The 215,383-nt window shown below is 39.2% G+C and overlaps 5 protein-coding genes and 1 pseudogene across 14 annotated transcripts; 2 read left to right on the forward strand and 4 right to left on the reverse strand.

Annotated features, from left to right (window-relative positions):
* Nucleotides 1-418: 418 nt before the first annotated feature.
* Nucleotides 419-9,659, reverse strand: nol11 (nucleolar protein 11). 2 transcript variants are annotated; one of them, XM_044191287.1, is made up of 19 exons: nucleotides 9,420-9,659; nucleotides 8,717-8,830; nucleotides 8,104-8,160; nucleotides 7,158-7,306; nucleotides 6,848-6,905; nucleotides 6,404-6,545; nucleotides 5,489-5,695; nucleotides 4,971-5,047; nucleotides 4,674-4,730; nucleotides 4,405-4,528; nucleotides 4,060-4,151; nucleotides 3,375-3,440; nucleotides 3,091-3,275; nucleotides 2,709-2,834; nucleotides 2,199-2,450; nucleotides 1,847-1,925; nucleotides 1,595-1,687; nucleotides 1,260-1,367; nucleotides 419-1,076 (listed from the first exon to the last, which is right to left on the reverse strand). In XM_044191287.1, exons 1-19 carry the CDS (start codon nucleotides 9,564-9,566, stop codon nucleotides 963-965), a joined length of 2,247 nt encoding a protein of 748 aa, XP_044047222.1. In that variant the 5' UTR covers nucleotides 9,567-9,659; the 3' UTR covers nucleotides 419-962. The 2 variants fall into 2 exon arrangements, with proteins under 2 accessions (XP_044047222.1, XP_044047223.1); XM_044191288.1 differs by lacking the exon at nucleotides 4,674-4,730 and having other exon boundaries at nucleotides 9,420-9,657.
* Nucleotides 9,660-10,585: 926 nt separating this feature from the next.
* On the reverse strand, nucleotides 10,586-17,806 carry LOC122873926 (beta-2-glycoprotein 1-like). Of its 3 annotated transcripts, none has more exons than XM_044191290.1 (8): nucleotides 16,648-17,806; nucleotides 15,741-15,917; nucleotides 14,987-15,083; nucleotides 14,114-14,190; nucleotides 13,550-13,738; nucleotides 12,634-12,813; nucleotides 11,937-12,134; nucleotides 10,586-10,754 (listed from the first exon to the last, which is right to left on the reverse strand). In XM_044191290.1, the coding sequence occupies exons 1-8, from the start codon at nucleotides 16,748-16,750 to the stop codon at nucleotides 10,690-10,692; spliced, it is 1,086 nt and encodes a 361-aa protein (XP_044047225.1). In that variant the 5' UTR covers nucleotides 16,751-17,806; the 3' UTR covers nucleotides 10,586-10,689. The 3 variants fall into 3 exon arrangements, with proteins under 3 accessions (XP_044047225.1, XP_044047226.1, XP_044047227.1); XM_044191291.1 differs by having other exon boundaries at nucleotides 15,725-15,917; XM_044191292.1 differs by lacking the exon at nucleotides 12,634-12,813.
* A 171-nt stretch (nucleotides 17,807-17,977) lies between these two features.
* Nucleotides 17,978-21,508, reverse strand: LOC122873925 (beta-2-glycoprotein 1-like). Its single transcript, XM_044191289.1, has 8 exons — nucleotides 21,344-21,508; nucleotides 20,822-21,001; nucleotides 20,076-20,172; nucleotides 19,898-19,974; nucleotides 19,344-19,529; nucleotides 19,016-19,195; nucleotides 18,552-18,749; nucleotides 17,978-18,335 (listed from the first exon to the last, which is right to left on the reverse strand). Exons 1-8 carry the CDS (start codon nucleotides 21,411-21,413, stop codon nucleotides 18,235-18,237), a joined length of 1,089 nt encoding a protein of 362 aa, XP_044047224.1. The 5' UTR covers nucleotides 21,414-21,508; the 3' UTR covers nucleotides 17,978-18,234.
* A 2,560-nt stretch (nucleotides 21,509-24,068) lies between these two features.
* On the forward strand, nucleotides 24,069-180,146 carry prkcaa (protein kinase C, alpha, a). Of its 5 annotated transcripts, none has more exons than XM_044190213.1 (18): nucleotides 24,069-24,154; nucleotides 24,293-24,465; nucleotides 26,692-26,723; nucleotides 81,677-81,759; nucleotides 112,072-112,183; nucleotides 113,641-113,769; nucleotides 125,479-125,635; nucleotides 126,239-126,373; nucleotides 127,184-127,277; nucleotides 132,942-133,082; nucleotides 133,218-133,391; nucleotides 136,456-136,547; nucleotides 136,892-136,954; nucleotides 137,316-137,454; nucleotides 154,796-154,876; nucleotides 157,510-157,617; nucleotides 166,351-166,491; nucleotides 174,901-180,146. In XM_044190213.1, exons 2-18 carry the CDS (start codon nucleotides 24,299-24,301, stop codon nucleotides 175,063-175,065), a joined length of 2,013 nt encoding a protein of 670 aa, XP_044046148.1. In that variant the 5' UTR covers nucleotides 24,069-24,154; nucleotides 24,293-24,298; the 3' UTR covers nucleotides 175,066-180,146. The 5 variants fall into 5 exon arrangements, with proteins under 5 accessions (XP_044046148.1, XP_044046147.1, XP_044046149.1 ...); XM_044190214.1 differs by lacking the exon at nucleotides 24,069-24,154 and adding an exon at nucleotides 39,730-39,951 and having other exon boundaries at nucleotides 24,377-24,465; XM_044190212.1 differs by having other exon boundaries at nucleotides 24,109-24,465.
* On the reverse strand, nucleotides 100,061-102,734 carry LOC122873475 (annotated as a pseudogene).
* Nucleotides 180,147-184,524: 4,378 nt separating the features above from the next.
* LOC122873476 (voltage-dependent calcium channel gamma-5 subunit-like) lies at nucleotides 184,525-204,423 on the forward strand. Of its 3 annotated transcripts, XR_006377459.1 has the most exons (8): nucleotides 184,525-184,788; nucleotides 195,405-195,645; nucleotides 197,020-197,061; nucleotides 198,802-198,888; nucleotides 201,371-201,511; nucleotides 201,864-202,009; nucleotides 203,191-203,666; nucleotides 203,780-204,423. XR_006377459.1 is itself a non-coding variant. In XM_044190217.1 (7 exons), exons 2-7 carry the CDS (start codon nucleotides 195,450-195,452, stop codon nucleotides 203,452-203,454), a joined length of 876 nt encoding a protein of 291 aa, XP_044046152.1. In that variant the 5' UTR covers nucleotides 184,525-184,788; nucleotides 195,405-195,449; the 3' UTR covers nucleotides 203,455-204,423. The 3 variants fall into 3 exon arrangements, 2 of the variants coding, with proteins under 2 accessions (XP_044046152.1, XP_044046153.1); XM_044190217.1 differs by having other exon boundaries at nucleotides 203,191-204,423; XM_044190218.1 differs by lacking the exon at nucleotides 197,020-197,061 and having other exon boundaries at nucleotides 184,536-184,788; nucleotides 203,191-204,423.
* The last annotated feature ends 10,960 nt before the right edge of the window (nucleotides 204,424-215,383 follow it).

Below are 215,383 nucleotides of genomic sequence, written 5' to 3' on the forward strand. Positions count from 1 at the left end.
TATCATGTTGGATTAACTCTGCGATTATATTTAGTCAATTTCTGCAGGCCCTCTCTCTGTGAACGTATTTTTCGTCATTACGCTCCCCTCGTAGTCCTCCCAGTGAAGTCAAAATGTTTTGCTGTCAACGGTGTGTGGGATTATTTTCAGTTAACGAATCAGACCACAGGTGTGTTCCTGTACAGCAAGTGTGAGGAGTCGAACCGCAGTTGCTGTACTAAATGTTAAGGGCACTACACCAGCTCAGACGTGTTTTGTACAGGGACCTCATAAAGTATAATGCAAATAACTGTAACCTTTTATTATCAAAGTATAGGAATGCAGGAATCATGACGAACAACACTAACTTCAATGCATCCATCATTAATTCGCAGGTATTTGACAGCACCACTTCATAGAAAAAAAAGTCACACATGGATTTACAGTTTTCTCATCATTATATATTTGTATTCAACATAAAAGGCTTTCTTGTGGAGAAGCCAGTACAAAATCACAGCTGACAGATTTACAAATATTCAGTTGTTAGGACACATACAAAAAAAAAAAGCAATTCACTCTCAGTTAAGTGTCCCAAGAGTCCCATTATGAATGTTACAAACTATTGCCATGCTGTTGTATTAGGTGGCTTGCATTTTACAAACCCATTATTAACCACTTTGGCATATGAGCAGACTTAATTTATCATTCAAACCATATTATCTGAATGGTCCAATGTTCATCAGCTTTAACAAGTTTAAAACCTGGTTCAAAGGCATCTGCAACTTATTCAATGCCTAAATTACATCAAGAATTCTTTTCATTTACAGTAAAACTCATGCATCTTCAGTGGCTAGCATCTGTGCCAAAACGTTAATGTTATACCATTTGGGACAAGTATACAACCTTGAAACCACTACAGGTGAAAAGTTGGAAGGAGACAATATGCTCAATGATTAATTAAAAGTATATATATTGTACACATTCTAAAACAGCTCAATGACTTCAATGGAGTATTTTCCGACTTCCTTCTTCACCTTCATCTTATTGAGCTCTTGGAGGCTGCCCTCGATCTTTCCAAGCTCAGAAACCAGTCTCACCTGAGGACACAAGAAGGCATCTTGGTTTAATTTTTTCCCCAGATAACTTTTCAGATGTAACAATTAAAATAAATAAATAAATAAATAAATATTATTTTTTTGTGCATGTTTTCATGCTATTTTTTCAGAATATTTAACATGCAGCCAGTTATAGAGCAGACAAAAGGGAAGACTGTTTGTTACCTGAGACTTAACAAAGCTGTGGAGGTTCAGCAGTAAGCTTTTGGCCTCTGGAGTCATCACTAACACTGTGAAATGGGCGTCCAACATCAAGCATACCCAATCCATGATCTACAATAAAATGCAAAGGAAAACACAGTTAGTAATTTAAATCTTTTCAAACTGGAATGACTGAACTGTTGCATTCAGCTTTTATAGCTGTTTTGTGGTCTGTCAGCAAAATACTTTTTTTCTGCCTCCAGACCTGTCACCTAATGTGTCCCGGTGTGACAGACACTAACTGCACTGATATGTTAAGTGTGGCCACCCTAATTATCTAGTTAGACACTGATACAGACCTGAGTCAGACTTGGTGATCTCAATCCATTCATCTGTGGGAAAGCATCTTGAGAATATTTTAGGTAAAGGAACTGCAGGTACTGGAGGAAAAGCTGATTGGATGAGAAAGAAAATTTCCATTATAAACAGTTTTTTTTAAGCAGCTATAGTTAGTGTTATGAAAATGGGTATGGTATCAACTATTTTGGAACATGAATGAGTGCTGCCGTTTTATTTTAGAGATCGGGAAAAATGAACTAGCTGTTACTCACAACAACATGTTGGGAGGAGAGATCTTTTAGGTGTGGGAGGAGGAAAGTGTCGCTGTACGCCGTCTGCAGGACCTCATTTCTGTGCAGCTTGAGTTAAGATCTCATACTTTCATATTTCTATGTATCTTTAAATCCAAATCATTACACACCAAACACTTTGCAATTATGCTGTTTAACTATAACACAAAGCTCGTTACCGATAAAGATGATGTGGGTCGACTGACGTCACAAGGTAAAAAAATGTGTGACAAAAACTTTCGGTTCAGTGTAATTAGCTGCGTCATAATGAACAACGAAATGTGACAGAATGGTGAAAATATCGTGTCTGAGTGACTATGCACTGGGAGGATACAGTAGAACAGCCTTGTGTAATCCCACTGGACAGATCTGTTCTGGTGGAGTTGAGGTTTTCTCCTTGTCTTCTGCTCTGGTCTTAATGACGGTGCCACCTCCGCTGAGGGCATCTGTGCGGTCCTCATTAAAGGTGGCGGGGCTGAAACCATTCTGCAAGCCAACCTGGCCATGCCCCCCAGCGATTAGAGTTTCCATGAAGGAGACACTATCAGGCCCTAGGCTCACTTTCTCTGCATCGACGTCTGGCATACTGCAAGACGAAGGTACAACAGCACACTTGTATTTTTTGTCAGGCTAATAATTTGATTATTAAACCGCTAAATCACTTTGGTTATGTTGTATGCAGGATATTAGGAGAGTTCCATCAAACTAAAAATGTTAACTGTTTAAAGCTGTTGCACGCAAAAAATGTATTACTTTGGTGCCCCCCAGTCAAAAGTGGCAGAGACATCAATTCATGCCGTATTACAGTGTTCAATGATGTGCACTTCAAAACCATCAGTTTTACCTGATAAAGGCCTTAAGGCAGGCGCAGGTGACAACTTCTGGGATGTCGGGGAAGAACTGTAAGCAGAGCTGACACAGAAAGTAATCCTTCCTCTCCAGGGCCAGGAGCACAAGGTCAGGACACACACTGTTGAAGGTCATGATGGTAAATGGTCACATTCAACAGAGATAACACTGGTTGAATAACTCTACCAGTATGTAGAAATGCAGTTTGAAACATTCAATTCATGTTTTCTGCATTATTCGAATGCAGGTTCTGTTACTTATAAGATAAAAGTACAAAAATACATTTTGCAGACTGAAGACCGATTAAGTAGTCAACATTTTTATCTTTCAGAATTAAAAATAACATCATCCTGATTCAACTGCCATGCCCTACTGACCTGTGGCAGAGGGACTGAGTGTGCACTAGCTGTGCCAGGGTGCTAGGGGTGTAGAAGGCTGGATCAGCCAGGCTCCGGGACACAAGGGTTGATGCTAGCTGCCCCACTGAGGGCTGCAGGTCCAGGATGTCTGACCTAGAGAGAAGCCCCTCCACCTCTTTCTGGACCTCTTCTACTGGCGCTGTCTGCATGAGGAAATTAAAATATTTTGTAATTATAAAATAACTTTTTTGTCAACGCTGTTTCAGAATTTTGCCAGAGAGCCATGAAAATCTAAATTTTACCTCGATGAGCTCCAAAACTCGGTCAATTGTTAAACTAGGTGCTGACTGGGTCTTACGGTTTGTTCTCTGCATGGAAAGAGAGAAGAATCAAAACCATAGACGATATCATTGACAGGAGCATTACAGAACCATTAAGCCTTCAGGTGGCACTACATTCAAACACACACGCAACTTTAAAACACTGGGCAGAAGCAGTGAATTGCTGATTTGCAATTTGTCACATTCTAACAGCAATTGATGCTTTTACATAAAGGTGCATGTTTATTCAGTAATTTCATAAGTTGGGATGAATTGTTTGATGAGACGGACTTCTTTACATACTAATTTAGGTTACCATTATAAATAAATCTATAAATAAAATCTAACAATACATAAAGTACACAGAACGCAGTAGCCCTGTAGTATTATGAATTTTCCTCTTGCCATATTACATAATTTTGTACTTTTTGTAAACAATGCACGTCATATCAGGCAGCGACTACTATAAATCCAAATTTCATATGGAGGTAGTGCTAGTACCATGAATACGTTTTTTTTTTTTTTTTTTTTAATATACTGTTGGTCTGGAAAACACTGTAAGCCAATTTTCAAGGCAATAGTGCGTGGGATTGATGCACAAGCAATTCAGGCAACAGCTATCCAGCCTCTTTCTATCTATAAAACTCAACACAGTTATCCAACATACCGTCTTCCTGGTCTCCATAGTTCTAGAGGGCTGAGCTTTCTCTCCATGCAGAATGCTATTCCAAGATGGTACAGAAGCTGGAGCTTTGGACTCTGTAGCAGTGAGAACAACACACTGTATTGAATGAACAAGCACATTTGCAATGTAGAAATGACTATCAGTGTTGCAGCAGCATTGAGAACAACCTGCTACATGACTGAATATTATTCAGTGTGTTACTGCAGTATTATTTATTTATGTTAAATCAGTGTACTTGGGCATTAAAAGTTTTTGTCATTTGCTTTATGCAACTGCACAAAGTTATTATTACCACAGTAGCAGTACTACAAATTTGTTTTAGCTCACCTTCAGTCTTGGCCTGCTTTAGTTTTCCCAAGGCAGAGGCCAGGGAAGATTTGGGGCACTCATATGGAATAATAGAGAGGTTTTTTCCATGTGGGATGAATAACTTGTTGGAATAACCCCATAGCTATATCAGAGTAAAGAAGAAAATGAATACAAACAACATTTAACAGTACAAGTTAACATAGTTTAACAGTGATTGTAAACTGCCATAAAGTTGTGAGGAGGGACAGTGAGCCCCGTCACAGTGGAGAGCAGACACAATGCTCTACCAAAGTCATACAGTCCTCCATCAGCACCCAGCAGCTGGAAGGACAGGGAACCTTGGCCTGCAGTAATAATAACAATGAGAGAAGCCTGAGTGGGTGGTTCATGCATACTTCTAACCTCAGCAACAAAATCTTATGTACACACTGGTGATTGTCCTCTATGAGCTCTAGGGCCCTGCCGCTAGCATGTCTAAAAATCATTAACAGTATATTGTTTCATCCACTGACTGTTAGACAGAAAAATTAGAAAACAATTAGCTTGGTGGGTTATTTGCATTTAATACACCAAAGCATTCCTACCTGTCCGTAGATTTTACCCGCCATCTCTTTTCCTGCCTGAAGCGTCTGGAAATTGGTATTCCAGATGCAGAGGAAGTCTGAAAAATCAAAGACAGAGAGCGATTCAAGAACCACTCAAACTCACATCAGTTCATCATTCTAATGCATCTATTCCAAAAACAAGGCCCACATGTCAAAATTACTGCAATCAAAGGCTAGAATAATGTCAGCCTTGTATTCATTTAAGTTCTAATAATTTGAACCTATAAATTAATTTTAGTCTCAACACACAAAATTCCTTGTTATGTCCCAACAGTACAAGATGTGGAGACTAGAAACAAAAGGCATGGCTTACTGAAAGCCTTGTAGTGTATCCCAGATTGACTTCATTAAGATCTGTCATGCTTAAAATGGTACTTTTAGTGGAGTGAAAACCAGCCAGATGCTTAGGCTAATTACATCAGAAAACCTCAAACAGATATGTCTGAGTAGAGCACTTGTGGTCTTTATTTGAGGCGGTGTAATTAAACTGCATGTACCTTTACCAGCTCCGGCAGAGGGGTGTGGAACCCCCACAACAGCTACATGGGCTTCATCCAGGACCAGGGCTGATGCTGCCTCTAGCAGGCCCTCACCAACAGGAAGACCCAGCAGCAGGCTACGGGGCAGCGGAAGAGCCTGGGCCCCCTCGTCAGCCCCCAGGCCCCGCACAGAGACTACACTCTGGTACACATGACCATTGGGGTCTGGATGGCAGGAAAGTGATGAGGCACAAAAGGTAAAAAGGATTATTGAGGGACAAGATTAGAGGGAACTAATAACACATATCGTACTTGTCTTGCATGTAACATCCTGTTTGTGCAACACGATGTATAACTTAGAATGAACCTCAACCTGTTTTTGATACCAAGTGTAGAGTGCGTCATGTAATCAAGAGAGATTATACCCTACTGAAATTAATCGATCAGCGATGGCTGCATATCTAAGTGGACACTGAGTGACATGGCATGGGGCTCTTGCTCCAAGGTAATTGTAAAAATTACACAAAGTGTCACAGCCACAACGTTCCCTTCTCAGTTCAGCAAAACTGCAGAGAGGAAGTATTTAGATATATGATGTGATGATGACATATAACCAGGATCATTCACTTCTCTCTGTAACAATGCTGAAATCTGCAGGATGTCCATCATGGCTGAGCTCCATTAGTTGTGCGGACACTGTGCAGGTCAGGTTTTGGAATGCACACGTGTCCTTTACGACAAACCTCCTACATACAAGGCAATCAAGTTGCTGCCACTGGCTAGCATTGTCAGCAATTAAATGTGTTTTCATTTTTGTTAGAGATTCATATGCCACCCAGTGTGTGAGCCTCTTTTCATTTCCAAGTCCACGAAACTAGCATGTAGTGTTAGACACTGACACTAAAAATATTTATACAGGAAATTCAGGCTTACAGAGATAAAGCAGGCGGATGTGTTTATCCCTGTAGGAGGCAGAGAAGCTGAGCGGGGAAAGACCAGGCTCCTCTCTCTCCAGCCGGTACCTCTGTAGGGTGTTGGGATTCAATCTCTGCAGGTAGAGGAAATTATCTCCTTTCTGTGGGATGACATTGACAGCCATTCAAGGCAAACAGGCCTTTAAAAATACCAATAAAGAGTCGATGAACATGTCCATGGAGAAAACGAGGGCAGACAAAATGAGTTACTGATTAATGGGTCATAAAATGCACATCATTCACATGCCTTTCCATGCAGGCACATAAGCATGACCTCAAATTAAGTGTCTTTACAGCTTAGTATTGTGATATAAGTGCAATGAATACCTAAAATTGAATTAACTGAATTAATTGTCAGCTTTTGTGTCTTTCGTCAAAATCCAAACAATTAAAATGATGTTACCTGTTCAGTTGTGAAGATGACAAACTGCTGTGACTCTGCAACTATGTTGGTGCTCCACCTAAAGACATAAAAAAAAATTTAAAAAATCATCTACACGCTACAACAGGTCAGACTGCAGTACAGGTTCAGGTTATTTCAATATTTGAAATGTCATTGTCCATATATAAATGTGCTGACTGAACAACAAAGATTCAGCCTTATAACAAATGTCAACGGCTAAAATTTAACATCTCTTGGGCCAGATTCTGAACCTCGCTCTCAATCCAGATAAAGGATTTACTGGAACTGTAAGGCAGATAGTCGTACTGACCTAATGGCCTCCTCTTGAGCCAGGACTTCCTCTATGGGCTGCTGGGGAGCAGAGAGGAGAGAGTCCAGGAGTCGCACAGCTCCTCTCTGGAACAAGACCACAGGGTTCCCGCCAAGTACACAGTGGACCCTCCAGACATCTGATGACACCTGGAGAGAATATACACAGAGGAGGCAGGAGTGAGAATGTGTTCAGTTTTGTCACCAATCAATTGGGGGCGCTTGTGATGACATTTTATGTTGGTTACTCTGCATACTATGGAGAATTCTCAGATTAAGGGACTTTCTAAAGGAAATAAGTACTGTATTCAGGAGGCGATTGTTGTTGTTGTTTTTGTGACATTTACAATGCTGGACAACTTAATTGGTAAAGGTGGATGTATTCTAAATATAGAGATCACAGCCATAGACCAAGGAAACTAGAAATATAACACTGCAGCACAAAAATGTTGACTATAGAAGTATTTAAGAAAACCCCCCAATGTGGCCTTTTAGAGGCTCTGGTCCATACAGTATGTTAAGTAATGACAGACAACAACTGTACCATGTTAAAGAATTCAGCAGTGGAAAGGGAGAAAACTAATTTCTCTGTAGTTTCACTACCCTAGCATAGGCACAATGGAGATGTTCAAATGGAGCTGGTACAGAGTGCTTCGCAGTGTGAATAAACCACTTCCAGTAAGCTTGGTGGAAACACCACGAATGCCTTTGAGGAGAGACTGTCCAAAAGTGTACACCATTATCCCCAATTGTATGCTTCATCACATCTCACCCCTCTCTGTGACAACAGGCTTTTCACCTTGCCTTCGAGTGTGGCAATTTGGAACAGGTATAAACTCTTTTGCCTTTAGACGTGATAAGACAACACATCGTACAGACTAGTTCAGGCATACCCTGGCCTTAAATGCCGCTAGAGAAGAGAGCTGAATAGCCATGTTCACACTTACAGTTGCTTTGAAGGCCTTATCTAAGAGTACGTCTTCTTCCTTCCAAATTCTGATCACCTTAAAAACAAAACAAAAACAGACATTATTTTGTGACAGTGTCAGGTGTTTTTACTGAAAGGACAGATCTACAGAGACATCTAGAGACTAAATGAATGACAAAGTAAATAAAAGATGGGTATATTTTTCAAGGACCACATAAATGAGTGAGGTCAACCCTTTAAATGAGGTAAAATTGTATAGTGAATAAGTAACCATATGGACTTGGCCAATTGAACATACAACAGAAAGTGGTAAACTAACAAACACAGTTAGTACAAGTTTACTGAAAAAGCAACATTTCAGTCATTGCTTTTTCAATGAACTTAGTGCTGATAGTGTGTGAGAGTTTGCTACCTTCTTCAATTGTATGGAAAGTGAAAACAACTACCATAGTATAGTTTGTATACTTTGGGTAAGACCTGATTGGTTCATTTTTGCCCAATTTTAATCCGACAGCGAGTCAGTGGGGCTTCGTACAGATGGTGCTGCAACCAAAGCAAACACCAGAATCCTAATCATAAAGACTTGTGTGCTTATCTCCACCTTGCCACGACAAGAATGACTAAAAGTCTACCTTGCTGTCTGAGACTGCCACATATTCCTTGGTCTGTGAGTTGTAGACGGCTGAACAGGTCAGGGTCTGTCCTTGTTTCACCGTCCAGCTGCTCAGCGGCTTCTGGTCTGAAACCTGTCAAAACCACACAAAAAAAGGAGGACCAGTTAATAACACCAATGTCTCTCCCCAAGACGGTTCTACCAGTCACAACACAAAGTTTACCTTCATCCAATATCTACACTGGACTGTTGGATTATGCCACAGAGTAACTTCCATCATGTTAGATGGAGGATCATCACACACGCAAGTGAGGCCAATTCTGAAAGTTGACATTTACTGAAAAGGAGCTGTTTGGTGATTTATTTAGCTGTACATGGAGCTGTACAGAGGCTGAGCCTAGCAATTCAAAGCCATCATTAGCAAGATGCGTGTGTCTTGCGGTGGATATAGCGACCGTTAGCTAACATTTGCCTGTATTTGTAGCCTGGCATGATGTTTACTCCAACCTATGCGACCCTTAGTTACGATTTTCACTGAAAAACTGAACATAAGCCAAGGTACTATCACAGCTAACGGACGTATCCGTCTTGTCCTGTCTGTTCTGGTGGTTTTCCGTCATTGTTGCTAAGAACAGTCGAGGATGCCAACACGAGTTTTACAGGTCGCACATATCAGCTGGCCCACGTTAGGAAAGCTCCTCAAAACAAACGTTAAACGTTACCTTGTACAGCGTAACGGATCTGGTTGAGTCAGTGACGACGACATGGTCGCTGTCTCTCTCCGCTTCGATCCCCTGAATGCCTGAATGTGACAGATTTTGAGCTGGAACAAGTCCGCACAACGTGTATCCCTCATACAGCGTGGCCATGCTGGACGAGAAGAAAGTGCAACTCGTCGGATCTCGCGAGACTAGACCAATGTTTCTCAGAGGCCACCGGAACCAGAGGCCGCTCACTGCTGCACCCCCTGCAACCATGGATGTTTTAACCTTGTTTTAAAATGATCTTGTACTACGTTGTTTGACAATAACATGTTGTATCATGTTGTATGTCTCGACTCTTCATTGAAGCTATGTAATGTATACTAAGAAAATATTAAAAAAAATGTTTTATTGCTGCACCATTCCTGAAAATTAAAATATATTCTAGATTTCATGATGTATTGTGCAGCATTTTAGACATCCATCCATCCATCCATCCATCTATCTAAACACACTGTTTTAACCTCTTATTTTTACACCATTACATTATAATATATATATCGCCATACAGCCAATGAGCTACAAATAAATGTTTGTCTTTAGGACAGTCTGGATTCTTTAAGCTGTATGTATTCAATAAAGTGCATCACTTCCACCATAGACAAACTGACAGACCGTCATTGCCATCCCTAGCATGGCTAAAAATTGCTGTATTGCAGTGCTCTCATGTGCCATAAGAGTTTGCAGGTTTCTGATAATGAGCATTGGCCTAAACAACACATATCTGTCCACAAATTACATTTACAAAAGGCTGCTATACCAATAAGTTATTAAAATGTAAAAGCATTCACAGATATTCCCTTTATGAAGCCCATAATGTTGTAATAATAGGTGTTGGTTAGTGTCCACATTGGTACATAATAATGCAGAACTTGTGTATCATATTTAATTCATTACCTTTCATGAATGAGAATCACATTCACTGAACTCAACAACTGGCCATCATATATTGCATGGGGCTTCTTTTTTTCCCCTTTTTTTTTACAAAGTTGACTTGCCTAAGTGAATCCTCAACAGAAAATTAAGTAGCAGAATAACAAACTTTCTTAATCAGGACTGAGTCAGCTAAAGTCATGTCTGAAATGTTGAATTTGTGGGAATTGTGTTACAAGCAACAAAACGACAGCTTGAGTCAGACCATGTTCTTTAATTTTTTTAAAGAGACCAGAACACACCAACACCAACTCCATCTTGTAGTAGTTTATCATCAGAGAAGAGATCTACTGCTGTTTCAGCACTGTTCAATTTCTGATGGAAAAGAACCTGAAAAAAGGTCATAACTAACTTGGCTGGGCTCTAGAAAAGAGACAGACACACACACATACAAAGAAAAGGTTAGAATGTTTACGCTTACTATAACAGTGCAAAAAGTACAGCTCCTTAATAATCAAAGTGTTTTTCACAGGGAAAAACAAACTGAAGCATATAATCCAAGGAACAGATCTTGAGAAAAGACACCAAAAGCATCCATTTGTCAGCTGGGTATTGCTGTTTTTTGCAGGGTTGAGCGATAATAAGTAAGTACTTGTAGCTGCAGTAAGTGACTTGAAATTGCTTTATGATCAAGTCTGGTGATTATTTGTAGGAGACTGTAAATATATCACCTGTACTGACATTTTTTTTTTTGAAATGTATAATATTGTTATTGCAGTCTATGCCATCAACTGATTGTTACAATAGTGCTTCTCTGCTTAGAGTATTACAAATTGGGAAGATCTTCAGATCTTCCCAATTTGTAATATTGTAATAGGGAACAAAACATGTGGGAACAAAACATGTAAACAACAATGATAATGCCAAATAAATCATGTCCAGTGATGCAGTGACTGATTTTTTTGATGTTGATTTGATGATGATGTTGCTAAATCACAAAGCAGCCCTTAGCCAGTAAGTCTTGTCTGTTCCTCTTAGGTTGTCTTTGGTTGACTTAAAACAAAAGTATAATTTAATTCATTGCACTTTTGGAGTTTTGTTTTATTGTGATTAAGCCCCGGGGCCCCTGAGCAGGTCAGGTGAAGTTTTGCTGAAGTTTGTAAGAAATAACCAAACACAACTAAAAACCAGTTCATCTTGACGGGAGTTAACAGTGCTTGACTTATGCTAGAGAAACTTTTCTGAAACAAACTGAGGGAAACAAGAGATAATGAGGGCAAATACTTTTGAGCACAGAGGAATAATTTGGCTATCAAACACTTGGATCATATACTGCACCAGCTGTTCTGATCATTTTAGTCGACATACCTTATGTTATTTAGAGTTTTTAAAACATGGTCCCTTTAAATTAATTAAAATGTGCCAGGTAGAGTTGGATCAGAACAGTTAATAACTTCAGTTAAACAGCTGACACTACAAAACTGTGAGGCTGAGGAGCGATCCAAATATACAAAAATACATAAAATAGAATAAAATAAAGCATATCTAGTGTTCTGACTATTGGGCTGCTTTTTATGACGTGTTTTTTCATAAAATATTCCTTACGTTCAAAGCAGTCTGGGATTTTGAGTTTTCCATCGATGCACTGGGTTGACACTGCATAACCACACTTCCTGGTCTTGTCCTCGCAGTAGACTGAGACAGTTTCTTTGTGCAAGACTTTGTTAGGATTAAGGTCTTTGATCCACATTTTCTGTCCTTTGTATAATATCCTTGCTCTCTGTATGCCAACACTGCAAGGAGCTGTAAGTCACAAGGAGAAGAGAAAAACATTACACTGGAAAGTGTAATATTGAAAGACATTAGTAGGTGCTGATATTAAAATGTGCAACCTGTTGTTCCCACATAACAGTTCAGGGAATTTGGAGGAGTTTATATCAGTTGGTATCTGACAGTTTAAGTCTAAGTCAAATGCAGAGGCCTTCAAATGACCACTTTAACATTAAAAAGCATTTCCTATTGTATTTAGACCTCCATAATAGTCAACACAAAAAAAAAAAAAAAAAAAAAGAGTCATGGTATTGAAATAAAATTATGAGTAAAAGTAATGGATTTGGGTTGGGATGGGTTTGGCATCAACAAAAGTCTGGGACAGAGTGGGAACAGGAATAAATCAGAATCAGAATCAGAAATACTTTATTGATCCCTGAGGGGAAACTCTTTTGTTACAAACTGGGAAACAGTTTCAGCTATCACCAAAATGTGTCATGTAAAATGACTGTAATATTGGTTGTAGTCCTACCCTTGCAGGATGGCTTTTCAGACCAATTCCCATCCTGCTGACAAACAATCTGGAGGCTTCCTTCAAGTACATAGTCTCCATGGCAGCCATAGTTGACTGTTTCCATGTAGTCATAGTCTCTCTGGTCGTTGCTTGACATGTAGCCTCTGTCAATGTTCTCCGGTGGAGGGCAGGTCACCACTGTAAGGGGAACCGTTTAGTCCATTTATTAGAGAGACTCTGCTAATGAAAATATAGCAAGACTTCATGTTGTCTGTCACTGTGTATTTTCATATGTTTTACCAATTGTTTACCAATTATCCCCTGGTGTTGCAAGTTGAAGTGTATTGGAAATTTCCCCTGAATTACAGAATTACTCTTAGATAGTAATTACTCTTGTGATTTGCTACTCTTTACTCAGAACAAAGGGCAGCCAGAAAGCTTGGAGCAGAGGCTAAAATATTCATATTTGGTCTGAAATTGCAGAAAATGGAAAATTTTACAGAAATATGTTATAAGTGCAATTTAAGTCTTGGATGGAATCACACAGAGTAGGAGAAATTCTGTAATGTATGATTGTGTTGTCCTTAATGTATGGTGTGTGTGATTGTGTGTCACGTGATAATCTGAATATTTACAATTCCACGAAATCTGGGCAAACAACATAAGTGTGGTGAGATTGTTTTCTTCTCTGCTGATACCAAGATCAAGAATGAACTTTGAACCTCCGTTTTGTAAAGAAGTTTGACAATCTGAAATGTCACAACAGTATAATACACATTTCATTACTAGAATGCCAACATGTGTTTTTTGGCTTGCTTTTACATATCCTACGGGAAAACTTTGAAGTAGTAGTTGATCAGTAAATATATCTTGCAATGCCACAATAATTACTCTTGGTATTATTACAGCAGCTCCTGCTTTCAAACCTTCATACCTCGACATTCAGGTGTCTTGGTCCATTTGCCACTGGCAGTGCACTCTGCTCTTGCGTCACCAATAACTACGTATGGAGGCAGGCACCTGTACGTCCCTCTGACGCCGTAATCAGTGGTGTTCCCTCTGATCCTCTTTTCATAAACTATCATCCCAAATTGTGGGATCGGAGCGAGACCACAGGACACAGCTACAAGAGAAGAGACAGAATACACTAATTTATGTGTACCGGCATATAATGCATGCTTGAATTGTATGTGTTTGTATTTTTTCTATTGTTTGTCTAAGTATGTGTGTTTATTTTTAGATCATTTTTCATGGCTTGTTCAGATTTACAGCATGGCAAATTGAGTGATAGCTTAGGCTTGTTGTGGTCCACTTCTAGACAACAAGTACAAATGTGTTTTCACTGGCTTAATATCAAGTTGAGGGACTGAATTTTTCAATTGTGTGCCTGTCTTCTAAGACCACCGATGTTTTTGCACGAGAACAACTACATACTGTATTGTTTATGCTTTCTTTTTTATTTTCCTGGTCTCGTGGAAGGATGTGGTGGATTACATACGCTTGCACTCTGGTACTGGTGTGCTCCATGTTCCACTGGCAAGGCACTCAGCAGTGTCGGCCCCAGTCAAGATGAACCTGTGCAGAGCAGCCATATCATTCAGTCTGTTCATGCTTAGATTACAAATAAACAAAACACATGATGGTTGACTCAAATCAGGTTAAATGCATTTGAAACCAAATACTGATTGATCAGAGGAATATTAAAATAGTGGTCAGATACACACAAAATAGTTTAAATGATTTTTCTGACTTTGGTTTATTACCTTACCTACACCTAATATGTGATGAGTAGATTGGCACCAAAAACATGTTTTCAGTAGATAGCTCTGTTCATTGTGTATGCTGATGTGTAGATAGTCAAAGTCAACTGCATAATTGCAAAAGTAAGAAAATGAGGACTCAAAAGTATGGGTAGTTGATTGTAATGACACTAGTGTAAACTTGCCAGTGTTGGTAAAACAGATTACATAGAGATAAAATATATAAAATGCATCACAATGCTTGTACTTTAAATGGCAGAAGCTCTTTACTTAACACTTGGACCCAAGCAAAGTTAGACAAACAGCTGTCTGCCCTACTGATTTGTTATGGACTTCACTAATGCTGACGATTATGATTTTGTTCTCAGAGCTTTCAAATCTAATAATAAATTCCAGGGTTAGATTTTTTTTAAGGTTTAACTTCACACTTCACTCACAAGATGATGCTAGTTGCCTACAATTCACTAAATGCGGTTTACTGGTATATTGTCTAGATAGAACTATTTGCCTGATTAGAGGTTCTCTATTTGCATTTAAAAAAATACCAGCAGTGTATTAGGGGCAGCAAGGAGGCTGAGAGAGCAAATTACACATCACACAATGAAATTCACCCTTCATGACAAGTATAATTGATGGTACTCTGGTACACAGTATCTTCATAGTACAATTCTCCGTTAGACAATGGATCAGGATATGGGCACCGTTTTGCTGCAGGAGAGAATACAGCACAGAGAGCAAGTGTAAATGGAAGGTTTTGCTTTTCAGTTGTTTCCTATGAATAATGCAAACATAGAATGACATGTTGTCCCTGCTGTAGTTGTGTACAACCTTAATGAAGTTGTGATCTAGTTGTGCAGACTAACATGTTCTCTGTTATTTATTTTGCCAGTGAACAGAGAATGAATAACTTATTCTGTTGTACTGAATATACATATTCATATACCACAACACAAGAGAAATCTACAAAATATTTGTAATAATGCAACAATGTGTGCTTATCTACATATTTATAATACAGATAATCAAAGAGAATAGTAATCTGAATCTGGTAGAGATGGTTCACCCTGCTTCACATGCATGATAAATATTCTTCCCAAAATCTACGAAAGCACTGCATTTTTTTCATGCCGCATCGAAAACATCTTCATTTTATGGTAAAATTGGAAAATCTATCAGTAATAATTAAATGACAATTACAGTTAAATTATTATTATACAACTAGGTTTATATTTTTTTAAGTAAAAGTGTCTTTAAAAAATGTTGATGTTTCCTGGATAATGACAAACTTGAAAAATAAGTGTATAAATTTGCAGTACAAGATTATCTGTCACAAGACCCAAAGTTCTCACTAGAATGGAGACCCACGTCTGCACATGAATTTGGTTTTTGTCCATTCTCCACTGGCAGTGCAAACAATCTTCCGAGGGCCCAACAAAGGGGTGTATCCCTGTTTACAGGACAGCACCAACTCCACACCGGGGCTGAAGTACCTCTGGAGCCCATCCATCTCAATGTTGCCAGCCAGCTCAGGCCTAAAACATACTGAAAGGACAAATGGATTTAATGATAATTGTGTACAGACTCTTAAATTGCTTGAAAAAATATTCCAATAAATTTATATTTTCCGTCCACAGAATACGATTTTTTGCTAAATCCTCAATTTACCAACCCCTGTCATTATAACATGAAAAGTTATAGGAATGAACCATTCACTCTGATCTTAATATCCATGCAGTACGTAGTCATGCACTGACCCTGAAATAGAGGAATTGTGTGTGTGGTAAATTGTGCCCCGTAGCAAATCAATGTTAAGTGATAAACTGTATTTACTCTCAGCAGTTAAGTTAACATATTATTTGGCTGTTTTCCTAAAAAAAAATTCTGACAACAGAGTAACATCAAGTTCAACATCAGTTTTGCACATTATTTTCAACCATTTAAATAGTATTGTTTACAGGATTGAGAAATTGGCAACATTTGACAAGGAGTCAGTAACAGGAAAATTTCTGTCAGCTTCGTGTTGGAAGAACAACATGTTGAAACAACCCATTTCAAACAACAAATGAAATGAAATAATTGCCTTGTATCCCTGAACTCCAAAACTAAACATGATCATGACTACTTAAACGAATTCCTTTAGAATCTGTGTATTTTCAGATACAAAGATTACGTGATGCTAAAGCCATTAAAACAGCGAAGCAATAAATGCGTATAGTATATATGCAGTTCAAGGCATATAATGTCGAATAAAAGCCAGTAAAAAAACAAATACCATTGTCTTGTGCGGATGTCATGACGGTAAAAAATACAAATGGACATAGCAGAAACAGAGTCAGCATGCGTTCCATCTTTTCTAGAAATGTACAGACGTTCATCTGTTCTTTTCTCTGGTCTCTGGTTCAAATACTGAATCTCTGTCCCCTCTTTCACTGATGTTTGTGTTTCTCTAAAAGCAAACAGATAAGAGCAGCATTAAGTAAATGCTCGCTGCCGATCCTTTTTTTGTTTTCTGCTTTTTTTGCTTGCTGTTTGGAATAACAGATTGTAACCCTTGTGACATTTTACTGGAAGTGAAACACTCCAACAGTGGACTTTCCCTTATTGCTGCAATATTACGAAACAACAGAAATGTACCATTTTGCTCTTGTTTAAGTCATTTGCAAGAGATTAGCATAATGAGACAGAGATACACAAAAACAAAAGGAATACCATGGAATAATGAGTGGTCCATTGCTGATAAAATTCATCATGGCAATCAGGTGTAAGAATTTATATTTCCAGAAATTTCCATTCACCCTAGCATCATTGCTCATGGCCTGCTTGGTGCCCCATGCAACACCATAAAGAAAACAAAAAAGAGCATCAAGGCCAATTAACAATGCAATCTCAGTACAGTATACAGAGATACAGTAGGCCTATATTGCGATGTCAAAGTTATTGCATCAAATATTGGAGTAGAATTCTCAGAAATGTGTCTAAAGTAAAAGTTGATACATCATATGATATCATCTTCTTTGGTCAGTAAAAAGAATGCCTCTCTCAGAGAGCAGCTACAGATTTTATATCAATGTCCAAATTCAAATAGGTTGAAATAAAGTGATACAGTAAGTAGTACATTTTTGCAAGGGTACATTACCAAAGCTATACAACATGTTATTACTAAGTACTTTTCCTATTTCACTTTCAAGTTTTATGGAGCTTTTCCAGTTATTTCCAAAAGGAGTAGCATTAACATGACATGAGCTGAGATCTACAAAGGTAGATGCTGTATACACGCATGCACACAAACTTTATTTAAATGCAAGAAGTTAAGACTATACATATCATATCAAGCATGATCTGTTTATGGTCTTACCCTCTGTGTAATTTTGTGCCATCGTCTTAAAGGCATTTCACCACTCATCACTTCATCAGTTACACTGTCTGATGGGAAGTCCCAGCACCTCTGTGGGTTGTTCATACCATGATATCACATAAGAGTGGTTAAGGTCACATGGAAGTTAAGAGGGAGATCAGATTCACATTAAATTCACACACTAATAAGGTGTGAATTGGTATCAAATCTCCCAAGAAAGGATGTCAGATAATTTTGGACACATAGCTCAGATCTTCAGTTTTTATTGTAATCTCTGCACTGGGTATGGGTAAGTATGTATCTGCAGTCCGGAAACTACACAGGTTCTTCAGGTCATTGACTCTCTCAGGTACCACCTCGCCATTTTACATCCTTACTTTATCAACAATTACCACTATTGACAAAAATGATTACAGATTTATTAAAAGTGATCGTTACAGATTTATTATTCATGATCCAATCATTCATATCCTGTCAGTGTGTTTCAGGTCATTCTGTGCAAAGTTATGTAGGTCTTGGTGGGCTTGCAGGGGGTGAAGCAGCACACATTGCTATTTCTGATGGAAGGGTTTTGGGCCTTAAGTTATACTCCATCGTGCCTGGTTCTAAAAGCAAGAAAAAGAAAGGCAGATATATTACTGTAATCATAAAAAGCATGACTGCATGGAAACATCATAGGCTTTTCCAAAGACATCTGTAAGCCATCTGACATCTTATTACGTCACATTTTTTAGGGAAAAAAAGCACTGTATTGTGTCCAAACCTCAACAGGTGGAACTAGAGAGTTTTGAATTAGATGTATCGAGCTGACAAGAACTCACCCTCAAAGCACTCTGGGATGGGGAGGGTTCCATCATTACAGGTGCTGGCCACAGGGTAGCCACACCTCTCAGCTCTGTTCAGACAATAGAAGACAACATGTTCTCCATGGAGGACTCTGTTGGGTTTCAGGTCTGCGACCCAGAGCTTCTTGGCATTGTAGAAGATACGGCCTCTTTTGATGCCAACTTTGCAGGGAGCTGGATGGAAAAACAGAGCAGTTAAAGCATGTTTTCACCAGACATTGCAAATTCACTCAGTGGATTATAACTTTAGAATCGGGTTGAAGCTAATTTTAATTAGCAGCTTGTAATGCACAGAAACAATCTGAATATAATCTGAATACTTTTGGTTTGCTAATTGACTGCTGATTAACTGAATCCAGAATCTTTTACAACAATTAAACATGAATGCAGAAATGTAGCCTTAGGGTAGTTTTTAAGATCTGATTTTTCCCATGACTCACCCCTGCAAACTGGCTTGGAAGACCAGTTCCCTGTGTTTTGACACTGTATCTCAGCCACACCATCCAGAATATAGTGCTCATTGCAGGCGTACTTAACCTTCTCCTTGTAGCCATGTTGTCTTAACACAGCAAAGGTGATGAAGCCATTTGGTATGTCTGATGGGATGGAGCAGCTCACCTCTGGGATGATCAAAAACAGGTCAAAAATGTGAGGAGGTATTATTTCATAGTTACAATTGTAAAGGGTAGGATGTCTATGAAAATTGATTTGGCCCATAACTATCACGAAGGTGAGAAATAAGAGAGAACACTGACATCGTCTGCGTACCTCGGCACACTGGTGGCTCCGTTGCACTTCCATCAGCCATGCAGGATCCCCTCTCATAACTTGGTGCCTTAGGTGGGTTACACTCGTATGTCCAGCTTTGCCCATACATGATGGTGGGTCCAGTAACTGGCTTATCAGGGACAATTCTTCCATCTTTAGGTGGCTTGGGCAGCGGACAATTCACCGCTGTAATAAGATACGCTAAAGTTATACTCACATCCACTCTAAAGCCTTTCTTCTCTGTGAGCCTTAAGAATGCAAAATCCACATTAAGCTGATGTCAAAACGTTATTTATACGGCAACAAAATGAGCTGAGCTCTAAATATAATACATTTTACAACTATATAAAAGTCATTCATATTCTGCAACTGGCAAAAATGAAAAAGGCAAATGTCTTGTCAAAATAATAACTTTATAGACACAAATGCATAGTAACACAAATTAAGCAAATGCAATAAACAAATAGAAGACCAGCTCCCTAATTAGATCAAAAATGTTTAGACTTTGAATGTTGTATGTTACCACTTCCACTACGTATATTTTCACCCAGTACCTTTGCAGAGAGGTGGTGGATTGCTCCAGGTACCATCATGTAAACACCTGCTCTCATTGGCTCCTTGCATGACGTACCTGACGAACAAAAGTTCACATTATTCTGGCATGTATTACTGTACACCTTGTAGTGATCTGTTTGGAACTATAAAGGGACTTTGACCGCCATTCAATCTTACCCGTCATCACATGTGTAGTTGAGCACACTCTTGAATGGCGCTTCTGTCCTCCCCATTGCTAATGGCTGCAGAGGTCTAGGGATTGGGCACATCTTAGCTATAGAAAAAATGGTGCAATAGTGACCAGTCTTTCTCTTTTACTTGAACATTTCTTGTAAAAGAGAACATCTTTTAATCTTCTTTAATCTTTGTCGCTGGCTCACATTATTTTAGACACTGCATCAATATTACAGTATATTGTAGGAGCACCAAATGTGTGTTATTTAATAGTATAAGCTTTGGAAAACTGATATCCCTGTATTTTGATAAAACTGCTGAAAACTCGTATTTTGTGCTTGTATTCTTAAATTCATTATTTCCTGATCGATTTTTTCAAAATATTTCTAAAAGTTAATGACCTTCCAAGATTTTTGTTCTTGTCGTGGTGAAAAAGTCTATGAAACAGCATTTGGACCTCATCATGTCACAGGTGAAGCAGATGAAGCTAGGCATCATGGAGTAAAACAAACCCTACAACACATTGGGGAGTTTCTCTGAGGGGTCATGGGAGACATTATACGATTATTTAAAAGGTCAGCAGGAGCACAACTTTTGTTTACACCTTGCTCACTTTCTATTTTTGGATGGTTGTAACAATTGAAGAATTACAACTGTTCTAGTGTTGCACTTCGGCATCACTCTGAGCAAGAGGAGCAAGAATTGTTAAAATGTAGTAGAGTAAAAGTCCAACGCCCCAGTAAACTCACGGGAGCATGCCAGGTCTGACTGTGTCCATTCTCCTGTGGCGGTGCAGGTCATCGTGCGAGGGGTCGCTGTTGAAGGCAAGTAGCCCTGTTCACATGTGAGGGTCACCTGCTCTCCAACCTCATACACACGTTTCAGGGTCAACTCGTCAATCCCGTCAGTGATAGGAGGTCGGCCACATACTGGTTAAAGAGCAGAAATATAATTTGAGAAATATATAAGGGGCAGGACTCACAGGAATAATCTTCACATTTTGCAGGTCAATTTTGAATTACATTAATAAATGTAAATGATTGTTTTAAATAACACAGCCTACACCCCATAATCAATTGTACAGATTAGAATGTTGTGAAAGTATGATGCCACACCACCAATCAAGTGGAAAAGGTGCATATGATACAAAAATGTGTAAAGGACAGCTCTTGACAGCACCTCAAACAGGAATGTTTGCAGCACCTTACCAAAAAGCACAATGACTTAATTTCATACTCAAATAGAAATAAAGCAATTATGCTCCATTTTACCTTTCTTGGATGTTACAGTTGTGTATAAAGCTAGTTGGCAAAGGACTAGCAAAGCCAAAGTTGGAGCCATCTTCTTTGCAGTGAAGTCTCCTCAGTGGCCCCTGCATTTGAGTGTGGATGGAGCCAACATAAGGGCTGCTGGGTAAACGGGCCCCTGATAGCCTGCTCCAATCAGATGCTAGTGTGAGCTCCTATTGATTGAGCACAAAGGTCTTAACTATTGCATATTTACCTAGAATTGATCGATCACCTTGATTTGGTACAAGAGCCAGCAGCAGACACACAGCGTGATATAAACTCATAAATACTGAAAGATACACACACACACACACACACACAGATTTGATAAACAGTACTTAACTATGTATTTCCATTTTTAGTACTGCTCAATGCCTGTTTGAGCTAATCCTCTTGGAGGTATTAGTAAAAAAAATAGAAACTCTGTGACCTGCAGAACCATAATCACTGAAATGATGCAATACCTAACTAGGTCAAATGATTTGCTGATTATCAGTAATACTGTGTGTCCTTAATGGGTGGATTCAACAAGGCAGACAGGCTACATTATTTGAATGAAATATGTCACTGCCAGCTAAAAGCTCTCACTCTTTTTCTTTTACTATTTTACTTTCTCTTAAGTGATGGATGAATTTAAATGGATGTGAGCCCAAAATCATATGATTTCATGGAACAGCAAATCTGGTTTATCTATCCTGATTTAATATGCAAATATTTGTCTTTCACTTAAAAACGACTACGATGGTTGGGTTGCGCTGCTGGTCAGTAAACCTGTGGGATTTGCTAAACTTAGAAAAGGTTTAGAGATAGCAAGCAAGTCGAAAGAGTTGCTGGACCCTCAGTTGCTGTGAGAAAATGTTTCAAATGGTAAGAAATGTAATCCACCAAACACCAGCAGTGACGTGTGTAAGGAATCCACTTAAAGACATATTTATAACTACAGCAAAATTGAAAAGCACAATTATATTATCTGAGACAAACACTGTGAGCTTAAATGGAAAATAATACTATGTTATTGATCTAGTAGGAAATAAATATGCTTGTGTTTAATGAATGGTTTTAAAAGATTGATCCACAGCAGGGCCAGTGGACATATAAAATGGCAATGCACATTCTGGACTCCAGGCCTGATGAGGGGGTCAGATATGCTTGGTGGCATGATAACCCAAGGTTCTGGTGTAAGCATTTATTGGACAGTACAGTAAGTGCAATTTCCAAAGGTGATCTCACCAATATCTCATGTTTTCTAAAGCACAAATGTTAATTATAAAGATAGTTACTCTTTTAATACATATTGCATAATATTCATCTGGGGTAATTATTCTGAGTGTGAAACACAGAAACACAGAAAGAGTTGAGGCCACTCAAACACAGCATTGGATCCATATGGTATGTGTGAACTAAGGTAATACATTTGTCAAAAATGTGTAACGCGCCATTATTCCACACGATGACGCCCCCATCCCAAATTCCTGCAGCGGGACCAAGGGCCTGTTGCGTGACATCAGCCAGACTGAAAGGAGGAAGCGGAGCGGAGCAGCGTCAATTACACATAGACACATAGGTCACGAGCAGGAAGTTTGTTTTAGGAATAAAAGTTGCAAAAGAGCCTTTTGGACAATCCTGCTATAACTACAAGGGGTTAAAGGACATTTAAAAAAATTATGGAACCATGATAATATGCTATAAAAATGTGATTATTTGGGCAATAATGACCCACTGATTTAACATTTAGCCTACTACAGACTTCAGCAGAAGTAGCCTGGCAGTTGAGAGATTCCTGTTTATGACCTGAAGGTTGCTGGTTCAACTCCTCCAAGGAGCTGGAATTGTGGATATAATCTACAATACTGTGTGTTTAACAGCAGAAGACTGAATTTGCAGAAAGGTTTCATGGGTTGGTGGGAGCGCTTTCATGTACTCTTTGACAACAGAGACTAAAGGCTGCACAGATACAGGGCTACACTGAGGACACCAAGGGCTGTTTTTATGGCAGTCTGAGGATTTTCAAATTATAACCCAGTTATACATTCAGTTGCCAGTTTATTAGGTACATCTGGCTAAAACTAATGCAGTTCAACAGCCCTGAAATAAATCCTACCTTCACGAAGGTTATATAATTCAGTTTTAGAGAGGTGTTTCAACTTTATGGTCCTTTTGGAGGCGGCAGTTTGTGGTGCTGCTGAGTTGTATTATGTAATACTGAAAGGTGTTTCTAATATTTTGTCCAGCTTCATTGTTACAAATGGGGTGGACACTCAAACACAGCCTTAAAAAGTTTAACATTGTACCCTTCATGAAGGCAAGATTTATTGCAGGGCTGTTGCATTTACACCGCGTTACTTTTAACTAGGTGTAGACTACCTAATATTTTGAGTGTAGTTTACATATGCACTCAGTTGAAAGTTGCACTTTGTATTGCATGTATGACTTCAAATAACAAAAACAATGTAGTATAATTGTAGGCCTAGTTAGTTGCTCACTTTTAAAGCAAACTAGGCAAAACTAGATTGCAACTGGATTGCAACTCATGGCCTCAGTAAGCTACTTCTAAAATCTGAGCTACTGTCCTGTATATAGACTTGACTGTATTAACTTGACTTATGGGGCATCTAGCACTTTTCAAAGGGTAGAAAACAACCTCTTCCACAACTGACTTTAAAAAGAGAAAATACTTTTACTTTGAAGGTGGCGACCGGATGTAGCACTTTTCACTGTGGCTAAATTGACCGCGTGGAGAGCTGTCAGTGGAGCAGCCCAGTGGTATCGACAGGCAGGGAAAGCCCTCAGACAGTAAGTACAGTGTCTCCGGTGAAGACCGCCGCTCCGCACTCTGCTGGCTCTACACTGAGGGCTGCGCCTCTAAACGGACTGAAAAACACTCCAAGACAGCAAGTCTGAGCTGTAGCACTGATTCGTTTTTTTTTTTAGGGGGAGATGGCTGATGTAAGTTCAAACGACTCGTCTACCGCGGACGTAGCGAATAGGTTTGCTCGCAAAGGTGCTTTGAGGCAAAAAAACGTCCACGAAGTCAAGAACCATAAATTCATAGCCCGGTTCTTCAAGCAGCCGACTTTCTGCAGCCACTGCACCGACTTTATCTGGTAAGCCTTCCGTCTCCCACCTCCACCCCCTGACTGCTGCCTGTTGCATATTGGATAACTTCAGTAGAGTACACTCTGCTCGATGATGTAACACAACTTCAGGCTAACTTTCCCTTCTTAATCCTGCAATCTCTACACTTCTGAAATACTTTCTTTTTTGTAAAGTGACAGAACATGGGTGTGTAGTAGTAAAAGTAGTCAGCATTATCTCTAGTAGATTTTACTCCAGGGATCCCAATCTGTCGAAATTCTGTCCAAGCAGCCCCACATGTGAGGAGTTATGCTGCTGTTTATGTTATCAGTGAAGCACTGAAAATAATGACTGTTTGTAGGAGAGTGAGTCAAACTTGTATTTAGGGTTGTGACTTTATATACATTCTCTAACTGGGTAAATTCCAAGTAAAATCAAAGCAGATGTTTTTCACTTTTGTGGGACTAAGTGGCCCCAGAAATCCCCAGGACCCGAGTTTGAGAACAACTTCAATGATGCAAAAACATAAATTAGCTGCACACTGGCTAGATTTTTAGGAGACATGCAATTTACTGGCACTGTGAGCTCATAGGGAAAGCACTTCACCTACACTGCAGAGAAATGGCTCAACATATGCACATGGTATTCATTTGAAAGACACCTGAAGTGGGCAGTGACTTGCAGAGACACAGAGTTGCCTTTATGCTGCTGTTCTTTCCATTAGTGGCTCATGGGGAGACAATGTATTTGGAAAGTATGACAAAACATACATTTCTGATCATTATATCTGGACTGATTGTAAGAGCCTATTCAGAGAGAGCCTATCCACTTGCCCGTGTCTCTCTTTTCCCTTCTCTCCCAGTCTGTAGTGTAATGATCAGAGGTCAGTATTTCCTCAAATACTGTTAAATGTAACCTTTCAGACTTCAGTTTAGTCTTCAGTTTAGTTCTTTTTTAATGTTTTGTTATTGTGCTGTTTTTCTAGTGAGATATCAACTTGCAGACAGCTTTGTAGAGTTGCACCCACATTTACACTCCTCTACTGTTGCTGGTGGTAGTGTGATCTCAAGCCCTTTTATTGCTAGTGGCTTATAACCTTGACAGTTTTACAGCATGACCTGCTCCCTACCAAATACACCTCCTTAGCACAAGCACAAGTTCAACATGAAACTTAAAGGCAACAAGTTGTTGCGTTGCAACTTTAAGCAAGTTGTGATGTTTAATCAGTTTGTCATTAGGTTGAATTTTGTATAGTTTTCAGTATTTATCTCAGTTTTTGTTTCAGTTTTTTATTTGATATTTTTGGTGCAGGTGGTGCAATAGAAAACAAATAATATTCTTTGTTAGTTTTTACTAATTACTAATTTACATTAACAAATATACAAAAAACTCACATCAAACTTCAAAATCATATGCATACACAATGTATTTGTATGCACAGTATATATTGTATATTTGTATGTGTATATATGCTCATAAGTGTCAGTTTGAAAAGAACATTGTTTTCTGTGCTGACAATGTGATCAAAATCTAATTAATCATTTGTCAGCAATAGAACATACACTAGATGGCCAAAAGTATGTGGACACCCAAACATTACACCCGTGTGATTGTTGAACACCTCATTCCAAAACCACAGGTGCTAATCTACTGCTATTATAGCCTAGACTCCTCTGGAAAGGCTTTCTATAACATTTTGGAACGTGGCTGCAGGGATTTGCTCCCATTTAGCCATAAGAGCGTTAGTTAAGTCGACACTGATGTTGGGTGATAAGGTCTGGCTTACAGTCGGCGTTTCAGTCCTTCCCAAAGTTGTTGGATGAGGTTGAGGTCAGGGCTCTGTGCAGGCCAGTCAAGTTCCTCCACGGCAAAAAAAAAAAAAAAAATATATAATAAAAATATCTTGCTTTTTTCACGCAGGCATTGTTTTCATGTTGAAATAAGAAAGGGCCTTCCCTAAACTCGTGCCACAAAGTTGGAAGCACACTGCTGCCTAAAATAATAAAGTGTTGTTGACGTATACTGTGTTCTTAAATATTTATTTAATTGTTTTGGTTGGGGAAGAGGACAAGAAATGCTTCTAGCTAAATATGAACATTTGAAAGCTCTGCAATGCTCCTGTTCAATAGTGACGTACATTGTGGTATGAATGAATGTTCATGTGTGTGAATGAATGAATGCATTTACTGTGTACATGTGTGAGTGAGAAAGACAGCGTAAACAGCTATTTAATTCAGCCTTCTTTGTTTTCACAGGGGGTTTGGAAAACAAGGATTCCAGTGCCAAGGTAAAAACAAAATTGACTGACATCTGACCCATTCAGATTTTATGAGACCTATGTGTGTCTGTGTGTGTGTGTGACATGTACAGTATGTTAAGCAAAGGCTTTAGAAAATTCTGCTTTTATCGCTGTTTTAAAGGTAGTTCTTCATTTGATAAGCCTGCACACATTCTGTAGTATCTCCTTTGCTGCTTTACACTTGACCATCACATGAACCATCACATGATCCATTTTCCTCTCTTGTTTGATGCTCTTTGAGACACCAGCTCCATTTCATTTGTACAGCTAGCATGAGAAAAGGACGTTTGGTTATTTCTGCTGTCTTATGACGAGAATCATGGATAAACATCTAGGATAACATGACAAAATTATAAGCAAACTGGTGATCACCCCATTCTTTTGTTCATATCCATCATACTCGTTGTGCCCAAATGTTCATAACCTTCATTTTCATGCACTGTTTCCATCCCTCTCATGGTTTGTTTGCTGTTTTGCAAGCGTGACAGTATTTGTTTGCCCCCAGTAAGGGTAGTGTTATTATGTTCACAATGTGTCTAAATCATGTGGCCTGAAGGAAATGAGCCTAGAATAACATTGTTTTTCATTATTTTAGCAGTTTGCTGTTTGTTTCTGTGGTCTAATATCATGAGTTAATGCTTTTGATATCTATGACACTGCAGGCATTTCTTTTGAGTTGATTATCACAGTGATAATTGGAATTTAATGTGCTATATAACTGCTTACTATCAGTAAAGTGCTTCCTAATAAGTGATGATTTTGCTTAGAAAAAGCAGGCCTGTTGGTAGAGAACAGTTTGGCAAAAGGGACTAATGGAAGCGTGTTTAGTATTAACTGTGTGAGCTGAAAACAAAAGAATGACAGGTGAGGCTACTGAGAAAAGGTGGGGTGGAGGGCGGGGGGCGGGGGTATAAGCACACAAATATGAACATCACTGAAGGTGTATTCCCTATCAACCTGCTATTTTGAGCTTCAGCATGCATCAGCTCTCACAATTCCTCATCTAATGTGGAAACTTTTGGGCTTGCCAAAGTCTGACTCTGATGGCGAGTGCCCAGGTAACAGTGCAGATGACGCTAAACTGATGTTTCACTTAGATATAGTCTTATATAGATTTAGTCTTCAGTGCTGCCGTCACTGGACATCTGGATGTCATTTTCAGTTTTGTTTTTTTCCTTTATTTAATCACTGAAATAGATAACTGTTGTTCAAGAGAGACCTGAACCCAAAAGAGCATTCACGAAAGCGACACAATGATAAAATATGTAAGAAAATACAACATTTATAAAACATTGTTGAATTAAAATCAGTGCTCCCACATACATTAATATTTGATCACAGGCATTTGTTGTTGCATTTTTACAAGTGTGATTGCTGGTGCAACGTTTCTGAAAGTCATAGTAGTACCAGTTATTATCAGATGATGGCTATTGTTTACTTCATCTGCGGAAAGTGTGTTCAAAGTGTCACAAATATTTCACAACACAGTACAATCTTCATCTAGTGAATGACTTGATTGGAAACGCTCTCGAAGGATTTCTTCTCGCTGAGTTGTTCAGGAGAACAGAAGACAGTCTTTCTGCCGGAGACTTAAAGATAAACACTTTGCCATGCCAGGCGTTTGATGTCAGTGATTCAGAAGCTCTTCCCTTGAGAGTGTCAGAGAGAGTGAGACATACAGAGGTCTTTACTGAATCATTACTCATGATACTAATACATTTAGATGGTTCTTCATAGTGTCTTGTGTAAGGGCCTGTGTCTGGGAAATGTTCATATGTAGGAACATGCATATTAGCCCGTGTCTGCATGCAAATTCATCTTTTCCCAGCGGGAACGACGACCAACAACCCAACACCCAGTCTTCTATGTGATCTCCTCTCACAGAGGTGAGATGCAGTCAGCTCTCTTGGGTGAAACCAGGCTCAGTAATGAGTCAGTCCAAAGTGTCGGAGTGTCGACAGCCTAACATGTTTTTGCATAACCTGACATTATCATCAGCGTGTCCGCCAACCCCTTCCTCTGTTTTCACAGCAAGTTGTCATTTTCCATCCTGCCTCATTGTTACTGTCACAGCTTGTGCTACGGGAGATATTAAATTGAATGATCAGAAGGACGTCAGAGGCAGCAGTACGGTGTAAGAGAAGTCTTACACACAAATGTTGCTCTGGAGATTTTCCCTCCTGCGTCAACGACTGAAAACATTCAGACAGCAGAGGATTGACTGCACCTCTCAAAAACTGACCACTCCTCCTTCTTCCATCATAAATCCATGCCTGGACCTGTAAATAAATAATGCGTGCCTTATCAAGATGAATGTGATTGGTTACACTGCAGCTATTCAAAGAGAGAAAGGTCCCCACTTTATAATATCTGTTTAGCCATCAATTATTAAACTTAAGCTTCTATAAAATGAGGGTAAAGTCTTCCAGCAGAGACAGCAAGCCTCTCAGGCACTACGTGAAAATGACAGTGAAGTGATAAACTGGAGAGTGGCATTTCTGTAACAAGAGTGACATTTAATTTTCAGCCCTGCAAATGTCCCTTTTCTAAGAATAGGGTGGGCTTCACGGTATTACATCACATGTGTAGTTTATGGTGTTATGAGCTTGAAATTGCGAGGTTTGATCGGGCTTTTCTGAATCAAAATTGTGTGTCATATATTTAAGCTCATTTAATGTGTTTATGCTGGTGTGGTTATTTGTGAGGACATTTTGGGATTAGATATATAAATCCATACAAGGTACATAACAGTTTTGCCAGCTGGGATGTCAGATTTGTCATTGATGATACCTTTATGGTAACTCTAACTGATAACTGATTATTGGTTAATGTGAATATTTGCTGGTTTTCTTAGTCGTCTTTAACAGTAATTTGAATAAATTTGGGTTTTAGACTGTCAAAACAAGAAACTTGAATATATTAACTTTGGCCTTGGAAAATGATGATTGGTAATTGGCAGCTTTCAGTCTTGTCTGACATTTTACTAAATAATGAATCAATGAATCGAGAAAGTAATTGGCAGATTAATCAATATTGAAAATAATTGTGAGTTACAGCCCTTCTAATGATGCTGTATGTTAGAGCATAGGATGTAGTGATAATACTGTACTGTATTGTATGATGTGAGGATACAGATGAAGATGAAGATGTGAGCATTGTCCATTGTGCAACACATTAAAATCATCAGAGTTTATTGTGTTGAACATGAAGATATGTTGACACAGGTGAAAAAAATCAATCCACTCTCAGTGTGACACATGAAATGTTAGAGCAAAGTTAATGTTGAGGAGAGTTTAATGTTGTGGAAACAAACAAGCCTCTTAGTATCCACCTTTCTAGATGGTATCTGCATTGTGAACAATTTGTCTGTCGTCACTTGGCTACTTTTCCTTTGGAGTCTTATTTCCTGGCTCCTGCCTGCAGCCGTTGTGCAGCATCGTATCTCAAATCACCATTTAGTTGACATTGTAATACAGCCAGACAATTTGTACTCATCCAGATCGTGTTAAGTTCACACTGTCTTTGGAAACCTTGGAGCCTGGGTTGAGGGTTAGGGTTTCTCATTTGGTTTTTCGTCTCTTGAAGTTCTGATTCACCAAGGGTGAAGCTGACAGTGTCATCCTGTTCTGTGACCGGTTTCACATTCAGTAAGCTAAACATATTAATAGCGAGCCACAGTCTCCGCAGCCCTCCTTAAGTGTTTGGGGGTCAAGTGCCTTCTTTTAAGGGCACCTGTGTGGACACTTATTGAAAGGAGTGTTAATGTAATATACATTCCTTGCTCCAGATTTTCTAGTCATTCCAGGATTTCTGCCACAAAGTGACTTTTCTAACAAGATGTGGATGGTATCATGAGGCCATTGTGCCCTGCCGCCGTAAGCTGAAACACGAAAACATTAGTACAGCATACAGTCCCACAGTGTTGATCCTCTTTCATATTTTATTAATTACAAGCTTTATAGTCCGTCTAACTCTACTAATGCTCACTCTTGTCTCTTTTGACAGATATGAAGCAGGAAACCTTTACTTAGACCCCAAAACTTTAGCTCACAAATTAATGTCCTTTCTGGCTTCTTGGTAGAGTGGCAGTGAATGCAACATCAATTCGAAAATAATCCCATAAACTGCTACTCTGTACTGACTATAATTTAAACGTCTCTGAGGAAAATTCCTCTTGGAGGACACATTTCAACAAAGACTAGAAAGGTAGATGTGAGAAGAGTAAGGATTAAAAGGAGAGATGAAATGAAAACCAGAAGGCTTCACGAAGAGAAAGGGTATTCCAGTGCCGTACACAGTAATGACTGTAGAAGTCTGATTTTCTGCTCCATACACTGCTCGTAACACAGAACATTTCTGGATTGTTGATGCAGTCGATGCTTTTGTGCATGCTTAATGGTTTCTTGAGGACGACCTCTGAGTTCCTCGGTGGATTGGACATTTATTGGCAGACTATAGACACTGAATTTCACCCGAGGCTTTCCAATGTTCCCTGATGCACATGAGGTGAAGCTAATGAGTTTTACTGTTTTCTCCCAAGAGAGAAGACTACTTGATGTCCAGCCACACTAGTGAGGGCATGCACAGATCAAGAGTGATGAAGTTTTGACCCCTGTTTCATCTTGCTAGCTAAATGCATTTGGACCAGTTGTAATTTGTTATGATTGTGATTCTGTAATGAGAATCAAAAAATAATAATAGCAAACCTGCTACAGAAACAAAACTGTAGTATGGTATGAACCTGGCGGAATGCATTATATAACTCTAACCAACCAATTACTCATACCTAAACCAACCCTGCCTCTTTGTTCCTTTGGTGGTTAGTGATCTTATTTGACCAAACCTTGACAGTGTCTGACAAATAATAATGACTACAAATGTTTTCATCCGCTAAATCCCATCAATGCATGGTGGTTTTGTTTACCTTGTGCAGTTCAGTGTTTGGACAGTACTCAGAATATCCTTGTGCACATCTGCCACAGTGTCATCCCAATAACAGCTCTGTTGACAGTCCATGGAAAGGTAAGCTCTGCGTGTCCATGGTCCTGTCTATTCTGGCTGGCACACACATTCAACTATTACTTCTTATTGTTGTTTTATCTTTCCATTTTCAACTTGCTTAACCAGCACGTCCTTCTCAGCCGATGTTTTTCCTGCTTCATTTGAGTGTTATACATCCTGAAGGTGCATTGGAAGCCTGGTTATAATGAAGGTTCAGCACCACTGCAGTGTCAGTGGTGGCCAGAAAGATGAGGCAGACTGCGTACACGTAACTTATCTAGTAATTGGCCTCAATTCATTATATATTGCACAGTTCAAAATGTTGGCCAATGACTACAAATTGTCCAGCGTGTTCAGGAAAATACAGACATCAAGAGCTAAGCCAGCATCTAATGGTGCCACAGCTCCATTTCTGTTGTGCAGCAGATCTGTGCTTCATACAGACAGTGATACGTTGGTTCATGCTTTAATTTCTCCAGGGGGTTACACGGCATATAATAAACTCCATCTTTTCATGAGAGACATGAGAGTTTATTAAAAATTCAACCTCAGGTGGCCTGAATTAAACCACGCTGATTGATGTGTGTCTCAGTGAGTAATGCTTTTACAGTGAAATTACAGGAAAACAGCGTATCTCTGCAGTATAGTAGTCATGCAGCTATTTTCAATTGTGCTTTCATTAGACAGCCAAAGACATTTCTAGTACACAAAGTTATATGAATAGGTGGAAGTACCACAGCTTATTTTTCAGGAGTAGTGTCCTTGGTCTCTTCTATAAAATAGAGCAAAATTACATTAATTTAGTGGTGTAATAGCAGTGAGCAGAAAACTAGCAGGGGCTTAAAACCCTCAGTGATGGAACTTTTAAGTACTAATCCAGCAGGACTGTTTCCATTTTTGTAAGTGCCCCTTCAGATTCTGGGCATGTTAAAAATTAATTTCAGTTTCCAAAGATTTTTTTTTTCTGTTAGCTATTTATGTGTTTGTTTATTTATTTATTTACCCCCAATATGGGGAAGTGATGCAAACTTCAAACAAAAAGGGCAGCGCTGGGGGATCATTCATTTCTGTCACAATTTCAGGCACGAAAACCTTTAAAGTAATTTTCATTCCATCATTTGGCCCTCCAAGAAATTATTCTGAGAGGAAACGGTTCGTGACAGAGACATGAAAGCCCTGTTCCTGGGATTCTCAAGAGCCCTATGCCTCAGTCAGGGCTGTGAAACCACCGACCACCCTGCATCTGTTGCTTTATCTCTGCTACCTTAATGGCCGTGCCTTTGTTTGTGCCTTCCTCTCTGTTCTTTTTTTTCCTCTGTTGTAAAGCGGTGGTATACTTAGAACAAAGAAACAGATTCGTTGCTAACAGCTTTGATGCTAAGAGCTGAATTTTGTTGGTGTAGCAAGTATTCTGCCAGCTTTCTCTTTTCATCTCTGTCTTTTTACTTATTTGCTTGTTTCTCAGTTGGTCCTCATTTCTTGGGCTCACAGCCAGAAAACTGCCCTCTACAGTGCCCTCTGCCCTGGGCGCCTGTAGGGTTGCTCTTATATGGCAACTTTCTTTCTCTTTTTCTACTCTCACATATCCAATCCCTTCATCTCATGCTGGTCAAACAGAGGAAATTAGCAGTCAGGGATTTGGTTTGTGCTGGGTTTTCTTCTCATATAGTTAATATTGCATGGCCATGCTCTTAGGGTTAAGATGTTCCAACTGCATGTAGCTTAATACTGTTTCAGCCCAGAATTAGATGGACATCAAGATACAAGAGTTAGAGACCTATTGAATGGAGCAGAGCAGATAAGAGTCATCATGGCATATGTGTGTGTGTGTGTGTGTGTGTGTGTGTGTGTGTGTGTGTGTGTGTGTGTGTGTTTATGAGACAGAGAGGGAAGGGGGCAGAGTTCAACATAGGCTATATTTAGAGTTGCTCCTCGGCCCACTGAAGAGACACGGCTATGCATAGAGTTGGTTTCCGTTTATAGGAGGACACGTTCTCTGTCTTTAGATGGCCACTGTGTGATTACACAAGGGACCCACATGTTCTTACGTGCAGTCAAGTTCTCCAGATGTTAGTGACTTGACCAGGGACATCAAGCCACGCTCATTATGGATGCCTTTTCATTTTTTTCAGCTTCTTTATAGTCGTCCTCAACACAATCAGAAATACACCAACTTCTACTTCTACCATTTTGGATATTTGGAAGATGTTGTTCCTGATTGTTGATTATTTCTTCTTGTTACACAAAACAGAGGCACAGTCACTGATCCAGTTCAGGTAGTTACAAAGAAAGAGAAATGGGGAAAACAGCGCAGTAAACAGCAGTTTAGCAGTTCTGTCACCACTGACCAAAGAGTAGGATATTTTTGTTAGGTGCTTTTAGTTTAATTAATCAAAAAGATCAATGTGATTGGACACAGCAGTCAACAGCAATCTACTATGTAAAAACAGTGGTCTGCTGTCACCTGCTTTAGATTTGCGTTTCAACCACAGCCATGAAAAAATATTGAATGTGTATCCTGATAAGGCTGTTAAACACCAGTATTAACCAACCATATCCCTGTACCAATATTGGTGTGGTCCTTTTCCTTATTACAGTTGAACAAGTCTGTCATGCACATGGAGAGAGACTTACACCCCGTAGAAATTATAGTCATTGCTGTTGTGATTGACATCGTAGACGGTGATCACGACCATGACTTGTACAATTCTCCCTGGTGCCTGGAGAGACAGAAACCATATTAACTAATGCTGCTCCAGCAACACCATAGCAGTAAAACCTCTTAGTCCTGAAGCCTCCCCAGCTGTAAAAGAGTCACCAGCATGGAGTAGTTAAAACAACTCCTATTAATTGTATTACTTTCTGTGCACACTACTGTCTGATCCATAAGCACAAGAGACACTCAACATTACTGTAAAACCAACATTAATGGGGCAGTGAGCTACTCACTAGTAGTGATATCAATGTATGGTAATTACAATAAGCTTCGAGTTCTGTAGCTGGAGCCAGCCAGAGGCTTGTCAGACGAAAATGAATGGCAATTAAAACACTTAAAGTCACAATAGCTTTCCAAACCCTTGTTAACTAGGTGGTGCTCATTTTTGACTGGCTGGTCACCACTTTTTCAGTCTTCAGGTGGAGACAGCAGTAACCTGTTGGACAAACATAAGCAGCAGGCAGCAGCATTAGGTAACTTACAACTAATATGTAAAGCTGAGGTGGTCTAAGGACGTGCTCTGTACCTAACTGAGCTGAAAAAAGGCAAAAAAGAAAAAGGGAGTTTCTTGTGATAGTCAATGGCAGCAGCTTAGCACTGAAAAGATACAGATGTGTGGCAAATAAAAAAACAACATAAGGTGTCTTATATGTCTTTTAGTAAGGTGTTAGACCACTTCAAGCCTCCAGAACAGTTTCAATGTGCCTTGATTCTACAAGTCTGTGGTGCATAACCCACTGGTGGGATGCAACACCATTCTTCCAAAAAAAGAGACGCTATGACATAAAGTATTGTCCAAGACTAAACAAACATGTTCAACTTATGTTGAGTTGAAACTAAATACTTTCTTTTTTTGGGTGGCACTTTCCTTATGGTGGTAGAAAGGATGTAGTTCTGCTGTATATTTCGCAGAAAAATGACTGAGCTGATTATGTTCTGTCATCAAGAACAAATAACAATTTCAATTTTTTTGTTCAATCTCCCTGTACTATTTGGATGACTGTTGTTATAGTCTTGGGAATGCAGGGTGCTGTAAATTGGCAGTGTTCCTGATTTTAATGCTTTCTATTAGCATAACTCTGTACCAGTGGATCGTGTGTTTTGATTTGCAGAAGTGTGTATTGTTTCACTTTCCATAAAACTGATGTAAGGCATGTTGCGCAAAAGTGTACGAATTGTTGACAGCTAGTTTGTGTTGCCTTTTAACCAACTTCACTGTCAAGCATAATACTTTGGAACAGGCAGAAATATTTCCTATTTAGGTGTGTTTTAATAAATGGAATAGGCAGATTCAATGTGAAAATATGAGTCCAAATAGATTAGAAAAGTTAATAAAATGCAAATAAATGTCACTCCTGACATACATTATGTCTGTGTCTTTAAGCCACAGCTGGATATCAGAAATACTTTATTGATCCCCGAGGGGAAACTCTTTAATAAAGCCTTAATGATAACTTTGGAAGGTGAATTGGATGTGTTGGCTAGAAGCTTGGTTCTGACCAGAAGCAACATTGCCAAAGTAAAATGAATGTAAACTAATTTCTCTGAAAGCCTCTTGCCTCTCTTCCTGTTTCTCAACAATCAGTTCAGACTAGCTGCATTAAGATTAGACTAATCCATCATGGTGGTCTACATTATTCATCACCTGAATTCCCACTGTGCATTTGGGGGAAATGCTGTCTTGTGCTCAAAATGTGCCTCATAGCTCTAATGTGTTTAGCACTGTATAAGGTAGTGTTTGCACAGAAAAATGCTGCTGTTTGTCATATTTGTCAGCCTAGAGGCGCTGTGTTGGGATATGTAAATCCCAGTGCTTACAGAATGAGCATTCATCATGAGTATTGATTTTAAATTTATGTGACTGAGCACTGATGTTCAGTCAAATATGTCAATATTTGAAATGGTGTTGTGATGTTTGTTGCTCCCTTGCTGCAGTTCTTCTCTCCATGCATCTGAGTCTGTATTATGTTACCTTCTGGGCTTCCATGGAGACCTGGAAGACGTTAATGCAACTCTGCTTGTCTCCTGGCACAGGACGGCTCCTGCATGGAGGGAAATACATCCTCTGACACCTGCACGTCATGAGATAAAAGAGCCCTGTTCAGCTCCTGATTGCATGCTGTCATGATGCAGCCCAAATCTGTTTCACAGTTTGATAAGGGGATTTGAGTGCAGGAAGGGGACTGACTGAGCAGTCCCAGGTGGGATGACGTCCATGTTCATGCTGTAATGGTGATGTCACATGGAATTTGAATGGCTATCACACACACACACGCACACACACACAGCTACAGCTACAGCTACAGCAAAGCATCACGGGGCTTTGTACTGTAGACAAACAACTCTGAGCTCCTGGATTTGTGATCTTGCATGTTGGCACAAATACTGGAATTGGCCTTACTGCTCTTAGCCCTCTTCACATGTGACTAAAACTACGTAGGAATGGCCATTGATTTAATAATTGCAGTGATCATCTGTGATTATAATTCCATGTTAATATACCATGTCTATAATATCCAACACAAAAGACAGTCCAGATTTATTTTAATAATTTTTCTGGATGTGTGATTTCAACTGTTGTTGGGGCAAGTGGTGGATTCTGTAGTGGAATATTTGAACCTCAATTCAGACTTCATGTTTTGCATTAAGTTTTGGAAGTAACAAGTTGTGAAGCCTTGACTTAATGCAACTGTTTCCACTTGTGTATATAAATATGAAGTTTTATGGTAACTACCTTTTCTCCTATACAGAGTTAGCAACAAACATTAATGAAATAGCTTTTTAGAAAATAAGAATGGCTTTTTGAATGGTAGGGAATTAGGGAAAACTAAAACCCAAGTGAATTAAACACAACTCGAGTTGACACAAACAGCTGTTTTGTGTTTTACTGACACGCTGTTGGAATGATGTGACCCACATGGAGTATTATTCATTTGCCTCAATTGGATGTGTGTGACATTTTATCTAAACCAGAATGCAGCAGCAATCTGTCGCTATTCTCAAAACTACCATTCTGGCTTCTGCCTTTTCTTACTACAGCATCAACGTTACGGCGACGACGAATACAATCTGACAAAACATATTTTGGGTCAACGTGAGTGTGTGAAGGTCAGTCTTTAGCAAGCCCTACTTTCCCATGCTCTGCCTTTGTAAACCAGAAGCAAAAACTATGTTTTATGTATGAGTGTGTGTGCATGTGGAAGACATTTGTATGGACAGTGTACTGATGTAGAGAAGGCCCCACCAGAAGGCCCCGTGTCAAGGTGTCTGCTTTGGCTTTGCTCGGTGAACTTGAGCCCCTGCAGGAGGAAGCGTTTGGCAGCTTGGTTAAAATGGACTCAGGTTGAGAGCGTGCAGATACAGCATAGTGAGCCAAAGTCTCAGTGTCTCAGCTCATAGTGATTCCCCCTTTGGCTTGTCAAGAATGATTATAGTTGATAGTATATTTACTGTGGCTAGCTAGTTTTACAGGGCTTGAGTACAAATTTGTCAGGGCCGGCATATTTATCATGGTAAATTATTTTCAGTTAGTAATGTCTTTAGTATTAATAGAAAATTGGCTTGACTCATTATTTTTCAACAGTGTTTAGCAATCATACATGGAGGAATCCATCGTAGAAGAGGCTGAGATATTATTTCTGCACTGACAGCAGCCTGTGCACTGTACAACATAATGCAACACAGCAACAAACCATTTTGCATTTCCAGTAAGATGCGTGACTTGATTTTTCTTGACTTGAAAGTCTTGCTTTCTTGCTGATACCATTGCTATCACTACAGTATGTTGGGCTCTCTGCCTTCACATATGGATGCAACAGTCTTGTCGAGTAGTTTGGGTGTTGCTGGATGGCATTCAGGGAAGTGTAGGAACGAGATGTGGCATGCTGAGGACAAATGGAAACAACAGAATGGACACTCATGTCAGCACACATTATCCCTGCAGATTCACAGTGTCCTTTCAGAATGCACCAATTTGTGGTAGTTAGGGTAGTTTGACCTATTGAAATGCAGCAGTCCTAATGGTTTTTATCATCCATTTAGATGATTAAAGCCACTATGTTCTATGGTTTCAATGTTAAATCTACTTTCAGATGGTTGGTGATAATGTTTTGAGGGGCAGAATGGTATCATAGGTGCTTAATGGGAGCTTAACTTTTGCTTGAATGAAACACTCATTCAGACTGTTTTTTTGTGAATGGAACCACCTGTTGCTCTGTCATTTGCTCGGAGGAAGTGTGCCTGCTTACTGGGATTAACGGGGATTGTTCCCTGCTGCTCACATCCAGCCCATTCCCTTCGCTTCTGAATCGATGCTGTAACATTGAGCAGTTACAAACCCCACATCTGTCTACATGCAAAGTAGGGCTCTGGGCTGGCTGCAGTGCCCCTAAACTGGATTTTCTGTCTTGCCATTTAACACAGACCTCATGTTGGCCTCTACAGTTAAATAAAACCCTCAGTTTTAGCGTGCTGCTTTGCATCAATGGCTGGTGACCTTCAGAGATCCCCCGAAGGTCAACATCTCAGGACCAGGCACTCTCAGGATTTACTGATTGTTGTTGGTCTTCCATGTAATTGTGGATCTATAGCTGCAGGTTGGATGGAATTTACCTTTAATTAATAGCATTAATATCATCAGCTTTAAAAGGCATGCTTGACATAAAGTCATGAAGAAAATCGAAGCTGGGAATACCTTCTTTCTTCTCTTCTGAAAATAAGAATCAGCAGCGTGATAGGGATCAGGGGTTTAAATCAAAAGAATTCCTGTAGGTCTGTCTGAGTCAAAAACAACAGATTTTGGTAATATCACATAAACAGCACATACAACAATTTCTTGTGTTTTCATTTAAAGGGTGGGGTGAATTGCTTGTATATGAACAAGCTGTCATACATATCTGAGAGATGAATAGTGTACAACCTCCCATATTTTTCCTCTTAATATGGTGAATTAAAATTGGGCCATATGACTCTGAGCCTCACCTCCTTTCCCTCCTGCCTGTCTTGTCTTTGAAATTCGATCTTGGCACCTGCAGAGACATGGTGTTGTAATGGATTTTTCATCCTCAACACAGTTTGGAAACCTTTTGAAATGTTTCTGTTTTCCATTCTTGGCTTTTTTTGTGTTACATTTGCTAAACTAATCTGGTGAAAGAACTAGTGTTATCTGGTGTCTCAAAAGCCGTTGAGCTAATGCAATCGATAGGGAAGAAGCAGGTTAAATTAATCACCAGTTACCCAGGCAGATTTCTAACACCAACTTCTTTTGTTTCATCCTAGGGGAATTTGTGAATGAGAAACCTGATGAGATGAAACTGGGAAATAGATTTTCAACTGTTTACCCAAGAGTCTTCCCCTTTGCATCAGTCATTCCTCTTGATTGAACAGGCTGCAGGCTTTTACTGAAGTCACTCATGGATTACAGAGTACTGAATAATCCTGATGATGATAAGTTTCATTGGGCTTTATCGTCTCTATCATCACCAGTAGTTACAGCCACATGTGAGTAGCTAAGCCTGTGTGACCAAATGTGCAGTATGTTGTCCATTCTGCTGTATTAGTTTGCTCCATTCTTACTGACATACATTAACTCTCTCTCTCTCTCTCTCTCACACACACACACACACACACACACACACACACACACACACACACACACACACACAGATCAGTTTTAAGTTATTAAAAGTGTCATTTAGGCCTGTATGTCAACATCTGCTCCGCCCTGAAAGTGGTTAGCAGTGGCTGTCAACTTAATCCATATACAGAGCATATGGCCTGGTTTGTTGTTGTCGTTGTATTATATCACTTGTTCTTATGGTTTCTACTTAATTTCTTGTCTATCACATATTCCATGTTTTCCTTTTCTTCTGGGACGACTTCGCCCATATGGATCAATATACTTTGATCTTATCTTATGTAAACAGACCAACACAGGGTTAATTATATACAGGTACAGGACATCCTGGACGCATGTTATGATGCGTTATACAAACTTGTCAAACAGTCTGTTGTATGTAGGAACCAGTATTACATGACTTAATAGGCAGATACAGTCAAAGTCAGGGCAGTGACCAAAAAGTCACCATGTAGCAAAGAACTGAATTTTATTGCATTATACTGACAGGTGTTTCTATTATTAATATAATATATCAAGGGCAGGCTAGGTGTACCTAATAAACTGGCTATTGAGTGTACACTTGCCTCATGCTTTGTAATGGAAGCATTAGTTAATAATTATCAGGGTGAAATAACAAGAAGAACCATTCTCATTCCAGCATACTCATACCTGGGATGCAATGAAATGGAAATCTGCGTGAAAACAGCAGTGAGTGCAGAGTGAGCTTCACTTAGGCTGTAGTTTCATCAAGAAGTCCAGCAGACTGATAGCCTTCCCGTCTGGACTCCAAAGACTTTAGAAACTTTGTGTTTCACTTTCAACCCAGACGTGTTGCATTTGAGCCGCACAGTGACAGACAGAAATCCAATTAAGACTGTATTTTTAGCTCTGAAAGTAAATATTTGCATGAAGAGGAAGGATCTGTTTCTCTCTTTGAGTCTTTCTCGCTTTCTCTTTCTCTTCCCTCCTCCCTAGAGTTTGTATTGCCCTCTGAAGTTGAAGTGGCCTGACTGCAAACATGCCAGAAGTTCTCAGCTTGACACCTTGTATCCCCAGAATAACCCAGACCACAGTTACCAATTATACTGGATTTTTTAATAAGCTGAACCAAAGGGTGGACACAGTGTTATGTAAGTGATCCACAGGGATTCATGAAAGAATACACAAGTGTGAGTCAGCTGAGATATACTGTACAAATTAAATTGCAGCTTTATTAGATAAAAAAATATATAACACTTCAATAAGCTGTTCTTAGTGTTTCTTGCAAGGCTTCAGTCATGTTGTGTTTTGGTGCTGATGCAGACCTCCTATTACCTATTACCTATTACCTATTACCTCTTTCTAGTGCTTCAGCTTTAAGGACAGTGTGCTGCTGGATGGTGAGGATGGAAACTCTCCCATCTAGCTAACGGCTGTTAAGCCTTTTATTAACAACCAGTAGACTTGTCTGTATGCTTATCTCTCTGTCATTCTGTCTATACAGATCATGCATATAACTTTGTGACTCAGAAGTAACATGAGCGGGGAGATCATAACAAGGCTCCTGCTAATGCTTCTGGCTAAATGGACAATTGAATTTCTCCAGCTCTTAAAATCGTCATCACGGTTGTGATGTGTCCTTTCAGACACTTTGTGATGTTGTAGAGGTAGCCTTTGTACTGCAGATGGTATTGAATGTGTAAGTAAAATATCTTCCGAGGCCTTGCTTTTATTTCATTATATCCAAACGTTTTAAAAACGAAACAAGGCCCTCTGTGTAACAAAAGTCAAAAGCAACTTGAAGTGCTGCATAGAAGAGAAATACAAAATACAAGAGAAAGCTCCAGACAATGTTAAGACAGTTATCCCAATCAGAATTCAACTGACAATGACATACAGTACAATAGTTAGAGACATATCTTAAAATTATATGATAATAATACTCATTACAGTGGTTCTTCTTTTTAACACTGGAGCATTATTTGGCAAAATAGCTTGAAATATGATTACTTCTGGCTCCACAGTAATGGCACATACAGGTAGGCTATTATATAAGCAGTTTGTCAGTCATATTGGGTTGCTGAAGGTTGTACAGTGTATAATCCTGGAGGATATAGTGTCCTCATAAGCTTTTTAAAATGGATGCAAATGCACAGCTTTTGTTGAACAAATTTCACATTAAGCGGAACATTAAGGGCACACTGCAGCTCAAAAGGTACTGTTCAGCAATTAAATCAAAACAGCTGAATTCATTCCATCTTCATGATATCTAAATAACTTCTGTACAGTATTAATGTCTTTAAAGGAAGACATACAATGTGTCATCTTTCCAATTACACATAGAGTCAGATGAATACAACATGGACAAGGACAGGTTATGTGTAGCCAACAGGATATACTGCCTTTTGTATGTCGGATTTTGTGGCATCTAGCAGTGAAATTGCAGTTTGCAACCATTTGAGTACCGCTCACATCACCCTCCCATTCCAAGCGTGTAGAAGTAACTACGGTGGCTGCGAAACTTGTGAAAAACATGAAAAAAATGCCCTATCTAGAGCCAGTGTCTGGTTTGTCTGTTCTGGGCTACTATAGAAACATGGTGGTGCAACATGGCAACCTCCGTAAAAGGAGACCTACTTCCTCTGTACATAAAAACGACTTATTGTAAGGTAACGAAAACACAACGATTCTTATTTTCAGGTGATTATACACTAATGAAAACACACTTATAAATATGATATTACATTTCTGCCAATAGCTCATCCTAAATGTTACACACTAGACCTTTAATAAATTCCCCCACACAACAGTGATGTGTGTTTTTTGCCCTATTCTTCTGTCATAACGTTTACTGTTCAGACACCATACATTTTCAATCTCTGTTGGGTCCTTGACCACTGAAACTCACTTGTGCTCTCCCTTACTCTTTCAACTCTGACTGACCTGAATTTACCTCTTGCAGACTATTACTGAGGGAATAATGCACATTAGTAAAAATACTGCTTTTCTGAGTGACATGGATTCCTTTTTATTAAAGGTGTACCTTCCAGAGGTGCACGCCACTTTGGGTACGGATCAGAATGCTTTTAAAACTGAGAGGGTCTGGTTAATCCATGGGGAGGTGCAGCACCGAACATTACCAAGGATTAGAGAGCGATATTACTGTCTGAATGCATTAGAGGTGTATTAGATAGCTCCATGATGGAGCACAGACTAATGCACCAGGCTCTGAATTACAGCGTAATCTGCATTTAATTGCCCTGAGTTTTGTTGTGGTAATGGCATTATCTAATGGAAGAGCTCTAGAAGGGTTTGTACGAAGAACAAAAGGCAGGGGAAATGGAAAGGGCGGAGTCACAGTTACAGATGTGGGACTCTCACTTTAGGATGATTACACAGGTTGGCGAACTGGTGAGATGTTTTTTGATCCTAGTTACACAAAGATCCAGATCATTACAACTGAGATGTTTTCAACAGTGAAAATGTCAAGAAGAAAACAGGGTTTTTTGATGAAAGCATTTGATGAAATGAAACACTTGTTTTGGAAGACGCCTTTGTGTGTAATTTGCATGCCTTCCAGCAATTGTCAAAACTTGCAGGTTCTTCCTGTCTTTAAAACAAATGACACGTGCCCAACTAATAAAAATAATATACCGTGAGACTTGTTAAGTTACATAACTTAACACTGGCAGGTTGTACCTTGTGATAACTCTCTCATTAAAATCAGCTCACAGAGCACTAAGAAATAGAGCAAAGACAAAGATTTGTGGTACTTCCTGTCTGGTTTTAAGACATAAGGGCTCATTGTTTATGGTGTCATTTATTCCACACACACACACACACACACACACACACACACACACACACACACACACACACGTATCCCTATCTTCAAAAAGGGATGTTGCCCCGGTAGCAGGGTTAAACACTAAATATTGATTTGCTCGGTCCCTCTCTTGGTTGTTAGTGAAAGGCCAGTCAACACATGGTCTCATTATTTCCCCTGTGTTCACCATTGTCTGTGTTAACCTTTTTGTCATCAGTATCTGGAAGAAGAGGAATGCCTTGTACCCACTGTCCCCTATGTAATAAACAGTAATTTCCTTTGTCTCGTCTGCAGCAAATGCTTCATGGTCCAAATGCACTCTTGTAGTGTGAAATTATAGCAATATCTGACTGTTGGAATGAAACAATAAATCATTCATTTTCAGTTCTTTTAATGTATAATTTGCCAGAGCCTCTGCTAAGCCCTCACAATCTGGTGGCTCTCATACTCAAATCTGGTTGATCTGTTACACCAAGTCAACCTCTCTGTGTGAGGACATGAAAATATGTGATGGATTTTGCAGAAGTGTTTTTTGCCCAATTCAACGTAGACTGTGTCGTTCATCCAAGATGGAAAATACCAGACTGAATGTCACAGGCTGAAATAGATAAACCAGATTGTTACCTGAAGCGCTGAGACTGATCAGTTTTTCAATTTATCCAGTGAGAGATCAATGCAAATATTGTTGGCAGCATTGATGAACTGTCAATATGGTTCGGACTTTAAATGGAAGGAAAAGCTTGTGACAATTAAGCTGGAATTTGAGACTCTCAGGCAGCTCTAACCACAGGCAATCTGTTATTGAAGGCAGAATGCTTCACATAGTCTGATTAAAACTGGGACTTGACAAGAGCAAGTAATACCAGAAGACAATATTATATTGATTTTTTTTTTATTTGGATCTTCTTTAATCTCTGAATACAAACTTTGAATACAGTCACTGGAAACTTCTACCTTGAAGTTTCACAGCCTGAAGCCTCTTTCACAAGCCTGTATCAAAGTGTGTTGCAGCGTTGCTTTCATAGTTTGTTGTTGGTTGACAGTTATTTACCAAATCACATTGCTAACTGACTTTTTCCTTCATTTTCAAATTACAAACCGAAGTACATGCAGGCTTGACAACATTTCTAAACTCTTGACGGTTAGGACTTGTTTTATTGAAAATATGAGAGAAATATTGATCCTTTGCTTTTCATCTTGGAAATCTTTCTGCACACCTCCCTTGCTTGTTTAAGATAACTGTAAGCTTCACCTTAATTAAACATGATCTATCAATCGATGCTGATGAGATGGGTGTGTGTTTGGTGGGGAGAGGGAGTATGCTGAATTCCTGATGAACCTGTTAGCTTGTAGTCTTACAGCTTGCGCCCAAGAACCCCTGTTAAATCAACACAGATCCTCATATCGGACACCGAATATATAATGAATAATGAAGTCCAGTTTAATGAATGCTCTGCCTGTTCAGATTTCAATCTGAATATACAATCAATTTTAGCCTCCCTCTGGAAATGTCAGTGGGGTTGCAAGTCTTCTTGCACCATGATTAAAGTCACTCAGTTGCTGTTGGTTTGGTACAGGTCCACCAAATCTTTCATTCAAGATCATGAGCAACATTCAATTTGAGGGATTAGACTACATTTTGATGTCAATACCCGCCATCCTTGATTGGATCTGTCACACTGTATAGTAAGTCAAGTAAAATGTCTACTCTGGAGAATAAAGCTGCTAGTCTCAGTCTATCTGTAGACAGTTGGTCTACACCTCACTTTTAGCATTAGATTAGAAAGTAGAACACCTTTTGAATAGTACAGAATGATACAGTAAATGATTAACATGCAAGTTACTGATCTATACATTTATGACCTAAATCATGAAACCATAACCATGGATTTTCATCCAGCCAAGATTAATTCTTATGACATCTTTGCCTTTGATCTGATATGGGGCAGGAAATCTGTGAAACTGATTACCCTAAATCACAGACACACTGACAAATTAAAAGAAACAACACATGAGAATGTGACATTCTTCTGCTTGCCCCTCATCAACTGTTTTACGGTTCTCAGTGGCTTTTTAAGACATCATGAACAGAAAAGTTCAGTATAAATCCAGTTCCCTTTTACTGTGTATAAATAGTTAATCCTGCAACACTCTGTAGAAAAGCATTTTACAATCCTTTTCTAAAAAGTTCCCTTTGTTCCTCTAACAGATCTTCTAAATGACTAGTTAATCCTGCCACAGATTGCAAAGTGCTTTATAATCCATTTGCACAAAGACAAGATGAGACTTAAGTGACTTTAAGCCGATGTAATATTGTAAACATAAAAAAACAATGCTTTTTCTCAGCAGAAGTTTGCTGTGTGTTTGGGGAAATACTGGCTGTTAAAACAGTATCAACATGCAGCTCATCTCTAATGCTACTCTGGCTTCACTGAAAGCGGAGAAAGGGTTTTAGGAAAAATAATCATGTTCTCTCCATGTTCTGTCCTGATATTTCAATGAACTGGAAAGGTTCAACAAATCCACCATATTTAACTTAAAACCTCTTTAGTTTTTTCCAATTCCTGGAATTTCATGAAAGCACAACAACTCAGAAAAGCCAGTTAACGCACGGTCTCATTATTTCCCTTGTGTTCACCATTGTATGTGTGACAACCTTTTTGTTGTCAGTATCTGGAAGAAGAGGAACACTTTGTACCCACTGTCCCCTATTTAATATACAGTAATTTACTTTGTCTCTTGTCTGCAGAAAATGCTTCATGATCCAAACACACTCTTGTATTGTGAAATTATAGCAATATCTGACTGTTGGAATGAAACAATAAAAAATTCAGCCAGCCGCCATACCAATATGTACCTTATTTCTGCTGAATGACTGAAGCTATGCAGGTGTGGGCCTGGCTAGTGCTTGGATGGGAGATGTCGTGGGAAAACTAAGTTGCTGCTGGAAATGGTGTTGATGGGCCAGTAGGAGGCCGTCTTCCCTCTGGTCGTAATAAAATCCCAGTGCAGAGATGGTGACGCTGTGCTGTAAGAGATGCTGTCCTTCGGGTGAGACGTAAAACCGAGGTCCTGACTAACTGTGGTCATTAAAGATCCCAGGGCACTTATTGTAAAGAGTAGGGGGTTCCCCGGTGTCCTGGCAAAATTCCCAACCTGGCGCTTTCCATCTGGCCACCTAATCATCCCCCAGTGTGACTGGATCTACGCTTCCCTCCTTAAGCTGATGCGTGGTGAGCGTTCTGGCGCAAAATGGCTGCTGAGCATCAGTGTTACTTTCGTGTTAACGAAAACTATGACGAAAAATTAAAATAGATCTTTGATAATAAAAACTATGAGGAAATGTATGTTTTGTTTTCATTTACAAGACGAAACTAAAATGTTAGTGGTGGGCTATCGGACATTCACAAAATGCATGATATTTTCCCCCAGTTCTGCGCCTGTCTATCAAAATATAAACAATGCAGACCAATGCAATGCAAACCTACAGCGAGTTATATGACAACAATATTGGAATAAAAGAATAGATCTATGGACACACTTTATTTATAATTTGACAGAAAGGACAACATAGTGCACTGTAGTACCGGAAGACGGAGAATGCCCTGTGGCTACAAATTAGGACACTTGAAGGCGCTAACTGTAAGTCCTAATGTTAACTAAGCATATACATTTGCAAACGTTAAGTCAATATTACTGGGCAGTCGGCTATGTCAGCTTGTGGCAAATTTGCTAGCAAGCCACATTGGCTTAGCCTGGCCGGAAGCCAGTTTTTCTCAGTTTGCGGTAATAAATGAATGAATTAATTCTCTTACTTGTCCTTACTCAGGTCCTTACCAGAAAAAGCTTAATGGCAAGCCCTGAACATACATTGCAATTACTATCTAGTCAAACTGTTGCTTCTAAGATTACACAGCAATTTATTTGGAAGATATTTGTGTATGATTTCTTAGCTCTAAGGCCAGGTAGGCATATTAATCGACTGACTAAAACACTGACTAAAACTATGAAGGATAAAAATTACTAAAATGTGACTAAAACTAATAAGCATGTTCGTCTTAAGACTTAAGACTAAATCTAAAATAGCTGCCAAAGTTACCACTGCTGTGCATCACCCAGGTGGGTGCTATACATTGGTGGTGGTTGAGGTGAGTTTCCCCCCTTCAGTGTCAGCACTTTGAGTATTCAAGATAAAGTGCTATATAAATGTAATCCATTATATTATTGTAATTATTATTAATTTCATCAGTTCTTTTAATGTATAATTTGTCAGAGCCTCTGCTAAACCCTCACAATCGGGTGGCTCTAGTACTCCAATCTGGTTGGTCTGTTACACCAAGTCCTAAAACCTCTTTTGTTTTTTATGTGTTCATTATAATTCCTGGAATTTTCTGAAAGCAGAAAACAAAACATGACAAATTTGTCACGTAACTGGCTAAGATGACTGTTGCCATCCATTAAAGACTTACAGGACATCAAGAGCATAGAAAAAAAAGTTGATGATGAAGATAATGATGGCTGCTAAACCTGTGCAAAGCAAAAGGGTTGGATAGTGTGGCCATCACACCTCAGTGCAGGAAAAGGAGAGATAGTCTACACACTGAATACTGCAAGCTCCCAAAAGTTTAATGAGCCAACATTTAAACCATAAGGGTTCACGATAATGGCCTGATGGCTACTGCTGAACCTGTGCACCCAGAGAACCAACTTACACATACTATCGCCTCATACTTTCAGTGTATTACTGCTGCGGCAACCACCATTGCAGAAGTTCCTTTCAAACAGCCATCTTGTAAAAGCCACTTTGCCTTAAGCAGGGTCACCCTGTTTAAGGCAAAGTGGCTTTTACAGCAAGCATGTTTATTTGAACTCATTTACATCAGTTCACTTGGGCAGATGAGCCCAGTATCCATTAAGATGCACCAAGACGCCTGGAAATATGCGTTTGTCTTCTTTGTGATCTCCAAAGGAAACAGTGGTGAGGTTTGCTTGGACTGAGAACAAATTTCAAACCATCAACAGAAAACAACTCCAACACACAAGAATGCATCTGCTGATATCTGAAAGTCATCGGTTTCTGCTTGGAAAACCTTATAAAACAAAAGGAAGTCTAGACTGATGCTGTTATTCAGCTGCTGTTATTTTTTTATGTGTGATATCGGCGACAAATCCTGACAAACAGCTTAAATCTGGAAGTCTGGAGTCTGGAATTGAAATCTAGAAAGAAATTGTTGGAGTGACACAAAAGTGTGATAGCTTGTCTTTGCGCGTTTGACTCTCCATTGTTATTGACTCTCCTTACTTGGTGTGAACATGCTTGTGATGGCAAAAATTGAACATTGCGCCTTATGGAATAAAATGTAAAACATTGTTTATTTTTAACAATAAGGCAAAAACATGATTTGTGTAATGTAAGTTTTTATGTGTAATGCCAAATAAAATATTGATCTTATTGATCTTGTGTGAATATGATCACATTTACTATTTTTTAAATCACTTTTGGTGTTGATGGGTCGCAGTTTCACATCAGGTGCCCACTGGATGACCCTGAATCACAGAGCATTTGTTTGTGTTTATGGGTTCACTGAGAAGCAAATAGATCCTAAAGTGAGATGAGAGCACTTGTTGTTGTCCACACTGTGAGTCAGCATTTGATTGCTGGCCTTTAGGAATGAGTCATATGGGATATGCTGTGAGGGGAAAAGGGTGTTAGAGCTGTTTATTTGGCCATGAGGGTTGGTTCTCTGGTTAGAAAAGGTTTGAATTGTGTGTGTGTTCATGTATGTGTGTGTGTGTGTGTGTGTGTGTGTGTGTGTGTGTGTGTGTGTGTGTGTGTGTGTGTGTATTCTACACTCTTGGGTTCCTGCACAAAGTGGACAGCCATGTGTGTCTTTTAGCTAAGCTAACAGCTTCTTGCCGTCTGTGTTGTTTACTGTCTGCATGACTGTATAATCCCAATGTTTAATCCTCACTGTTGAGGATTAAAATTGATGGAGTACATTGTTGTGTCCTAAGCAAAGGTCTTGTTGGAGAGGAAGGATATGTCAGGAAGGTTGGTAAGACACCAGACACCAGTGTAATTGTTGCACAGTGTTACTATGTTCACCTGACATGTTCCATGAATGCTTTACTTAGCTATTTTAAAATGTAGTTTTCTCTTACTCTTACTTTCATTGTTTTTTCTTCTTCACTCACAGTATGTATGTACAGTACAGTATGTCTCAGTTTTCTTTGTTTTACTGTTATCAGCATGCTAGCAAGTTGGCACAAGCTCCGGGCATCGTTATGCCAGATAAACACATATGTCTTACCAACACACTGCGTGTGTGTGTAGTGCCGTAGTGCTGTCTTTTTTCCTTGTTTTACTTGATCAGGTGATTCAGTGGGGGATTGTAATAATATTATAGTCCAATACACTCTGAGAGTTGCCTGAGATGGCACTTCAAACCAAGCTCATTAAATCCTTTCTTGTTTGACACACCAGACAAGCCGACTAGGCTTTTACCTTAAAACACCCCGACTATGACAATGTTTACATGTCTCATTTGCTGCTGACGTGAGGCAGTCCTTTTTAATGAAATAACCTCCTATGGCAAGAAAGCTATTGAATCAACTACAGTGCGGTGCGGCGCCCCCAGTTGAAATACTGCTTTGGTTACATGATAATTTGTCTGGTTTAAGAAGTAGTTTATCTCTTATAGATGTATTGTTTTTACTTCTTTTAATTCATGTTGTATTAAGTGGAGTTCTTACCGCCATTTACTTAGAAAACATTTAAATAACAGGGAAGTACACACACAGTTTAGATCACAGTTTTCCTCTATTTGTTCAGTCAAACAGCTGATGCGAAATGTTAGTTTGTTTTCAGACAAGATGTTGTAAAGTATGACTTGAATTTCACATTTTGTATTGTTATGGTTTGTAGCCGCACTAGCGCCGTGGCTCTAAGGATGTCAGGCGGTCGGTTGGTTGGTTGGTTCGTTGATCCACCGCTTTGATGCAGACTAAAATAATAGCTTGACAAATGTTAGATAGATTTGCACAAACTTGTAGTTCCCAAACAATGAATCCTACTGACTTTGTGATCACCTGATTTTTTGACCATGAGGTGGTTTTGAGTGAAATATTTCAACAACTATTGGATGGATTGCCATTAAATTTGGTTCAGACATCCATTTCCCCTCAGAATGTACTGTAATAACTTTGGAGAGCCCTAGACCTTTCCTCAACACCATCATCAGGTCAAAATTGACAGGTCAAAACTTATCCATTATTTTGGATTATGACCAAATACCTGCAAAACTAATGACATTCCCATCAGCCTCAGCTGTATTTTGTTTTTAGTGCTAATTAGCAACTGTTAGCATGCTAACATGCTAAATTAAGATGGTGATCATGGAAAACATTATACCTACAAAAGTATGTTAGCATTGTCATTGTGATCATGTTAGAATGCTGACATTAGCTCAAAGCATAGCTGTGCCTAAGTACAGCCACATTCACTCTTAGTCTTGTTAACTGTGGCCAATATTACACAACATGCTATCGCTTCAAACTTTATTATCAAACTTATTTTCTAGTAAGTCACTGCGCTCTGTCTGAAGTCTGAAGACTCTGATTCCTTCAGAGTCAAAAATTGGCTGCATCTTCTCAGCACGTGCCTACGTTTCCTCATGCTCGCTATTGCTATTGCGAAACAGCACAGTTGACATCTTTAAGCTTTTCCTGCTCTATTGTAGGCCTGATGTTGTAATGATCTGGAAATTTTGCAAACGGTCATAAAAGGTTTTGCACGTTGACCTCTCTTTATTTAGATTTTATGATTTTTTGCTCACCATTGTTCGGTTTTATTCATGCGTCAGTCACTCGTCAAATAATAAGCCATCACTTTCTTTTTATAAAGCTTCCTCATCTATTTTTTTCCAACCTGCCCTCTGCTGCTTTTTTGGCACACATGGTACAGAGCCATATCCAAATAATAACCCTTATAATTTTATTTTCTGGGGCCACTGGTCTGTCAAAAATCACAGCCCACAGCTTGTTCCTTTGGCTCTAATGCACTCATCTTTAAGGCAATCAGACTTCTTGTGAGGATTTCAGCCCCTGATGATCTCCTGATGAGAGAAGATAATTTAAAAAGAAAAAATGAAAATACAGAAGAACAAAAAAAAAGAAAATCAGAATCAAAACTGCTGCTGCATCACATGGTTGGGGAGTCCATAAAGCTTCTTGGTTGCTCTATTGGCCTCTCTGATTTTTTAAATTTTGCTTATCTAACTTTAATATAATTTGTACCACAGTTAAGCCATGTGTGACTTTTTTTCCCCCCTTTTGGCTTACAGTAATGATATGTCCTGTTCAGTTTGATCAGTCCAAGGGTAAGGCTTTGCTGTGCCTTAGCACTGCTGTAAATGATGTGCACATGGGACTTGCATGTAATCGCTGTTTCACTGTAGGTCATTTAGCACAGGGAAAAGAGTGTGCAGGCAGAAATTGCGGGGAAATTGAGAGAAATCTAGCCATACTGAGAAAGCATTTGTACTCAGTTCTCAGCCTTTTCAGTCTTTACTTCACTCCTCTGACACTCAAAAACGATTTCCAACTGGCCAAGCACGTGGCTGCTGAAATTGAATCAGTTCTCCCTTGTCATGTCCACACCATACTGTATACACAGTGGCGGCTGGTGGAAAATTTTCTAGGTAGGGGTGTGCCACCTCCAATCAATTTGAGCAAACAGTATGATTTGATGCAAAAAAGTGAAGGTATCAAAAAGAAATGACTACTTAACAAAACATAAAATAAAGCAGTAATTAAAAGCCGTGACAAACACATCAGGACATCTTATTTTGGTCACCCACATATGCAAATTCAGTATAATATAAAACATGTAATAGAAAATCTCTATTTCTTGAGATGCCCATATGGGCTTTGTTTTGTTGGGGAAGCCAATTGGGAGGTAAAGATAAGGATAAGTAAACATGAAGTGCAATTAGTGGTGTTACGTTGCTATTCAGACACTTGAATGGACATAAGCATGTGAGTCAAGTACTCTGAGGTGCAGAGATAGCAAACTCCAGCAAACATCTGCTTCAAAACTCTCTCACAAGTGAATTAAATTTAATTGAAAATGCCAGGGTTGTCCAAGGAGTCAGTCTTGTCATTCCCATACAAGGACAACTCAAAAGCCCCACATAACTTCACACAATCGATTATTTTGGATAAAATGTGCCTGTTTTTATCCACCTCCTCATTGTGTTTCCGCTTTGTGATCCTGTGGCCATCATCCAGCTGCGTAGCGATGTTCACTCTGCCTAATATGACTAATGTTAGCTTGACAGAATTATCCATGTGTGCCCTGGTGTTCTCATGTTTTCTTACTTTCTCAGACAGGTTCTTCTTATCCCTCACTCCCGAAACTGTCCATGCTGGATCTGTCCTCGTTGTTTTAAAAAAGCAAGCATGGAAAGCAAAATAAGGCATTAGCATGACTGCATCTAGCTAGTCAGGCCTTTCTGGTGTACCAGCTACGAGAGAAGCCTCGCATGTACTGCTTCCCCTTTTCACTAGCCTGCTGTATGATTGTGAGGTCAGGTTGATCTGGGCCCAGCTCTTTCACCTGTAGTTTCACTGCAAAAGAGAGAGATTTTACCGAGTTAAGGTTAGGTCTTGGAGGAGTAAGTTAGTGATCACGCTCGCCATTGTCATGTAGTTAAAATGCTGTCTGTAGAGGTCTTGACCATAGACTGCAAAAAAGAAGGTCCTGACAGCAGTGACTCGCTTAGGGTGATAAAATAATCGCCCTTTTCAGATTATATTTGAGGACGCTAATTGGCAAAATTTTACGTAATATGTTCATATCTTTGGCTAAACTGCTACTCAGACCTGCCTCCTGTGGGAAATTTCTCCATCGCCCCAGAGCTGTTGAGACTTGCCAACAGGTGGAGGGGATGTGTAGGAAACGCATATATGTTGCACAGATAAATCATATTTTACACATATTACTGGGTGCATTCAATAGTTAAAACATACATATATTGACAATTTGTTTAATTTATTATTATTATTATTATTATTGTTATTGTTAATGGTTTTTTTTTGTTTCTTAAAGGCTCAAGGAGAGCGGCGCCCTAGTGCCCTCTATTGGTCAGCCGCCACTATGTATACAGTCTCACCTGAAGCTCTCTAAGCAAATCAAGGCATTACACGCACTGGCTTATTGTTTTTGTTTCTTTGGTTTTTCTTTCTCCATTTCCTACACTCTTTCTCTCTCTTTGCACTGTGTCACTCTTTTGATGTGCCTTTTTATTTATGACACAAGCTTTGTTTGAGGTGTCACAAGCTAAACTATGGTCAATGGACTGACACCTTAACCACAGTAAAGCTTGTGGTCTTTACTGAAATAGACCTGATTCACAGCCATGTCTTTTCATATTGTTGATAAAGCTTCTCATTTACAGTATGTAGTAGATAGCAGGTCAACATTACTTTGGTTGTAGGTTTAGTAGGGGCCCATCCATCTCCATCACTGCTTTGGTTGTATCTGGTAATGTTTCCTCGCTGAATTATTTGGTTTATAATCTTTATCATAATTATCAGAGTTATGCACCTGGCTAACTTGTATACTAATCCTGTAATCCTGTATCAGAATGATACTGTACAATATCACTGTTGTACATTTGAGAATGTGAGTTCTGATGTGCATAATATAGTGTTGTTTCACAGCACAGAACAGGAAGACAGTTTGCATTCAACATCTGCAAACTGCGTGAGGGCTGTTGTCCTTCCTGCTCTCCCAAACTAATGCAAGAGTAATGCAGCAATGTGTTGCAGCAAATCTGACTGTATTAAACTGATGAAGTGTCACAATAGAGTAGAGCTTTCTTAGTGGTTTTACGCTAGATTTCATACCATTGTGAGCAATTAATTGGGGAATTAATGCATCTTAATCTTAATTAATGATCCTTAGCCGAGAGGCTCTGGCCACAGGGAATCACCTGAATTTGGCAACCAGTGTTACTGTTGTGTCAATGTTAAATGTTTTACATTAATGGGGGGCAGGGTGGAACAGCAGACATGGTGTAGAGTGACATGTCAAAAATATAATTGCTGGCTTGAGGGGCTGAAACATTCAAGCAATGTGGCTGTACGTTTTTGTAAGGTGATTATGGGCTGAAGGGCAGAAATATTCTTATCAGAGGTGCTAATTACTTTAAGGTAAAGAGGCTGTGAGATACAGAATTTGCTGAAACTGAAATTGGGAAATTTGGTGACTGCAGTATCAGTGTAACCAATGATTACTGAGATAAGCTTTCTCATTGGTTAACAGTTGCCTTTTGCTTCCATTCACTTTCCCTTCTGGATTCTGTTGATATTTTTAAAAGAGAAACAACAATGACAAAGGTCGACTATACAAAATGACGCAATTCTCACGCACAAAACTTGAAATTGTACATAAGGAAGGTAAATAGCCAAGTACAAACTATTTCTCTTCAGTTAGAACTCGTGCTCAACGATTATGCATCAGACAAGTCACAATGTCCATTCATTCCTTTTTAACTCATATAGCAGTTGCAAAGGTGCATTCGAAGCCCATGTTACAACACAACCGAGCTTTCCATTCATGCAGGTGTCAACCAATTTAAATCGTCAGTATGCTTCAACTGAAGTGCTAGTCAGGTGGTCAAATATTGTCTGAAAACCCCTCCCCCCACACTTTTATGACATTGGAACTGGGGGTGGCTGTGTCCAACAATTTAGTAACTTTCTGAAACCGACAAGCACGCCCACTTCATGCAATGATTGACCAGCTTTGCAGAGTATGCAGGATTTGAACAACTCTCTCAAGCTGTCTTTTTTCATTCTTTACAACTATTTCTGTCACTTTTCCTGTGTACAAACAAGTGCACACACTCAAAGGCGGGGTGAAAAGCCCAAAGGAAAATATTTTTGCGTTCAGACTTGGTTGTACATATTGTACAAACTAGTTTGTTTCAAGCATACCCTGACCTTATGTCCAGGCTATCAGAGACTGACAAACTATTTGTTATGTTAGGTGTGCTTTTTCTGTTTTCATTGTAAATCCATATTTGTGGAATAAGAAAATCTAATAGATGAATAAGGAAAGCAATTAATTTATTAAGGGAGGAAGGAAGAACTCTTGCCAGCAACCAGAAAATTAAGTCACTCAAGAGTCTTAACAAGACTTCCTTGACGCAGCAGCAGCATGCCCACATCCCTATGAGACTGATAAAGATGAGATAGAAAACAAAAGCATGGGAACATTGCTGTTAGTTTTAGGGCAAAGATACAACAAAAACAAAACCAGTGAAGATGCAAACTCTTCATGCAACACACTGTTAAATCTTAGAAAGCCCTGATGTCCCTCTCAGTTTGTAATTCATCCAGTGTGTCAAATAAATCTGTGCTTATTTTGTGTCCACCCTTGAACTCATTACATGGCACAGCTACCATAAAGAATATTAGTCAAATATTTCCTCTGCTGCGGAGTGAGAGCTTGAGGCAGTGTCTTGAGCTACAGCACTAATTTGACTGAAGCTCAGGCATTCTTAAGCAAACAGCATTTTCCGTCAGTGGCAGATAAAACCTGAATGATTCAAATTTTGCAATTGATTGCAGGTTCAGCAAGGAATGAAGCAGATTAGACTGATTAGTTGATGGAATTTAATTTGAGGACAGGAAGTCAGTACCTGAGAAGTAACATCTCATAGACAAAGTTGGACTGCATGTGTGCATATAAAATGTTTGGGCTTTTTTGTATCATTCCTCATGTGTGCTGAAACTCCATAAAGCCACAGATGGGCACCACTCACTCCTAACATTTCTTCCGTCCCTCTCCTCTTCCCATCCATCTATTTGCTGGCAGGCACTCTGTCAGCTTCAGTTAGCGATTACTCTTTGTATAAACGTGAACCACACACACACACTTCATCTCTGTTACTCCTGCAGCTAATGACTTCTGACGTCACAATCACAAACCTATAGCCCGCTGTCTCTCTTTTTCCACCCGCTTGTGCACACAATCTCAGGCATACATTGACAGGCACTTAGGGGCTTTGCCTTGCATGCTGCCGCGGCTTCTATTCCTGCACCTTAACACGGAGATTGAACCTTAATCTGCCTCAAGGGACACGAAAGAGTGGCACATAATAGAGGAAGGAGCAGTGAAATGGGAACAGAATAAGGCAATAGCATTGTCCTGCCAGAGCTTTGGCCTTTCCCCAGGCCCTAGAAAATACCAGCTGCATTGTGAAGTTTTTATGGCACTTCTCCCTTCAGAAATGAACTTTTCTCAGGGAGGTAGTGGAGTAATAATGATGTGCAGTCTGTGTGTATTTGTGTGTGTGTGTGTAGTGGTGGGGGCAGGAAAAGTTCAATGTCTATTATCTAAGGTCTATTCAGTGATTCACTTCCTTGTTGCATTGCGAGGAGAGGAAAGGCGTCATTTAAGGAAAGAAACATCTAATGAAATAACATCAGTAGTTCATACAGAATAGTAACTTTTTTTCGCAATAAACTGACCAAGAACCTTAGTGCATTTCTAGTGCTGAATCATCCAAACTGAAAGTTATTGTTACTGTTTCTCTTTATTTTCTCCCCTGGATCTCCATATCAATGAACATGCCGGGTGGCCAAGTCTGCTAAGTCCGTTCACATGGGCCAGTCTGAGGTCCAACAAAGAGAGAAATTTGAATATTTTGAGCAGGAAATGAAGGGCCAGGAAAAGAGAAAAACACATGACAAAAAAGGAGGAAGAGAGGAGGAAGAGGGAGGAGAGGATATAGGCCTTCTGTGGCAAGGCAAAGTGACAGCTAGCATGAGGTCATCTGTCACTTTCTCACAGAGTACTAATTTTAGCATTATCACCCTCATCTTTCTCCTCCTCCTTTTCCCTCGCTCCCTGGCCCCCCACCGTCACACCACTTAGCACCAACCACCGCATGCTTCCCTTTGTGTCAGCCATGACTTGCTGGTGGTTACAAGGGTGACACGTTTGACAGCGCTGACTGTGTGTGTGCGTGTTTGGGTCTGTGTGTGAGACAGCAAGAGAGAGAAGAAGTGTGTGTGTGCGTGCGCTTGGATAGGGTATACATGGGGGGTGAGCTCTGTAGGGGCCATTGTGGCTCAGACTGTTTACATGCTTCACAGCTCACGTCATCGCTTTTTAAGAATAATATATTGTAGTGCTTGTGCCACAGACATGAATCAGCATGAAACAGCTCACAATGCGTCTGCGAACCTTTGTGTGAGTGTGTACTGCTGACAGTGAATAAATGATTTGTTCCTTAGATAAACTCATTCACTGCCTTTTGATGTTGTGTTCTGTCATGTGCTAACAGAACATGGATTGCCTATATAAAGTAGTAGAACATTCAAGAATACAGGTGTTGCATCTACTAGCATGCTGATTTCCTGCACAATCTGCAGCTTGCAAACACTATTAGTGCACAAATGCTGAAATGGTTAGTCAATTAATCAATCAAGTAAAAATGTATCAACCACAATTTTGATAATTGTTAATCATCAAGTCAAGTCATTCATCAAAAAAAAAAGAAAGTTCCCGCTTCTAAAAAGTAAGGATTAACTGTTTTCTCTGTTATCATTACACATTGCATGTACCTTTGGGTTTTGTTGTTGAATTTCAAATTCAGTGTGTCTGATGAGGGAGACCTTTCATGTTAATCCTATGTGTGTATCGTTCAAAGCAAAATGCAGTCATGAATTGCGTTGCCCATCACTGACTGACCAGCTAGATATCACACTATTGAATCGTGTGATTGATCTGCCTTTAATGTCATCTACTTATCCAGGCACTGTGGAATTTGGCAGCTGGCTGTTATGAAGATTAACTAGAACACGTCCTTTTCCTGACATGTAATCAGTCACGGCTTCCTTTACCCCAATTTTCTTCTTCCTGCTCTCCCATTATTGGTTGTTATTTTCTGTGACAGGAAGTCGTATGGATGGCCACAACTGTGTTTCAGTGGCTTCAGTTAACTCAGACACACACACACACACACACAGGGTTCAAATTGCCCAGCTCATCCATCATCTGCTTTGAACTGACATGTCTCAAATATGCCCATGTTGGCAGACCGTAATGCAATCTGTTGGGTACTAAAAGTTTCTAAGTCGACAGTTTTTGTTTTTTTTTTTGCTTCCCATCTGCCCTCGTCTGCTTCCTTTCAGATCTAGTGATCTACATAGAAATGGAATTAAAATCCAGTCAGATAGATGGATTTTTATATGCTAAGTGGATAGCACTGCATCTGGTTGTACACTCAATCAATTTTGCTCAGCTAAACTACACAGAAATATTAACCTTGCTTTAGAATATTACATTGTTACTCAAAATACAAGTCTGTATTCAATAGTATTGTGTTCAGGTGTGGAAAAGCAATATGTTGCACCTGCCATTCAAGGACTACTTAAGTATCAACAGCAAACATTAGCTGTTTGCATTCAAGGCACCACAGTCATGTGAGCTTGTTATTTGCATTGGTAGACCTGCTTTCCTTATTCCACCTTTTGTTTGCAACATTGACAAAGGATGTGGTTGATTTCAGCAGTGCGCTGTGAGGCAGCCTGTTCATAGCTGCGCTCCCTTTGCCTCTGTGGGCTAATTCAATTTCTCAAAACCACAGAGTAACTGTTAGAGCTCTTGCTGCCTTGGCATTTGCTGCACGCTGGTGTGACAGTGAAATATGAAGCCCTCGCAATAGTTGTTGTTCAGTGCTGGTGTTCACAAGTCGTGCGACATGCTGGAGATAAACCTGCTGTTAGAGCGAGAGATGAGAGGTGGAGACTGGAAAAACAAGAAAGAGAGAGAGAAAAAAATCTGATTTTGTAAGGAAAAGAAGTGGAAATAAAGAAATAAGAAAGAGAAAAGCTCAGTTATGTAAGTGACAATAATGCTGTAGTGATATCTTGGAGCATTTCCAGCTCCGTGGTGTACACCTCCCCTCACATTCACACACACCCACCCGCACAGACCCACTCAGTGCAAGGCTGTGGAGAGTAATGTCCTGTCTGACTGCAGGCAGTAAGAACCACAATAAGCAGTTTCTCTGGCCAGCTGACCGCAGCTGAGGGAGCTGAAGGAACAGAGGAAATATTGTCTGAATGAGTGGACCATATGCTGAAACAGGCCACTGTAATTTAGCTGTGATGGCATGTTTTAAATCTCTCTTCACCTCATCTTTTCCGGGCTTTTACCCAATTTAGCCACAGGGGACATTAAAGTTTTATCTTTTCTCTCATTAGTCATGTCTAGCTATTATTTTCTTGTACTTTTGTATTTTTTCTTTTTTCCACTGTAATATGTTCTACTTTATGTGCTGTCTCTCTTCTCCCATAGACTCCACGATGTTCTCCTTTCATCCCAGCCAACCTTTTCTTTTAGAGGTCAAAGACTTGTGCTCATCCTTTCATCTATTCTTACTTAACTTGCACTCATGCCGCCTTTTATTTCCTGCTAACCTTGTCTGTTCCAGGTCAGGGGTCTGTCTCTATGCTCCTTTAATCTTTCCACCAATTTTATTCTCTCTTTTTTTTCCCTCATATGCTCATGCATCTCAAAGTGGCTGTATATATAATAAATGAGGAGGAATGTTCTTGTATGACACTTTGTCATTCTGGCAGAACTTAACATAACCTGCTCTGTGTTTGTCTGCTCATTGAAGTGCAAACTTAAATGACTCGATTGACTTAACATCCAGGAAGCTTGTCTAGTTGACATTTCTCTGTCTTTATGACTTTGAAGCCTGAAATGAGAATGTACATTTTATGATCATATCACATTACTGACATTTACACTGTGAATGACTGTGAAAATATTGCTCATGGTCGATCATGTCTTATTACCGAGAGCTTATATTGTGGTTTTATATTAATAAAATGTTTTTTAGCCCAGATGTATAAATAAGGCAAATGCACAAAAGTATTTACCAGTCACTACACACATTTTTGACAAAAAGATATACCTTACAAATAAATTTACGACTCCATACATACTTTACATTATGCAAGTCCTCCACTGAGTTTTTTCTCAAAGTGGATTATTGAAGTTATATGATGGCCACGTGCCACAGTTGAAAAAGTTTATTATCTATTTGTTAAAGTTTGTCTGTAGCCAGTTTAACCTATGCTTTGGTGAGTTAAGCTGTAATTATGCTTCTATAAAAATACGTCGTCTCTGCTGGAGTCTCCGCTGGTTGCATGGCAACCTCACAGTGATGATGAGACTCCAGGAAATTACAGCGCCCGGCCAATAAATAGTCCAGCACATAACCGCCCGTTCCACGGCAACTTTGTGTTTTTGCACTTTGTATGGATTAAACAAACAAGATATATTGTGGTAATTAATGAGATTTAGAGCAGCAGCAAATACATGTATTTCCCAATGTGTCAGACTATTCTTTCAACTGTGACGTAACACAAAGTACAAGTACTGTTGCTATGGTTACCTGCAGTTTAGTATACCTACCTCACTGTAAACCGGACCTGTGTTTAATGTACCCTGTCACAGTACACAGTTTTAACAGACACCTGCCAGCAGAGAAAAGTATTTTCTCCTGTCAAGGTAGAAACTTCAGGAAAAACAAGCAGTTTGGACGGCTGTGTTTTTCTTTCTCTTTTTTGTTGTATTTTTTTGTTTTGAGCCTTGTTATTTTCCATACACTAAAGTTTCAAAAACTACAAAATGCAGTACACAATGTAAGCACCATGAAAGCAGCAATTTATGAATCTGACAAAAGATTGTCTAATTTTGTGCTTAGTTTTCAAGTCTACACGCAGTTGTAAACATTTGGCTTCAAGTCTCAAAATGAGACAAGTACCTTAAACATGTTTTTTAAAGTGAAGCTCATTTAAGATTATTGCTTCATGTCTGTTAGATTGACTTAAGTATCTCACCAATACATCCTATCAGTGACATAGTGTGACTGTTAATTACAAGGTGTCAAGTGCTGTTGGAAAATGTGAGTTAAGTAACACAGTTTATTTTAATGAACGTCCATTTACAGCAAGCTGTTGCATAAAGTGCCAACTTTTGGTGCCTTCAGGGCACACTGTGTGGAGAAAGACACACATGCAGACACACACTCTCTCATCCCGTGTATGTGTGTGTTCTGCTGCCTGAGTGTGATGTTAAGTGACACCTGAATGCTGTGTCCTGTTAACGGTAGACAGTCCACTTCTGCTTTGAATAAACTCACCCCATTATTTCCACCTGATAAATACATGTCTCTGCAATGTCTTGTTTTGCATCTTGCTTTCTCTTTTTTTTGCCTCATAGCAGTTATTGAGCACACTATGATCTGCACTCGACATCAGCCTGACTGTCAAATCCAGAAACTTCACTGTTTGTGTTTGTGTTTGAGTTTCAGTTTCTGGAGAATGTTGCAGAGAACATACTTTTAAAGAAATCCAGCAGATATTTCTTCTTCGCAGTCAGTGATTTCTCACTAACTCCAAAAATGGAATGATTTTTGCTACTCCTGAATTAGAGTTGAATTATTGTTTGGAGATATTATTGGTGAGAATGAAGTCTATGATTAGAACAGTCATTATTTCACATTCTGTACCTGGGATAATATGTTGTGGATTAATTTTTAATGAAATTAATCCGTTCTTCATTTTGTGAAGAATCCTCTATAGCCTCACATGGACCTGAACCTCTTTTTCAAAGTAACCCCAAAGCTTTTACTCTTTTTAACCTTGCAGCTGTACATCTACTGCAGTGTTTACACACTGTTTGATAAAGGTTGTGGCATGAATCAGGCTGTCTGCCACCACACCCAGTAATCTCCTATGATTATTTATAGCCTCTGCAATGCTAGACCCCCTGAGAGGATGGAGAGGTTTAAACCATTGTGTAACAGTGTATGCACTTTCTTTGTAGAGGGGTGTTAAGTGTGTACACGCATCTGCATCTTTGTGTTTCTTTCTGTGTTTGTGAGTCTGCTTCTATTCTGGCTTGGTCTCGAAATAGTAGAACTGCACATTAAGACCACCGACCACTAAGAAAAGTTCACGATTTCAGAAATACAAAGATCAACAGAGAAAATATCGTACTCTTCTCATGACCAACACTAGTCTTTGTACAGTGCTGTTGTCTGGCTCACTATTCTCATGGGTGGGAATGCCTTGTCTCTCAGGGTAGTGGGGGTTATGCACCCTGGGTAAACTCTAACTACGTGCATATAGGCAGAAACAGAGACACACCCCTCTACACTCCTGAGGAATCCTCATATACAGTGCACACTGGAGAAAGACAGAGGAGAGATGGTTATATGTGCTGAGATTATATACTATTACAGCAGGGTCAATAGAGTGAGTCAAGGAGATGACGAGAGTAGCAATCAGGCTGTAATATTACAAATTCACGTGAGGAGGTTTCACCATGTAATAAAGCTCCTTTTATATCTACTTCCTATTTTAAACAGTGGTACTGTTAAATTTGCCATCATTAAATCCAAACCCATAGGCTATGCTTTCACGCCTGTGAGTTATTCTGCATCCTGGCCTCAGCTGACAGAAATGAAGTGTTTGCAGGCATTCTGGGGGCGTTGGAAGTAATGAAATCCCCAAGTATGGCCAATAAAAAACAGTTTTTCTCTGAAATGGTGTCACAGTGTTTTCTATTTATTTGCCTGTTCTGTCATCGAGTATAATTTATATCCTAGAGCAATACCAGGAACTGCAGGGACATTATCAGAAATCAATGTATTCGGCTCCATCTGGAGCTATAATTTAGCTGGAAAAGATCTACTGTGTACGAAGCGCTGGTAGTGCTGCCTGTGAAGATAGAGAGAATATGCAAGCGAGGGCAGACACCTCAGTGCTCACTCCTAACTTCACATCTCAGGGTTCCCTTGTGTTACTGAAATTTGTGCCATTAAATCAATAGTGGGGTTAGTTTCCATTAGGATGCGGCAACAGGCAATGAGTGATGTTTGCGTATTTTTCAGAGGCCCACAGTCAATCGTTCAGGTACATTAAAATCAAGAGCCGCAGCAGTTATTTCACACATGCTATATCCGGAGGCCAAGCCACAGTAAGGGGACCTCTTTGCTCATACTGCAGTTCTTGATAGTCTTGTTGTGCTCTGCTCATTAAGGCAATTCTTTTTACACTGTAGTGACAGTTTAATGTGAAAACACTGGGTTTTTCTTAGTAAAATATTTTCTTGTAATCTTATTTTCTTCCATTAATTCCCATTACACTAAAGACACCTTCTCTTTCCTGACTCACAAGCATATACTGTATTTTTGAATCATTCCTGTAGACACATACTCACATCCCTCTACATCTAATTGCCATTGTTATTTTCCGGGCAGAGAAAGGCTGTAGCTCTGACACTGCCATTGCATTTTCTTTGGTGAATCCAGTAGATTTTGCTCCTCTGCGCAATAGATCAATTAGCACATCCAGCCTTTCTTGTGTGGCTGTTTTAAAAGAGTGGTCCCCCTAATTTGAACCTCTTCCTGTCAAATGTAATTGGGGAGCCGTGAGAGTTGATGAGATGTTTTTAGACTGTCTGCCCCTGAGTTTTTATTGTCTGACCTCCCACTTGTGGATCCAGTTTCGGCCTCAAGACACTGTCTAGAGGATGAAGTGTTTTGTAAGTGTTTTGTGCTTTTGAGATCAGCTTTTTGTTGTCATTTGCAGATCCATAAAACTGTAGAAAGCATCAAACAAATTTCTCTGGCTGTCTTTCTGTCTACACCTTTAACATCCCACTCTCATTTTTCTCCCTCCTTCGTTCTCCCCTGTATTAAACCTTGTAATTTATCCACAAGTAGGCTAGTTTTTGTCTGTTCTTGCAGCACCATAGCCTTGACCCCCTGATTACCTTGGTGATATTTGAAAACTGGCTGCCACTGAAACTGTTCCTAAGCTGTAATTGCACAAAGCAGACATGAAGCTGACTAATTAGATGGGCAGAGGAATGAGAATGCCCTAGCTGAAATCCTGTTACTTATATCTCTCCCACCCCAGCACTTTATCAGCAGTAACTCAGCGCCAAAAGTGAACAGGGGACCTCAGAGGACTGCCAATAACAAATAAAAAGCAGAAAAGCCTATTTCAGCATTATTACTGTGCACTCAAATATAAAAACTCTTTTTGGATTTTGGAGAAGGGAATGCAGTGTAGTATGATAATAATACTGAAATATGGTATAAATAATGTATAATATACAATATGTATAGTGTATGATATATAATATTGAAATGTAAGTACTCTTGCAGGAATTTAATAGAAAGATCAGAAGTAAACCACACTTACCTATTGCCTCTAACCTAATAAATGTAATACACACAACACAATAAAATGAAATCACAGTACACCCTGAAAATGAACCAGGTCAAAATCGAACACCATTAAAAATTGTCTCCTTGTTCTCCACTACAGCAGGTTAAATGTTAGCTGCAGGTGTGGTATTGATGCCTCAGTTTTGGCCTTTATGGTAAAATCCTTAAATGGTTTGAATTTTATAGTGCCACTTTCAGCGCAACCTTAACACTGTCTTTCTCTGCCACACAGATGTGTCTTCTTCATGCAGAGACGTCCCTCTGTGTCACTGTGTTAACGTGTCACCCATTGTGGAAGGCTTTAAATGTCAGTGCACGGCGGTGAATTATTGAGGGCGATAAAAATGTATCCCTTAATCATCAAGACAATAGAATTGTTCACATTTGTCAATGGATGGCTAAAATAAAAATACAGTGACACACTGTCTTCACATATATGTTTTGTGTTTCTGGGAGGACTGTTTTTTCCTTAGAGAATGTCAAGTTGGCTCTTCTTAGATTTGACAAAAGCTTCTTCTAAGACTTGTTTTGAGAGGTGTTTGAAAGCCAGCCATGATTGTGCAAAGCAAATGGTTATAAAAATACTGAGCTCTTTTTAACATCACAGAGTGTCATTAATGTTGGTTGAAAATCTTTCTAGTTCATTTGACTTAACTTTTGAAATCAAGAAAGCTGTAAGCAAAGATTCATATCTCTTACAACTCTCAGCTCACATGAGCCCTGTGGACAAAATATCAGCTCATGTCCTTGACATCCAAGACATCCTTCCCAAATGTTCCTAGTATAAACAAAATTCAAAGGAAATGAGCAGATAGAAACATCCTCACAAATTGAGAGGATTGTGTGAATGGTGTTATGCATGCTAAAGTCAGGCTTTCATTTCAGCCAGATACTAGTGGTTAGTTGGCTTGTAAATCTTTACAGTTAGTGTTTCTAAAATTAATCCCGTTGAAATCTGTATATAGAAGATGGTTATCGCTCAACTGTTTGTGCATTTTTACACTCTCAAAGCTATATTTTTCTCCAGACACTACAGTCGAAATGGCTTTTGGTCAATAAACACATTGTTTTACTGCAAATAGACAAGCATCTTCTTACATCCGTGGGATTTGTTTTCCTTGCCCTGCAGAGAGTTTACCAGCTGTGCTTTGGATTAGCCCTGCCTTTTCGAAATCCCATTAAGATTCTACCCTATCAGTTACTGCAAATCTTAGCCAGGGTAAGCTTGCTTGCAAGTTTGGTGATTATAGACTGAATACAGTATGTACTTTGTAGTATTCTGTCAGCAAATATTTTTTTATTTAGTTATTGAGGACCAACAACCTGTTAATTCCAATGTAATTAACAACTACATGTTGGTGCGGCAAAGTTATAGTTTTCATTTTATGCAAAACATTGTGCACCCATCTGTATATGTTTCTTTGTCATTTCAGTTGGCTACAAATGCTTGGTTGTTGAATCATCGGTGCAGAGTTTGGACAGAGTTTACTATGTCTGTGCTAATTCATAATTATGAATCATCCCACAGCAGTTTCCACAACTGAACCACAACAAGAAAATGTTTACTTCTATGGTAAAACATACTAGGATAGAATGATATGGTCAAAATGCAAGCATGTATAATGTATCTGCAAATGAGTGTGTTCTATAAAAAGTGAATGATGTGTTATAAATGTGTGATATGTTCTATAAGTAAGCTTCATATGTGCCAAGTAAGTAAACACCAGGTACAGTATGATGAGAATGTTTTCTTAGACTTTATAGTACATATAGTGTCTGACTGCATTTGTAAGATGGGCCTTTGCCAACTATGTTAGCTGCTACACAAATTAGACAATGCTAGTATGCAGGATATTACAGTATTACATCATCCGCATCCAGGCAGCCAGGAATGAGTAGTGCAGTAGAGTCAACTCTGTTTCTCTCAGACAAGTACCAAGCTCTCCTTTCAGAGATCAATAGTGTCATTTAATTTGAAATGTTTGCCAGTATTCTCAGTCTATCCAAATATCAATATCTTTGGACAAAACAAAAAGATCTTTATGCTTGGCAAATGTAAGACCCTGTGTGTATGTTGTGGAAAAGCTTTTCAAATAAAAGCCAGCTGTGTCCCCCCTCGTGCTAGCCCGGAACTTGAAACAGGAAGCTGGGCCCAGCCCTCTGAGCCTGCTGGGAGGAGGGCTACAAGGTTGGTATGAGATCCTCCTCTGGAGAAACATTGCAGCAGCTTGTGTTTAAAAATACATTCTTTCATCTGCTACAGGCCTTTAGTTGGGTGGAGAAATACAAGTCATTTTAAATTTTTCAACACAGTGGAAGGTAACAAGACTCTGTGTGATGCAGTTCTCACTTTGGTGAAAATAAAAAAGTAAAGGATTCGCTTTTCCAAGCTGGAACTGGCTGGCTGGTCTTGTTGCATAAACAGTCATACAGGATTACTGTGTGTGTGTGTGTGTGTGTGTGTGTGTGTGTGTGTGTGTGTGTTCGTGCATGTGCATGTGTATATGTGTGTGAGGTCATTGCTAAGAGGCCCATATCGTCACTGCATGTGACTTCACTATACTGGTACAGTATAGTACTCAGCATCAAGGTGAAATCACCCTCTGACAGAGTCAGTCAGGAGTTCAGCAGTTTGCTTGACAAGCAGTAAGTTATGTTATCCTGAATGAATGAAGGAAGAAAGGTCAGGAGTTATTATCTGGATCCATTAGGAACTTCATTTCTAGATCAAATGAAAGCAATGAAGAAGTAATGTTATGTAGCTTTACGGGTTATTGGTTTTTTTTTGCCAGAAAAGGACACAGTGAAAAAATAGATAGAATTATTAGGCTAACATGATATATTAATTGCGAATGGTAATGTTGTTGTAAGTGACAGACTGCTGCACCTACAGTTTCACTCTATACTTTGTCACTCCCATTTAAGAAGTGCTGGTTGTGTGGATTACTTGGTGCAGTATGATATTGAGAATGCATTATGGTATGATATTCATTCACTCCAGCCCAGCTAATGATATGCTGTGACATCAGCACTTCCCATATACAGTTTATATGGGCAACCCATTCAAACGTATTGCTCCCATTTATCCGATAGTTGGAAAGTCTCCTGGAATGGTATCTTTTTATACTTTCATATAGACTGGAAAAATGGCTTTCATATAGAAAGATAGCTTTGTCATGGCAACTCAGGACAACCCAGGTATTGCTGCTCATGGACAAACAATACTGTCTTTTAGACGAGGAAGTTCAATGCAACACAGTAAGGTAGCATACCTGTACCAGGTACAGATATAAACTGGAGCACAAATATACTAACTTCAGGACTGATCAGGCAAATACACAGTAACTTTGTTCTGGTAAGTAAAAATACCAATTTTACAGTCACATTTTTTCCAGGGCTTACCAACTGGATACTTCTGCTGGCAAAGCAGCCCTGCTTCATTATTGTTTCTCTTTGTCAAAGCCAGTCAGGCCCATCTCCCTCTAACCTGACAGCTAGTCATGACACGTGAGGTGTTGTGACAGCTTCAAAATGCGATGCTGTTACGCAGCCGTCCCTGAAATATTGGATATGCTCGACCCCTCTTCCCCATAGACTTACAAACAGCTGTTTGAGAAGCTGCTGTAACTTGCATAACCAAATATGCCAGCATGCAAATAGCTAATACATTATAACTACAGTCAAACCGTTCTGCGATTACATGTTACATGTACCAAGGTTGCTAATTGCTTTTTGCTTACTAGTTATTTTATTTTGTCAAGGGATGTTGCTGTTTTAGTCTCAGTGAGTTATTAATTAATATCATTGGTGTTCCAGCCAACATTTCAGTTTTTATTTTTTGGAGCCCAGGGCTGTTTTCAATCTATTCTATTTTTGCTCCACATAACTGAGTTGTGGCATTACACAGTGTCCTTAGGGATATTCACTGTACACAATGTCCATAGCCACAGAACCTGAAGTGGTTGAGGAGACACAGTGTGAGAGCTGGCACAAAGCCAGGTCAGGTTAATCCACTGATGTGCTTGACTGGATGTGTTAAGTTGTTGACGAAGAGAACAGCCTCGTCCATCCACAGTCTTCCACACAGGCTATCTAGAAATTTGTCTCTGGCTCACAGAGCTGTCCTCATGGGAGAACAAATGTTCACACCCAGTGGGCTTGTGTCCGTTTCCAGTGCTGTCTTGAACCTGTTCACACTACAGCACAGATCTGTGTGCTGACTGCTAAGAAGGAGTTTCCCACTTTGTTCTCCTCAGTCCTGCTGGTTGACCTGTCTTTCAAAGTGTTTAGATGTAAACACTGGACCAGGCATCACACACACAAACAGAGCCAAAACTGAAGAAAGATCAGCGATGGTAGTTCACCTGGACCAGCCAGCGGGGCTGTTTTGGGGACATATGAGCTATTTGCCTTTAATGCCAGAGAAGAGATGCAGAGGCTGTAACCCTGAACATTCATGTTTTGCCTTCAGTAAGATGTTCATGTGGGCGTGCAGCCTAATTCTAGTCTACTGTTGTTTGCAACAGTTTTAGTCCTTCGGCTCATGTTTTCACTCTTCATTTTAGAGGCCACTGGAGTTATGTGCATCCCAAACTTTTGCCATAGTTTACTTCAACATTTTAAAGTTGTAGTCGTGTCTTAGAGAAAATGAAATTACATATCGATTTCTACGTACCTACACACTTGCAAGTAGTGTACATTTGCGAACTGGATGTCATATTTGTGTTGTCCAAGAAGATCTTCATTATCTGTTGATTTGATTCTTGGAGAAGCCGTTATTGACTATTGAGTCACTTATTTTAAATCCCAAAGCACCCTGGCCCTTTTAAAACAAGTCAGCCATGTGTGAAAAGGCTTTCTTTACCTCAAAGGAGTCAGTCAGGCATTTATCAGGGGCCGGTTAGCAGAGATCAGGAGCAACTTGAGGAGAATCCTAAGTACGTTTTTCACTCAGACTGATACACGCACACACACACACACACACACACACACACACACACACACACACACACACACACACACACACAAATGAGTCACAAGCCATTCAGCATACAAAACCAGTTTCATTGGATGAATGAACATTCCACTGTATCCAAACCCATTTGTGTGCTCGGCAAGGATCACTTAGGTCAATCAACATTATGGATAATGAATAAAAGACCTGCCCAGTAATTGCCTGCCATGATTGGATTCTTTCTATCCTAATATTGAGTAATTTCCTAAATGATTAATTTCTAACCCATTCTTAAAACAACAAAAGTAGAAAAATAGAGTTGGCTGCTCTGATCTCCTGACAACAGGCTGATGTCTTATTGCACAGTCTTGTCACTGTATGCAGATCAGTAACACTGAAAACATCAGTACAGATTGAAACAATGTCCCAGGAACAAATATTGCACAAATAGTGTTGCACCAGCTTTGGGCATGGTTAGTTAATAAATTATTCATTGATAAAATTATTAACAGATTAATCATTAATATCCCTAGTTTTATTGTATGTCCATCTGGCATGCTCACAAATGCTGTTGACCTTTTTAAGATGTTATGTTACCGCCATTATTTTCATAGCCATTGCCATTTAAGACCACAGTTTGAATAGAGAATAAGATGATTATTGTGTGTAGTATTCACCTCAGAGCAGCCCCCTTACAACTGCTGTGCCTCTGACTCTCTGCCGTTTCTGTCCTACTCGTCATACTCTGCCATTATGGCTGATTCTAATTGTTATACCTATAAGTTTTCCCCTCGAGTGCCTGTTGTGTAATTTGTGCAGACAGCAATCCACATCCTTCCATTACATGCCATGCCTCTTGACCGTCCTCCCTCCACAAGTGGCCATTATGTGTGTGCAGACTCCTTCTCACTATCCGTCATTTACCAGCGAAGAAAACGCCTGTGCATTTTCTTTATAGACATCACTTATACAATCAGCAATCCATGTTTCTTGATTTAGCCTTTTTAAATCCCCATAGTCTTCGCTATACTCAGGAGTATTTGATAACAGATGGAACCTAACTGCCATTATGAATACAGAACCTGACCAACATAATTGCTCTCTAACAGCAGCTGGACTGGATCAGGGATTAGAATCTCATCCCACAGTGGGTCGATGCCCAGTGAAGACATTTATTTAGGATCTCAAAAACTTTGTGCAAAGATTTAAAAATGATGAGCTTGATTTTAGTTGGATCTCGTTTATAAATGCTCAGAAAGAGCATGAGTAATTGATGTATGGGGGAGGAAGTGATGTAAACAAGCATTACTGTAGTTAGCAGTGCATGCATGCAAAATTTCCCACACACTCTTTAACTCAATTTGTCCAAGGTTTCAGCCCTCAAGCTGCGTCAGTGTTTTAAGATACATATACATTGTTTATTCAGATGCAGTTGAAAGGGACTTGAGTTGCTTTTGCGTCTGTAGCAAATTAACTTAGACCTTGGTTACATAAATGTCTGTCTGGAAATTGCATAGTGCAGTTATAGGAAAGGAAATCAGTCTCAGCCTATAGCAATGACATTCAACGCTGTGCCAGAATTTTCATAGAATTGTTCGATGGGTGTCCAATGGTCCAAAGACCAAGCAGAACCTGAATGACTGAGTTGGGGTGTTTGAGCTTTATATCAAACTGAGCTCTGTTCATTGCGCAGTGAATATGAATAGTGTGATTGCTGAATGCAGCTTAAGCCCCATTTCACTGAATAGCTGATAGGTATGAACCAGAATCTGATTTGACATTACCAGAAATTCTCCCAGGGCATTGCAAAACATGTCCATAAGACTAAATGACTTGCTAAGATAGATTCTGTGAATAATGTTTCTGTGAATTAATTTTTTTCCCTGTGGGTTTTCACTGCCTCATTTTCAGTATCTACTATTTGTAATAAAGCAGATGAAAGAAAGATCACATCATTAGTGTGCACTGTGCAGATAACAGTAATTGTAAACTATCAGACTTACCATTTATGTCAATAAAGTCAGGATCATTACTTGATTAAATGGCCTGATTCTATGTATATTTTGTTATGTGTCTGCAAAGTTGGCCTCCAAGTCTGTGTGAGTGGAGCAGCTTTGGGCTTTTTGTTTATTTTCTCTATCTTTGGAAGAGAGAAGTTCATGTTCAGAAATTATTAACGTTTTCTCGTGCTATTCTAGTTTTTTTTCTTTTTTTCATTTATTTCAGTTACTGCCACTTGAGAAACAGACATCTCTTTACGTCAGGATTTTCAGTTATATATGAGAGTAATACTTGTCATTTATACACTAAAAAAAAATACTGATTGGACCTCCACCAAAATGCAACTTTATTATGTCTACATGCTCAGTGTGCATACTTATTGTTGCCAGTCTTTCTCAGACCATTGAGAGTGGCTCCATTCATTACATGCCCAGTAATACAGTAAGATAGGTTCCTTAATTTCTTACGATAACCTCATTATGGCTTGTTTCCTTGGAAACTGCCCTTGCTTTGTCACAGAATGCCCATTCCTCTCTTAACATTTAGTATTTCAAGGCGAGCACTTAAAGTGCAATACAAAAGCATTGTGGTGGACTGTTATGCCCTGTAACAGTTTGCTTCATTAGTAGAAAACGATCTATTCTCTTCCTCTTTCTTTGTGCAGTATGTGCAGGTGTGTGCCTGTTGGTACGGTATAGTGTGTATGTGTGATGTATACTGATTCATGCACAAGTTGTTTATAAATTCAGGGGCAGGATCTTATAGCCAGGCTTAATCTCCACCTTCTCCAGAAAAGACGGTCCAGTCTCACAGAAAACAGAACTAATGGCACGTTAGGGCGGTCCCCGTCAACTTTCAAATTTTATGACGGGACATTGCCCTTAAACCGCCAAGTGTAAATATTACTGGGAAACTGGGGAAGGTTTTATGATATGTGAGTTTGCAGGACAAGTTGTGGTGTTTAACTTCAACACATGATGCATGACATGCATTGCAGCCTGCTAACAAGAACAAGCAAGGGTAGTTTATGGCTGATTTCTATTATTTACACTATTATTTTTCATCCATCTAATTCATGTAACAAATTACCAGTGATAAATAACCACCTGAATACAAATAATTGATGAACATGATATTGTCATGTGATGTCTCCTGACCCTACAAGTTTGCTGATTGCTTCAATAAGCAATTGACCGGTGCACAATGGATTGAGGGATACTAAGGGCTGCAAAGGATTTGCAGTTTACTAGTAGTGCCCTCCAAATTTAGGTACAAGGAGGCTATGTTTTGGCACACCCACGCTTTCTTAAATTAAATTATTAAATAATACTGTATATAAGGTGCTCCACTGCAAGTATAAATAACTGAACAATATATACAGCTCCATTGCTTCACATTGTGTCAAACAAATAACAAAATATATACAGTGAAGAATAGAAATAAGGCCCCTTTTCCTGAGAAATCTGCTTTTTTGACCTGCCCTGCCTCTGCATCTCTCTGTTTGCTGTCAATCTCACCTGTTGCTTCTGCCCTAGCTGGCTCACCCACAGCAGCATGTTGGCTGCTGTCCTGCTCCGTCTCTCCTACATCTTTCTCTTCATTAGCTACAGCTATCCCTTCCTGACCCTCTCTTGCTGCTTCATAGTGATGGGCATAGCAATTCTTTTCAGTGTAGCCTACTGAATCATTAGAATCAGTTCATTAAAAAGATTTGTTCAAAAGATTCGTTCACCAAATCGTTCAGTGCTTGACCAGAGTTCTGACTACATACCCCCACTCACTGAACTGAAACATGGCCGAACGTTCAGTTCAGCTCGCTAACTAGTGAGCTGAGAACGATCGTTCGTGAAGAATAAACCAGTGATGCGCTTGCACACACGCTCTGTTCAGTGAGTGTAACCTATCCTTATAGCCACTAATGCGGGAAGAAGGGGTGCTGAGGGAGCTGTAGCACCCCCAACATAATGAAAACCATCAGTTATAATGATTTTCTCCTTTTTTACTGGGATTTATATGTGTAGTGCAGTAGTACTTGTGGTAGGAAAAAGGTTTGACTTTGTTTTTAATCCGTAGTTTATCATTAATATGTATTAGTCAGTAGTTATAAAACGGAAACAGCCTCATTTCCAACCAAGGCAAGGCAAGGCAGGTCTGATCTATCACACGCAAACACATTGATGTGTTTTAGGGAGTTTAGAGTGTCCCACTTAACCAAAGTCATCAGGGCACATGGTCAGACAGACCCAGAGAGTTAAATCCAGTCATAAGGTAACTACAGTTACTGTCACTGTACAATGACACATATAGGCCATTAGTACAACAGTGTGTATGTATTAATTTAATAATGTTTAAAACGTACTGTACTTCCCAGAGAGAGAGAGAGGTCCAGGTGCTGTCTCACTCCCTCTTCCTCTCCTTGCAGTTTTCATGCATTAGTTCAGTATTCCTGTAGTTGCTGTAGCTGCTTTGACACAAGCTTTCACAAGCAGACAGCAAACATGAACACCAACATAGTGTATGTTGAACTGTATGTGTGTGTATATATATACTGTATGCTTGATTTAAAGTAATTTTAGTCATCACAGAACTTTAGAGAAAACCAAGTTGCTCTACTTTATGCACTTATTTGCATGACAATGAAAAACTTGGATGTGGAAAGGGAGTTTAATCAATATCCACAATAGCTGCCACTTGTCCACAGTAGCCCTTTTTACTTAAAAGGCGGAGATGCTGGAGCCCAGTCTAAGCAGGGATAAATCAAAAGGCACAATGTCTCTATTAATTTTTAAATTTCTGCCATGGTGTTACTTCAGATGATCAATGACCATTGACCGACTGTTATGAAATGGCTATGGCTTATGTACCAGTGATGCACAATGTTGTCAGCTTTAATATAAGTTATGATGATAGTGAATACAGTCATCATGTGGAAAAGCTTTATGGATGGTGTTGATGGTGAGGCAGCCACCTCAGTGTTGTTGACCTTTAACATCACTTTATGATCATCACTGCAAATGCTGCTAAAGCCATAACCGCTGCAGGTGGCTTTAGTAGCACTGTTACTTTTAGAGTTAGTTTTTGATTTTACTCATGATTTCTGAATTATATTTTATTTAATTTTGTTGCACTGTGTTTTGTATTTAGTGTGTAACTGTGACAGTAAGGCAATATGTCGATGATGAAGTTTGCTGGTAGTCTTGGAGGTGGTAGTGGAATAGAGTGTTTGAAAGTATACTGATACTTATTACTGTTTGTTAATAAGACTACGAGTCTACAGCCATGCTAGCGGCTTTGTGAGGCTGTTGTATAGGACTTGCTTTGAGCTAAATGTTAACATTTAACAGCGTGAATCATGCTATTGGATGGATTGCCATGACATTCAGTAAATTTCATGGCAATCCGTCCAATAGCTGTTGAGATAGTTCACTTAAAACCAAAAATGCCAGTCTCATGGTTATGACTCATGGTGGTAAAGTAACTCGCACAGAGATGCACCGCTACAGGCACGGCTGCATAAAAAAACGCCTTGGCAAAGCGTGTTGGGCACAACAGCTGGTGCGCCTGTGGAGCGGGGCTGCGTGTGCCCCTGCTCTGTAGCTCTTTCACAGTCCAAAAGCTAGCTAGCTTGCTAGTTAGCCTATTTATAGGCATAGTAAACAGCATTATACTCACCAGAGAGATTCACCTGGCCTCTCAAGCAACAGGAAGAAAGTGGTAAAGTATTAAAGTCTGCCGCTTGATTTGATTGGCTGTGTGAGCCAAGTGTGACACTGACAAGCAGTGCGACTCTGAGCCTTGCCAGGGCTTCCAGACTAACTTTTGACATTGGTGGCACTTGTGCACCTAACTTTTTCATTTAGTTGCACCAGCACATCATTTTGGTGTACTACTTTTATGCGCGTCTAAAAACCACTGAAAAACATGACGCGTGTGGCCTGTTCAGATCTTAATTGTTCCTATTTAATGATTTTTCTCATTCTCCTTTTCATGGCCATTGAGTTATTTTTTGGTGACAGTGCTAAAAATGGTCCAGGCATTCAAGTGGAGAAAAGAGCCAAAGGGCATAATGAAAGCTTCCCAGTCTGTAAAGAGATGCTTTTGTCAAGGGCACCAGTGGGCTGCAGGGCCACTTGATAGATCTAAAAGCTTTTGCCACTACAATTCCTTTGTTATAGTGAGGTACACTGGAAATAAATCACATCTACATACCTAAGAACTGTTGAATTAAATCATCCCCTCTTTCTCATTTCCTGCCTGTAGCCAGTAAAGACTTCAGGAAATTGCTCCTATGAATGTGAAAAAATTCACATTGAAAAAAGAAAAAAGACATTGATTTGCCAGAGTGGGAGTAAGAGTGGGTCTGAGCTATGCTTTCTTTTGGGAAGAAAAGTGATTTCCCTGTCTTTTGTGCAAGAAGGCAATAATTTTGATTTTAAAACTCTCATTACACTCTCACTTGCTGTATAATTAATCTTATCCAGAGAGTAAGGAAATGATAGATCAGAGGTAGACGAATATCTCCAGTTACCGTAACAAACTTATTGGAAACACCACAACTTAGTTTCCTTTCTCAAAGGTGACTAAGCTTTTGTCAGAGGTAACACCTCACATCCCCGAAATCTCATTTCTTGCAGGATTTCAGAAAACGTCTCAGCTTGCACACCTACACCTACAAGACTCTGTGAGCCTTAATTGCTTTATATTAAATTGACAGTCCCCAAAGTCCCTGTTTTAATAAAATAGCTCTTAATAGTAACAGCTTTTAATAGAAACTGACCACCCTGACCCTGATGTCAAGTCAAGCCAATATCACAAATCACAAATTTGCCTCAAGGGGCTTTACAATCTGTACAGCATACGACACCATCTATCCTTAGACCCTCGATTCGGATAAGGAATAACTCCCCCCAAAATAACTTTAATGGGGAAAAAATGGAAGAAACCTCAGGAAGAGCAACAGAGGAGGGATCCCTCTCCTAGGATGGACAGACATGTAATACATGTTGTGTGTACAGAATAAACCAATTTAGTAAAATTACAGTATAGACACTCAGGATGACAAAATTATAGATTGTAAACATATATGAAGAATGGATCCTTAAGGACTGAGGATGTCCTTAGTCTGCCTTATTTTCGTGCTTTACAAGCTTTGTAGCTCAGTAGCTTTCCTAATGATTTGCTAAGATAAGTATGCTTGATTAATAGATTAATCAACACTCACCACTTTTGAAATATAGAGTACATTATTCCCTGACAGTAAAACAGTTACTATGAAGCTAGCTTGGTGCCTTTGCCTCCTAATGGAGATGTTCCACTGAGATGGAGCCAGAGCTGATGTATGTGTTGAACCGCTAAGTGTTGCCCCAGAACAAGACCACTGGGACAACCAATCACAGGCAGCCAAGCTATAATGAGAACAACAGAAGACAACAAGATTTTACCACCTTCATCTACAGCCTCTACCGACTTCCTTCTTTATCTCACTCCACCTCTATAGCACCACATTTATACCATAGCTGATTGAGCTCACCTGGGGCCCTTGGACTATATAAGATGTGCATCCTCCTGCCTCTCCCTCCCTACAGCTGACATCCACCCTGAGTTGCCTTCTTTTGCGTTTGGACCTTCAACACCTTCACAGCACACATGCAACACATCCATGCATGGCTTGCATTGCTGATATTGCTGATTTCCACACCGTTGTTCATTTATGCTAACTTTTGTTTTAATACATTTCTCTTGTTTTACATATAACCAGCCCATCAAACACCACTGGAGTGCCAAAATAGATGCTGCTGAAGTACAATTCAGAGCACAAAATAACTGCTAAAACATAGCATTGTTTTCTACTGGCTGGTTGATATAGTGTTCCCTCTTATATCCAGTTCATAAAGTCTACAATACATTTACAACATAATTTTTTGTATCAGCTCTGTTTAATACATGTCTGGTAGGCTTTTCACAGGAGAAATCCACTCCTGTGAAAAAAGTGTTAGCAGTAGAAGAGCTAGTAGTTTCAATGGGAATTGATTGCTGCTGATGAGCATTGACGGCTTAAAGGGACAAGGAAACTAGCACCCCATACAGAAAGTCAAAGTTTGGTATAAGCAGTGCTGGCTGTAACATCCTGTGTAATCCTGTATGCCTTTGGTCTTCAAAGTGTTGGTGTTGAATTGGGGCTACTCACACTACTATTAGCTATTTCCTGTAGGATGAATTATGGAGTTAGTGAATCAGTGAGATTTATGACCTGTCTAGTTTGTGGATTGGCAGTGGTATGAGTTATGGGCCATGGTTTCAAGTTGGTTATTCACCGCACTGACTGATAGCTCGTAGGAGTCATGAGGGGGCAGTAGGGGTTAAGTTGTGGTGGTGTGATATGTCTGTGTGTGGGGGTTGTATTGATTTGTGAATACCAACATGTTTGTAACCCTAACTCTTTCTTTATTGTTTAGTACTGTGTATGCATAGATCAGAAATGATCATCTTGTCTGATTTCTTGCCTGAACCACAGATCTAGTCAAAACTACGGCAAATATTTCCTCTTTATTTTTCAAATTACTGATATTGGCATCATGGGTAGAGAAGCTGGCTTGTGACCATAGCACTGCAGTTAGTGAGTCCCTTCCTTGTGAAATCTGGGCTGGGAAAGTGTATCATCTCAACAACAACAACTACTACTATGATGTATTTCTCTCCAACTAGAGCTTCTGTGTGAATATTTACAACTGTAGCCATGGTGTCGGAGAGAAAGAGCATTCATGCTCCAAAGGGAAAAAAAAGGTCTGTAGATAACTGCTATGGGCTTGGTTGGTCCTGCCAGGTTTTTAAAAAGCATCAAATGTTCAGATACATCTCTTGCAAACCATATTAATCAAGTATTCACCATGCAATCAGCTATGATACTATTGAGGTTGATGTTCTGACAGCCTTTGAGCAAAACTTAAAAAGGCGAATTTTACCTATGTAACTGGTATCTGGAGCAGAAATCCAAACACTACTGTTGGTATTGACCCAAGCACTGTCTGTGACACTGTTTAACCCGGGTGTCTGCCACCCACATCACAAACAACCTTTTACTGAAAAAATTCCGTATGCACTGCAAGGGAGATTTGTCTACATGTTCAGATATATCTAATTACTCAGTTAATTTCCAGCACTTTGAACACAAATGCACTGTAGTAAATGCATTACAATACATTTTCATATGTTTTATCGAATTGTTTCTAGCAGGGCGTGACAATACCAATTCCCTGCTGAACACAGATTTTTTTTTTTTACAGCTGTGGGCCAGTAAATATTGATGTCTTTGCGGCCTGCTTCATAAAAAACTGACATGACAGAGTGACCACACAGAATGCTAACAACACACTTCTTTCTGTATAGCAATCTGGCTGCAAACAAACAAGCAGAACTGCTGTTTGTTCATACATCATGTGTGTAAGGAAGAACAGAAACAGTATAGCAACTAGCTATGTTTGTGATACAAATGTTGCTTCTGGTCAGGTGCCAAAGAAAAATGTAGAACCAAAGTTAAGGACATAGAACTAAGGAAGAGTGAATATGAAAAGAACAGTTTTAGTATTTTTTCTCCAATGATTTTTGCGTAGGTTGAACCTGATGACTCAGTGTGTAATATAATATACAGTATAAAATATGCATAAACCTTCATGCATATGCAGACGTGTGAGCAGAATTAAATGTGCAAGGCCCAGACTCTACTAATCTGTGTTAATAATGCGCATTTTGAGAAGACAGAAAATATTCCCTTTGTGAGTTATGACTTATAGACATTAATGTGTCATATAAACCTGATTTATGAGCAACATTTCAGTAGAATCTAATAATGTTTTAAATGCAAAATGTGTTCTCAGCAAGTATTACACATATATGCTATGCTAATGGTGTGTTACATTCATAAATTTCTGTCTTTATTCATGGTTTTAGGGGAGACAGCTCTGTGACAGGACAGATGGTGGATGGATGTACAGGGTTTAACAACAACTGTGAACAGAAATGTAAAATAATAACCGTATTCACATTAACAGCTTCACTGTTGTTACTCAGTTTGTGTTTGCATGTCTAAATCATAATTAAGACTTTTAGACTAGATGAGGACACATAAATGGGTATTTAACTGGTAGCTATATACAGTCCATTAATGGACCAGTAGTTTGAGTGGTCCAGATGATAACGGTGAAAAACAAACAATCTCAGATGGTGTTTGGTTTTGTGACATATTCATTTGTCATTGCTGCTCTGTCTTCCCAATCAATCAATATCTATTTGTGGGGTTCATCTGACTTTTTTGGATTTTCTGTTGATAAAGTCTGGGTTTCTATGAGGGGCTTTTTTCCTATGTCTGCTCAGCCACGGTGGCCATCACAGCTCATCTAAAGTACTCAGTTATTTGTGTTTGGGTGGAGCTTTTGGAGAAGGATGCAGTGGAAAGATGAGAGGTGAGCTGTAGGTGGATGCATGTACAAGAGTGAGAGACACAGACACCGCACTTCACTTTCCTCCACTGCTGAAACAGTAGTAAAATTGAAAATCAAGCAAGGTCTCTGAAAATGCATCACATCACTGATGCAACACAAACCACTAATGGAGTCTACTCAGGGTTACTCAGTGCTAAGTGAAGACTATTGAAAACAACCAATTCACATGCCTTTATCTCATTCCGCAAGTGTCAGCCTAGAAAACATTAAGTCCTAGGAGGAAAGGGCCCCTTCACTCTTGTCCATCGAAAGGAAAGAGTTGATGAAATAACACCTCTAAACACCTATCTAAACACCTCAAAGGTGAACAAGTGATGTGGACATGCAAAGACAGAACATTGAGAATATATAGTTTTTGTTATTTATACCGTCCAGCTCATATGATTACCCCCCTCCCTCACCCTGTCTCGTCTTGGTGTCAGACGTTTTTTGAGAGCCAGTAACAGGCGCCTTCCTCCACTTTGAGTCGGCTGCTTGCTTGGCTGCAGACTACAGTGAACTCAGTGACCCGGCGCTGAGACCATGAGAATGACGCTGTGTACTCTGACAGTGTGTAGGTGCAGTTGTATGCAAGTGTGTAGGCCTGGATGTGTTCTATGTGGATACAGGTTAGTTTATGGATGTGTTTGTCTGCATTTGAGTGTGCTTCATGTGCATGCAAAAGTGTGAGGGTGTATTTGTGTGTATGTGTGTGTGTGTGTGTGTGTGTGGTATCTGCTTTAGCTCCTGTCATGTCAGTGAGGAGGTGGCACTGTACTGTGCAATAAGAGCAGTCAGCCTGCAGGCAGGACTGGCCATCTGGACACATGGTAAAGAGCCTAGCCCAGACATCAGTGGTTTTTCAGTCCCTGTCAGTTATCAGATCTCTGTTTCGTAGGCTATCTGTCTACATATCAGTCAACAATGATACATTGTGTTTTAACCATCTCCATTTTTCTCTCCTTTTTGTTGTCTGTCTTTCTCCATCTGTCTGTATATTTCTTTCTCTCCTCTTCTCTCTCTTTTCTTCCCCTGCAGTTTGCTGTTTTGTGGTCCACAAGAGGTGCCATGAGCTTGTCACGTTCTGCTGCCCAGGGGCAGATAAGGGGCCCGACACAGATGTAAGTAACTAAAGCCCAGCTGTTGCATCTTGCGTGTTTATCGGTGAGGAGGTGCCTTTCCTGTCATTATACTGAAGTACATTTGCAGTGTCACCAATATGCAGGCGTATCAACCAGGCCTGCCTGTTTTCTGCTCTCTTTGACAGCTGTGGAGCTGCCATGTATCCTTGTTATATTATGAAGCACTGTAGCAGAGGGGGCAGAAGAAAACTGAAACTTGCTCCTCCTCTGACAAGCATCACTTTCCAAGCACCTAGAGCTGTGTAGATGGTTGAAATGATAAAATCAGCCCACTTGATTGTGATGTTGATGAAGCTAAATATTGATCACAGCAAACTGACCACTTGTTTGCATTGATAATACAACTAGGGCATCTTTGTTTCAATAGATATCAAGAGAAGAGCTCTATTTTTTTACTCTATTATCTATTCAAAGAAAGCCATTCAAATGTTAAGTTCAGTCGACTCATGATTCAATTACAGCAGCAATGTTAATGTTCTAGTCGAGTCACTGGGCGCCACCTTTAGGAGAAGTGATTTAAATATTCCACTTAGTGAGTCACTGTCCTCAACCCCTTAATAAGAACTAAACATTAGATTATTCTCTCCCTGTAATAATGCAAAGTCATTATTTTTTCCTCTAAACTAAACTTACTTGAAAAACAGGTTGTGACTTCATAACATACTGACAGTGATCTTTGAAGGGTTATGGAGTTCATAGTATAACTCTAAATAATAATTCTAATTCATCCAGCAGGACTGAATTCATACAAAAGCCGCAATGACCTGCGCAGAGACAGATGGGAAATGTAGGAGTGGTGGCCAAAACCAACGCACCTACATCTAACCTTGGCCAGACCTAGAGATACACACGGTACTCACAGCTGTTTACTTGCGACTGTCTGAATTATGATGATTATGATAACACTAAAAAGAAAATCAAGTCTCTAGATAGAATTTTAACAGTAGTGCAAATTTACTGAGAACACTGTGTAAATGCAAATTTTGAATTAGTTTAGCTTATTGATATTATTTAATGAATTGACATTTGTTAGTGAAGCTCCAGCTGAAACAGTTCTTACAGTCATATATCTTGTATATTAGTTTTCTGCTGGGTTATTTAATTATCATAGTTAACTAAAAAAACGGGGCTTTAGCAATAATGTAGTTTTCTGTTACAAATATTTAATGCATTAAAAGCAATTTCTTTCATTGGACCATCAAAATCGTTTGATAAATATCACCTCTTGTATGACACGTTCAGTGAGGTCTCCCATTCGCCTCTTCATCGGCTGCTAGTACCAGCTATGTGCCATCAGCCACAGCTTACCTGCTTGCTAAGTGTGAAACTCTATTAACATGCCTGCTTGCCTGCCATGCATGCATATCCTCTCAACATTACAGCAGCGCAGCCTATCCTCTGTAACTGGAGATATGTAATTCAAGATCATCAACCCAGTCTCTTTAAATAGAGCGCACCACGGATGACACGGAAGCCGTAAAAGCAGAAAATAGTCTGAGCCGGGGGATTCTTGATTTGAGCAGGCGATGAGGTTCAGAGTAGTTAAGAAACATCAGGGTCATCGTTAGCAGGACAGTTGACTTTTAATGACCTTTGACATCTGTGTGTTGTAGTGACCCTACTTTCCCATTTTTGTATTGCACAGAACGCATGAGTATGTCTTTGTTAATTAATCTACTAGAAGCTCCCCATTCATTCCTGTTTGATACATTAAAAGTGTTTCTTATTTAAAAAGTGCAAAGTTCAGCTTTTTTCCAATTGATGTTATTTTCTTTATTAATGTTGTTGTATCAACAGCCAAATAGCTGTTCCCTTTCAGAACTCTCATAACCCACTGCTAGTGTACTTCTACATTTTTGCTGTGGTCCAGCAGATCTTGTTTAGCCTTTCACTTTAATGCTATTTGTCATTGCCACACTTAGATATAAGGATAATGTGTTAAATACTGTATACTTATCTAATACAGTAACAGTGCCTCACAGAAGAGAAACTAATGTGTAGAAATCTAATCCCACTACAGCAGACTTCACTTAGAGTGTTAAATTATTCTTAGCCTTTTGTTCATGCAGGCACTCTGTATAGTTTTATGACTTTATAACTCTACAATTCATGTCACCACATGGTCACCACGACCCAAATCTCTGTCTTTTAAAAACGTTATCTCTTGCCATGTCAAAATATTTGATGCTACCTTTTGATATACATTTCTGTGCACTTAGCAGTACTGTTGCCAGGGGCAACCACACATATTACATGGCTTGCTGCCTCCCGGGCATGCAATCCAGGAAGGCAATAACTCCCATGGCCAACAAATATCCTGAAGATCTGCAGTAACTAGGCTACCTGCCTTTTGATGACTCATGTCTGTGTTTTATAAATCCCCTACTGGAAGAAACAAAGTGTGCACAAAGATACCAACAAGATCTTTTCAGTAGCAAACTCGTCATTAGCGGCTAGCCTTGGTTTGACGGGACAGGATTAACATTAATACATTCTTCCTCACAGCAACGGCCTCAGGGTGTTGTTTCAAGGGCAGGGTAGGCTGCAGATATGCACATACTAACATGACAATTGCTCTGTTTAGCCACTGTAGTTTGCCACAGAGCACATTCAGCGGCGCCGTTTGAGATTCAGCTTGAGGGTGCCATATTTTAGGAGAGAACTAACACTTCAGTTTCACAGGGATTTGCAGCGGATGTCTGTCTGGTGACAGGCTTGCTGCTCAAACCACTAGATTATTGCTTCTCATGAGAAATTTTACATTATTGTTCAAATTGTCATGTAAACTGGTAAACTGTATGCAGAACTACTGTATGTTAATACAACTAGTAATCTGTTGCTTCTGATTTATTAGGAGCATGTGAAAGCCTTGTCAAATTGATTTTGGTAGTCCATAACGCTGTATTTTCAAGGCAAACCGAATGACAGGGTGTAGTGGAGTATAAAATAAGATATTAGAAAATGCTTGAATGTTTGTTATTAAATCTTGAGAATTAAATATGGGTCTTTTGTTGGTTTCTTTAGACTTTTACAACAATTACTAAATAATCTGTGCAAATGAAATTATATGTGAAGTTATGTTAGTTTAACCATGTAACCTCTTTAATCAAATTTTGGCCTTAAGGTGATCATTTGTAGTAATCGGTAATTGTATCACTTGTAACCACATTTCATGCTAGTATCAATTAGTCTGATTAAAGCACTTAATTTAACAAAATGTTTTCGTTTGACTGCCGGGTGTAACGTTACCAGCAGGTCGAGTAAGTTCAGTGCTTTACAGGACAAGACCATCAATAATGCAGAGCTTCCCGTTTCACTACAGGGGCTCAGCAGATGAAACTGAGAGGTTTGATGTGCATGCGTTTGCGTGGGTGTACGGCTGCTGCATCATTGATGTCCACTTAACCAGTGCAGCACATATGACTTGGGGCAATCTGCAAGTCTTTTTGCACTGATTTCCCCTCTGCTTAAACACACACACACACACACACACACACACACACACACACACACACGTTCAGACAATCACCCCTAGCCCTCTGGGCTGTTCAGTCCACCGATAGCTGTGACAGAGTAACAGAGTTAAGCAGTAGCACAGTGCCCTTTCTGTCTCCTCTGCTTGGAAACAGACAGAACTGACCTGAGGGTGACATGGCAGCCTGGCAGAGCTCAAACAGACACCCAGAACATTTTCACAAATACTTTTTATTCTGCATTAAAGGCTGTTCTTCACAATATTGACCAGTAAAATGGTATCAAAAACATCCTCTAAATCACTCAGTTAAAGGGATGCAGTAAGGTGTAAGCAGGCCTTCAGTTAATCTGAGAGAAATCTATTGTGCAATATTAATGAGTAATGCCGTAGGCAGGAGTGATCTAATATTTAAAAGGGCAAATCACACAGCAGGAGATGGTTTTGGCAGTCTCCAACAGGTCTGGGAAAAATAGGTGTTCTTTTGGCAAGGCTTGGGACAATACACCGTCTAATTACAAGGACTCTACTTGGGAATTGAAAACAAGATTAAACTGGAGTGAAGCTAAATTACATTGTCTGCGCCACAAGCATCATGGATTGTCACAGGCAATGGAGTCTTTCACCTGTATTTTTAGTCCATTTCCTTTATCAAGGATGTTGGCCATCTTTTTAAAACAGGCCTGTTATGGCCCAGAAGTTGTATAAACACGTTTTCATGGTGTCCACCATTTTACCATTCAGCCAGTCACTGGTGCAAAGAAATTAATCCAAGGGGAATTCACTTAAACACCTTTTCTGAGTTACACAGTTCCTTTGAAGAGGATTCTGCTAGTAGGGATGTGGCATACTAGGTCATCCACTGTGTGTCCAGTGTGTCCATTAGTTTGCCAGTATGAATCACCACATCACTGTATTTTCATTGTCAGCGTGGACATTGGCGAGCTGTTCCAATCAGTTATTTAACTATATAGCAGTACCCATAAAAGGGGTTTCAGATATAATATTGTTGTGTATATTTGTTGCCTTTTGAAGGAATTTAGACTTCTAAAAGCAATCTTTTTACACTTTTTTTCTTTTTCTTTTTTTTTCTAGAAATATCTTAGACATTTGGGTTTGTTTATTTTGGTGCTTGACCCCCTAAAATAAAGCAATGCCTGTGCAGACCACTTTTTGCAAACCATGCTGCAGACGTTTAAAACTTGTTGCTGAAATATCTATTTGATTTTTAACTCAGAAAAAAGTGCTGTATGTACACAGAATTGTTCAGAGATTCACCCAAATATTTTGTGATTATCTGTCCTTCTTACAGTGTAGTAGTGTTCAGTGTTTGCTTGCCTGAATGTAAATCTAGCTGCTTATGCCTGTGTGATGTAATGGCCCTTGTATCAGTGTCTGCATAATCAGCCTCCTATGCCATACTAATCGAATCCCGGCACATGCTTTTAACACACGCCCCTATGCAAGCTTTGGCACAAACTCTGCTTCCAAGAAAACATGGCCACAAAGTTGATGCTGAAAACTTGTGCTTAGTGCATACAGATTTAATTTTGGTGTATGAGTGCTGACATGCCCTGCAGAGCCCTGTCAGGGTACACTGTTTTAGTAAAATGAGATCAGAATCAGAAATACTTTATTGATCCCCGAGGGGAAACTCTTTGTAGACTCAAACATGCCTGCAAACACACAAGACATGCACATAAAATCACACTGCGAGAAGTGCCAGATAGGATTATCTCTATGGCTGGCAGTCAGAGCTGCAGTCTGCAGAACGGGCACATGAGAGGAGACACATAACAGCTACTCATGTCCTTCTACAGGGAATAAGAGAATGTACTCTACTCATATAGTGTGTCTAATGAAGTTCGGCCTCTTTCACCAAGCTGTATTCATTATCGTAGATGAGCCACCCCATGTATGATGTGATTTGAAATGTTGCTGTGATGTCATTCTCTGCTCACAGTGTGTAAAGCTCGTCATCTGCATAAACACCAGTTGCTCCGAGAGCGTGGTAGATGAGAAATCAAGAAAGATAGTGAAAATCCTTCGAGTTGATGAAGCCATTATTGTCATTGCAATCTACTGATAGACTGGCAACCAAACAAGAGGGGGAGAGTTTAAAGAAAAAGTGGGAGGAGAGGGAAATGGAAAGGTGATATCATTTCCAGATAATAAAGCAGTTAGAACAACATGAAGCTCTGCATAAATGGCAAGTCATATGAAGGATTTGATCTTAAGGCCTATTTGCTGTAAAGCACTGCTGCACTCTACACTGTTTGAAAAGTCCTCCTGTTGATTACTGCACAATAGTTGCACTGAAACTAGATCTGTTGGATGATGATTTTGTTTTGGCTCAGGGTTCCTTTTTTATTAAGAAAAATCACTTTAGCTTATGATACATTGTCAGTGTTTTTAGCCAAAAAGACAGATTGTGTCTTCAACAATATGGAGATCACTAATTTATGAGAAATGCTCTTCTCCACTGCTGAGAAAAAAGTGCTGTTGGTAATAAATTTGAGTGTTTCTGATGTACATTCCCTCAAAATGTTGACCATGCACCATAGTTGGATGTTTGTTGTGTATGCCTTGCAGTAGATTATATCTGATAGGACAGGGGCTCACAGAGTTTCTCATCTTAAACCCTGAAGGAATTAAAACTCCTGAGGGGACACAGGCTAATATAAACAAATCTGTGGGCTTACAGAGGCATTCTCAAAACCTACATTATACCCCCTCTTGATGACATGTGTAGATGATATCACACAAGTCACAATACTGATTTCTGTTTAAACTAAGTTTTTCACACTGAAAGCAGAGTCCGCCACAGACAGATGAGAATAGATGTTGTTTTGAGTTCCCATGCTCTGTGACAGACAAAAATAAAAAGTAAGATCATGAGCAGTTATTAATCTGTCTGGGAAGTGTTTATAGTACTATGGATCTTAACAGGTCTCTTGAACTGTTTCTCCCTAGATATTTATGCACCATAGGCACTGCGTAAAGACAGTGTAAAAGTTGGGTTTTGACACAGCATGATGCTGTAATGCTCGTTTTAACCCTAATATCACATGCCTTTTATTTCAGTCAAAATGAGCTATAACTAACAAGTCTTGGCAGAAGATGTGGGAATCAAAGTAAAGCCAATTCTTTTTGCTGTTGTTATAGAGCAGGTTGAATGTGTGACTGTGTTTGTGTGTTGCTGAAAAAGTGTCTTTGTTCAGAAGCTTCCATAGATACTGGGGAAAAAAATACAGAGATATATTTCTAATTACATTAGTAATTAGCACTGCTGCAAAGACACGATTCATGTCAGCAGCTTAATTCAGTTGTAGTTTGAGTAGAGTGTCACATTCTAATACTGTGATTTGTATGGTAGAAGTCGCATTAATATAAGTGTTGTCTGGGCTTGTAAAGACTGGTAAACACTCAAATAATATGAGCTATTGATATCTATCCTCAAGCCTTTTTGATTGTCATCAGTGCAAACAGTAAATGGCTTGAAGGTTACTCAGCAGTGTGAGGGATATGAGGGGAGCATCACCGCTGCACTTTCTGACAAAAGGGACATTGTTAACTATCAAATAACTATGAAAAGAGGAATTTTACTGTCTGTACACAGCTTAATTTAACACATCAAGGTCAAAAATTTGTTAATTGTGGGAATGTCAGCATAGTCCAAATGAAATCCAAATAATCATACCAGTCTAGCCTTCGTAGTTTGATCTTTATGAACCAAGTCATCTCAAGAAAACCTTTCTTCCGTACATACCACTATGTGCAATAGTTGATATGATATGTCTGATATGATATGACAGATGCTTCCTGGTATAGAGGCAGTAAGACTTTGACATACAGTCACACCTGCTAAGTGGCAAAGTTTACTGTCAACCCAGAGGAGCAGGACATTTCCACAGCATTGGCATTATGACAAATTGATATCAGAATTAAAATGTATGTTCTGGACTCATAAACATTGCAGGGAGTAGCTAAGGACACAGACTCAGATTGTGTTGCTCATATCAACAGCTTTTCAAAATGTTACACTAACTGAAATTTGTAATTTAGTGTGTCATGTCCATAGAAAATGCCATCCGCTGTGGTGTCTGTTGCTATCATTAATATCACTCAGTGCCATTTGGCTTTTTAAGTGTCTTAATTGATCATTTTCACATGTAGATATCCGTAACGTTATGTTATACTAATTTACCCAGTAAGGTTGTCAGTGGACCAGAAATTGTGGACTCTTTGTTTCTGCCACTGTCACAATATGGGATGATTTTGTTTCATCAATCATTTATTTGAAACCTATTTTCTTTTTTTAATTATCACTTCCTCAAACAGGTTTTGGATTTTCGTTTTGGTCGATTCACAATAGTCCAAATCTTTTTGATGCTTTTTGTTCTTTGCACATTTTAACTTAAAAAACTGTTCTGTACGCTCTATACATTGCAGCTTTAAGTTACAAGAAAAATAGAGCCTTTAAAGGAAATAAGAGATAATGTTTTTTCACTTTTCTTTAGAAATACATAATTGTTTCCAGTGATTATCAGTGTTGACTTATAGTTGATGGAGAGTCCCCTGGGCTGCCTGCTGATGGTATTTATACACTCTGGGATACTAATGAACCCTAACAGATCTTGAGTCTCTCTTGCTAATAGTCTGTGACGTGCCTGTCTAAAAAGTGGTTTGATCAAGGCTTTGCTGGGGGAGACGGTGCAGAAGGTTGTAAGTACTTACATGTTCTCAAGTGTGTGTGTGTGTGTGTGTGTGTGTGTGTTGATAGTGGTGGAGGATAGAGGATGGGTGGGTGCATTGGGAGCTGCTGAATCACTTCCTGGTGAAACGTTTCACCATCGGAGAAGAATTAACTTGTTGCAGCCTAAACCACCATGGCCTCAACTAAAGTGAGAAATTCTCCTGTTTTGTAATCTGCTTGACCTTTCAACACTGAGGCAGTGTTGAACAGTGAAAGGAGACAGTGAACTCAGACTCTATGTCCTGCACACCAAACTTACACCATTTTTCACACATACATACACAAACCTTTATCTGGATGCTCTGACTGTTGACTAACAGGAAGCCAGTGAAGGTGATCAAAGAGATAAGGTCTGATCCTTCGTCTTAACATTCAAGCTTTAGTATATTGCAGCAGTTAGGTCTATCCGGGGGGATAATAAACAGCCCAAAACATGAACTGAAGCTAAAAATATATAAAAAAGCATAGCTGTCTCAACTTAAAAACTTCATGAAAGAACTGACATATAGCTATAAATTTAACTGCCAGTCCATATTTTTTTTTTGTTTACAGTTTAAGTGTGTGGCAAAGGTAGCCCTGTGTTATGTGTGCTGTACATACATGAATAGTGTATAGATCTGATGATATGGACTGAATAATAATGTATTTATACTATGACCTTTGAACTGCATAAAAACTCTTGTGTTCAATAAATGGATGGACTATGTGACATTACTGTTGTCTGGGTCTGTGCTTGAGAGCCCTTTGAAAGCCTCTCTGGTTGCTATGTGGCAGGGTCATTTGCCAGTTTCAGACCTCTCAGAATCAAAGGGAATCTTTCTATAGCTGCCATTTCACACTGACATTCAGGATATATCAGCCAAAGAAGAGCCAGAAGTACAGTTTCTCAGCTCAAATGCATAGCTTCAACCTCAGTGGATCTGTTTCCAGTTGAGTAAAAGGGTGGTTACTGAACACTGGGCAATTTGGAGGACACTGAAACACAATGCCCTGTTTGACAGTTTTATTGTTATTTGAACAGCCGGGCACTGTACAGTGCAGCATTGTTCTCCCTCTGCTGATGTTTTCTTGACTGGAAGAACTCTTTCATTGCAGTTATTATTGCTCTGCAATGCTATCTGTAATGTACACCTGAAAGCAACAACTTCACACCCACTGGGGATTGTCTTACTGTAAGTCAAGAAATCACTAACCTGCCTTAAGTAGTCATGACATACAAGTAAAGTACGACACTTCATCAACAAATCTCCACATCACAGGTTCATAAGTGTTTACTCGAGGCACCCAGGATGGACTGGGCATCTGAAGGCTAAACGGTCACGTCCCTGTTTGTTTAGTATGATGGGAACCGCAGCAAATCAGAATTCCCTTCTCCTTGAGCTCACACACACAGAAACATAATGAACATAATGAATTAATTTATTTATGCAATATACAAATAGACACTCGCATATACACAGAAAAAAACACTCAGAAACTTGTAGTGCACAGAAGTCAAACACAATTTAGTTCCCAAAGTACACACACACACAGACACACAATCATTCCACCAGTCCCTCAGAGGTTTGTTTACAGCATGTATCTGGTAGCCAGTCTTGCGCCAACCATGTTAAGTATTACTAATGACCAGCGTGTGGGAGAGTTGGAACTGCTCTTGACCCCGAATCAACTCAGTGTTGCAGTTCCTGCAGGACAGGAGTTTGTCCTCACCAGTGCCTGCCAGCACATTACAAAACCCATGCATCTCCACGACTCCTTGATATCAGTATTAAGGCTTAAAGCACCCAGTGTTTTTTCATGTTTTATCGTGTTAACTACTAATTGTGTTTACATTTTTTTCCCCAAAGCACACCATACCATTTTGTATTGATTTCTTTGGCAGCCACTGATTTCAGATAACTTCAATATGCTATAAAATAAATTTCACACTGTTTTGAGATTGGTAATTCATAATTCTGGACATTATCTTACCTTTGTTTAAATTTTGATTGTCACTGTGTTGTAATCAGTATGGGTGGAGTGTGACTGACTCACTGTGTTCAGGGCAAGCTAATACATACCTTGGGTGGTGGCATAAAGGTAGAGGCATGGTTTTTTAAAGGTCTTCTCAAACAGGCAGATGTGCTATAACTGTCCTGCATATCAGTGCACACAAAAACACTTGAAATAGAAGCCAGAGAGGGTCTGAAGTCTAAACTTGATCTTGTATGTAACAGTGAGGCCTGAAGCTGAACCAGCAGTAGGTCTGAAGCTCAACCCCAGAAATAGAATGATACAAGTTACAGATAGGTCAGCCTGCCTCTCTCCTTCTTCTTCTGTATCTCAAGAAACTTAGAGTTCTCTGTACTTGTGTTTGTTATTCATCGTAGGTAGATAACTACAGGTTTACAGGGCAAGGGAAAAAACTACAGTTGATTAGAAGGTAGATAGTGATCATTGTACAGTGTTTCCAACAGGTTGGCAGTCCACTTAAGCAGTGCCAAAACTGGATAGCTGCTGGCATTTATTGAGCCAGCTTTCTACTGAAAATGTTTTATTCTCATATTTCCAGTGAGAAAAGCTAAATGATCAACCCAGCATTGACCTCATACCACAGTGATGACTGCTTGATTTGTTATCCATCTATATAAATTGGTTATATTATAACAAAATGTACTGAATCAAGTCTGTTATTATCCTCTAAGATTCAGGCCTGGCCTCCATTCATTTCTTGTTGAAAGTATGATTTGAAGGAATACTGACTCACTCATTGTAGATTACTAATTCACTTTAAGTTCTTCATGCCATTACATCTTTAATAAACTGTCAATGAGAAATGAAACATAAGTTTTATGCATCACAGCATCTGAAGCAAAAATGTACTTGGATGGCAGTCCCTCTAGTGCAGTTAACCAGTGGACTAGCATTTCTGACCATGAGCCACTGTTGTAAGTAAGTAAGTATTTCCTATAACAAACATATTTTCCCTCAATCAGATCTGAGCCTGACTTCTGTTTATAGAAAGTACATATAGTTGGCCTCCTTTTGTTCTACACATTATGCTATAGGTCAGAGTAGCACTTGATCTGGGTCTATGTTAAAAAAAAAAAAAAAAATTAAATAAATAAATTAAGTAAAAAATAAGAATCTTTCCTTCTTCCTCCCTCTCCTCCTTTCACACCAGGCACTAGAGCATGTTTGCTGAATTCCTGGGCTTTCTGATGTTTTGCAGTGCTAAAGACCAAGGCTAAAGAAGCCAAAGTACTGTATCTATTCCTCTAGTCCATAATTAAATCCCCAAACGCACAAATACACACAGATAGCTGCAGACATTAAATTGATTGCACGAACAAAAGCCAACTTTTATTGAGCTTTCTGCAGTCCAAACCACAGAACAAAGACCATGGAAAGCAGAGTTGAACAGCCAAGCCACTGCCCCTGTCAGCTGGCTCATTACAGTGAAAAAAGACTTTGCCAAGACTTTGGCTATTAGATAACTTTTTGAAAGTTCTTTTAATTATTAAGCACCTGACAGATGGCCTGCGTCTGATAAGCCAATTTATTATGGCGTTTGGCGTTTGCAACATGACCGAATGAACCAGCAGGTCTTCTTTTCTCAGTTTTGCCCCTCGTTACCATACTAGGTAGAAAAGGTTGACATAGAAGTTAGTAAACAGTGCCGTCATTTTCCAGTCGATGTGACAGCCATGGCAGACCCCCTTGTCCTCTCCTGACCTTGTGGATGTCACTCACAGCATGTGTGCGCAGCTATGCTAATGAGCCAGTGTCTGCAAATGAACACATCTCTGCAGCGTCCATGTGTGAGGCTGCTGTATTAACTGGGAGCTCAGTTTTCTCCAGCTGTGAAAAGGCTCTAAGGTCTCAGAACTGTAAACTGGGTTCATTCTGTCTCATGCTGGGCTTTTCTTTAAATGGTCAATTTATGTAATCTGTGCCAATGAAACGGTAATAATACTGCGTATCTTCCTGAATTGTGTTTTGTAAGAGCCTTGGGTTATTGTTAAACTGTTTCGCCTCTTGTGTGAACAGCATTCACTGCAACAACTGAACATTACAAATGCCCTTGCAGGTGACTGACAACATCCTGTCACATTGCCAGCATTATGAATTTTGAACACAACAACTCAAAAATTAGAAACATACTTAAAGGATTGTCCTTACTGTATTTTAACGAGTGTATATGTTTGTAAGTGTGTATCTGTACTGGCTCAAAAGAACTGGGTGTGATTTGCAGCAGGGCGTTCATAAAGGTCTGCTTGCCACAGCAGGAGTTTAGGATGCTGTTATTAAGAAGTGGGGACCACATACTGGGTGTCTTCATCAGCGCCTCTGCTATATTTATATGTTAGTAATGGCACATATACTAAAGTTCAAATACAAGATTCCACTACGTTTTGGGTCACTTTGTACAGCAACTTCCTTTTGAATTTTTGAATGATTTGTAGTTAAAGGCTAATTCTTTCTTGTTGAATGGTATGCTGAAGAGAAGCACCCCAGTCCTGATTCAGCTGCAACAAGCTTCTTGACAGTCAGACTTGACTTGACTTGACAAGTCTGACTGAAGTGAATGTTTTTGTGGCTAAATGAGACTAATTACTTAATTGATTTGGGTTCCAGTTACTTCAAATGTGGTTTGGACTGTGGTAACTTGAAAAATTAAATTATTAAATGTTAAATGAATCTAAAGTTTAAACAGATATTAGAGTATGATCCTTTCAAAAATTATTTGCCAATAAAATGTTTGAGATATTTTGTTTCATTAAATTTGTTATTTGTGCTGACTTGACTTGAATTGAATGAATTTTTGTTTTCTATATTTATAATGTATAATTTAATTGACTCTAATTACATAGACCTAATTTGGAACTGATTGTAAATTTAGACATCTCCCCCAGATTGTGCTGATATAGACTCCAACCTACCGTGACAGAACAAATGGTTTGATTTAATTGATACTTGTGTCCCAGAGACTTGAGTCTGTGTACACTTAAAAAGTTTATTTGGTCACACTTCTGTAGCTGTGCAAAATATACTCATGTGTCTTAATGAACTCAGCGAGGGGCAGCATGTAGAGACTGAGTAGATGTGGACCCAGTGTAGACCCCTGAGGTACGCCACATGGGATGCCTTGGTTTTTGGTTGATTTGCCACCACAACTCACAGAGAGGTTGCTTGCTAAATTAACAGAGGACTTCACACATCCAAAAAACTTCTAGAGGTGTTTGGTGGCAGAACTTAAATTAAGGTCAAAAACAAGCAAAAAACATGCATATAATAAATAGCTCCCAAAAATGTAATGACACAGCATTTTTCATTTGTCAGAGATACATTGAATGTTTAATAAACAAGCTCCTGAACCAGTGAACAGCTGTGCACCTGACTTAATTATTATTGTCAAACTTATCCAGAAAACTTGCAGGAACAAGAGCACCCAATGCCATGGTACTACTAGAACAGCACTGTGATAGATGGCATTTATTTGTACAAAGTCAGTCAAAAAGGCAACTTGGGCCCTGACAACAGTTAAAAATGTATAGCTCTAGCAGACAGATGTGTTAACAAATACCACACAGCAAGGGAACCCCCCCCGTGAGCTGTGGTGGCAACTTGCCCTCCCTCCCAGCACTCAGCAGCTTAGTGAAAGGCCAAGAGGAATCAGGGTGGTGATTTATACACTAAAAATAGTAACCTTGCCCAGCCTAACACCTCATGTCTGGATAAATGATAGCTCCATTTTGTTCTCTTCCAAGCCTCTCCTCACCTTAGTAACCACAGGTTTTACTCCTATAGCTGTAGACCAGGACAAGGATATTCACTAGAAAGTAGCCAGCAGCAAAGTGTGTGTTTGTGTCTGTGTGATTGGAGGGATAAAGTGATGGCTAGCTGCTGTTGGACGAGTCATTCCAGCTCTGTTACATACCATGATGCTTTAAGCATTTCGATAAACATGCCTGAATGTGTGAGTGGCACAGTTTTATACAAAAGGGTTTGATTTGAGGAGGGAAAGGTGATTGTTAAGATGTAAAATATAATTAAAAGTTGAAGGGTTACATTGTAATAACATTGACAGATTTAGGTGGCACAGTGACACAGACTGCCTTGCTTTGTTCAACATAGTGTTAGGGTATCATTAGTACCATGTGAAGGGGCTTTGACAATGACTCTGAAACTTAGTAACAATAGCTGTGCATAGTAGGGAAATATTTAACACAGGTAGAGGGTACTGTTTTTGAGATTTAACTCCCAAACTGACCAAAATAGCTCATTTTAAAAAGCCTTTTAGTAATTGTTTTTAATAGAAATTCAAAAATATTTTCAGTATCATCAGTATGGGTTTAATTGTAGACTACATATATGCAGTGTTGGTAAAATCACTCTTCTCCATGTTTTCCTAAGCATACAGTACTGTAATAATTTTTATCAGAGAGATAGATAACACTGTTATTGTTGCTACATCACACTGGCCCACTTCTAAATGCCAATTATCCTTGTCAATCAGTATATAGCTATTACTTGGATATGCTCAGTGTGTATACACACAGACACAGGTTAATCACAAGTGACTCAGAAACTGGTACAGGGAGGAGCCTCCTGCCACCTCCATTTCAAATGTCACCTCCCAGTGAGTGATGATGGGTAAAAGAGGGATGAGAGTATTAGGTGAGGGAGTGAATACAAGAGGGGAAAGAATTCACATGGGAATTTTGGTGGCGGTCAATGCTCGTCTGACGCTGGATGTTAAGGAAATTGTTCACCTTCAAGCATCACTGTAACAACCTTTTTCTCAGTCCTGAAGGGAACAGATGGGTCTAAGAGATAAGTGATTCAAGGATATGACAGAGAAGAAGTGACGATCAGTGCGTCTCATTTCACACTCGCTCTCTCTCTCTCTCTCTCTCTCTCTCTCTCTCTCTCTCTCTCTGTGACTGCAAATGTCACACCAGGTGGATCTCTTTTGACTCTGTGGGAGGCAGGTGGATTGTATTAGCTACCCAACCTCTTTGATGATTCCTACACCTGGGCCATTCCATATTCCTCCATGCAAGAAAACAAAAAATAGCACCATTTTGATTCTGAATAGCTGCTATTTCACTGCCTGAAGCAGATTTTGATGCAATTGCAATTTGTTAACCCTTCAGGGTAGACTGCAGTCTTTGTCCTGTTAGTTCACAAATGAAGTGAGAATAGCATCAGTTCAGACACTGGGAAGCAGTCACAGTATTTCACTTACAGTCTTTTGTTACAGTCAGCTTCGTGCAGTAACATCATTTCTTAAAAATCATGTATAAGAGAGACCCAGTTTCAAAAATCCGGATAGGGGATTAAAGAAATCTGATTTCCCCAGCTAGATTTCTCCTGCCTGGAGAAATACGATTTCTTGGCCATGTAAATGCATAACTGGGTTTCTAATTGGCTTTTAACATGTATAGCATGCAAGTGCATGACAACGACTTCTGACAGGGAAACTATTGCTGAGACAGCAGAGCGGCAGGATGAAAGGAAAGATAATCACATAGAGCGTTTCATGCTCATATTCATTATAATTCCATGCAAAGTAAGACTAGAGCTTAAACTAACACCAAGTAACCCCTATAAGTTTAAATAAGTTGGTTTCCACCACTTAACAGTTGACCATTTGTGAAATTCAAACACGTATGGAAGGAAGCAGCTTCTTCTATTCCTACTACGGTTAAAGTAAGTAACAATTGCTTCCAAAATAAGGTCAGGGATAGGGAAGCAGTCTGATTACTGACCTGCTGCATGTATATACAGTTATACCGTAACCAGGTTACTATAGTGCAGATAAATGTGTCCGAGTAATCTGGTTTATTTGTGCGTATGTAAACCTACTGACAGTCCTTTCATTGTCCTGCTGCTTATGGCAGCACCAGACACACCTATATACAATTTTAGTGCCAAGTGTACTTACAGCCAGCATGCACAGTGTGCCCTGCCCTGCCTGGAGTTTCACTTTGTTATACAACATTTCTATTTCTTATTAGCCTTGATATTTACTCTGCGTGATGGAAATTCTTGTGAGCTGGTCAACTCAGGATGTCTTAAGCAGAAGTATTAAAGCTCAGCCGAGGAGAACGGCAAAAGTAGTACAATGTGAGAACACAGAGTAGTGCCTTCCTCTCTGTCTGCACCTCCAAAACATCCTCTTTCTGGGATCCACAATGTACCACACATCAAGAGTATATGCTGGTTATACAACATGGAACACACACCAGTTGAAAACAGATTTAGAATATTCTAACATATTCAGTCATTTTGTGGGAGTTTGCAGAATGCTGTTTGTTAGTTTAGTTTTCAAATGTCTTCAGTTACCAGAATGCATTATGCAAATTCAGAAATCTTTTTCATTTTGTGTACATGTTTGATGTCGTTCTGTACTAAATGTGTCATACTGCACCAGTGTGTAGTAGCTTCACAGCCCATATGGTACTGGCATTTCCCGCCAATTATACCTGTTAATTGTGTTAACTCAGTTACACTATACTAATTAATGTGCTCTCTGCATGCACATGGTAACTGATGTTATAGAAACCACAATATAACTGAATTCATGTATTTGTGCACTAGTAGTGACCAGCTTTAATATTCATTGTAATGAGAATCTGCACATTCATTTTGTTCTTGTAATGTGTCTAACACTGTCCAGTCTGCTCCTCTAATTTCCTATATACAGTATTACATGCATAAATGCATAATATAAACCAAGCACCTTCCCGATTTAGCCTGCAGGTGTCTGTTAATGTTGATACAGGCTGACCAGATGCAAGACGCACAGTGCATTAACTTAGTCTATCTTACAGGACTTTTTTTCTTTTAAGTGAAATTGAGTTAAAAGTAGCGGCAGCACCAAGCCATCTGTTCAATACTACAGTGGTATTTTAGTATTTTTTTCTTTTATTGGAATATTCAAAGCAAGACACAAGGTCATATTGTCTTATCATGTTTGCTTTGAGTAAACAATAAGGATGCAGTAGCAATATTAAAAACTATTTGTCATGGTTTTGGGTTTGTGTTCAGTCATTTCCTGTTTTATTTTGAAATAGTCTCCTTCCCTTATGTGTCTTTTTATTTTGCTTCCTGTCTTTGATTACTTTGATTGTTTTCACCTATGTCTTGATCAGTTTCACCTGTGTCTCGTCCCTAGCTGTGTGTATTTAAGTCTGTGTCTTGCTTTGTTCTGTGTCAGATTGTAGAACCTGGTGTCAAGTGTCCTGGGGCCTGTTGCACAAAAGTAGGATAAGGGATTAAGCCAGGATATCTTGGTGATCCTGGCTCAATTGATCCCTAATCCGGTTGCACTAAAGCTGGATAGGGTGCAGGAGGATATGTTATGGTATAAATTACCATGGAGATTTATTCTGTGGAGCTAGCCTGCTCCAGACCAGGCTAAATTCCAGGATCTATTTAATCTCATCCCTAATGTCAGTCAGCAGTCGCCACAAATGGAAACCAATAGTTATTTCACTGCTCACTATACATTGTTATCACATATAACTAGACCCACTGTCATTATTTAAACGTTTGTGATCATTAATTTCAATCATTTTGGATAAATAATGATTTTTAGATGATGTTGCTATCATTAGATAATTTACAGTTTCCAATAGACTATAAGGCTATATATAAAATGATAGAATATTAGGGCCACAGAGGGAAAAAAAAAAAAAGACAAGTCATAATATTGTAACCAGTTGTTTTAAAGGAGGACAGTTGTTAAAATGACAGATGTGGGGCATTTCGTGAAATTGTACTTCAGTATGGTTTCATAAACAAAGACATGCTGATGTGCCAGAATATGAAGTATCACATTGTCATAACTATCAAAACTGTAAAAAGAATATGTTGCTTTTCTGCAGAAAGAACCAGCCTCATAAATTTATGACTTTATCCTTTTTCCTCAGTGGGGCCCTAGTACTCTGTCATATAAACAAATACACATTCCATATGAATATAAAAACACAATGTGTAACATTATGTTCCTTTATTGAATAAGGACAAAACAAAGCAGGTAAACTATCAGCTCCTTTGAAACTGAAGTCACAGTGACTCTACAAGATGGAAAGCACAGAATCAAAGCATATTATACAAAATGATACATACACATTCAAAGGTCTGTATATAACACACCCTGCATGTCTGCACACTAAAATAAATGCAGGACAAATCCATACACATCAACTGAACAGACAAATGAATGGATGCAGTAGCCTCCCTGCAGCCTTGTATTACACACAGTATACCGCACAAACATCATAAGAGGCCAAATTCGTAAAAAAACCAACCCAAAAAAACCCTATTTCCTCTGCCACAGCAGGACATTTTTACCTAAATTGAAAGCACACATACTAACTAAAATAATTCAACACATATTGGTCCCTCAGCAGCCGACCACTGTCGTCATCAGGGAAGATTGCCGGATTGTCCCAGTCCATGGCTGGTGGCACTCTGGGGGCCCTCTCCTTCCTCAGGCAGGCCACATTGTGGAGGACAGCACAAGCCACAGTAATATCACATGCCCTAACAGGGTTGACCCTTAATTTGTGAAGGCAGTGAAAGCGTGCCTTCAGGAGGCCAAAGGTCATTTCAACTCTGGCCCTGGTCCTGGCATGGGCATGGTTGTAGGCCTGCTGTGCTTCCTGGGGTCTGTGAAAGGTGTCAGGAGAAAAGGCTGGCAGCCATACCCCTGTCTCCCAGCAACACACCAGAGAATTCACCTGTCAACACAAAATCTCATCATTACTACCTCATAAACACAGTGATATTCTTGACACAGCCATGATGGTTATAAATAGGGGTTGTGTGGCTTACCTTGTGATAGGCACTGATAGATTTCAGAGGCCCGAAAGATTCTGGAGTCATGGACTGAGCCAGGCCATTTTGCCACAACATTGCTGATCACACAGTCAGCATTGCAGACCATCTGAAATCATAAGATGAGGAATATTACACCAATCAGTGCACATCATTGGCAATGCAGAGTGTTCGTCAATGGACAATATCAAAAAGTTATGTTCACCTGAACATTAATGCTGTGAAAGGATTTCCTATTCACAAAATCGGCCTCATGGGCACCTGAGGGGCTTTTATCCTTATGTGTGTGCAGTCCACTGCACCAATGACATTGGGGAAACCTGTCACACAAAGTAATGAGTATCCTACTATGTGTTAACAGTTGTCCTGTAATTTGTAGATCCTCTTACCTGCAATCCTATAGAACTCCTCTTTCATGTCACAGAGTCTTCTGTGGCCAGGGAAGGAGATGAAGACATCTGCTAATGCTTTGATAGCCAGACACACACTCCTTATTGTGCGGCAAATTGTGGCCTTGTTCAGCTGTTCTGCATCCCCACTGAGTACAGGAAGGCTCCACTAGCAAAAAGCGCAAGGCCACACAAACCATTTGCTCCACACTCAGTGCATGGCTCCGTGCAGTGCGGTGCTTAATCCTGGGACCCAGTAGTCTGCATAGATACCTGATGCCATCTGCAGAAAACCTGTATCTTTCATATAGATGGTCATCAGGGAAGGCCAGTGGGTCCAACCGGTCCCTGAAGACCCTTTCTCGCCTGAAGGCTCTCCTCAGCACAAGTGCTTCTTCATCCACCACATCTCGCAAGAATGGGCATGCCATTGTCAGAGCAGAAAGGAACACACAATTTTGGGCCTTCATATAGGCTAGTGGCCACACCTGGTGCTGGGGGGGTGGGCAAAAGAGGCCGGTGCCTTATAACGATGACTTGGTTGTACTGATTGCTGTGAAAATAAAATATACCTTAGAAAGATGCCACCGTCCTGTGTGCTCACAATAAGAGCTCATATGTCATGGCTCACTTGACTTTACGAGAATATACCTAATTTTTATTTTGAGCTGTGTCATCTTCTTGGAGCTGGGGGAGGAAAGAAAAATAATGATTAATACATTTGTGTTACAGTTAGCATACAGTGTACATTGAAGGCATATCTCACCTCCCTCTCAAGTTTTTTTATTTCAAGGTCCAGTTTCCTAATTGTCCTCTTTTTTATTTCGGACTCCAGTGCAAGATTTTCTATCTTTTTCTTCTTGTACTGAATGTCTATGTCTGCCAGTTCTATTTGGCGCGGAGGTGGTTGCCATACAACTTTCTGATAGCTTGTGAGCTCTGTGAACACAATACAATTAGCGCAGCTGGAATTTGGCAGGATGTGGTGTCCTTTTATTAATACGCACTATGTTGCCAGGCTGGTTTTCCCACTGTATAGCATCTGGGTCCTGTAAAAGAAATTAGATTTTTTGATTTTGATGAGGACTCCTCACCATTGTAGAGTAAATAGTACTTTCACAGTCTTAACATGATACCTCATGCCTTCTGGAATCCACAGAGATGGTCTCCTCCTCATCATCATCGTCTCCATCATGTGCTGTTGCTGCTGCACTGGGGCTTTCACCCTATCACATTTAATCGGATTCATATTGAAGCTAGTAGACAAGACATGCCAGGCCTACAGTATGCCTTTGATGGAGTACTCACTGGATCAGCATCGTCTGGTGCTTGTGCTGGTGGCTCTAACAGGAACACAGTTCTTCCAGACACTGCAAGGCAATAGGTAAACCAAAGTCAGACAGTCCAAATTGATTCAATATGAATGTGGTTGTATTCCATGTAGAGATGGAAGGACATACCTTGAATGAAGCGGGTGGCATCTTGGGAGGAACCTATGCTCGTCTCTTTCCCCAGGGATCCCCTCTAAGACGGGCCTGCCTTTATTTAGCTCCAAGGCCATGTCCTCTGCTGGGGTAAGGTCAGCCTTTGGTGACCCACCACCCGTGCCTTGTCTGTGGGTATTCTTTTTCACTGCTAAAACAGTACAGACAATGTGTGAGCAGGCACCTTCTGGGTACAATATATGCTTGTGCTTTGTTAAATATTAGTCAGGGACCATACCATTCTGCAGAATGTTCTTGTATTTGATTTTGACCTGCTGCCATGTCCGTTTTGGCCCGTTCATGTTTAATCTACATCACGCACACACACACACACATTCTTTATCACAAGAACATTTAATGGAGTCACACTGACAAAAATGACTTGGTATTTTTGTATTGTTTTCAGTAAAATATATAAAAAAAAAAAAAAACACTAAAGATGTATTTTCTTGATTTTCTAAATGACCTAGCAAAATAAGTATAGGTTTAGACCAAAAATATAAACTTCAAGTAAATGTGTGCTTAAAACAAGCAAAAATTTAAATATCTGTCAATATAATAAGAAATTCTCTTGAAATAAGTTTACTTTTTCCATAAACACTTACTTTTAGAAAAGTTCTCTTGTTTCACTGGCAGAGTTTTTGCTTATTTTCCTAGGTTATTTTGCTCTAGAAAATATTTAAGATTTTTTTAGATATTTTTTTGACTGAAAACAAGACAAAAATACTAAGTAAGAAAGACATTTTTGCAGTGCAGTGAGCAACCAACCTTGGGTCCTTTGAAAGGCGCTATATAAATTAAAGTGATTATTATTATAGCTCATCTATGTATTCAAGAAAATTTTATTTATATAGCACTTTTCACAATTGTTTCATTCTGTCAAAGCTGCTTTACATTAATAAAAGCAGGGGAAACAAAAAAACCGGTGGACAACATAATAAGCAGAGTACAACGGCTAAGATTAAACCGTACTGAGCGTAGTAACGTAAAATAATAATGTAAGGCTTTAATAATAATATATCATAGCTTTATACAGTGTGATGGAGTTACGTTACACAATTTCACTCATATATGCAGTGCATTTCAATAAAAATTTAACCGTTTCATAATTACAGTACAACTGCGTTTTTGGAGATGTGAATTAAATATTTGATTTGTAATTGTGATGTTTCAGCGGAGCGGTGAGTGTGTAATTGTGCACTACTTACGCATTCAGGCGGTCTGCAATACTTTGCCACGCTTTTTCTCTTTGCTTTATCACTGTGGCGGTGTTGCCTTTCTTCTTAATTATATCTTTTACCTCCTCGTATGCCTCCATGAGGATTTGTGCTTCCGACGGGAAAAGTACGCAGCAGCTCTAGTTGCCATGGTAAATCAGTTAATCTGTGATCTGTGGCGGGGTCTATTTGAGTGAGCCGTGAGCGCGCACCTATCCAGGATTGGTTTCACCTGGCTTAATGAATCCGTGTCTGCTCATCCTGGCTTGGTCTTTGTGCAACCAATTAAGCCTGGACGCACATGTTTTGGCTTTATTGAGCTCAGCTGAGTCATTTATCCCGGATGTCTTAATTCTACTTTTGTGCAACAGGCCCCTGGTGTTTGGTTTGTGTGTTTTTGTGGACTCCCCCCCAGTGTCATGACTTTTGTCTTCTACCTTTTGGACTCTATTGCCTATTTGGATTGCTGTCCTGGTTGGTTCATCTCTTCCTTCCTTAATTCTTGTGTAAGCAATTGTAAACTTCATTAAATCCTCTATCTACACCACCTCTACCTCCTAATCTGCATTTTGTTCCAGTTCCCAGTTTTTTCCTGTTTGACACTAAATGCAACACTTTGTTTTTGTCCAGTTATGGAGTTGCTGTTTCTATGTCAGTGTTTAAAATGCAATCCTGTTGTATTATTATTCACTGGACTTTTAGTGACTTACTCTCCGGTAAGTCAGTCACCACTAAAGGTGCTGTGTCCATCAGGGTGTAAAAGTAATTAGGATTTTAATTTTAAATGTGTATATTCTACTTATAAACCAGGTGAAATTGTAACTTTATCTCATTGTGACTTAAACAGTATGTATGCAGGATGGAGGGTGACCCTAATCTTAATCATCCACCTCTGTCCCCCCCCTTCTGCTGGGAAGCCCCTGCTCAGCTTCCCCCTGCCAAGCTGTTCATTAGCAGGGGCTGGTTGGCGTCCTGTTTGCTAATTAAACTGGATTGGAGAGCCTGTCTAATTAGCCAACATCACTGTGCTGACCCCCTGTGCTTCTGTTTTCATCAGTCTCCTGGTTGCCTCCAGTTTTTTGATCAGCCTTCTGTCCTGTCTGTTTTTGATCTGTGGCTTCACATGCATATCTGCCTGGGATTACTGCAGGGCAAATTCTAAAATAAACTTGGGGATTAAAGGACAAATATGAAACACACAACTTCACACAACCCACAATTTAAACAAACTGTGCAGTTTGGCGTGAATGTTCCCCATAAGTATTTATCATTGCTTGGACATTTCTTTTTCAATAGAAAATTTGTATTGGCCCTAACTCTGTCAAACTTGAGAATAATGGGTTTCGATTCCTGTATGTGCTACAAAGGAAGGAGACTGATGTTGAGATTTTAGTCTTAAGGGTAGAACTTAACCAAACAAGTGGACAAGCTTAGGTTAGGTGACATCTCTGTATTTGTTAGGAAGCGCAGTGGTGGAGGAACCTGTTCTGCTGCCACAAATAGAAGGAAAACGTCTGAGATTTGATTTCCTCCTCATCCAGGTCGTAGACATCGAGCATTGTTATATCACTATAATATAAAATAGGGGTTTACTCCCCATCTACCAATAATTGTATGTTTGTGTTAAGCCCATGCTATTTAGAATTTACTAAAAATGTCTTTTTCTATTAAGCTTTGTGCAGAGCTTATTCCAAATGGCTTAGTGAAAACATTTCCATCTGTTCTGTAATTACATCATGTCTCTGAATTTTTTTTTTGTGAACCACAATTCACAAACCTCAGTTGTCACCATCCTTTTTTGTAACAGCTGGATACTCTGCATATGATGCACTCATTCCAGCACACACTAGGCAGACACGGCCCTTAACTGTTCGCTGGATTAGGTATCATGGAATGGCAAACAATACACCAGCCACAATTCGATTGAATTTTACTCCTATTGTCCAACATGATGCACAATTGCTCCCTGTCTGTGCATGTGACATCTGGGCAAGCCTATTGGCTCCCAGATTACCAGCAACCAAAGGGCAACCTCCCTTGCTGCATCATCCAGTGAATGTGTAACACCCCCTGGCTTTGTTATGCCATCATGGCCTTCTTGTGTTGAGCCATGTGATTGAGTTCATCATTTCTTTTGGCGTAATACTCTGCTCTTCTGGTAGGGCAGCGCCACCCAGTCTGTCTTCAATTTCCCATTAAGACCCAATTAGGCTGTAATAGGGGACAGAAGCCAGAGGAGTAAACCCTTCCATCCCACAGATCGCAGAAAGGATGTTATTCGGCAACCTAGTGTGCTAGTGTGATGTAAAGTCGGGTACACTCATTTACAGGTTTCGGGTCGGGTACACTCATTTACAGGTTTCATTTATTGCACATTACAGCTTGCCCTAGTGAATCTTTAAATGGCACCTTGCAAATCAGTCAGAGCAGACAGTTTACTACTGGCAGGCTGGATGTTGACATTAATTCATTTTGAGTGGTTAGCTTCAAGTTGTCGGGGATCAGAAAATCATTCAGTTACTAGTATGATAATTAATTAGTAATTTAAGTAATTTATCAAGTAAAAATAACCAAATTGAGTGGTTACAACTTCTCATAAGTCAGGACCTATGTCTCTTTGAGTTTAGCCATGCTAGCAGCATTGCTATAGGTACTGCATGGCAATGTTGATCGGAGGTTGGTTCCACCACTTTGGTCCAGACTGAAATATCTCAACAGCTATTAGATGGATTTACATGAAATCTGGTACACTTGTTCCTGTTCTCAGGATGTAATTTGTAATAACTCAAGGTGATCCTCTGACTTTTCATCTAGTGCCATCATCAGGTCAAAATTTAAATTTGTCCATACTGCTTTATGACCAAATACCTGCAAAACTAATGACATTCCCATCAGCCTCAGCTGTACATTGTGTTTAGTGCTAATTAGCAAATGTTAGTATGCTAAAACTCTAAATTAAAATGGTTAACATGTTAAACATTATACCTGCTTAACATTAGCATGATAGTATTGTCATTGTGAGCATGTTTGCATGCTGACATTAGCTTTTAGCTCAGAACTCAATTGTGCATAAGTACAGTTTTACAGAGAAGAAAATATAAGCAATTTGTATACGTAATTTCAGGCTCTAGAAATGTGATGATTTGTGTTTTTAACATTTTCTAGAATTAATCCACTTATTTAAAAAATATATATCAATGAGTTATAAAAATGATCGTAGACACAGCATAAACTTACAGGAAACTGAGCTTAAGACATCCACACTCATGGTCTGTAGCAGTGGTTGACCACATCTTAGATTCTGGCAGGCACACACGTGTGAAGCATCTCTCAAGGCTCAAGGAACTGGACGTTTTTGCTGATTTACCACCATCACCCCGGTTGGCCTGTTATCATTCTGTCTTTTTGTTGTGTTTTTCCATTATCTGGGAGCATTTAAGCCATGTTTCACCCATCAAAAACTGATGTGACAGTTGATAAAAATACGTGATCCATCTGCAGCTGAATATGGCTCTTAGTCGCCATCACTCATTGGTGGAGGGAACAAAGCAAAGGGGTGGGGGTGGGGGGCAAGAGGATAATCCTTCAGGATCAGCTGTGTGTGGGTGGACATGAGTAAGTGCAGCTGGCACAGCCTCTCTTTTTCTATCTCTCTGCCTATCTCTCTCTTTTTCTTATGTGTCCCTAACTAACACACTGACTGCTGGCCTGTACACAGTGTGGTCAGGGCTGCTAATTCGATAATATGTCCATGGAAATGTTAATTTGATAAAATGGCAAAGTTTAAACATTTTGGCCATTTTGCTGCCACTATTAACAGAATACAAGTTAAAGTATAATTTGGACATTACAGTTTTTCCTCAATCGATTTGGTACATTTCTCCAAACTCAGGTAGCAGCTCTCAAAACAGTTAACACAGCAAACTAAACACACTCTTATGCTGGCACAACCGTTAAGTATTCACTGCACAATGAAACACAGCATTTTATTCTAGTAATGCATTTATTAAAATTCAATATTAACATCAAAACTAAAAGTGTGTTCTGTTGATTTTTATAACAAATTCAGCTGAAGATACACAAAGAAATAAATGAAAATACATGTTTTTCATTAAGTTCTATATATCTATATCTATATATTTTGACTGTAGCACGATGGCCAATCACATTTCTCCCTCTTCTTTTTTTTGAAGATTGAAGCCTGCTTCATCAATATACAGGTACTCATGAGTTGCACTACTATCCAACTCCAAGATTCTCTAGAGTAAAAAGAACACAAGGTAAAACATAGTAAATTTGTGTCTTACAGTAATGGCATTCATTGCAGTCAATACTACTGTGAAATTGTTGCTGAAGTTTGAGTTCACACTTTGAAGCAGCAGTATACATAGATATGCCTAAATCTTTTCACATATAGTAGCATGGAATAGTTTATGGACACATACTTAAAATTCAGGAAAAATATATCTTTGAGTTGACAGTAAAATTGTAGTAATTGGGTTGCACATACTTGAACAAACTGGAATCGCAACTCCTTCACGCTAACGGAGTTCCTCTCAAAGGGCACTTTGTATACTTGCTTCATTCGGATAGCATTTCTTCTTAGAACACGGTCAATTGTGGAGAGACTGCATTGGTGGATATTGTGGAACAGTTGATTGTCCTGTGTTATTCTTTGCTGAATTTCTTTGAGGCGGAGGGTGTTGTTCTGGACCACCATGTCAACAATGGCATGCTCTTGTTCAACTGAAAAGAAGTCTTCGTCCACCTGACTGTTCTCTAACTTCAATTCTGAAAAAGGTTTGGACAAGCAGGAACATTTACTGTAGAGATCTAGATCTATGTCAAACAAGACTACATGGACTCTCATTGTAAAAGTAGAATGATATAGTTACTTACCGGTTTTCCCTCTGAAATGTACGGATAATTGAAGCCACTGTGGATCTGTTTATATTGGGCTGAACTCTCTGGCCAGCTTCTCTCAGTGAGAGACCATGATTTATGACATGGTCAATAAGTGTGGCTCTGATTTCATTTGAAACACGCGTGTACCCTACCCTCATTCTACCTCTCCTCCCTCCTCTTACACCTTGGCCTCCTCTTCCTGTTTGCCCTCCTCTTCCTCCCTGTCCACCTCTTCTTATATTTTCTCTTTCCACTATACCATTGCCCTCCAATCCATCCATCTCTTCAATCTCTGCTCCTCTTTCTACATCCTCAGCTCTTCTCGCTCTTCCTCCTACATCTTCAGCTCTTCTTTCTCTATCTCCTCTTCCTCTTCTCCCTCTACCCTGGCCACCACCTCTCACTCTTAAACCTCTTCTGTTTCCACTGCTCATACTTCTTTTTTTTTTTTGTCTTACTGTATCTCCTCATTTGTCTTCTTTGTTCTTCTTCTCTTCCCCTTTTGTAGTTGTTGTAATTACGTAAGACAGCTGTGTGAACAATTAGGAAATTGGCTTTTTCTGTGTTGAGTGGATTACTAACTCATCAGATAACAATTTGGCGTTAATTGAAGACACAAGGTGTGCAACTGACTATTTTACAATTCACAGAGTTTTGTTTGTTGTGTTTTGAAAATGGTACAAAAATGCTTGTGATCTTTGTGAAGAACAATGAAAAAGTTACAAATGTTTTTCCTGATATATTAAAGATTTGGTTGGCTGTATGAACTGCTGTGATAAAATTTGGGATTTTTGTGCACAGTGTTTTGAGAAAATTATGCTTTTGATATGTGATTTGTATGAAATGAAGGAGAATTTACTATCTGTTTAGGACAATTACAAAGTGTACTGATCACTGTGTTAACTGTTTTGAGAGCTGTTACCTGAGTTTGGAGAAATGTACCAAATCGATTGAGAAAAACTGTAATACTGCACAGGGGTTACTAACAGAATGTTTTCAGACTTGCTGTCAAAGCTAGATCCTGAAAACAAGTTTTGTGTTACATCCCAATTTAATTAATTCAGGTCAGTTAAGATACTCCATACCTGATTATTTTGGATATGGATTGTTTTGCTGCAGACTGCCTTAGCTGTGAGGTGTTACTTATGCATCTACTGTGCATGTGATGGAGGAGTTTAAAGTCACTCAAGATGATGGACATCTCAGATAAGCTGACCATCAGCCTCTAACTGCTCATGTCAGAAGAATTTGGTTTGGCAGTCAGAGAAATGCTGAACAACTTGCTGTGAGATTCTTCAGAATCAGTCAGTGGCAGTGAAATGTATACATGGGTGGACAGCTGAAAGACAGACAAAGGAAGCATTTCTCTTTGTCCTAAAAAGGTGTAAAGCCTCTGCAGACTGACAGGCAGGGAACTGGCAGATTGCAAGCAAGATCTGAGGAGCCTGAATGAGTCTCTGTTGCATTAGTCCAGAGGCCAGTGTCAAACTAACTGAAATGGCAGTAAAACATCAGCTCTTTTCATTCATTTCTCATTTGTCACCGTATTTCTCAAGGTACAGGAAAAACATAGAAGAGATATTCTTAGCACTGCTGCGTTTTCCTCAACCAGAATAAGTCTCTCTCTTTGCTGGGAGAATAAAGCTCTCCTGTTTCCAGAGAATACAAACAGGTGTTTTTTTCAAATAGATGCAGTGAAAGAAAAAAAACGGACTAGCCTGGATAATGATCTTAATGCAAAATTAAACAGATTCCAACTCTGAAAGAGATTTACAGTACAACACAATTTGAGAATGAGCAGGAAAGCACTTTGAACCAGCGCTTGGAAAAGTGGCAGTCCTCCAGCTTTCACTCCAGCGGAGAGTGCTTCATAAGCTGCAGGTTGAGTGCACGAGATGAATGAATGAATGTATGTATGTGACAGGGACCCTACACTGTATAACGTTAAGTTCTGCAGTGGCATTCTAATCAACCTGTACAGTATCACTTACCTTCAAGTGGTACCCAAATATTACAACAGTAACGATTTCCATATGGGAACTTTATGCATCATGTTGTATGTTTACATTGGTGTAGTCACTCTTTACATTTACTGCTCTGTGTACACATGAATAACACATGGTGATAACTGGTTCTGCTTGTTCAACAGATCAAAAAACCCTGAGAAATATATACTTAAGCTAGAGTTTGCACCCAGTGCCTTCTGTTTAGTTTGATTCCATATTTTATTGAATTGTAAATGTTCTGCAGAGACAGGCAGAGTGCCAAGTGAAATGGATCCAGCTCATGAATGTTACATTACCATTTTGAAGCTGTATTTGACTTGTCTGCTGAAATTCTGATCAGGAGAAATGCTGAAGTTTCAAGTGCCACAATGTATTCTCTTCAGCTAAATTCACATTATTGGTTCTGCTCAAACCACTGAAACATCCCTTGATGTGTTCACAGGGGTTAATTTAGCTCTCCTACTAAAGCAGTTTCTGTCAGCTGAGTTGAATATTTGACCTGTCATAACTCTTCTCTCATCTTCCTCCATCTGTGCCTGTTTTGAGTATATATAGATACTAAATATTCCCTTATTTGAGTATCCAAATTATCGAGATTTATAATGGATGCTGGCCCAGCGAGTGGTCATGAGCATCTGATGAAAAGATGGGTGCTGCATTTACTTGAAAGGGGGGGAAGGAGGGGCCCATGCAAATACCAGGCCTCTGTTCAGGAATGAAAAATGCAAATGAAGCACAATAGATGGGTTGTTTTATCAGTGCTGTCTTATAATACATGTCCAGTTCAATTAAATACATTTTTTGCTTTGATAGCTTTCCAAATGTATAATGTAAAAACTAACTACAATTACTCAGTAAACAAACGCACATTACATTACATTACATTTATTTTCATCTCTGTCTATATTTTGTTAAAAACTTCTTCTAGGACACACTTTTTAGCACTGCGCAAGGGAGAGCTCATAAAACTTTTCTGAATTCAGACAGTCAAAATCCCCTTTTTAAAACCCATTTCTTAGAGGTGTCATCAGTAGACCACAAACAGTGTTCAGTGTTGAGAAACACGTAAAGGGGGTTTGCAGTTGGCTTTCCAACTTTGAATCAATACATTGTTATGAATCAGTGTTTTTTACCTCACAGTGTCCAGGGTTTAAGAACATCTGTTCTTAAAACTTTAACTAATTTACTAATTGATTGAATTTATGGCTCTTTTTCTCTTTTGATTCCTCCAGGATCCCAGAACGAAGCACAAATTTAAGATCCACACCTATGGGAGCCCCACCTTCTGTGACCACTGTGGCTCTCTGCTGTATGGCCTCATCCACCAGGGCATGAAGTGCGACTGTGAGTTCTTAATTTCTGCAACTTTTCACTCAGTATCATGTAACATTGCGTTTTATAAAATAGAAAATTGAAATGTTGTTCATGTTTGTTTAAAACTGTTGAATTATGTCTATAAATAATTTCTTTACAGCAATATTTTACAATGAGTCAATGCTTAATGAGTCGTATAAGTAGCAGTTTATAATATAAATTCTGTGTATCAAGTGGTAAAGTTGATGCTCAAACAGTGAAGGAGGAAAATTAATCCTGCACAGTTCTGTTATACAGGTCAATGAGGCATAAGTGTGGCATGAATAGGAAAATAATGGTTTGCTTTACACACATTACGTTCTGTTTTAGAGCCACTTTATCAGCATCAATCTCCTGAAAAAAAAAAAAAAAAAGCCTATTGTTCCTCTTCACTGAATATCATAGGCGTATGCATTTCCCCTCCTTCTTGACTTTCACTCATTAAAATCACACATTATCTATTTTTGGTCTGCAGCTATGTTTCGTGCACCCTGAATAGGCATGCTATCAGAGCTCTTTATTAATATCCCTCCCTCACTCTTCCCTTTAATCTTGTGTTAGTGGATTAGTCTGAATGCCTTAATGGGCTCCTAAATACATTATCCTCCACCTGCTACAGACCACCAGTTATGCCTAATGATTGCTGCAGGGTGTACATAAATAGAGATGTGGTGCGGCAAATTATTTTGGCAGATCAATTGCACCTGTAATCACACCACAATAAGATTGTACTGTAGTGTTTTTAGGCACTGGTGAGCCACATGACAGTTACAGTGAGGCATAAAAAAATGTGTTCGTAGAGAGTAAGGTAGCAGCATAGCCATTTTTTATTATTTTTCACCTATTGACCTGCAGGCATGATGATGTAACCATTGGTAACTGTTCCCAATCCATTATAGTGTGGTTCAGCTGGCTGACACACATGCCATGTATGCATGACATCACGGGGCTGAATCTGGGTCATAACCTTGTTATCTCCTCTTTCACACAGCTTTAAGAAAATCATTCTTTTAATATTATGCCAGACATGTATTATACTTGGAATGAAACTGAAATATGTCCATATATAGGTAAAGTAAATCTAGCAGCTTACGGTATTTAAACATCAAGCCATAAGAGGCTGCACACATTATACTACCATATTTTATATGGCGTTTTATTGAACACAGATATTTTATTAACATCATGACTTATCATTATGATAGCTATAGATCTTAGCTGTTATAATTAAAAAAATATGTTACACAAATGCTTGAAAACCTAATATAATAAACAAATAAATCAGTTGCAGTCTTTGGCATGTTTATCAGGAAATTTACAACAGCATCAGTATTTCAGTCAATTTTAAGAAAGCCCTGAGCCATCCAATTTGGTTTGATTGGGATCATCTTTATCTGCATAAAGCCCTCTTCCCTGATGTCTTTTATCTCTTCTCTCTGTCCCTTCAGCCTGCGATATGAATGTCCATAACCAGTGTGTTATGAACGTGCCCAGCCTGTGTGGAACTGATTACACCGAAAGGAGGGGGCGTGTTTTCCTAAAGTGTGAGGTCACCGGGGATAAGCTGCAGGTCACAGGTAGGCCTCATAAAAGCCATTAACTGTTATCACACACTGGTTTGAATGGGCTTGAAAATGCAAGGTGTGATGCACTGTACTGGTTGATGTGTGTTTATGTCAAAGTCTTGAGGAAGACTTTTGTTTGTTTTTTGTTTGTACTTTAGATTAGATTTTTGGATTAGATTCAACTTTACTGTCATTGCACAGAGTACAGGTACAGAGACAACAAAACGCTGTTTAGCATCTAACCAGAAGTGCGAAAAGCAGTGTAGTGTGCAGAGTAATGTACATATATATATATATATATATATATATATATATATATATATATATATATGTATGTATATATATGTATATATGTATGTATATATATATATGTATATGTATAAAACTTTGTTCTTCACCCTCCGCGGGTGGTCTTATCCTTCGAGCTCGGGTCCTCTACCAGAGGCCTGGGAGCTTAAGGTTCTGCGCAGTATCTTTGCTGTTCCTAGTACTGCATTCTTCTGGACCGAGATGTCTGGTGTTCTTCCAGGGATCTGCTGTAGCCACTCCTCCAGTTTGGGGGTCACTGCCCCGAGTGCTCCGATGACCACGGGCACCACTGTAGCCTTCACCTTCCAGGCCTTCTCCAGCTCTTCTCTGAGCACTTGGTATTTCTCTAGTTTCTCATGTTCCTTTCTCCTGATGTTGCCATCGCTTGGTATTGCCACGTCAACCACAACGGCTTTCTTCTGCTGTTTGTCCACCACCACGATGTCTGGTTGGTTCGCCATTACCATTCTGTCAGTCTGAATCTGGAAGTCCCACAGGATCTTGGGTTGGTCATTCTCTACCACCTTTGGAGGTGTTTCCCACTTTGACCTCAGGGTTTCCAGTCCATACGCCGTGCAGATGTTCCTGTACACTATGCCAGCCACTTGGTTATGGCGCTCCATGTATGCTTTTCCTGCCAGCATCTTACACCCTGCAGTTATGAATAAGTTCGAATCCCCCTCGGGACGCATTGAGCAATGACCATCATCCAGTGTGGGTCCTTAGGCAAGACCCTGCACGCTACTGCCTACCTCATGATGATGAGAGACAATGAAATACATGACATGCCGGCTCAGACGTCGCCCGACCAAACAAGGTCTGCGTCAGGTGTTGGGGAACCAGAGCATCGAGATGACAAATGGGCTACTGGAACAAGACGGAGATGGGCGAGATGTGAGATATATATATATGTATGTGTATATATGTATATATATGTATGTGTGTATATATGTATGTATGTATGTATGTGTATATATGTATGGATATATATGTATGTATATATATGTATATATACATGTATATATGTATGTATGTATATATATATGTATGTATATATATGTATGTATGTATATATATATGTATGTATATATATGTATATATGTATATATACATGTATATATGTATATGTATATATATGTATATATATATATGTGTATATATACATGAATACGCTAAGATATATACAGTATGAGTATGGTATGTATGTATGTCTGCATGTGTCACTGCAGGTAGGCTGGGATGAGGGTGTAGGTGGCAGCAGACGCTATTGTTGTGAACTGTTTTGATTGTGAACCTTGATCAATTTCGACACTTTGCCCTTTTTTGTCGATAAACCCTGACTGTCTAATTTCACACAGACATTCGCTCTCTATCCCCTGCTGCCATTAACCTGAATTGAACCTTCCTCACCATTAACTCTGCCTTAACTCTGCCTGCTTGTGATGTATTGAATCCAACTGCTGACTGCATGGCTGGCCTTGCGATCAGTATGCTGCAAAGGCTAATCCCTTTTGTTGCACAGATCGATAGAGCCTCTCCTGCTAAACATTCTCCTTTAACAAACAATTCACAGTTACGACACACTTGGAAGGCAATCCCAAGCCAAATATGTCCAATATTCCTGCAGTGGTGTGTGGTCTGCTGCGTGGGCCTCGTGTTGTACTCTTTTTAAACAGTCACGACTTGCTCTGTGTTGGATGGAGTTTCTGATGTAACTGAATTGTCTCTGCAAAGTTAATTGAATGCTTGATATATTCATTTATGTCTCATCAGAATTACAGAAGGACAAGGTCTGAGCACTCTGCTTGTGAGCAGGGTCATTGCTTTACAATCATCTGTCTTACTATTCATTAGAAGGCTACTCTACATGATCATATCATTGGCTATTCCAGCCATTTTAATTACTGATGGCTCTGATTTTGGAGGAACACCTGGTCTTTGCCTACTGAGCTCAGTAGTATCCTCAAAGGATATAATGAGGTACTATTAATAGGATTTACTTAATGTAATGTAATGAATGGTTATGTCCAGAAACTTTTCACATCCTTTAGAATTCTCCTTGCAGCCATTTGTTAATATTGTCTGAACAGCCAAAAAAGAAAGTAAGATTAAGACTATCTGAAAAAAGATGCATGTCATGTCTAATCTATACATTAATGTTATGGATAAAGATTCATGTCTATGTGTCACAATCTACTCCCTTGTCAGTCTCTAAACAACAAGATGTTTTAGCATGAGAAATGTCAGCTCAGTTAATCGTAACTAAAGCCACAACGTTTTTGGCCTAATAAGATATCCATGAAATTAATTTTACCGCTATCTGCTCCTCCCAAACTTTGCTGTTCATTAATGTTTTTATTTATTTATTTGTTTTCTATGCTTATTCATCTTTTGCATGCCTTGGGCGTTTTCCAAATATACAAACAATGCATACAACAAGATGTAGGCTTAAGTATTTTAGTTTATAAATAACAAATTATTTGACGATAATCATAATTGTCGACTTTGCAGACAGTGTTGCATAATCCTCTCAGAGCAAATAATGGCTGACCAGCTGCTGTGGTTAAGATGAGATAATTTCATGCATAAGCTGTCAAATGCACTGTAACTGTTGTGACGTTCAGAGTACCTGGCTAAAAGTAGCACAGAAATAAACAGTGTGTGTTTGATACTGCTATGAGTGCAGTGTTCTCAGTTTTGAACATGCAGTGAGGGCTTCCAAGAGCTGTGGTCCACCAACAGTGCAGGACAACAGTGTGTTTCTGTACAGGAGCCTTTGCCTTGTATTTCGAGGCATGCTGTAAATCCCCCGGCTGTAATGATAGAACAATAGTGACGACAAGGAGCTGACAACAGGCGCACATAATCATTCAATTAGCTGGCTATCAGGGATCAGTGAATAACAAGACCCCGGCACTGAACTTCACTGACTTATTTACTTAACAAATTATCACTAGAAGGAAGAGGGTTAACGTGGGCAGGGAAGTGGTCCAACAGCTACACACATGTCTAACACAACACAAACGTTATGAAACATCTATTTGAGTAATGGACAAAATTACTTGTGCATGTTTGGCTCATTCATGGCAGTTCGGTGCTCATTACCTGAACACTAAAGCACTAAATTAATGTTACCACTACCATTACATTATTACTATTTGGGTCTCTGTAAATAATATTATAAAGAGTACGGCCTAGACCTGCTCTATAGGAAAAGTGCAATGAGATAACTTCTGTTATGAATTGGTGCTATATAAATAAAATTTTATTTAATAGAATTAAAGTTTGCTTTCCATACTTATGATTAGTATTTTTGCACACAGTTGAGCTGATTCTAATGTTGTATTCATTCCAATCACACTTGCCATTCGGCTCAGCTAAAAACATAAAGTAAACTCAAATGGTGGACAACATAAAGTAAACTTAAATGGTGGAAAAGATGGACACTTATGGGTACATACTGTAAAGCACTGATTTTGATTTCTGATGACTAATATCATGCATGATCTCGCCAAATGTCTGGCTCTCACCTTTAGCAGGTTTGTTTTTCCTCAGCTAATTCATTAACTGTCTGTATCACACAAACACACTCACATAAACTAGTTTAACTTACGAGAGAATGTGTTTCTTTTAGTTTAGTTTCTGCGTTTCCACTTCTCCATCTGTTGTTATCTCTTGACATGAGTTCATCTCTCACAGGCCAGTCATCCACTTGAATGCATATCCTGTTTGTGCAACTAATGCAGTTTATGCCCTTAATGCATTCTCCGTGTGATTAAGAAGCTGGGACTGCAGGAATATTATTTAGCATTCTGAGGCAGAGGAATGTTCACGGTTACAGTGGTTTTAAATTAAAAAGAGAACTGAATTTCAAGGTGAAATCTAGGTGGGACAAAAACACACTTTAAGGTACAACAAACCACTTGAATTAACAGGATTAGGTTTATACTGAAGGTAGCATAATAGACTCCTGTCAAAAGCAAAGATTTCTTCTGCTCCTTCCTTCCTCCCCCTTTTAAACTTCAGTCTCAAGAACTCGTAATCAATATCCTGCTGGATAAGCTGGCCGTATTAACACTGACCCTCTTCACACAGTTTTTGTCTGTATGTTCTTTAGAAACATTCCAGTCGTTCATTTTTGCTGCGCTGCCACAGACTGCTGACAACTCATGATAATGATGTGTATGTACTGTATGTAGGTATGTATGCATATTTCACACTTGTATGTGTGCTGAAGTACACATGAATGTGTATGTGTGCACACCAGGGATGGGAAACCACCATTATCACCTGCAATTGTGTTTGAAGTGAATGAAAACCTGCAGACTCTTTGCCCTCTGTGGTACATAGTAGCCAATTCCTGATGTGGACAAAACATCCATGTTATCATTTGCATGCGTTCTCTCGTGTGTTTGTGTGTGTAGGTGTTTGTATAGAACTGCTGTACCAGCCTGCAGCCCACTCAAGCCAGATTGTATCGTAGATTGCATTAGCTGCTGTAGATGCCTTGCAGACAGCCTGCCAAACAGAATTGTGATACATGATGAAGAGTTTTGCAGGGAGCAGGTGCAGTGGATGGCTGTGAGGAGGAAACTTAACATCATTTTCAGATTTATCAATCCACAAACACATGTGTCATCCTTTTATTAGGTATTAGGACTGTGACATGCATTTTGTCTACAAATAGTGTGTAGACACTGGGGCTTAGCTAGCTGTTGATGGTAACTAAATACCTTCAAATATAACCTACAATGTCTTGTTTTTTATATATACACATGTTGAATACAGAAGAGGCTTTGGAGTTGCTGGAAAGCACATTTGACAGAGACATAGTCTAATGAATGATGTAACTAATTACTTATGCCATTGTGTAATTATTAACTAATGTAATTTTTTTTCAGTGTGAAACAAGTAGTAAGCAATTTATTGCCTTTCATAAAACACTGTTTATGATACTTGCTCTGAAACAAAGGTGAAGCTGTTGACTCCTCCGTGACAGAAATTTAAAAGCTTCATTAGAGCCATCTGAGTCAACTGAAAAACATATGCTTGAATTACAACAAACACCAACTGTTTTATTTGGCTTCTAGTTTTTTTCTGTTCCCCAATTCAAATGAAGTAGGTTCAAATGAGGTCTAAGAGCAAAGTGCCACACTGACATCTGGTGTGGTCTCTAGAAAGTTGTCATCTTCTTTGCATTGCTCCTTCATGTACACACACACACACACACACACACACACACACACACACACACACACACACACACACACACACACACACACAGTCCTCAAATTCCTTGACCCAAATGAAATTTTACTAAAGCATATTTGGTCAGAAGCACAAGCAGATCTTCTTCCAAAAAAGCCCTATCATCTTTGTTGGTAACCAAATTTACTTTGTTCATTTATCTTGACCATAAAAGCATGTTTCATATTTTCATAAACATTATCTGTCCGAATGAGTAGCTCAGTTAAGAATGATCTCACTGTGTTTTACATGAAACAATAATTCTCCTCAGTCTCTTTCATACTTGCAGACTTTTTTAATGGGGGATCATATTTGCAAACCAGGTGCAACCCTGGTATCCACAGAAGCCAGATGAGTCTTCAGTCCAAGCAAAGCTACTACAAATTTACAATGTAACAAAACAGACAGACTTTGAATGTCTGGAACAAGCAACGTAATATGGTGCCTTTAAGTCGAGAGGGAAAGCTTGAATGTGCATGAATCCCACAGTGCACACACATTTAACTTTGAGTGAGAAGTAACTCTGGTTTCTTTTGGGATTCACCAATGGCCAGAGCCAAAATGTTCAACAGGAAGTGACATGGCTGCCAGGGGAAGCAGCTATCCTTTAAACCCACACATGGACCTACACGTGAACTCCGAGCAGACCAATAGAGACAGACAAACAGACTTTCTGGCAACGCCACTGAGATGGCTAAATGAAATAATGAGTCACTCAGAAACACAGAGATATTTGTGCAGTTTGCAGAAACATGATTTGTGAGAATGTGTGTTTTTGTCGGTTAGGGTGAATGGAGAAAGGAGGGGAGGTGCTGAAGGAGACAAAACAAGTTTTGTTTCTCTGGTGAAGGACAAACGTAGTCCACTAACCTTGTCCTCCCCCTCTCATTCCTGCTAACACACACAGGTCCTTTCTGTCTGTTGGTGCTGAGGAAGCCACCCTCCTGTTTGTTTCAATGACCCTATTGTTCGTTGACTCAGTGCAAATATCCAGAGTACTTTTGGGGGAAGGCATGTCTGTCATTTCTGTCCACGTTGTTATATTTACACTCATACTCATCACTGTGTGTGAATGTGCATGCAGACATGTGCACGTACCCTCGCCGCCTGCAGGTCCTTTGGGAGTGTGTGAGAGACAGTGGTAATAATTACATTTCTGTTTTGTTCCCTCGTTGACTCACCCAGTTCTGCAGAAAAGCCTCATTTAACAGGCCCTCTGCTCGCCCTCCTCTCTTTTTTTTTATCTCTACTTTAACCTTTTCATTAGATTTTTCTTCTTGCCTCAATGTCCAAATGTGCTTTCTGCTATTTGCTACACTAATGCTCATGTAGGAGTCAATTTGTTTTATATGTAGGTACAGTGTAGGTGTGTGTAGGTCAGATCAGTGCTCAGAGTGGATATAGTTGTGGGTGGATCAGGGAAGCCAGATTTGACTTTTTAACCTTCTGGAGGTGTAGCAGCCCTTTACAGTAAAAGACAAAATCCACCCTAAACACTGTTAACATCTTCTGGCTGATGCAGCGAGCAACAACCTACCATACCTGTGTATAATATCATGTGCACAAACACTGTAGTTGCATATATTTCTCTCTATCTTCAAGAGTTGGGGTTAGATCAAGGTTCCAACTGTGGTTTGGATGCAGCCTGCGGGGTTGCCAATTGATGATCACTGCCCAGAGATCTGAACACCGCTGACTTACTGCCACTGCTTCTAATCTGCGGCCTTTTCTTACAGTAATTTCCATTTCTTAGTGTCTGAGTCATCATGCAAAAAAGCCAACAGGTTCTTGCCAAGAGAAAATTTACTTAAAACCCTGCTATTACATTTTCCCTATGAATCAGAGTTAAAATGAAGCAGCTGACAGCGTTTGTTATGTGTTGGTACCAATGCCAGCATTTTTCCACTGCAGGGAGTTGGCCATTGGGACAGCAGCGTCTCCTGTCTTAATTTTCTGTAGTGAACTCCTTGGCTGTCTGTGTGCTTATAATGTAGATATAGTGCATCAGAACAGTACTGTAATTATGATAAAGATAAAGTTTTTAAAATTCTGTAATACATTTGATATATACCTCGTTACAGCCCATTTTCAGCCCATATTATGCTTCCAATTTTAAAGAAATGAATACATTTTGCTGAGATTATCCCACTGCTGAGCTCACTATAGTGGGTAGCACATACACACCAAAACTCATGTGCCCTCCATATGCCATTCTGGAGGTGTGCTGGTCATTCCACTTCCTTTATGCTGATGTAAAATGACATTATAAAGAAAACAGTCCTGCTGTTCAAGTGGGCTTTTAAAGCAGCGCAGAGGTACGCTGAGAGAGTGGAGGACAAAACTGTTGGTTTACATTTTGTGGACTGTGTTTACACAGGGAGTTGAAGAACAAACATGGCTGGCCTGCTTTTTGAGGTTAGGTCATCTGAATACAAGGCTTTGTGTATTTGTGTGTGCATGGTTTCACAAATCATGTAAAATCTTGAAAGAATGTAGGAATTAATGACATTTTTGTTACTGTGTAAACCTTGAGATGTTGTTGTACATAGATACACCTCTAACTTCTGGTGCAGTGCAGGAACACAGAGCCTAAAGAAGAAAGCAAACCACCGAAAATTGATCTAGATTGAAAGGCCATTTTGGCAGCTCTTTTTGTTACATACAATAATGAACAGATGTTTGAGAAAACGTGGAGAAAAAACACTAGGGCCATGAAAATATCAACCCTTTCTGACAGTAAAAGCTTTGAAGAAAAGCTGTGTGACTATTCTTATCACTCCTAATGACAGTGACATCCTCCCCATCTTGGTATGAACCGTCTTAGTTTGTCTCCATCATATTAAGACTCACATATACAGACTTTCTCCCTCTTTCAGTGTCTCTGTGGAGCTCATACAACAGCTGAACTTTGTTGCTGTGTGATTTCTGCTGCCAGACTCCCAGAAGTCATGTCATTGGTATTCCCAGTCTGTCATCGCTGCCCTGCTTCGGCTCCCTCTTCTCAGCATGGTGCACACTGTCTTCTTTACGCCATTTTAACATATGCCTCTGCCTGTCGTCGCTTCACCTTTCTTCCTTGTTGCTTGGCCTTTCCTTCTTCTTTGTTTTGTCTTTCAGTTGCCATTCTCTTTCGTTTTGCAGAAAAAAAAGGAGTAAAACTTTATGTAGTTTGCAGTAGATGGAGGCACTAGGAGGCATTAATGAGGCAGTCAGGATTACAGATTGAAATCATATGTGCTGATTAGCCGTCATAAAATTAAGAAAGCTCAGCAAAGCTTGGCTGTATTTGAAATTTGCAAATACAAAGCTGATAAGTCATAAAATCATGTGTGTTTGGTGGGTGTTCAGCTTGGCTCAGATTTTCTACAGTCTTATCAGGTCAACAGGTGGTATTTTTCCAGGGTTTTGGTTAGTTTTAGTCGAAGCATGTTGGGATAAAACAGAGTTCAACAAGTCGTTTTTGTAGAAACTGCACCATGTTTGACTTGTACTGTTGTTTAAATGCAAGCCAAGATAGTTGTGAAGACTTGTATCCAAGCAGCTATGTTACGGCCCCTACACACACCCCTGCTTCCTTTGTCATAGGGTTTGTGTGTGTGTCTATTTGCATATGCATGTGTTTCTAAACTCATTTGCACACAGAGAAATGGAATCGTTATGTACTTTGCACTTTAAGACATATACTAAATGATGCACAGTAGAAATTCAGGTTTTTCATAATATAATTTGATCTTTAACCAGGAATTGTCAGCATCACAGATAACTTGGCCTGTGAGCATATGTCTCTGCAGTACAGCTGGAAAGAGTTAGGACTACACACACATCTTGTTTGGTTTATGCCACACATTATATGGAAGGAAAAGCTCTGTGCCAGCCAAGCTAAATTAGGCAATCTAGGATGCCCCCTACTGTTCATGACTGGAGGTACACTTTGCCGTAACTCTTTGCAGAAGAGATACTTAACTTATTGGTCTCTTGTCTGTAATCAACAAACACATAATCTTATGGTCAGAGCAAACTTCAAATACAGCCTACACGCACATTCTGCAACTCATACCATCATGGTATGCTGATAGAGAAATAGTTTTTAATTTTTGTTTTTATATTTAAATTTTCTATCCCTGTCTCAGTACTTTTTTTGTGATATTATCCCAGAAATGTCCAGCATATTATCTAAGTTCATACTGTATAATTTTTATAGTTTGTATTGTTTGACATCACTTTTCTAGTTCGATAAAATCACAGTCATTACACAAGAGTCCACTCTTCCTGGACAGGATGATTGACAAAAATAATAATTATTATTTATTTATTTATTATTCTGACAAATTAAATTACATCAAGCTTGATTATGTTCCACAGTCACATACACGAGCACAAGCCGCTAAACAATGTCCTTTTGTAGGTCTGTTTTATAAATGTCATTTGGGTGCTGTGACTTTGCATAAATACAGCCAGCACATGAAATATTCAAAACATGACCTTTACAATGCAAGAGTTAAAAGTTGAAGAAGGAGCATTTGGTACCGACGTTAAAAGTTCATCAATTCACATACAGTACATGTTACATGGAACTTCACTCAAATATAACATATATACAACATATTCTGTGCAAGTTGTCTATGTATATTAATATTACCCATGTTAAACACTGTCAGGGTAAAATGAAACTCCCCACTGAACTGCAGTTGTAGATTATTGCAAGACATCTAACGGCAGAAAGGTGACGTTAAGATTGAATGAGCAAAAAAAAAAAACAGTCCCTCTGTGCTTCAGTCTTCCTTTCTCTGCTGAGTGCATCCATATTAGAATGCACTCAATACAGCAAGTCGTTCTTTGGTGCCTGTCGATGGGCTTTACACTTTTCTATTGGATTTCTGAGAAAGCAGAGGGTTGCTAGCTCAGGATTGCTCAATACCTTCCCACACCTCGAGTTGCTTCTGTGAGCTGCTGTCCGTCTCTCTTCTCAAATATGCTCCCTCCCTATTGCTCTCCTTTCCCTCAGTGTGTGTGTGTATGTGTGTGTGTGTGTGTGTGTGTGTGTGTGTGCTCTACAGCAGCTCACACCATCACTCATCAAACTTCACACCTCGCTAAAATCGCTCAACACCCAAATCCTCCACCACTGGTGCTGAGAATAAAAGCAAACAATGGGAAGGTATTTACTCTTGGCTTATCAAATAGCCATTTGATTTTATTGGTACAACCACACAGAGGATAAAATGAACCTGTCATCGAAGGTTTTACCAAAAATCACTCATTTGTTCATTTACCCTTCTTAATCCTATCAATACTGTATCTCATTCAGAGTATTCCAGGTAAGACAGTGGGTTTAGCATACTGGCTTAGTGCCTTCCTCTCCAGGTCTAAGGTCAGTTAGCATCTTCGCTACTCAGGCCGCCATTGTAGTGTGGTAGACAGGGCCACACGGAGGGATTTCTGAGGTCTCCGGGGGCCAAGATTTAGCCAAGCAAGGCAGGCATTCACCCTGTCCCTGCGGGGATGTGTTGTGTGTAGATAAACACAGTATGTGTGTGTAACTGTGTGTACGTTTGAGTGTGGGCAGGCATGTGTTTATGTCTGCGTGTGCTGTACTGTAGCTCAGGTCTGGCAGTGCTCCAATGCTCAGGGCTAATGGAGTGCTAATGTCCCTGGTGTGCCCTTGTTTATTGAACAGCTAAATACAGGAAGAAGCCTTCGCCTACTTAAGCATGGCACAGCCTGCAATTTTGAATCACTGTTCTCATAACACGTCCTGCATTTGCTCCCCATATGGCTTGGCGCCATTAACAGTCCTCATAGGCTGTAATTTGCCGTTTGATCTTGAACACGTACAATTTATTCTATTGATGTTCACCTGTTGCTTAAATGAAAGCACCTGTTTTTCCTGACCACAGCGATTTGTATTGTAGGAACCACACGGAATATGAATGAAGTCTTCAGTGTAGATAGAAGACAATGTGTTCATTTAGCTATTGAAACTGGGCTTATTTAATAAATCCATCAGGCGTTAGTATGGTAGCTAGCAGCTCAGTATGGTGCAAATTAAAACATTGCTTTGCTTATAGAATCACTAATACTCTACATACTCAAAAATTCTATGTAGTTCATCTGTGTCTCTATAGACAAATGGATAATTTCTCCCTATTCTTTATCTCCCATCAGTGGGTGAAGGCAAAAACCTGATCCCCATGGACCCCAACGGCCTGTCTGATCCATATGTCAAGCTCAAGCTCATTCCAGACCCCAAAAATGAGACCAAGCAGAAGACCAAAACCATCCGCTCCAACCTCAACCCCAAATGGAACGAAACCTTTAATTTGTGAGTAAATTACCTGTCGTCACCTCTGTCTTACCACAGGCTACACTACACTTTATTATTTATTATTATATTTTACAATGTGACATAATGATTATTGTGAATGTAATGTCAGCAGTATATTAAAAACTACTGCATTAGCTGTTTATAATGCTGCTGCATCTTCTAACGCTGATACTAATGATACTAAAGATTATTTTACTTGTACCACTACTGATACTGGTACTGCTGCTGTTACTACAGTACAACTGCTATCACATTCCAATACACCATGATTTACACCATGATCTTACCTTCATCAGGGTTGTGTCTGAAGTTGTTTCCGGTTTCCTTATTTACAGTCCATCAATCATGTGACTTATAGATCACCATAGATCCTAAATATACAAAACAACATTACCATCAATTTTTTTTCTACATTTATTTGACAAAATACAATAATTACTCCCATTGGATACAGAAATGTACAAGACAAATATAAATGACCAGAAGTACGAAACATACAATATTAAACTGCGCCGGTTGATGTTAAATGTAATTGTGGCTGAAAATCTAAACACAAAACTTTACATAAATAATCATGCGTACCATCTATGTGTTGTATAGCAAGCTGAAGCCTACAGATAAGGACCGCAGGCTGTCAGTGGAGGTGTGGGACTGGGACCGGACCACTAGGAATGACTTCATGGGGGCCCTTTCCTTCGGCGTATCAGAGCTCATCAAGGCTCCAGTCTGTGGCTGGTAACGCTCACATCTATGTTGTTATTGACCCTCATGTATTGTTTGAAATTACTGTACACAGTGTGGTATTAACTAGGTTTCTATTTTGAAGCCCAGCAGCAATGAAACTCCCTCAACAAATAAAATACTTCTGTATTTTTATCCTGAACAAAATATTCCTTCCCTTGCTATGAAATTTGAAAACATAAAAGTTTAGTTTCACCTCCATGAGGTTCTTCATTCGAACTATATTATTCATTAAATGTTTTGATTGTCTCAGTGTTTCTATCAGGCAATTTACCTGCCTGTATAAGCACTAAAAGCCATATTAGTATCATAAATAATAGCACAAGAGACAGCATTAGAAACAAAAGTATCAACAGTTGACAGTTTATAAAGCTGACCTCCTTTGCCTCTTTGTATCCAGTAAAACAGAGGCTGTAGGTAGGTTTGGGACTTTGCTTTGGGCAGTAACTTGTTCTGTACTGACTGATGGCCACCTGGAGCCACAGCAACAGCTTGTCCCAGAGAAGAGAGAGATATTCATTTATCATTCACTTATTTAATTGGCAGTTGTGTTTGTGTCTGCTTTGACATGTCTGTCATGAATTGTAAAGTGGTGCCAAATACCCCAAAGGCAAAGAGACTGTTGTTTACCATGACGTATACCCAGACCCAGCGGCCTATGTCAAGATCAGTGGAAGAGTAGAATAGTCTTATCTCTAGTCTTATCTCACAATGTTTCTCTCTGTGTTTCTCTGTATGTGCCCATCCTCATTCTCCCTGTCCTTCTTCCTCCATCTTCCCTCTCTCATTGTCTCTCTCTTCCAGGTATAAGTTATTGTGTCAGGAGGAGGGCGAGTACTACAATGTTCCCATCTCAGAGGAGGATGACGGGAATGAGGAACTGAGGCAGAAGTTTGAGGTGAAGACTGAACTGAAATAATCACCATTGTCATTTGTTTGTCTGCCTGTCTGTTTCTTGACTAATTAGTGACTAAATGTCTGGTCTAGAGTGAGTACAACAATGTAGCATATAAACAGTATCACTGTGTGTCTGCAGTTTCTTGGTTCTGATACATTTGTTCCGCTGTGTTTTAGCTCCATGTAAATGCTTTTAATTTTTTTGTCGGCGATGAGACTTCTCTGTTGGGAAACATGTAAAATATATGGTGTTTTTTTGTATTTCTATCAGTCAAGTGAGTCATTGTTGTTGATGATGTGGTAATTCTATATCTGACACAGCCCTGCCTAGCTGTGTGACTGAGACCACCTATCATATTCAGCCGTCTAAGGCTGACGGGATCTTTGTTAAATCACTCTAACCTTGTTAATCTCATTTGAATAAATCCAGATAACCTTTTCCTTAATTCACTATAAATGGGTGAGTATGAGTGTGTGTACATGGCTGGTCCAGCCATTCTAAGCTCTAAAACAAACGTGTATTAGAATTTGGAAATGATATCGAATGGTCACGTGCTCTCCTTAGCTACAGCTGTTAAATTAAAGTTGACAGTGTGACAGCTGCAGCTTTCAAAGACCTCCTCAGCCCATGGTCTCTTTGCACTTCAAGGATTCACTTCTCCAGTGAACGTGTGGGTTGTGTGAACGTCATCGATTGTTAGCATTTTGTTCTTACAACAGAGGGATCACAGCTTGGAGTTGAATCAAAGCAGCCCACCGACAGCCTTTGATATGTCTTTTTTTTGTGACAGCTGTCTTTTAATCTTCAGAGCCATTTTCTTTGACAAAGACTTGGCTATTTGATGCAAGGCCCGAGATGTTTTGATACCGCATCTTGTTTGTAACTAGTTTTTCACAAGTTTGTATCATTAGTTAGTTAATAATCAGGCTAATTGCCTGAGACAGTTGTTTTAAACATGTGGTGAGACTGAAAACATGAAATTCAAGGATCCAACATGATTTCTAGAAAACTATTCTCTTAATCAAATGGTAATGAAGTTTAATAGCACCTTACCAATAATGAAGTAATAAGTGACTTTTATGAACAGTGTTGGAGAGTCTAAAATCATTATAAAATCATAAACTTTCACCTCTTAAATGCCACCCAGACACACACTCACACATTGTGCAAGACCCTATTCAGCGGAGGTCACTGATGAGACACAGTCGCCTGCTCTTTTCCTTCATCCAATTTGCTGCATCGGTGTGTCTGGCCTGCTGTGAGTGAAGCAGCTCTCTCTCTGGTCCTCTGATTGTCTGCCTCTCAGTGGGAGCCAAGGGCTCAGCAAGAGACTTTTTAAAGTTATTTTCCATGACATTTCTGCTGCACAGTTGTGGGTAAAATGAGAAAGAATGGAAAGGTAGGATGTTAGAAAGGTCATGGTTGGGATTACTGGTGATAAAAGTGCTAAAATTGTTTGGTCGCACCCTGTTAATTTGTGTACTGTACTTTCAAGATCCAGTTTGGCACCACTGACACTGTGCTGTGAATTTATTAAAGCCCTATATGGATTTTATTGTAAAACAATTTGTTGAGAAGCATTACCACTGTGATTGAAGCTTTTTACAGTTACGCAAAACATCAGTTTGGGGAAAAACAAATTTCAGCTTCATATCACAGAATGAAAATGAAGCCATTGCAAAGATCATTTTGGATTTCCGTACAGGATGTGAGGCTTATGTTATGATGAGGGAGGACAGAGAAAAGAGGTGAAGAATAGGAGTGTTGATTAAGGTCAAAGTCTGACCTCCTATCACTTGTCTGCATTTGGTTGTCATGGTAACAGGTTCACAAGACCTACAGTACATGTTCACCGAATGCATGATGCATCAGGGGCATATTTAGTCACTGCTACTTTTTGTACTTGGAAGAACTGTGAAAATCATAGTGAGAGTAAATTCTCTGTCTTCTCTGTCTTCCCTGCTTCCTGTTCCTCAGAGTTTGTCAGAGGATTGTTAGTAAATCATGACACTGTACAACTCACAGTTCATGGCCATACATTTGTCTGCATGTGTGTCTTTGTATTCTCTGTGTGTCTTGGTGGTCTGTGGATCATGCCTGTCTACATCTTGCGTGCTTACATCACTGTCGCCGCAGGTATAACCTGGAAGTATATAGTCATTAATTTCTCTTATACATCTACCTGTAAACATTTCATTGTAGCCTTAGATCAGACTTTTTTTTAGACTTCATTAATACTGGAACTGTGGACTGCAGAAATATTCCACGCTGGGAAAATATTTCACTTGATGAGGAGAAACAAAACCAATTGTGGCCACTAGATGTCAGCACTGAACTGAAATACATTGACAGACCTGTTGCCAGAACAAAAAGCAACCTAACACTTGCATGTGTGTGGGCGGGGTTTTGTTTGTGTGTAATTCACTAGGCCTTCATCAGTGTGCTTGCAAGGTAACAGCTTACAAACTGTCACCTCGCTTCTTCTTCATACTTGAAGATTTGATTTCCACACCACCTTTAAATTGTGCTGCTTCTCACTCGCATTTGTAGGTTCTGTTTTTCCTTTCCACTATTCTTGACATTTTCTCGATGGATTCAGGTGGGGTTTTCATTTGATCAAGGAAATGCAGTACATGGTGGTCAATTCAATTTCCACTTAGTTATGGTACTTTTGAACTTTCAAGTTTTATGTATGTTATTTCACTGCTTTTGCCACAAACTTATAAAAGTCCACCTACAGAGTATTTTTAACATTTCAACTGTTTCACTTTGTCTGTAGATTTTTAACAGACTATATGTGACAATTCATAAACATACCCTAACCAAGATGTTAGGGTATGTTTTGTGCCTAAACCTAACCAAACCTTAACCATAGTGGAGTAATATCACAAAACAGTTTTATTAGTGAAACACCTGAATTGTTGGATCTCAACTAATAAGCTGCTGAAATGTTACAAATACTCTATAAACTATCTGTAGGCGGACTATACAAATAAAGTGTTACCAAATAATGTTTCAATTAAGGATGGATTGATCCTATTTTTTCCTTAAGATTTGTGCATACTTCTCTGGGTGTAACTCACTGGAACATTTTCTATGTAAGGCAACATTAGGACAGGGATTGCTGTAGCACTAAAAACTGAAACAGAGGCCCGCCAAGACTGAATGAAAGTAACTGATAGCAGAAACATCGAGTTTTATAATTAAATTGACTAAGAAACTGAATCTAATGTGGAATCTGCCATAACCTGATCCACCGATACTTTGTTACGTGGTGCATCCCTAGTTTAAATGCAACATAAATCTTCACTGACTCTGGTGAAACATCAGTCCACAATGACATGTCCGCTCCGGAGCATACTGGTCCAAAGGATGAAGCACAATATTTAGCGTTATAGTATGATTACTGTATCTTCATTCATATTCTCTGTGTGTGTGATCTGGACACCCTGGATCACCCTTGAGCTATCTGCGTACAAAAGTGTCTTGGTTGAGTCAGCATTTGTGGCTCACACCTATACTGAAGTGTACTAAGTGAGTCGGCCCTTTTGGCTCCCTTCTCCCTGTGGTTTCAGGGCCAAGCAGTTGTGGAAGACTCTGATCAGGTGCGTCTGAGAGGAAGGAAGTAAGGTTGTTGCTCGCTCGGCTCGGCCAGCCTCTTTTCATTGGCTAAAGCTTACAGGTGTGCTGTGATCTGGTGCGGTCTGCTCTGCTTTGCATTTCTCCACTGCTCTCCCGATGAAGAGCAGACTATGGTAGATGCCATTAACCAAACTAAAGCTGCTCAGCATTGGTTGTCTCAAGTTAAATGTCTTAATTTATTCAGAATAGTGTGAAATAGTCTGAATTGGGCTTAAATAAACGCTTCAGTGATTCCTGAAAGAGAAATGTGATAAATGAGGAAATTTGTCATGTTAGCTTGTTGTTGGATAACACCTGTTGCTGTTTGGGCATCACTTCATTTTGTCAGCAGATATTGAAAGAGTCTGAAAACCTTTTTCTCCACCCAACTCAAGTTGGTCTTCATTAGAGATTTCTTTCATACAATAATTTGGATAAAAGTCACAGATTTTTAGACATCTGTGTTTGCTAAAGTGACCTTCATTGGTTTACTTTCTTGTTACGATTTCCCCATTATTAGCACAGATTTAGACCTTAGGATCTTCTTTAGCCAGGAAGCAGTAAGGAAATTTGACAATTTCATACCAGTTTGTTATAGACCTTGCTAAAGCTAAACAATGACCTCCCGTGTGTAGCATGTGGGTGTAGATTACACCGATGAAGTCGAGGTTCAGCATGAGTTTGGATCTGTGTTTGGCCTTGGCTGAGTGTCAATACTGGTAATGGCAATCTTGGTTTTGTTCTTGTGCTGAGAGACAAAAAAAAAAAAGTATGGAAAATGATATTGTATTTGATCATTGTGTAGCATTCAGACTGCCATGAAGTTGTGTATTTTTCAGCATAATGCACTAAAGTTTTCTTGCAAGCTTCTTGGAGCATCTTGCCATACTGGGGGATTAAGCATGACTTTGGCATGAAGGAAGTGCATAGAAGAGAATCTTCAGGTGAACATTGTCCACTTGTCTGGACCAGACATGCATGCACATAGAGAGGCCACAGTATGGTATCCTCCTCTTCATTACTTTGGCAGCCATGCATCTTTGTCCTATTGAATAAATCTCCAGTGCATTTGTAAGGTTTGATGTCAACAATTGAAATTGCTTTTTTTAGACTTTGCCCTTACCACACACTTAGATGTAAGATGTGATTTCAATTATGGAAAACTTGTTAAGAAAAATGTTAAGCATGTTTCCAGTTATGCAGGTGCATCTTCAAAATATGTTAAGTGATATGCAATAGTCACAAGATAAAAGTGTCCACTAAACATGCATATATTATCTAGTTTAACTTAGTCATGTGACATGCAATACACCAATCTTGGCGTAGTGGTTTTATATTTCTTATGGTTCTCATCAAAGAAACACATTTCTTTTAGTTTTTTTCTCTCCAAGTCTTTAACGGGAAAAGGTTTTGGTGCTTTTACTTACTGTTATAGTTTGTCATTATTCTCAGCTTTTCTCCTTTAAGCCAACAAGAACAGTCGGTGCTGAGGTTTTAATTCTTTTTAATGACAGTTACTTGTTAATGTATTTTCAGATGTCTGTGTCACAGTGTCCTCTTGTTTGCCACAATTCAATACACTTTAATAAATTGCATTGTTTGTATGGATCAATTTTTGTGTGGATCTGCTCCACAATGGCACTGCAGTCTCATTTCACTCCATTCATTTTGAATTGTGCTCAGTCACTGTATTGGTGTGCAAATGAGCAGTGTGAGCACATGCAGAGGGCATATTTTCTGAAATAAAATTCAAACGCATGAAATATGTATGTGTATGATACTGGCTGTAGTGGTAAAAATAAAATCAGGGAAATCGGATGTGTTGGTGTGGAAGTGTTCCTCATTACGAGAGGAATCCACCACAAAGAAGCTTCATCTAAGTTTTATGCATATAATAACTTTTAAAACAAGGTCCACTTTTTAGGAATTCAGAAACTAGTTATTTTGTCTGAACTACGCAGTGCAGCTTCATATCGTGTGTTACTCAAAGTGCATTTTAAAATGCGTATTTCTTACATACCACCCTTTGTGCCCTGAGTGCAGATAGCCAAGCTAGGCCCAGGGAAGAAGGTCAACGAGCTAGACGGCAGCCACTCCAGCCAGCTGCCTTCCAACAGCCTGGACCAGGTTAAACTCTGCGACTTCTCCTTCCTTGCTGTTCTGGGGAAGGGCAGCTTTGGCAAGGTGAGGCAGCTGTGATCAGCTCAAAAATAAAATGGTAACAGACAGCATGAGATCTAAAGGAATAAGAAAAATTAGGTTATACATAGAAATGATCTTTTCCTATCTTTCTGTCCCCCTGTGTCTGTCTCTCTGAAGGTCATGCTGGCAGAGATGAAGGCCACTCAAGAGCTGTACGCAATAAAGATCCTGAAGAAGGACGTGGTGATCCAGGACGATGACGTGGAATGTACCATGGTGGAGAAGAGAGTCCTGGCCCAACAGGACAAGCCGCCCTTCCTCACACATCTCCACTCGTGCTTCCAGACTGTGGTAGGTAAAATGCTCCTGGACACGCGTGTGGACAAGTCACTCCAGGTCAGGTCAAATTAATTCATGAAGAGGCTTTTAGCTAAACAGCTTAGTCATAAAGTGTTGTGGAGAGCAGTAGAGGGCGTGTATGACTAGTACAGTTAAAAAAAAGAGGAGAAACAAACAAACCCCAATTAGAAGGCTGAGGTTTGTGCATGTCTGTGTGTATGAAAAAGCATATGGCTGTACGTGCATCCATCTGTGTATTGACTATGAGTCATTGCAAAACCAGACCACACATCCTGAGAGCAAATATGTGTATTTCCTGCACACACACAGGCACGTTTTTAAGCACACATGCAGTCAAACACACTCACACACACACACACACACACACACACTTGCATCTATTATAAGTGTATTGTGCTTTGTTTATATATGAACAGACACTAATGCAGACGTGTGCGCCCACAGGGATAAACATTTAGAAAGTTCTGACAAATTTTGCTTTGTGCTTTGCATCGTAAATTACAGGGTTTTCTCTTTCTAGCTATGCCCTGAGCCAATGTGTGTCATGCACACATATACATACACACACACACACACACACATATACACACACAAAATCACTCAGTCTTACTTTCTTCCATGTATGTATACTAAATCACAGAGAAATATCTGTTACTGCTCTACCTTTACACCTACCTAGAAATGGAAATGGAACCTCCCAAATCCTGAGCCAAATCCTCTTCAGATTAAGTTCATTTACCCAAGGTGTAACAATACCAGCAATACTAGCAATAACAGCTGCTGGGCTCTGCCTTGTGGCATTATATTCAAGCTGGCATTGAGTGATTTCCTGTCATACCAAATTTGCCTTTTTGACATGTAATGACCCTTTCCGAGTCCAGCGATTCAGTATTGTACCTCCATAAAGTGTGGGGGGCTTGGGAGAGACAATTTACTTAAAAAATGGTGGAGCAAAGGCTGAGATATCATGACTTTTAGTGCCTAGAATTGATCAAGCTCCAAAAACACTGGATCTTACATTACCTTTAATGTAACTCGATAAACTGCCTCCGTAAAAATGGGTAGTCTCCAAGCCCAAGCTGAGAAAAGCCTAATGACATCATCAGAGTTATTTTCTCAGACTTGAGTTGTTGTAGTGGTAGCAGGAACAGTTGTGGACTTGTTTATTATAGATATACAGAATGGCAACCATATGGGTTTTTCATGCCCCACTCCTCACATACATTTTAGTGTAAATGTGAAAGAAATCAACGTTTTACCTAATCAGAATGCCTCTCGGTTAATTATGCCTAATGAACATCTATTAGCAGTTAGATTTCTCAAAGAGGCCGAGATAAACTATAGCAGCTGATTAGAGCCGTAGCACCAGCAGGCAGACCGAAGTAGTTGAAAATAGGAAGAGACGGAGCTTGGCATCACTCAGCATATTCATGAATACACGCACACACACACACACACACACGCACGCACGCACACACACACACACACACACACACACACACACACACATGCGTTTTCATTCTCCCACATACAAAAACAGCTTAACTTACTTTGACACTTTCACAACCTCTCTCTAGTATTTCCACAATTTCTTTGTAGACTTTTTTCAAATAGTAAAAAACCTTGGACATTTTTGTGCTGTTTTTATGTGGTTATTGGAAATCCAAGTTGTCTGCATTCATGTGATAATTTCTCAAATTATAAACCTGTGATACAAACAATGAAGCATTCTAAACTGTGGGTGTAGATTTGCATTTTGGAGACAGGTGTAGCATTGTTGGAAACGGCACTGTCTAGATGTTTCCGTCTGTAAATGTTATTAGAGAGTCTAATTGGTATACTTCAATTTGGTATCCATTGTGGTTTGGAAGGTCACATAATTTTTGATCTATTTCTTGTGTAAGGAACTGTTACTGTTTCATAAAGGTCAGTTTTTCTGTCAGTAATGATACAAAGCAAAGCCAGGCAAGTTTTGAGAAATGTAAGCAGTAAAAGAAAAGGAGAATTTATGATGAACCAAGCACATGGAACACCAAAATAATGTAGGCTATAATGTATTGCTAAATGATACCACAGTAAATGAAAATCAAATGTGTGAAGTTGCGCTCATGATTTCAGTTTAGATTCATTAGTAAAGGCTTATAGTTTAATATAGTCTTTGTAGGAATTTTATTTCATTTTATTTCTCTGTTTATATGTTTTGTGTTTTCTTTTACAAATGGAAAACATTTTAGCATCCTCAGTCCGAAGGTCTTGTACACGAGTTGACTTTTTAGCATAATTAGCTGAAATACACCAGTTACATTTGTTTTACGATGACAGCATGTTGTGAACATCTGTTAGAACAAAATCCAGCTGAAGCATCTGACCTATTATTGAGTGAAAACACCACTTCGTCCACGAGACAAAGGACTACAGCAAAGTTTAATGCGAGAGGTACAGAGATCTAGAGAAAGGGTAGTGTGGATTTTGCTCGAGGGACCGTCCAGGGTCAGATCTGTCTTGTGGTGGGTAGTGACACTTTGTAAAACCTGGTGGAGGGTCAGCTTTGCCGCCAGTATGGGTCTGTTGCTATGTGAGATGGTTGGTTTGTGTTTTGCCAGTTATTAGTTATTATTTTTAGTTTTGCTAGTTAGTAACTGTCAAACACAGCTACACCAGGGTCATGCCAAACTTGTCATGGGCAGTAAGGGACCAGCACTATTAAACAAAGAGAATATTTCCTGACAGATGTCTGTGTTGAGGGTTTTCTGTTTCCATGAAGCGCTTTGTTGTGGGCTTTTTAGGTCACCTTGTCATGGAAAGTGTAGCAGGAACGATGGAACGATTCAGACAGCGAGGTTAAGGGAGGCTGCAACACCGGACTGTATCTTTCTGTTTAGAGCACTGTCAGTGAATAAAAATGTAGAGATGTTGTGTAATTTGGCAGCTTTTGTGGAACTTTGAGTTTTTATGTGCAAACTAATGATGTTGCATATTTTTCTCTCCCTACCCTCCCCATGCCTCATCTATCCCTAACTCCTCTCTTCTATTCCCTCTACCTCTATGACCACAGGACCGTCTGTACTTTGTCATGGAGTATGTGAATGGGGGAGACCTCATGTACCATATCCAACAAGTGGGCAAGTTCAAGGAACCTCAGGCAGTGTAAGACATGTCAGCTTATTAGCAAATGGTGTTGTAATCCTACTGTACAGTAACTTTCTACTGTCAAATAGACATTCCATGTTCATTTTAGTTTAAGATAATTATTATATATTTGTATAATGTTACCAAGGTAGAAACTGAAATTTTCTATGAAACATTTCTTACATGCATTATTACTGCAGCAAGCAAGTGAAGCACAAGTTATCGCAGTAATATGGCCATCTATGGCTGTAAAAAGTGTGATTCATCTGATTGAATTATTTCTGCAGCAAAGCTTTCTTTAAGTGTTCCACAAGTAAGTCTCCTTGTGTTTTAAGTCTGTAAATGTGTGGTTGTTATTGAAGGTTCTATGCAGCAGAGATCGCTGTTGGTCTCTTCTTCCTGCACATTAAAGGAATCATCTACAGGTGAGTATTAACAAGTTTACACTGTTTACACAGCATAAATACAGTGCGTGCTCTTCAGATTCAGTGGCTGCATTTAAAGTAATAACCAGAAATTCTATGACATAATAAATGTTTGTTTTTGTGCAACGAATACCATGCAGTATAGAGTCATCCTATAGTGAAAGCTCTAGCATTTGTTTTTCTTAAACACCCAGTGTTTTATTAGCTCTTTTGTGAAAACACCCAGCAGCAGCAACTGGGGTTTGTTTGGAATTATTAGTAAAAGAATACATAAGAAGTACTTGCAATGAAGTACTGCTGAAACTAATTCTAAAAGAAAAGTCAACATCTTCAAGGATGTTTTGAATGTCTGTGTGCTCAGGGATCTGAAGTTGGACAATGTGATGCTGGACGCTGAGGGACACATAAAGATTGCTGACTTTGGCATGTGTAAAGAGAACATGACAGAAGGAGTGACCACACGCACCTTCTGTGGCACTCCAGACTACATAGCCCCAGAGGTAAGGCTGAACATGGGGAGATGTGTGCGCGTGCATGGTTTGATGCATGAGGTCATCACTGTCACTGTCTGGTCTGAGCCTGTGTCACCCTTGTGCTCCAGATTAAGGTCACTGCCTCAGGACAGACACACACACACACACACACACACACACACACACACATCTTTGTACTTCTATCTTTGTGAGGACTGTCATTGACATAATGCATTCCCTAGTCCCTTACCCTTACCCTAACCATAACCTAATTCTAACCTAACCCTTAAAACCAAGTTTTAACCTGCCCTTTGAAGTTGAGAGAGCTGGCCAAAATGTCCTCACTTTCCAAAAATGTCCTCACTCTGTAGGTAAAAGCATATTTCAGTCCTCACTATGCAGCAATTACAAGTACACACACACACACACACACACACACACACACACACACACACACACACACACATGTTTCACTATCTCCGTGGGGGACAGTCATTGACATAATGCTTTCCCAGCCCCTTACCTTAACCATCACAACTAAGTGCCTAACCTTAACCCTTACCCTAACCCTAACCTTAACCTAATTGTAACCTGTACCCTAAAACCAAGTCTTAACCCTCAAAAAGCAGTCTCTACCCATGGGGACCTCACTTTTTGTCCCTACGGTGACACAAGTCCCCATGGGTTGGTGTGCATTCAGGTTAAAGTCCCCACCGGGATATAAGAACATAAAACACACACACACACACACCCTCATGACGTAAGCATTCCAGTCAGACAGACAGCCCTGTGTGTCTGCTGGCGAGTCCAGACTTAACCAAAACATACAAGCTGGGGTCTCCGTGTGTCCCAACGGGTTTTCTCGTGAGCAAGTTTTATCTTAATCAGAATGTTGTTTTGATCAGATTCTATAATTATTTCACTCAAGACAAATCCACTTGATTGTCAATTTCACCTTGTCATTTGTGATCATGATTGTGGTCTTTTTGCCAAGGCAGATACCTACATGTTTTGTTTGTTTTTGTACTTGTTGACTGGTAACATCCATATGAAATGTGGACATGCAAAGAAATTTGAACATCATCTCACAGCCACAGGAATCCTTACCAATGTGAATTTTCCTTGTTGAATGTGTCCTTGTATCACAATAGTTGAAAATGTTGGTCCAAGGAGCATCAATGATTAATACTGTATGCCCATTTATTAATCATTTCAGTGCCAGTTGTTTCTAATAATTCTGACTCATCAACTTGTGTATCAATTAGACTGGATCCACTCCCAGTGAATAGGGACTGACCCTGCCCTCACTGATGGCAAGAGGTGCAAACAGGATAAGTCCAAGTTGAGTGACTTAACTCTTAATTAAAAAAGAGAAAACTGATAGCCAATTAATTTAGTCTCACAAAATATACTAAACTATCAATTTGGAACTCTGATTAATAATTAAATTAATAACTATAACCAAGATTACCATCACTAGCTAGTAGGTTCATCATAGAAGAGGATGGCAGAATTCACTCTTGTGCAACATTAAATAAACCAGCATGTATATCCACAAGCATTTATTAAAAAGATAATAAAAGTAAAACACACAATTAATCCAACTAAAATGTACTCATGTCCAAGATGGTGTCTGAGACCACATGTGCATGTTTAGCTATGTTTAATGCCAAATGAAGGTGTATGTGTGTGATCTGTGTAGGATAACAGTGCCAGTTTAGAAAAGACAATAGTTAGTTTGCATGTCTGTGTGAAACATCACTAACATCAACTTAGCATATGGCTACCAAATAACCTAATGATGCAAACAAATCACAAGAATAAAACCTCAATGAAAACATATCAGTACATGTACATTGACAAAAGTTAAACAGTCCTGTGCTTAGCCGTGTACACTATGCTATGTTATGCCCAGTTGTTATGTTACCAGTCCATGAAGGGAAAAGAATTTGCCTTGGTGTGCTGCTCCGTTAGCTGGCAGTCAGTTTGTTGGAGATGGGCCAAGCTGGAAAGAATTGTGGTTCTGGGAAAAGCCTTTGCTGTGCAGTGTCCGCTTGTAGGGATCGAAGGAAGCCAGTCACTCTGCTTTTTGCTCTCCTTACAGGTAGCTCGGCACCAAGTGGCTTAGTTGCTTGTTAAAGTTAGTTGGCAGACTTTGTGTAGTAGCCTCCTGGCACTAACTAAGCTTTGTTGCAGAAATATAACGCAGGACCTCATGTCTGCTGCAGTAACAGAGAGAGTTCGGTTTTACTCTGTCTGCTGTGAGCAGGTCACACTGGGAGACAGCTAGCAGCTCTCCACTGCAGCAGAAGAGTCCAGGAGAAAGAGGGAGAACAATGGGAAGCTGACCCTTTTATTGACCTGATGACATCATGGGTCATAGGTCAGCCTGACCAATGGTAGCTGAAAGCTGGGTCCATGGGGGGAATTCATACCTAGGTGTGAATACCTGGAGGATTGTGGGAGCGTGAGTTCAATGGCTCAGTTTCATAACAAAAGTTCAGTTTAAGTCACACAAATGAACCAATTCATCTGTGGAGTCCCAGTGATCCCAACACAATAATCTATTAATATGCTTGTTTTGGTTTCTGCATTGGTATGATTGGTTTAACAATGACCAAGCTGTTGGAGCAAGCAATAACATAAGTAAACCATATCAAAGAGGTGTAAGTGCCATCCCTAATGAGTTGCTAAACAAAAGCACTGCCTGTGATTCATGGGATCCATATTTCAATGCCATTTTCTGCCTGTTAATCTATTTATCAGTCTCTCTTAATTTCACCAAATCTAGTAACAGGAAAGGTCTGATGCTACAGCGTGCAGCAGTTTATACTTTATGTACTGATTTAGTTGGCTTCTATTTAATGGTGGGTTTGGTTATTGATTCTCTCTAAAACCCCCTCTGACAGATTGGGAAGTTAATTCCGCCCCACGGACGCAGGGTGAACATGCTGTGACCGCTCAGAGTCAGACTGACACTAATGCGCCAGCCAGGGATGACACAGCAGTGGGCAGGAGCAGCTATTGCTTCCATAGTACTGTGAGCCAGTGCACACATTTAATGTCACACACTTTATGCTAAGTCAGACACACACACGATGTCACACAGTCACATGCATGACAGCATAACATGCACACAATTCTGCATACACAGATAAATATCTGTATGCATTCATGCTTTCAATAGACACACAAACCCAGTCATGCACACACTTGTACACACATGCACAAACTCAAAAACACTCCTAAGTGGAGGCTGACCTTAAAAAATGAGCTCACAGTGGTGACATTTTCGGATATGATCGAGGGAAAGTGCTCCTTAAATTGTATGTGACAGAAGGATCAACTACAAATTACTTTACTAGCTGAATTTGCCTTCACGGGTTGGACACATGGTTGATACAATTAACTATTGGTCACTTTCTTGCATTTTTCCTAAAGTATCTCTGCAAATATACATCAAAAGCTGTCTGTAGCAGCTACAGTAGTACAGTATAGGACAATATTTTGTCCTATGTTGATTTGTGATGTCAGTAAGCTCAACCCTTGTTCTACATTGGGTAGTGTTTCATTGATCTATTCATCCTGAAGTTGCATATACATGAGTGATGTCTCACTTAACTCAGGAGAGATCTCATATCACTTATGACCAACTACATTTGCAGAGTTTTGTCATCGACCATTGGTCCATCTCTGAAAATTGAAAAAAGTTACCCAAAGTCGTATTGACAAGTTTTAGGTGTTCGGACTTCGGAGGGATTTAATTTAAGCCCTTCCAACTTTCTGATTGGAAATTTTAGGCCGTCATAATGTAGGTTAAGGGATAGTGGTAAGGGGAGAAAATGGGTTTTTGATTATTTGGATCCAGCCATAGTTTCCAATATGGACATCAGAGGTATCTATTCAGGGAGCACCTGCCATCCTGAATAAAGAAGACTCTCATGCAATATTGTGAATGTTTGTGTTTATATGAGCTGCTATAGTAGGGTCGCTCCTGAAACATAACTGTGTTGGTGCGTCTGTGCATGTTTGTATCTCAGGTGTATGTGTGAGATAGCTGTGAGATGAGAAATATTTTCACACTTCTCTTTCTTATACACACTTGCCCACATGTTCACAACACTATCAGTGAGAGAGTACATTTCCATGTAGCGGTGGCTCTGCTGGTTGTAAGCACACATGTGACAGAATGCAGTAGTGTTCCGACTGCTAGTCGCCCCACACACACACACACACACACATACGTGCTGGCACAGAGTTTTCGCTGTGTTTGGTCTGACCTATATAGCCACTCATTGGTAGCTCCTGTCTGGGAGGAATGCTCACACTAATGTGAATTTACACCTCAATGACTTTGACACAGAGAGAAAGAGATAGCGAGGAAGAGAGAGAGAGAAGGAAGAGAACAGAGAGGCGACATAAGGTATTAACTGTGGGGAAAAGAGCAGAAGGGGACAAGAATAGCTTGACACTGAAGGAAAGAAGCACAGAAAGCAGGAATTGAAATGAGAAAGAGTGGCCTAATAATGGCTCTGTGCGACATTTCAGGAGAGCATTTGAGGATATTGAGCTGTCTGACATGGGCCATTTCCCTCTACGCCCTAGTTGGTCCCCACTGCAGTGTGGCATTAGGAGGCATGGGTGTTCACTTCCCTGCTCACTCCTCTGTCAGCTGAAACAGCGGTTCGGGTGTTTGTAGGGTCAGGATGATATTGTACAAATTTTGTCATCGAAGAAGTGCCACTTTTTAGATGCTCATTATACTGTTGCTGAGTGTCGCTGGTGTTCCCCCTCAAAGTGTTAATGTATTATAATACAGGATAGACTGACTGACTGAGCTTACCAGTCTAATATATAGTACTTTCATAACCAGCATTGATATGTACAAGAGTGGTTTGTCTGGGACATTAATTTTCTCTGTAATCTTTTCATTGCTTTAATGAAGGAAATGTATTTATTTTAAACAAAAACTTAATTAAGTTCTCGCACAGGCTCATAACTTTGGTTTATTGCTGCTGTATTAATAGTATATTTCTCATTTATAATTACACCCAATTGTTTTGCTTCAGGCATCTTGACCATGCATGATTCAGGATTGTTTAAGATGCAGAGATGTAGTTCCATTTTTGTTGCTGAATAATGACTGTGGATTTTCCTTACTTCTCAAAACGTTCAAGGACAAGGAACAGCAACCCTGAGTCATCATGGAGTTGTCATCTGGCAACATCCTTTTGCAGTGCCACCTCCAATTTTAAACTCTTCACCAATTACTGAGGACTCAGACTAGTGTTTTCAGATCAGAGCTATTAGTAGTCCTACAAAATCACTTGGTTGGAAAAATGAGTGTGAAGTGAGAAGTGAGACGATGTCAGGAGCATAAGGTGAAAAAGAGAAAGTGAGAAGGAAACAACAAATGAGACAGATATGCAGAGAGCATGAACACGCAAGTATCCTGCAAACAAGATGGCAGCTATTAAAAACTCTTTGGATGATGCAATTAGTTTATACACAATACTCCATGTGAATGCACTACAATGTATTTTCCCTTTTTGGGTTATTTTTAATTTACATCATTAGCTTATGTCAGTACGGTACTGGTAATAGATACATGATGCATGCAAATAAATATTTTGTGTCATTGATAATCTGTCATATGCTGCTGTAGTTCAGTTGTGTATTGGCATCTGTAATTATATATTATATATTGGCCTATATAGAAATATATGGTGTTTATTATTTACTCTACCTTTAGTTTGTTGTGGTCAGATCTGTGTAGATATGTGGACACTTACCCACATATCTACTCAGGACAATTACCCAGTTGCCATGAACAAGGACATTTACCTCAATTCAAGATAAACTCAACAGAACGCAAACAAAAAACTGACATTTTCTTAACTTTCCAAACCCAAATAAATAATAATAAATAATTGTAATTTCAATATATAGTGTCTCATCTGAACCAGAGATCGTAACAGTATCCTAAACACAGTCACCTGTGTATTGCTATAGCCGAACAGCCTCAGGTTTGACAGCTTGATAACACCTGGATGTCATTTTCCGAATCTGTGCAACCGTATGAACAACATTGTTGCAGAACAGCTTTATTAAGCTTGATTTTCCTCCTGTAAGGGGCACTCCACCCATTTTCACATGAGGTTTAGTTTGCTCGTCATGAGAAATACTATCAACCTGTGAAAACAGTTGTATAATATCTTCTGTAGCTCTTTAGGGAGCTTTCCAAAGTTCAAAAAACAGGATTATCTCGTATTCGGCTTGAGACTTACAGTTAAATATATAACAGAGAGCCAGCGTTACAAACTGAAGTTGGAGTTTGAAAGACATGGGTGTTTACCAGGCAAGGAGAATCTAATGAAAGATGCTATCAAGTTGCATTATAGTTCAGGAAATCCAAGGGTTTTGAGGGCATGACTCATATGGGACTAAAAGTCATGATATCTCTACTTTTGCTGCTTCAAATTTATACCATTCTTTTTTAATCTGTTTCTCATAAGCCTCCCAAGCTTTATGGAAGTGCAATACTAAATTGCAGGGTTACCCCTTCAAGTTGCACAATTCATCTTGCAAAAAGGTGCTGTTCATCTTCTGTGCTACTTGCAGTGTAGGATGCTCACGTAAACCCCAAGGCTGCTCATTACAGTAATATCATCAGTAAATGAAACCAACCACAGCAGGCTCATACAGTACTGAGAAATGCTTTCAAAAACAGACCACTAAAGCATGGCCTGATGCACACTGTATCTGCTCCACAGCACACACATTCCTCAAAGGGATCCGAAAACAACAACGAGGCAGATCTTCACGTAGCACCCTGTAACAGTGTTGGTCATGAGGGAGGTGTTGTGCGCTGTAGTGTTCAACCACACTGACTTTTTTATCTGTGTCTGTATGGAGGACGAGGTTTATAGGAGCAAAGGTTGGTACTTGTGTGCCTTTGTGTATGTCTGTGTGTGTGTTTAGTGAGGAGAGTAGCCTTGAATAGCTAGCAGTCTGATCCACAACTGTCATGTAGCATTAGGCCTAATGGGAGAGAAATGTCTGCAGCAATGCCCATGCACATGCACACACACAAACCCACTGACAGACTGTTCAAGCCACAAGCACAGGTACACAAATAAACACAGACACACAGATACTCAGGCAAGCACATAAAACACATTTTGACTCAACAAAGATATTATAGAGCAAATATATTCAGAATTACATGCATATAAAGATTAATGTACACAAAGAAAATCTTTTTCACTTCCCACACATATACACACACACACACACACACACACACACACACACACACACATACAGTATGTATGTACAGCAGTGAATCAGCGGAGCTCTACTTGCCAGAGGCTTTCATACAATAAAGTAAAAAATAAAACAGGATGAGAGCAGAGCATGTCAGGCACAGGTCACGCTTGTCTATTTCCATCATTCGCAACCTGGCAGAAGGAGAGAGCACTTTATGTATTTATCAGGCTTTGCAAACAGCAAAGCAAACACACATCTCTGTACATAATAAATAAGTGGAAAGCTGAAGATCTAGACTCCACATGCTGGGTCAGAGCACGAAGGTCACCGTGCCTGAAACTGTAAATGTCCGCTGGTGTTGTTGCAGACAGGCGATGGGTGGCAAGGGCAGCGAGTCAGAGCAGCGTCACATTTGCGCAGCGCTCTGCAGGATGGCCTGAAACTGATCTAAACAGTCGCTTTTTGTTGAACTCTAATTGTCCTTTCTGCCTTATTTTCTTTCCTTTTCTCTTTCTTTTTGCCTCACTCTCACTGACTCTTAATCCAAACCCTCCACTGACTTTTAAGTCTCTCTCTCTCTCTCTCTCTCTCTCTCTTTCGTTCGTTACTCTGTCCACAGCAAGCAGTGATGGCTGAGAGAAAAACTGCTTGTGAGAGTGAAACAATAACATGATAATACAGTAGTAAATAATACATGACTAAATTTAATTTCTGAAATCTATAGAAATGTTTAATTTTGGGAAAATGAAGAAGTTTTTTTCTGTCTCGCTGTCTTGATCTGTTCTCTGCTAGCTTTAATGACCATGACAAATGAATTTGTGTTGCTATTTTGTTACAAGGCTAGGAGTCTACAGCCATGCTAGCGCCTCTGTTAGGCTGTACTTAGGCAGCTAAATGCTAATGTCAGCATGCTTACAATAAAAATGTTGATGTTTAGCAGGTAATGCTGGCCATGTTCACCATCTTTGTTTAGCATGTCAGTATGCTAACATTTGGGTTAGGGTTCATTTTGTGACAATCCATTTCGGTAGACTGCAAGATATTTCACTGAAAAAAACTTTGACCTGTAGTTTGCACTAGATAGGAATAAGGGAATCAATATCCACTAGGGACCCTAAATGTTTCGCTAAAATTTCATGGAATCCATCCAACAGCTATTTGATATTTCATTCTGGGCCACAGTGGTGGACCGCCCAACTGACCAATTGACCAGCCAGTGTTGCCAACTTTTTTCCAAATAATGTAGCTAGCACTAGCTCCAAAAGTAGCTAAAAGTCGCCAGATGACACCATACACTCATTTGCATGAGTCATCACGCAATCCTTTGCATACAGCTTATAAAACGTCGATAGAGAAATCTTTGGCCAAATAATCACAAACTCACTACGGGGACAGTGTATTTACAAGTTAAAAAAAATTGTTGCTAGTCGCTTTTTAGAAATAAAGTCGCTAAGAGGGTCTGAAAAGTCGCTAAATCTAGTGAAAAGTCAAATTATTATTTAAAAATTATTCTAAAAGTAAAATTAAAAGCATTTAACATAAAAGTCTCTGAAAGCATCAGAAAGGAAAATGTGTCTTATCCCTTTGTTTTTCACGCCATTCGACTCTCTTCCTCAGATACTTCCTCCCCTGTCTATATCTCTTTTTCTCTCTGCCCTTTCTATCGCTCTTCCCCTCTTTTTTCATTCCCATGACACAAACCGACATGAGGCTGCAGATCTCCTTGCTACATTGACCTGATGTGTCTACATGCTTTCCATGCTTAAATCCCTTATTGCACATGGTTTTTCAAGAGAGACTGTGAGGTCAATTCTCAGTAACACAGCGCCAAAAAATATGCCACATTAGATCTTCGATGACGCGCTGTCTAGCATCAGCCTAGTTCACCCTGTCATGGTAAAGCTATTTCTTCTTTGCAAATCAGTAGTGTATTAAACAACTAGACTCTCCTCATTAAAGATGTGGATTGTCTGAACTGCTCAAAGTTGTTGTTTTAGCAATTTGTGTTGTATTGTATCAGATCTGTACTATTTTTGTTTGGAAGTGAGTAGAGAGATCCAGAGCGGGTAAGTATATTTGTTTTCCCTAGTAAGACTGTTCTGCTTTCAGTTTACAAGGATAAGAAATTATCTCTTCTCATACATATTGAAATATTTCAACAGCAGCAGTGCAAATCTCATGTGAAAACGAATATTAAGAGTGCGTAACTGAATTCATTGGCAGCTGTCAGGTCAGGTTGAAGGTCAGCATGATTCCTGCAGGAAGCAGGATTTGAGCAGGCGAGCTAAGGGATTTCACCCAGAGGTTTCCCTCACCATGGAGTCTTTGACCCTCAAACTAATTAAAAACATCGAAGCAAGATAAGGGAAGGGGGCTTTTCCTTACTGCATCTTCCTGCCTTCTTACCAGAGAGCTAAGGAAAGCCGAGGATTAAGGCTTAGCACTTCTCACCTTCTTGAGGCACCATGTCCGCTTTCATGCAAAGACATCTGGATGTGGAGCCTTAAAAGCATTTTCTCATGTACAGTATGTGTTCATCACTTTCACATTGTGCTGTCACTCTGGGTTATAGTTTCATACTTATTCTGTTTCATGTTGATATGATCTCAAGGAGCCTATACATAGTTACTGATGGAACAATACATTTGCTGTATGTTGAACAGATCTGCACAGTAGATCTGCACAATTGTCATGACTTTCAGGTTTTGTAAGGGTCAAGCAAAGCACTGATGACACACTTTATTGGATATTTGTTTGGGTTTATGATGCAAGCCCCACAGAATGTACTGTATTTTTTGAGATTCAGCCGAGATAATCATTAAAGTTACAATGTTAGTGCAAATACATTAGAAAGCTTTGAATGCATTAATGTGAGTTAATTTTCAATCTGGGGTGCACGGTGGCAGAGCGGCTAAAGCTCCTGCCTCCCAATAAGGAGATCGTGGGTTCGATTCCCGGACCAGACCAACATCACACAATCTCTCTGGGTGGAGTCTGCATGTCCTCCCCGTGTTACCGTGGGTTCTCTCCGGGTTCTCCGGCTTCCTCCCACCGTCCAAAGACATGCATGTGTAGGTTAATTGATAACTCTAAAATTGCCCGTATTGAATGAATGTGAGAGTGAATGGTTGTCTGTCCTTGTCTGTGTCTGTGTTAGCCCTGCGACGAGTTGGCCACTGTCCAGGGTGTACCCTGCCTAAGGCCCAAAGTCACTGGGATAGGCTCCAGTCACCCACGACCCCTAACGGGACTAAGCGGTAGAAAATGGATGGATGGATGGAATTTTCAATCTATATTGATACACGATGGATTACAGTTAAATACATAAGTGCAACTGAAATCTGGAAAAGAGCGTAATGTAGTGTCATTTGTAATACAATTTATACAGAAACAAATGATCTATTTCTATATGTTATTTAAGCGATTGTCTGCAAGTAATAAATTCAATTTGCACTACTAAAGTTACATCTCTATAGTTCATTTTTAATACTTCAGTCAAACTGCATCCCAAACTGCATCCCTCTTATGTTGTATTAACTTATTAACCTTCAGTCTTTGCTGTCTTCAACACTTCCACCGCTGCAGCTGTTTGGTCAACCTTATTCCTCAACTCCTCTCTATAATAAAATGCATTAAATGCAATAAAATTTCTCTCTGGTGAGATGCATGACATCAAATCTAAATAATGACTTGAATAAATTAAAGGAGAAAAATATTTTTACAAATTATACTGAGCAACAGCATAAACAAAATATTTAAAACGTTACTACAAAACTACATTAATGTATACGCATATACAGGGAACATAAATATGAGCAAATTTGACAGATATTACTATAAACTTTTAAAGCCAATAAAACCAATTAATACATGTTGGGATAATCGTGGAATTTCATTATTTGAGGAAGTTAGGGAATATCAGGGGATTTTCATCATTCTTTCATTCATTTATTGCACTAGTTCAGTGCCCGTTCAAAACTTGCCTGTTTGGAAGGCTATTTATGGGAAAGTCGAGAAAATCGAAGGACAGACATACATACGGTACATACATACAGAGACTCCTTCCATTTTAGTTAGATTACATAGTATAGTTTCAGCCCAACTAGAGTAGAAACTGGTCTGTTAATCCCTTTTGAGACAAACAACATTAACAAACCAGGAAGGGGTGAAAATGCTGTAACTTAATCATGAAAAGGTCATGGAAAATTCATAAAAATTTCCATCAGGGGCCCCAGTGGGTAACCCTGCACATAATCTACATATAAATATCTAATACCACATATGGCATATTGATAGCCTTGTCGCTTTACCTTGATCGACAGTCTTCAGCGCTTCCACCTCTGTTTCTGTGTTTCCAGCCAACTCCTTCTCTAGACTTTCACTGGACTCTAGTCTGGACTCGAACTCTGACAGTTAAAATCTTGATTTCAACAGTTTCAACAGATTTCAAGTCTTGAGTCTTTTGGTTTCTGACAGCTCACTTAGTATTTACATGTATTTACTTACAATGTGAGTGCACCAGTACAATAATCTCTACATGTGTTAATGTACCTTTAATTTCTACTTCTAAGTGTGCCACCAGGGGTCTTTGCATTTCTGCCTGGACATCAGTAGCATTCAGTTTGGCCTCCAGCTCTGGTCATTACATTGATGAATAAAATTGAAATATTTACCTTGATCAGCAGTCTGCAGTGCCTTCACATCTGTGTCCACATCTCCAAACTTATTCCCCAGCTCTGTCAGTCTGATGTTCAGCTCTATTTGTAAAAAAGAAAAAGAAAAAAAAAGGCAAATTAATACTGCATGATTCACCATTCAGTCAAATATAAATCATGAAGTGAAATTAGATGAGAAGAGATCTACTTTACTCGGCATTAATAATTGACTTGTTTGTTGTATTACCTTTACTTTCCTTCTGTTGCTCCACTCGTGTGTTTTGGCCCTCCAAATCACTGGCATTCAGTCTGGCCTCCAGTTCTTCTCAATGAGGAGGGAGAAAGATTAGAATGATAGAATAAACAAACAAGAAAACAAAACAAATTAAGAATGGAACGATATATAGCATGCATATGCAGGTACATGTAGCAGCATGTGAGGAATAGTGTAGGGAGTTTACTTAGTTTAACCTGAAAAAAGGAAATATATTCCTTTGTATATATTCATTGTTGCATCAAGTGCTCACATTTTTATTGTAAATATTTTAACAAGGATCTGACCCGTTTATTTCTTTCTCTCAGTGTGATCTCACTAATACAAAAATCTCTACAGGGGTTTATGTACCTTTAATTTCCACCTGTAATTGTGCCGACCAGGGTTCTTTGCGTCTCTGCCTGGACATCAGTGGCATTCAGTCTGGCTTCCAGATCTGGTCATTACATGGAGGAATAAAAAATATTTAGTCCCACAGATGATTCCTCTCACATCTCACATTCTTTTTTGAAAAGCAAAGACCAAAAATTGTCCTTCTACCTTCCTTCTAACATATTGTACTTATATTGATGCACATAATCATGCAGTATGAATGTAGTTCATTTACCTTGATCAGCAGCCTGCAGTGCCTTCACGTCTGCGCCCACGTCTCCAAGCTTATTTCCGAGTTCTGTCAGTCGGGCGTTCAACTCTATTTGTTAAAAATGAGGGAATAAATACTGCATGACTTCAGCCATTCAGTCAAAGATAAATCATGAGGTGACATCAGATGAGCTGAGATGAGGAGGAAATCTACTATGCTGGTTATTAATAATTGACTTGTTTGTTGTATTACCTTTACTTTCCCTCTGCAGTTGTTCCACTCACTTGCTTTGACCCTCCAAATCACTGGCATTCAGTCTGGCCTCCAGTTCTGCTCAGTGAAGATGAAATAAAGATGATTAGCGTAAACAATTAAAAACAAGTAAAAATAGATTAGATAGCATTTAGAATTTTTAACTCCTGTACATATAAAGGTTGCAGCCTTTGTGGAAGAAAAAGAGTAGGGAGTCAACTTTATTGGCTATATTTCAAAAATGGAAATATTGTCCTGCTTCTTTTATTTTGTCAAGTGCTTTCATTTTGATTATAAGTATTTTAAAAAAGGACCTCAGCTTATGTTTCATGTGGGATAAAGTTACCGTACATGTGTACTGCCGCATGACTTGCTGCACCTGCCTTCTCTGCTCCTCTTCCTGCATCTCACTGACTCTCAACCTGGCCTTGTGGTCTTTTTTACATAATGGAAATAATGCAATGTCAATATAAAAACAAATAATATATTTATGGTTTCATTTTCATTCTACCTGTATGGCCTTTCTTCAGTGCTTCCACCTGTTTCCATAGTTCCTCCATCAGGCTGTCAGCAAATGTCTGCACGGATGTCTGTTCTACACAGTAAATTACACAGATAATGTCATGCAGTATGAAAGAACGTGAAACATAAAGTAATAATACTATATTTAAGTCTGAGATAAAAAAAAAGAAAGAAAAGAAGATTTGGAGAATCAAAGGAGGATACAGAAGATGCTGCATACTTCAACCATGCTACCTCTTCCCGCACATACCCTGTACTTTTTGAAGTTGTACCAGTTATTCTTTGGTGTGTCGCAGCTCATTTCTATGTTCATCCAAAACAGCCATCATCATCTCTCTGAGCAGAGTGAAGCTATCTGCCTCAGCAGGCTCATCCTGAGTATATGTGATAGCAGTGAACCTCTGTCCCAGGGTGTTTGCCTCAGACAGGCAGCAGCCAAGCAGGACAAGTAAAACAACTCTCATCTTTGTGTTCTGTAGAGCTGTGACACCTTTCCAAATGTTTCATACCAAAATGTTATTTCCAAAAATAAACACCCCGCCACACTGATTTGTAAGCATTAGTTGAGCATTTAGTGCACATTTACAGTCATGCCTGTCTGTATTACAAAAAACAAGTTCTGGCATTTCAGCAATTCACCATGCTTATATACTTATACATAGAGGGAGATGATATTTTGTTACCACAGCTGCATGAGTCTTTGACATAAGCACTTTCAATACCACATGAGAGCTGTTATTGAATGCTAACAAATTAATCACTGTTCTGCTAGCAAGTTCAGTAGTACTGTAGATATTCATTTAGCTTAGAGTATGAATGAAATACCCTGGTATCATTTTGAAGATGATAGATGAATTGATGAATTTGTGACTACAGTGATGTTACATATGTCATTATTTTTACACAGTGAATATTGTTACATACTAGACATGCACTAGACAGTAGTAGGTAGTATATAAGGTTATATAGACTCTCACAGTTATAGTGAAATTCAAAGACACATTAGTGTATGTGAATGCAAGTTTGCGCACATGCTTGCCTTTGTTTATGAGGGTAAACACGTGGATGGTCTGCGTGTCCAGCCGGTTCCCATCAACCCTCAGGACAGCATCATGACAGTGGAGTGCAGAGCTGGAGGTGTGTTCGGCCGCCTGTGTGTGTTTGTGTGTGTATGTGGGCTCCCATGGGCAAGGCAGAGGTCAGGTGTTACGCAGCGAAGGTTATAGAGTGATACAGGACAGATCTGCTTTCACGTAACTAGGCACATTGGTGTGTATGCTTTATATGTCTGTGTGTATCTGCATGTGAGTTCTTGTTTATTCATATACAGTATGTTTTCCAAGCATGAGTGTATGTTACTAAGCTGCAGGAGTGTCCCAGGGCAGCATGTGTGCAGCAGAAGTCAGATGTTACTCAGCAAAGGTCATAGAGCAGTGTACCCTTTGACAGAACAGTTGTTACACACCTGAAGTTGTTTATGTGTGTGGGACACCATATTGTCCTGTGTGTGTGTGTGTGTGCACATGTGCATAAATATGTGGTCTTAACATGTATGCTTATATATATATATATATATATATATATTTGCACATGCACATGGCTGCACCAACTGCTGTTATTTGGCGGAAGAGGGTTCAGAGAAATGGCTGAATGTGTAAGTTGGTGTGCAATGTAAATATTTGGGTCTTCTGAGTGGTTTGAGTTGAGAAATCTTTCTTTCACCAGAGAAAATGTCACAGTTGAAACAGTTGTCCTAAGATATCCAGTGAATATACGTTCTTTTTTTTCTTCACTTGTCTTTATCTCTTTTTTGTTTCTCTCTGTGTCATTGCATTTGGATATAAAAGATGTACCTGCTATAAAATTGTCCCTACTATCACTAAAAGTGAAGACTTTGTTGTGAGTAATGACATTAAGGAGGTTTGGATGACTTTGTCTCACCTTGTAATAGACCTTCCTCATTAGACATGAGATACTTTTATTTATTTATTTTTGCAATTGTAGCTAAACTTTATCAGCAGGCTCAAAAGGTTGTTGAGAGACAGGATTTGGATATGACTTATTCATATGCTAAAACCATATAACCCAGATCAATAATCAAACCACTCAGAAATGAAACATGACCATCTCAATGAATCACCAGCTCAGGAACAGTCAGTCTTCGGAACATTTGGACAAAAGGACAAAACAAAATGTGAATGTCAAGATAGCCCTTCCAAATGTGCAAACACTTGCCAGTAAGAATTTTATTCACAATGGCTTTACTGTTGTTTACTCCTATCTTGTTTTTGTGTGAAAAAGTATGAACTGTGTTTTTTAGCTTTAACTGCAGCATCATCATGATGTGAGAACTGTTTTTGTAGCTCTGAGGTTCTCATATATTGTTAAATGATATACAGTGACTCTCTTCTGTGTTTTGTTATCTACTCCCTTCCAAACGCACCAAATGCTCGCTTCTTGTCAGAAATTGCTAGCTTCCTCTCTTCTTTGCTGAACCATGGCAGAAGTTATTGTCGCAGGTGATTTAAAATGTGATTCACCCAGCATCTTTGTCTAGTCACAGCTCTGGTCACACCCTTGCTTTATATGTATTCTTTGTCTAAGTCAAATCACAGTATGGAGAGGAGAGCAAGCATGTTCTGTGAGTTTTCAACGCATGAAATAGGATTTTCAAGATGTGTCTGTAGCATTTTGAGGCACAGTTGGCTTAAAGTTTTTTATGAAAAAATTCTTTACCAGTCGGCAACTTAACAAGGACATCTCGGAAAGCACAATTTGTGAACAACTTTTGATGTTGCATTGAGTAATTTTATCATTCAGAACTGATGAACGATATCACAGTCATTTAAATTTACATAAAAATGAGACAAGCATGAAGATATGGAACCATGTTGGGAAAAGGAGCATAGAGTATATTGCAGAGGCTTTCTGAAATTGTCCTGCCATAGATTTACAGAAGAAGATTTATATGTATGCACTATGTATTAAGCTTCACCTCTTCATGTTCACATATGTGATCTGAACATCAAAATGAAGGTTATAATATATGGGAGATTTGTTGTGTGTTGGATTTAATAAGACTTACATTACACAGAAGGAGTGTATACATTGTGAGTGAATAATGTGCTACATCTTTGCAATCTAATGATATGTACTTTCAGTGCAGACAGAGGTAATAGAATATAGGATAAGTGATAAACAATGTACTGATATATTTATAGAATCTGTGACTAGCTGCATATTTAATGTACAGGTCCGAAGTGATTGCATGTATGTCGTGATCTAGTTCAGTGAGTTGGAAAATGTCTGCATTTTTGAGTCAGTTTATCATGAAGATGTGCTTTATGTACCGATATGAAAGCGGTAACATACTTTGCTTTTTTTTAAGTATTGAAAAAGTGGATCACACTCTGTGTGAGTGAATGTGGATGTCACAATATGTTGAAAATGCCTCAGTATGGGTCCTGAGCTGAAAGAAGAAAATGTTGGGGACACAGTATAAGGCAGGTCTAAGTACTGTAAATTTTAAATATGCATTGTATCATGCACACTGACTGACACATGACATTGCAGTACTTTACTGCAGTGTCATGTGATGAATTTCAAACATCTTTGACATGATTGAAACAAGATCAGACTACATACTCAACAAATTTACAGTCGGGTTTTCCAAATCTGATTATCAGAATGGCAAATCAGTTCGCCAAATAATCCTCTAGTTTTTCTGCAGCTTATGATGCCCTGTTTTCAAATGCAGAATTAGTAGTTTGAGTTAGACTGAACTTCTGAACTTTTCTCTTCCTTCTGCCACAGATCATTGCATATCAGCCATATGGAGGCTCTGTAGACTGGTGGGCATATGGCGTTCTGCTCTACGAAATGCTTGCAGGACAGGTGAGTAGTGTGTACACACACACACGCGCGCACACACACACACACACACACACACACACACAATTGTACTTCTTATGTAATTGCCTGCTACAGATTATACAACTTTATACAACATTACACAGCCGCACGGTTGCTCACAGACTGCTCACAGCCAAATTATTCCCACATTCAAGTTCGGCCTAAATGTACTCAGGTGGTGCTTCCTAAAGACCTTCCCACCAGCACTAATAATATACAATGACACATGAACACACACAACCTCCATCTCCCCTCCAATCATAGGGCATATCCTATTTGGGGTAACCTTTCACCCTCTTGTAATGTGGTCAGCTGAGTTTACTTTTGACCAAGGTTTGACCAATGAGTTTTGTGTGTGTGTGTGTGTGTGTGTGTGTGTGTGTGTGTGTAATCTAGATATGAGTAGTGTAGCAAGACAGAGGATGTAAGTGGGAATGAGTGTGGCAGCTTTAGAAGTAAAACAAAACTGTTGAAAATCCAGAAAAAAACTTAACGTGGGTTAATACGCACTTACACTTTCCTATTTGCACACAGCGAGATTAAGTAAAGCAGTCAAACAACCCGTTTTTGTATTTTAGAGGTTTTATGGACCCTAAAATTCTAGTTAGTTCTGTTTTTGGAACGGAACTGCAATGGGATTAAAGGGGTATTTAAACATCATTATACATATCAACGTCTGTTTACAGGTGCTGGGGAGTACTACTGCATATGTGAAAAAAGTTGTAAAAAGCATTTTGTGGCTCCTGAGGGAGTTAGAATGAAGTGAGCTTACCAGACCTCTGTAGCCAGCTCCCCATCTCTGCTCGACGTAGTGGCTCAAGGCTACATTAGCCGCTACAAGCATAACATATCTGAATCTCCGACTGAACTGTCGGCAGGCGTGTTGCATTGTGGGTAATGTAGGAACCAAGATTTGACGGGGAAAAAGAATGCATGGAATAAAAAAGATGATATCTCTGGTTCTGCTACATTAATTTTGATCCTTTTTTTAAAAAAGTGAGTCCGACAATGTTATAGGAGTGCAATGCTAAATCATTGGAGTACTCTTTTAATCATAAAGATGCAACCTGCTGTCTTTTGAATTTAATGATTTTCGGTTGTATGTGTACCAATTAGTGCTTTTCCAACTGGCCCAAATAGTTGCTTAGAACATAAAAAGGCTTACTCTGGTTGCAATACGTTTTATGCTTGGCACTCTTCCTCAGCCAGCGTGCTGCTCTGCAACCAGAGTAGCTGCCAGCCTTAGCCTTTTTGTGTTCTTTTTATTGCTTTCATACAGGTATGTACAGAAATTGAGCAAAGTAAATTTCTTGTTTCTGCATTGAACAACTCCCTTCCATTTTTTGTGTTACCACTGATCTGTTTAGGAAGGCTACTTTTGCAGGAGTAACTGCCAGTGCAAGCCTTTTTGTGTTCTTCAGCCTTTAAGTGCCTGTATTTGTGCACAAATTGAGCAGAGAAAATGTTCTCACTTCCTACATTTATGTTACCACTAACTCATTTGGGAAGCTTACTTTTCCACTGTTTCTTTGAGGTTTGTTTAACTAGCATAGCATCAGCCTGAAGCTAAAAAAGCTCTGTGGTGGTTACATTGGAACAATGAGGGTTAAGGGTTAGTTGCAACCTAAAACCACATTCTAGTAGAAGTTATAGAGGAAACAGACCATGTCAGAGATAAAAAGCGTAATCACCAGTTTGTGAAAGGGGCAGCCATAGCTTAATATATTGTCATAACTCATCTCTCCATATACTATTAATGTAATTTGTAAATTTGTACATTTTTTAACATGTCCTCTTTTGAAAAGGTTGAAAAATTTAAGAAGTCTCACCCCTCAGAAGGTTTTTACAGGTCTTAATAAATCATGTTTCACTAAATGACTTATTATGACATTTATAACTTATTAACATATTTTTGAAGTGACCTCATTCCAAATGAACCCACGAACTCAGAGCAAGTGTCAGCTATTAAACAATTAACAAAAGTTTTTACCTATTCAGATGTTCCCTTCCTCTATCGCTCCCTGCCTTCTGTGAAATCAGGTAAAGAGGGCATGACGCAGACAGGCTATCTACCCGAAAGGGCCAGTGGAGTGAAGAAGAATTCATTTTATGGACTGTCAAAACACCCACATTATGGTTACTGATGATAACCACCCAGTAAGGAGGGGGGAAAGCTGGGTCATCCACTCCATTTGGCCTCCTTTGGTCTTCCTGTGAAACTTGTTTGCATGAACTCTGTACTGTTCCTTGTCGTCTTCTCTCCACTTCTCTGTTTTTTGTTGTTCTCAGTGTCTTTTTCTCCCCTATTATTCCTCTTGGCACCCTGATTATTTGTCAAATGTGTGTCCTGTTTTTTTGGCCCTCTTCATCTTTATTCATTAGGGAAAACATTTTTTTTACTAAATTTAGTCAATTTATCTGTCGTAGTAGAGAGGGCAGATATGACAAAAAACAAAGCAAATGTATCACTGCTGGATCCCTGTGGTGCTACATGGTGACACTTTGCTTTTAGCAGTAAGAGGTTGTCAAGAGAACAGCCACAACTTATTCATGCACTATGTGATAATGGATGAAACACCAACAACACTCTCAATATTATGTCTTTCCACCTCCAGCCTCCATTTGATGGCGAGGATGAAGATGAGCTGTTCCAGTCCATTATGGAGCACAACGTGTCCTACCCCAAGTCCATGTCCAAAGAAGCTGTCTCCATCTGCAAAGGGGTGAGTGGACATTCTTTGCCATCAATGAAAAATCTTTTGCTATTATAAACCAGTTTTTGTGGTGAAGCAAAATCCATAAACATAATGATAGGTGAATCTATTTGGTATTCATAAAGGTTTAACATTGTACCTGCTGTCAGTGGGGCAGTTTTTCTAATTTTGTTTTTCTGTTTTACACATTCAGAAAAATGCTCTTAAACGGTCTGATATGAGACCTGCCTCTTCAGTCTATTGTCCTGTTTAACTGGGACTGTCTCCCCCAGAAGCTTTTCCCACCTGGGTTGAAAACCCTGTAAATAAGCATTTTAAGCTCTGTGTCTTTCACACTCTTCACTGAAGCCAAAATTATTAACTTCTTGTAAGAGGGCTACAAGACCTTCCTGCTAGTTCAACTTTAGGGAGATAAACTGACAGGCTGCTTCACAGACTGATGTAAGGCTTTTCTTAGCTTTCTGGAGTTAGAAGTAACATATGAGAAGTCTAGTTCCATTTCCTGTAAGAATGAAGTGTAGGCTTTTTTAAATACTGTCTGGGAACTCATCTACAAGTTCCCTCTCTCTCCCCACTCTGTTCCCGTGTCTTTTACATTTGCATTATTAAAACATTGGAGGGAAACCTATCAGATCATCCAATATACTCTTCACAAGTGGGAATGTCTGTTAGGTACAGTAGCTCCATGAGCTTGGTGTTTTAAAGGTTTATTGCTGATGCTTTGTAGCCATTTTACAAAGCTTGTTGCTCTGTAAGTCTAAAATATTGCAGCTGCACAATAGGAACAGTATGTGAATTTTGACTTTCAAGACTGTCTGTTAAGTAAATATCATCTCCGTACGTTCCCTGGGCAGTGACAAATCAGATTCACCACAATGTGTCATTTGTTACAGCAATCAACCACTAATGTGCATCACAGTAAATGGTCTTAAACATGCTAACATACAGTATATTATACACTTTGCACTCATGCAGTAGTAAAGTTAAGATTCTAAACAGAAAACTAGACTAGAAACAGTTATACTGGCTAAATGAAAACATGGACAGTCAAGTCATCCCTCTCAAGCAAGTTTTACTACCATGTAAATTATTTAACAAAACACATTCACTTCTGTACCAACAAGTCCTTGTTTCCCATTTACAAGCAATCAAGATTTGCATAAAGCATGGGAGCAGGAAACACATTGATACAATAACACTAAAGGGTACATCAGGACATATTTAGCATTTAGAAATAGAGAAACTTGCTGGAACCTTTTTTTTTAGAGAAGAGAACTTTGTCCTTGCTTTTCCACAACTTTTTTTACAACATGCCACATGTTTACACAACTGGCCACCCTTGCTAACATGACAATATTAATATTCCAGTAAAAATGGCTAGTAGCAGTGATGATGCTAATCTTGACTATTCCAATACAATAAGGTATTTTTTGCCAGTGGTGAGAAATGACGTCTTCCCTACAGTGTCCCAGACCATAAATGGGCAGCACAGATTAAGTAAACAGTAGATATGAAATTAGTGATGTTAACCAGCAAAATATTCCAGACATTATACATATACCAGAGGTCTAGTGCAAAGGTTTCATTCATACAAAACTGTATCAGTACAGGAATTAATACATGAAATTGTTAATCAGCCACATAGGAACATCAAAAGTCCCTGTACACACCTGTGAATCACTTACATCTGTATGTGAAAAAAAAAATAACAAAAGTGATGCTTTTTCCATTCTAAGCCCTTAATCTGCCTCCTCTATCAAAACTGCGGTATGGCTAACTGGTAGCTGGTGGGAGAAGTTTGCCTTCAGGGCTTTCTGCCTTTCTTTTTTCCTAAACCTAACCAAGTAGTTTTGGTGCCTAAACCTAACCAAGTAGTAAGGCTTTCTGGCAGAAAACCAGCCACAAATACTCACTAACAGAGTGAGCTGTCTTAAGTCAGAACAGTTTTTGGACAAAAGCATCCACTGCGTTTTTCAGATATAGGGTTCTAACAGAATTGATATGATTGCTTAGAGAGATTTTTCACTCTTTTGGATAAAGAATGTTTTCTGCCCATCACTCCTCCTTCTCAACTTATCTCTCCATATCTCTATTCTGTTTTCTGCCCTGTTTGTGCACACATGTCAGTAGACTTAGTCACAGTATGCAGAGTTGTCTGATCTTAATGGCCAAATTCAAAATACAATGTGTGGTTTGGCATTTATTGTTGCAGCGCACCACTGGACTTGGTGGTGACAATTTTTTGTTACATTAAACTCATCTCTTGTGATGTGTTAACCGGGATTGATAACAGACCTGCATTCTGAGTTGCGAGATGAGATTGTTTTTCATTAGAGACAGCCCTTCCCTGTAAGAACAGAGGTGTGATTATATATATACAGTCTCCTGGGATGCTGTTTCCGCCAACATGGGTATATGGCTGCTGGCTCTTCAGAGACAGAGGGAACTGAACAGTACAGTGGGTCAGTGCAAGTCAAGCAGGTAAATACTGGGACATAGTAACTGTTTGTCTCATTTTATGTCAACAGCAGAATGTTTTGAAAGCAAATGAAAGATGTAGAAAACATAGAAATATGATTTAAAAATGCCTTTTTGTGTTTAGATTTTTTTAGGACACCACCTAACTGATTCAATGAATCTCAATAAAATTTTCAGTGTGTCCCACTTGCTTCAAAGAATAAACAACAAGGCAAAAATCACATGTAGAAATTGTGCATATACTCACTTATTTGCACTTCAATCTCTGTTTGTATGACTTTCATTGTCACTTTGTATGTACTCCTCAGAAGGCAGAAAGAAACATTAGTTTGTCAATACATGCGCATCGTCAGGAGAGCTGATTTGCATTAAATATGGAAGTCTGGCAGCTGTCACCATCACATGATGACATGAGGTTCACCCCATTACTATTTGATCAGTGAAAGAAGAGAATTATTTTAGACACATTCTTCCTGTAGTTCATGATAGTAACAGCAGAGACTCAGGTTCAATTCCAGGCAGCAGTGCTTTCAGCTCAGCCCCTCGAAGATAAGACTGTATGACAGAAAGATTATAAAGCGTGTGTACATAAACCTCAATTTTCTTGAAATGTCCAGAAATACTCACAAGGTTTACAGAAATTCGTGTATGTGTACATACAAGGAATTTAATAGTGAAAGTGACAGTTTTATTTCTGTCCAGAGGCAGTGCAAATTCAATGAGCTTTGCAATAACACACTTTGTCTCCTTGTCCCTTCCTCAACTCCACTTGTTTCTCTTTGTCTCCCTCTTTCCTTTTCCCATCCTTTTCTTCCTTCTTCATTTTTTTAACGTGTGTGTGTGTGTGTGTGTGTGTGTGTGTGTGTGTGTGTTTGTCCTGGTCTCGGCGCAAGTCCCTGTCTCAACCCTTGTTTGGCATGGCTGCTGCACTTCGTCTTAATGGATACACAGTGCTTGCCAGCAGCCTGACCCACAAAAGAGAGAGAAAGGGAGAGATGGGAGGGAAGGAAAAAAAACAAGAGAAAGAGTGATTAGAGGGAGATAAAGAAAGGCAGGAAGAGGAGGAGAATACAAGAGCAAAATGGGCAGAGAGCAGGAGAGGTGATGTTGGAGAGAAGAACAGATTTTGTGTAAACTGCTGCTAATACAGCAATGATAATAGTAGTCGAGGATGCCAATAGTAACTCAGTGAAAAGGACTCAAACTATACGGTATATCTGTTGTATGCAAACTTAAGTATGCTGGTGGAGTTTTATTGTGCAACTCTTCATACAGATAGTCTATTATTAGCAAGCCCATGTATACTGTACAGTTCATTATATTTTAAATAGGTCACAGATGTAGATACACATTCATCTGAGTAATGGGATGTTACCTAAAGGTCGTCCATTTGAATGAGAGTGAGACAGATATACATACAAATTGTGTTTTGAGTATAAATTGTGATGTAGAGGTAAATACAGTAGGCGATTTGAGGGGGGATGCCATCCCCCTTGTGACCAAAAGGAATCCCCCACTTGCTAACCTGCCATCCTCCCTCTCCATCCCCTAGTAGCAGAGAGAGTGCAGGGGCAGAGGGGTTGTTTTGTTGAATATGTTAGTCTAGTCTGCCTGACTCTATACTATATTGTATCCTATATATTCTATAGAGAAGTTTCACCTTCATGATCAAAGTGACAAGTAGCAATGTATAGTCATGGGGTGCTCCCATTGGGCCACCCCCCCTGTTAAAAATGAACACATCACCGACTGGGTAAATATTGGTGAAGATTTCACCCTTGAGAACGAATTTCCAGAGCTCTGTGGCAATAGCATCCTGGGATAAAACATGGGATAACTAGTGTCTCAGTATCTCTGAATACTGCGTAATATCCTCAACTAAATCCCAATGTGGCAGTAAGTTCTCTGTTGTATTGTCAGAAGAGACGAAAAATTTAAGAAAAATTTAAGCCCATTTATTATTTACACAAATGTGGTTTGTCTTTGACCAGTTGTTTTGCCTCAATACACCTCTTCTCTCAGACTGCAACAAACTGTTTGGGTTCTAAAGGATTATGATGATGGTGTGTGTGTTTTAAAAGCTTTGATGTATTGACTCACACTGTTTTACCTGGCCAGACTCCCTGCTGACTTAGAGACCCCATTTGCTTTCTCTTTTACTTCATCACTCTCGTTTCCCTGACTCTTGCTCTTCCCTCCCTCCCGTCCCGTCAAATCTAACGATTTATATTCTCAGCAGAAATAGCAGGTGTTACTTTGAAGTTATGTACACTTTCTGAACACACTAAACCTTTTGCTGACAGTTCATGATGTGGTGAAGCCAGTGAGATTCGAGTGCTAATAGTTTGCAAACAGAATGATAAAATGTTCTCCATGAAATGCCAACACCATGTTTTCTTTTTTTCAGGAGAAGTCCATCACACTTATGCAAAATAATTTAAGTGCTCAAGTTTAAAAATAAAAAAGCTTGAACGTTTTATTGACATGGTTGCAGGCCAGCAGTCAGTCAGTTTCAAGGGCATTTCAATTTGTAAGGTGTCATTTCAATGGTGACAGCCTTGTGTTTGCAGCAGGATGCTTTCTCACCATCAGTGACAGTACTGTGAACAGACAGAAAGCTGCAAATGACTTTTTCTTCCTCGTCAACAGCTGCCTGATGTACTCTGCCAGCTGGATGCACTCTGCTAGTTCAGATGTGGCCCAGCCCACGGCCTGTATGTCAAAGGGGCTTGCTGCAGGAAAGCTGGCCTGCAAAACTCCCGCAAGTAGAAATTCAATACTGACAGAAGTTTGCCATTTTAGCATGTCATTTACTGTTGTCGTATCTATCGTATAAATTATATTTTTCTTCAAAAAGTTAAACAAAAGAAAATCTGGCAATGCAGTGATATATTTTTTCACTTAATTTGTCTGTAACTTCACACTTTTCTGTCCTCATTTTCTCATGTTTTATGAAACAACTGTAAGAGAACAAAGACTATTCTTACTGCAGTGGCAGAGATTTTCACTTAATATGTGAAATTCCCTGTTCTATCAAAGAAAAAAATCTTGATTCATTAGTTCAGTTTTACTGTATATTGTGTTGTGTCCAGGACATACTATGGACAGCACACTTTTACCCTAAGTAGCTATCAGCATGTCCTTAAAAAAGAGTCTGCCACAGCTATTGCATGTATGTGTGTGTATCTGTTAAGAAGAAAAAGAAAAAACAAATAGATATCAATTTGACTGCTTATAAAATCATATACACAAAGCCCAACACTGATAAGAGGTGATGATGAAATGTTTTAGAAATAGAATCAAATTTGAATCTATGAAATCCAAATTATTGTAATGGCTGTGAAGTCTGGGGCTGCTTATAATGAGCCAATAAAATGACCAACAGAACAGCTGCACCGACATGTGTATGCACATTCTGCACACCAACAGAAGTTCTTGCAACCTGACATCTAAAGCAATGCTGGCTGTTTACCTATCTGTTAATAGCTACAATCTTTTCAATGAAAAAAGATCAATGATTAGAATACAATTTATTTAGATTGTCTCATTACAGCATGTTTACATATATGGGAACAAAACACAACAAAATAAAATAAACATTTTGAAAGTAGAAAAAAAAAAGCTCCTCAGCAGTCAGCTCTCGATAAAAGCCAAGCCCAAAACAATGCAACCATATTGTGTATGAAATGAGACTCAGTCTAACTTGTTTCATGGGGCGATGGACTGAGGTCTTGGCACAGACTTAGTTTGTATCTTTAAAACCATTTAAACATGAGATTTTTATTTGAGTTCTGTGAAAGATTTGTCAATAATGCACCAGAATACAATACATAGGAATGTCAACTGGATGTTTTTGATTTACAGTATCATCACTAATAGATGGACTTACAGCAGGCAGGAAGACAGGGGGCACAAAAACCACACCCTCTTCCTCTGTGTGGCCCTTAATGTGGCCCAAATGTCAGTGAACTCACTGTAACAAAAGCCAGGGGACTGCTTTACATAATTAGTGTGGATCAGTACTTCTCTAAGTGTGTCCACAAGCAGCCATACAGCTGTTTCTTTTCTTTTGTCAGTAGCTGTATTAGATTAGAGAATGGTGGGTGTTATGTGTCATGATTTAATTTCACATTATCAAACATGCTTTCTCGACCAACACTGTGTTGCAGTTAAATGTGATGTGGAAGGTGTGTGTATTGATGGTGTGTGTATCTATCTTTCGTCATTATTCCCACTGGTGTTTTCACACATGATGAGATTTCAGCACCCTCAGACTAGGTGCAGACTTAACAGCACACACGGAACAAATACTAGTTTGTCTGGTCTACTTCTTCTTCTTCAGAATTATATACATAATTTATCTATTGAAGATGGGTTTGTATTAGCAGGTATGTTAAAGGAATAGTTAGAGATTTTGGGAAATACACATATTCACTCTCTTGCTGAGAGTTAGATGAGAAGATTGATACCACTCACATATCTGTATTGTAAATATGCAGCTAGAGCCAGCAGCTGGTTAGCTTATCTTAGATCACTAACCAAAAGTAACAAAATCCGCCCACCAGCACCTATAAAGCTCACTAATTAACACGGTATATATTGTTTGTTTAATTAGTACAAAAAACGTAAGTAAGTTTTATGGGGCTGTTTCCAGTCTTTATGCTAAGCTGCTGGCTCTAGCTACATATTTATCGTACATTAGAGTGGTAGCAATCTTCTTATCTAACTCTCTGCAAGAAAGTGAATAAGCATAGCTCCCCAAATCTCAAACTATTCCTTTAAAATAATGTAGCAAAAATGTCATTTCAAGTTTACTAGAAAACATATAGTAAAGTTTAGTAATGAAACCTGACTCACAGGCTGAAAGTGTGTGTGCCTTTGGTTAGAGGCTGTAGTAAGATAGCTTAACTTTGTCTTCCCTTTGTGTAAGACACACAAAGCGGGATTGCTAAACATGTCATATCATTCAGGAGAACTGCCAAGGTGACTGAGCTGCATGTGAAGGTGTGCATCACAGATAAGGGATTTAACTGGAGCTGCTGCAGTCTTGCGTGCTTGTATGCGTGTGTGTCTGTGTATGCATGCATGTATGTATGTACTCTCTCTTAGAAAACATATACTACACACGATACCAGAGTCAGGAAGCCAACCTATTTAAGCATTAAAACTAGCTCAGTCAAACAAAACACTATTTCCATTTCAGATTCCAGTGCATGAATAAGTTATTTTGTCCTTGGATTGTGTACTTACTGAACCCCGCCAGTCTTTCTGTCTGTCTCGGTCTTCTTTCCCTTCCTTAGCAATTCAATCAGAACAAATCACTGCACTGAGGTGGGATTGGTAATGCAAAATATTTATGTAAATATTATATGGTGGAATTCCATATGCACACTTAGAAAAACAAGCAGCCAGTCAGCGTTTATGTTCCATTATGAGTAGGAATCAAGAATGCATGGGCTCACCAACTGTAAGCTTGATAAACAAATTTAAATTACTTGTAATCTTTGACACATTATTTGGACAATTATGTTTAAGTAATACCACTTGGCTCCTACATAATTTAACAAGGACAGATTTTGTTGTTGGATATGTTTCCTGTGGGTACTTTTTTTATCTTGGTTAGCTTTTTATTAAAGTGCAAACTGTCCTCCTGTTGTCTGCAGTGTGATTGGAAGTGGCAGCAGTTCTCTAAAGGCAGAGCAAGCAGTGGGAGAATGGGAAAAAAACAATTATATCACTCTTTTTCAGACCCATCTGTTTATCTGTCATTTACTGACCTAAAAAAAGAGGTGGCATCACATTACAAAACACATCAGTGAAAGAACATAGGAGCGGGAGAAAACAAAAGTGAGAGTTCTCCAGATGCGCTAACACTGACCACTTTTGAGAGAGATAAAGCCAAATGCTGATATTCATTGTTTTTCTGTGATCTGCGAAATTAAAATCTACTTACTATATTCTGTACTCTGTATAACTGAAAGTGAAAGTGTTCCCCCATTTACTTTAGAAGAAAGGAAAAAAGTGTTTTACTTTTTCTTTGAAGTTGTGAAAACCATTGGAAAAACCTATGTGAATCATGCATTTCACACATGTTTCTCTTATTTTTTATTTGAGGTCCTCCTAAAACCTACACCACTGTTAAGAACAGCAAACCCTATACGATCTGGGTATAAGAGGAATCACCACTGTGATTGAATGACTGTACAATTTATAGTCTCTTTATTCTAACTCCATGTCCTCCTTTTTGTTTCTTACTATGAGCAGCTGATGACCAAGCACCCATCCAAGCGCCTGGGCTGCGGCTCTGAGGGAGAGAGGGACATCAGAGAGCACGCCTTCTTCAGACGCATCGACTGGGAACGCCTCCAGAACAGGGAGATACAGCCGCCCTTCAAGCCCAAAGTGGTAAGTACTGTGAACATACACTTTTACAGTAGGCAATGAACTTGCTTAGGATTGAATTTATACTTCATAGTCCAATTAAGTGTGATACCACTTGGTATAATTACTGTAACCAAGGTCAAGATGATTGGTATGATTGGTTGATGACATAAATTAAGGCCACATTTCCCATTACACTTGTCTGTTCCTGTCACAAAGGGAATGTTGCTACTTTGGGCTCATATGGGTGCATGGTGCAGTGGTGCATGGTGGACAGAAAATAGCCTTAGTAATCTGTGTGGGCCGATGAGGAGACTGTAAACTTCCTCAAATGGATACATGAAACAAACACAAATGCCATATATCATCTCGTTCTGCCGTGCACCTTGATGCACTAAATCATGTCTTGCCTTTGCCTCATTGCCATTGGTTGGTCCAGTGCATTTGTTCTCTCTATGGCTTTACTTATGTTGTGTTTCCTTTGGCTTTTCACTCGGCTCATCATCTGACATTTTCAGAAACTCTGAAAACTTTGCTTGTACTGGAACAACAACACCATCTTCTTGTTTTGTGCCACCCAACATCCTCACTTTGTGTCATAAAGCAATCAACAACTCCCCTCAAATTCAACACAATGTTAAATGCTATTCTTGACAGCGCACTTGTGTGTCTACAGAAATTCTACTTTTATTTCGACCCACTGTGTGTCACATGGCCGTGCAACACAAAATGGATAAACAAGACAAGTAAACAAATACAACGTCCTGAAGTGCATGCATCTAAACAAACAAGAACAAATGTGCTTATCACTACGAGACAAATCTATAATGACAAGATGTTTGATGCCCCTCTATACTCCATTGGGGAGTATGTGTTTTTGGCTGTTTGTTTACCAACGTCCAATTTTTTACCAATTCTTCATTATTTGTTTTATTGTTTCATTGTTCATTTTTACTTCTAAGTGATTAAAAGTATTTTGCTTGATTAACTTTTAAGACACTTAAGTATTGACTGCAGGATGAATTTATTTTCACAGATAATGAAAGTTTTATTCAGTATTAGGTATTAAGTATTAGGTATTCAGTGTGAAATGTGTCAAGTAAACATTGTTCAAATAAAATAAAACAGGTGGTGCATAATGTAACAATCCAGACAAAGTTAGTTGCAAGTTATATAATGTGAGACAGCTTTTTATAATATCAATGAGATGCTTAAAATGAGATTTACACAAAAGATTACTTGTCTTTACTTAGCTCATCCCTAAATCTGAACTGCTCAAATGTTTCCAAGGACTACCACCCCCAAACAACACAAACACACACACACACACACACACACACACACATACAGATCACAGATAAACCCATGCATGCCACATTTTATGGTGGGGTCAGTCCCCTCAAGGTTTTCATTAACGTTACATCCAATCTCATTCAGTGCACTTAAGATTCACATTATCATTTCAAGAAAGCCTTCTTCTTAATATTCTAAAACGTGCCATAGAAACAGTCATGTGTCCAGAACATTAATGCAAGAGATTTGAAGTTTCATTTATGCAGATTAACTGCATCCATGCATCCACTGCAGCCTCCCAATTCTCGGAAGATTTACTTAAGATTTAATAACATAATAATTATTTAATAACTCTGTGAAAAAGTTTGTCTCACTGTTGTAGTTTGTAATTCTGTATCTGTGTAAGTGCAATTTAAAGCAGTCACCAGGGCAACTTAAGTCTCAGAGGCAGGTATCTCAAACCATAGCAAATAAAACCAAAACTAACTGCATAGTTAACGAAGTGGAAGAACATATTTTTTATGATTTAGGTGAATCCTTCATTGTTTTTTTCAAATACATGTTGTTAGAGCTTAGTCACTCAGCCTCAGTGTAGGTAGACAGAATAAAGACAGAATAAAGCTGTTAACTGAAACTGTTAGCAATGTTCAACTGTGGACCGTGGTGGGTATAAGGACGTGACTATATTGTATAGTCTCGCTTTTATGGAAAATTATCCTTGCTGTTGATGGCGCCTTATACTGTATTTCAACAGTTTTCTTGTATTGTGAAACATTTGATGTACTGTAATTACATACACAACCATTTACCAAGAATTTGTAGTTGCTCTTGATGTACAACAACCATCCATCCATTAATTTCCTATACCTGCCTATCCTATGCGGAGTCATGGAGGGCTGTGGTATAAAATAATTCCACTGTTATTGCATAAGCATCACATAAGCATCACATAAGCATCACACATAAACACACCAGCACATATGCAGTAGACAGGTTGTTGGCACTCCAAGGTGTTTTGGAGATTTGTAGTAAATGACAACAGTCATTTACTACAAATGGCACCTATGTTATTACAGTAGGTGTCATTATATTGAGGTGACTGAAGTCAGTCTGATGTGACAAATAAAACTGCCTTGACATGACACCCATTTTTATGGACGTGTTATATGGGCCGTAAGTAATTCCAAAGCCTCACAAGAGAGATGAAGTAGGTCACTCAGTGTCTTATGTGTATGTTTGTGTGTGTGTGTGCGTGTGTGTGTGTGTCCCTTACATATTCAGTTTAAATATTGTAGTTCTCTTCTGTTTCAACCCTCAAGGGCGCCAGCTCCTCTAATAAGGTGAATCCTGACCTCTTTGTCCATGTAGTCTCCTGCTGAGTGGATTCGCTGGGTGTCCTGGAAATGCTGTGTGTGCTTTGTGTGTGTATGCGTGAGTAAATGTATGTGTGTGGGAAGGTTAAAGGAAGTGAGGATAAACAGAGATTGAGAAAAGCAGGGGAGGAAGATTTCCTTGCATGTCCGCCTCGTCTCTGTGTCTATTTGCATATGTATGTGTGTGTGTGTGTGTGTGTGTGTGTGTGTGTGTGTGTGGTATGGAGGGGTGGGGGGGAAATCAATATCAGATAGAGAGAGGAAAGCTTCTGTGCTTGTATATTTTTCCACGCTGAAATTTGCAGGGAGGTGGATGCATGCAAACGTGCATGTCCTTTGCCCAGTGCATGCTTGCATGGGTCTGTTCGAAGAGGCAGATAAGGGAGAAAAATGAGAGAGGTGGAAAAGAGTGAGAAAACAATTTTTATGCTCCCTGTATCCACCATAACCTACTCTGTAATGTCCATCATGTCCATCTCACTGTGCCACTATGTAATACAGCACTGTTTCTGAGTCCTTTACCACCAAGTGGCTATCATTATACACCACCCGCTCACCCCTCACCAGGTCTAACCCTGCCTCTCTAATCCATTCCTCCTCCTCTTTCCTTTCTCCTTGTGCATCTATTCCCGCTCAATCTCACTTCATCTGCCTGTGACAGCTGTGGAATTGCAATCAATACAGCAGCTGCACCCAGCTGAGAGATTCAAACCATCTGTATCTATAGAACTGGGGCTTCAGACGGCACGGAGAACACATCCTGTGTGGTAGAATGAGTGTCAGGGCAGGCTCAGTTAGTGTTGATCCATATTTACAGTGCTGAATGCTGTCACTGTGCAGCCATCTACGGCAGGTAACAAAACAAGCACATAATTAAATGCCAGCCACGTCCAGCGAGGTATGAAATAAGGCGAATTTCTTGAGAGTACAACACACTTGATGCCCACACGTTTTATGCCCACTTGTGGATGGCTGAAGGGAGCGGAGAAGGATGGGAAAAGTAGGTCAAATAGGAAGCTGCTGATTGATAGTGATGGGAGCAGTGAATGACGGGAGGCAGGCAGGGCAAGAAAGAGTGGGAGGGCTTAGTCACTGCACAGACGTCTTGGAACACTGTCCAATGAAGGGATGCGAATGCCCGATGGGATACATGGACACTCACATACACACACACACACACACATACACACACCCAGAAAATTATGGCAATATGGATGAGTTGTGACTCACTGTAGCTGTAAGAAAATGAGAATCGAAGACAGTTGCAACTTGGCTGAATAAATTTCCATATAGGGCAGCATTTCAGAGACTAATAAAACATTTCTGTGTATGTGGAATAAACTGAAGTTTTGTACTACTTCATTAAAATTAGTTACTTCCCCACTCTGCACTTTTAAGAATTAAGATGACTGCTAATTACAAGCTAACAATCAATCGCAATAAAGCAAAATGTTCAGGAGATTATGACAAGAACAGATAGCTTCCCATGCCGGTGGCTTCAGGTAGAGGGAGGTAGAGAAAAAGAGAGAGAGAGTCATGGCACAACTCTTAATGGAAGCAGGCACTCATTTACCATCCTAAGTTGCTGAGTGTTCTTAAAATGCTTGAGTGGAGAGGCATGCGCATCTGTATGTGTGCAGAGAGAGAGAGGCAGGGAGATTAAAGATGAAGAAAGTAGGTCAAAAACCCATGTAGGACATTATGTCACCGTGTATGGGTGGACGTATTAACAGCATAATAGCTTTGGTTTTACCCCATAAGGGTTGGCTGAAAAGGGCAAGTTTATGTTTCCGGAAATGTCACAAAGGCAGTGGTGCAGATTTTCATAACCATGATTCATAACCTAATCTTCTCCTTTTGTTCTTGTTAAGCTGATCTTTTGAACTTAATTTATCTTATGGGAGCAGCTCATAAGATATAGTTTCTAGTCTATTCTAGGTTCTTTATTGGCAATGTGTGCTCTTTGACAAAAAACTGAAATATTTCTAACTTTCAGCACAGAAATGATTCAGTATAGAAACAAATCACAAATCTGAAGTCCCACATCCTTAAAAGATGACACGGACCAGGATAAATGAGGCGTGTTTGTCAAATTTTCCCAAAGACACTTTCAGTCTTTAAGGTGTCACAAGGAGTGATCCAGAGACGGACGCCTTGGTCCTGGCTATTGTCGGTGGAGGTCAGAGTGAAAAATGTGTTGCTTCACTTGAGTGACGGATGGTCAGTGATGGATAGAAGAAGACAAGAATACAGAGAGACACAGCAGTTGAAGGATGCTGGCAATTACCCAACAGGTGTCTGCTGTGTGGGAAAGAAAGAGTATATTCAGAGACAACACACACACACACACACACACACACAAGAGCCACATTTGCTCCCTGTCTTGAAGCGTGTGTGCTGCCTTCTATCCACTCTGACAGGGTGGTACTGGCTTGGAGCGAACATCACCTGTCAGTGACAATAGTCATGGGAGGACATGGGGTTTTTAATGTTCTGTTGCGTTCACTTCCGTTAAATCACCCGACATGTGTTGTCAAGAAAATAAAAATAGAAATGTCTGTACCTTTATGCCACATTTTGTTTGCTTGACAAACACAGACAGGGATGTCCGTCTGAGTTTGTCAAGCACACAAAGACTGACGCACAAGCAGTTGACGCTCACATAAAACACAAACACACACACACACTTACATATGATGTTTGTCTGTGAATATATGGCAGCAGTGGATAAGGCCAGTTAGTCACAAGAGTTTCAAAGCCATTAAAACTGTTTGGAAACGATTGAATAAATAAAGAACTGATGTGTAATGGCATCTATAAAAAATATCCTTCTTTTCACACTTTCTTCCAAAACAAATCATCTTAAGCTGTAGATCAGTGGACCATGGTAGTGGCTGTTTCTGCTGGCATAGCAGTGTGAATCTCTAGTAAACCCCACTGGGGGATACAGGTCCTGATCAAAACTTGTGTAAGTCAGTCAGTTAGTTACATTATACTCTAAAAGAGTGTTCAGGTGTAATTACTGGTATTCGGTCAGTAGTAACAGTACTTATCATCCAGAAAAGGGACAGATGTTTTTGATGTAGGAGATTTCTGTCTGCTGGGTTGTTTTGAAGAAGTAAACACGATGGGTGAAGCAGAAGTCAGTAGATGCCAAGAGGGCTTTGCTTATAGCAGCACAACGTCAGAAAAAGAGGACAAAACAAAGTTAGAAATGCCTCTGCTTGGATAAATAAATGCTGATACATCTGTCTTGTCCTGAAAAAGGTTAACAGGCTTTAATATTCTGTCATCAGTCCTATCTGAACAAACCTCAGCTACTATTGAAAATTAATTGAAAATAAGACAGACAGACACATTAGCTCAGGGAGACACCTCCCACATGATGATCAATCTTATTTTGGCGAGATTATTTTTTAATTTTTTTTTTTACTAAAGAAGGGTATTTATTTCTATGAAAACAGCCGAAATACAGCCGAAATAGCCAAAAGTGCTATGGTTGCCATCCTTCTTTCTTTGTATTCAAGTCCTGTGTTAGAGCCCCATGGCTGTGAGTCATTTATACTCACAGCCAGCTGCAGAACAGTAGCTCCCAAGGGAACCTGAGGAAAAGGAACATCAGGTGGTGCACTGGGTCCTAGTAGTACAGTACGTGTATGTGTGTGTGTGTGTGTGTGTGTGTGCGTGTGTGTGTATTTGGGTGTATGATTGTGTGTGTTTGCGAATGCATGCATCCATGTCGGTGAGCCCAGTGTGTAGGTGGACTAACTGATAAGGATAGAGAAGGATGTAATGTACGGCCCTCTCTCTTTCTTTCTCACACGCTCTTTCTCTTGTACGCTCTCTGTCTCATTTCCTCTTGGTTTTTCTCCAGTAAAGTCAAGAATAACTAAATAATAAAGAGACAAGGACTCCTCTTCATGGACCAAGTCATCTATTTTCTCTGCTGTCCCATAATAACAATTTCACAATTTGATTCGATTCAATAAAAAGAAATACTGCAACCAACAACAGATAAACCTCAAACAAAGAAACAATATATCTCCACCTGAAGGACGCGTCTCTAATGCCCTTTAGTTGGAGAGTCACTGCTTTAACACACCACATCTAGACGGAACATTAAGTGTTGATACTTAAAGCTTTCTATTTACAAGAAAGAGCTCAAAGGCCAGGTTGACACATTTTTGGTAAATATGTCAATATGTGCAAAAGTACAGTGCTAGTGCAATTTAAAACTGGGTTAGATTTGTACACTATCACTGGGTGTGGTTGGGGATGGCATCATGAAATCATCTTGTTTCTTCTCCTTTAAAAGAATGGTAGGAGTACCAAGCATGATGGGAATTTTGTTGTAGGGTACAATCCTGAGCAGATCCTCCACAAAATCTAATCCTAAGAGGATACTGATAGCCTTGAGTGACTGGCGCAGAATCACTGCAAGCAAATATACAGCACCTTAACAGAGATAAAACAGCTGGTTTCCATGTTCTCTGGTCTTATAGCCATTGCCTAGGGTTGGAAATGGTTATTACACCAACAGCCTACATTACAGACATTGGTGTAGTTTTTCAGAATTGCAAAATTGCATTGTAACTTGATTGTCACAGCATATAACCGCAACTCTCCTTTTAAGGCGAGTCACCAACATACGAAATGGGAAGAATGAGAAAAACCTGTGTGCTGTATGAAGCAGTACCATGTCAAGTAGGATTTTTTAGGGAGAATATCTACATATACAGCAACAAAATGAGATGCACGCTTACATCTCCGAACATGCACATGACCTTCTTTTACTGAGAAATTCTCTGAAGTGCTAACTCATCCACCATGTGACATGAACTGTTTCCATGTCTTTGATTTAATTTGATTGTCCTCTCATCACACCAACATGAAAACACTTTTGATGTCTCCTGTTAAATACTGACAGCTTGCCTCCCTCTTATGAACACACTAATTAACCCTTTTGTGACCTTGTTGCACCTTGATGCTGTTGCTATTTTTGTTCAAGGAATCATTTAATTCTTCTGTAAGATAATTAGCTTTGATAGCTGAGGGACAAATGCGCAAAAGTACGTACATATCACACCTGAGCCAAGATAAAGGAGCTGCATCACAGCAGGTTATGAGGTCAGAGCAAACACAGCGTGCCTTGCTGCAGAGGTCCTGACACCATTTCCACTCATAGGATCAATCCTGGGCCTTGTTTACTGGGAACTGCATCGCTGTTCGACAGCTGTGCCAGTGTTGCTTTGGTATTCAGAAGGGTGCATTGTGATTCAGGTGAATGGGATGTAGAGCATGTAATCTGATGTTGTTAACTTCCTACTGCATGTAGCAGTGGGAAAAGTGGGGGATCAGGTGTGAAATGTTCTCCATTTTTATGTAGGCCAGGGGGCAGGGTGAAGATGCATTTGAATTAGTCGACAGGTTGATGTGGGAGAACTTGCACATGTTGCTTGTTGTACTGTCCATGCACATTATCTAGTTGCCCAGCCCAGTGTGCTTTTATTTAGTAATATGAATAGTGTTAACGATGGTAGTGATCGAGGATGTTTGATGATGATGCGTTTCCTGTGCTTTGGGCTAATATGTGAAAAGGTCCAAGAGGTTATAAACAAATTCTACTGAATGTCTCTTGCCTTCTCAGAATTGCCATGTGCACACTTCTGCCAGTGTTCCAGATTTTTCACATCTGCTTGTACTCTTCATATTATTTTACATACCTTATGTCCTAAAGGTCTCCCTCTTCTGTCTCTCTTTTCTGCAGTGTGGCAAAGGAGCAGAGAACTTTGACAAGTTTTTCACGCGCACCCAGCCCCAGCTCACACCACCAGATGAGCTGGTTATCGCCAACATCGACCAGGCCGAGTTTGCAGGGTTCTCTTTCATCAACCCACAGTTTGTACACCCGTCACTCAGTAACAGCATATGAGAAGGATGGGGAAACCTCGCTGAAGAACCTCCCTGCTCACTGCCACCTACTTAAACCAACTGCCAACCTACCATCTGACCACAACTTGATCAATGCCCACTATAACCCTTTATGTAAGCAGCATTCTAGGGCATACATATTTGTTCTGTACAATATATTTGCTAGTATAGATTATATATATTAGATTGGCTCTTGGCCATCACAAGAAATAATTTCCTTTAGTTTAACGATGAGCATGTACTGTAGACAAGGATGCCCTTCCTTACTGCTGCAATCTGTAATGAAGGTTTACCATAGCTGGAGGCACTGAGACAGAAGGTGTGTCAGGCTTTATTTATCTACAGTATGCCAGTATATGATGAAATTGAGAGAATAAATGAATCTATGCCTGTAAATGATATAAGCAAGAGAATATTAAAGGAGCATTTAAGGCATGGATTAACTAATTGTGGAAAAGATGCCTGTGGACCTTTTCATGCTTACAAATCTCAATGGATGTAGTTGGTGGGTTACAATTTGTTTCTATATGGATAACGATCACAATATAGATATTATGTGATGACCTAAAAAACACTCATCACATATAAAGCAGTGTAGAAACTATAGCCAAATATGAAGGACAGGTGGTGCAGGCGTTGAAACAGCACCTTGTGATTCAATGTTTCCTGTATCATGTTTACAGTTTTTCTTCCCCTTTCGATTTCATGGTGATGGTGTAAAATTCTATTTTAGTAAAATTTGATTCTTGCCAGTCTCAACTTCCAGTGTGCGTAGCAAATCAACTGAAGAATGAACAGTTATGTTGTTAAATAATATGCAGCCCTTTAAAAACTCATGAGACACATGAAAGTGCGTCAGGGTTGTTTCCAGTTTGTCAAAACTTAACTTAACTGTTATCACACAATTTTCTCATTTACACACCTATTTTCAAGCCCTTACTTGAGCTGCAGATTGTGCACTTCCCCTGTCAATAATTTTTTGGACTCTATGTGGACACACAGTAAATAGCAATCAATCTAGTATGTGGGCAGTGGCAGAACATTCTTAGGAAAAAATCTAACCTAAAATGTTTACAGTTTGTTGAGTTTTAACACTAGTCAGTGTTAACCACTGTCTCTGTCCCACGCTATGCCCACAACTACAAAGTCTCCCATTGGTCATAAATGTCTTCACAGAAACAGTGAAGGCATTTTGATAAACTGTTTTTAGAATATAACATTATGTCATTCTGTATTAACCATGCAATGTTATATTGCATACAGTATCATGCCCCCAAGCGTTGACAAAACATATTTGTTAGGTTTCCTGGATAAAAAATTACAAATCAAAAGGAGCCTTTCTTCTGACAATGCTTTGTTGTCCTTCATTAGGAGTATGGCAACACGATTATAATTAGTTAAATCATTATTTGGCATCCCTTTTTGTTTCTTTAATGTCTTTAAAAAAATATTTGTTTTTACTCTCCTATTCTTTTGTGATTTCATACATATTTTTCCATTAGATCTGATTAATATTTTCTTGTATCTAATATCAGTGCATAACTCCTCTGTAAATAATCATGAGTTATTTAAAAAGAGTATAGCAAGTAAAATTTTTATACCAACACCTGAATGTGCTTTTATTACATTAATTATATAAACCAATATTTGTATGTGTAAAAGATTAAACAACCAAGAAAGTAACCCAGTACAGATCAACTTTGTAACAGCTGGATATCTTTAATAGAGTGTCCAGATTTAGCAAGTTGTGAATATATATCTGTTTTACTTGTTTTGGCAGATTTATCAAATCTTTTTTCTTTTTTCTTTATTCATATTCAATGATTTTGACAGCAAATTGTGCGTTGATTGGATGCGTGTCTGGCTGTTGACTGTCCGACTGTATCTGCATGCTATTGGTAGGCATCAATCATGCACCTCATCCGCTAAATGCTGCATGCTACTAATTATAACACCCCTAAGAGTTACAACCTCAAAGTAATACCCCACTCAAAATCTAACTTTACAGCTAAGAGTCACCCCTTGTAGTCTTTAAAGTTTGTACCTGTTTCCTTTTTGAAGAATAATGGCCATGGTTAGCTTAAATCCATGTTGACTACAATGGATTCCAATAGTGACAAAAAAGTGTCAAAATGTCCATAAAAATGTCTCAAACCACTCACTTGCTTGCAGGTCTGGTCTGAGTCTATGGGAGGTGAATGTTTGCTATTCAAAACATAGATTCAGGGTGGAGTATCACTGTAAGCGTGGATCTAGATTGGTCAAATTAAAGGTGGCCATTACACACCACAGTCCGGTACCCTAAGAGTGCTGATCTTAGACCAGCTAGACTCTCTAAGATAATTGCAGGGTACTATACTGCACACAAAGTCAAGCTTCAATGACAAAGTCTTGCAACAGTAATAAAACATCGAAGTCCTAATGCTCAGGCAGATTTGTAAACAATACATTAAAGGAACAGTGAGGAACGACAGTGATTTAGCCTAAAGAAGATCACTAAAGAACATAGAATAGACATTTATTACAGTTTATAAATTTAAATAGATACTAATACTAAAAGACTTTCCTGAGACATAGTCCCTGGTTCTAGATCAGTGCTCATTTCTGTAGAAGCTTGATATATACATATACATTATGGCCCCTGGTTCCTTTTTCCTTTACCTATTTAGGGTGATGTGGAACACTGAATCCAGACCCGCGGTGAGTTGTGACTCAGAAGCACTGCTCATTGCTAGACCAGTAGGACCACTCGCTCTCTAGTGTCTCATGAATGGGGTTTATGTTATAATCTTAATGTCGTGTTATTGTCACTTTGTAAAATTGTTGTTTATTTTGTTGTTGTTTTTTTGCTTTTGCTGTTGTCAGTTGTTGTCAATGTTTTCAGTTTTATTTCTCTAGCTTCTGCTCAAGAAATTCAGGAATGTTTCAAAGGATATATCACATTTGAAAACTCGTATTTGACTGATATAGATAGGAACTAATGAAACGTTTGTGATACTTTCTCTATGTTTACTTGTGCTCGCCTAACGTGTTTCCTATAGTATATAACCTTTTGCATGTGCCAAACCTGGAAAAGTCAGAACCCGACAATAGCAGCGTTGCACTAGCTGTAGTCACATGGATGACTCTCCGTGGCAACTTCTCCCTGGGCAGCCTGAGACCTTCCTAAAGCCACACCTGCTGTTCACTCTGCTGGCCACATAACATATACAGTAGCATGCAGCCATGAGTATACCAGTGCAAACTTTACAATGCCAGTCAGTTTGATAGATGACTCACCATATACGGTACTAGATTTTCCTGCCTGTCCAGCCTTGGGCAGTATTGTGTCTGAAAAACATTTAAACTTGTGGAGCTTTTGATTTAACATCAGTGAATTTCACAGAAGTAAGAGAAAATATTTCTTGTACATACTCAGTTTACTCGTCAACAGTCTTGCCCTTGTGTGAGCCTAACTTGCGCCTCTGTGTGTGCTGATTTTATTGTCTAGATTCATCCCTTTAATAGAATCTCTTATGACTTGCTTCCCAATCTTCTTTCTTTGTAGAAAAATTTTCAAAATGTCAAGTCACAGTCCATGTGGGCATGAAAAAAAGATTACTTACTCTCCTCTTGTGTGCCTTTCCCAACTTGAACAGATATATTGTACATCTTCTTCTTAATCTTCATTCGTCCTTGCTCTGATCTAAACTCTCTACTCCATTTTTACTCCATATGTTTACTCCATTTACTGTATTTTTAATCCATTGTCAAAGTAGCTTAGTTAAGTTAATTTACTCAGTTTTTACTTCATTTTACGCCATGTTAGTGTTACAGCACATCTCACAAATGAATGAATGTGAATAAAAGTAAAAAGAAAAAACTCTGTACGCTTTTTTCACATAAATGGTCCATCATCTGGTCTGTAAATCAGAATTTTAAATCATTTTGTTGACTGACGCCTATAACCTTTACAGTCATAAAACTACAACTTGACTCAACCTCCTGTGTCGGCTTGCTTTACCTTTACCTCCCTGTGCCTATTAATGACTGAATTATGTAGTGGGTTAATTAATATACGTATTGACAATATGAGAGGATGGTATTCGGGGAGTGAAGGACCAATGAACAGGTTATTGATGGGGTTAAGTTAAATGAATGAAAGGATAGATGATGATGGCTTGTTTGAAGGACAATCCCTGTGCCTCGTCACATTGAACCATCCCTCCCTCGTCGTCTCTTATACATGCTCTTTCACTCTACCTGTTCCTCCTTCCTCAGTGCCTGGGCCAAGTTAATCCATCATCTTATCGACAGTGTCCACCTCCTTTCACCCTTTAAATCCCATCAGGTCAGGAAAGCAGTTGATTTTTCTTGTGCAATTCACTCAACACAGTTGGCATCAGTTCCACCCTTTCCTCCTCTCTACTGGTCCCCCCTAATGCACCATGGGAAAGGAGTTAGCCGAATGTATTTGGTGTTTTGCTTGTTTACATTCTATTTGATGTCCTTACCTTTTTGTTTTTCATTTAATTGATTAGGATGACCAGAAAATAATAAAGTAACTTTCTGAGGTAAAGATTTTATCTTAAATGTAAGGTTCTGAGAGAGAGGTCTGTTCCGATTTTTTTTTTCCATTTGACATTTCTTACAATACTCCTTTCAGGTACCTATTTGCTTTAGATAAATCTTGTTAAATGTCTTTCTTCTTTGTAGTTAGTCATTACTCTCCGCTGTGTCCTGTTCTCTATGAAATGAGAGAGTTGAAGTGAGCTGCCATCTTTTTGGCCGTACAGAGCACATGATCAATAATGTGCAGGAATGCCTTATTCCTTAACCCATACCATAACATGGTCTCTAACTCTCCTCTCTTTGTTCATTTATAATATCAGCACCCCTGTCCTTGTATATAAATGACTTACAGTAGATATCTACATAGATATTTCTACCTAAAGAATATATTGTATTTTGCAAACGGTGTATGTTTGTTTTCTTCCCTTGTCAGCCTGAAACCTTTAAAATGAGTCTGAGCTACTTACCTTGTAATTGATTGTGTCATTTGTACCTAATGTATGATAATGCAAATTAAAAAAAGGAAAATGAGGTCTTGATGGGTTTTTTTTGCCACGTATAACTATAATATACTGTATATATCATTACTGCACTGTCTTAGTACTTTTCATATTTGCACTGCTCATTCTTGCACTTATTTATATTGTACATATTCTGTTTATACAGTACATTATACTGTACATACAACCCTTATATACAATATATGCTCCCCTTCCAACTCTGCTACTTTCCTATGCTACAGTTTGGTGCAGATGTTGGGTCTCCCCTCAACTGGGAACAGTGCATGTTGATCTATGTTGAGAGATGTCTCAGTGGCATCACCTGGTGTTACAGTGACACATCACTGTCAGGTTTTCTCATTCAACAACCAACAAAGTAATACACACTTAAAATGTTTCTTGGTGGAGACACTGGCAGGAGTTATATTTCATTTTTATCTCATTATATTAATCATTATATCAACCATCGCATTAGCAGAAATATTGCTATTCATAAAATGGATAGTTCATTTTTTGACACACAAAACTCCCCTTGATTTCAACACTTCTGTATATGTTCTGTGTGTTCAAGTGTGTATTGCCACTTACAGGAGCAGCATGCCTAGTATATTGACAATAAAGATTTGATATGTTCAGGGCAGTATGTTCAGTAGTAGAAAGGTGTGTGAGTTTTTACCCATACTGTATCTGTCCATCCAGTTCAGTTTTCATAGGTGTGGGTATTTGTATGCACCATTATGATGATATCCAGTATGTATGCATATGGGGGCATGTGAGCGTGTTTTTCTATGGCTCTATGTATTTGCAGAGGTGTGAGTTTGTGTGGGGGTGGTTGGTCGATTGTGTACATGTTCCAGGCTTCTTCATTAGTTGGATCGCTGAGCTTGTCTCCTGGTGAAGGCAGAGGGGTGTTAGCTAGTCGTTCTTTATTGTCCACAAAGGGAAATTGATTTTGCTCAGGTCAGTACCATACAACAAACAAGACAATAAATAAATAAATAGATAAATAAACAACACCACAATACAAAACAGGAGTGATCGAAGACAACAGCGTAGCACTCATTGCTGTCAGTCATCAGGTGCATGACAACCTGGTTGTCTAAAGCCTGACTGATGCTGCAAGATCTCTACTAAATTTCATCTAAATTAAGCTGTGAGCACACCTGGGGCTTTCCTTTTAAGCAAGATGAGGATTTATGTGGAGACCATTTGCCCATTAAAGGGCTATACTTAGTTATTAGGAGATTAGCCCAATTGTCACCTTACTAAATACCTGTCACAACATACTGGTGAAAAAGTGTTTCAACTCAAGTAAACCAATTTTTATTTTCATGAAGCACAAGCTGCAGCCATGACAACTGCAGTGCTTCCCTATAATGTAATATTTGTTGTTATTTTTTCCCCCTCTTACGGTAGCATGCTGTAGCTTATATAACAAGGATTAAAAAGGTGTATATGCTTTTCAACTGTCTAGACAGAATTTGGAGTTACACAGGTATTGTAATTTTCATTTTAGGAAGCGATTAACTGTAATGGTTAAAGAAAAGGAGGAAAAAGGCAAAGAAAAAGAAAAGTAAACCAAGTTATTCTCTTAGCATTCACAGTGAGGTGTTCACCCAATCCCACAAAGAAACAAAGAGAGGTAAAAACTGCTGGTCTCCATTAATGTATTGATCACTGAAGTGTTTTCCACTAATGGTTAAGATTTTGCAAAAAAGGACCCAAATGCAAGACTCCAGGCAGGCAGATTGAAGAAATAAAAGCAAGCTTTAATAACAAAAAGCTAATTCCAGTCACACAAAACAGGCAGGCAACAAAAACAGTGGGGAGCAGGCTGAGGCAAAATCTAAGAACAAAAGAGAAATACAAAAACTAAACTATTAGCAAACTGGTATGTCTAGAGGAACACAGGCAGGAATACTGATGAAAGCTAAAAGCAACAAACACAGACCAGCTGACAAGTGAAAGACGGAAAACACATGACTAAATACACAAGAGGCTAATTAACTAATGAAACACAGGTGACACAGAAAACAGGGGGAAAACACGCAAAGACAGGAAGTAAAACAAAACATGACACATGGGGAGAGTGAACATTCAACATAAAACAGGAAATAACTAAGCTAAAACCCAAATCCATAACACTAATTTCGTCCTTCCAACCTTGACTTCCATTTTGGACTCTCCTTTATCTTGTTAGTCACAAAACTCTAGCCACTATACATACCTTCAGGCTCTCTCACTCGCACAACTCACTTGATAGCTATCATCTATCTTAGTGATGTTTTCTTAAATGAGGGCTCATAATTACTATATCTCCTTGCTGGCATGCAGCCAATGTCCTAAATGGTGGCTTAGAGTGATAGGAAGAGGTATATAAGGTTTCACAACACATTGTGGTGTATTGAGGCTATTTTACAAAGTTTTCAATCCTTGCTCTACTGTTCTTGAATGTCAAATGAGCATGTAATGACTGTATATGACATCAGAAAATCATTCCACTTGTATTTAATTAATACGACTTATTTACAATTTGTTAATTAGTTTAAAAACTATTTCTACTCTCTTGGGTTGTAACATTGTTGCGATGCAGGCACATACTGTACAGAATTATTGAACTTGTGTTCATTTCTTCACGTGTTTTCAGACAATGCATAGCTGCGATGTGATTAGAGAAAGCCCCGCAGCATGTTAACTGTGGAACCAGCTGGTGTGTGAGCTTTTGTTTAACACCTTGATGTTTCAGTCCACTGCTTTCTCTCATTCTCCCTCTATTACACACACAGACAAATACAAACACATACACATGCACACGTCTTCAGCATAACTTCATCTGTTATGACACTGCTAGAGCTAAGTCATATGCAGCCATATTGCTTTGTTATGAGAGCTGTTCTGGCCTTAAGTAAAACAGATGCATTATCATTACAGTCTGATACACATTAGCATCTTTGTGAATAGTGACTAAGCCAGGGTGTATTACAGAAGCAGACTGAATGATTTATGTTTGCATTATTCAAAGAAAGAAATTAAGAAAGAAAAAACGATATTATCATGTTTGTCTGAGTCTGCATGCAGTCACAATTGTGTCCAAATTGAGTCCACATACTTGTAGACAAGAGACCCTTATTTACAAAATGTTGTTTTCATTTAAATCGCACCATCAACCTACAAATTACTTTGCTCTGTCTCTCTCTGAGAAGATGTTGAAGGTCAGTGACAGCAAACCAGGAGGCATGTTTTGTTCTGTCCATAGTCCATTCCAATGGGTGGACCATGGTGTTTAACTTAATGCTTTTAAGACATTCTCACTTCAACTTGCTCTGGTCAGCAAGGGCTCAGTATTTTCGAAATACCTGTAGGATGCCAGGAAGGTTCATGTTTGCTGTCAGTGCTCATCCTGGAGCAGCCTGAGTTTTGCTGCTGGCTTTTACGTTTGATTGTCAAAGCAGATGAGAAAATAGCAGATAAGTTTGCTTTAACAGTATACAATGATGAAATGTGTGAGAAATAAGCTCCTGAGAGAAGAAGTGATGCAAAATGGGATGAGAAAGGTCCTGATTGCCATCCTGTGAGGTCAATGAGAGGTTATGTGACAGGCCAAGTCAGAGCCAAGCGTCTTCATTCACTCCTGCCTGTGATCAGTTGAGAACAGAATGTGATGGTTAGTCATACACGCCCATGAGTTTCGCCAGATGCTCCTAAATGACTGAATGAACGAATTTCCATATGCCCAGAGACGGGTTTTGCTGAATTCAGTCTGACAGCAGCTCAGACTCTCTATAAATCTGTGCCATCCTGAACATGTGACCAAATGCTATTATGAAACTATGACATTTAACACACATTTAGTGGCTTATTGAATGGGTAGGCTACATCCTTAATTTGTCCAGTCAGTGTTTTCTGCAATTACAAAGGTTCCTGACCTCAAGTGGAAACATGTGACAGACTATACACACCTGTTTCAACATGAAATGTGAACCAGATGAGATGCATTTTATTGAGGAGTGGCAACAAAGAACCAAAGCCACTGAGCCTCTGTTGAAGGCTCTTCTTCTTTGGCAGAATACTCCCTTCAGTTTTTTAAGGCACAACAAATGGAGTTTGTGACTCAGTGGGGAAGCTAATTCAAAGGGGCAGAAACAAATGGGAAGAATTAGAGGAAATAAGATAGTCAGTGAGTTACTATAGCAATTGAAAGCTGGTTGCATGTTGTGAGGAATATAAAATATACATATAATATATATTGTGCATTTCAGGACACCATATGAATTTGATCATGAAACAGTTCAGTGTTTGATTTTAAGCAAACAATTTTACGAAACCCAACATCTGCAGAAGAATCACGGCGCCTTCAGGGTTGTATTTGGTTTGAACCATAAACTTATTCAAACTGTTACGCAAGCAGCATCTCCCAATGTCCTCCGCAAACCTGAAGAGAGCTGGAGTACGGAGTTGGGCGCCACGTGCCACGCGCCACGCGGTTAGTACTGGCTTGGAGAGCAGTGGTGCGCGAGCTACGCAGCCGCGGGTCCCGTCCGCCAGACAAGCTTGTCGCGAGCGCCAAACCCGAGACAACACAACACGAACCGACTGAACAGGGAGAAACAAGAGGAGAAAGAATAGAGGGAAAGGAACAACTGGGCTTTCCTCAACGAGTCTTCTTCGTGAAGGTAATAAATCATTTTTATCTGTGCGTTTTCTTATGTGCGTTGTGTGAAGACAATAAACGCACTGTTGATAGTTTAACAGATACAACGGAATGCTTTGTTTGTTGTTTTTCATACCGTTTGAATACTTGAATAATTGTAAAGTAGACACTTTCCTTACACTCATAATCAGGGTGAAAGCTCCTGCTAACCTATATTCATTCACTTTACCTACATTTCTATGTGAAGAGTGGAATTTACTTTTTATTTTTTCTGACACATCATCATTGTAGGCAAAACTGCACATTATAAGCTGCAGTTCGTTTGATCAAATTTAGGACTTTTTGAAGACAGTCAGGGGACACTAATTTAAGCTTTAACTGACTTCTAAAGATCTGTACTATAATTGTCGTCCTCTGCCTTCTGACGCACCTCTTCAACACAGAAACGCTGCATGAGTCCAAGTTTAGAGTCATACAAAGCAAAACTCGATTCCCTTTAAAATTGGGAAATGCTAATAGAGATATGATGCACTGTAGTTTGAAGAAAGAAAAAGTGGTGGGACAAAACTACTCGTTTTTCGGATTAGAGACAATGGACAGAGAGGAGAAACATTGAGCTGTAGTATAAAACAACAATCGTAAGACGGAAAGTACCACCCATATGAAAAGAACTAAAGTCAATTCCAGACTACGTTTACTTTGGATATTCCAGCGCCAATAAAGACGTGAGTTGAGATGACTTAGCTTCCACTACATTCTTGTTTACCAACACGCTCAATGGACTCAGTTTATTATTGACTGGCTGTTCAGCATGGGGACGTTTGTGACCGGTTCAGCACCGCGGACAGCAATTTGAGCGCGAGCCAAGGATTAGAAGGCAGGCGTGACAAACAGCTCAGTCTGACCACTTCACAGAGGATGTAACTTTAGCCAACAAATACATCCTCTGGCTCAATACTGATGTACTCAACCACTCACCGAGGATTACAATGATACATTAGTTTTAAATTATCTGAAAACTACAGACAAAATAGCGTGAATTCACAGGTGGAGGAACAGTAGACACCAGAGTGTGTAAATTGATGCTTTTATGAGATTTTGTGCTGCATACCTTGTATTCTGGTCAATAACTGAAAGTCCTATCACATTTTCTTTTCATTAACTACTGCAACACTATATCTGAAAGTCAACAAATCTTGAGATTCAATTGCAATTTCAATATCTCCTAATTACCAAAAATTCAGATTAAGCTGGAATATGTTTTCAGCAATAGGCAGCCCACAGGCCTGGCTGACATCCACACCTCAGTGCGCCAGCCAGACAAATGCTGTTATAGCACACATTTAGACAGGGATGGTGTGGGCTGCAGGGGATTATTTTTCTGCAATTGCAGAAGAAAAATGGTTTCTAGCCACTCTTCAATACAGGCTGCACTCTGACTACTCACACCTCTGGATGATGAACTACTTGTTGCAGTGAGACAGGCACTAATATAATAGGTTGTCCATGTTATCTGGACATAATGTAAAAGTTCAGGAAATTACTTAATGATGGAGAAATAGCACTTGTGTAACAATCTTTCAAAAATTACATTTGTACTATTGGCTACTAACTTTTTATAGATCATTAATTTTTCTTCTATGTAAAAGCCTGTTTATCCAGATAGTTTTCAAAGAAATTCAAAAAGGTTTAAAGAGATTCAGGATTAAATTGAAAGTCAGTTGACCTAAACCTTGCTGTTTTTGTTAGATGTTGTATTTGACTAATGCCATCATTTGCATTTATCAGGCATTGCTTTCATCTTTATGCAGAATCTTATCCATGTTGTCAAAAGCTAAACTGACTGACTCAACCACAGATTTAACCCCTGGCTGGCAGTCAGTGAATTTTTTTCATCTATGGTATGCAAGCCTTCATGCATCTTTACATAATGGGCCAATTTTCGAAGGTTCAAGGATCCACAGACAGTGTTACAATCACATCCATGTGTCCTATCATTAAAATCACGCAGTCTTCCTCCATTTTTCCTCCACCCTGTTCATTGTTTATCAATTTGTCACTCCTGCCAACAAGAAAACACAGCTGTAGGTCATCATTAATAGAAATTTCTGCTACATAAATACATATTTAGAAACATGTATATGCTCAATGTCCTCAATGTGTATTGGGCTGTTGTATTATTAAGTACTATGCATACTGTATTATTGTACTACCTATAGGTTAGGTTGGCGTTATGGCTAGTTAGTTAGCCAGCTATGACAAAAAACTTGTTTAATAACACAGAAATATTAGTTAATGTAAGAAAAGAAAAAAAGGTTTTGTTAGGTAACTGTAAATTCCTTTTGTTTCTGTTTAGGTTTATGTCATGATGTGAAGAGAATATTTATTTATTAAAAAGACAGAAAGACCCTTGTTTAGTCAGGAGTTTTGATATCTAGGAGCGCGGCTTAGCAACAGTAGTAGTGGGTACTGTTTTGTTTTCCTTTCTTAACCTTTTAGTACATTCACTCGCTATTCTTAGTGCATATAAGAGGCATGCTGCACAATAAAACAAATTTGTTAAGCACAGTAAATAAGCATTCCCCATAGCATCAGCCTACTCTCTTGGCTGCACCTTCCAGTGATCACTCACGCTGTAAGGAACATCCTGATGGGAATATCCTTAAAAAGTCAACACGGTGCTCTCTGGTGATCACAGCCGAGAGAGGTTGGAATTTCACACAGATGATTCTGGATGTGGACTAATGATGTAGAATAGCGTGTATGTAACTTACAATATATATACTTATGTAAAATTGACATCTTTCGGTTACATATAATTGCATTTTTATTTTTATTCATTTATCTCTAATGAATCCTCGTCTTTATTCTGTGTGTGTGTTTGAGTACCTACATGACTGCGTGTAATATGCCCTGTATATATTTTTTCCTATAATATTCAGTGATGTATTTGTGCCTCTATGTCTTTCTCCTGTTTTTCTCTGTATCTGCACTCCAGCATGTAAAATGTACCACCAAATGGGAAGCCTTGTTTTTGGACTCGCTCATCAGTCCATTCATGCTTGACTAATTCGAAGGCCTCTCTGTATAGTGTTGCCTGGCGACAGGGCCAAGTCAAGCACTTATAAATGAGAGACTTGTTCTCACAACAAACAGGGGAAAATGGACGTCATTGCTATTGCTGTGGGTCACTGTTTTTTGTGCCAGTCAATGGAGTGTCAACGCTTTTAGAGATCACAACTGTGCCATTCACTTGGCTTTTATTAGATTAAATAGACCCGTCTGTCATCTTTGTTACAAATATGTCTACATGGAATGAAGCAGTTCAAGACAATAAATTGTCCCTGATGTACACAAAGTTTCAGTAAAGCAAACAGGTCTTTGAAGGGTCTTTTGCAGTGAAGATATGTAATTTAAGGTCTTTGTTCGGCCTTTCACAGTTTATCTTTACTATTATTTATTTATGACCATCAGATAATAATAATAAACTTTATTTATGAAGCACTTATCAAAACAAAGTACAACATACTTCACAGAGAGAGAAATAAAATACCACAGTGAATGATGAAATACATGAAGGATGAAAATAAAATAAGAGATAATAACAATAAATTAAAAACCAGTAAAAATAGACAGACAGCTCAGACTTAAAGACAGACTTAAAAGAAGACACTGACTCAGACAACCTAATTTCTTCGGGTAGATTGTTCCGGAGCCTCGGGGCCCTGATGGCAAAAGCTCTGTCCCCCTCTGTTTTCATATATTTAGATATTAAATGCAGAGAACAGGCTGACTGACAAGCTCTTCGTACACTTTCTAAACATGATACTGTATGAAGGAATACACAGCTCAAAGCCAAAAGCATTTGCTAAAAGACATAAGGGAACTGCCTTTGGAACAGCATGAAAGGCTTGGGCTATATCCAGAGCTGCCCCATCCAATTAAGATGATCTGACATTATAGAAGAGAGATGTACTGCGTTTTGATGCAGGCTACTACTACAGTCTTAAGGGTGAGGGAAGCGAACACCTTCTAGATTAGGCCAGCTGGTTCAACTGTATATATGCAAATGTGTGTCAACATTTAACAGCCCATTTACTGACAAATTTGTAGCCTGAATCCCGTGATTTTAATGTGGAGAAGAGGTGAGAATATGACACAAAAATGTCTACTTCATTCTCTGTCTTGACAGCTCACACCACCACCACCTCTTGCCGCTGTTTGCCAGATGATGCGTTGTAAATTGTCTGGCCTACAGCAGGGATTTGGCTTAAAATACTGTCTACATCTTCTCATTTTTTGGTAAGCATGCCTCCAAGTGAGGGCTGAGGCATCTCCAGAATTAGACCACTGAGAAATCATTCTAGCTTGTTAGCTCCCTACTGGAGGCCAGCATAGCTCCAAGATAATGGCTGATGCTACGAGAGCATATGGAAACAAAATGTCTTCTGTGATATAACGTTAACGTTTGAATCACATAGTCGGGGTACCAGACGAAACAACAATGGCTACTATGTTCAGACTGGAAGAGTCCTTCGAAAGGAGGAACATAACTTTAGTAGCTAAATAGCTGCTCAAAGGTTTGACATACTCTTTCCAACTGCAAAAAAGGATTGCTCGGTTGTTGTGTGTTTTATTTGGACATGTAATAATATGTTTGTACATTTGACAAAACAAACACTTGCTCTAGTTAACTCATAATCAGTTAAAATATTTACCATGCAGGGCCTAGTGTAATATGCTAGAAGGGGACGTGTAGCTTCTGTTAAAACTGGGTATGGCAGGAACCCTTTATTATAGTTAGAACATTTTTTTAGTTTAAAAGTAGTTTCAAAGGGTTTTCCTGCTTCAAAAACATAAAATTCAAGCTTGACATAGTGTTAACAATATTAGTGGTGAAATGGCTCTTTAAGATTAGTTTTACAAGCCATGAGGCTTGTGTAGGTATTTTTATATAATGAACCGCAATACTTACTATTTATGCCCTTGTCGTAATTGTTTTCCTTAGAGTAAGTAACTGTATTATATGTAGGGTAGAATAGCAAGAAAACAGGTGGTACTTTTGTAACTCTGATTGATGTATGAAATAGTTTTAAAAAGTCACATTTGGATTCATAATGCCTTTTTGATGTTCACTGTGGCTTTGGAAATAATGGTTGTAAAATCACCTGTCTGTGCCATTTATTTTGTTCTAGCTTTGCTTTTAACACTGGAGGACATTTTGGACAGTCAAAATACAGAAAAATATAGCATTCTTTGTAATCCTGTTATGGCCAGTGACACACTCCCTCTGTAATACTCATGATACATTAAGTGAGGACAACAGAGAGTGGCTGACAGTTTGTGCTTTGGTGAAATGGGCTCTGATGTATGATGATGTTTTCATGTACAAGTGTGGTTTGTGTGATATACTCTATGGTGATGTAACTGTCACTTCATGTGACATTTGTGGGTCTGAGAGAGTATGCATGATGTGTGTGAATATGTGCATGTATACTGTGGGCATGAGTAGGGTTTTCCCTTTAGTATGTATGCTTAAACAGCACAAGCAGATCTCAGCAGGCCGATGATGGGGGCTGCCAGCTTCATCCAGCTGTGTTTGTGGCTTGATGACATATCTCCTCTCTCGTGCGCTGGACTGCTATTGTCCTAGCAACATCAACCAACAGCAACTAACTCCCACAGTGTTAGTTGCCTGTCCACATCAGAAGCAACAGAGAGACTGCACTCCACAGTCACGCTCAGTAAGCATGCCCAAAGAGATCCATGCTGTGACGCTGACAAACCCTCGACAGACATGAACAAATACACAAATTCAAATTAGGGTGTCAGTTGTTTTACAGGGACATTCAGTACTTTTTACCACACATATTCCTATTCAACTAATTCAGCTTAAATGGACAATATTTGAAAATGGTGGACAATATTTATTCAAAACAGTATTTGTAATTTTTTATTCTTTAAGCTAGATATCCAATTAAGTCAACACTGACAAAGGTGATGTAAAAAATCTCTGTTAAAATGATTGCCCCATCAGTTTGAAACAATTGCTTAACCATCAATGACAAAGAAAGATGGTCACTAAATTCAGAATCTTATGTAGCATTGCTGTCTTATATAGCAGGTATATCATAAAAGACTACTACTGTGTCTTATATCATAAAATGTGATTAGATTAGAAATCAAGTTGATCACGTTTGCCTAACTTCTACTACAAGTTGTCTTGTTAAGCCAATCATTTATTTTTTCTCTTATTTTCCCAGAAAAATGTACACATTATGGGTCAGCTATTTTCTTGCCCTGCCTTCATCTGACCAATCCATCAGGGTATGGTTTCCCTTGAGGTCTGCGTTTCAACAAAGTATTCTACAACAATTGAAAAGGGCTTCTGTGTTACTCTTTGTCTTTCCATTGGATTTCCAATTGTTCTTGGAAAATGTGGTATTTTTGGCGGTGAGCTGTTTAAATTAAGGTTAGGTGCATGTTAACAAAGTAGACAGAAGAGGAATGCCCTACTTTTGGTGATGTGGTGTGCATCTGCCTTACTTGATGCAGGCATGGCCTCTGGATCCTAGTGGCTTTGTTCAGTGTCACATTAATGGATGGAAATGTAAACATTATTTGTCACTTATAGTTAAATCCTTTAGAAAAATGTTTTTACATTTTGGACAATATAGATCTTCTGCAAAAATCTGTGAGAATATTTCTGTAATTTTAACTTGATTCATTTAAAAATGTAGTTTCTGAAATACATTTTAGGGTGACAGTAACAATTGCAAAGCTTATGCTTATGCTTATGTCTGTGGACTCTAGTCTAGTCACAGGTTCAAACGGGTTTTTAAAGGAAATGCTGATGTTTATGCAGGAGAGAGAGTGTTTTTTTGTATCCCTTTGCAGGCAAGGGGGTCACAAGGCTTTGTGTTGGTCACAGTGGCTTTGAACATAATGAGAAACATTTCTCAATAAAAATAAAAACCTTTTTTCTCAACTGAGATCAGTCACCATTTATAATCCTTTAGAGACCAGAACAATGAGTAGAATTATTCATTATTGACACTCTCTCTCTCTCTCTCTCTGTGTGTGTGTAGTCTGAAGTGTAGTTTCATCCTGAAGCTTCTGTACACACATGCCTGTTTTATGTCTGGCTTTGTAGAATGTTTTTATCCCTAATTTGTTTTACTGTCATTGATATCATTTTCTGCTCCCTGTCATATTACCAAGCAAAGCAAAATGAGGCAAGCCTAGTTCAGCCAAATCTAAGTTCAAACCTGTGGGAAACACTGTTTTGTCAAAAAATCCAAACCTTTGACCCACAACCTTCTGTCCATAAGTTGGTTGCACCCTCATTTCTAACAGATTACAGATGGCAGTTCTACTGTTAAGGGCTAGGGTTAATCAGAGGTAATTTATTAGTCACGTCAACATTGGCCTCCAGCATCACCTTTGATGAATTCAGGACGCACTTAAACATCAATTCCAACTTTGGTAACTAATAGGCCTTTTTCCCAATGAACATTTTGATTTCTCATAGCAAGAGAAGCACATGTGTATCTTCTAACATTAATGATGGCTCCAATACATTTTGGATTCCAAATAATCCATGCCAGTGAGCCAGCACACACAATAGCCTAAATGGAACGGAGCAATTATTAAAGTAATAATTACACATTCCTTTCTGCACAGAACAGGAAAACACTAGAAAATATTTTGGGAAATACTCTTCGCAGAAACTGCTGAACACTTTCGAAAATGTTTTAGAGAAATTCCCCCCAACACATGTCTGAAAGATGCAGGTGGTGAGGAGTTTGTTGAACGCACTGTTGCTGGGACAAGAAAATATGCTGCTAACCCTGATTATGTCTGCTGGAAGTTTGAGTTTCACCAAAACTGGAATACGCTTGGAATTTACTGAAAAAAAGCAGCAAAAACAAAATGTCCAAAAGTCGACTTCTGGCCTTAGTTAACACCTAATTAAGCAAAGCTAAGCTACCCAGGTGACTGTAACTCAGTACAGCCTGTACCCACTTCAAAGTAAAAGTCTCTTCGCTGGAAAGCTTTTATTGTGAAACAGCTACAGTGTCATTCAGTAGCTCCTCGTTATCGTGATGCATTGTGCTCAAAATAGACAGACTTCTTTAGTTTAAGATTATGGCACCCTGCGCTAGACTTAGATATACAGGAAAAATCTGGTTTTGATTTATTTCTCCCTGTCTTGGGAAAACCTCATAGTAGGTCTGTGCAGTGTCCTGTTTTTTGCAAATGATTGAGTTGGATATGTGTATTACTTTTATTTTTCAGGTGTCAGACTTTCTTGATTCCTTCTTTCTTTAACTCTGTGAATAGTGTTTGCCAAAACTGGCAACAACTGTTGTAGCAACCTGAGAATAGTGTGAATAGTGCCATGTTGGGTGGCAGCAAATACAAATTGGTATTTGTCTTTAATAAGTTAGAGAATGGCAGCTGTATGTCACAGCGACAAATTTAATCATGTCTGTATTTACAACCCATACAACAACTTTATTATCAACTTTTAAATTCAGATTCATATACATACTGATACTGCAGCGTTACATAAATATTTATGATGATCGGTGTGGCTATTTTAAGCGTAGTCACTATCATTACAATATCCTTGTCTATTTTTGTAGGTGCTTGAAGGGTACCACCAGCCTAAATAGCTCCTCTTTTTTTCTCTTTCAGTAATGATACCCTATTTATGGAAGCCCATATTTCAGTGCAATCAGCATTTCATTGTGTGCTTTATGTGCTGTACAACTAAAAACAGCCCTCTGGTCTTGCACAGTAACACAAAAAGGTCTATGAGTGGAAAGCATGCAGCTTAGCTTGATGCTAAATGACTGAAAATAGAGCCTTTACATTGACATTGTAAATGAATAGCCACTGATTGCACCACGGTCAAGAATAGCTGAGGTTTAATGATAATCCTGTCTCATTAATGCTGGTCCTTTGTGCTTTAGTGAACTCTGATTGCTTATGCATGCATCCCAACTGCTTCCAACCACCATCACTCTTTCTGGCATAACATGCCATCCTGTGGTTCAAAGACACTTATTTATAGCTAAAGATTTTAATAGTCACCTTAGTAATAGTAAAAAGTCATATTTACTCTTGCTGTGTAACTGTAGTATATATATATATATATATATGTATGTATGTATGTATATATATGTATATATACATATATATATATATATATACATAGCCGGAAACTAAAACATGTTTAGTACAAGTTTCTCCTCTTACTCTGCTGTAAACATGCAATTTGTTATGAAACATTAGTTTCTGCATCTTCTTAAAAACTTTATTTCGAACCATGAGCACCACACCTCATCCCTTCTTTCTATTGAGACACTGGTTCTGCACTGCAAGCTGGCAGATGTGTGGCGATCCCTTTGCTCTATTCCACTGAGGCTTTACATTTAGTCATGATACAAGAAGTTGATCCATGGGGAGAAATAAATGCCATGAATCTTATGAAAAGTTCAAAATCCTTTCACATATTCACTCAATCTTTCCAGTCCCCCAGTGGGTGCTCAATGTGGCAGCCCACTGAGAACTCATTATGTAAAATCAATTCCTTTCAACACGTATACCCTGCCAAGCTCCCTAGCGCTCCAGCTTCCGGCATATGTGGGCATCAGCTACCATACGAACACATCCATCGTTTTGTGTGATGAGCGCACACATTCATATGCTGACACATACTGTACACCATCTGCAATGCTGCTTCTGCATCACTAGATGTAAAAAGCGGAAGTGGACTTATATCAGATATTAGAGTTGTGCGTGATTATAGCAGAAAATGTAGGAAAAACAAAACAATTTTTTATAATCTTTTATAGTCTTGTAATTCTCTTTTAACTATTATCAGTGGTATGTTTTATACTGCAGTTGTTTGTTTTTTTTGGCTGGAGGCAGGAGGCAACATGAAGGCAGTCAAATGAAAAACCTTACATGTTCTCCCAAACATGCCCCACTAAGCCTTTGGCCCTGAACAATGGAGTGTTTCAAATTCTAATGAGAGATTTGGAGGGAGAGGGAATCTTTCCCAGATTTCTTTCTCAGCTAGGAAAGTCCTCTGTTAATGCTATCATATTCCCATTTATTACTTTCCATTAATTTCCAACTCATAGCTGACTGGAGTGATCTTATTTATATAGAGTTTGTACTGTAGGATCAGGGTTAGGATCAGTCTGCCTGCTAGTTTCTGTACTTTGCTGTACAGTTGTAACAGCTGTGGAAGTACTCCATTATAAACTTGAATTAGATGAAACAATAAACCCACCGACACACTGCCTACCTCCCCAAAGCTATTAATCACATAGTCATGCATTAATTATATTGATATTTAAACAACAACAACAACAAAAAATAATCTCCTGGTTTGAATAGATTAATTTGTTTACACAGCATCTTTACCTGTCACCATTGTGACAAGAACTTTCCAGAAATGTACATAGCATATACAAGTGGTGTCTTTAAAAAGAAAAAAAATCCAGCTATTTTAAAAAAAATGTCATTGTAGTTTTCTTATTCTTATTGCCTCAGGAGGGTTTTTATGATAACTTTACCTTGGTGGACTCGATGAAGATGTTTTTCTTTCTTTCCCTCTCCCAGCTCTCCTTTCTGCCGGCGGCGCACCCCTGCTGTTGAGGCTGTGGTATGAGCCTATGTGGCAGGAAGGCGCTGACTTTGCTGAGCAGCGTGTTCGCTGTTTGCGCCCTGGGCCTGTTGGGGATCGCCGTAAGCACCGACTACTGGCTCTACTTAGAGGAGGGCGTCATCCTTCCCCTCAACCAGAGCACAGAGATCCGCATGTCCCTCCACTCTGGCCTCTGGAGGGTTTGCTTCTTGGCTGGTGAGTTAGTATGAAGTCTGAAACATATAGATGAAGCACTTTTATCCCTCACTCCTCAAGGCAAGGTAAACCAGATGTATCTCATTTCAGTCAGGACTTCCATTTTATCCAGACAGTGTAGTCAGAGACAGAGTTTTGTGACCATTTGGGACTCATTTCATTATAATCAGTGGTAAATAATGATTATAATTCAGGTGAAGGAAAAATGGCAAGTAAAAGTAACATTTTAGATGTATAAGATTTATCTTTAGATATCCACGAAGTAAGCTCCACAATCAGCCTGACCATTTAGTTCCAAACAGAGGTTCCCAGTGAAGGATAAAATGCAAAATGAAGATTCACCAAAATTTCTTTGCACATAGCAGTTATTCACTAAGAAATGTATGCTAAGGAACTTCTGGCACAAACAAACTAACAAACTTCTGGCTAACATCATTGTTGATTAGTCAGCCATTCCGCATGAAACCATTGCATGCAAAATCTTAATGCTATCTTTCAAAGGATTATATGTGTTTTATACCGTAATACTGACAGTATTGTGAATTCAACAGCACCACTTTGATCTTTATAAAGAAGATATGGAAATATATTAAAGTGTACACATAGTTTAGATTAACAAGTCATTAACCTTGACAGGTGCAAAAAGGCTTAATATTTCTGACCAGCACAGTTAGAAACACTTTCCAATCTCTCAGCCTTGTTTGACTGAGCTCTGTCCTGACCACAGCTTTGGTGAATCTGGGCCTTAATGTCTAGTTTTCAATATAATGTGTACTGCAAATGCACATTCACCTGTGTTTCTTTCCTCTTACTTTCCTCCTCTTTGGTATAATATAGAAGACTAGTCTTTGCTGAGTGATTGAATACTTATATGAATATTCCAACTTTGACTTTACCTCTGTATGGCGATATGACCAGTATGTTTCCTTTCATATTTGATTTCCATGCTCTGCTTTAATTCTAGGGTGCATCCTTGAAAGTATCAAGTGTTTTTATTCCAGTTGAAAGATTGGCTTTGCTAGATGTCTTTCCTCATGACTTACCCAGTGGCTGACTTTTTTCTTTTCTTTTTCTTTTTTCTTTTATTCTGTGGCACCAGAGGCACCTTGGATTGATGCAGAAAACCCTCAATTCCTTTTTCTTTTTCCTTCTTTTTGACCTGCATCACTTTTCCACCACAGCACCACAGCAATGTGAAAAACAAGTATTACATAGAGTTACTCAAGAAAAGCTTCTGTATTTCCATAGTGCATGCTTAAACACCTTTTGGCCTTTTAAAACATTGTTCCTTCCCAGCTCCAACATCACAAAGGCATGCTTGGAGGTGTTGATTGGAAAAGAAACACTAACTGTTAGATTTTATTCTTTTCTTAGAGACACAACTCTCCAGACAAGTGTTGTCCCAGAGTAAACCAGGTATCAACTTTTGCTCTTACCCTTTGCTCCCTCTGGTAATGGCAACAGCTAACTGTATCAATATGCTGTTTTACTCTTGATGTGTACAACAGTAAATGTGCCACAACTGACCTGCTCTGTCCTGTTTCAGGGGTAATCATACAGTCATGGCAAATTGCATTTGTTGTAATTAGGTAGCAGATGTTTTCCTGTCATGTAACAGGCCGTTGCTACAGTGTAAATGGACTAATGGTCCAGTGTGTGTTTTAGGGGCAATTGAGTGGCCTTATTGCCCACTTAACTGTTCTGGTCTGAAACATTTACTGCACACTATCACAGTATGTTGTTACGCCAGAGAGTGTGAATGAGGTTGTGTGGTGTTTGGCTGCATGATGTTGGTTCGAATTCATCGGGTGTTTGGCTGTTAGCGTTCCAGCGTGAGTTCATGTTGAGGATCTCTACCCATACAGCCAGCACTTATAGTCATTGTGAGTGCTGTAAATCATGTTCAATATAGGGCACTGGACTGCTTATGCATTGTAAAGGGCAAGGCTTGTAGCAGGACTAGTTGTATGTTGTTCTATGGCATTGAGTAAATAAGTTGAACTCATCTTGGTTTTTATTTTTAACATTACCTACCATTCTTGGACATAGAAGAATTTCTTGCTTCTTGCTAATTTTCAAAAGCATAATTTCCTCTTCATACAATAACACTGTAAGCCTAGCTTTGCAGTAGCTAGACAGCATTATTAAAATCGCATTAGCATTTTTTTCCCATCTATTTCACCATAAATGTTTTTCATTGCAAGTCTGCAAAAGCAGTATTACTGGAGTCCCTCAAGAGTGACATAAAATGAGCTTATGTCTGCTATGTGAAAGCATAATCAACATTTTCTTTAATAGGGGAGAGATAATTGAAATGCTCGTGAGTTGTAATTGCCTGCATACCCTTTACATCTCTATTACACACTCTCTGTGGTGGCCAGCCTCCGCTATAAAACACTGTGGGAAACCTTGAATGCTTGCTGTAAGGAGTGCTTGTACCAGGAATCTCATAGGGGACACTAGCATGAGACCCTATGTCCTTATTTAACATATAATAGATTCCTGGGCAGGACCGGAACCAAACCCTCCTTATGCAACACATAACATGCATTGTGAAAGCTAATTACATATGCTGAACCACAAGATATCACCTAATCCAACACCTCATAGTGTGTGGGGTTAATGAAGTGTTGAGAAAGACGTCAGTTGCAAGAGTGTGCATTTGTGTGTCAGTGTGTTTTGGTGCCAGACTTTTGTACTGTATGTGTCAAAGTGATAAAGGGAAAGGTGCTAAAATCTAATGCTGGGTGTTCCTCGTACAAATACTGACAGCAGAAATTGTGTATTGTATGAAACAAGCTAGTGATTCCATGTTCTCTTGCGACTTCCTATGAGGTTGTTTTTAATGTGAAATTATAACACAGCTATTCACAAAGTTTACTCATGCCAGCACATGAAAATAAATCCTGTCTAGTTACTAAAAACTTGACATTTGTGATGTGCAATCATAACTTTTTGCCAGGATAGGTATGCAAAGGCTACAAGACGTCTATGTATTCTGCTAGCATACTGTACATGCTTCTGTGTTTGACTTTTTTTTGTCACAGTGGGTTAATTAATGGTTCAGTCAGTTGTGTAGAGTGCTGAACCCTGTTTCCACTCAAGATTTATATGAAATTTTATTGAACACATTGCTTTCCCTGTCCTTTGTTCCAGGGGAGGAGAAAGGCAGATGTTTTACCATAGAGTATGTGATGCCCACTAATGTCCAGATGACCTCTGAGTCCACTGTTAGTGTCCTGAGTAAGTAACTGTTCACACTCCACTATTATATGAGCAATACTTCAGTTTGGTGAAACTCTTCAGGCCCCCAGTGTTAAGTTTGAAATGAAACCTCACCTACTCTATCACGGGCCACTAGGGCCATTCAAGCTAACTCTTACTATCAAACTACAGTAAAGCAGGAACAAGCTGTAAAACTAGACTGTTTAAACAACACAACAAAATGACAAAAACTTTAGCTTCATTTAGGTGCTCATTCTCTGGGCTCTGAGCTCAGTCTGCCTGCTAGTTTCAGCCCAAGAGTTTGTTTGCTTTAACTAGTGGGTGGTTAACAGGATACAGTTAAGAGGATACAATATCACAGCAGAGAACAACATAAGCAATCCTAGAATTTACAGAAGAAATCAGGAGAGGGATCCCAGATTTAGCACACTAGCAGGTGTGACGAATGCGTAATCGCTCTGGGGGGCTGTATATATGGTATTTTGAAAATTAAGAGGTAGGTAAACAGCCTTTATGTGTGTTTACCCTCCACTACAGACCTGGGAATTAAGTTCCAGTCTACCATGTAGTCAAATTAATAAAATTGGCCATGTTCACAGATGGGATGCCAAATGAGGGGTCTTGTCATTGTTGTTGCACTAGACATCTAATGTTTGGTTGGGCACCTGCACAGTGGTGGGTGGACCTGGGGACATGGCCTGGACCTCATCACTGGCACTGGTGAAAGAAGTGTCTGGTAACACCGTGTGTCACTAAGGTAGCACGTGTCTGTCTGCAGCCTTTCCAGACCAATGGTACTATAGGGTTAGTGTTGTTTTTTTAAAGACTATTTTTTGGGCTTTTTGCCTTTATTTGATAGGAACAGCTGAAGACAGAAAATGTGGGAGAGAGAGAGGGGATGACATGCAGCAAAGGGCCGTGATTCGAACCCAGGCTGCTGCGGTAAGGACTCAGCTTTGTAAATGGTGTAGGCTGTAGGGTTAGTGTTGACAGGTCTGGCAAGTCGGGGTTAGGGTTAGGGTTAGAACACACTTCTGCACTATGCTGTCATGTGATTTGTGCTATTCCTGGCCCAATCTCCAAGGCCAGTCCACTCAGGATAAGAGCTGGGTGTGTATGAAAAATTTAAGGGTGCCATTTTCATTTTGTAGCGATCCCCTGCAGTATGAGCACGCATGGATACAAATAAGTAGTGGTAGTGTGCAGACAAGCAGTCGGATCTAGAAAGTGATGCTGTCAAGACAGCCACTCCAGATCTAATATCCATTGTGTCTTCAAACTAAAGTCCAAAGATGTCAAAGAAGTAAGACATAGTAAGACAAAGGTAAACTAGTCGATCATCTAGGTACATTTGCATGCCTCACAATCCTCTCTGAAGGTTGTCATAACACATTTTGGGAACTCACTAATTGAAGTATACAAGGTCAGTGGAAATGAATAAAATCCATCCATCCATGGCACTGGTGAAAGAAGTGAAGAAAATACAGGCAGTAAGGATTTACGTAGACAGTGATAATAAGAGTTAATCGGCTTTGTTCTAAAAACGAGATGAAGGTTCAAATCCAGAAAATAATACTGCTGAAAAATGCCGGGTGGTTGTGTCATAAATTAAATTATACTTTCAGACACACTGGTAAAATTAAGTTAACATACTGTATGCATTAGGTGTAACTGAATTTCAGACGGAGGGATGCAGAAATAGTAACTCAAATGCACACAGCATGAAAAGTTAATACAGCACCTGTCCAATCGCATCAGGTCACGTGGCTTTGATGTATTGATATATGATGTCAGAGTTCCTCTGTCTTATGAAGCAGATTGAACTTATTTTTGTTGTGGCTGCACCTGCCATTGGATCTTTTGTCATAATTTTTATTCAGAACTGAAGCTTTTCCTGAATTTGCTCATGTTTCAGACTCAACATGAATCTAATTCACTTTGTTTTTTCATTCTAACAATAATGTATGTGGTGTTGGATATCTACAGTAGATTGTAAAAGGCAAGTTTACCACACAATCCAAACTTTACCCAACTAATTAAATAACCAGTTCCATTGAGGTTATGGCCTTAGACATCTGGTGCATTAGCTGTAAGGGTAACATATAGTGTAATGGAGAACACAATGGGGCTCTGGAAAGAAGTATCACAGACTTGCTTTACTGGGAGGTAGTGTACCATTTGCTCACAGTAGGAAGTCCCAGCTCCATCTTAATATAAATAAGCAACCATGTCCTAAACCCATGAAATGCTGATTGGATGAGTAAGGCCAGCCTCAGTGGATAACCTCATGCTGCTGCTCTAAGGGGAAATCCTTCCATTAGTTTCAGAAGTCACTGAAGAAAATACACAAAAACAGAAAAAAGAAACCCACACTATTTGCATTAGGATAAAGTATTAACAACCACTGTATAATCAGCACATCTCAAATTAAATTCAGTGGAAGTACAGGTTTCTAATTCAGCTCTGAACAAACTGATGCATTTTTCTTGTCCTCTTCCAGAGATGATCCGTTCTGCCACACCCTTCCCTTTGGTCAGCCTCTTCTTCATGTTCATTGGTTTTGTACTCAGTAACATTGGCCACATCCGACCCCATCACACCATCCTGGCCTTTGTTTCTGGAATCTTCTTCATTCTGTCAGGTACTTGGTTTGGCTTTTACTCACAACATATCCAAATGAATAAATCAACAAACACTTACAAACGTGATGAGTACATTTGAGAAGGTGAACGTTTTTAATATACAAAGTTGTCATGTTACAGAGTTGGTTCAGGTTAATCTGTGTCACTCACAGCACTGTGAGACAGTGAGACAGTTATTGTTCTAGTAAAATCTGTGATCACTACATACATGGTGTGTAATATTTTATGGCAACAAGAGTGATGCCAATCATATACTATCAATATGTTTTTGTAAATTGACTCTCCTTTTCTATCCATAGTCATTAGAGTTTTATCTGTCTGTCTCTGTTTCTCTCTCTCTGCCTCTCTCAGGTCTCTCTCTGGTAGTTGGTCTGGTGTTGTACATCTCCAACATTAATGATGAAATGTTAAACAGAACCAAAACTAATGAGGCCTACTTCAGCTACAAGTATGGCTGGTCATTTGCCTTTGCTGCCATCTCCTTCCTGCTCACTGAGGTAACTTCACTACTACTAAGTGTGGATAATGTAACCTTGTATCTTGCATTGCTGGGATTCACAAGCATGCACCAAAATTAGTCCACTAAACCTTTCTTAACTAACCCAAAACCTGGGTCATGGGCCTGTTTCTGCTTGATACCTGGATGTATATCAACATGAGAAAGTTTTCTGAAGTTGGGCTAGAAGAATTTGCTTAATCGTTGTCTGTCAAGATGCCGTTAGTATTTCATTTGTGTGTTGTGATGTTGTCTGTGAAAGTTCATGCTTTCACAGTAATGTTAATGTACTTAATGATAGCACTGGCATCAATTTGCTTCTGCTAGTTTACATCTCTCAGCTGTTGTGTTCATGATTTACAGTACATTTTAGGCATTCAAAAGATGTTCTCATTTATGCTTAAAATAGTAGGTAAAGACACCAGTCTCTCTCATCCTAAAGTCATCTTTCTTTGTGTGAGAGCTGTAATCTGTCATTGTTCACAAAAAGAACAGAACATAAATGCATCATACATTAGGTGTTTGCATCTTTTAGCAATCCTTTCCTTCTGATATGAACAACTGTAAAGTTTTGTGTTGTGAGAAATAGTCCTCACAAAACATGATAATTTAGGGTTAATAAGTGATGATTCATATGTTTTTTCTGTTTCTTTTGTGGAGAATTGTTTCCTTTCAACCAAGCAGTGCACGTGCACGCTTGCATGAACACATTCAACTAAGCCATAATTCATGTGTTCACTTTAGGGGATTGATTTTTGCTGATGGTTATAGGGCAAAATCACTAAAAGTCAAATAAAAGCTGCAATCTGACAGTAATCTGCAATTATTTGTTTTATGCAATTCATGAAATAATTAATTCTAATGGTGGAAAATGCTGCTATGTGTCTAGTTTAGAGTGAACTGAATTTTACAAGTTTGTGAAAATAATGTATTTTATTATCTTTCCATTGACAAAACTGTAAGAGACACTGGCAAATAATGGTGACCATTAAAATTGTATGCCTAGTTTTAATTTGCCAGTTGTTTCTTATTTATTACACTGTTTTCATTAGCACCCCCAGAATGTTGCAGAATCTAGTAGAAAAAGTAAAACTGAACTATACAGGAAACAGAAGTACAGTTTAAAGATATTACCAAACAAGAGTAAACTCTGTGTCTCTTTGCCTCCACCCCCCACCCCAGACGGCAGGTGTCATGTCGGTGTACCTGTTCATGAAGCGCTACACAGCAGAGGAAATGTACCGGCCCCATCAGGGCTTCTACCGGCCTCGCCTCAGCAACTGCTCAGATTACTCCGGCCAGTTCCTCCATCCAGACGCCTTGGCCGGACGTGGTCGCAGTGCCTCCTCCATCTCCTCTGAGGCCTCCCTCCAGATGAACTCCTCCAACTACCCTGCTCTCCTCAAGTGTCCAGAGTATGAACAAATGTCCTCCTCACCTTGCTGAGGCAGACGATGAGTTGTTGTGTTAGCATTATAGAGGTCATTTTGATCTGCCTGGATTTTGACATAAAATTGTCCAATAATTTGACTTTATCCAGCTTGAATCACTCCCGTCTTCAAGTGTCCTGACTATGACCTGAGCCTCTCTACCCTCACTACTGCAGATTCTTTTAGTTACACCTTTTGGTTCTGTGGGGAGCAAAACTTACGTTGAAGGTTAGCCAGTTCACTTTATTCTCAGCTAACCTGTCTTGTTTCAAGTACAGCTGTTAGAAGATGAGAGAGGAAAGAGTTTGACCAGGTTGTACTTTTGTCTCCTTTTTCTCTAGTTTGTAGTGACAGGTGTCTAGTAACCTGCTGAAGTGACCAAGGGCGAAGTCATCTGAATGGAGTAACTTGAGTAGCTTCAACCTGCAGTGCCCATTATTTGCCTGTAGTACTGCCACAATTTCGTTATCTTTTTGACAGGATTACACGCTGCTAATCTGCAGACATGATGAGAATAAGGATTAGAACTGAATAAGCAACTATGTGCAATCGATACAGAGTCTGCAGGTTTTCAAAACCAAACACTACACCGTGTGCTTTCAGCCAGAAAGCGGAAACTAATCAGTGAAATCACCTCGGTGTAGAGGAAACTCGCTTAGAATAATAGCTCTTAGAGGGTGTCTCACAAAACATTTCCTCTATTTGATCATAAGATCATTGCTCAAATTGTGCAGACGTTTGGTTTATAAAGGTTAATTTGGTTAAAATAAAATTGTTTAAGCTCCCTTTTTCTACAAATTGTACATGTGCACCAGCTGTGTCAGTGTGCACAAGCAAGTATTACTCACATCCTTAGTTGTCACTTCTCAGTTGCAGTGTGCTGCACTTCATGTAGAAAATGGCTTTTTGTTGTATCATACTGTAGGTGTTCTCATGCCCATCACAACTGTTTCACGCGTTTATGTGAAGTCACATGCTAGAACTCAGCTTGAACGTTTTCACGTTCAAGTCTTGAGTTTATGAAACAGCTAATGAATGTGAATTTCAATCATTCAAATAGATGATTATAATTGACATGCCATTTTATAAACAAACTGTTTGACCAGGGTTACAGGCTGGGGGAGTTGGGTTTATGACAGATGGTATTTGACCTTCCACATAAACGTTCCTCTGAGTATTTTGACAAGGGTGATTTTTCAACAATTTGCAGATCACACTGACTTTCAGTTTACAGCCAGAAGTACTTATATTCCTACTTTAGGTCCATTGCATAGGAGGCATTCATTTTTATGTAGCCACAGGTGTTTCCCTAAACTTTTAAAACAGAAACTGAAGGGTGTATGCTTCACTTTGTGGAAGCTTGTTTTTTATTGGTCCCATTCAGCAGTTTTAGTATTGACACCAAAGGAAAGGTTTGTTTGAAAGGCTGCTAGTCCAGACAAATGGGATACATTCTTTTTAAGAGCCTAAATATGAATATATTAATGGTTATATAAACTTTGAGTGCATTATTGTATATTCTTGTAAAAACGTCTTGTCATAAAACCAAAAAACTTTGCTCTCATAAGCTATTATTAATAACAGTACAGTACTGCTTAACATTGGGGTTTCAAACTATACAGATGTAAATAAACCTTTTATATTCTCAGAGAACCTATGATTCCTGTATACAGTCTTCTTAGTTAGTCAAGGAAGACAAAAAGTATATTCAACCAAACTTTAAAAAGAAAACAAGCAGTACAGGGACAACACTGTTTGATTGTGTTTATCAGATTAGAGTTATAAAACATTTGTTATACATTTAAATAAGGAGGGAAGGCCCAAGGGGACAAGAAGGAGTTTGTGAAGTCACGGTTTTGATGGAGAATGTGAATGTCTCGAGTGGCATGAAAGACTATTTTGATCCATTGTGAATGTAAAATGTGTTGATGGAAACACTGCTAAATGAGATTTGTTTGCATATAGTAAAATACAAATGCTACAGAAATATATTAACCCAAGTTATAGATACATATTTTTCTAATTTACCCCCTTATAATGACAGAATATTCTTAGATGTTTGACCTATAAATATACTGCAGTCCTAGTGTGCCAAGGAAGAAGTTGTATCCAGGTGAAGTGACGGTTAAGTATTGAATATATACATTTCATGCAGCATTAAGTGTGAGTAAACATATTACAGAGAAATATTTTGTCTTGTGCAAGTATTTTATGTTAGTTTGATATATTGCTAAAATTAGAATTTTTGTCAGTATTTAATGTTGCATGGTGTGAACTCCACATACTGCAGTATTCCACCTGCAGTACATGTAAACAAAACAAACATACATAAAACTAATAAACACAAACTGTGCCAAGCTAAGCTAAGTTCACTCTCTCAAGCACTGTTTTGGTATATAGCCCAGTTACGTTTTGTTTATTTCAAACACTGTAAATATGAAATTGTGTATATAGATTCATTTTTGTATAGACAGCAGTACATGTAAAAATATGTTGTTTTGTTGTTGGGTAGATTCATCTGCAGCATATGTGACAGCTGCTTTGCCGCCTGCTTCACATTGAGAATGTGAGCTTTTGCTTAATGTTATACTTACATAAATGTAAAGTATTCCGATGGTGTCATTGTCAGACATGAAATGTCAATATCTGTGTATTTTTACAATCAGAGTAATTTTCATGATGTTAGATGTGCAATGGAATAAGTATACTCTGTGAAATAAAGTTTAATGGGATTTAATAAACAATATACTTGTTTCTTCTATGCATATGTCTCTGGAATGTATTATACAGTAGGCTATTCATATTTATTGTGCATGTGTCAAAGTGCTAAATGAATGATGTTCATTCAATATCTCTAAAACTAAGATCCAATTTTTGGCGGGTATTTATATTACTTACCATTTTGTCACGGTTCTATGGCAAAAATGCAAATGATTATTTGCATCACAGTAACAAAGCCCTTTAAAGAGTGCTATAAACTCAAAAGGTACGAGTAACATTATAAAAGAGACCACCACCGCAAAGCAATCTTAAATAATTGGATTAAAATTAGTTACAGTTATGCTGTCACAAGAACATAGGGCAGTAAACAGACCTGAGATGGCGGATACTTAAGCTTGTCATTGCTATTGGGCCAGTGAAAACATTGCTGTGGTCATGAGATGTAACACATGTATTATGTTATGAGATGTAACACATGTATTATGTTACACTTAAAATAGTCCCAGTCATATAAAAAATTCAGCAAAATACAAGTTATGGTTAATGTATAGTATGATGTCTCTCTCTGTTGAGATAGAGTGGAAATGCATATCAATGAGGCACTGTAGGTGTCGAATGAAACAACAGAATATCAAGTATTGATCACATTCTTCTTATTGTTTATGGAGTTTGGTCATGCAACTAAGTGATTTTCCATTTACTTAAGAATATTATGTAATGGCATTTCTTTACCACTAACTTGCACTGTAGTCACACTCTACATGAGAGAAAAATACTTTAAAAACACTCTCTAACATGGCTCTCCTCCCAAACATGATGTGTGAGGTCAGTTCTCTCTGTCACAGAGAGTTAGACACAGTGCCAGTGTGAACCCAGTGTTGCTCTGACTGTGAGAGCTGGCACTCATCCATCTGGGTGAATGAGACATAATGGGGCTATCAGAGGGATGGAAAGAGCTAATCTGCATCATGTACTGATGTGCCCACAAACTGAACAAGCAGTTTCATCTATTGACCTGATGAGGTGGCATGTTCCCAAATTGATTATTCCCAACAATGACACCATATGTTGCAGATGTCACTGTAGGTGGTTATTAATACACATTTGGTGGTTACTCTTTAATTTAAACTCTTAACTGTCCATGTTCTGCTGTACTATTGAAGGAATAAAATAAATCATTTGATTATTTCTTAATCGAATCCCAAGTGGACAAATTCCTCTGTCCTTCTTCAGAAACTGCTGATGAGAGGTGGCACAGTATCTTTTGACAACAGCTCCATCTAGTGTCATTTCTGTGGAGACACACACCCATGAGTATTTAATGTTGAGTTACATCAAAAAAAATTGGATGCCTCTCATTGTCTTTATTACAGAGAAGAAGACATTTTTATCTCCCAAACTTCTTCATGTACTGGTGAAAAATGTAAAGTAAGAGATGCAGAGCCCTAAGTCATTTTCAGAGTGGGAGTGATTCCAACTGATTGATTTAATGCAATTGTTTAGCACTTTAACTGAAAATTGATAACCGTTCATCCAAGGTTCATTGATTACATGAAAGGAAAGTTGAGCCTGCTTTCTTACTGAGAAGCAAGTGAGGCAATGTGGTGGTTTTCCTCAAGTATGCGTGTTTAAACTGTAAAGTAAGATGGTTTATTCACTCCTCTCCTTTCCTCTTCTTCTACTGTTTTCTCTAGCATCCAGATGTAAAACAGAAAGGGCAGTATTTAAAAACAAAAAAACAACTTGAACATTTCAGTCACATCTTTTTAATACAGGTAAAATTCAACTAAAGTACACATTCAGGTATTCCATCTTTTTCCAACCTAAGACACTGTATTTTGCTTATGCAGCACACTTAACTGATGAACAAACATGAACCAAGGCCTAGCTTTTCAAAATTTACATGCAATGGGATTGGATTTAAAAATGTTGTTTTTAAAACTAAAAATAGAGGTTCTAGTGCTTGAGATTGAAATAAAACTCTAGTAATATATTTAAATATTTGTATCCATATCCTGCCTTTCTGCGCTTTTGCAAAGACAGACTGAGAGAATAGGATCGCTAGAGTTGGAAGTTAGGATCATCTAGGCAGTGTTGTAGTCAAGACCTAAACTGAGACCAAGTCATGACCAAGACCAGATAGTATCGAGACTGAGACAAGACCAAGACTTTGAAGGGTTGAGACCAAGTCAAGACCAAGACCAAGCAAAAACATTACTTAGGAACAACAATTTAACAACAAATACCCTGTCCCCTCAATTTCTCACAAAGTTAACACTGCATTAGCTAGCATTACATCCCTCAATATATGTTAACTAAATTAGGTGGCAAACAGCTGGCAAGCAACTGAAACTAGTGCCCTGAAACACACAGTATATACATACCGTAAAACTTAAATTAATAGCCTGGGCTTTTATTTGCTTCAATCACTGAACTCAACCTGTCTATATGTGGGAAAGTCCTTTAATTCCTTTCACACAAAACTCTTGCTCAGCAAAGATGGGAAACACTATCAAATAGTTTTTTTAAAACCAGTATGAATATTACTTGTATAAAAATTAGGCTATTGAATGGCATATCAATTCATCAATCATTTATTTGATTCAGACTTTATGACCGCTTAAAAGGTATGGAGTCAACTCTCTCTTGTTGACCATGTCAGTAAATCTGAATGAATTATACTTTGGTGCTCATGGTTTCCGTAAAATGAACTGAATGACTGGATTGTGGAGAACCTGATCTAACAATGTGTAGCATGTCCATATTGGCAAAAGTTTAAACATATATATTTGTATGCACGATCTAAGTTGCTAAGAACTAGCTCAAATGGGCAAAATGGGCTTGAAGAGGTTTTATACATCCAAAGAACTTAAATAAAAACCTGATCCCGTGTCTCATTGAGACCTCCGTTTATTTGTCAAAACGTGTAGACACACCCGGCCAGTAAAAGGGATCGGCGTCTAATTGGGGCTCGGCTTTTAATTGAAGTTTTACAGTATGTAGCTAATATGTATAGCTAATATTCGCTAAATCTCTTTGGGTGAAGGGTGAAGAGATTGCTGAAGAGTTTTGGTGCAGACTTAAAAAAAAGAAGAAGCCCAGAGTCGCGTTTTATAAGCAGACTTGGCAACTCTGCTCAGACCGAGACAAGACCGAGTAAAAATGTGGTCGATTCGGAGACGAGACCAAGACCTTCAAAAAGTCAAAAAGACCGTTCTCAAAACCAAGATCGATCTTGAGAACTACAACACTGCATCTAGGTCCAACCACAGGAAGGATGACATCAATACTGAACCGATAAACTAAGATGTAAATAGTATAATAATGGGATAGTAAAATCTATCCATCACGTGTAGCATCTATTCTTTGCATTTTAGCAAATACAGATTCATAAATGCTGATCCAGAAAAATAGTTCTGCAGCTATGTAACACAAACACACTGTATACTAGAGAAGTAAATAAATGTTACCTACAAGCTGTCATTTAAATGTTTTCATATGCCTCCCTGCTATGTTTTAGCCAAACAACATGAGGTAATGTTGTCACAAACAATTACCCAGCTGCTCTGTTTAAAGATAGATTTAAAGATATGTGAAATGGAAAGATGGCACCGGGTCAGAAAAGGCCTTCAGGGTATTCCAACAGAGGTTTAACAAGCCTTGGCTGACTTTGCCTGGTGTAATCCATCTTAAGTGTTGTTTCAGTATTCTCAAAACTCAAGGGACTTCTGTGAGATTGACCCTTCATGGTTGAAAGAGTAAGCGAACACTTCACTGCCACATCTTATCCAGAGGGCATTGTGATCTCTTTCATTCAGTTCTTTCATTGCATTGTTCACTGAAAGAAAAAGTGATATTTAAGTAAACAAGCAATATTTAAATATTTATGACAGTATCCCATCTGCAGTTCTTCCTGCTCACATCATCATCATTCATTATGCTCAATTAATAGGCCTGCTTCAGGGCACGTTCGCACCATTTTCAATCCTCTGGTCCTCTTGTGCCCTGCCCCCCTCACTCTATCAGAGGCCATTCGATGTATGGTGTCTGAATCACCAAGGTGCAGGGTTAATTTGCAAAAAACATTTTCCTATAACATGTATTTTTTGTGCATTTTTTTGTGTAGAATATCAATCAAACCGGTGTTGGTTTATTCATTTTGAGAATGGTGCTTATCTGCAAATGAACTTTTCAAGTGATGAGGTTTGTGTGTTTTTCAAAAATCAAGGCCACAATAAAGTGGTTGTTAAAGGCAGTCTGGTCGGGCAACATCTCCATACAGATTTTGTTTTAGAATCTGGTGCATTAACAAGTTATATATATTACTGGTAAACTGAGTGAAATGCTTATTTGATCCACTTTTTTATTATCTAACCACAATTTGAGCTGCAGTAGTAGAAGTAGAAGTGGTTATTGCTGCTTGGTTCTGCTCATAGCAGCATCTTTTTTGTGGAGGAAGCCTGTGAGAAAAACAGGACAATCAATTGTCACAGTTGGTACTCCAGTGTGTGCGCTGCCTGGCAGATCTCATGTGGAACTGGAAAGTGGCACTGGGATAGAAAAGGCCTTGACTTGTATTTTAAGGGTTTTTTACCAAAAGTCAAGGCCACATTAAATTGCCAGATTACTGAAGGCATTTTGGTGTGGCATTGTTCCCATACAAATATAATATGAATGCATGTGTCCTCTGTAGTACCATTAATCCCATATTTATTATAGTCTGGGCAGAAAGTAATGCTTAATAAATGCTAAAATAAATTTTATTATATAACTAATGCATTTGCACAATCTGTAAAATGGAATGAATTCAATTTGAGACAAAAAGTCTAATTCTAATAAGACAGTTTTAATGCCATAATGATCAAACATACAGTTACCAACATGTGTCGAACCTTACAGGACTACGGAAGGAAGGTGATGAATAATGTATCTATAATCCACCCCCCACCCCACCCCCACACACACGCATACACACATACACTCCTTTTATGCCATTTCTCTGTCTATCACATCCTGCCTCTTCCCTCAGTATTTCATCATCATCTTTCATCCTCATTTCTCCATCTCTCTGTTTTCTGTCTTTTTCCGGACTGCTTGTGGAAAAGGCCAATCTTCTGTTGAAGAGGTTATTTGTAAATACAGGTTCATTTTACGGGAGGCCTGAAGGACAAGCACTTGGCAGTGCACAGCCCAAGGCTCTTTGTGTTGGTCAGGCTGTCTCATTAATGGTGACAGTTGTTTCCTTTTTAATGTTTCCTGCTAGATTTGATCTATACAACAACCTCTTTGCATCTCTGTTTGCTTTGTTCAGAGTGATTAATTAATGCATTTGATGTGATGGCACTGTGTGCCTGTGTGTGAAATTGGTGAACGGTTACTGAATAATGGAATTGTTTCTTTATATCATTTACTGCACAAAGTAAAAAAACTGCTGCTTCTACTGCTACAACTACAACGGATGGACAAGATAATAAGATAGAAAAATAATGATAATAATATGCCATCTCTATTAGCCTAAACACGCTGATAATGAGTTCTTGTTTTTGTTAATGCTGTGTCAGAGTGGTTGATTTCACACTCATTTTTGAGGCCATATTTTGTGTTAGTGTCAGTGAATTGTATTAAACTCAGCATTTCATGCTATGTAGTCTGCCCCCAATTATACAATACAATCAAAAATACAAGTAGTAGTATTATATACTTATATTTGTTTAGACAATGTCTTAAGAGAGAGAAAGAAGAGGAGAAAGAATACAACAACAGTAAGACCCAGGGGTGAAATCAGACAGACAGAAGTAGGTTTGCTGCTTTAATATTGAAGCTGTTACTTGAACCAAATTAAGGACAAAGAAGCAGGGAATCAATTCCATGAAGGACGTTGCTAACAAGCACCAAACACACAGATCTTGTTCATTTGGGCCATGATTGCGCCTGTGTACAGCTAGCCACTAAAAACGCTGGTCCTGAGAATGGGTCAGTATGCAGTACACTGTGGAATAAATCACTAAGGCATGTTCACTCATTAAAGCTGGAGAGACAGAGAAAGAATACAGAGAAGAGAAAACAAACAGTTTTCCCTCTGAAGTTTTATATCTACAGGGTCATGCGCATCACTGTGGCTGAGAATACATGTTCAAATGGCAGACTCATGGAAATGCATGTGTAATTTTGCGTGTGTGTGATAATGATAACGATAATGTTGACAATAAAGTGTGTATGTCTGTCCTGTTAGCTACTGTGGCTGTTTAATTTTTTTGAGGCAATGCACCAGAGACTGGAGAAAAGGGATCCTCTAGTCAGAGATAAAGTATTTTCTGGCCAGTTTGTGAATGGACAGTAGAGAAATGACAGAAAATGTTGGGAGAATGCGTTGGGAAATTACATACTCCCAGTTGGAGTCGAGCTGGGGGATGTTGTGGTTTGTGGTCAGCGCCTCATACGCTCCAAGAAAGACTTTTCCCAACAAACACACTGTAACAGCCCAGACTTCATTCACTCCCCTTAGACAGAAATGAAGAAAGCAGAGAGGTAAGATCAAGAGGTAAACACATCTGAGCATTGCTGTCAATGATCAATGTCATTTAAATCTAACCTTCAATCTATTAAACCCAGACTCAATACTATTTAATGAAAAGAAACATTTTCAAATAGGAAAATGCCAAAATAATTGCAAAATCTTTGCAAAAATATTTGAAGATATAACAGCTTGGCTTCCTTAATCAGAGAGAACTCCCTGTTTTTAATCACTGATGTAGCGCAGCCGGACTCAAAGCCTGATTGGACTCAAGGGACTTCAAAATATGAAGCCTTTGAAGATCAGTCCTCCCCCTTTTCAAAAACTCAAAAGCACCCACAGTGGCGACTGCTCGCTGCCACTGACCTAAACGTGCAGGATTTTGAAAAGTCATCGGGCACTGGGGACAGATGGTCCACACTGAGGGCCGTGAAACCACCAAGGGGCTGAATGCCTTGGTGCTGATACCACTCTGTGTTAAACGGGAAGGAAAATTAGAAAACTGAAAAGTCTGTTTCTCTCGCTCCCTGTGCCAGCTTGTTTCATTTGGTGTGACAGTGGAGCTCACATGTATCTCTTCGTTCAAAAAAGTCACCTTTAAGGCATGTTTTCTCTCTCTCTCCTTTTATCTAGTTTGGGAAAATTCTTACAACTTGGGTTTGATTTTCATAGTCATTTTTATCAGTGTCAATGATATTCTACTGACCAAGTTAATTGCTGAGATCTGGGATCACAGTGACATTGTTAAAAATAGAAGTCAGAAAGTGCAAGGAGCACGAGCATCAGACAATCATGTAAGTTTAAAGCAAACCCCAGGTTACCCAAATAGGATTATCATCGACATTTCAGGTGCACCCACTTTCGTCTTTTTGGTTTTACCTCCAAATACAGGGTGTGTTTAGGTAATCTGACTAAACTCTTGGCTTGTTTACAACCTGTCTGATCGTCTGACTGTTCGTTTCTTGTCCTATCTGACTTTGTCATAGCATGTTCCCAGATTTCAGCAATTACCTTTTCAGTACACTGTTATTATAACTGAGAGAAATGGCCAAAGTTATTAAGATAAAGTTGCAATAAAATGGAACTTTCTTTTAAAGCTATGTAAGCTACTGTAAGAAATAGGAAAAAACAGAAAGATTTGCTGGCGTAAACTACAGCTTTTCATAGCAAGCCTCTGGCAGCCTAAGGGCTGAGTCTGTGTTTGCTTTCTTTTAGCCCAATCTCATATGCTCTTTAACTCTCTCTTCTGCTCCAGGCGCTGTCTGCACACACTACATCTTGCTGCTGACTGCAGCAGGCAGCATCCATGTGTCTTTGCTTCATCTCATCCCTGAACAACACTAAAAGAGAAGCAAGAGGACAGGGATGTAACTGGTCATGCTGGTCATTATTTTTTTTACCCTCACTCATCTAGCAAAGGGTTATAATGAGCATGAATGTAGTTAGAGACATTCACATGAGAGCTGCACAGTATTACCCCAGTCTTCTATTAATAATTACTACTGTATGATCCACTACTAAATTAACTGTAAACTGAGCAATTTGTGGTGCATAAGAGTGTTTTCAAATTTTCTAAAATCATGTTCATATTTCAGCAAAGATTCTCTGGAATCTTTGTTGTTGACTACAGTCATCATGAGCACTAAGCAGTCATTTCACTCTCACTGCTGCTCTGTGTTTGGCCCCTGAAGCCTAAAATAATTTTTCTTTGAATCGGAGCTGAACTTTTGCCACCATATCTCAGCTGGTATATCTCCTTTGCATATTCAAAGTTTTAATGTTTCCTCTCTCCTTGCCTCTGTTGATCTTTCATCCCTATCTTACTTGGTCACACTTTTCAAAAGAAACAAGATCCAAAGGCTTCCTCCTTCACCCTACAATTTGACAAAATCATTTCAAAAGAAATAACCAATTACTTCCTTGATAGGGCCTCCAATTTCCGATCTAAATAGCCCTGGCACATTGGCACATTCACTAATGCTGTACACCAGGCAGCATTAATCTCTTTTACTGGATAGGCCAGACTGTGGCAGCTACTCAAACTAGGTGGAAAAGCACTAAAAAGCTGTTCAGAAACACTATCAACACTTAAACTGCCACATTTTAGGCAATTTAAGGAACGTTCAGCAAGGTCATAGAGGAGTCACTCTTGGCACAGGCCAAAACCTGCATGGAAGAAGAAAACACCATGAGAAAAGAGAAAGCTGGCAGAGGACACATCAATTACCAGAGTGAAATGGCAAACTGTGCCAAAGCACTCTCTCAAGTTAAGCAGGGACAATGGAGAAGGTGTAAAGTGGAGAGAGGAAGAAGTGAAGTTGAAAAGAACTTGGGAACATGGGGATGATGAAAATTAAACTCATTGTCAGTGTCCCCTGTTACTCCCATTACCACAGCCACTTTATACGCGCTAGCTGAAAAGCCAACGTCATTTTTTACTAAGAAATAGCAGCACTCAGACACATCTTGTCGGGAAAAATAGCCCAAGAACAATACACTTGAAAGCCAAACTACATGGGGCACATGAAGGGAAGAATCACAGACACATTAACTGAGATTAAATGGGACAGCGCAGCTGGAAAACCAGGGTAGACCACACTGTAAGTCATCTAATATAGATTTGTAGTTAGATCTAAACTGAGTTTTTCAATATTGGGGTTCAGATGCCGTGAGGGGTCTCTTATGCAGAATCTTGCTTCCTGGTCAAGCA

The sequence above is a fragment of the Siniperca chuatsi genome, linkage group LG3, assembly GCF_020085105.1.
Source record: "Siniperca chuatsi isolate FFG_IHB_CAS linkage group LG3, ASM2008510v1, whole genome shotgun sequence".
In the NCBI taxonomy this organism is placed as follows: Eukaryota; Metazoa; Chordata; class Actinopteri; order Centrarchiformes; family Sinipercidae; genus Siniperca; species Siniperca chuatsi.

Excerpts from the sequence above, each read along its gene's own strand:
- nol11 (XM_044191287.1), bottom strand. The coding sequence starts at position 9,566 with ATGGCCACGCTGTATGAGGGATACACGTTGTGCGGACTTGTTCCAGCT. Across the intron at positions 8,831-9,419 it reads GATCCGTTACGCTGTACAAG|GTTTCAGACCAGAAGCCGCT; the intron begins GTAACGTTTAAC and ends TGGTTTTGACAG. Across the intron at positions 1,368-1,594 it reads GATCACCAAGTCTGACTCAG|ATCATGGATTGGGTATGCTT; the intron begins GTCTGTATCAGT and ends ATTTTATTGTAG.
- LOC122873926 (XM_044191290.1), bottom strand. The coding sequence starts at position 16,750 with ATGAACGTCTGTACATTTCTAGAAAAGATGGAACGCATGCTGACTCTG. Across the intron at positions 15,918-16,647 it reads GACATCCGCACAAGACAATG|TATGTTTTAGGCCTGAGCTG; the intron begins GTATTTGTTTTT and ends TTGTCCTTTCAG. Across the intron at positions 14,191-14,986 it reads AATTATACTTGTCATGAAGG|GTTCATCTTGACTGGGGCCG; the intron begins GTGAATTTCATT and ends TGCTCTGCACAG.
- LOC122873925 (XM_044191289.1), bottom strand. The coding sequence starts at position 21,413 with ATGGCTCCAACTTTGGCTTTGCTAGTCCTTTGCCAACTAGCTTTATAC. Across the intron at positions 19,196-19,343 it reads GGAGCCACCAGTGTGCCGAG|AGGTGAGCTGCTCCATCCCA; the intron begins GTACGCAGACGA and ends TGATCATCCCAG. Across the intron at positions 18,750-19,015 it reads TTCCAAGCCAGTTTGCAGGG|CTCCCTGCAAAGTTGGCATC; the intron begins GTGAGTCATGGG and ends TTTTCCATCCAG.
- prkcaa (XM_044190213.1), top strand. The coding sequence starts at position 24,299 with ATGGCTGATGTAAGTTCAAACGACTCGTCTACCGCGGACGTAGCGAAT. Across the intron at positions 125,636-126,238 it reads TGGAACGAAACCTTTAATTT|CAAGCTGAAGCCTACAGATA; the intron begins GTGAGTAAATTA and ends TGTGTTGTATAG. Across the intron at positions 133,392-136,455 it reads ACTCGTGCTTCCAGACTGTG|GACCGTCTGTACTTTGTCAT; the intron begins GTAGGTAAAATG and ends CTATGACCACAG.
- LOC122873476 (XM_044190217.1), top strand. The coding sequence starts at position 195,450 with ATGAGCCTATGTGGCAGGAAGGCGCTGACTTTGCTGAGCAGCGTGTTC. Across the intron at positions 201,512-201,863 it reads AATCTTCTTCATTCTGTCAG|GTCTCTCTCTGGTAGTTGGT; the intron begins GTACTTGGTTTG and ends TGCCTCTCTCAG. Across the intron at positions 202,010-203,190 it reads TCTCCTTCCTGCTCACTGAG|ACGGCAGGTGTCATGTCGGT; the intron begins GTAACTTCACTA and ends CCCCCACCCCAG.